The 288358-nt window shown below is 45.6% G+C and overlaps 2 protein-coding genes and 1 non-coding gene across 12 annotated transcripts in view; 2 read left to right on the forward strand and 1 right to left on the reverse strand.

The window, feature by feature from the left end:
• Positions 1 to 940: 940 nt before the first annotated feature.
• Positions 941 to 152691, reverse strand: XRCC2 (X-ray repair cross complementing 2). 3 transcript variants are annotated; one of them, XR_007150434.1, is made up of 5 exons: positions 152551 to 152578; positions 138763 to 138844; positions 58756 to 58944; positions 3208 to 3259; positions 941 to 1084 (listed from the first exon to the last, which is right to left on the reverse strand). XR_007150434.1 is itself a non-coding variant. In XM_047850566.1 (4 exons), exons 1-4 carry the CDS (start codon positions 152587 to 152589, stop codon positions 127923 to 127925), a joined length of 924 nt encoding a protein of 307 aa, XP_047706522.1. In that variant the 5' UTR covers positions 152590 to 152691; the 3' UTR covers positions 127678 to 127922. The 3 variants fall into 3 exon arrangements, 2 of the variants coding, with proteins under 2 accessions (XP_047706522.1, XP_047706523.1); XM_047850566.1 differs by lacking the exons at positions 941 to 1084; positions 3208 to 3259; positions 58756 to 58944 and adding exons at positions 127678 to 128632; positions 140558 to 140650 and having other exon boundaries at positions 152551 to 152691; XM_047850567.1 differs by lacking the exons at positions 941 to 1084; positions 3208 to 3259; positions 58756 to 58944 and adding an exon at positions 127678 to 128632 and having other exon boundaries at positions 152551 to 152691.
• Positions 152692 to 196948: 44257 nt separating this feature from the next.
• Positions 196949 to 288358, forward strand: part of ACTR3B (actin related protein 3B) — a 100354-nt gene continuing 8944 nt past the window's right edge. For 3 of the 8 annotated variants that reach the window (XR_007149036.1, XM_047844625.1, XM_047844613.1), the window contains exons 1-9: positions 207704 to 207843; positions 227407 to 227462; positions 242145 to 242269; positions 243144 to 243254; positions 254359 to 254454; positions 256460 to 256567; positions 259242 to 259385; positions 262319 to 262492; positions 264074 to 264166. Coding sequence is in view for 7 of the 8 variants with exons in the window: in XM_047844625.1 (XP_047700581.1) it covers positions 207800 to 207843; positions 227407 to 227462; positions 242145 to 242269; positions 243144 to 243254; positions 254359 to 254454; positions 256460 to 256567; positions 259242 to 259385; positions 262319 to 262492; positions 264074 to 264166 (951 nt within the window). In the remaining variant the exon portion in view is untranslated. Of the gene's footprint in view, positions 197220 to 206533; positions 206672 to 207703; positions 207844 to 209311; positions 209369 to 227406; positions 227463 to 229680; positions 230034 to 242144; positions 242270 to 243143; positions 243255 to 254358; positions 254455 to 256459; positions 256568 to 259241; positions 259386 to 262318; positions 262493 to 264073; positions 264167 to 288358 lie in introns of those variants that run through there. The other 5 variants (XM_047844620.1, XM_047844617.1, XM_047844633.1 and 2 more) reach the window with 5 other exon arrangements.
• On the forward strand, positions 246515 to 246617 carry LOC125161356 (U6 spliceosomal RNA). Its single transcript, XR_007150571.1, has one exon. It is a non-coding gene; the product is annotated as a U6 spliceosomal RNA (small nuclear RNA).

Here is a 288358-nt window from a genome sequence, read left to right on the forward strand (position 1 = left end):
CGCTGATGCCACATCTGTGATACCTGCTTTGAGCAGAGAAGTATGGCACATCCCGTTTTCCCCTCCTAGGGACTTGGAGCATATCGGTCCCCCATGTGCGTTGCGGAAGGAGAAGTATATAGTCCAGAGCATCTAAGAAGGTGTATTAGTTTCCTAGGGCTGCCACAACAAAGTACCACAAACGGAGTGGCTTAAACAACAAAAAAATGTATTTTCTCAAAACTCTAGTGGCTGGAAGTCTGAGATCAAGGTGTGTACAGGGTTGGCTTTTTCTGGAACCTCTCTCCTTGGCTTGTGATGGCTGCCTTTTTGTCGTGTCCTCACATGGTCTCCCTTCTGTGTCTCTGTGTCCTAATCTTTTCTTATAAGGATACCACTCATATTGGATCTGGATCCACCCTACCGACTTCGTTTTAACTTAATTACTTCTTTAAAGACCCTATATCCAAATCGAGTCACATGCTGAGGCTCTGAAGGTTAGGACTTCAAGAGGAATTTGGGGGATGTAGCCCGTAACAGAAGGTGAGGAGCTGATCGGAGAAGGTGGTTCTTTGAGTGTGACACGTGGGTGATTGTTCTTGAATCAGAAGGATGGACATTGAGTTGCTGGGGTACTCATGAGACATGTGGTGTGTCTGGACAGGCAGACAGCTTTCAAGAGGAAGAGGCAACGGCTTGGGGACAGTAGAAGTAGTAAAAGTGTAGTTAGCTACGTTTTCAGAAACTTTTGGCCAGTTGGCTCTCCTTAAATTTTGTAACGAATGAAGAAAACCATCTTAAGGTCTATTTCTAGACAGGACTTTCCAGCAGTGTCATGAAAATTTACCTAAAAGGTTATTGGAAGGAAAGGAGGTTAAGAGAATAGCAGACCTGTTGAATATCCTCCATGAGCTTTTTGATACTCTCTTTTATTTAAGATATATGAATGATATCATGCCTGCTTGAGGGGATCTATTGGAAAGTAAATTTATATTGCCGGCCAACAATTTCATGCGAAGAACCAATGTCCCTCTGCCCGATGGTAACGAAACAGTGTGCACGCTCGAACATTTCTTGCATTGTCCATATGGGAAGATGAAGTAGCCTTGGGAAGGCGAAAGAAAAAATGAGGACAAGTAGAGCAACAGCAAACAACGACGACAAAACAAATCCCAACCTGCCTTGCCTTTTTCTGCAGTAAGAGAATTCTGAGTTTGAGCCGGAGAACTCGATTTCATTTCGTGGCAGCCTCCGGTCCCTTTTGGAAAAGGTGAGGGTACATATGATGAATAAATAATATCATCATATTTCGCCTCCGTAGAAAAAACCTGCATGTGCAAGCAACAATCTCTTCCTCGTCTCGATATTAAATTGCTTAGCTGGACTAAAGCAAACCTTTAAAAATAAATTAAAAAAAACTGCTTGGCATCTATACTGGTGAGTATAAACACAAAGGAAATCAATCAGCATGCAAAAATGACATTGAGTCAACTTTGACTTTCTTTCCCGCTGGACTTCTTTTTACTTAGGCTTCGTGGGGATTGTATTTTGGGGAAGCCCTGAGACACAGAAAGCTTAAGGGATGCCATGGACCGAATTAGGTACCCCCCCCCCATCCCCACCGCCAGCCACCCACCCCGCCACCAAACTCATAGGTTGAAGCCGTGACCTCCCATGAGACTGTATCTGGAGCTGGGGCTTTTGGGACAAAACTAAAGTTGAATGAGGTCACAGGGTGGAGCCCTGGTCCGATGGAATTATGTCCTTTATAAGAGACCGCAGAGAGTCTGCTCTCCCCCTGCCATGTGAGGGAGGACCCAGCAAGAAGCCAGAAAGCAAGCCGTCACCTGTAACCTAATCAGTTGGCACGTGGGATGGACTCCCCAGACTCCGCAGCTGTGAGAGAATAAAGGCCTGGCGTTGAACTCCCAGTATATCGTATGGCAGCCCAGGCCGACTGGTTCCAGTGACCTGTCTAAACACCGGTCTCCTTTTCATCCTCGGGGGACTTCACCTTAATTGCTTCTCATTACCTTTTTTCCTGAAGAAATGATGCCCAGTTCTCCCAGGCTATAGTAAGCTGCCCCTCTCTGTCAGAGCACTTTTTGACGGACTGATCGATCGATCGATTGATTGATTGATTTAAGAGAGGGACAGAAGGAGAGAGAGGGTGTGTGTGCAAGTGGAGGAGAGGAGAGAGGGAGAGAGAGAATCCTAAGCAGGCTCCATACTCAGCACGGATACCGATGTGGAATTCGATCCCACGACCTTGGGATCATGACCTGAGCCGAAATGGAGCATCAGAAGCTCAACCGACTGAGTCACCAGATCCCCACGGCAAAGCAGAAGCTTGGCACACTGTGGGCAGGACAGGTAAATGCCCATTGATGAGCAAAGGGGCCTGAGGACAGTTTTGCTTTTCTGGTCACAATGAAGGGCATTATTAAGCAAGGACAGTAGCAAGTATGTATAATGTAAGTTAGGCAATTACCCTATTCATTCAGGAAGCCCAGGCTATCTCAGCATGATTTGGTTCAAATTCGAAATTTGAATTGGTTCCCTCATTAAAAACAGGCCCAGGGCCGCCTGGGTGGCTCAGTCAGTTAAGCATCTGACTGAGGCTCAGATGGTGATCTCATGGTTCATGGGTTCAAGCTCCACATCGGGCTCCCTGCTGTCAGCGCAGAGCCTGCTTCAGATCCTCTGTCTTCCTCTCTCTCTGCCCCTCCCCCTCTCATGCTCTCTCTCTCTCTCTCTCTCTCTCTCAAAAATAAATAAACATTAAAAAGATATTTTAAAAACCAGGCTCAGACTGGATAGAAAAGAGATTCTGCTCGAAGTCTGCTCACAGGTTCCACTTGTTAGTAGATGATGGTGGTTAACAAGCAAGGTGGATGACAATTTCATCGTGAAAAGGGTTCGGAGCTTGGATCTAGCAAGTTTGTTCTCCAATTTGGATCTCGCTATACCTAGATGTGCCATTGGCTAATCACTTACCACTTTCTTTTTTTCTTTTTTTAACGTTTATTTCTTTTTGAGAGACAGAGAAAGAGAACAAGCTGGGGAGGGACACAGAGAGAGGGAGACACAGAATCTGAAGAGCTCCAGGCTCTTAGCTGTCAGCACAGAGCCTGACGCGGGGCTTGAGCCCACAAACCGTGCGATCATGACCTGAGCTGAAGTCAGTTGCTTAACCGACTGAGCCACCCAGGCACCCCAATCACTTACCACTTTCCACAGGGCCTGCCCTACATTCTTCTCTCAGGTGGGGTCGGGGATGCTGAAACAAGATAATAGAGTTTTCAAAAATCTTGTAACAATTTAAGAAAAAAAAGCTTTAAAGAGGTATAGTCGATGTACAAAATTTTGTATGTATTTAATGTATATCATTTGAGTTCGGACACATGCATGCACCTGTGAAACCATCACCACGATCAAGGTAGCCATCAGCTCCAGAAGCTTCCTTGTGCCTCTGAGTGTGTGTGTGTGTTAAAAACATTTAACATGAGGGACACCTGGGTGGCTCAGTTGGTTAAGCGTCTGACTTTGGCTCAGGTCATGATCTCATGGCTTGTGAGTTCAAGCCCCGCATTAAGTTCTCTACTGTCAGCGCAAAGCCCACTTGGGACTCTCTCTCTCTTTCTCTCTCTCTCTCCCCACCCCTCCCCTGCCCCCCCCCCCAAATAAATAAATGGTAAAAAAAAACAACCAACCAACCATAAAAACAATTAACATGACGGGTGCCTGGCTGGCTCAGTCAGAAGAGCATGAAACTCTTGATTGTGGGGTCATGAGTTTAAGCCCCACGTTGGGTGTAGATTACTTAAATAAGTAAAACTTAAAAAAAAAATTAACATGATCTCTACCCTTTTAACAATTTTTTTTTTAATTGAAGTATAGTTGACATACATCTCATAACAAATTTAATCCAGATGGATTAAAAATCTATGTCAATACGGGCCACCGCTGAAACCTTGACTTTGTGACCTGGGTCCCAGAGAAAGGGCACAAACGTCCCTTTGGATGACAGAAATGGATGCCATCCTGTCATCCTTCGTGGTGCTTTTCGTGGCTGCACCCAGGTCAGCCTTTGGCAAAACTGAACGGTCTCTTTTCATCCATGGTCGGCTTCACTCACAATCATTACGTAGGCAGAGGTGGCTCTTAGTACCTCAATGTGCCAAAAGGTGCTTCCTCACCCCCTTGGAGGGCGAAGAGCCTCCTTGTAGACCTCCTTGTCCTCTAGCCAAAGACGGCACCATCCCTTCAGAACCTGCTGCCTTCAGAAACGCCTGCACCAGAAAATTAATAAAGGTGTTTGCCCATGAAGAAATCACTTTGGAAAAGTAACGACAGCATGAGTTGGAGGCCAAGTGTGGCCACATCCTGCAGCATAGTGACGGGAAAGAGCAGAAAAGAGCAAAGGGAGGAGGCTAGCTCAACTAGGGGCTAGTGAACCGACTGCATAGCCAACAGACAACTTATGGGCCAGGGTCTTCTCAAATAGAAGTAAGTTCTTTTTTATTCTGAAGTGTGTTTATTTATTTTGCGGGGTGCCTGGGTTAAGCGTCTGACGTCAGCTCCAGTCATGATCTCACAGTTTTTGAGTTCAAGCCCCACATCCAGGCTCTGCACTTTAAGTGCAGAACTCAGTGCAGAGCCTGCTTTGGGTCCTCTGTCTCCCTCTCTCTCTGCCCCTCCTCTGCTCACGCTCTCTCTCACTCTCAAAAAAAAAAAAAAAAAAAAAAAGTTAATTTATTTCTTTTCAGAGGAGGATAGGGGCAGAGAAAGAAGAAGAGAGAATCCCAAGCAGGCTCTGAGCTGTCAGCACAGAGCCCAACACAGGTCTCAAACTCATGAACCATGAGATCATGGCTTGACCCGAAATCAAGAGTCAGATGCTTAACCAACTAAGCCACTCAGGTGCTCCCCAAACAGAAGTAAATTCTGATCTGCAGGATCAAACCTACCAACCTGTTGGATTTCTTTTTTACTATTTTTCTGAGAGGTTAATTAATTACAGCTCTCCTAGCCTTTCCTGGTCAATGTACCTGGCAATCCCCAGGGTCAATTCTGCACCTACAGCAAAGAGTGTTTTCCTGAGGGATGGGGTAATGTTTTGGTAAAGCCAACCCAGGATAGGGGCCAAAGAGGCCCAACTAGGGAATTTAATTATATAAAAGCATAACTCACCACTCCCCATTCTCTATTTTTCCTAACATGCATATGCAAATTCTCAGAATGAGAGAGAATTAAGGAAGGACGAAGGATTGAGGGAGGAAGGACTTTCGAGTATTAAACAATAAATGGCCTACTTTCTTGAGTCCCTACTTGTGGATCCTGTGCAGGTTCTAGCATTGGCCCATCTTTGTCTGTGTTCCCTAATAATTTTGTAAATTACGTACTGTTTGCCAAATACCCAACCTACTTTCAAACACTATTCAGAGCAGCCATTTTCTTTCTTTCTCTCTCTCTCTTTTTTTTTAATGTTTATTTATTTTTGAAAGGGAGAGACAGTGTGAGCAGGGGAGGGGAACAGAGAGAGAAAGAAACAGAATCGGAAGCAGGCTCCAGGCTCCGAGCTGTGCGCACAGAGCCCAATGTGGGGCTCGAACTCACGAACCACGAGATCATGATCTGAGCTGAAGTCGGACGCTTAACCGACTGAGCCACCCAGGTGCCCCAGAGAGCAGCCGTTTTCAATTGTCAGCTCTACCTCGTGAATTCTTCAATCTACATTTCTTTGTTTAAAACCTTTTTTATGTTTGTTTATTTTTGAGAGACAGAGCACACAAGTGGGGGACAGGCAGAGAGAGGGAGACAGAGGATCCGAAGCGGGCTTTGCCCTGACAGCAGCGAGTCCAAAGTGGGGCTCGAATTTGCAAACCACGCGATCATGACCTGAGCCAATCATGACCTGAACCGATGTCGGACGTTCAGCCGACTAAGCCATGCCGGCGCCCCTACATTTCTAATTTTAACCTTCTCAACAACTCTTAGTCTGCATCTCCAGTATTCACTGGGCACACCCACCTGGAGGTTCCACCAAGTCCTTGGACCTGTTGGGCCCAGAAGGACTTTCTGTTTCCTTGCAAACCATCTTCTCCCGTGTTCCCTATTTCCGTTCACGCCTGGACCTCGGACGCTCTGGTCACCTACGCTCTCGGTAGGTGGGTCTCAACTCAGCCACACGCTGGAAGGGCCTGGGGGGAAATCTTACCAAAAAATCCATGGGCCTCACCTCAGATCAATTATATTGGAATCTGTAGGGGTGAGATCCAGCCTTCAGCATTTTTTAAAAGCTCCTTAGGTGGTTCAGATGTGCAGCCAACGTTGAGAACTACTCATCTGGGCCTTGAGCGTCTCTGACTCTGGAGGTCACGAGTGCAGTCTGCGACTTACCCCTACAGTCTCTCAGGGATCTCTCTCCCCCTTTCTGGTCCTGGTCTCCTCCCTTCAGCTTAAGCGTCACGAAAGCACCTCTTGACCTCTTGTTCTCTCCCCTTCTACTCATGCCAGACAAATTCTCCCTGATATATGGTTCTGATCATATTAAACCTCATTTCAAAGCCCTCCAGCTGGCATGGGCCTCAGTCATGGTCACGCAGACCTCTGCCAGGCTTATGCTCACCACTCCCTGTAAGGAACTCTTTCTGACAGTCAAAGCAAACTGCTTGCCCTTCTCTGTCTCTGACCCCAAGTTTCCTGCCTCTGTGCCTTTGCTCATGCAGTTCCTGCTCCCTGGAACACCCTTCCCTCCATTCTGCACTTGTCTCCATCCTTGGCATTCGTCAAGAGCCTTCCCTGATCTTTCCAGCCAGGAACAATTTCTTTCTTCTCTCAATTGTCTTTGAACTTCTATGTCCCTAATGAATTATTATTCTGCTTTTACTTTAATAGTCAAAACTAATTACTTGCTTTCCTAGGACAGTGGTTCTCAAAATTGAATATGCATGGGGATCACCTGGGGAACTTGCTTAAAATGCATATTCCTGGGGGCGCCTGGGTGGCTCCGTGGGTTAAGCGTCGGACTTCGGCTCAGGTCATGATCTCCCCATTCGTGGGTTCAAGCCCCACACTGGGCTCTGTGCTGATGGCTCAGGGCCTGGAGCCTGCTTCCAATTCTGTGTCTCCCTCTCTCTCTCTGCCCCTCCCCTGCTCATGCTCTGTCTCTGTCTATCTCAAGAATAAATAAACAATAACATTTTTTAAATGCATATTCCTAGGCTAATTTCTAGAGATCCTCAAAATTTGAGAACTAATGCTCTAGCAGAAACACACCAACCAGCAAGTGGTCTCCAAATGGTGTTCCTACGACCATACTCTGAGGAAAACTGGGACAAGAGGGTCTTTCTGATTTCAGGTCACTTGGATCCCTGACTACAATGACTCATTGGAATTTTGTAATATACATCCAAGTTATTTACTTTTGAGAGAGAGCGAGTGTGTGAAATGGGGAGGGGCAGAGAGAGAGGGAGACACAGAATCCGAAGCAGGCTCCGGGCTCCGAGCCGTCGGCACAGAGCCCGACGCGGGGCTCGAACTCACGGACCGCGAGATCGTGACCTGAGCCAAAGTCGGATGCTCAAGTGACTGAGCCACTCGGGCGCCCTGAAGCCGACTGTTTTTAAATTCGCTGAGTTTCAACTAATTTGTAGATCAATTTGGTCAGGTATTTTACCCTTGCTGAGGTAGTTTCCTCATCTGCTCAAAAATGTTGCCCTATTTGATCTTTAAGATCCTGTTTAGTTCTATAATTGTAATAGTTTTGTGATTCAGTTCATAGACTTTAACAATACATGTTTAAACGGTGAATCACAGTTTTTATGTGTCTGAATATGCCTTACCTACCAATTTATAGATTGAAAAATATATATATACATTTATTCATAGTTTTAATACTCAGATAATCAGTTTCTCTCTCCATGAAAGACCAGCAACTGTATTTTAAATTATAAATTTAGCTCTCTATTGTGTTTTATTATGTAAGATATTTAAGTTATACTTGCATGCTGTGCTGGGACAGTTCTTTTACGTTAATGCAGAATTTTCCGAGTAGATCTGTTTCACCCCCCACCGCGGCCCATCTTCCTTAGCATGTGCCCTGCTCCAGCCCAGCGGTTCTCAGTGTGTGGTCGGTCAGGGGAGCCCGGGGATCCTGGGGACCCTTTCAGAGGGTCTGTGAGATCCTCCCTTTTCCAACTATGGATATGCGTGAGGCCAGACTGTCTTGGTATAATTCAACCCAAAACATCGTGCCGCAGAGTAGATTGAATGCAGATATGAGAATCCAGCTGTCTCCCATTAAACCATATAGCAAAGAGATTTGCAAAACAGACCACTCTTCTCAATGTTTTTGTCTTGGAAACTCTAATTATTTTTCATAGAGATGTGTTATTTAAAGTCACATTCGACAGGTTTATTATTGTCCTTTTAAAATGAATTAATAGGGGCGCCTGGGTGGCTCAGTTGGTTGAGCGTCCGACTTTAGCTTGGGTTATGATCTTGCGGTCTGTGAGTTCGAGCCCCATGTCGGGCTCCGTGCTGACCGCTCGGAGCCCGGAGCCTGCTTCGGATTCTGTGTCTCCCTCTCTCTCTGACTCTCCCCTGTTCATGCTGTGTCTCTCTCTGTCTCAAAAATAAATAAACGTTAAAAATAAAATAAAATAAAATGAATTAATAAAAACAAACATCAGAAAATTGTCACCACTTTAACTTTTAATACGGTAAATATTGATAAATATAACCTACCTCTTCGGATCTCCTCAGGGGCTCTGAGTAACTTTCAGGAGTGTAAGTGTCCCGAGAGCAAAACACTTGAAAACGTTGCCAAGAACTTTTGGCTCCGGAAGAAACATACACCGCATTGAAATTCTTTTTATACAGAATGGAAAGAAATCAAAATTGCAAAATCAAGAGTTTTCCTCGGGCCCCGACCTTCATCCTGCTGTGGTTAGAACATGGCTGGTCTAGGCCAGTGGTTCGCCTGGAGCCCAAGTCAGAATCACCTGGAGGGCTCGTTCTGGGAGGGGTCTCCCACTCAGAAGATATGGGTGAGTCTGAGCCCACGGGCTCCCAGGGGGGTGCTGACACCACAGGTTCGGAGCCCATCCTGTGGGCACCACTGATCCAGGCTACTGCTCCCAGGATTCTTCTCCAAACTATTTTGCCAGCTCTATGAAGGAAACCAATTTTTGTCCGGAACACCAGTCAGAAACACACATTTAATGGACGTTTTAGTCGGAGTCTAAATCAGTCATAGACCCACGGCAGTGGGGGTTATAAATGGAATGGTAAGCGAAGGGGGTAGTTCTGTCCATTCAGATGGATCGGAGCTGTCTGGGCAAGCAGTCGGGCGTCCGCGCGTGCAGTCAAGTCTCACTCACGTCCAGCAAGAATGTTCTGCTGGGAGATTCGGGTTTCTGTAACATTCTTTTCACTTCAGTTGTAAAATACCACCAATTAGTTACTGAACACAAAAACCTACTGTACTGTGTTAAATAGTGCCCCCCACCCCCGCATTCATGTCCTTCCCAGAACCTCGGGATGTGACCATCCTTGCAAACAGGGTCATTGCGTATGGGACCGATCCAATTCAGATGAGGTCATGATGGAATAGGGCGGGGCCTTAACCCAATATGACTGACTCCCTTTTAAAAAGAGGAGAGACCCAGAGACAGACACATACAAAGAGAATGTCCCGTGAAGACAGTGGCAGGGGAGAAGACGGCCATGTGATGACAGAACACGGATGGGAGAGAGGTAGCTGCAACTGCCAGAAGCTGGGAGAGCCGCATGGAACAGACTCGGCCCCTGACAAGGAACCAACCCTGCTGATTCCTCGCCTGTGTGCGTCTGGCTTCCTGGCCTCTGAGAAAATAAATTCCTGCTGTTTTAAGTCACCTGGTTTGTGGTCATTTGTTAGGGCAGGCTTGGGAAACACATACATGGAGAAGACAATTAAAGAAGATTCTGGGGACGCCTGCATGGCTCAGTCAGTTAAGCATCCGACTTCGGCTCAGGTCATGATCTCGAGATCCATGAGTTCGAGCCCCGCGTCAGGCTCTGTGCTGACAGCTCGGAGCCTGGAGCCCACTTCAGAGTCTGTGTCTCCCTCTCTCTCTGCCCCTCCCCTGCTCGTGCTCTGTCTCTCTTCGTCTCTCAAAAAATAAATATTAAAACAAAATTAGAGAAGACTCTGGAAGGTACAGTAGACACTTGTGCACCAGTCCTGACCTACTGCTTCCCGTTCTGGGTCTCGTTTCTGCAGCCCGGTCTGTGGGGCCTCTGATCACTTCAGACCCTCACCAGCTACCTCCCAGCTTCTGCCCTGGGGGCTCCTTGTCCATGCCGCCCAGTAGCCCTGCTCGCCACCAAATGCACGCACAGCCCCGAGGGTGGGACGGTTAATGTCTCTTGGGACAAACCTTTGAATAATGAAATACTGGACTCACTGAATAAATCCTTCCCTCTTTCTGCCATGGAAAGATTTTCCTGAAATGCAGATTACAAAGCTTTTAAGAAAACGTTCTGTCAGGTTGAACAATCCATCCCTCTTCACGGTCAGTGTGCTAACACACGTTGACGTTGGCCCCCCTCCTTCCCTGCCCCCTTCCTCTGCTCCTCACCTCGCTTTCTTTACTAAAGCATGAGCATGTAAACCTCCGCTTCAGACTCTACTTTCTGGGGAACCCAGGGGAAAACAGACCTTAAACAGCCCTGTTGACATTTCAATAACATAATAATCAGAAATAGTAACACAGTAAAGTAGTAACACAAACATGGTAAGAAAATTTACAATCTTCAGAAATGTTAAAAAAAAAGAAAAAGGTAGCCCCAGTTTGCTTATACTTTCTGAAAGGATTTATATGGATATATATTTTTAGTTTTTGCCAAGTATTCCAAGGAATGCTACGCCATATTTAATTTAACAAGTCCCCTGACTGATGGACATTTGGGCTGCTTTCCATATTTTGCCATTACGAACAATACTGTGGTGCCCACCCTTGTAAACGTTCCTTGGTGTACTTTTTGCAACTGTATAACATCGTCATCGCTTCTCGGCCTTTTGGCCAAGAGCAAGTGCAAGTGTATAACATCGTAAACACATAGGAGTAGAATTTCTGGGCCAAGTCCAACCAGAAGCCAGAGGGCCCGTGAGCCTGTTGCTCTAGTCCAGACAAGTCAGCCTCCTGGGGTCCTGAGCGGTAGACGGGGATGGAACGTGGACCTGGAAAGGCAAATAGGAAGCACTAGGATTACGGGAAACATGTTTGGCTGCAAGGAACAGACAACTGGGCCAATGTGTCTTCAACAGAGAGAGGTCTATTCTTCCCAGGCAATGAAGGATTCTGGAGGTGAGCTGTCCAGGCCTGGAGCGCGTTGTCCAGAACATCACCAAACACGAACTGCTTCCGTTTCCTCTCCGCCGTCTTCGGCACTGGGCTTTTGTCTTCAGGACTGTAACTGGGCCGCTGGACTTCGAGGCAGGGTACCCATGTGTCAAGGCAGAGAAAGGGTGAAGGGTAACAACGAGGGGGGCGAAGGCTACAGGCGCGGGCAAGCATCACTCTCTTCTCAATTCAGATAGATGTTTCTCGAGCCCATCTTGGTGCAACACAGCCCAGGAATGTCCCTCTCACCCTCTCACCCGGTGGAAAGGTCAACCACCCTCCACCCTTTCCGGTACAGATGCCTCATTGAAAAGTGGGAATCGCATTCTGTACTATTTTACTGATTTTCTGAAAAAATCAACTCGATTCTGTAGACATAGGGTTCCGAAGCTCAGAATCTTCGTGGAAAGGAGCGGGTAGCAGGCTAGGGGCCTTAGCTAATGGAGGGGTTGCTTCATTTCAAGGATGACGGGCAGGGACACTGATGTCTCCCTGGAGATGCTGGCCTCTGGCGCTCTGGTCATTGGCTCTCGCACGTAAACCACACCACAATCTGCACTGCAATGTTCTCTGAACAAATGCTATCACATTCGCTGGGGGGCTCTGTGGCAGACTCATCCAAGGTCAGAGCCATGGCTCTGTGGCAGCATAGAATCCAATTGTCTTTTCGCTCTTCCCCAGGGGTTCTGACGTGGTTGTAATCCAGATCAGCATGGGAAGTCACGACGGGAGCAAAGGTCTGGTGTCTTTCGCGAACAGGCTCATTGGAGAACGTGGGGAAGTGCCTGAGCCGAGGTCAACTGAATTCCCTTCTAAATAGCTTTCCCAGAAACTTTTCCTTACTGTCCAAGGGTAGAACATTCCCATAATGATGAGGCCAACCTAGCTCTAGGTTGATCCTAAAGACCTGAGCCTTGCTGCTTCCCCTCCTGCACTGGAGAGGAAGGCAGTGGGACAGGGCTTATGAATGACACCATTGAACCAACAGCAGTGTCTGCTACGATTAAAAAAACAGAGCAAATAGAGGTGATTCCCTATAGAATAAATACTAACAGCATCTTCTTTTTTTATTAAAATTTTTGTTAATGTTTATTTATTTTTGAAATAGAGAGAAACAGTGTGAGCAGGGGAGGGGCAGAGAGAGGGGGAGACAAAGAATCTGAAGTGGGCTCCAGGCTCCGAGCCGTCAGCCCAGAGCCCAATGCGGGGCTCGAACCCATGAAATGCGAGATCATGACCTGAGCCGAAGTCGGACGCTTAACGGACTGAGCCACCCAGGCACCCCACTTACGGCATTATCTCAATGATTCCTTCTAGAATAAAAACCCAAATAACCTTAAGGATATATTGTTACATATGAATTTCAATGATATTTTAAAAACTGTTATGCAAAAGAGATCGTGCTAAACATACTGTTTTGTATTTTGTGATATTCACTCAATAACGTATCTTTAAGAATGTCCAAACTGGCATAGACAGACCCACCCTACAGTACAGAGGAACCACACAGAAGTTATCGAACCGGGTTCACACGGACAGATACTTGCTAGTGTCCAGGGTTTCACTGTTCCGGGGGACGCCCTGGTGGAACTCTGATAATTGCCACACAACGGGTCTTCAGTGCCGCCAACTGTGTGTGGGAGTGCCTGTCTCACCACACTGTCACCAGTTAGATATTGTCAAGGGCTCACATTTCAGCCAAGCTACTGAGTGTAAATACGTGACTTATCAGTACCTGTTCAATACTGGTTGAAGCTAAGCATTCTCTAATTACTGCACTTTAAGCACCCGCGTCCATTTATATTTGAACGACTACAAGGACACCTGGGAGGCTCAGGCAGGTAAGCGTCCGACTTCAGTTTGGGTCATGATCTCACAATCTGTGGGTTCAAGCCCCGCGTCGGGCTCTGTGCTGACAGCTCGGAGCCTGGAGCCTGCTTCGGATTCTGCCTCTCTCTCTCTCTCTCTCTCTGCCCCTCCCCCGGCTCACACTGTCTCTCTCAAAATAAAATAAAGACAAAAAAAAGTTTTTTTTTTAATATTTGAACGACTAGAACATGTCTATTTCCATCTCAAACTTCTTCTGAGCTCCCAAATAGTGGACTATTTATTTGATGGGCAAACGTCAACTATACACAATAACTCAAAAGGGCTTCAACAGTAATGGGGTTTAGAATTTCAAAACAGGAAACTGCAAGCTGCCATGGCCGCAGAGTGGTCCATGCAGTGACTCAACAGCGTCACCAAGAACCTGGATGCTGTCCTCATTCTTCAGCGTCTTCTTGCCTGGCTCTCCCCACCCCCGGCCCCCAACCAGTTGCCACATCCTGACACCTTCCTCTGGAGGAAGAGAAAGGACCACTGTTTCTCAGAGTCGTTTTTAAAAGATGAGAAATTTTCTCCAGATATACCTTCAGGAGACTGACCTCTCACAGGACTGAGGCATGTGACTTTTCTTAATCCCACCACAGGGAATAGGAATGTAATTGTCGTGGTTTGCTGAGGCTAATTAGGACTTAACTTTTAGGAGGTGAATGGCACCAGAGTTTAGTGAGGCACAGGCCCGCAAAGAGAGAAGGGACACCTGAACCCAGTGAAGTTATGTTAACAAACGAGAAGGGCTGCTGGGCAGGAGACACGTAGGTAGGGTCTCCTGCCATCCCATGTCCATCCAACCCAATGACCAATGTTTTAGGGAATTTTTATGTCTCCTGAAATGTGTACTTCTTTCCATTTCCACAACTGCCTGTTCTGATTATCTTTTGAAGTATAACAAGCCACCTCGAAACTTGGTAGCTTAAAATGGTTATTTACTATTCTTATTGGTTCAGTTGTGTCCCCCTCAAATTCATAGGTCCAAGTCTTAACCCACCAGTACCTGAGAATGTGACCTTACCTGGAAATAAGGTATTTTTTTTAACGTTTATTTATTTTTGAGAGAGAGAGAGAGAGCGCGCGCGTGCGCAAGTGGGGGAGGGGCAGAGAGAGGGGGAGACACAGAATTCGAAGCAGACTCCAGGCTCTGAGCTGTCAGCACAGAGCCCGATGTGGGACTCGGACCCACAAACTGCGAGCTGAAGCTGCAAACTGAGCTGAAGTTGGGATGCTCAACCGACTGAGCCACCCAGGCGCCCCAGAAATAAGGTCTTAATAGATGGAAGTGAGTCCAGCTGAGGTCACTGGGAGTAAGCCTTAATCCAATAATGACTGGTGTCCTATTAAAAAGGGGAAGTGTGGACACAGAAGCATGCATAAAAGGAGGAGGATATGAAGAATGGAGAAGATGGCTGTCTACCAGCCAGGGAGAAAAGCCTGGAACTGCCTTTCTTCAGGGCCCTCAGAAGGAGTCAATGCTGCCGCCATCTTGGTTTTGACTTCTAGTCCCCAGAACTGTAAGAAAATTAATTCCTGTTGTGTAAGCCTCCCAGTCTGTGGTAGTTCGCGATGGCAGCCCTTGGAAACGAAGAAAGTTAGTACCTCTCATGGCCCATGGGGGGACTGAACTCAGCAGGGCAGCTCTTGCTTGGTATTGCCTTTACTGCTCACACAGTTGTAGGCAGCAGCTTGGGCTACAGTTATCTGATGTCTTGGCTGGGTTGGTCTAGGATGGCACACTCCCATGGCTGTGGGCGGGGAGCTGTTGGTTCGAGTCCCCACACCTGCCTCTTCATGGGACTTGGGCCTCTCACCGTGTGGCAAGTGACTTCTGAGAATGAGTATTCCAAAAGGCAGAGAGTGGAAGGTGTAAGACCAGTTAAAATTGCTGCCCATAACCGACACAACGTCCCTTTTGCCCTATTGTACTAGTCCAGGCAACCTGCCTGCCCACCTAGGTTCAAGGGGCTGGACTGCTGCCCACCTAGGTTCAAGGGGCTGGATAAATGAAGACAAGTGAACAGGGCAGAAGGACATACAGATGCTATACTTATCACGGTGAGCATTACATAACGTATAGGACTGTTCATTCCCTACGTCGTATACCCGAAAGTAATATAATCTTGTTTATCAATCGTACTTCAATTAAAAAATAAAACCAGAACATACAAGATGAGAGATACTATTGGAGCTCATCTTGGGAAAATATGGTCTGTACCCTCAAGTCCGAGCTTCCATCTCCCTTTCTGTGACTGCCGTGAGGCTGTTCCATTTATTCTTCCAGTCTCTTCTCGGCACTGCAGTCAGAATGATCTCTTCTAAATGCAAATGCGCCCATCTCCCCTCTACTTTTAAACAGTTCAATGGCTCCCCATTGTGTTTGGGATAAAAATAAAATTTTTAGCATAGACTGGGATCCTAATGGGAAAAACACAGTGCACTCAGAATGAGCGATTATGGGGCAAGTTTAAGGCTTGTTTAAGGCAAGTTTGAGGCTATTTGGAAAGGTATCAGCAGGATTTAGGAACATTACCCTTCAATTGCACATCTTCATATTCAAGCATGCTCTCTTTGGAGTCTCACAACCACTCAGTGATCTGGTCAGGAATTTTCACTCCAATTTTACCGAGGCTCGGAGAGGTTCCTGTCTGACTTGTCTAAGATCATCTGGTTAGTAAACAAGTAAGTCAGGACTGAAAACGAATCTGGCGGCTCCCCCACCACAACTTGGAAATCTTTCAAACATGCTCCTGTATTTTTGGCTTCCCTTCCAAGTATTTTTCTGTCCTCTTTTTAACAAGACATGAAGGGGACTGGGTAATGGAGACTAGTGGCAAAATAGAGCATGCTTTCTACACCCTCTGCCTCGTCCCCTGCTTACAGCTACTCTCATATCGTCATTAATTAGAGGTTACAGGAGCAAAGGCCCTTGGGCTGTCATTTGCCACCGCTGCTATTGTTTCACATTTATCTGAGTGTTTGCAATGGGTTTGATACGACTCAGAACACTGGCTGACAAATCTTGGCTTCTATCTCCCTGCAGTGTTTACCGCAGCATGCGGAGACCCAAAGTGTCGGCCAATCCGACAATTATTTCTCGTTGGCTTGTCTTCTTTGTCATTACACAAGAATCTGGGTCTGTCTAAAGTTTGGGGGCATCATGATACTTTAAATACAATCACGAACTCCTACAGGAGGACTTTGAGTACTGTTATATTTCCCCCAAGTTTACTCCCGTGCTCAGTTCCTCCCTGCTTCCCATCTGTGCCCAGGAAAGCCATCACTTCTCATACCAACGCAAGATACCGCTCTATTCTCTCACATGAAAATTACTTTCTTTCAGGTATCCCTGGGGCTGAATAAGATAATTAAGATTTTTTGCAGGAGGAGGAAATCTCAAACTCCTATTTTCCTCTGGGCTACCGCTATCACATAGAAATAAGAATTCAACAGGACAATACCTTAACATTTTTTTTTTAAGGGATTACTATGTGGAGTTTTCCTTACCTTTTTTCAAATATACGCTCTTTGCTATAATATATGTTTGGTTTTTAGAAACTTGATGGGGAGTATTGTCAAAGTGGGTGAGTAAAAATGGTTTTCCCAAGCTCCAGATCTCAAACCAGCCCTCTGTAGCAGAAATGGGGAAGAAAGAGGAGTTGGAGACTCTCCATTTTTACTTTCCACCTTGAAAACTGCCTTCATTTTTTGCACAATAGGCATGTCGTGTTTTTGTAATTAAAACTTTTTAATTACATTGTAATTAAAAAAGAAAAGAAAATTCTCCCTATTGTTCGGTATCTGGAAAAAATAATCTTAACTTCGAAGCATTAGCTATTATACGATTGTTGTTATGGTAGAGACATTTTTGAAATAAAAACTACTGCCAGCTGATGTTTTACAACCAAGAATCAGACCTTAAAGCAGGTGCAGACATTAAATGAAATCTTTATTGGAGTAGGTCAACACTCAGTAGATTCTATAGCTATGAGTTGTAAGACAGTATGGTTTTTTGATGCTTATTTATTTTTGAGAGAGGGAGAGACAGAGACAGAGTGCAAGCAGGGAAGGGGCAGAGAGAGAGGGAGACACAGAATCTGAAGTCGGCTCCAGGCTCTGAGCTGTCAGCACAGAGCCCAACGCGGGGCTCGAACTTCATGGACTGCGAGATCATGACCTGAGCCAAGGTTGGATGCTTAACCTTGTTGGATGCACCCAGGTGCCCCTATAAGACAGCATTGTAAAATATTAACTATAATCTCCTCCACAGTTTATTGTACTCCTTGTACTTTCCCACTTAGGGGAGTATCTATTAATAAATGTACAGTAGTTTAAAGGAGAAAAACCTCAGGATTATCTCAAAAACTTCAGAAAAAATATGTGAAAAAATTAAACACCCATTTGCGATGAAAAAATATATATATTAGAAAATTAGGAGTAGAAAGACATTTCCTTGACCTGGTACCAGAAATCTATAGCAGATACCATAGGTGCTAGAGAAGTTTTAGATAAAATCCTTTAAGAAAGGGAACCAGCCTTTAACAAGGGCCCAAGCTGTCCAGCAACACCAACACTGGGCACAGTGCTGGAGGCCGAGCTAGATAGAAGGGACATCAAAATAGGACGAGGAGTATCAAAACTGCTATAATCATATCTATTAAAAAGCCCACAAGGGGCGCCCGGGGGGCTCAGTTGGTTATGCATCTGACTCTTGATTTTGGCTCATGATCCCACATGATCCCTGTGCTGGTGTGTGGATCCTGCTTGGGATTCTCTCCCTCTCTCTCTCTCTCCCTCTCTCTCTAAGCCCCTCCCCCTCCCCCAAATAAATAAATACCAAATTTTAAAAAAAGTCAACAAAATCAGCAAGGTGGCTGGAACTAATGAGAGATTCAGCAATGATGCCAGGTTCGAGATGGACTTGTGAAAATTATTAGTGTTTTCATTAATCCAGGTGCAACCAGGAGACAGAAACCACATAGTCATAAGCAGAAAACATTTAACATACAGGATTACTAAATTATCATAGGAGAGTAAACTGGGAAGACAGAAAGACACCTCTAAAGGGTAGCCTAAGGGACCACCTTGGAAGCTGGCTTCACACCTTGTTGAAGAGGTATGGTTGTAGCCCACTGAATGGTGGAGAATTCCTGGGTGCCCGGGCCAGAGCTGGTCACCGTCTCCCGGCGAGCAGAAGAAACCCTGGGGGGGCACAGGTGAGCCACTGCTGGTGGGTGGGTACACAGGTGGGCATGGAGGGAGTAGGCGTGCCTGGCGAACTAGGGTGCTGCTGATAGCATGGTGGCTGTTGTGCCTGGCCTCATGTCAGGAGGGCCCCGGGGGATAATGTCTAGGATGCGGGCCAGCAGAGGCTGGTGGGCAGACGTCCGGAAGGGCAGACAATGTGTGGGGATGTGTGGACAATGATGTGTAGACAACCTGCCCTGAGCACTGTTGGAACCGGGAGCTGGAGAATTCAGAAGTCTCCCTAGACCGAGAAGATAAAGCTAGAAGTCCAGAGAAGCCAAGACAGAGCGTCAACAGAGTGCCGGAGAGGAGATACTGCACAGAACAAGAGGTCCGGGGATCTTCAGAGAGTCCCCTCGGCCGACCAGTCACGTGGGAGAGACACCTGCCTCTGGGCAGGGGGAGAACCACCTGAAAGGGGCAGGCAGAAGGATCCGCACTCACTCGGGGCTGGGAAGAGCTGTTATTCCCTCAGCCAGTGAGAAAAACATCATAATACGAGGGGCACGAGATAGAGAACCCAGGGATTGCCTCAGTGAAGGAGAAATCAGGCCAAGGCTAAAGGCTGCTCTGGTCTTATTTGATAAAGCTTCAGAAGGATCAAACTGTTCCCAAGTAACCTATCTGTGTTCCAGAACAAAGCTCAAGAATATTTAAAAAACTTTTTTTTTTTTTACAGTTTATTTATTTATTTTGAGGAGGAGAGGGGCAGGGAGAGAGAATCCCAAGAATATTTATTTTTTCTTTTTTTATTAAAAAAAATTTTTTTTATGTTTATTCATTTCTGAAAGACAGCGAGAGAAGGAGCATAAGCAGGGGTGGGGTGGAGAGAGAGGGGGACACAGAATCTGAACCAGGCTCCAGGCTCTGAGCTGTCAGCACAGAGCCCAACACGGGGCTCAACTTCACAAACCGTGAGATCATGACCTGAGCCAAAGTTGGACACTCAACCGACTGATCCACCCAGGCGCCCCCCAAGAATAGTTTTAAAAATATAAAAATCTCCAGCACCAAGAAGGTAAAATCCACAATATTTAGCATGTAATAAAGAAATACAAGGCAGGGCACCTGGGTGGCTCAGTCGGTTGAGCATGCGACTTCGGCTCAGGTCATGATCTCACGTTTCGAGAGTTTGAGTCCCACATCGGGCTCTCTGCTGTCAGGACAGAGCCCACTTGAGATCCTCTGTCCCCCCCCCCCCCTCTCTGCCCCTCCCCTGCTTTCTCTCTCTCTCTCAAAAATAAATAAACATTAAAAAGGAAAAAAAAAGAATTACGAAGCATGCATAGAACAGGACAAAATGGCTGACAGGGTAATTTTACCAATAATGATGACACAGATGTGGTAGACAAGCACATTCATATAGTTACTGTAACAGTATTCTCCATGCTTAAGGACGTTGAGAAAAACAAAAGCATATTAGGCAGAGGGGCACCTGGCTGTTTCAGTCGGTTAAGCGTCTGACTCTTGATTTTGCCTCAGGTCCTGATCCCAAGGTCATGAAATGGAGCCCTCCACTGGGCTCTGTGTTGACTGTGGAGCTTGCTTGGGATTTTCTCTCTCTCCCTCTGCCCCTCCCCTGCTTGCACTCTCTCTTTCTGTCCCTCTAAAATTAAAAAACAAAACAAAACAATATTAGGGAGAGACATGAAAGGAATAAGAAAGGCCTGTGTTGAACGTAGAGTGAAGAAAAGTGCAATGTTTGAGAAGAAACACACACTGGGATGAGATAGATAAACTAGATGCAGCAGAAGAAAAGATAAGTGAACTTGAAGACATAGCAATAGAAACAATCCAAAATGAAGCACAAGGTGGTGGGGGGTGGGGGGGGGAGCCTTAAAAAAAGGGATAAAACATTAGTAAGTGGGACAAATTCAAGTGGCCCTAATATGCAGGGGAGAGAGGAGGGGACAAAAGTATTTGAAGAAATAATGGCTGAATTTTTCTGACTTCGATGAAAACTGTAAACCCACAGACCCACAAAGCTCAATGAAGTCCATGCAAAAGAAACAAAAAAGCCTAGACTAATGCACATTATAATGAAAATACATAAAACCAGTGTTACAAAATCTCGGACGCAGTGAAAGAATGATATTGTTTGTCCAAAGGAACAAAAATGACAGCTGACTTCCTGTCAAACTGTTGTTATATGGGACTATGAGTTGTGAGCACTTTTTTTTTAAAGCTAAATATTCTATTTCTCAGAGCAGAAAGCATCCTAATGGTGGAATAGTATTTTGTATACCTCTGGCATATAATCTGATAAGTTATGCTGAGTACCTATTTTATTTATTTTCTTTATTTGCCCCTATTGCACAGGAGGAAAGGAATGATATGTTTTCTGTCAATCATTTAGGAGAAATTCTTGCTTATGGAAATAATAAATGGGGCAGTGGTCCTTCCAAGGGCAACAGAAATATATATAGTGGTGATAATCATCAGTGCTTCATGACTGCCTTTGCACTGGAGCCAGTGTTTTACAGATATAATCGACATGGGTTCTCTCCCAATATCTGTGCCTCTTTTCTAGCAACAGAACCCCTGATTTTTTGCGAGACACACGGCTGTGAAGCCATCATGCTCCGCTCCCTCTTGGCTAGTGTGCGATACTTCTGGAAACTGGCCTTTTTGCTCCTTTCTTCTAGCCAACGCGCAGATGAGAAAGCAGCGGCAGAAGCAGGTGGCTTGGACCTTTGAGGCCAACTTGGTAATGCTCAAGAGAGAGCCTGCTCGAAGGAGTCAGTGTCCCAGACACCATGGAGCACCGCACCTGCCTTGAGCCACTTACCTGCGGCTTCACCTGAACTTGCGTCCGTTCAAGCCACAGTTTGGGGCACTGGTTCACTTGCAGCTGAACCTAATCTCTCCTACCCCAAGCACGTGTCATTCTCTCTACTTTCTCGAGACGGCAAGCAAGTCCCTAACATGTGGCAAAGCTTGGACTTGAACCAGGTCTGCCTTTTTCTAAAACCCTTGTTCTTTTCAGTAAATTACTCTTCTTACCATTAGTGTTTAGAAAAATGGCAGGTATACTATTAAAGGACTTGCGGAGGTTACTAAATCAAAATATCCATAGCCACTAAGAGCTTTAACTAAAGCTCTCCGATAAATAAATATTTAAGAACATCTGACGACTTAGGGCTTTTAAAGGGAATATTTCCACTGGAATAGTGACATAAACAGAATTTTTTAAAAGCCAGAAAACCTAGAAGCAAGCACTCCAAATATTTTAATTTCTGGAGTGTTTTTGTCCTTTGCCGCCTCCTACTTTACCTGACTCTCCCCCTACCCCCCCCCCCCACAGTTTAGTGACAAGAATTGGGGGAAAATGTCTCTCAAAATAAATAAAATAAAAGCTTTAATTTAAAAGAAAGAAAGAAAGAAAGAAAGAAAGAAAGAAAGAAAGTGAAACCTTTACCATTGTTTCTCAACCCACAGGATTATGCTGAACCCCACCTGAAGTTTCTTCTCTACCGTTTGGAGGGGGTCTGGCCGTGCCACCCGGAATATGCCCCTTTGGCATACTGTTTTGCCCTGAAGCCTTTAAGAGCTGGGAGATGCACGAAGGGCCCCTGACTCCTCCTTTTTACCCAAGAACAGGTCGTGAGATTTCCCTCCAGGAAGGGCCCTCCCTGCTCCAGAAAGGGGACAGTCTTATCGCCAGAGACTGGAGGGAACCTGCATAGACCATCCTAAAATAACCCTCGTGCTCCCTCAGGTTCCCCTGGATTTCCCAGTCCCTGTCCCACAATTCACTGCCCCTAATCGGAGCCTGTCTTGTCGCATCCCCACGAAATATCATTCTTTGTGTAAGAAGGGAGGGGAGTTTTGAGGTTCCTGGCCCCTTCAGGCCTTAACCCTCCTTCCGCAGTCCCCTGTGTGCACGCAGACCTTAAATAAATGTGTGCGCTTTTCTCGTTAGTCTGTTTTATGTCAGCTTAATTCTCAGGCCGGCCACAGATCCTTCCTCCCCTCCATTTTAATAACAGTAGGTATTAGTGGGACATTTGTTTTACCCAGGTAGAAATTGTATTATTTTAAAGCGCTGTGTCGTGTATAATCGTAAGAATGAAATACGAGGACGTCCCCTGGGATGTTTATCTTCTGCTGTCCGGGGCTCAGACCTGCTCTGAGCTACAAGAAAGGGGGCTATGCAGCCCCACTGAGGGTCCGGTCCAATATCCTGCCTTTTGGGACAGACTTTGTAAAGTTTACAGATTTCCTTGCTATTGTACATGTGAAGAGAGTATCTTAGCAGGAGGCATTTCACCCTTTGTCTCCCACAAACGCACACAGCGCTCTCCTGGGTTTGTGCCTTTGGTTATTCATTCCGTTTGTAATTGCTTTCTTCCCCACCAATTATCTGTCTCAGTGTTCTCCTCCGGGAAGCCTTCCAGATTACTCTAGTTAAAACCTGTAGCTTTCAAAGAGGGAACAGCAGTAGCAGCACCCGCCCCCGGGACTGGGAACACGTCAGGCGCGCCCCCCCCCCCCCCCCCCAAGCTGCCGGTGGGCCCAGCAATTGGCCTTTGGGGCTCCGCGAGCTGCGGCTGCACACCCGAGTCTGCTAGGGTGCGCTCCAGGGCCAGGGTGAGGTCTCCTGCTTCTGGGCTCTCGCCCTGTCCCCCCTCCCCCGGGTAGTGGGGGTGCGGCCCCCTCCAGACGCAGGTAGCCGGCTCCCCCGCCCCCTTACGTACTGAGTCAAGACTTAGGGCCTCACTGCTTGCCAGAAAGTGGTCGTTGAAAGGCTCAGACTGGACGATGCCTGTCATCTCCACGACTGAATTGGTCTTCGGTCACCGTGAGCGCCCCTATTAAGCCGGAGGGAGCCTTATAAGGCCCGGGAGCACCCGAAATAGAGAAGGCCTTTCACCTTCATATGCCAAGCTGTGAAAAGGCCTGCCAGACGCGCGACGCCACGTGGCCCACATGCGTTAGACAATAATGACAAGAGCTCACTTTTCTCGCGCTCCGATTACGAGCCGGCTCCCGTTCTCCGCAGGTCTGGTGACGAAACTTGCAGGGCCCAATGCAAATGGGCATATGGGGCCCCTGATGAAAAAGCAGGGAAAGGGGACTGAAATATTAAGTATTTTCCTTTCTTCTGTGGCCTATCTCTGGGCTCATCCTGGTGCTTTTATTTTCTATTTCATGCCACTCTCCCCGGGGCACAGGGACACTCGCGGGGGGCGTGCAGACCCTGCCAGGTGCCGCCAGTCAGGGGTCGGGGTGCACACCCCCCCCCCCCCCAAGCTGCTGACTTCCCGGCACTCCCACACTCCAAACAGAGGCTCCGCGGCGGCGGGGGGCGGGGAAGCCCACCACCCAACCCGCGGCAGACCTGTGGCCCCAGGGCCCCAGGGCATTTCTCTCTCTGCACCCGCACGCGCTGGGGGCCCGGAAGGGGTGGGCCCTGCCAGCCCAGGGGGACACACGCTGCCCCGCCCCCATCGATCGGAAACGCCGCGGCGCACCCGGGGACCCAGACCCTCCGGCGCCCACCCCCAGCCCCCCTGGGAGCCGAGCGCGGCCGCGGGCGCCGGGTGGGGGCGGGGCGGGGGCTGGGGACCCTGCGGCCTGGAACCCGCTCCCGCTCCCGGGAGGCAGGGGGCGGACCCCTCCGGAGCGCAGCCTCCGAGCCTGGAGCGGGCAACGAGGTCCCTTGGGAATTCATTTCCAAAAGCAGAAATTCAAAAGGCAAAATTAAGGATTGCTAGGCAGTGACCCCAGAGCATTCACTCCCAAGCGGGGACCCTTGCGGACGCCGGGCCCAGTCACTGTCCTCGCTGCCTTGCCCCTGCAGCCAGCCTTCTGTAGGATTGACTGCTGCAATCCTCACCACGACAGGTCTGTGAGACGAGGTATTCCTGTTGTCTCCTGTTACAGATGGGGAAGTTGAGGCACAGAGGGAGGAGGCAGCCCGCCTGAGATTGCTCGGCGGCCAGCCGCGGGAGGAGGCGGAGTGGGGCCCTGGCCCAGGCAGTCTGGCCCGCAGCCTGCGGTCACACACAGCGGTGTGTGCACAGCAGATGTAAAATCAGAAGCTGTAGCCAAACGCTGATGGCTCTCGGAGCCCCGCAGGCCTAGAGCCCTGTCCTCACTGCTGTTGCTCTGGTTTTCCTCGCCCCCCCTAAAACTTTTCATCTTCTCCCAAAGCAGAAGTGGGAACATGCTACAAGGTAAGGTCTCCTTTTAGGACACTGAGTGCCAGGGGCAGGCCTGTGGAGGTGGGCCGGTCAGGCCCAGCCGTCCCCCAGGATGCTTGGGGAAGCCCACCGGCTTCCTTCTGTGGGTGTCATGGTCGGGTGGGGGTTGAGGGATGGGCGAGTAGGGGACGAAGACCCTGCTCATCTGTGTTACCAGAGGAATTGGTAAGCAAGTGGCAATGTCTGCCAGGGCTCCTGGGAATCTTCTAGAACTTTGCAGTTCTTTTCAGTGCCCACCTTCCTAGGTTGCTTCTAGTTTATTTTACTGAGAGTGGGTAGGATCTCTGAAAACATAGTCTCAAAAGAATTACAGACTGTCCCCATCCGTGCGGTGGTTATCACTGGGCAGCGAGGAGAAAGTTGCCTCGGCAGTGTAGACATGACCAGTAAGTGCTTAGAAAGTTGCCTCGGCAGTGTAGACATGACCAGTGCTGTGCTGCACATTGTTAGCCAACAGCTCTCTGGAATGTATTTTGAAAAGGTCCACGGGGTACCTGGGTGGCTCAGTCGGTTAAGCACCCGACTTTGGCTCAGCTCACGATCTCCCGGTTCGTGGGTTCGAACCCCGCGTTGGGCTCTGTGCTGACAGCTCGGAGCCTGGAGCTGCTTGGGATTCTGTGTCTCCCTCTCTCTGACCCTCCCCTGTTCATGCTCTGTCTCTCCCTGTCTCAAAAATAAATAAAACATTAAGAAAAGGTCCTAATGGTACCCTTTGTCCATTGCTTGGCATAAACACTACATTCATACCGATTTCAGGCTACCAGTGTGATAGCCAACTGCTTGCAAAATACCTGGAATTTTAACAGCCTGCTCTCGCAGCCTTGTAAGAGCCGGCTGGTAAGGTCCAGCTCCAGCATGCTCGTGGACATAGCCTTCCTTTCAGGTGCCCTGACGTCTGTGTGAGTGTCCGAATTGTCATGACGACCAGGGGGCGAGGAACAGGAGCTACAGTGAAGCAGCATCTACCCTGCAATCGAACGCGTGAAGATTCCAACATAGGATATTTTGCTGCAGGCCCCCAGCCGAGACCCAGGCTTTAGACAAGAAAGACGTGAGAAGCGTCCAGCCCCAGTCGTGCTAGACGACTTTGGCTTGGAGGTGGCTGAGGTCTGCCTCCCTGAGGGCCACGGTCTGGTCAGGAAGGAAGGACTCTGAGAACAAGACGTAGTAGTGACCGGATGCCTGCGTGGCGGTCTGAGAGGTTCTGAGAATTTCCAGAGCTTGGGCAGCTCGCAGGGGGCCTCTGAGCACATGCAGAGCAAGTAACTGTGGGAAGGACGGCAAAAAGAATCAAGTGACTAAACTGATGTTTTTAATGTTTATTTATCTACTTTGAGAAAGAGAGTGTAAGCAGGGGAGGGGCAGAGAGAGGGAGAGAGAGAGAGAGAGAGAGAGAGAGAGAGAGAGAGAGAATCCCAAGCAGGCTTCAGGCTGTCGGCGCAGAGCCCGAGGTGGGGCTTGATCCCATGACCATGGGATCATGACCTGAGCTGAAATCAAGAGTCCGGTGCTTGGGGCGCCTGGGTGGCGCAGTCGGTTAAGCGTCCGACTTCAGCCAGGTCACGATCTCGCGGTCCGTGAGTTCGAGCCCCGCGTCAGGCTCTGGGCTGATGGCTCGGAGCCTGGAGCCTGTTTCCAATTCTGTGTCTCCCTCTCTCTCTGCCCCTCCCCCGTTCATGCTCTGTCTCTCTCTGTCCCAAAAATAAATAAACGTTAAAAAAAAAAAAAATTAAAAAAAAAAAGAGTCCGGTGCTTAACCGACTGAGCCACCCAGGCGCCCCAAAATGATTTAATTTTGTAAAATAAAGTATAATAACGAAAGAACACATTTGTCCCTCCTTTGTGTTAAAATCCCGTCCAAATGCTGAACTGGATTTCTTGAACCTTCCTCCCACCATCCACCCACCTCAGCATCATCACCACTGTCCTCATCTTGTCTCTACTGTGTTCATCCTCAGAGGACAGAGCTTGGTGAAACAGACTTGGCCCTACTCACTCTTGGAAGGAGTTCCCGTTAGACAACATCTCTACCAAATATCTCTTCCTAGAGACGCATTTCATCGGCGTGTCCCTCTCTGCGGAATTCTCTCATATAGTAGACTCCATTCCTTCTTCTGAACTAGCTAGTGTGGGGGACGGGGCAAAGTTCTTGTGAAACTTCTAATGGCAAGGAGCGTATTGACATTAGAAAGGGCAGAAAAGTATGAAAAAAATATATAAAATGTGCATAAATAAAAGCTTCATTAAGTAACATGCACTGATTTTAAACGTGCACAACATTCTTGTTACTACTTAAAAATAGAATGATGAAGGATGATTTGGTGGGAGTAATTGTTTAGTGAAAAAAATCAATTTAACATCACTTTGCTTTCAATTTCTGCTGCCAAGAAAACTCATGCTGTATCTTCTAATTCAAACATAAGTGTCTCCAGAAACCTTTGGATCCCGTATTACAAAGCCCCATCTGTTTCACCCTTTCCAAATTAGCATTTTAGCTTAATTCACTGATGAATTTTCTGACATTCGCTTGATTCCCTCCCCCCCCCTCCCCCCCCCGCCTTGTTATCTAAAGTTACAACTGGCATCTTTTAGATTTGGATTCCACTTAGAAAATAATTTTTAGCTTTTTAAAATCCTTTTTAGGAATAAGCAGGGTATAAATAAATAAAATTTAAAACACGATGCAAATATGTAAGTACAAGGATGTTTACTGTTGCATCGTTTGCACAAGCAACAATTGGAAAGAAATGTCTGTGAATCGAAGGGTGGTTAAAGCAATTGCTAAAAAAGCAATTGTTCAATCTGTTGAGAGGAACGTTCTGATATGGAAGGCTGGATACAGTAGACAAAGTAGAATAAAGCAAACTGAAAACTCAGTATAGGGGTCCCTGGTTGGCCCAGTCGGTTGGACATTTGACTTTTGATCTCAGCTCAGGTCCTGATCTCAGGGTTTGTGGGTTCGAGCCCCACATCGGGCTCCGCGTTGATGGCGTGAAGCCTGCTTGGAGTTCTGTCTCTCCTCTCTGCTGCTCACCCGCCTGTCCCCTCTCTCTCTCTCTCCAAATAAATAAATAAACTTAAAAAAATTAAGAGAAAAAAAAATCAGTATACAGTCTTATGTATAGAAAAAAAGGAAAGTGGGCCAGAAAGCAGACTGAAAGTCCTTCCAAGGACAGAAGGCGATTAGCTCTGGGGTGGAGACGGGGAAAATGGAATAGGTGTTTGGGTCTTCTGCACTAGGGATGTGTGGATTCGTACCATCTTGTAATTAAAAAATCCAAACCAAAGCAAAAACTCTTGAATTGTCCAGCATATATAATAAAATAGCAAATGACATATAAGGGTCATCAGATACGTTGAAGAGTTCCTTCCTACTTCTATTTTGAATGATTTCATACCTATACTCAAGGCAAAATAAAAAGGAAAGAAATTGAAAACGCACACGAGAGGAAATGATCGGAGCCAAAGAAAACAACCAGGGTACAACTGTCTAGGAAGGTATAAAGAGATTACAGTTTTAGGTAGAATACGGGACAAACATATTTGTGTATGTAGAAGTGTGTTTTGGTTTGGGGGAGCACATTTTTCTCTTCTCTCTCTCTTTTTTTTTTTTTTTGAAGTTTATTTACTTATTTTAAGGCGTGGGGAGGGACAGAGAGAGAGAGAGAGAGAGAGAGGAACAGACAGAATCCCAAGCATTGCCGGTGCGGAGCCCAACGTGGGGCTTGAACTCACGAACGGAACTGCGAGATCGTGACCTGAGCCGAAATCGAGAGTCAGAATTTTAACGGACTGAGCCACCAGGTGCCCCGGGGAGGTCATTTTTCCCGTAATAATAACAATGATACTAGTAATAAGTTGCCGTTACTGTATGGCAGGCAACATCTTAAGTAATCTTACTTTCATTAACTCATGTAATCGCAACAACCCAGTTAGGAAGAGTCTACAGTTGCTCCCTTTTACAGATGAGAAATGGAAGCAGAGAGAGGTTAAGGCCGAGGTCATGTAGCTTGAAAGGGATGCAGCTGGGATTCACACCCACGCGGTATGAATCCAGAGTCCATACACCTAACCACTCCCCTGAAGTTGTCCGGCCAAAAAGGTACATGCCGTCCGCTAGGCACGCACGTCTATGTGATGGAGAGTGAGCGTTGCCCCAGAGGAGCCGGTCCAACAGCATCAGCCTTCCTCTGAGCTCCCCACACACGCCCAGACTGCTCTTGGCAGGTTCTCCCCATACATGCAGCCAACTGTTTCTTTGGATGCTTATTTTCTGGTATTTTTGTGTAACTGCACTTAGTTGAGGGGGCTAGTTTGCCTTGGGAAGCAATTATAGAAGGACAGGGCACCAGAGAAGTTGGGGTTACTCTGAGTTGGGGTGGTTGTTGGGGGCAGGGAATAGAAAATAGGCCAGAGCAAAGAGGGTGCTGAGAGAGGTGGAGGGAAATTAAATGGGAAAGCTATGATTTGTTCATGAATCAGCAGCCAGGACAGGAGTGTTCCTCGGACTTCCTCCCACCTGCCTTGTTGACCTAGCTATAGGTGAAGGACTTTGTGGATAATTTTTTGTAGCTAAAATTTTTTTTAATGTTATTTATTTTTGAGAGAGACTGAGAGAGAGAGCGAGCGAGCCAGTGGTGGAAGGACAGAGAGAGAGGGAGACACAGAATCCGAAGCAGGCTCCAGGCTCCGAGCTGTCAGCACAGAGCCCGATCAGGGGCTTGAACTCACAAACCTCGAGATCATGACCTGAGCCGAAGTTGGACGCTTAGCCAACTGAGTCACCCGGGCGCCCCATTTTTTTTGTAGTTGAAAAGGAAGTAGGGGGCACCTGGGTGGCTCAGTCGGTTAAGCGTCTGACTTCGGCTCAGGTCATGATCTCGCGGTTCGTGAGTTCGAGCCCCGCGTGGGGCTCGGTGCCGACAGCTCGGAGCCTGGAGCCTGCTTCGGATTCTGTGTCTCCCTCTCTCTATCTGACCCTCCTCTGCTCTCTCTCCCTTTCTCTCAAGTATAAATAAACATTAAAAATAATAATAAAAATAAATTTAAAAAAGGAAGTAGAAGTCAGAACCCAAACTTGAGGAATTTACAAACTATGCTAACGTGAGAAGGACATCCACAGATGAACACAGAGGACAGAAGTAACTACTGAGCTGGGATTTGGGCTTTGGATCCCATGCTGGTTCCAGCTGAGGTATGTGATCACAGATAGATGACGTCACATCTGAGAACCTCTGTCTTCCCAGCTTAATCTGGGGGGCTCCCCCTTGTCACTGGGTTGTAGTGAGGATCAAAGGACGTCATGGACACCAGAGTTGGTCGACCTAGTGAGCTCGCTTCCTACCCGAAGGAGGTAGGTACAGAAAAGAGATTCTTTCCCTGCCCCTGCCTGTGGCTGTCAGACCCGTATCATCTCTGAAGACTGGCCCAGCCGCCTCGGGCTCCCTCTCTCCCTTATCTTTCACAGACTCGTCCCCCTAAGTCTCCAGACTTCAAATTCCATCAGGAAGCCTGGGGCTGGCACGGGGGCCGGAGAAGTCGCAACCTAATGGGAAACAGGCCTTGAGAAGAGGTTGAGGTGGACTGAAGAGGCAGGGCCCCTGTAGTTAAGGGCTGGCCTGTGGGGAAGGGTCACCACAATATGGCGTACGGCCTGTATCCGCGAGAGACCAAGTTCCCACGCGTGACAGAAGTGGTGCTTCCGCTCGGGGACAGAAGGTGCGGGTAGGGAAAAAGAAAGCTGGGGGATGCATATCACCCGGGATATGCTGCCCTCAGAGGGACCTCAGGATCTGCCTCGCCCTCGAGACCGGCCAAGGGTGTAGGTCCTTTGGATGTACCCCTCCCCGCCTCTGTTGTTTACATCTGCAAGCCGCACTCTCGCCTCAGAAATTTCCAGTCTTCTTTCAAGAGGAGTTTATTCTCTCAGTCTGCCGCCCCACCCAGATTCCCCCTCCTGGGCCAGTGCACCTGCCCCAGCTGCTGTGACAAAGGTGATTGCCAGGAGCTCATAACTGTCCCTCCCTCTGTGGAATTGTCCCAGCTGAGGGGAGCCAGCTGGCTGGAGTGTTTGCTGTCACGCACCCCCGATCCAAGGGAACCCCCGGCTAGGGACTACTGGCTGGTGCGGGGGTATAGAGAGCTGGTCCTTTGCCTCAAGACTGGGCTTCCAGAAAGCTCACCCCTGCCCAGGCCATTCTCTTTCCCGGCCCTCCTTACAGGCCCTCCGTGCCTCACGGAAGCCCCATCTCAGCCTACGGAGGAGACTCCAAGGACGGGATTCTGGGGTTGGGTCACCCACCCAGCCATGAGGACCCGACCTAAAACTGTGGGAATATCCCAAAGTGTGACCGCGGACCGCCGCTTCACAAGCGGAATACTTGTTTGAGGTGCATATCCCTGAGCCCAGCCCTGGTTCCACCGAACCAGGGTCGGCTGGTGGGCCATGAGAACTTGCATCTTCTTTCTTTCTTTTTTTAAGTTTATTTATTTATTTTGAGAGAGAGAGGTGTGAGCATGGAGATGCAGAGAGAAGACAGGGAGAGAGAATCCCAAGCAGGCTCTGGGCTCAAACCCACGAACTGAGAGATGGAGAGTCAGCTGCTTAACTGACTGAGCCACCCAGGCGCCCCGAAAATTTGCATTTTCAACAGCCTTCCAACTGTGCTCGGGAACACCCCCGGGGGGGGGGGGGGGGGCAGCACTGCACCTACAGCCCCTCCCCCCTCCTAGCGTTTTTCTCGTAGAGCCGCCCTCTCCCTCCTGTGAACGTGGCCCTGGGTCCTCCCCCTGCTGCCACTGGCCTAGTGCTCACAGCCAGCTGGGGAAGCCCTCAATCCTTCTCCTTCACCTCCCAAAGGGTACGGCTACCTGCACTGTGAACTTGACGCTTTGGTATGTTATTTTTCTCTACGTTGTTAGGAGCGTGTTTCTTTCCCACAACATTTGCCCTGATCTGTATGTACTGTAATCTGCTTGAGGACCTCGAATGTGGCTTCAACTTCTTTGTAGCCCCTGCCCTCCCAGCATTATGCCAGCATTTACTAGCGTTTCATTCATTCAATCAACACTTATTGAATATTATGTGCCAGGCACAGTATCAGACTCTGGCGATCCAAAGATCAATAAATTGTTCCTTGGTGGGCCACATAATCCAGCTGATTAAATCCTTTCAAGAGTGAATTTATTGTGAAGGTATCTCCAAAGACAGCAAAAGGCTTTCATTCATTTATTCACTCAATATGTATGTATTAAGCACTGATTATGTGCCTGGCACATAGGTACCAGGAATATGATGGTGAGCAAAACAGACATAGGATCCTTCCTCCGGAAGCTTATGGTTTAGTGGACGAGGCATACTGAATACTTGATTACACAAATCTATAATTACAAAATATGGCAAGTGCTCTTACGGAAAAGGGCAGGGTGTTAAAGCACCTGGATTTACCAAAGGTTAGGTAAAGATTTAATTAGGCAACTTGGGGAGAAGGGAGGAGGAAACTTAACAAGGTGCAGGGGACAGCATGTGCAAAGCCCCGGTGGTGAGAGGGGCTTATTGATTTAAAACAATTTTAAAAACATTTATTTATTTTTGACAGAGAGAGAAAGAGAGACAGAGTGTGAGCAGGGGAGGAGCAGAGAGAGAGAGAGACCCAGAATCCGAAGCAGGCTCCAGGTTCCGAGCTGTCAGCACAGAGCCCGATGCGGGGCTCAAACCCACAAACCACGAGATCATGACCTGAGCCGAAGCTGGACTGAGCCACCCAGGCGCCCCTATTCATTGATTTTAGACGTAAAATAATAAACCCATTATGCAGCGAGATAATGTTTAAGAAAAATGACTGTTTTCCTGAACAACAAAATCTAGTGAGACAAGGGGGATTTCTTCACATTTTTCCAGATTTTTTAAACGTGTGGCTTATTGTACTGGGACTCTCGTGTCTGCTTCTGCGTGTAATCTGTGGAAGTGTCTCGTGCCACGTAGCCCTGGGAAGGCTTTTCTGTACACGTGGGGGCTGGAGGGAGTGAAAAGGGCAAACAGTGTCTTAGCATGAAGAGTTTAGGGCAGTGGATGCCTCGAGAGGAATCAGGACCCCCCCCCACTCCCCCCCCCCCCCAGCTTCCTGCAAGGGACCCGGGCAGCCCGTGAGAGTGGCTTATGAAGGAGGCAATACTGACCGGCCTTGGTCATATTACTGTTATTACTGCTAATAGCAACTGCGTGCTTATGCTATGCCGGGCAGGTTTTAATCTTCTTAAAAATATTTTGTAATATTTCATTTATTTTTGAGAGCAAGAGAGACAGGGCACGAGCAGGGGAGGGGCAGAGAGAGACAGGGAGACACAGAATTGGAAGCAGGCTCCAGGCTCTAAGCGGTCAGCACAGAGCCCGACGCGGGGCTCGAACCCATGAACTGCGAGATCTGAGCTGAATTCAGACGCTTAACCAACTGAGCCACCCAGGTGTCCCCCCCCATCCCCCAATTTTTTTTTAATTTTTAAATGTCTATTTATTTTTGAAAGAGAAAGAGAGAGAGAGAGAGTGGTTTTAATCTTCTTAACTCTCTGTAGAAGGAACCCTCTTACATGTACGAAACGCTGACGACGTGGGGGTGTTAACCAACACAAATTCTGCATGTGTGTACCTCCTTCACCATGAAATTGGACATTTTGATTTTTGAGAAAGTGACCAAAACGGCTGAGGACGGATTTCCAGTTTGGGAGGTGATGAGGCAAAGTCCGGCACTGAACCACGGGCCTCGTACAGGCAGGCACCCTCTGTCACCTTCCACAACTCAATTACTTTGGGAATCTGACTTTGATTTAAATGTATTTTTGAGCCATTTCATTTTTAAGAGCCCATTTGGGGATCTTAAAAAATTAATGAAATCTTTTGTCTTTGAGGCTTAATTCCTCCACTTCTGGCATATTATCTATGGCTGTGAGAAAAAACTGCCAATCACTTGGGTAATTTGCACCTAAAATAAAGGTGCAGGAAAGTTGAAATTAGAAGCAGCTAGAATAGCAGTTCCTTGGGTTTTTTCCTGTTGAGGTTTTGGACCAAAATTCACAGAACCTTCCTGCGTTTTCCCAGCTTCCTTTTTCAGGTGCTGGGCTCAGTGGTTGCTCATGTTCACCACGGAGCATTCAAGTGTATTTCTACCTCCTTCCCTGTCTGTGCCTCCCTGCTCTGCCTGTGCTTCGTTCTCCTCATGACATGGACCCCACTTCGCATCTCCCTGCCGCACACCCACCCTGATCCTTACCCAGGGGGGCAATCTTGTTTCTAGCAGACGTCCCCTGCGCTAGTGCTCCCCCGGACCTGATGGAGCACAGACCCTGTGTCAGGTGCGGTAGAGGGCACTTTACATGTATGACCTCAGCTCGTGCTCACAAAAGCCCCATGAGGTCGGGAGTTACCCATTCTGGGGTGGGAAAACGACTTCGAGGGCGCTAAGTAACTTGTCAGCCCGGAGAGCCTCGGCCGGCACGACTCCCGGAGCCCAGGTCTGTCAGATTCGAAAGCTGTGTTCTCCACCACTGAGTTCTTTCACCTCGGAGCCTTTTAAAATGCTGTGTCCTCTGCCTGTTTGCTTAAGCTTCAGTTCAAGTGTGTTCTCCAAGGAAAGGTCCCTGGACCCAGCCCCAGGTGCCCCCCTCTGCTTGAGCCGCCTCTGCTCACCCCACACACTGCACTCGATCTGTGTTTTCTCCCCAGTAGACGGTGGGTGCCCTCGGTGTAAAGATACCTCTTCACCTCTGAGTCTCCAACATCTAGGCTAGTCCTTGGCTAACAATGGGTGTTTCCTATTAATGACTGATACAATCTTCCCCCCTCCCCCCCCCCCCCCCCGAAATTAATTAACAAATAAATGAAGTCCATTTGTAAGCTTGTTGTTGGGAGTCTGGACTAAAAATAGTGATTATGTGTTGCTGAAAAAGTGCACGTTCAAGGTACAGGGGTTGACTGTTGTGTCTTCCACAGTTTTAATACATTGTTTCTTCAGGAAAATATAGTCCGAATTTAGGAAATGGTCTTAGACCATCACTGACCGTTTGTGGACTGTCCTTGAAGCTACTTTTTTTTTTTTAAGTTTATTTATTTTTGACAGAGAGAGAGGCAGAGAATGAGCAGGGGAGAGGCAGAGAGAGATGGAGACACAGACTCGGAGTTGTCAGCACAGAGCCTGACGCGGGGCTCGAACTCGCAAACTGCGAGATCATGACCTGAGCTGAAGTCAGATGCTCAACCAACTGAGCCACCCAGGCGCCCTGAAGCTGACTACTTTTTACTGTCTGTTTAGAATTTGCTTCAAGGATAACTGGCTGTCTACCTGTATATTTTTCTCCCTTCCTTCCTTCCTTCCTTCCTTCCTTCCTTCCCCCCTTCCTCCCTTCCTCCCTCCCTTTCTTCATCCTGTGCTCCTTGTTAAGGGCTTACTACTTGCCGGCCACTATTCCAGGCACCAGGGCCACAGGTAGACAACAGTGTCCCTGAAATCAGAGGTCCAGTGTAATGGAGAGCAGTAGTTACAGCTGCGTGGTAAGGGGAGTATGACAAGGTATTGAAGCTCGGAGGGGAGGACACTGAATTCTGCTCAGACTGGGCAGGAGAAGCTTCCAAGGGGTACCTGTGCTGAGTCTTGCTAAAGGTCCCGGTTTCTCAGCTGCCTGTTGCTTCAACTTAATATGGATGTTTAAGGATATTTATGGGTATTAGATAGTTTATAGTAACAGGTGTCTCTAGAGGGGCCTAGGGTTGCATATTAGGAAAAATGGCCACCCAGGTAGAGACTATTGCCTGGACAGTATTGATAAATTGTCCGGTTGGCCCTAAATGGTAGGCACACGCCTGTTTACAGCATCTTAAGAGAAAGATAAAATCCATTTGGGTGGCTGTGTTGTGAACATCTCATTGCCTTGACAGTGCAGGATCGGGACGGTGCTGGCTTCTGCTTGGCCTCACAGCTAAACGCATTCAAAAAGTAAGTGAGGGAGTCAATCAACACACAAATAAATGCTTCTGGTGATCAGTGTAGGTCCCTCAGCTCAGCTAGGACAAAGCAGTTTAAAAAAGGGCTAAACGGGGTGCCTGGGTGGTGCAGTCAGTTAAGCATCCGACTTCAGCCAGGTCACGATCTCGCGGTCCGGGAGTTCGAGCCCCGCGTCGGGCTCTGGGCTTATGGCTCAGAGCCTGGAGCCTGTTTCTGATTCTGTGTCTCCCTCTCTCTCTGCCCCTCCCCCGTTCATGCTCTGTCTCTCTCTCTGTCCCCAAAAATAAATAAACGTTGAAAAAAAAAAGGGCTAAAAGAATCCATGCTGATTTTGATAAACCTTGGCTCCTACTCCAAAACCTAATTAAAAGGAGGTTTTCGCTGGGTTCCAGAACTCGGCCCCTGGAGGACAGACATGAACACTCGTTCCTGGTGTGGCCTGACACATGGGAAGTGTTCAGCAAGGCGGTTACAGGACGGCTTTGGTCCCTAACACCTGTGGTCACAGAGTTATACACATAGTTGGAGGGATTTCATCTGGGGACTTATTTACTGCAGGGAAGGACCCTGACACACCTGTTGAGTCTAGAAATGTATTTGATTGTCTGCCGGGCCCTGAGTGACCATGGGAGCGTAGGGATGTCTTGCGTGTGTTGGCTGAAGGTCTGTAATTGCTGTGACGGATGACATGTCTGGCACCAAGGCCAGAACAGCCCACCCTTGGCTCATCTTCTGAGGGGGGGGGGGCCAAGCAGGAGGGTAGAAAAAGCCTAAGACACAGACTCCGGAAATCTGGGTTCGTGTCTTTTCTGGCCATAGTTATCTATTGCTGCAAAACAAATTATACCAAAACTTAGTAGCTTAAAACTACGGACAAAGACTCTCCTTGACCACACTCGAGTCAGGCTCCTCGAGCCCTCTTCTCAATGAGGCCTCAATCTTGGCCCATGAGAACTGCAAAATCTTGGCACCAACGATTTTATCCACCCCCCCCCCACGCTTCCGGAAACAAGCCAGTGGTTGTTCAAGTCTCTCAGTGTGAGGGGTGGATAGACCTATTTCTGTCCCTGGCATGACCCAGCCCCCTCTGAGTTCCTGCCTCGGGGAGCTCAAGCTGCCCAAAGAATTTTGTTTCAGATTCACCCTGACCCAACACCTGCCTTGGGTCCCAACCTGCTCTGTGTGATTTCCCACTTCTCTGACTCTTCAGGGCCTCAGTGGTTCCTCCTTCTTTCCCTCTGTCTTCCCTTGGGACACCCGGTCTCTCTGCACAGAATGGAGCTGAGTTCCAGTTAGGCTCTCTCGTCTCCCTCCCCGACTGCAATAGTCTGAATAAAATCCGTCTTGCCACCTTTAGCAAATGTCTGGCTCTGTTTCCCTTTGACGTTGCAATGAACGCTAACTCACGCAGTTTCAGCAGCAAGAGTTCAGGAGAGCCTCAGCTAGGTAGTTCTGGCTCACTGCTTCTCCAGATGCAGACTGGGGGGTGGGGGGGCAGCACTCATCCAAAGGCTGGACTGGGGCTGCAGGGCCTTTCAAGGGGGCTCCCCCGCATGGCTGACAGGCAGGTGCTGGCTGCAGGCCGGAGCCCTCAGCCTTCACCACGTGGACCTCGCCACAGGGCTGCTCGGGCGTCCTTGTGACGTGATGGCAAGGGGGGAGCTGCACTGTCTTTTATGATCCACCTTGGAAGCTATACACAACCACCTCTGCAGCATTTCACAGGGGGGCCCTATTCACTGCAGATACTGGGAGATGGGAGTCACTGGGGGCCCCCTTGGAGGCCGGCTGCCTGCCTCGACTCGGCTAGCAGTCTTCGTCAGGACCTTGGGCAGGTCACCAGAGTTCTCTGGGCTGGAAACAGTGAGAGGAGGGCTAGGCTTAATCTCTGAGGCCCCTCCTGGCCCTGACTTTGTCTTCTGTTAAATGAAAGAGTCAGTCAGCGAATGAAAGAGTTAATGTGCTTACAAAAGCATTTCTCACAGAGAGTAGCTCGTTTGCCAGGGTCTGGCCCAATTCCTAGAATTGGGTAGCTTGTTTTGTGGGGGAGGGAGAGGGGGTCGCAGCAGCTGTCCGGGTTTCCCATCGTCCCCCCTCTCACTTCCGAGGTCAGGGAGGTGGGAGGGGGCGTGAACAGGTGGCTCCTGACTCGGCTGGCTTGGATCGGTCCTGACACAAAGACACTAAGGATTTGGAAATGAACTTGTAAGTGGGGGAGCTGGCAGGCTGCCCTTGGAAGGACCTGGTCCTCCTTTTAGGAGTTTTGCACCTGATTAATGATTCTGCTCAAGACAGATTAAGCTGCTGGAACCCTTCTCCATTTAGCAATGCCAGCTCTTTCCTCCTCTTAACACTCTTTTTTGGCTCATCTCGTCTCCCCCACCCCCGACTTGTTCTTGGGGCAAACCGCCGGTCCGGGATGAACTGGGTTTTCTCCCGGAAGGGAGGAGAGGCTGAGCGGCAGCCCCACGGAGGCTCCCTGAGGTAAGACACGAGGAGCCCTCTGTTATAAGCCAGAGGGGCTCAGGTTCAAAGCCTGGCCGGACCCTTGACTCTAAGATTCTCTTGACTTCCTCAGTGAATGTCACTCTCAAGTGCTGTCACTTTCAGAGGACAGTTCCTGGCTGTATTACGCCTTCCCCAGAAATGAGCAGGAGGAAGACAGGGGCAGGCACCCAAACCAGGAAGTTGAAAGAAGTGACTGTTATTTAAGAGGTAAATAAATCCCTACATCCGACATCCCTCCCCGTCCTGTCCTCTCCCCGCCCCCCCCACCTCCCCGCTCCCTGCCTGGTCTCACACAAAGGAACGTGAAGCGTCAGCATCATGGCCCCGTGATGGACATGACGAGAGCCCACTTTTAGCGCTGGCCGACCAGTCACCTGGCAAATGGCTCTTCCTGCAGACAGCTGTCAAGACGACAGGCCCTGGGTGACTGTGGGCGGTGAGGGAGCCATAGACAGACGAGGGGAGGTGTCTCCAGCCCTGCCCACCCCCCCGCTCTTTTTCAGGGACTTTCTCTGCCCTCCTCCAGGCCGCTCTTTATTCAGCAGGAACCCAAGGATCCCCCTCCGGAGAAAGTGGATTGTCGTGGGCTCGGCGTGCCAAGTTCGCTGCGGCCAAGGAACCCTGCACAAAGCTCCTTTATGCCTCGCTGTGTGCTCTCCTTCCTGGCCCGCCTGCCCCGCGCACGGTTTTCCTCAGCCTTTCTTCACCATTTCTTTTCCAGTTGACTTAGTTATCACAGTACATGGATGGCCGGGCCTGGCACCAGAGGCTGCGTGCGAGTGGGGCTCCCAGGCCCTAACGTGATTTCCCCGGGGGAGGAGGGGGGGGGGGTGGTCGGGCCCTTGCCCACCAACAGGGCCGTGGACCCACCCACCGTCCTGGGCCTGCCTCCCGGTCACGGCTTCCCCGTCGCGGTCGGGGTCCCTGCCAGCCAGTGATGTCTTCAGGGCATCACTGAAGAGCACGGAGTATGGAGTGGGGGGTGAGGGAGGCCCTCGGTGCTCGGCTCCAGACGAGGTGTGAAGTTGACTGACGCGCTTAAAAAAGGAAACCGCCCCAATTAAAGGCGAAGGATGGGCGTTGAGGGGTTCAGGGACTCGGGGCGCTTTGTCTGTGGACAAAATCTGGGTGCAGCTGGCCGTGCCTCTGCTGCCCTCGCCCTGAAGTCAGGCCAGCAGGGTGGGGGGGGGGGGGGGGGCGTTCCTGCTCGCAGATGTGACCTCCTCCTCCGGTCACAGTTTCAAGGGGTGACGAGGGCTTCTGAGACGCACACAACGCGGCACTAAGGCTCCATCCGCTTTGCATTAAAACACCTTTTTCTAAATTAAACTCTTCTAATTTGTAATCAGGTAACGGGAGGTTCGCTTTTGAGGTCACGCGTTTCGCGGGGGGCGGGGGGGGGGGAAGACGAAAGTTCACACGCAGCGCGAAGCGCAGCCCGAGTCCCCGGCCACCTGGGCGTCCCCCCGCGTTTACACCAACCTCAGACAAGTGAACACTCGCCGGGTGCATCGCGTGGGGACCGGGGGTAGATGACCTACTCGCACTGCCGCTGGCGAGACGCAAAAGGGGTGGGGAGGAAGCGGGGCCGGCCCTTCGGGGGTGACTCCATCCGCGAACCCGTCCGGAGCGGTGGACGTGACTGCGCGTGACTGTAGGGCGACTCTGGTCTGGGTGAGGACGCAGCCGCGGCTGCTGTAGGCAGGGGCGAGCGAGGCACAACACGCCTTGCACGTTGAAACCCTCAAATACACCCCTACCAGTCGTGGAACGGATGCCGCTCCCCGTTTCCCCAGCCCCGCCCCCAGATCTGTCTCCTCCGGCCCCCCTCTACTCCGGCACCTCCTGGGGCTTCTCAGAATCCAGCCGGTAAAGGGTTAAGTCCGGCCGAGCCGGAGGCCAGGACCCCGTTTCAGCGGTACAGCGAGTCTCCCTTGTCAAGCATTTCGAGCATCACCCCCGGCTACACGGATGACTGTAATATGTGTTGGCAGCGTTATCTGGAAGGAGCTTTGCTGTGGCAATGCTTGAAGGTCTGATTCACTGCATCTGAGAGTGAGTTCTGGTACATGGGGGGGCCCATGGCATTAAACCCGTTCCTAGACACCGAAATTTGATTTATTAACATTGGCAACAGTCACAGGCCATCTTGCCAACAAACTTTCTGAAATTGAAATCACATGAAACTTTCCTAGTTCCTGCGAGTGCCACATACGCCCTTTCCTTTCTAAAGCAGCAAATTCACTTAAAAATAATTAAGAAAAGATTGATGGGATTTTGGAATTGTAATGAAAAATATGATCTCATTAGTAAGTCATGAGTCAGGGCCAGGCACTCTGTCAGATGCATGCATTTCTGCATAATTAGAAGAAGCTGATACAAGGAGAGCTAATAGTGGCAGGAATTAAAAAATTAAAATGGTTTCCCGTTATACTTTTTGGCTGTGCTGAGACTCTTCCCCTTGCAAAAATTCAGAAAGAGATCCCTTTCAAAATGAACCCTATCGAATGGAACAGTTGGTGGAAAAGAAGACGGCAGTAAAAGAATTAAAAACACCAACTCAAAGGCTTTCTCCCCCACCGAATCTGCTACAAGTGTCATTTAGGTTATGGTCCAACATCAGAAATGCTCTCAGCCACTTATCTTCAAGAGGATAAATACGCCCCTGAGGTGCGTGTGTTTTGAAAAGAGCCACTAGATTAATAATATAAACTCCACATAATCTCCGGCTCGAACCGTACAGCACACGAAGCGATCCTCCTCCAGAAGAGACGGATAAGCTCTGGAAAGGCCACAAAGAGCCTGGAGGGAGACAAGAATGACAACGCAGCCTCACTTCTGCCACCTCCAGCTGGCGGACCCTGGACCCACTCAGTCGAAACCTTGATTTACTCGTTTATAAACTGGGGACAGGAAGACCGGCCTGTCCGTTTGACTGTGAGAGCCAAATGGCATAACACTCACAAAGCAGTCACTCATTCAAAATTATCGATCTCCCCCATTTTCCTTCGCAACCTTTCTTAGTTGACATTCGGAAGTTAACAGTTCCCCTTTCCTAATCTTGTTGCACACCACTTACACACAGAGCGGAATGGGTTGGACGCAGCGGACGTTCAAGAACCCCGGAAGCTGCCAGAGGAGAATGACTGTGCGAGCGTGTACAAGGCACCGGTGCTCTGCTGGTATACCCTACTATGCCCGTTGTTAAAATACTGAAACCCTTCTGCCCTGAGCCCCCCACACTCCCATGGCTGGGCTCCCCCTCTGCCTCCCCCAGTCCAGCAACAACGGGTTGATGCCCATCATGGCAGGGACATAGAGGCCCCCCACTCTATCTATGGCCAGAGCTTTGTTGCGATTGGATGGGGCCTATGATGTGGTGGTGGTTGCATATTTTCAATATCACCCCTGGGTGTGTGAGGGATAAGGGTGAATGGAGTGACCCTGACAAGAAGAACGGGATTTTGGCCAGCAAATCGGAGACAGGCCATGCCAGGGAGGGGGAACAGCATGCATGGAACTAGGGAAAAAACAAAATAAGACACTGACTTGAAAACCAGGGGGGTGGGAATTGGCAAGCTGGTAGGAGGCAAAGATAAAAACGTTATCAGGATATTGTACAAGGTCTTGACCTTTAAGTGAGGAGATTTAACTTTATTGAGTTGTGAGGCACTGAAGACTTTTGAGCAGGAAAGTGATGGAATATTACCTTTGAAGAAGTATATATAAAATCACTAGAAGGCAGGAAAAAAACCACTTTGAAGACTCTGTAGCCAGGAAAGAGGCATGGGAGCCCGAATCAGGATGTGCTTAATGGAAATTAAAGAAAAAAAATGCACGTAAGAGGTAAATAGACACTCGAGAACCTATCAACCAACTAAACATACAGGTCCTCAAAAGCTCCTCAGAGAGACAAGATCTGACCCGGTGTCACTCTTCCAGACACGATTTCAGAAGTGTTTGAACCTTTTAGGAAGATAATTGCACAGTGCTTCACATCCTTGACATCCTTACCTCCCAGAATGGATGCCTCCACCCAACTGTATTCTCATTCTCCCACCGCTGAGGGCCTACCCGTCCTCCACGTTTGCAGTGTGACCCTACTCCCTTTCCATATTGGGTCTTAGCGAACACTCACTGACCGTCTCCTGTGCCCCAGACAGTGGGGGGCGGCCTCTGTATACGTTATCTGGTGCAAAGCCTTTTACCTCCACATTCAGTGAAAGACTTCCTCTAGAGCTGTGGTAGGTGGACGCGGTCTGCTAATGCAAACCCCACGTAACAAGGACTTGAGACCAGTGTTCTCTTTTTTTTTTTTTTTTTTTTTTTAAAATTTTTTTTTTTCAACATTTATTTATTTTTGGGACAGAGAGAGACAGAGCATGAACGGGGGAGGGGCAGAGAGAGAGGGAGACACAGAATCGGAAGCAGGCTCCAGGCTCTGAGCCATCAGCCCAGAGCCCGACGCGGGGCTTGAACTCACGGACCGCGAGATCGTGACCTGGCTGAAGTCGGACGCTTAACCGACTGCGCCACCCAGGCGCCCCAAGAGACCAGTGTTCTCTTGATTCTTGGTTAACCAACAGCTTTTCCAACTCGTTACGCCTCTACCCTAGTATAAACCTCTCGGGCTTATCTGCAGATTTGCTGTTTGAATAGTATTATTTTTTTACCCCTCCTCCTCTATGGCATCTACTCAAAACCCTGGCCATGCTGCCATGGTCACTGAAGGCTAAGGCACAGGTTTGATCTCCCATCCCAACGCCCTGAGTGACAGAAATGCCCGTTTGGACAGTGCACGTTAAACTAGCCCAGGATTCCTTCACTCCCACACTCCCACAGTCTCCTTTCTCTTTCAGCCACCTGTTCCATCGGTGTGCCCAAACCTCGCCATCTCTGGAACTACAGACCCTTGTCAGAAATATCACTCTCAAACTCTAACTTCTTGTCTTTCCAGTTTCCTTACATCACCATCCACCTCCAGTATAATGTTAAATACAAACAGCGATTAGGCGCATCTTTCTTCATTTTGAATTTCAAAGCGAAATCACTCAACATTTTTCTGTTAAGTATATTTGCATAGCTGAATTTTACCAAACATTAAAAAAAAATTTTTTTAATGTTTTTTATTTTTGAGAGAGAGAGCATGGGCACAAGCAAGTGGGGGAGGGGCAGAGGGAGACAAAGAATCTGAAGCAGGTTCCAGGCTCTGAGCTGTCCAGGCTCACAGAGCCCCACCCGGGGCTCAAACTCAGGAATGGCAAGATCATGATCTGAGCTGAAGTCGGATGCTCAACCAACTGAGCCACGCAGGGGCCTCTTTTATCAACCATTAAAAAAAATTTTTTTTTTCTAACGTTTATTTATTTTTGAGACAGAGAGAGACAGAGCATGATCGGGGGAGGGTCAGAGAGAAAGGCAGACACAGAATCCGAAACAGGCTCCAGGCTCTGAGCTGTCAGCACAGAGCCCGAAGCGGGGATCGAACTCACAGACTGTGAGATCATGACCTGAGCTGAAGTCGGATACTCAACCGACTGAGCCACCCAGGCGCCCCATATCAAACATTTTAATGCATCTATTAAAATGATTTTTCTCCTGGGACGCCTGGGTGACTCAGTTGGTTAGGTGTCTGACTCTTGATTTGGGCTCAGGTTACGATCTCATGGTTCATGGGATCAAGCCCCGTGTCGGGCTCTGTGCTTACAGAGGAGACCCCGCTTGGGATTCTCTCTCTCCCTCTCTTTCTTCCCCTTTCCCCTCCATGCTCTCTCTCTCAAAATAAGGTAATGAATTAAAATGATTTTCCGGGGCGCCTGGGTGGCGCAGTCGGTTAAGCGTCCGACTTCAGCCAGGTCACGATCTCGCGGTCCGTGAGTTCGAGCCCCGCGTCAGGCTCTGGGCTGATGGCTCGGAGCCTGGAGCCTGTTTCCGATTCTGTGTCTCCCTCTCTCTCTGCCCCTCCCCCGTTCATGCTCTGTCTCTCTCTGTCCCAAAAATAAAAAATAAAATAAAATAAAATAAAATGATTTTTCTCCTTTATTTTGCTAGTGTGCTAAATTACATTACATTTTAGTGAACCAATTTTACATTCATGTTATATACTCAAATTGGTCATGATGCCTTAGATTTTTATACATTTTCAGAATCAGTTTGGAAATATTTGACATTTTTGTATTTATATTTATAAATGATATTGGCCTGAAATTTTTTATTTTTTTTCATGTAATATCCTTGACAGGTTTTGATACAAAGTTATGATATCCCTGTATAATGAATTGAGGGAAGTCCTTTTTTCATATATCTGGGAAACTTTGTGTGAGGTTGGTTTTATTTCTTTCTTACACATTGATAGAATGCACAGGAAAAGCCATCTGGGCTTGGCATTTTCTTTGGGTAGCAGGGAAGTTTAAAATTACAGGTTCAGCTTATTTTATAGTTATAGGACTATCCAGGCTTTCTATATCTTTTTGTGTCAGTTTTTTCATCAAAAATTTTCGAATTTTTGTATAAAGTTATTTATAGTGTACTCTTATTATTTTTGGATGTCTGCAAGATCTATAGTGATATCTCTTTCTTCACTTCAAATTTACTTTGTGGTTCCTTCTCTTTTCTCCTTGAGCAGTCTCATCAGAGATTTATTTATTTATTTATTTATTTTATTTTTAAAAATTTTAATGTTTATTTTGAGAGAGAGAGAGAGAGAGAGCATGAGTAGGGGAGGGGTGGAGAGAGGGAGACACAGAATCAGAATCAGGCTCCAGGCTGTCAATACACAGCCCGACCTGGGGCTCAAACTCACAAGCTGTGAGATTGTGACCTGAGCTGAAGTCAGAAGCTTAACTGGCTGAGCCACCCAGGCGCCCCGAGATTTATCTATTTAACAAACCTCTTAGAAGAACCAATTTTTGGCTTTGCTGATTTTTCCATTTTATGTTTGTTTACTATGCTATTAATGTACATTCTTATCTCTTTTATTTTCTTCCTTCTACTTTTAATTTGGTGTTTTCTGCTATTCCAGTTCTAACTTTTGAGATAGATGGTTAACTCATTAATTTTCAGTCTCCTCTGTGTTGTTGTTATTTTAGGATTCCTATATCTAAGTAATCTCTGCACCCAACGAAGGGCTCAAACTCACATTCCCAAGATCAAGAGTTGTGTGCTTTACTGACTGAGCCAGCCAGGTGCCCCTCAGCCTTCTTTGTTAAAACAGCATTTAAGGCTACAGATTTTCCCCCAAATAATGCTTTAGCTGCATCTCACTAGGTTTGTACAAAATATTTTTATTATCATTCAATTTGAAATATTTTATAATTTCTACTTTTTTCTTTTTGCTAATCCATGAGTTATTTTCTATTTGTTAATCCATGAGAGAGAGAGGGAAAGAGAGAATCCCAAGCAGGCTCCATGCTGTCAGCGCAGAGCCCGATGTGGGGCTCAAACTCACAAACTGTGAGATCATGACCTGAGCCGAAATCAAGAGTCTGATGCTTAACCGACTGAGCCACCCAGGTGCCCCTAACCCATGAGTTATTTAGAATTATGTTTCTTACTTTCCACCAATATAGAGATTTTAAACTTCTGTTAATGATTTCTAACATAATTACATTTTGGCCAGGGAAAGCATTGTTTATTTCAATCATCAGAAAGTTGTTAGGACCTCCTTCATGACATAGGATGTGATTAACTGTATGTAAATGTCTCCTATGCACTTGAAAAAAGTATGTATGCTGCAACTTTGGGGTGGACTGTTCTATTTATATACCCTAGGTCAGTTTCTTAATCTTGCTATTCAAATTACAGACATTCTTGCTGATTTTTTTTTTATTCTAATAATTACTGAAGAGGGATATGTTAGAATGTCCTAGGATAATTCTGTCGCATTATTTACTTAATTATAGGACATGGGTCTATTTTATTAGTTTCATGTTTAGGATTCTTAGAATGTGTGCCTCTCACCTTTGAAATTTGCAGATATCTGGAACATAAGGACACTCTTCCAAACCTCTGTCCATCTTCTCTAACTGCTCCCACCAGGCTTTTTGTCTGATCAACTGCTATTCATCCTTTAGAACTCAGTTTAACCTGCCTCATTCTCCAGGTTTGGGTTAGGTGATCCTCCTCTGCGTTACTAGAGTGTTGTGTGTGATCTTGAATCAAAACACTTAACATATTGCATTATAACTTCCTAATTTTTTAGTCTGAATCCTCCAGTGTTAAAGAGAATCCTCCAATCATCCAAGTCCTGTGATGACAGGAAAAATATAGATCTCAAAGGGCACCTGCATAGCTCAGTTGGCTAAGCGCTCAACTTTGGCGCAGGTCATGATCTCATGGCTTGTGAGTTTGAGCCCTGCGTCGGGCTCTGTGCTGACAGCTCAGAGCCTGGAGCCTGCCTTGGATTCTGTATTTCCCTCTCTCTCTGCACCACCCACACTTGCACTCTGTCTCTCTCTGTCTCTCAAAAATGAATGAATGTTAAAAAAAAATTAAAAAAACACAACAAAGAAATATAGGTCTCCTTCTCTTTAAATAAATAAATAAATAAATAAAAAATAAAATCTATGTATGTATGTATGTATGTATGTGCCTGCCAGGCATATCTAGGTCTCTTTTGTCATTGGATTAATTATGCCTTGTATATAGAAGAGGCTCAGTAAATATTTATAGTATGAATAAATAAATTAATGCTCCTAAGCTTAGGTGTTCAAACTTTTTTCTTTTAAGTTTTATTTATTTAAGTAATCTCTATACCTCACGTGGGGCTCAAACTCACGACTCTAAGGTCAAGAGTCACACGCTCCTCCAACTGAGCCAGCAGGCACCCCTCAATTTCAACTTTAAAAAAAAAATTTTTTTTTAAACATTTATTTTTGAGACAGAGAGAGACAGAGAATGAACAGGGGAGGGGCAGAGAGAGAGGGAGACACAGAATCCGAAACAGGCTCCAGGCTCTGAGCAGTCAGCACAGAGCCCGACGTGGGGCTCGAACTCATGGGCCGTGAGATCATGACCTGAGCCGAAGTCGGATGCTTAACCGACCAAGCCACCCAGGTGCCCCTCAACTTTTATCTCTATAGCTTCTAACCCATTTCTGGCTCTCGACTCTGTTTTCAGCTGGCATTCCTCTGGGCCTGTTGTTTTCCAACAGGCTGTTCAGCCTCTAGGTTCTTTTTGCTGTAGGGCTGCTCATTCCAAGTGATCTCACCAGATGTCTCACCCTTGATCTATGGAATGTTGAAGGTCTGCCCCAATTTTGCAGTCCACATACTTTCTACACCTAGATGCCATTGTGTTACTGCCTTTAATCATAGTCCTGAGGCTGGCTGAGACTTTAGATTGACCCTGACATGGCAGGAAGACTATAAGAATCATCTAGGTGGGCCTGCAATGTCCTTCGGAATCAAAATTTCTGTGGAGTTATTGTTTCTCCTTTGTTCCCACTTTAGCCTGCTTTGTTGATGGCTGACAATGCCTGTTTTCTTGTTTATCGGTTTTTCTCATACATGGCAATTCATCCTTCTGTATCTGCTACAATGTTCCTATGACTTCATGGATTTTGAGCCATCACCCAGTCAACCATAACTTCGGTCCTGGCTCTCTTTTGGCCACAGCCTCCAGGGTGCTACCTGGGTTTGACTCGCTCCCATAATCTCCTTCCTAGAGGTGCACCTCGCCTTCCTACTGCTCACCTTGGTCCCTTGCCAAGTCTGTGATCCAGAGAAGCACTTGATGACTGAAGACCCCAACAAATCCATTCACCAACACCACTCACAACTTGTCAAAAGCCAAGGTGATAAGGAGCACCTGGCTGGCTCAGTCAGAAGAACTTATAACTTTTTTTTTTAAGTTTATTTATTTTGAAGGAGAGAGAGAGAGACAGAGACAGAGACAGAGAGACAGAGAGAGAACGAACTATCAGGGGAAGGGCAGAAAGAGGGAGAGAGAATCCCAAACAGGTTCTGCACTGTCAGCACAGAGCCCCAACGTATGGCTTGAACCCATGAACTGTGAGATCATGACCCAAGCCAAAATCAAGAGTTGGATTCTCGACCGACTGAGCCACCCAGGTGTCCCAGAACATGTGACTCTTAATCTTGGGGTTGTGGGTTTGAGCCCTACATTGGGTATACAGATTACTTAAAAAAATAAATAAACTTAAAAAAAAGTCAACGTAATAAGTTCACGTACTGAAAAGTTAGTTACGAGTAATCTGTGTAAAGTCCTAGAAATCAAGTAGCAATTTACCATTCCAGATTTTGGTTTTTTCTTTTCTTTTTTTCCCTCCTGGTTTTTCTCTTAGAATTAAAAAAAAAATTTTTTTTTAGTGTTTATTTATTTTGGGGACAGAGAGAGACAGAGCGTGAGCGGGTGAGGGGCAGAGAGAGGGGGACACAGAATCTGAGGCAGGCTCCAGGCTCCAAGCTGTCAGCACAGAGGCCGACACGGGGTGCGAACTCACCAGCGGTGAGATCCTGACCTGAGCTGAAGTCAGACGCTTAACCGACTGGGCTCCCCAGGTGCCCCCTTCTCTTAGAATTTATATTAAACTTCTCTAATCCATAAATTTTGGGTTTACCTTACCTCTATAGTCACAGATATAGTCAGTAATAACAGAAGCATAAAAAGCTTGACAAAGCATTCATGACAAGATAGTACAACTTTCTCATTTTATAGATGAAGAAACTGAGACTTAGAGAGGTCAAATAAGATTTGCCTGGGGCCGTTTACTTCTTTTCTTGTAGAAGAATGGGTTTATGGGCAACATTACAATACAAAATGCTAGGTTGTTTTTGAGTATAAGTACCTATTATATAAATGTTACCAGTGCTAGTGAAGGAAACAATCAACAAAACTGAAAGGTACCCTGTTGAACAGGATAAGATATTTGCAAATGATGAAGGGTCGGTATCTAAAACATATAAAGAACTTATACAACTCAACACCCAAAAAACCCCAAATAATCCAATTACAACATGAGAGGAAGAAATGAACAGACATTTCTCCAAAGAAGACATCCAGATGGCTGGCAGACACATAAAAAGATGCTCAACATCACTCATCATCAGGAAAACGCAAATAAAAACTGCAACGAGATATCACCTCGCACCTGTCAGAATGGCTAAAATAAAAAGAACATAAGAAACAACGAGCATTGGCGAGGATGTAGAGACCATGGAACCCTCTTGCACTGTTGGTGGGAATGCAAACTGGTGCAGCCACGGTGGAAAACAGTACGGAGGTTCATCAAAAAAATTAAAAACAGAACTACCTTATGACCCAGCAATTGCACTACTGGGTATATACCCAAAGAATACAAGAACACTGGTGTGCCGGGGGTGGCTCAGTCTGGTAAGCGTCTGACTTCGGCTCGGGTCATGATCTCACATTTCGTGGGTTCGAGCCCCGTGTTGGGCTCTGTGCTGACAGCTCGGAGCCTGGAGCCTGCCTCAGATTCTGTGTCTTCCTCTCTCTCTGCCCCTTCTGTGTTTGCACTGTCTCTCTCACTCTCTCTCTCTCAAAAATGAACATTAAAAAAAAAAAGGAATACAAGAACACTAATTCAAAGGTATACATGTATCTCAACGTTTACTGCAGCATTATTTACAATAGCCAAGATACGGAAGCAGCCCAAGTGTCTTTCAATTGCTGCATGAATACAGAATATCTACATAATGGAATACTACTCAGCCATAAAAAAGAATGGAATCTTGCCATTTGCAACGACACGGATGGATCTAGAGAGTATAATGCTAAGTGAAATAAGTCAGTCAGAGAAAGACAAACACCATATGAGTTCACTCATATGTGGAATTTAAGTAACAAAACAAACAAGCAAAAGGAAAAAAAGAGAGAGCGAGACAAATCAAGAAAGAGACTCTTAACTACAGAGAACAAACTGATGGTTACCAGAGGGAGGTGGATGGGGGGATGGGTTAAATAGGTGGCGGGGATTAAGGAGTGCACTTGTGATGAGCACAGGGTGATATATGGAAGTGTTGAGTTACTATATTGCACCCATGTGAAACTAACGTAACACTGCATTTTAACTAACTGGAATTAAAATAGGAACTTAAAACAAAAACAAAATAAATGTTACTGGGTGCTGCCTGGTGAAGCAGGACTTGCGAACTACTTAGACTAGTAAACAAAGTTGTTTTCGTTGTTGCTGTTTGTTGTCATTTTGTTTTGTTTACTTATTTAACTGTTACTTTTATTTGTCCCAACTACTGCTGGGCTGGATTCAGACTGCATCGTATGCTCACTTGTGGATGATAATGGTTTCCATTTGTAAGGATCTTCCGTAGAGGCGCTACTCTGAGCACTTTATATCTCATAAAATACCCCACGAAGTAGACCCTTTATCGTTCCTGTTTTGCAGATGAAGAAGCCGAGGCATGATGACACATAGTAATTTGTCTAAGGTCACACCGCGACTTAGTGTCACAGCTGAGCAAGCCGGTGCCAGGGCATGGGTCTTCAGCATGGCTACCCAGCCTATTCTGAGGGCCCTTCTTCCCTCTCTTCCAATAATGACTCTCCTCTGTCTTCACTGGGACCAGCTTCTGATTCACCTAGATGCTCCCAGGAGTCATCTGTCTCCGCCAAGCGCTCAGGAAAAGACGGGACCTCTCCTCTTCCCTTTCGCTACACTTCTTTGCTCCTGTCCCCCTTACAGTGCGCACGCACCCTGTCACATTGCGGTGACTTGTTCGTGGATCGGTCTCATCCTTGGTGTGACCCTGTGAGGGCACAGTCACGGCTTGTTCGTTTGGTGTTCCCGGAAAGCAGCACAGTGCCTGGTATGCAGTCGACATAGTAAATGTGCTCTAGTCCCATTTAATCAATAGTAATTGAAGGAATCTGAAAGATAAGCAGTCTCTACAGGCATAAACTCGGTGCCATAGATCTATTGATTTTTGACGTTAATAACGGGTAATGGATTGTCTTCACTGACCCTTGATGGGCTCGAACGATTAGAAAATAGTCATATATCGAGGTAGCCCGAGCAGACCCTCAGCAAAACTGGAGGGTTGGTGACGTCTGTCTTTCGTTCTTGAAATGTGTCTTGAGAACTTGCTACCCCTGCTCTCTGCGGCCCTCTCGCTAATCCTGGCACCCCGCACACCCTTTTACAGTTGAGTCTCACATTTTGACCAAGATCAAAAGATCTTGGTTCTCTGCTTGTCCCCGAGGTTGGCAAACATGAAAATGGGTGGAGTTGGGAGTTTTGAACGCTGTTTCTCTTTCTCCATTTGGCAAAATAAGGTGACAGAAAGAGACAATGATTCATATTACAGTCACTACTACTTACAGAGCCAGGCACACGTTAATCATTTTACACGCATTTCTGTATTTGTAGGTCTTCACAATATTCATTTGAGATAGATACTGTCTCATTCCCGTTTCTTACAAGCTAGGAAATACAGGCTCACATCATGTGTTTAGAGCTCTGCATCTAACAAATGGCAAAGCTGGAATACCAACTCTTTAAAAAAAATGTTTTAACATTTTATTTATTTTCGAGAGACAGAGTGCGAGTGGGGGAGGGGCAGAGAGAGAGGGAGACCCGGAATCCAAAGCAGCTCCAGGCCCCGAGCTGTCGGCACAGAGCCCGACATGGGGTTCGAACCCACGGACATGAAACTGTGACCTGAGCTGAAGTTGGATGCTTAACCAACTGGGCCACCTGGCCGCCCCCAACCCTTAACTGTCTAGCTCAAACCTTGTTCTGTTAATCGCTATTCTAAACGTTCACGCACCATGATATTTTGTGAACTGGAAGGTGTGGCCAACACTTTCATCCAAATTATTAAAATCCTATTGTACAATTTAGTAACTGAGGGAAATAGTGAGGAAATATTTTTGGACATAACGGCCAATTTGTTGCTCCTAAAATTACATCACCTGGTCTCTTATTTATTTGGATTTGGCAAGTGTGAAGGTAAGAAAACTGGGACGGACAGGTTAGAGAGAGTCCCTTAGGCCTTCTGTAGACCAGCTCAATACTCCACTGGCCAAACCAATTATCCAGCTTCAGATTTCACCAGGAAAAGGCCAGAAGTTTGTCAAGAATCATTCATCTTTCTGGTAGCAAAACAAACCTCCCACCATTCCCTGAAGAATAAGTACATTTCAGAAGGGAATAGATGTGAGTTCTTCTGAGCTTTCAAAGGATTTTTTTTTTTTTTAATATTTTTTTTTTCAACGTTTATTTATTTTTGGGACAGAGAGAGACAGAGCATGAACAGGGGAGGGGCAGAGAGAGAGAGAGGGAGACACAGAATCGGAAACAGGCTCCAGGCTCTGAGCCATCAGCCCAGAGCCTGACGCGGGGCTCGAACCCACGGACCGTGAGATCGTGACCTGGCTGAAGTCGGACGCTGAACCAACTGCGCCACCCAGGCGCCCCTCAAAGGATTTAAAGGGGAGTTAAAAAAAAAAAAAAAAACTTCTATAAAATGTAAGAAACATTGAAGGGAAAAACTCCCCGGATAATCTGATGATTAGAGTGATTGTACCAAAGTTAAACATCTCTCAGATATTTGAACATTTCTGTTCTTGGAGTTAACAGTATTAAAAAAATTTTTTTTAATGTTTATTTATTTTGGAGAGAGAGAGAAAGAAAGAGAAAGACAGAGCATGAGGGGGAGGGGCAGAGAGAGAGAGAGGGAGCCACAGAATCCGAAGCGGGCTCCAGGCTCTGAGCCATCAGCAGAGAGCCTGATGAGGGTCCTGAACTCACACTCCACAAGATCATGACCTGGCCGGAAGTCAGACGCTTAACTGACTGAACCACCCAGGTGCCCCTTGGAGCTAATAATAGTAAACGTATTTGTAATAGAATTGTTGGTGTTTTTGCGGTAAGTTAACAATGGTGCCTGCATGTGGTATTTGCTTAATTGAAGAAGTTGGCTAACTATAAGGAGGATAGTATCAGCATATAGTCTAAAACAACCCAAGCCGGTTGGATTACTGGTGCAGCATTAGGTATGATTTTCAAAAGAGTAATCATAATGCACATTTATGACTATTTCAGTGTGTGATCTCGGACAAACCACTGAATTCTCTATTGGCCTCAGCTCCTTCAACTATAGATTAAGGGCTGGACGAGATGACTTCTAAGAATTCCTCAGAAGAACTCCTTTCTTAGGTGGGAGAGTCTCACACTAATGGTGATATTTATTTGTTAATTTATTCATCCTCGGAGCATTAGTTACTTATTAATTCCCTCCAGCATTTATTAAGCGTGCCTACTAGGCACCGGGCACTCTGCTCCATGCTAGGAATAGATAAAAGGATGAAAAGACACAATCTCGTCCCTCAAGGAGTTGACGCTCATGGAACCGAGGCCGCCTCAAAGCAGGGTTGGCTACGGGTACACGTAGTAAGGGTCACCTATCCAAAAATATATCTCCTCAATTCTAAATTAGTATTTCTGTACTACATATCCTTTGGTTTAAAGCAGCATCTCTCAGTGTGTTATTCTTTGGAAAATTCTGTTATTCATTTGACAGATGTTTACTGAGTGTCTACTCTGTACCTGGCTAAGTGCTGCCTTCACAAAAGGTTTCCCCATCGAGTAAGTTTGGGAAATACTGGATTAAACGAAGCTGAGGCTCCTTCACGTGTAAAACTTCTTGCCATGGGGAACTTATTTTGGGGGAAGAGCTCACAGGACCCGTGTTGTGCATTTCACACTTTGATAAAGCACTGAAGGTCCCTCTGTGTCCCCAACAATGGTGTAAGCATTGGGGGGGGGGGTGCTCGCAAAATGGAAGGCTATCCATGCATATATCATTCAACACTTTAACTAGAATCAGAATGTGATAGCTCTATCAAAATATTCTTCCCAGAAACTCGATTTAAGGTAATCTCTTTCTTGAGATGGCATTCCTTTCAGGATACAACCAGAATCTTAGATGAACCAAAGTTTGAAGGTCTTGGGAAAATGCAGCTGGAGCTCACCCTAAATAGCTGTGTCACCTGATTTATTAGAAATCAGGCTGTTATTTCTGTGGGTGATGTCTCTGTTCTCAGCCTGCTGGAAGAGAATGGGCCAAAATATACTAATTGGATGAAATGGAAATTACAGGAATTTGGAGATGGAGCGGATGAAAACACAACCAGCACTAATCAAAGGCTAATTATTCTCAACTGGCAAGATGGCCGCCTGGGGGTGTGAGTGACACAGGCCAGCAGAGGAGGAGCCCAGGCCCGGCCTGGATGCCACTGGCTGAGGGTGAAGTTTTCCAAGAGATTCTTGTCCTTGACTGTTTCTGGTTAGTCAAGAAACATTTCTGGGTTTGTATCCTCTTGTTTACGGAGGAAGGGCCGCCCTGGGGGGCTGGGGGCTCTGGGCTGTAGTGCTGATTGTGGTTAAGAGGATGACAATTTACATTTGTACAGTGCTCCCTGAGGACCCTGAGCTCTGGGAGGAGTGTTGTTTGCTTTGTCCCTTCCTAACTACATTTTATTGTTAGATGATCAGATTAAAATAAAGGAAAAAGAAACTTACAGAAGGGACTTGACAATATGAATGTGAAGCGGAGGAGGGGCTGCCTGGCCAGGACCTCGTGGTGGCTGTGTGTGGGAAGGTCATGAGAACCAACAATTTTCCACCATTGCCTCCCCCATGGGCTCCTTTCCAATTCTGCATCCAGCCGCCTCACCATCTGCCTCACTGTGGCTTCCAATCGACTCACCCCATTTCTTAAGCAGTTGGGATAAAAGGTCTTCCCAGGACTTGATTTTAAGGCAATCCATTCCTTGAGTTGGTGTCCATTCTTAGGGATTTTATTTTTTTACTTTATTTTTAAAGATATATTTATTTTGTTTTAAAGTAATCTCTACACCCAACGTGGAGCTCGAACTCACAACGCTGAGATCAAGCAAGAGTCAATGGGGCGCCTGGGTGGCTCAGTCGGTTAAGCGTCCGACTTTGGGCTCAGGTCATGATCTCACAGTTCGTGAGTTTGAGCCCCGCATCGGGCTCTGTGCTGACAGCTCGGAGCCTGGAGCCTGCTTCGGATTCTGTGTCTCCCTCTCTCTCTCTGCCCCTCCCCTGCTTGCTCCCTGTCTCTCTCTCAATAAACAAACAAACAAACAATTAAAAAAAAAAAAAGAGTTGCACACTCCACCAACTGAGCCAGCCAAGCGCCCCCATTTTTCGGGGTTACAGATAATTGAAGAAATAGCAAGCTACAGTTATCATGGTGTAGACCCTGAAAGTCAGGGTGGGTTACAGTAGAACATGACCCCACCTGGAACTCACAATTGTGAGGTTTTAGGAGTGACTCCACATTTACTCTCAGGTTATCCTAATTCCACATACGTTTAGAACACTATCTAGGGTCTGGGATTTATATCAACACCTACATGGAATGTGACATGTGACCTACACGGAATGGAACTACTCCATTGAATCTTTCCGAACATTCCTGCAAATAAATTACTTGGCTTGTTATTTCTGGGCATTTTTTTTTTTTTCAGGCAGATACTGAAATCACCGAGTTTCAACAGTGATAGGAAAGGAGCTCTTTGGGATAATGGGGAAAACTTTGACTTAGGGAGACCAGACTTGGATCAATGTGGCCAGGTACAAAGGGGTAAAGGAAAATCAGTGCTCCCCACTTCTCTTGGACACCCCCACTCCCTGGGAAGTTGGTGGGGAGTCTGGCAGTCTGGTGGAAAGGGGAGACCAGAGAGGGCTAATACAGCTTCTGATCAGGCATTTAAGAGCCAGGAGTATTGGTGCACAGATTGAATTGTGGGGGAAATAAGTCTTAAATTAGGAGAAGACCTCTCGTTCATCTAATCCAGGCTTTTGCCTCTGCTCCGTGTTCAATCTGTGCTTGAATTCATCTATTCAGGTGGATCACTGCCTCCCAGGCAGCCCACGTTGGTGGTTAAAAAGTTCCTTCTTAGATTAAGCCTAAACTTACATCCTGGTAACTTTTACCCTTTGGAATGGTAAAAGCAACTACAGTTGACCATGAACAACATGATTTTGAACTGCATGGGTCCACTTACATGCAGATTTTTTTCCTTATAAATACTATAAAATCCAGCACTATAACTGTACTTTCTCTTCCTCATGATTTTCTTACAAACATTTCTTCCTCTAGCTTACTTTCTAGTAAGAAGACAGTATATAATACAAATAACATATAAAATATTTATGCATTATGTTATCAGTAAGGCTTTTGGTCAACAGTAGGCTATTAGTAGTTGCATTCTGGTGGCCTCAAAAGCTCCACATGGATTTTCAACTGTGCGGGGTCGGGGGGTGGACCCAAACCCCCGCGTTCAGAGTCAACTTCCTTTTTCCTTCTGCACCATTGTTGAAGATAGATACCAGTCCCTGTAAGCGTTCTCTGCTCTGATGAAGGAACGTCATAGGAAACGAGTAAGTGCTGTACTGAGTCTGCTTAGGGTCAGGAGCATCGCTCCCACCCCCCAGCTAGGAAAAAAATTCCAGATGTAAATCTTGAATTCTCCTGCCCAAATCCTTTAGGAGACACAAATATTAAACTAACAGTGATAACATTTGAAAAAAAAAAAAGGTGTCATTTTAAAGACCTTCTTCCCTATTCCTGTCAAACCTCTCAAAAAAAGACTTTATTATGAAAAATTCTAAAAAAATGAAGGAAAAATATTTGCAAAGTATATCGTAAAGGTGTAGTATTGTTTTTTAATTTTTATTTTAAGTAGTCCCCATGCCCGATGTGGGGCTTGAACTCATGATCCTGAGATCGAGAGCCACGTGCCCTACTGATTGAGCCAGCCAGGCACTGCAAAGGTATATTCTTTTTTATTTTTATTTTTAAAGTGTATTTATTTATTATGAGAGAGAAATAGAGAGAAGAGAGAGCGGGGGAGGGGCAGAGAGACGGGGAGAGAGAATGTCCCAAGCAGGCTCTGCAACGTCAGCCAGGAGCCCGATGCGGGGCTCAATGCGGAGCTTGAACTCACAAACCGCAAGATCGTGAGGTGAGCCAAAATCAAGAGTCTGACGCTTCACCCACTGAGCCGCCCGGGGGCCCCTCCTATATTACTCTTCTACATCTGTTTATTTCATGGGCAAACGAGAGCTAACAGAAGTGCTTATCATGAGCTGGGGGGATTTGTATTAAACTCACTGAATTCTTGCAGTGCCTCTCTAAGCTCCATGCTATCCCGTTTTGCGGACACAGAAACTGAGGTGCAGTTTCCTCGTTCGAGATCGGACAGCTGCTGAGTGAGACACAAGTGGAGCCCAGGCGGTCCCTGACCGCTCCGTGGTGCCGCCTCTTGTGAGCAGTGATGTCGCAAAAGAAGAGAAACAGACAGAAACCAGCAGCGAGGGGAATGCAGAGCGAGGCACTGAGCTGCTATGTCTCCAGAACCTTCAAACTAAAACAGCTGGTGTTTGCGAAGTCGCAGAGAAATAACGCGTGTTTGTGCTGCTGGTGTTTGGCAGCCTTTCTGAAGAGAAAGGGGAGTGTCAGGCACCCCCCAGTGTGCATGTCTTTTGATTCAAAAGGGCTGTTTGTAAGAAATTATCCTGAAGAAATAAATAGGAATGTATACAAAGAGGGGCTCCTGGGTGGCTCAGTTGGTCATGCGGCCAACTCTTGGTGCCGGCTCAGGGAATGCGTGTTACGGTTCCATAGGTTTGAGCCCCACGTGGGGTTCTGTGTGGAGCCTGCTTAGGGCTCTTTCTGCCCCTCCTGCACTTTCTCTCTCTCTCTCTGTCTCTCAAAATAATAAATAAACTTAAAAAAAAAAGAACGTATACAAAGGTCTACTGACAAAGATATTCCAAGTGGTTATGGTGGAGTCACTGTGACGTAGAAAAGTTAGAAAAAAATACTAATTTTCAATGGAGATGGATTAAATGGGGCAGGACACCAAGCAACCAATAGAAAAATGTGCAGAAGGATTTTTAATACGTGGCAATCTATAGATAATGCGAGTGAGAAAAAAAACAAAACAACCCTAGGTTTCAATATGAGAATAAACCACTATTTTCTTCTTTTCACCTTTACAAATGTTTATAGACGCGTTGAGAAGTGAGAGTAAAAATACCCCCCATGTTGTAAATAACGATTATCTCGTAAGTAATGGCAATTCTCATTCTCTTCGTGGTGTCTATTGTATTTACACTTCTTTCTAAGTTGAACACATAAAAGTCTAATCATAGAATGAAGTAATAGGCAAATAAAAGCTATTTTTAATTAAAAACGGGAAGGCAGGAGTAAGCAGAAAATTCCAACATGAAGAACCCACTGGGACTGCCCCATCCCCTGTGATTCCTTGTTGTCAGTGTCCACAGGGGTCTCTGGAAAATGAGGGTTACGGTTTCGTCTCACCATTAAAACAAAAATCCCATCAGAACACAGTAATTTCCTTGTAAAGGAGAGAGGTGCTGGTGAGGGAATCACAAGTAGAATCAGTTTTTCATTTTCCTTAAATGTGTCCTTGAGGGTTTCATACCTGAGTATGAAATCCCTCGAGGGTGTGTCTAGTTTCTGTCTCGGCCAACATTTCTAAAGGGGTTGAGACACCTACCTGGAAGTTAACGTCCCTGTTGCCCCTCGGACAGCCCCCTTCAACGGCACTGAGGGTCTCCAGGCAAAGTCCACCTTGTAATGCGACGTGAGTTCCTTTATCCGATGTCCTCTATCCAATGTCCTTTATCCGATGTCCTTTGTGTGGAGGTCCACACAAAGGCTGGGCTCCTCTCTGGCGCTCCACACCCTGGAGTGGAAGAAATGGTAAGTCAGAACTCTCCTCCTTGCCTAGGCATCCTCCTCTTTCCTCCCTGGGGCATTAACATTTGAGAGAGAGAGAAAGAGAGAGAGAGAGAGAGAGAGAGAGAGAGAGAGAGAGAGAGAGAAGGAGGGTGTTTTAAACCCAAATGTGGTAATTGAATGGCATTCTTCAAATGGACCTGATCTTTTTACAAGTCTCAGGACTATCTCAAGTCACAATACTATCTGAATAGCCTAGAGGAGGAGAGTCCAGTCCACAGGGTATACAGTCTTCTTGGCAGATGATGTGAATGGTTCTCTTGTCTGGAGTCGCATGAGCAGAAAGGGACTTGGGCTTTGGGTTTCCCCATGCCTCCCCCAACCATCTGGTGCGGTCTCGCCTCCCTTGCTTATTCCCCCGTTTCCACCGTGGGTATCATCATCCGCACAGCCCCACAGACTAAAAACCTGGCCTCGCTCCTCAACGACGCCAGCCTCCACCCCAGCGACCGAGCCTGCCGATTCTACTTCCAGCGTCCTGGGACACCTCACCTCTGACATTGCCCTGGCTCATGCCTGCTTTCTGTGTCTTATCCACCCACAAAATACACATTTAAAGGCCAACTTAGAAAACAAAGAAACTGCTTCTAGTTCATCTTTGGTACGAGAGGGGGTCTGTCCTTGGAGTAGCGTGCGGGCAGAAGAGACTTCCTCTGATCACAAAGTAGCAGGGAGGGAGGGCAGTCTTGCAAGCAGATGGGTAACTGGGGATCAAGTAATCACTGGCGGACGGCAGTAAGAGATAAAGCAAAGCGTGGCCGCATCATTCAAAACGGACCAAACCGACGTGCTGTGTAACCCACAGGTATTTGTCTCACTGTGGCAGGGCACAGAGACAGAGACAGACACCGGGGGACCACCTGGAAAGGGTGGCTGGGGGAGGCCTTCACGAAGAGATGACATTTAAGCCAAGACCCAGAGTGTGAGGAGGGTCCCTGGTGTGAAGAGCTGGGTTGGCCAGGGTGGGAGTGGAGGCAGGGAAGTGTTCATGTAGAGGAAGTGGTATATTTGAAGGAAAAGAGTCAGCCTTTTGGGGGGAATGAAACAAGAACGGTAAGCGGCGGTCAGATGGTACGAGGCTTGAGAAAACTAGAGGAGCTTGGACTTTGCTTGGAAGGTCGTGGAACACAGTGAATACACGGGGAGGAATAAAACGGACATCGCTCCTTATTCCCACTGAGCTTACATTCTAGGATCCTCCAAGAATCTTCCAAGTTATAAAGGATCAAACGTGGAGCTTTGAGGCTGAGCTCCTGCAGGAATATGGGTATGTTCTTGGGAGTGTGAAAAAGCTCCATGAGAATTTTATAATTTTTCATTTTTGTTTGGAAAAACAATACATTTTCTTTTTCCTCCTTCCTTCTTTCCATCTTTCCTTCCTTCCTTCCTTCCTTCCTTCCTTCCTTTCTTCCTTCCTTCCTTCCTTGCTTGCTTCCTTCTTTCCTTCTCTTCTCTCTTCTCTTCTCTTCTCTTCTCTTCTCTTCTCTTCTCTTCTCTCTTCTCTTCTCTTCTCTTTTCTTTCAGCATGGAGCCTGATGTGGGGCTCAAACTCAGGAACTGTGAGATCATCACCCGAGCCAAAATCAAGAGTCAGCTGCTTATCTGACTGAACCACCCAGGTGCTCCGCCTCTGACATTTTCTAAGTCATCAGATGATCACTTTAAAACTGAGTGTCGTTACACAACATTCGGGCATACGTGTCATGCTATCAAATATCTTCTAGTTGCCCTTCTCCCTCCCTAGCACCCAGCGTCTGCTCCTTGCCCTGGAGACCTTGACCTGCATGGACTGTATCAAGAGGCTCCCTTGTCTCTTGGCTGTCTGGTCTGGTTCGGCCAATGGGGAGCCCTGGCAGAAGAGGAAGAGGACGGGGGCCGGGTTACCTCTCTCCCCTCAAGCTTGTCCCTGGCCATCTGTGCCCGGAGACCAAAGGCCACATCTCCTCTCAAGGCGACTTCTCTACTTGACTCCCTCCTTCTGTCCTGGTCACTGTCCCCGTCCCTGGATTGAAATCCCTGCCCCCGCTTCTCTTGACCCCAGCAGCTCCTCCGTCACTCTACCCACCACCCCCCAGGTCCCCAGGCGCCCTGCCCACACCTTTAAATAGCCTCCTTGTGATAAATCCTCCTCAGATTACCCAGGTTGAGTGTGCGCTCTACCTCCTACGGAGGTCCTGACTATCAAGGCACAGAGGGGACTTGGACGTTTCCAGGCTAATTCAAAGAGAGAGGTGTACTGAACCTAGGCATGACTCATTCACAGTATGTGAAGGCTAACGTCAAGGGACCCTGTGCCTCGCCCTGTTCAAATAAAGACACTGAGCAGCTGGACCAGAGCAGCAGTGGGAGAACGACTCACAGCAGCGGCCAGGACGTGCCAGGCAGCGGCGATCTGTACCGTATTCTCGTGTGAAGAGTGGTTTTGTTTCAGCAAAACAACATCAGCTATGACACTCAATTAAAGCTGTTCGTCTGACTTACATGCTTTGTGATTGTGAATTATTCGTGATGTTCGTGTAGCATGAGATTTACGATCGTCAGAGTTTGTGTTCGTGTTTGGCATTTTTAAGTAATGCTATGATGAAATGATGCGCTTACATTGGTGATCTGTGAGACTCGCAAAAGGCCAGTCTGGGCCTCCATTTCATCCACCGCAGAAATGCATCTGGGGTACAAGCAGCTCAATCTCCATTTGCCAAAAGGGTCTGACATCAAAGCGAAATTAAAAATCGTTCATCGCTCCTCCCAGTTTTGCACTCTACGCGGACACTTGTGAAAAGCCCAAGCCCTTTTCTGTGTAAGCTTTTCATCCCCTCGCTCCGTCCGTGCTCCCCTTCAGGGCTCAGCACAAACACACTCCGCCATGAAGTCCGTCCCGGTGTCCCTTCCTGACCAAAGGTGGACTCTCCCTTTGAACCTCCCAAGCGCGTCACATCCTGCTGTGTGTTCTCGTGGGCGTACGTCTCTCTTCCTCCTGTTAGCTTTTGCTTTTTTTTTTTTTTTAATGTTTATTTATTTTTGAGACAGACACAGAGCATGAACAGGGGAGGGGCAGAGAAAGAGGGAGACACAGAATCGGAAACAGGCTCCAGGCTCCGAGCTGTCAGCACAGAGCCCGACGCGGGGCTCGAACCCACGGACCGTGAGATCATGACCTGAGCCGAAGTCGGACGCTCAACCGACCAAGCCACCCAGGCACCCCTAGCTTTTGCTTTTTGAAAGCAGGATCTGTATTCCATTCTTTTGTATTCTCCTTAGCCTTTCCCAAGGTGTCTTAACGTGTTATAGATGTTTAATAAATATCTAGTGAATGAATCCATGAAAGATACGAGAGTGTATGAATTCTACGCATGTTGTATGATACGTGCATACATACACAGTAACACTGGAAAATAGAAAAGTTCTGTTTAATTGTGTAACACACACTTGCCTGGTGTTCTGAGTACTTGTTCCCTCTGCATCCGGGGCACAGTCCGGGCAGCCCTCCAGCAGCTCCATCAAACACTGTCTCTTAATCTGCAACCTTAAGCTTCTCCTGTGCCAAGGCTTCTGGCTTGAGATACCCTCCATTTGTATAACCCAGCATCCCCTGGGCCCTTGCCCCTTCTAGCACTTCTTCTCCTAATGGGTTCTGGCATAATCAGCCTCTCTTTACTGAGTGTCAGTCGTCAGAGTGGCTCTGTCCTCGTGATCTTGGGGGAAGAGGGATGCAAAGAGTTCAAGCGCAGCCTGTGCCCTTCAGGACTTTGGATGATCGAGGGGAAAATGAAGTGTATCCATGCTAAGTCAAAGTGAAAACACAAGTAAGCTCACCGGCGCCTAGAATGCCTGAGAAAACATTTAAAAAGTGTGCCCACATACGACCACGTGACCAGAGTTTGCAGCCTTGCATTGCAGACTTGAAATCTGCTAATTAGCTTCACTGTGGTGACAGTTTCACAAGGTGCACATGAAATTGTCATGTTGTGCATCTTAAATCTATACAATTTTTTGTTGTCAATTATACACCAGTAAAGCGGGGGACGTGTACCCATAAGCGTAACTGGATATTCTATCAAGAAAACCGTGTAAAACTCAAAACTTCAAGGCAATACATAGGGAACCATGGATTACTCATTTAACAAAAGATTTTTTTTTTAACCCAGCTTCCTGAGTATATTGGAATTGTCACAGATTTTTTTTTTTTTAAAGCTGGAGGGACCCTGAAGGTTATCTATTTTCACACTTGCATTTTGCAAATGAAGAAATTAGGAACCATCTGTTTTTTGTTTTTTGTTTTTTTTTTTTTTCACTCTTATTCCAGGACCCCTGAGCCCTGTGAAAGAAAAATCACACAGCAGGGTGGGTGGATGTCATTGCCAAGTGGAGGGCCCGACTTCAGTTCCTTAGCACTACTGGATGGTTTAGCAACCTTTTAATTTTCCTTTACTCACTGCCTACCTCGTTGCCCTTCAAATGCTACCCAAATCCTTCTCGTGTTTCTTTCCTTTTCCACCCCTTTCCGACTCACTCAAAACAGATGATCTTGTCTTCATTCAACAAATATTTAGGAAGCACCTACTATGTCCCAGATTCAGTTCCAGATGCTGTGGTTACAGTAGTGCATTAGGCTAAGGTTTCTGATCTTAATGAAGCTTCTATTCTTGTTGGATGCTCTTGCCAGACAACAAACAGGCAAACAGACACACATTGAAAAAACTGACAGTGAAAAGTAATCAAGGAGAGTGATGGGCGGCCATTTTACATCGGGTGGTCTTAGAAGGCCTCTGGGAGAAGGTAACGTTTAATCTCAGCTCTGAATGCACAAAAGGTCCACTTCTTCACAGTTCAAGGGGAGGGCGTTCTAGGCGGAGGGGTGAGGGGAAAGTAGCAAGAATTAGGTCTGGAAAAGTAGGCAGGGGCTAGGTCATGTTGTTTTGTAACCCACGGTATGAAGTCTAGATTTTATTCCAAGTGGGACTGGGAGAAGCCCCTAGAATTTTTTTACAGATAGATTTTATTTACCTATTTATATTTTAAAATTTATTTTGAGAGAGAGAGAGAGAAGCAAAGAGAGAGAACCCCAAGCAGGCTCTGTGCAGTCAGTACAGAGCCCATGTGGGGCTCAAACCCACAAACTGTGACATCATGACTTGAGCCGAAATCAAGAGTTGGACCCTCAACCGACTGAGCCACTCAGGCGCCCTTGATTCATACTTCAAAAGGTAAGGTACTGCCATGTAGCCAGTGGGTTGCAGAAAGGACAGAGAGAAAGCACAGAGGAGTTAGGATGCTGCTGTAATAGTCTCGGCAAGAGATGGGGGCTTGGCCCAGGGACATATCAGAAGAGATGGAGAAGAGATCCATTAGGAATACATCCTCAAGTTGCACTGATAGGATATGTGGATGGACTGAATGTGGGAAAGACAGGAAGTGAGGGGTCATGGACAACTAGGGGAAGACCGGTTGTGAGGGAACGGGAAATCGGGAATTCTGCCTTGGCTGTACTATGCTTGAACTATTCACTAGACATCCAGCAGCTAGATGTGTGAGTCTGGAGTAAGGGGGACAGTCAGGGCTCGAGCTGGATCTGACGGTCATGCACATCTGGGCTGCTTTAGCGCCGTGGCAATCCCACAGGAAGTGATCGCAGGGCAGAGGGAAACAGCCGAGGGGGAGTCGACCTTGGCTGGGTGCAGGGGTGGCTCATTCAGCAGGAGGAAAGAACCAGCTTTGGAAGAGCTGGGCGTTTTGAAGGAGCAGGGAGAAGTGGTTGGGAGAGATGGTGGGAAGCATGGAGGTCCGGCCTCTCCTCACAGAGGAGCCCGAGAGAGTGGGGTGTTGCTGCTCGGCGGTCCTCCCACCATCGACTCATGCGTATTAATTCTCCCGACTTCATCTCGGATGAAGAGCTGTCCCTTTCTCTTCCCAAAGCAAATTCCTAGACCTTCACTCACAGCTGCATCTCCACAACCTCCCGGGTGCCCTGCTCCATTATTCCTCATATCTCTTAGATCTTCAGCCCACCTTCCCAGAAGCCTAGAAACATGCTCTAGCCCCTCCCCGCCTCCCCCCCCCCCCAGAGCCCCGTCTTCTCCCTCTGGCCTTCTAGCTCCATCTCTCTTTTTTCTTCATATCCAGAAGCTGGGAAGAGGATCTTCCCTTTGTTTTCTCTGGTTTCACCTTCCATTGCCTACTTAACTCACTGAAAGTCGGTTTTACTCCCCAAAATGCACTATGACTGCTTGTTAAGGGTGCCGATGGCTTGTAGCTGCCCAACGCGATACCTGTTTTCAGTCCTTATCAGGCACGTTCTATCTGCATCGCTGATTTGTTGGTCACTCCCTCCTGAACCCCCTCCTTCCTTGAATTCTTCAGCGTCACATTCTGGTCTTTGAGCCAAGCCTTTCTGCCTTCTTCCTTGAATCCCCAACCGAGCGGTGGTGTGTGACCCGAGTTTGTCTCCTGTGTCCTCCTGTCACTACACATTCTCCCTGGTTGACTGACTCCATATTGAGGATTTCGATTATTATCTGTGTACCAGTGGTTCCTAAATTCCCCTCTGCCTCAGGCCCTTCTTCCCAACTGCCAGTTAGACCTTCACAGATGGGCGTCCCGTAGGCACCTCAAACTCAACCTTGGTAAGTCGCAAACAGAGCTCAGCTCTCAACGTTGTTTTTCCTTCTGTTTTTTCTCAGAGAATGGCATCACCATTTGTCTTTCTGGCTGAGTCTGAAACCTGACATTTGTCATACGATCCCCCTCCCCACTGCCTTCCCAACCAGGCTCCCAGTTCGGTTATTTGTACAGTTTTTGGTCTGTTCAGTTTTGGGCTGTCTCTCCAGCCCCACAGGCACAGCCTTCATTCAGGCCACTGTCATTTTTTTACTTAGGCCACTGCCACAACTTCCCACTTTAGGACTCGGTGACTATCTCAAGTCCATCACCAATACCTAGCAGCTGGACACTTTTCTACAAACACATAGCTGATGACTCCCTCCTCAGCTTGAAATCCTATGATGAAAAGACCCCCCAAACCTTTGATGGACTTTGTTTCAAAAAGGTGGGGTGCACTCACACTGAAATCTCCCCTTCTTGCTTCAATACATAGAAATGATGGAAAAGATACAGATCATCAAGTATGTACACGTCAGTCTTGAAGAGAAGGGAGTATTGTGTGTCAGAAAATGATGATGACCGCTGTGAAACCGAAGTGCCCACTGGCACAGGTGGGGGGGGGTGCTGCAGCCCGGAGGAACCCCTCCCATCACCAAACCCCTGAAAAACACCAACACTATGAAAGAGAAACAAGAAATAGAAGACAGCGAGCTCTGGGAAACAGAGTTAGCACGGTAAAAAGAGGACTTTAGAACAAGCACATTTAATATTGTCAGTATCTGAAAGGGTGGGATCACATCCAATAAACAAAACCAGTAAGTTATTTTAAAAACTGTTATTAAAGGGGAGCCTGGGTGGCTTGGTCGGTTGAGCGTCCAACTTAGGCTCAGGTCATGATCTCATGGTTCGTGAGTTCGAGCCCCGCGTCGGGCTCCCTGCTGTCAGTGCAGAGCCCGCTTCAGATCCTCTGTCCCCCTCTCTCTGCCCCTCCCCTGCTTGCTCTCTCTCTCTGTCTCAAAAATAAACATTAAGAAAAATTTAAAAATCTGTTATTGAAAAGAGAACCAATTTTTAAAAATCTCTGAAGTAAAAAAATGCAAGTTTCATATGAAAAAGTCAGTAGTCAGGCTAAATATAAGACTGTGCAGGGCTGAAGAGGGAATTCAGGTCCTAGAAGATTTTACTGAAGCATCCTCTCACACGGCAGCCTAAGAGAAGAGCATAAGGGGACTCCATTACATGGAAGTTAAGAGTCACAGAGGAAGGATACAGAAGTTCTACCGTTCCCTTGACAGGATTTCCAGGAAGGAATGGAGAGGGGGAGATTACAGACATAAGACCAAAGAACGTCCCACCATAGGAATGTCCTACCAAAGAATGTCCACAGAATGTCCTACCGAAGCTTCCGGTCAGTCTCGAGAAGAATAAAACCAAACAAAAAACTCTAGACATGTCGTAGTTCAGATTAAAGAGAAACTCTGAAAGCCACCAAAGAAAAACAGACAGATCACCTACAAAGGAACGGGAATTGGGCTGATGGCTATCAGCCATCCTGGCCTGTGAGGAGATAATGCGATGACATCACCAAGGTGATGAAGAAATCCTCTCTGATCTCAGAAATTTATTTTCGCTCCCAGTTGATGTTAAGAGTAACATAGACATTTTGGGACTTGCCCAGCTACAACAGTTTATGACCCTACAAACTGTCCGAAAGAATGAAGGAAGGCCATCCAGGAAGAGGAGATATGGATCCTGAGATAGGTCGGGGGCTGCAGGAAGCCAGTGTGTGCAAAGAAATCGGCGAAAGGGATTTTGTGTAATGAACATCGCCCCTGAATTGTGCTGAGGTTTTAGAAACAGAATCTAACAAGAAGGAAAGGGGCTTAGCGAGGGAGGGTAGCCCACTCGGTGTCCAAGTTTCTAACCACTTCTCTGCAGACTCTGTTCCCCAGTGTCCCGCACGGGCCGGACACAAAAATGCTGAATGACTGCTTTGCCGCAGGAATGGGAGAAGGGATCGATGAACGGTTCCGTCCAGAATATCTGCATTTTCACAGAGCGAGACGTAGCGCCTCCCCGAGTCCGCTGAGGCCACCCCAGCCATGAGTCGGGGTCTGGGCAGCCAGGGAGGGGTTGCTGCCTGACTGTTCTAGAGACAAGCTTGGATTGTGCTCCTTCCAAGGGCTTCTGGGAAAAACGCCTCTGCTGGCAGCTCTGCCCTTAGGACTGAGGCCAAGAACCTCTGAACAAATACTGTGCTGCTTTGCAAGCCTAGGAGAGTTGGGCAGGCTTCCTGTCTGCAGGGCGCCCGCCGGGAGGCTCCTTCCCCCTGATGCGGGATCCAGATCCCATCCAGATCCCATCCAGAGCAGACCAGGCCTCTGTGCGGCCCTCACTTCCAGCCTCATGCAAAGAAAATGTAAGAAACGGGAAGTCTCCTGCAGGACCTCCTCACCTCCCGTGGTTCTGACACTCCGAGCCTGAGGCCTCGTAAAGAAATAATTACCTGGGACGTGGAAAGTCTGTCCCGAAACACCATCTATTTCAGGTGACCAGAAGCTTTTTGAGGCAAAAGGCACAACATGAGCAGTGGCTCACAGTCCTCGCTCTCGGGGTGCGGTAAGGCGGGGGCTCTTTCCTGGAAAGAGACCGTCGTGATCGCTCAGAAGAGCGGAGAGAAGTCCTGAATATCTCCACCGACTTCTGAGACAGCTGCTGAGTTTCCCGGAGAGTTCCAATCCAAGGCAAGACAGATAAAAGCCGTGACCGGCTGGGTCGCTGGCAGTGTGGACGGGCCCCCGGCATCTTCCAGACAAAGACTCTGTTTTTAATCCAGTTATTGAGACCGTTGCAGCTCCATCTTGAAGGTCTTTCCGATTCTAAAATGGTGTGGTTTGCCGTGTTTCGGCTGCAGTCTCTCCCTGGTTTCCCACCGCCGCTCCTGTTCGTTCACTCACTTTTAAGTACACGAGTGATACCAGAACGTCCCTTCTTGTAAGAATTCTGCACGCTCCACGGCTACTTTCCGAGTAGCTTGGACACGCGGTACAAAAAGGCCGTGGAGTGCTCCTGAAGAAAACCGTGGGATTATTCCGCACCTCGGCCACATTCTCGGTTAGTACCAGCCACTCCGCTCTTGTCCCTGCTGAGGACCTTCTTCCCGAAAGCCTCTTGTGCTGCCTCTTCCCTGCAGGTGCCCAGGCGGCGTCTATGGAGACAACAGAGGGAGCCACACCGCGTGGTCTCCCCTCATCTCTGGCCCCACGAGTTGTCCACATTTTCGTTCCCTATTCTGGGCTCAGAAGAAGCGGCTTAACTCCTCCTCCTCACTCTAGGACCCTTCCTGCCTTGGAGCTGTGACATGTCCCCATCCCCTGCAGGTGTCACCAACCCCCTCCTCTGCAGGTGCCACCCTCCTCCCCCTGCAGGAGCCACCCCTCTCTCTTCTGTAGGTACCACCCTTCACTCCCTGCTTCCTTCACCTCATCTTAGGAACCTGCCCCAGTTTCTCCCAAATCCAGTCACCAACAACCACTTCCGGGGGCTGTGCCCTTCCGAGCGAGCGCTCTTTCCTTCTCTCTGCACCAGCCCTCCTGAAAGCGGATCCGTCTCTCTCACCTCTCACTGGGGCTTGGTTGCATTTCTGAGGCCTTGCTTGCTATTGATCTGCAGCAACCGCCGAACAACTAGACCTGTGGGGCTCACTTCCGCTTCCGGTCTCGCCTCACTTCAGCCTTGACCGGTGAATCGCGACCCTGCATGCATCTGGAGGCCCTGGAGCCCCTCGGGCTGTTGCCGCACAGCAGATCCTTCCCCTCCCTGGTGCGTCAGGGTGCGTCTGGCCCTGGTCCCTTGGTCCTCATTCCCCGGGGTCTCTGCAAGCCAGGGCTGCCCCACGGCTGAGAGTTCAAAGCTGCCCACCTCCGTCTCAGATCTCCCTCCCTGGCGCCCACTGTCCACCCGCTCACCCTTTCCGTAAACATCGGCTGCCCGGTAGACCTCCTGACCTAGAACAGCCGGACATACCCCAACGTGGTCGCAAGCCCAATTAATCGTCTTTCTTTCAAAACTGGGCCTCCTCAGCTGGGTCTGGAAAGCCGTGCTGGCCTCTTGTGAGCCCTGGTCTCACTGCTGGTCCTGACCCATCTCTTGCCCCCTTTCCCACGGTTACCATTCTATTTCCTACCTGGATCACCGGGGCAGCTGCCTCATTGACCTCATTGTCCACAATTGTTAATTCCCCCAGTTCATCTTCCATCAGAGTATATATTACCACCAGAGTAATATTTTAACAGTAAAATGCCACCCCATTTCGCTTTTAAAATCCTTCCATGTCTGCACACTGATAGAGAAATTTCTAGATTTCTTTTTTATTTTTTTAAAAATCTCTATTTATTGTTGAGAGAGAGACAGAGTATGAGCAGGGGAGGAGCCGAGAGAGAGGGAGACACAGAATCTGAAGCAGGCTCCAGGCTCTGAGCCATCAGCACAGAGCCTGACGCAGGGCTCGAACCCATGATCCGTGAGATCATGACCTGAGCTGAAGTCGGATGCTCAACCGACTGAGCCACCCAGGTGCCCCAAGAAATTCCTAAATTTCTTAGCTGGAATATTAGATCCTTCACACGGCCCCTCTTTACTCTTTTAAGCTCGTCCCCCAACATTGTCCTCCAGCCTGCAACTGCCACCAACTGCGAATTCTTTGAAAATTGCCATGCTTCTTCTCTAGACTGGTCCCCTAATTTTCCAGGTCCAGTGTAGACTGAAAATGCAGAGCCTCTTGCTAAAACATCATTAAGGAGGTCAAGGCAGTGACAGCCAACCTTTAAACCGAGCGCAAGACCCTTCTGAGCACGGCACTCTGGGAGACGGCACAGGCCGTGTGTCCGCGAAGGCACGTGGCTTCTGCCCCGTGTTTGCATTTCTTGGTAAACGGCTTGCTCGGTCTGAAATGCTCTTCCTGGCAAACTTCTGGTTTTGCTACAGACAAGTGTAGGTGGTTCTTAACAATTGAGATGGTCAGTAATCCTTTTGAAACTATACTGAACACCGTGGACCCTCATCCTTCCAAACCTACATCTATCTGCGTACAACATGGAGTTTGGGATACAATTTTAGACGCTTCACACGCTCTCCGAGGCCTCTAACCTGAACTCCACAGAAGCCCATGCACTTGAGATTAAAAATCTTATTTGGCTCAGTTGGTTGAACGTCCGACTCTTGATCTCAGCTCAGGTCATGATCTCAAGGGTCATGGGTTTGAGCCCCGCATCAGGCTCCACGCTGCAGCACTGAGACTGCTTGGGATTCTCTCTCTCCTTCTTCCTCTGCCCCTCTCCTGCTTGCATGCTCTCTCTCTCTCAAAATAAATAACCAAACTTAAAAAAAAAAAAACCAACAAAAAACAAAACCTTATTTGAGAGTCAGTTCAAAGGTCACCTTCTCTACTAAGACTCTCTGGCCCCTGCAGGCACTCCTTCCCTATAAGGCCTCCTCCATTCCCTCTATCATAATAATCACTGTGAGTCACAAATTTATACCTGTAATTTCTTGAAAGCCCACCGTATTCGAGACACATTTCAGAAGTCATTGTGACTTGGGGCACCTGGGTGGCTCAGTCGGTTAAGCGTCCGACTTCAGCTCAGGTCATGATCTCGCGGTTGGTGAGTTCGAGCCCCGCGTGGGGCTCTGTGCTGGCAGCTCGGAGCCTGGAGCCTGCTTCGGATTCTGTGTCTCCCTCTCTCTCTGTCCCAACCCTGCTTGTGCTCTCTCTGTGTCTCAAAAATAAATAAAACGTTGGGAAAAAAAAAAAAAAACAACAACTCACTGTGAGTTGGACAGTTAGGTATTTCAGTACCACTTTCACAGATGAGGAACCTGGAAGTTCAAAGAACTTCACTACTGAGCTTCAACAAAGAGGGGGAGGGGAGGAAATGGCTTCCGGTCTGTATCCCGAGACTGGTCCTGGAGCCTCTCCTGTCACTGACCCTTCCCCTTTACAGGCTGGCCTAGGACGGAGCACAGATGGTGACCTGTGCTCCCGCAGTGTCTGAGCCTCGCCCCCAGCAGGCCTCGCTGTGTAAATGGTGGCCGAGAGAACACCTGGCCCCATCCTGCGGCTTCTGTTTGCAGGTACATCCCCCGGACGCCTAGCACCCACCAACGATAACCTGGGAGAGCCGGCACATTACTCCACAAAAAGGCCACATCCCCGTCTCCGAATGGACATGGGACACCCCCCCCCCCCGAATATCTGTGAAACCTACAATTTTATCCTTCTGCCCCAGGCGAAAACCAGGAGTCCCTGAGTTTTCTAGCCAGCGCGGCTGGCACGGCTTCTCCTAGGGGGCGGGGGGGGGGGCCGGGGCCTAACCCCTGGTTTGGGACCCTGCGCTTCAGTAGGGGCTGCTCGGCCTCTGTCTCCATGTCTTCCAGGACACCCTTGCAGAGTCAGGAGGACCGAGCCATTGGCAGTAGAAGGTTCCATGCTTAACCCGAGGAAGCCATGTTAGCAGTAACCAGGGCTGGACAGGCACAACCTGTGCGAGCTTCTCTCTGACTGCGAGCTGATGGGAAAAAGTAGATTGGAGGCGGGTGCATTTGAGGGGCATTTTTACTATTGTTACCAATATTAAGAGATCATGCTAAGGTCTCATCTAATGTCACAAACGACACGGTAACAGTAACAGTAACGAAAAGCTCGGTTTATCGGAGGATGTGTGACAGTTCAGGGACCGCACCCCAGGCCCTCAGCGTGCTTACTGCCGTTCTCGCGGTGCGCCCCGGAGAGATTTGGGGTTTTCTCTGTGTTTATGAACGAGGAAGCCAAAGCACTAGGCTAAGTAATCTACTCAAGGTCACGTGATATTAGCAAAGGGAACAGCCTGGATTTGAACGAGGCTTTATTTGGTTTCCAAACCTGTCCTCCTCCTCACTCCAAGCTGTGGTCTGCTCAATCACCCTCGCTCACGTGTGGCCTCTGGATCACACCTCCTGCTTCGGACGTTGCCTCTTCTCCCACTTAACCCATTCGACAGCCTGAGGAAGGTGACATCTTCCTGGGATACCGCTTCACCCCGTTCCCTGCCTACTCAAAACACTCCTGGTTGCCTGTAGGAGAGGGATAATGTTCAAACTCCCTCTGACACTTGAGATTTCCTGTCAGTTATGTCCTCATTTCTACCCAGAACATCCCTTCTTCTGATCCTACCACCTGCAGACGAGGAACAGTACACTATGGAACAATAGGGAGAGGGGGCTGTAAACTTTGCAGGGACCTGCATAAAACCTGTGACCATTTTCTACCTTCATTAATAAGAAACGCTAAAGGAAGCATTTTGTTTCTAGGGAGCATTTGTAAAAAAAGAGAACATCATGACAAAGGAGACAAAAATATACAATGAGGGAAACGACAGTTTCTTCAGCGAATGGTACTGGGAAAACTAGACCCCTACATGCAAAAGAATTAAATCGGACCACTTTCTTACACCACATACAAAAGTCAACTCAAAATGGATTACAGACCTAACTGTGAGACCTGAAAGCATAAAACTCCTCCAAGAAAACACGGGCAGTAATCTCTTTGAGATCAGCCTTGGCCACATTCTTCTGGATATGTCTCCTAAGGCAAGGAAAACAAAAGCAAAAACAAACTATTGGGACTACACCAACATAAAAAACTTCTGCACAGCGAAGGAAACCATCAACAAAATGAAAAGACAACGTACTGAATGGGGGAAGATATCTGCAAATGATATATCTGATAAGTTTTTTTAATGTTTATTTATTTTTGAGAGGGAGAGACAGAGTGTGAGCAGGCGAAGGGCAGAGAGAGAGGGAGACACAGAATCCGAAGCAGGCTCCAGGCTCCGAGCTGTCAGCACAGAGCCCGATGTGGAGCTCAATCCCATGAACCGTGAGATCATAACCTGAGCCGAAGTCGGACGCTTAACCAGCTGAGCCACCCAGGCGCCCCTGGTAAATTTTAACATCCAAAATATATAAAGAACTTTCACAACCCAACACCAAAAAACCCACAAATAATCCAATTAAAAAGTGGTCAGAGAATAGACATTGTTCCAAAGACATCCAGATGGCCAAGAGACACATGAAAAGATGCTCAACATCACTCGTCATCAGGGAAATGCAAATCAAAATCACAATGAGGTATCACCTTACACCTGTCAGAACGGCTAACATAAAAAAACGCAAGAAACAAGTGTTGGTGAGGGTGTGGAAAGGGAACCCTTGTGCACTGTTGGTGGAAATGTAAATTGGAGAAGCCACCGTAGAAAACAGTGTATTTACCCAAAGGAAACGAAAATACTAATTCAAAAAGATGCATGTTTATTGCAGCATTATTTACAATAGCCAAGATATGGAAGCAGCCTAAGTGTCCATCGATAGATGAATGGATGAAGAAGTACAATGAAATATCACTGAGCCATACAAAAGAATGAGATCTTGTATTTGCAACAACACGAATGGTCCTAGAGGGTGTTATGCTGAGTGAAATAAGTCAGACAGAGAAAGACAAATACCATGGGATTTCACGTATGCGTGGAATCTAAAAAAAAGCAGATGAACGAACAAACAGAAGCAAAACTAGACCCATAAGCACAGAGAACAAACTGGTGGCTGCCAGAGGGGAGGGGTGTGGAAGGGTGGGCCAAACGGGTGATGGGGAATGGGAAGCACAGGCTTCCAGTCTGGGAGTGGATGAGTCATGGGGATGTAGGGTACAGCACAGGGAGTATGTCAGTGGTACTGTAGTAGTGACGTGTGGTGACAGATGGGAGCTACATGTGTGGAGAGCATGGCATGAGACTTTGTCCGGTCACTATGTTGCACACCTAAAACTAATGTAACATTGTGTTCAGTACCCCAACTATACTTCAATAAAAAAATATAAAATAAGGGCGCCTGGGTGGCTTAGTAGGTTGAGCGTCTGACTTCGGCTCAGGTCACGATCTCACAGTTCATGAGTTCGAGCCCTGCATCAGGCTGGCTGCTGTCAGCGCAGAACCTGTTTTGGATCCCCCGCTCATGCTCTCTATCTCAAAAGAAACAAAACAAAACAAAACAAAATAAAATAAATTATAAAAGGAGAACTAAAAAAAAGAGAGACAGAGGGACAGACAGAATATCAGTGACATTTTCCCCAACACCAATTACCAACAGAGGCTAATGTACAATTAAATTCTCCTTCCCATCTGTTGCTTGCTGAAAACTCTAGTGTCTCTGTCCAAGGAAATTTTATTGAAGGGCTTATAAAAAAAAAAAACAAAAAAAAACCAAGTTTCCCTCCCAGACATGTATGCTGAAATCTTTCCTGTTGGATTCTCCATCCAAAGGTTTAGTGCTGCTTTGAAGTCACGCTTATCAGGACAGCCTCGCCGTGCTATTTGCCTTAAGTTTCCTTCCTGCTGAACGAATGTACAAGGAGGGAAGTTTGCATTTGCTGTGTTATGGCTCCACCAGTTTTCTCCGGCAGGAAATGCTCTTCCCAATAATCTATTGATTGGCTGGTGCTTACAAAGTGTCGTTTTTCCGAAGCTACAGAAAAATTATGCTGAGAATAAATGCCAGGGCATATCTTAGGGGGTGGGGGTGGGAGTGGGGGTGAGAGTGTTAGTTTTTGCACTAAAAAAAATTTTTTTTAATGATTATTTAGTTTTGAGAGACAGAGAGAGAGACACACACATACGGAGCATGAGCGGGGGAGGGGCAGAGAGAGAGGGAGACACAATCCCAAGCAGGCTCCAGGCTCTGAGCTGTCAGCACAGAGCCCGACACGGGGCTAGAACCCATGAACCGTGAGATCATGACCTGAGCCCAAGTTGGACGCTTAACTGACTCAGCCACCCAGATGCCCCTAGTTTTTGCATTTTAAAATTTTGCCTTAGAGTGACGTGAACATAATGGTTCCCCTGATGGGATGCACCCGTATATACCTGCCTGGTGTCCTGGCTGTGACAGGCCAACGCTCACAACGAAAGCAGCCTGCTAGGTCCCTGCTGTGGCGGGGCATCCCTGCTTCGAGGGAAGAGGCCAATCTGAGGTTTCTCCTCACTCCGAGGTTCTGTGACGCTGGCCCTTGCCGGCCACTGTGGGCAAAAAGGACCTGGCCAGGCCACTCCCTTAGTCTCTTAGGCCTCAGTTTCCTCGCCCGGAAGCTAAGGGTCAGGCCCCAGTTATGCCAGGCTTTCCTAGATCTCAAAGCACACGGCCATGGAAAAACACTGAGATGCCGACACCAGCCACCTCTGGATGTGCAGAGGTCTCCTCTGTCCCTCAGGCATTCCTGCTTCAGGAGTCTTCCAGATTGGCCCTCACTTGCGCAGTGGAAAACAGCCGCGGGGCGTCCTGTTCCGCCAGGAATGACCTGGAACACTGGGGTATTCTACCCAGGGACAGCTGTGCTCAGAGTCCCTCAATCTTGGCTTTGTCCCCTCTCTGCAAACGTGCAGTGGGGTGGGTTTTGCCGGATTCACAGAATACAGTGCGCACAGGTTCTCCCTCATTGTTTCTGTTACCCAGAGCGGCTCTCACTATTCAGAAAGCTTGTCTCCCGGCCCATCAAAAGTCTGTGCAATGCTGAACTGGGGTCTAGGCTTCCGTCCCTTGCTAACTAGCTTTGGGACCTGGGGCTAGCCCACCTCTGGGTCTCATTTCCCCCTCTGTGGAAAAAAAAAAAAAAATCAAGAAAACAGAGGGTGACACTATCAGAGGATCTAAAATTCAGCGGTTACACGATTAACCTGAGGCCAAACAAAACCAGTCTAAGATACCTCCTCACGGCCCTGACCCAAGGACCGTCCTTCAGACCCGGAGGCCCACCTCTGCCCTGGAGGGTTCAAACCCAGGCTCACTGGCTCTGGGGGCTTGACGGCTGAGCAGAGGCTGCCCCAAGCAAGTCTATCTTGTTCCAGACAATAGAGAGAGTAAATCCCTGCCCGCAGGCCCAGGGCAAGCCCCCTTCTGCAACCACAGAGAACCCCATAAATGTTTAATTCCTCACAATCACCTGACACAGCCCCCCCCCCCCCATCTCCCTGCACAACTGCACTCTGGCAGGAACGGGGGTAAAACCACTTACTTTCAGCTGCAATTTACTCAGCAGAGTGATTAATCAATTAATTATTCCATCCACCAAGCTATTCAAAAGCAGTTCAGACTGTTTACCACGTACCTCCTCGACCGGAGGGGAGGCAGGAGGCCTACCACGAGGGGGGGCCCCCGATACATCTGCAAGTGGCCTGGTGCCCCCCTTGGCACGGAGTCGTCTGGGGGGTCCTGCCTCTCTTGCCCCCAAACACCCCGAAGCTAAACGGTCCTTGAGTCTCCGTCCCCGCTCCTCGACCAAGGACCGATGGGTCCCTCTGCCCATCATCAGGCCACCTCATTTCCTTCCGCCATCGACCAGGCGGCGGCCGGTTCATTTTTCTCGCCACGACACAGAGTGTCATTTTAATTAAAAAAAATTTTTTTAATGTTTATTTTTGAGAGAGACAGAGAGAGCACGAGTGGGGGAGGGGCAGAGAGAGAGAGAGAGGGAGACATAGAGTCTGATGCATCAGAGCCTGACACGGGGCTCGAACCCATGAGCTGTGAGATCGTGACCTGAGCCCAAGTGGGACACTTAACCTACTGAGCCACCCAGGCGCCCCCCGAGGGCCACTTTAAAGTGAAAATCTGTGTAAAGCCCTTCCTTGCTTAGTTCTCCAGGTTCCACCCCCCCCCCCCCCCCCCCCCTAGGAAAAAGCTTCTTCACAAGCACAGAAGGCCCCCACGAGCAGATCTTCCCTTCTGGAGTAAGACCCCTGCTAGCCGTTCTCTGGAACCGAAAGGCTGTTTCAGCTCTCGACCCCAGCTGCCCCTTTTCAACACAGACTGAACCAACCACCGCCCCCCAACAACAAGGCCTTCCCTGTCTGGGTTGCCTGGGCCTTCAGAAAGCTTGTCTGACCCCCCTGCCTCTTTACTCAGCCATGGTTTCGCAAGTCTGTGCTGACTCCTGTCTTCTCCAATCACTGAAAGCCCAGGGAGTGGTCCTTATCTGTAGGCCTGGTGCCTGGTTCCCGGTGTAGGGTCTGAAAGCAAGCCCTCCAGGCGTGTTGGCTAATACATTTGGGACTCGTGGATCACACCTCGGTGGTTATGTTGGCTTTCAGTTTGGAGAAGAGAGGGCAAAGTCTACACTTCTGTATCCAGGAGGTAAGCAGAGAGCAGATTTTAGAGCAGCGAGCAGCTCAAAAAGCTGAACCAGCCCAGCACGGATGGGCTTTGCATCTCACTGGGCTTTACTGTGTCAGGGTCTGAACATTTCCGTTTGCCTTTTTAAGCGCCTGCAACTTTCTCTCTCTCAAAAAGAAAAAAAAAAAAGGAATATTATTGTATGTCCAGGCCAGGCTTTTCTCTGAGATCAGAGTTGTAAAACCGATCCTAATCCTTCTTGTGTTTCTTGTTCTCCACGTAGAGGCCGAGCTGGAGACTCGCTTTCCGTTGATGACCACTCCACGGGGTGTTACTAGTAAAGAAAAGAATGCATTTGGAGCATTTAGCAAGCAGTGAGCGCTGAGTCAATGTGACCTTTTTGTTACTGTCCTTGTTCATCCACTGTGCTAGCAATTTTGTTGCGACTCTTCTCCAGGACAGTGCGGCCCTGAACCTGGGGATTTGCAGTTGCCCTGAACTTGGGGATTTGCAGTTTTATAGGAAGGGACCCTGGTCATCACTGGGATATGAAGCCTGCCGGCCATGAGAGCCAGCTTGCCTGATCCCCAAAGTTCTCCATTTCTGGCGGGATCCCTGTCCCAATGGCTTCATGATGTGTCTGTACGTGCTGGGAAGCAGCTGCATGAACTCAGACTTGCTTGCGGCTAATAAGAGGAAAGCATTTTTTTGACACTCGAATCCCCACTCTTTCTGGTGATGCCAGTTTTCAGTCTTTAAGTAACAACACTTTCTCTCTTCATTTTTACTGCATTTGGACGTTGACCTTTATCCTTGCAGATTTCTTTAAAATCTCAACTTAGACACTTGGATCTGTGTTTTCCGTGTTCTGTTCATGAATGTTACAGACAAATGGAAGTGTGATTAGGCTGGTCTTTGCCTAACTTACCAAATCCTGCATGGATGGGAGAGGGAGGAAACATAACTTCGGGGACAGATTGTGTGGTTATCCCATCATTTCCCATCTTTTCTTTTTATTTTTTCTTTTTATTTATTTTTTAAATGTTTATTTATTTTTGAGACAGAGAGAGACAGAGCATGAACAGGGGAGGAGCAGAGAGAGAGGGAGACACAGAATCTGAAACAGGCTCCAGGCTCTCAGCAGTCAGCACAGAGCCCGACGCGGGGCTCGAACTCACGGACCGCGAGATCGTGACCTGAGCCGAAGTCGGACGCTTAACCGACTGAGCCACCCAGGCGCCCTCCCATCTTTTCTTTTTAAAAAAATTGTTTTAATGTTTACTTATTTTTGAGAGAGAGAGAGAGAGCACAAGCAGGGGAGGGGCAGAGAAAGAGAGGGAGACACAGAATCCGAAGCAGGCTCCAGCCTCCGAGCCATCAGCACAGAGCCCGATGCGGGGCTGGAACTCACAGACCTCGAGATCGTGACCTGAGCCACAGTCGGACGCTCAACTGACTGAGCCACCCAGGCACCCTCCCATCTTTTCGTTAGAGGGAAACATGGTTAAAATGTACAAGAAAGGGGACATAATTTAAACGTGGAAAGGAAGTAGGGCTAGTGTTACCGTTTTATCTTGGTGACAGTGCAAATATAGGCTGATTTTGTATCAAAGAGGCTCAAGTTTAAGAAACAAAAATCCAGCTGAGCTCACTCTTCTGCTTTGCCAACTGGTAGCGTTAGCCACTGCCTACCTTCCAAAAGCATGGGAAGGAAATGAGGAAAGTTTCGCAAGCTTGGGACCTGGGCCTCACCCCGATTCCCCACCCAAGCCCCTCTCTTCAACAATCTCCATTTGGACAACGGCGGTGGCTGCCTTGGGGAACTCTCTGGAATTAAATGATCTCCTTGGCTAGAAAACTGTTCTCCTCTATCAGGGAAGATTGTTTTCTTCGGATGAATACTTATGAGAGTTACTGCCTGAGCAGCTAAATATACCTGGGGGAACAGGGTGGGAGCGGAGTTTGCACTGAGACCATTCCTACATAGGAGCCAAAGAACTCGAGTTGTTCTGGATGATGACTCCGAGAATATTTCATGCTTTGGGGTGGGTAGGGAGGGGGGGAGCGCGACAGCACGAACCCAGTCTCAAAGGTAAGGAAATGGACATGGTGTTGGGATTTGGGGAATTTAATTCAGGTGAGAATTCCAAACTGCCATGGGTTGCAATGGTAACCTAAATGGCATGAAAAAGCAACAAAGCATTTCAAGGGTAGGTTTTATTTTAAAATAGCTTTATTAAAGTATCATCGACATACAAGAAACTATGCACAAAAGGGTACAATTTGATGTTTTGATATATACATACACTCGTGAAACTGCCAACACAGTGAAGATAATGATCATATCCATCGCCCCGAAAGTGTTTTCACGTTCTTCCGTAACCATCCCTCTTGCCTCTCCACACCCCTCACCCCATAACACATTCCCAGTCATGTCCCAAGGTAACAACTGCTCCATTCCTATAGATGTGTATTTTCTAGAAATTTCTATAAATGTGATCATAACACTATGGATTCTCTTACATCTGGCTCTTTCACTTAAAATATTCTGAGATTCATCCACGATATTGCCTGGATTTCCTTGTACAAATGTACTAGTTTGTATCCATCCCTGTCGAAGGACATTTAGGTTATTTCTAAGTTTTTGCCATTTTGAAGAGAGTGGCTATGACTACTGGCGTACAACTCTTCGTATGGGTAAATGCTTTCATTTCTCTTGAGTCAACGGGTAAGAGTGGAGTGGGCGGCACGGAGTCAGCATGTGTTTAACTGTTTAAAGAGCCACCACACGAATTTCCGATGCGGTTGGAATTCCAGTGCCATTCCAATGGAAATTCCAATGGAATTTCCAATGCCATTTTACCTCCTGCACAGTGTAGGAGACCTCCAGCTCTTCCATATCCTCACCGGTACCTGGTATAGTCAGTCTGAAAATTTAAGCCGTTCTAATCAGTGTGCAGTCTATCTCATTGTGCTTTTACATGGCACGCCCCTAATGGCCAATGATTTGTCTTTTCACGCACTTATCTGTCATCCATATACTGGTGCAGTATCTGTTCACACTTTTGCTTTTTTTTTTTTAAGTTTATTTATTTCTTGAGAGAGAGAGACAGAGACAGAGAGAGAGGGAAAGAGAGAGAAGGCTCCAAGCAGGCTCTGTACTGTCAGTGTAGAGCCCGATGCATGGTTCAAGATCATGACCTGAGCAGAAATCAAGAGTCAGATGCTCAACTGACTGAACCACCCAGGTGCCCCTCTTTTTTTCTTTTTAATTGGGTACTTTACTTTCTTATTATTGAATTTTGAGAGTTAAAATATATGTGTGTGTGTGTGTATATGTGTGTGTACATATATATACACACACACATATACGTATACACACACACATATTTTCTAGATATAAGTCCTTTTTGAGATATATGCCTTACAAATATTTTCTCCCAGTCTGTGATTTGTCTTTTCATTCTCTTAATATGTCTTTTGAAGGGAAGAAATTCATCATTTTGATGAAGTCCAACTTATTTATTTTTCTTCATTTACGGATTGTGTCTTGTTTTTCCATCAAAGAAATCTTTAAGTCAAAATTAATAGATTTTCTCCTATGTTTTCTTTTAGAAGCTTTATAGTTCCAGTATTACTTTTAGAGTTAATTTTTGTATGGTGTGAGATAAGGTTCTAAATCGCGGTTTTTCCATGTGGATATCCGAATGTTCTAGCACCTGTTTGTTGAAGAGACTCTCCTTTCTTTAAATTGTCTTTGCATATTTGTTGAAAATCAATGGATGTCATTAATGTCTCTCTCCATATGTATGGGTCTATTTCCAGACTTTCATTCTGTTCTATTGATCTGTTTATCTCTTTTTTTTTATTAAAAAAATTTTTTTAATGTTTATTTATTTTTGACAGAGAGAGACAGAGCATGAGGGGGGGAGGGGCAGAGAGAGAGGGAGACACAGAATCCGAAGCAGGCTCCAGGCTCTGAGCCATCAGCACAGAGCCTGATGCGGGGCTGGAACTCACAAACTGCAAGATCATGACTCGATCCCAAGTTGGACGCTTAACCGACTGAGCCACCCAAGCGCCCGTTTATCTCTTTTTATACCAACGTAACACTACCTTGATTTTTGTAGCTTCATAGTAAGTGTTGAAGTCAAGTAAGGCCATTCCTCAAACTTCTTCTTTAAAGTTGTCTCATGGGGCGCCTGGGTGGCACAGTCGGTTAAGCGTCCGACTTCAGCCAGGTCACCATCTCGCGGTCCGTGAGTTCAAGCCCCGCATCAGGCTCTGGGCTGATGGCTCAGAGCCTGGAGCCTGTTTCCGATGCTGTGTCTCCCTCTCTCTCTGCCCCTCCCCCGTTCATGCTCTGTCTCTCTCTGTCCCAAAAATAATAAAAAACGTTGAAAAAAAAATTAAAAAAAAAATAAAGTTGTCTCAGCTATTCTGGGTCGTTTGCATTTACGTACGGATTTTAAAATGAGCTTGTCAATCTCCACGAAAAAGCCTGCAGTGATTCTGATTGGGATTGTGTTGACTTTAACAATATGAAGTCTCCAACTGACAAATACATTTCCTCATTTTTTAGTTTCTTTTTTTAAGGTTTTATTATTTTTTTAATATCTATATCCAACGTGGACCTCAAACTCAGGACCCCACGATCAAGAGCCCTCATTTTTTTTACATCTTCTTTGATTTCTCTCAGCAGTGTGTTCTTATTTTAAACTGTGGAGTCTCTACATAACTTTCAGATATATCCCCAAGTGTTCCATCTGTTTTGATGCTTTGGTAAACATTTTTCACATTTCAAATCCCAATTGTTTATTGGTTGAACATAGAAATATGATTGATTTTCACATACTGATATTATCTCCTACAATCTTGCTAAATTCTTAGTTCTATTAGCATTTTTGTAGATTCCATCAAATTTTCTACATAGACGATCATGTCATCTATAAATACAGTCTTATTTTTACTTTCCTTTACCACTTCCTTTCTTTTATTTATTTATTTTTTAGGCCTTGGCTGGAACATCTAGTACACTGCTGGATGGAAGTGACAAGAGTAGGGGCGCCTGGGTGGCTCAGTCAGTTGAGTGTCCAACCCTTGATTTTGGCTCAGGTCATGATCCCAGGGACATGGGATCACACACACCCTGCATGTGTTGGGCACCATGCTGAATGTGGAGCATGCTTAAGATTCTCTCTCTCTTCCTATGCCCCTCTTCCCCACTCACATTATTTCTCTCAAAAAAAAAGAAGAAGAAGAAGAAGAAGAAGAAGAAGAAGAAGAAGAAGTGACAAGAGTAGACATCCTTGCCTTCTTCCTGATTTAGAGGGAAAGTGTTCCATCTTTCACCACAATATTAATAGTATGTTTTCATAGAAGTCTTCTTTCAGGTTAGAGAAGTATCCTTCTAATAGGTTGCTGAGAGTTTTTATTAAGAATGGGTGATGCATTTTGTCAACTGCTTTTTCTGCATCTATTGAGGAGATATTTTTTTCTTGAGTCTGCTAATATGGTAAATTACATTGATCGATTCTTGAATGTTAAGCCAGGCTTGTATTCATGGGATAAACCCCACTTGGTCATGATACATTATCTTTTTTTTTATATATTGGTACATTCGATTAGTTAATATTTTTGCAATAATGTTCATGAGGAATACTGGTCAAGAGTTTTTCTTCTGTAATGTATTTGATTTTAGTTAAGAGTAATGCTGGCCTCATGGATTGAATTGGGAAGTATTCCTTTTTGATTCTCTAGAAGAGTTTGTGTAGAATTACTATTGCTTATTCCTCAATATTTGGCAGTATTCAAGTGTGAATTCTTGCAAGTGTAGAGGAAAAGTTATGAAAGACTGAAATGGACCCAAAAGATTACTAGGTATATCCTGTGTCCGTCATGCTTCTAGGTTATCTCCGCCTTTCTTTGTCTTTGAGCTGTCTACAACTCTGTAAACTGTAGGACACTGAAAATAATGCATAAGATCCTTGTCCATAAAAACTCAAGTTACTTGCACCTGGTGGAATACAATTTATTATTGCGCTGAAAACAGACCTATTTTGCGTGTACTGTAAAATCATTTCACATCATTGCCTATTCTTTGAATGGTCTTTTGAACCAGCTGTAACATCTAATGGTTCCCTCATTAGTTAATGAATTAAATAAAACCTTTGACATGTGTTCATCTTATACTTGCACAAGAAGAGCATTTTACCTTTAACATTATCTTTTATGCCAGGAACGATGAGAATTCATGGTATAGACATTGTTCAATCCAAGTATTACCAGGTTGGTTACTTGCTAGGATGATGATATCCAGAGAAGAGCTGTTTTAAGATGAAAGAGAGGATTGGCATTTGTTTCCTCATCTGTAAAAAAGAGGCTCTGGGATGGACCATTTCTCAAGTCCTTTCTCATTCCAACTGTCCAACTCGGACTTGGCGATTTCATGATAAACCTGCTTCGATTTGCAGAGTTCAGTTTCATCAACTGTTCAAATGGAAGAGTGACACTTTCTGTACCCATCTTGGATCATCACACGAGAGAATAGATGAGAAATGTTGAAAGTGCAGTATAAATCTAGGGGGCTATTATCTGTGCCTCGGGAAAAGCAAAGATAAATGATCCCAAGTCTCATTCTCTCATTTTGGCTAATTCTTTAAAATTTGAAATCTTTGTAATCTTCTAGGAAACCTGAATGAGTTGAAATGAGTTTATCTGAACTTAACCTTTTTTTTCCCCTCACTGAAGAAGAGTCATCATCTTAAATTAATTTCATCATGGGCTTTAAATAATCTAGAATGATTAAATTCTAAAACTAGACATTCTGAAATAGATCAAATGCCTCTAGGTTTGGTCTCAAATACTGGGGCAGTTGCCCAGACAGTGTTGAGAAGGGGTCAATTCTCATTTCTATGCTGTAATTAAAACGCTCCTAGAATTATTTTCAAAAAAGCTGTGAATCTCATTTCCTCGTGGCCAGTGCTGCCCATGAGCCAGGGTGCTCCTCGTGAATGGTCTTCCCACACCCCAAAGCCCCGAAGCCCCTTCCGTTTCTAGTCATCTTCTAGTTGCCTCCTGTAGAGATCTTGGTGTTTCCAGTTTGGGAAGGCACAGGATCCATGCAGAATTGTGTAGGGGCCCAGGTAGGTAGGCCCTGCACTTTTCTCCAGTGTAAAAACGCTGAATTGATGATGGTCTAGTTTATGTTCTGAGGTCGTGTACATATTCTCTTCACTTGTTTTCTTATCCTTAAAGTGAAATTAACTTGGGTGATGCTAAGTTTCCTTCCAATCTAAGCTTAAAAGAAAAAAACCAAAAAGCTTTCTAGGCTCAGTGGGTTGAGCATCCGACTCTTGATTTTGGTTCAGGTCATGATCTCACAGTTTGTGGGTTTGAGCCCTGCATGGAGCTCTGTGCTGAGAGTGTACAGCCTGCTTGAGATTCTCTCTCTCTCTTCCCTTCCCTCTCTTGTGCTCTCTCTCTCAAAAACAAACATTAAAAAAAAAAAAAAGCTTTTATGATGAGAGAAAAACAAGAAAAATAGCCTATATTTTTATGTGTCTCTCTATCCACTCATCCATGCATCTGTCCATTTATTTGACAAGTAGCATGTGTGTACAAAGCACTATACCAAAAGAAATGTCTAGTATGTAACCCTGCTTTGAAGGAGGTTGTGAAAAATCCTCCTCCCCCCTGGGGAGTGTGAGCGGAAAAGGGGAGAGCACCCTGAGGAGGTCTTTACTAGCCAGTGCTAGAGGAACTGCTAATTAATTAATTAATTAATTAACAATCAGCAAACAGTGGGGAAGTGTGGGTCAGCTTCCAAATGCTAATTGTTGGTCCCTTTATGGTGCTGGGACGGGCGAGGGCATCCTCACAGGATCCCAGATGAGCTCGCATACAGGCATTGCAAAGAGGCTACGATTCTGTTTCGTAGCAGCACGCGTGCCAGTTTTTACCCGGTGAGATTAATTACAACTTTTACAAGTGTAACTTAGAGCCATAAAATATTAACACCCATGTCACTGGTAATCTGCAAGTGTGCTGAAATAGCCCGGGGCCATTTTAGGGCATGTTGCTCCCACTGGTATTTGGAGGTGGACTTCTCCACCGCCTTCCGGTAAAGGGTCCTCAGTGTTGTGCTCAGTGACTCTGGACAGTCACCAACCTGACCTTTGCCCTTTAACTGGCCTTGCCTCTGCTTGCTCTTGCATTCATCTCCCCAACCCCCTTCGCGCTTCTCAGAAAACGTAATGTTACCTCGACTTGTTTGTCACACGCCTACAGCTCGAATTCTAGCTGTGACATCTCCAGGAAAACTTCTGGCTCAGTGTTCTAGGTTGTACCTCCACCATTAACGGGACCTAGGATGGCTACTCCACTAACTGGAAAAAAACGAGGATTTATTTCCCCTCAGCACGCAACCCCCAATCGCTACACGCTCCCTCAAGGTTATGGTGATGACGAACCGGTCGGTATCCTTGCGTCTCTACACGATGCATTCCCGACTGTTCCTGTCTAGTAATTACTGTCGATTCTTTCACACAAATTTCCAGAGAGAAAGGCCCATGTCTGCATTGAACAAACTGTGCGGTTTGGGGGACCGTGACAAGTGCCGATAAAGGCTTGATTTCCACCCCGGACACAATCACTGTATCACAGGTTTACATTAAGAGAAGTGTACGTTGTTAGAACTTGGGCTCTGTGGAGATGCTCTCATCCAGACTTACGTACCAACAGGCAGGTAATTACCTGCCTTAGAGTCCACTGTCTGTGAGAAGCAGGCCCCCAAGGCACCTGTCACCAGCACGCTGTCTTCTAAAGGACAACATGCCCCGGGCATAACGAGAGTCCAACAGTGCTGATCTGGCCTATCCTGGCTCTGTCCTGACACTGGACATTTGCCATATCTGGGGCTTCCTATCATTCTTTGTCTTTCTACAGTTGGATAAATTCCTACACTGTGAAATCTACCTCTCCCGCCCCAGCTAGAACTCGGAATCCCTAACCTCCAGGAGGGAAATACGGACCGACTTCCTAGGCTGCACCCACCAGATGCCCCTGCACTGGCCTTCGGCTGGACAGTGACCGTTTGACGGACGGGGCTCTGTGGGCCTTCCACTTTGCCGATGCAGGTGGCAGCCGTGGTTGGTGACAGTGAGTCCCGGACACCCAAGTCACCCCGTGCCAGCAGCAGTTATCCTGGGGAGGTCGAGTTTCCACCATTTGGTTCTCAGTGGAGGCTGTGGCTCTGGGCTAGCTTCAAGAGCTGCTTCTGGAAGCCCAGCGTCAAATCGGTTCCTGCGGCCCTCACGGGAGTCTGCTACCTGACGTCTGCAGTAAACCCTTCTCTGCTTCAATTAGCCGTGGTGGATTCTGTTTTATTTTTGATTTTGGTCATTAAAACCCTGACCCTTACAATATTGGTAGCAGGAGAGGTGCCAGGCCTTTAAGAAAATGGGGATCTTAGATTTGAGAGCATGGCTACTGTCACAGGGTGGTCACAGGGTCCCTGGCCCAGGGCCCGCCTCCGTAGTCTCCTTTGCCTGTCCTGTCTCCTCTGCACCTGCAGCTACACATGGGCATTCCTTGCTTCCTCGGCAGAAACTGGGTGTTTTCTAGGCTCCTGACATAGGGCTGCCTGCAAACACCTGGGAGGGGTTTACTTCTCTTCCCCTGAACATGCGAGTGTGTCCCTGCACTGTTTCCAGACCAGTCTGTGGAGACATCAGGGAAGGCAGACGAGAACCTCTCAACACAGACATGAAGTCCGGGGGACCGTGACCGTGATGGGGATGGGGACTCTCCCAGGCCCAGGCTCAGAGGCCCGCAGGTCTGCAGGATGCCCCCAGATCAGGGGGCTTTCAAAGCCGGCTTTCAAGATGTTTCTTGGTCTTTAATGTACATCTGAACGTTCACATAAATTCTTGCTTATTGTTTAAAATGGGAAAAATACTTGAAACCTAAATGTCGCCAACAGGAGACAGGCTGAATTTATTATGGTACATTCAGAGGAGGGGGTCCAGCTGTTAGGCAGATGGCAGAAACTCGGGGAACCGTCAAAACCAAACAGCTAAAAGACATCATTTTAAATGGTGCATAATGCTTGGTTGTAGCGATGTATTGTAACTTATTCATCCGATTTCTTATTCTTAAATTATAAAGTTGTTTTCAATTATATCTGCTATTACAAATAATAACCCATTGATCATTTTTTTAAGTTTTTACTTATTTATTTATTTAGAGAAAGAGAGAGAGAGAGAGAGAGAGTGAGGAAGGGACAGAGAGAGAGGGAGAGAGCGACAATCCCAAGCAGGCTCCACACAGAGCCACACAAACTGTGAGATCATGACCTGAGCTGAAATCAAAAGGTGGATGCTTAACCCAGTGAGCCACCAGAACACCTCCATGGATCGTTTTTATATACGATTTTCTATAATTTAAAATACTTTCCTCAAAATAGACTCCTCAGAGAGGAATTTGCACATCAAAGGACACGGATGTTAAAAATCTTGACATGGATTTCCAGAGTGCTTTCCACACTGTTTGCACTGACTTCTCCTGGTCTATAGTATGTGCAAATTTAATTCCAGTCTTCCCAACATTGATTATTATCTCTCATTGGCCAAAAATGTTTCATGCTGTTTAAAAAAATTTTTTTTAATGTTTTTATTTTATTATTTTTGAGACAGAGACAGAGCATGAGCAAGGGAGGGGCAGAGAGAGAGGGAGACACAGAATCCGAAGCAGGCTCCGGGCTCCGAGCTGTCCGCACAGAGCCCGACGTGGGGCTTGAACCCACGGACCGTGAGATAGTGACCTGAGCCGAAGTCGAACGCTTAACTGGCTGAGCCACCCAGGCGCCCCTACACTGTTTTAATTTGCATATCCAGATTACAGGTTAGGCTAACAATTTGTAATGATTTTCTAGGTTATTTATGTACTTTCTGAGAATTACCTATTTATATATCGGGCCCATTTTCCTACTGAGTTGTAGTGTTTTTCCTATTAAATTATATGAAGTTTTAACTAGGGCAATTTGTGCTATTGCACACTGCCCAGCTTGCCCATTTGGAAACCATTTCGTCCAATCCTAGCAAGTGATCTGCCTTATCCCAAAGAACTCTACTGCTAACCCCAAACTAAAGACCTCACACCTTGTACACACACAAAGAACTCATGCAGACTGTGTGTAATGAGAATGTATTTTTCAAACGGTGTGAATAATCCAAATTATGACTCATGTAAAGTATGTCCCACTCGCATGGCTTGGTGTGTTGAGCCTAGAGGAATCAATAAAATAAATGCATTTTCTATGCACTGGTGTCACAAATCTGTTTTATTGACACAATGGAATTTTAAGTGATTTCTTGCTCTTGAAAAAGGAGAGTCCCAAAGCTACGGTACCTATAATTTTGTGAGATGTGACAAAACCAACAGGGCATTTTGGGGCTGTTTGTTTGTGATAAACCATCGAAAAGCAGGGCAAGAGCCGGGACTGAATATCATGGGTGATCACTGAATGGGGATGATGGCACTTCGACATAAATGGTAGGAAAGCTCCTTGACTATCTTAGCAGCTACTCCAAGGCCCTGGGATAGCACACGTTAATTATAAATGAAGGTGCTGACCTTCATGAAAAATCTTCATTACTAAGAGATGACTTTCAGAACGGAAAAAATAATGTGGCATTGTTGACGTAAGGATTCGAAGATCTGTAGAAGGACCCATTTAAACAGGAGCTGGGGGAGGGGGATGGGCAAAATAAGTGAAGGGGATTAAGAGGTATAAACATCCAGTTATAAAATAAATAAGTCACATAGATGGAAAGCACGGCACAGGGAATCTAGTCAATAATATTGTAATTATGGGCAACGGAAACAAAAGCAAAAATGAACTACTGGGACCTCATCAAGATTAAAAGCTTCTGCACAGTGAAGGAAACAATCAACAAAACTAAGAGGCAACCCATGGAATGGGAGAAGATATTTGCAAATGACATTGCAGATAAAGTGTTAGTATCCAAAATCTATAAAGAACTTAGCAAACTCAGCACCCAGAAAACAAATAACCCAGTGAAGAAATGGGCAGGAGACATAAACAGACACTTTTCCAAAGAAGACATCCAGATGGCCAACAGACACATGAAAAGATGCTCAACATCACTCATCATCAGGAAACACAAATCAAAACCACAATAAGACACCACCTCACACCAGTCACAATGGCTAAAATGAACAACCCAGGCAACAACAGATGTTGGTGAGGATGCGGAGAAAGAGGAACCCTTTTGCGCTGCTAGTGGGAATGCAAACTGGTGCAGCCGCTGTGGAAAACAGTATGGAGCTTCCTCAAAAACGTAAAAATAGAACTGCCCTATGACTCATTAATTGCACTACTCGGTATTTATCCAAAGGATACAGGTGTGCTGTTTCGAAGGGGCACATGCACCCTAATGTTTATAGCAGCGTTATCGACAATTGCCAAAGTATGGAAAGAGGCCAAATGTCCTTTGACTGACAAATGGATAAAGAAAATGTGATATATAGATACAGATATAGGTATAGGTATAGATATAGATATAGATATAGATATAAATATGTAGATAGTGGAATATTACTCAGTGATCAAAAAGAATGAAATCTTGCCGTGTGCAACAACATGGATAGAACTAGAGTATTATGCTAAGTGTAATAAGTCAGGGAAAGATAAGTATCATACGATTTTACTCATATGTGGAATTTCAGAAACAACAGATGAACATAGGGGAAGGGAAGGAAAAATAAGATTGAGAGTGAGGCAAACCAGAGAGACTCTTAAGTACAGAGAAGAAACTGAGGGTTGTTGAAGGGGAGGGAGGTGAGGGGATGAGCTAAATGGGTGATGGGCTTGTGTTGGGATGAGCACTGGGGGTTATATGTAAGTGATGAATCACTAAATTCTATTCCTGAATTCATTATTACACTATATGTTAACTAACTTGGATTTAAATAAAATTTTAAACACGAAAAAAATAATACTGAAAAAAATAATATTGTGAGGCACCTGTGTGGCTCAGTCTGGTTCTTGAGTTCAAACTCCACATTGGGCTCCCTGCTGTCAGCACAAAGCATGCTTTGGATCCTCTGTCCCCTTCTCTCTTTGCCCTTCCCCCTCTCAAAAATAAACATTAAAAAAACTTTGAAGAATTTTTTATATGTTTATTTTTTTTTTTAATTTTTTTTTTCAACGTTTATTTATTTTTGGGACAGAGAGAGACAGAGCATGAACGGGGGAGGGGCAGAGAGAGAGGGAGACACAGAATCGGAAACAGGCTACAGGCTCTGAGCCATCAGCCCAGAGCCTGACGCGGGGCTCGAACTCACGGACCGTGAGATCGTGACCTGGCTGAAGTCGGACGCTTAACCAACTGCACCACCCAGGCACCCCCCAGATATGTTTTTGTTTTTTTTTTTTTTTAATTTTTTTTTTCAACATTTATTTATTTTTGGGACAGAGAGAGACAGAGCATGAACAGGGGAGGGGCAGAGAGAGAGGGAGACACACAATCAGAAACAGGCTCCAGACTTCGAGCCATCAGCCCAGAGCCTGACGCGGGGCTCGAACTCACGGACCGCGAGATCGTGACCTGGCTGAAGTCGGACACTTAACCGACTGCGCCACCCAGGCGCCCCTGTTTATTTATTTTTGAGAGAGAGGAATAGAGAGACAGATCATGAGTGGGGGAGGGACAGAGAGAGGGAGACAGAATCTGAAGCAGACTTCAGGCTCTGAGTTGTCAGCACAGAGCTTGGCATGGGGCTCGAACTCACACACCATGAGATCATGACCTGAGCTGAAGTCAGTCACTTAACCAACTGAGCCACCCAGGTGTCCCAACATTAAATTTTTTTTTTTCAATCTTGTACTTATGTCGTTAATGTAATTATGTCCATGGCAACTACACTCATTGTGGTGAGCACTGAGTAATGCCTAGAATTGTCCAATCACTAGGCTGTGCACCTAAAACTAATATAACATTGTATGTCAACTATCCTTCAATAAAAACTTTTAGAACTAATAATTAAAAGTAAAAAGTAAAATGGAGGCAGGAGGCCAGAGGGGGAGCTGTCACGTGATACCACTGGGTGCAGCCCTTTGCAGACCCAGGAGGAGGAGGTGGACTTTGCACTCTCCAACAGGAAGAAGCTCCCTTCACTACCCTGGCAGGAGGAAGATTTTCTCCTGGCCCAGCAACAGCCCCAGCCAATGAGGAGCCGTCACTACTCAGCCAATGAGAGGCCACCACTGTGGTCTCCGCCTACAGACTCTGGTCCAAAGCAGCCCTCCCAACTTCCCCTTTCCTCTGTATGAGCAAGCTCCTCTCCTTTGTTCTTCACACTTGCCTGTGGTTCACCATAGCTTGTTTGCCCCACATTGCAGTTCCTCTGCTATTCCTGAATAAACCCATTTTGCTGGTAAAATAACCAGACGTGTTATTTCCAAGGTCTACAGAACTAAAACTGATCTTTAAGAGTCTAGGGGATAAACCACAAAGTTAGACTTGAGTAATGGCACCTCCTTTTACTGGTCAGCTCTCAGGAAGTACGTGTTGCCTGGGGTAGGTTCTCCAGTGTTCTCCACGTTTACCTGAGTGAGCTTGCTTTTGCTGGTTGTGCACCTAACAGAAACGCAGAATACTTCTTGCTTCCTTTTCTGGATACTCTTTTCATCATCCTGTTTGGGCAGTGCATGCCATAATCATAAAAAGTTGGTTTTCATGCAGCCGACTTTTTCTTACCACTTCTTTTCCTAAGTAAACACCACCATCATTTTACTCAGGCCAAAAAGTTTGGAGTCATTTATGACTGATGTCTTCATTTTCTCCCACATTCTATATCCGGATGCTGTGCTGATGGGAACAACAGTGCAACTACCTGTTGGATCATATCACCTGTCATTTTCTGCCCTGCTGTCACCTGGCTAAGCCACCACCACTACTTATCTTGTCTGTTGAATGTGCTTCCTAACTGCTCCTGTGTCCACGCATACCTCTGGCAATCGATTATATGCAGGGAAGCTGGACTTGACCTTCTCAAATGTGAGTCACATAATGTCATTGCCCAGGACAAAACTCTCCAGTGACTTCTGATCAGAGCTAATATAAAACCCAACATCTATACCATGGCCTGCAAGACCTTCCATGCCCTAGCCCTGACTCCTCCCTGAATCTGCCTTTGACCGCCTTCCCTTCCGTTCACACAGTTCCTGCTGTAATTCTTTTTTTTTTTTTTAATTATTTTTAATGTTTATTTATTTTTGAGAGAGAGCAAGAGACAGAGTGCGAGTGGGGGAGGGGCAGAGAGGGAAGGAGACACAGAATCTGAAGCAGGCTCCAGGCTCCGGGCTGTCAGCACAGAGCCTGACGCGGGGCTCAAACCCATGAACCGCAAGATCGTGACCTGAGCCAAAGTTGGACGCTCAGCTGACTGAGCCACCCAGGTGCCTCCCTGCTGTAATTCTTCACATGCCAGTTCACCTCCCACCGGAGGGCCTCTGCATTTGCTACTTCCTCTCCTTAGAATGTTCTTTCCTCAGATATTTGCAAGACTCGCCTCCACTGCATTTAGAACTCTGCCAAGACATCACCTCCTCAGAGATGCCTTCCCTCAGCACCTCTGCTAAAACAGCAACTTCTTCATTACCAGCTCCTCTCCTTTACTTTTCCTCTTAGCACTTGTCACCGTCTGACATCCTATTATGTAATTATTTGTTTATGTATTTGCTATATCTGTGTACCAATCCCCCTCCCCATCTTGTTCACTGTTGTACCTACACTCCTACAACAGCATCTGGCCATATCATATGCTCAATAAGTTCAGTATTAGTTGAATGAATGCATCTTTTAAAAGTTTATTTATTTTGAGAAGGAGAGAGAGCGTGCGCGCAAGAGTGTGCATGAGTGGGGAAGGGCAGAGAGAGAAGGAGACAGAGAATCTCAAGCAGGCTCCATGCTGTCAGCGTAGAGCCCGGCTAGGGGTGGGGGAAGCGTGTGACGCTCGATCCCACAAACTGCAAGATCATGACCTGAGCCGAAATCAAGAGTTGGACGCTCAACCGACTGAGCCACCCAGGTGCCCCAGACGAATGCATCTTTGAAATTACTTGTGCTTATCACTTTTAAGTCTGTGTGAATTGAGACTGTGTAAGCAGTGGAGTGACCTAGGTGATAAGGTAGAAGACAGAGTTTCATTTCAAAGAGCAGCCTCCAAATGTGAAGCACCATGGGAAGTGTGTGGAAAGAGGCCTCAAGCGAGACACCAGAGTTCACGTGAGTGGGCAGACAGAGAACCAGAAGGGGAAGGTCCATTTGAAGAACTTTAAAGTTATGAGCTTACTTTTTAATTCTACTTAGAAGATGCCAGAGAAGTGAAGCAGATTTAGAAGATTTGCATCATTTTGTTATTGTCATTGTCGCTATCATTTCGCTCAAGAGAGTTTGCCAAGCACTTATTGGTATACGATGTTTTCCGTTTCATGACAAAACACAAGCCAAAGCAGTGTTAAGTCGGTAGGACAGAAAAATGAAATGGAATTACTGAATCGGGGGGCAAGGGAATAAAGAAAATTAGATCAATGCAGCAACACGCAGGAGGGGGAAAAGCAAAACTATAAAAGGCAAGATAAATGGAAAACATGAAGATATTAAAAATTAGACCAGCCATATCAAGGATCATTAAAAATTTTAATAGATGAAATTCTATTAAAATACAGAGAATCTCAGATTGCACTTAAAAAGTTGTAAGTTTTTATAAGACGCACATCTAAATAGAAAACATGAAGATATTAAAAATCAGACCAGCCATATCAAGGATCATTAAAAATTTAAATAGACTAGGGAAAAAAATTAAATGGACTAAATCCTATTAAGATACAAAGAATCTTGCATTGCCTTTTAAAACGTTATACGCTTTATACAAGAAGTATATCCAAAACAAAATTCCACACGAGGGCTGAGAACACAGGGATGGATACAGACAAGGAAAAATAAAAAGCAAGACTTGGCAATAGTCAAGGAAAAAAGCATTACTGGGACTAAAATAGGTGTTTATATTAGTAAAAAAGACATGTGAAGAAGATACAATAATAATGATTCTTTGTGAATTGGGCAACATAGATTTAAAATTGTAAGGCAAAAATTGTTGGAAGTACTAAGATGTGAGGGGTGCCTGGCTGACTCAGTTGGTGGAATGTGTGACTCCTGGTCCAGGGTCATGAGTTCAAGCCCCACGTTGGGTGTAGAGATTACTTAAAAATAAAATCTTAAAAAAAAAAAAAAAAAAAAAGAAGAAGAAATACTAAAATTTGACAAGGCAATGATAAATAAATACTTTAAATATTTTTAAAAATTAAAAGATCAAGTAAATAAGGAAAGGAAATTTATTGCAACTTCGTCTCAATAAATTTGAAAACATAGACATGATTGGAAATGTCTTTTTAGAAAAACCTAAAACAGATTTTAGGAAAATCTGTTGCAGATAATAGGAAAAAAAAAAAAGAAAGAAAGAAAAAGGAAGAATTTCAATTCATTCTAGAAGGCTAGCATAACCTTGATCACAAGATTGGGCAGAACCAGAGAGGAAAACTATAAACATAGATGCAAAAATGCCAAATAAAACATGAGCAAATTGAATCCAGCAATCAATTAAAAGCTTAGTATACAAGGAGACATAAAATGGTGAAATCTATCACCAATGAAGTTCACAACACTAAGAGATGAACAGAAACACAGAAGTATTTCAACAGCAGCACCAGCGGGTCCTGAAACACAGCTGGTAACCTGAGAGCAAAGGTCCCCACACTGGGGGTCATGCTAAAACACTCATTCTTTTGAACTCAGGAACCAGACCAGAGCGAGGGCCTCATGACTGCTGGTCACTGTCCTGGGGGCCGTAGCCAGTGCAATGAACACAGGACAACAAATGACATCTATAAAAGGAAGTGGTAACTCACCATCATTTACAGATGGCATGACGGCTACTGACAAAATCTACAAGAAGGAACTGAAAAACTAAGACTTTTCGATAAAAAGAGCAGACTAGGATAACCAGTTATAAGTAAAACACAAACATTAATAACACTAACAATAATGATACTAAATTAGAAAATTCAGGGGCGCCTGGGTAGTTCAGTCAGTTAAGCGTCTGACGTTGGCTTAGGTCATGACCACATGGGCAGTTTGTTCGAGCCCCACGTCAGGCTCTGTGCTGACAGCTCGGAGCCTGGAGCCTGCTTCAGATTCTGTGTCTTCCTCTCTCTCTGTCCCTCTCCGGCTCATTTTGTCTCTCTCAAAAAATAAACATAAAAAAAAAAGAAGAAAATTTAATGGAAAAGAAGAATTCTGATTCAATAGCAAAAAAAAACTCCAAAAACACAAAAACTCAAAACACAAAGTATTTAGGAATAAACACAACAATAGATGTTATTTGTTATCTGTAAAGGAACTTTCCAAAACTTATTCAAGAACATGATGGATACTGAATAAATGGATATTGATGTTGGTTCCTGACAGAAGGACTCATTATTAAAATTCCAAATTGATCCAGAAATTCAATGCAATTTTAAATAAAATCCTAAAGGGTCTTTAATTGTATATAGTATAAGCTGATTCTAAAGTTTATTTGGAACAGTGGAGTGTGGGAGAACAGCCAAATATATTTTAAAGAAGAAAAGTGATGACAGGGGAAACCTGCCCTCTGAAATATCAACATTTACTAGAATAAAAGTACAGTAATTAAACTGGCATACGAAGAAATAGAGTCAAACAGAAAAAATCAGAAACAAGTCAGCTCATAGTGCACTTGATAAGGATTAAGTTTCAAGTTAGTGGGGAAAAGAAGGCAAAACATAGATTTTCTCCCACCTCTTTGTTTTGTTTTGTTTTGTTTTGTTTTGTTTTGTTTTGTTTTTGTCAAGGTATAATTGACATATAATATTAGTTTCATGAGGTAAAGATTTAAATATGAAAAATAAAACTGTGGCCGCAGCAACTTCTTATTCAACACGTCTCTGGAGGCAAGGGAAACAAAAGCAAAAATGAACTACTGGGACCTCATCAAAATAAAAAGCTTCTGCACAGCAAAGGAAACCATCAGCAAAACTAAAAGGCAACTGATGGAATGAGAGAAGATACTTGCAAATGACATTGCAGATAAAGTGTTAGTATCCAAAATCTGTAAAGAACTTATCAAACTCAACACCCAAAAAACAAATAATCCAGTGAAGAAATGGGCAAAAGACATGAATAGACACTTCTCCAAAGAAGACATCCAGATGGCCAACCGACACATGAAAAAATGCTCAATATCACTCATCATCAGGGAAACACAAATCAAAACCACAATAAGACACCACCTCACACCTGTCAGAATGGATAACATTAACAACTCAGGCAACAACAGATGTTGACAAGGATGCAGAAAGGGGGAACACTTTTGCACTGCTAGTGGGAATGCAAACCGGTGCAGCCATTCTGGAAAACAATATGGAGGTTCCTCAAAAAACTAAAAATAGAACTACCCTATGACCCAGCAATTGCACTATTAGATATTTATCCAAGGGATACAGGTGTGCTGTTTCAAAGGGGCACATGCACCCCCATGTTTATAGCAGCACTATCAACAAGAGTCAAAGTATGGAAAGAGCCCAAATGTCCATCGACAGATGAATGGGTAAAGAAGATGTGGTATATAGATACAATGGAGTATTACTCGGCAATCAAAAAGAATGAAATCTTGCCATTTGCAATGACAAATGGATGGAACTGGAGGGTATCATGCTAAGCGAAATTAGTCAGAGAAAGACAAATATCATATGACTTCACTCATATGAGGACTTTAGATCAAAACAGATGAACATAAGGAAAAGGAAGCAAAAATAATATAAAAACAAGGAGGGAGACAAAACATAACAGACTCTTAAATATGGAGGACAGAGGGTTACTAGACGGGTTGTGGGAGGCAGGACGGGCTAAATGGATAAAGGGCATTAAGGAATCTTCTCCTGAAATCACTGTTGCACTATATGCTAACTAAGATATAAATTAAACAATAAATAAACTTAAAAAAAGGAAGAAAACTGAAAAACACCATAAGGAAATGTAAGAGGACATTTTTGTAATTTAGGTCTATGGAGAAGGCTCCTCTCAACACCATCCAGAAGCCATAAAAAGTTTCAGATTTGCCTACAGAAAAAAATTTACATTTCTGTTCAATAGGAGAGATCATAAATAAAGTTTAAAAGTGACCATCTAGAAAAAGCATAGAATGATAAAAATAACAGCCAACATAATATAGGTGTTATTATTTGCCAGGAATTATGCTAAGCATTTTACACAAATTATCTAATTACAAGTGATAGGTATTATTATTACTAATATTATGCCATTTTAGAGAAGGGAAAACTGAGACTAAGCAAGGTCACATAAATACTAACTAGGTTAATATCCGTAATTGGCATTTGTTGCTTTGTGTTGTTCAAGTCTTCCCATTCTCTGGTCTCATTACTCCTTGGACATGTGAACAAAGCCAGCTAGAATCTTTTTGGCTTTGGTTTTAGAGGAGAATGGACCTTACCTTTGGGTTTAGAAAGCTTGAAGGATGTGAATTTGAAGTTTTCAGTGGCCATCGATGTTTCTAGCTACATAAAGAACATCTAACTCCAGAAGGATTGGATCACAAAAGAGATGAGCAGAGGTGAAAAGTGAATGGAAGAAAGTTTTGACCTAATTATTTGGGTCTCTCAATCCACCTGTGCCTGAATTATGGGAATCAGTAAACTCCCTCTGGAGCTAATTTGGATGGGTTATCTGACCCTTAGAGTGCAATATCCACAGTATATAAAGACTCCATCTACTACTTAAGGAGAAAAAGGACAAACAAGTTAATGGTACAATGTACAAAGGATATGATTAGAAACTCGATGAAGCAATAGCAGCAGGGGTTAATTCTGGAACTCTTATCTGGGGAATCCAAGCCTCTCTGCGGTGGAGGACCGCACACAATTTTTATCTGCGCCTCCCAGGGTCTCCCCGGTGCTAAAAATCCACATAGTGAATGTCCAGTTGGATGTGCAGACAGTTTATCTTAGGATCACTTCTGCCTTATTATATGGACCTCTGGTTTGGCTCTACGATGATAAGAAATACTATGCCTTGGATATGTAGTTAGAAAAGATGAGAAATCATTAATGGTTTATTGTTTCTGCAATATTTAAGAACTGAGAAAAGACTTCCCCCATCCTGGCTTCTGTGAGCATCATGGAGGTGTGGGGCCTTAAGTGTGCTACAGAAGGGGTGTTGGTAATTAACTGGCTCTTTCTTGCAAGGTCTTTGCCCTCCCCGGTGGCTTGCTACGGAGCCTATAATGAAGCTGATAGCGACTGGAGGCACGATGTTTCCCCCTTAATGCATGGCTTCTTTGGAATCGAATCAATTACAGAGTTTTATTTTATTGCATCTCTCCAAATTGGCTGTGGGATGATGCTTCTTTGGTGTTGGGGGAAAAAAAAAAAAAAAGTCCCTGGATACGAGATTGATGTAGAGCAGAGAAAGGAATGTCACCAGCTGAGTATTGTGACACAAATTGGGCACTGTGACAACTGAATGCAAAAGTTTATTGAAAACCTACTCTGTGCACAGTGCGGAGGGCTCCAAATGAGTAGAGAACAATCTTGCTCTCAAAAAGCTTTCAGTCTAGTCTGGGAGAGAAGAAAGGGGACGGGGAAGAAACGGCAGTTGCTTCTGATTCATCAACAGAGAGGGTGAGGACAAAGACAGAAGAGTGTGTGTGAGCAGGGAACCGAGAGAGCTCGTTCTAGAAGGGGAGATATCGAAAGCCTTTTTTTTTTTAATTAATTAATTTATTTTGAGAGAGACAGAGTACAAGCAGGGGAGGGGCAGAGAGAGGGAGAGGGAATCCGTAGCAGGCTCAGCCCTGTCAGCACAGAGCCCGACTAGGGGCTTGATCCCATGAACTGTGAGATCTGGACCTGAGCCAAAGGCAAGACTTGGACGCTTAAGTGCCTGAGCCACCCAGGCGCTCCTAGGGTGACTTTTGTTTTTATCTTGATCTCATTTATATTGTAGGCTTTTTCTCAAATAGCTGCCGATTCCTGGTATCACTGCGATTTAAGAGTTAGTGCAAGAGCTTGCTATGAGACCTTGTCGTCGTTAATTAATGACAGGCTTTACTTCAGGGTGAAGCTGGTAATTCTGCTTCTGTGTTCTGACATTTAGGAGTCCACTGTTTTACCCCCAAGTGCCAACCCCCATACTAGATCACTAGTCACTTCTCCCCAGCCCATGATTTCTTTTCTTTAGAAAAGATGTCTCCTTTTTTAAGCAATAATATTTCTTTTGCTCCAAGTGTTTTCAACTGCTATTTATTTATTTATTTATTTATTTTCAACGTTTATTTATTTTTGGGACAGAGAGAGACAGAGCATGAACGGGGGAGGGGCAGAGAGAGAGGGAGACACAGAATCGGAAACAGGCTCCAGGCTCCGAGCCATCAGCCCAGAGCCCGACGCGGGGCTTGAACTCACGGACAGTGAGATCGTGACCTGGCTGAAGTCGGACGCTTAACCGACTGCGCCACCCAGGCGCCCCTCAACTGCTATTTAAATAATCTTGTATGAAAGGGAGATGAGTGTGTATAGTTGATCTGCTATTTGAACCAGAGATTTTTTCTTTAGCTCTTAAACTGGACTAGACCAAAAACGAACAGGTATTCAGATACTTACTTATACAGTGTTTCAGAATGTGCTAGGTTGTAGAAGTATTATTCTAGGAGCTTGAAGTTGCATGCAAGGCTCTTTAGGAAAGAGAGTACCCACTGTGTGTGGGCTTTTTACAACATTTGGAGGATTAGGAAAGGTGTCACAAAAAACTCACGCATGTGATACACGCTGGTAAAAATACTCAGCTGGGGAGAGCATGACTTAAGTGAAAGGCCCCCTTCCCCTCTTCTTCAGCTCCATATTTCAGAGATAATTACTGGCAAGTCTCTTTTGTGTCCTCCTTGACTTCTGTGCAAATATGTTTCTCTTTGTCCATAATGTGCTCATGTTCAGTTTTACACAGTTGGATCATTCAGCGTGTATTGCTTTGTGATTTGCTTTGGTCACCGGACAGTGTAGTTTTGGACATTTTTCTGTTTTAGCATGTACACATCTCTCTCTCTTTCTCTCGCTCTCTCTCTTCAAAGGCTGCATAATATTCATCAGCCATTATGAATCAAGTGCTTGCTTTATTGCAAGGCATATTCTAGATTCTGGGGCTTCAGTAGTAAACAAGAGAGACCAAGCCCTGGCCTTCATGGACCAAAATTCAATGGTGAGAGATACAAAATAAATGCATTCCTTGTCATTCACTTCAGACAGTGGAAAATGCTATAAAGAGAATACATTATAGTAATGGTATTGACAGTATCTGCTGATGTTGCTGGGAGAACATGAGGTGTGTTGCCGGGGGTAGTCAGAAAGGTCTTCCTGCAGTAAGGACACTGAAATAGACCCAAATGATACGGAGGCAGTTGGGAGAAAATTTAGGAAGAATAGGGTTCATTGTGAAGGCTCTTAGACGAGGAGAGTGCGTCATACTCAAGGGACCCTCCTGCCTCCTGAAGTAAAAGGCTGATGTTATGGGACAATGAGAAGTGAACTTAGAGGAGATCACGTCTGATAGGTAAGCAGGGGTCTGGTCGTACAGTGCCCTGCATGCCGTGGTGAGGAGCCGGGTTTTGTTCTCAGTGCAGTGGAAGCCAGTGGGGGACTCTGAACGGGGGGACCAATAAGGCTAGAGCCCTACATCTGTGCTGACAGGGCAGAGCCTGCTTGGGGTTCTGTCTCCCTCCCTCTCTGCCCTTCCCCTGCCTGTGTTCTCTCTCTCTCTCAGAATAAATAAACTTAAAAAAAAGAGAGGCTTTGATATCTCCCCTTCTAGAATGAGCTCTCCCAGTTCCTGCTCACACACACTCTTTTTTTTTTTAATGTTTATTTATTTATTTTTTTTAATTTTTTTTTTCAAAGTTTATTTATTTTTGGGACAGAGAGAGACAGAGCATGAGCGGGGGAGGGGCAGAGAGAGAGGGAGACACAGAATCGGAAACAGGATCCAGGCTCCGAGCCATCAGCCCAGAGCCCGACGCGGGGCTTGAACTCACAGACGGTGAGATCGTGACCTGGCTGAAGTCGGACGCTTAACCGACTGCGCCATCCAGGCGCCCCTAATGTTTATTTATTTTTGAGACAGAGAGAGACAAAGCATGAGCAGGGAAGGGGCAGAGAGAGAGGGAGACAGAGAATGTGAAGCAGGCTCCAGGCTCTGAGCTGTCAGCACAGAGTCCGACATGGGGCTCAAACTCACGAGCTGTGAGATCATGACCTGAGCCCAAGTTGGACGCCCAACCGACTGAGCCACCCAGGCACCTCTCACACACACTCTTTCATCTTTGTCCTCACCCTCTGTGTTGATGAATCAGAAGCGACCACCATACAGTTTTCCATCGAACCCACAAACTGCGAGATCATGACCTGAGCTGAAGTCAGGAGTCAGCCGCTTAACTGACTGAGCCACCCAGATGCCCCCAAAGCCTATTTTGGACATGTGTTTCTTTGGGACAGGAAGGAAGAAGTTTAAGATAAGTACAGATGTATATACACCTATGTGATACTAACCCCAAGCTGAATTTAATTCAGGTCCATTTTGTCTCTTTAAACATGATGCAATGGCCTGAAAGCAATGATGATCTATTAGCTTGGAACCCTATGATTCCTGGTTCTACTAAAAGGAACCTGAGCTCCTTGGAAAACCATTATTCCAGGCACAGGGCAGAAAAATTTCAAAGACTAATAAAGACAAGTCAAAATAGTATAGGACAAATCTGCAAAGGCATCACTGATTAAATCTGGGATAATTTTAGCATCAAAAAAACTAGGAATGCAATGAATTAAAACACACCAAACATACAACAATCTACAAGTTCACACTCAGGACATTTTTTTTCATAGTTATAGTATGAGGTGGCTTAGGGAAGTCATTCATTAACCTGGTAGCAGGAAGGAATCAAGTATTTACCCTGCCTTTCCAAGCATGAGGGGAAATTCTTCTCTATGTAAGAATCGTGGCCTGGGTGGCTCAGTTGGTTGAGTGTCTGTCTGACTCTTGGGTTCGTCTCAGGTCACGGTCTCAGGATCGTGAGATTGAATCCCTATTGGCCCTCACTGGGTGGGGAGACTGCTTGGGATTCTCTCTCTCTCTCTCTCTCTCTCTCTCTCTCTCTCTCTTTCTCTGTCCCTCCCCAGCTTGCACGCTCTCTATCTCTTTCTCTCTCTCTCTCAAATAAGTAAACATTAAAAAAAAAAAAGGAGAAATCATGTCACAGTGATGAAAACATTAAAATACCACCATTAGGAACCCCTAATGAAATAATCATTCTAAGCCATGATCATTCGTGTCTGCTGAAACCATAAGGTGAAATGATGTCTGAGAGTTGGCCCAGTAAAATGTAGAGAACGCATCATGGATGTGTGGGGCCTCCTATACTCTTCTGCTTTTGTGAATTGTTGAGAATTTCCGTAATAGAATTAAAAAAAAAAATCCTGCTTCTGATTTCTCCTCTATGAAATATTTCCTGCCTACAGGGCAGGGTTATGCAGCTCACTCTTTATCTCCGAGGATCTTTGGAAATAAAGAGACCCACGCCTCTCGGCAGAGTTTTCCAAAATAGAGACGAGCCACCTATTTTCGTGGAGCCCAGGACACTGTGGGTTAACGGCTGGTCCCTGGCGGCTGAGTGGGGGCCCCACAGCTGCCAGCAATTAGGCTAGCTGGCAGTCCCCTTGGGAAACTCCTGCTGCCTGATTAGGACTAATTGCTAACCAGCATCTAAGTCCCCGATCCATAGAAAAGGAAATGCATTAGGGGGAGGCTGGGCAGGGAGGGCCTGCCCTCTGGTCAGTCTGCCTGTGCGCGGATATACAGTCGTGTTCTCGAGCCTTGCCCGCGTGCTCCAAATGCACCCCACCCTACCAGTGTCACTGGAAATATTACACTGTGAAACCCTCTCGTGGTGTCCTTTGGACCCTGATTTTGGTCTGCAGCCGGAAGATGCCTGTTTCTGCGGAGAACGGCATTTGACCATTGTTTCTTGGAGATATGAACGCGTCACGGGAGTGTGGCCGAGGGCACGTCCGCCTGGGGAGCCCAGGAGAGGAAGGCTTCGTGCAGGTGTGGGCTGTTAGCCGAGTATCTGAGTTGGGGCGGTTTTTCTTTATTAAGTAGGCTCAGTTTAGACACTCCCCAGCAGCCACAGAAAAAACTTCAGATCCGTGATGGTCAGAAATTTGTGATTGGACACCAGACAGGAGGGCAGTGTTCATGGGAACCATTTCAACCAACCGTGCCGGGTCCTGAGAGCACAAAGATGGAGAAGACCCGGTCCTTACCCTCAAGGAGCCTACGCCCTATTCCAAGTTCAAAACCAGAAGGCCCACCGAAAGTGCTAATACAGCAGAACGAGGAGCACGTCTACTCCACCACCACCAAATTAAATGTTCTCATTTTGATGAATTTCTCATTACAATGAAACACACACACACTTTTCAGTTTTAACCTATTTTGAAATTCAAGGTGTTTTTTTTTTCTTTTTTTTTTTTTTTTTTTTTTTTTTTTGAGAGAGCGAGTACAAGCACACCTGTGAGCAGGAAGGGGCGAGAGCTAGAGAATCCCAAGCAGGCCCCGCACTAAGGGCAGAGCCTGATGTAGGGCTCGATCTCACGACCCTGAGATCATGACCCGAGCTGAAATCAAGGGTTGGACTCCACTGACTGAACCACCTAGATGCCCCAAATTCAAGGGTCTTACAATCAAGTATGGATTGTACTAGTTGAGAGAATACATCGTGAGCTAACTTTATTTTTTTTAAGATTTGATTTTTAAGGGGTGTCTGGCTGCCTCACTCAGAAGAGTCCACAGCTCTTAATCTCAGGATTGTGAGTTCGAGCCCCACGTTACGTGTAGAGATTACTCAAATAAATAAATTAAAAAAAAAAAAAAGATTTTATTTTTAACTACACCCAATCTACACCCAACGTGGGGCAGCTGGGACTCACAATCCCGAGATCAAGAGTCACATGCTCTACTGAGCCAGCCAGGTGCTCCCATGAGTTTCCTTTAGGTAAGTTTCACAGATAAATCAGGAGTCCCATAAAGTAAAAGTACCTCCGTAGATTATACAAAGACTAAATTCAAGCTATGAACTTGTTCCTCCAGAAATAACATGCCTTGGAAGACAAGACAAGGGAAGAACCATACCATTATTTGCAACTTTTTGCAGAGGCAAATTCTTGGACCCTCTTGCACTAGAAGCATAAGAAGTCTGAAAGGTATTAAAGTAAAATTATTGTAAAGAAAAAAAAACAACATGACGATATGTTCCTAACTTGTTATTTACCTCAAATGTAAGAGTTTTAAAATCAAGTTCATTACAAACAATTCATTTAATTAAAGAAAGCCAGCCATCAGCAACTTATTAAAGCCCCAGGGGACATAGGAAATAATTAAACTGCATTTCTGTCAAAATAGTCTAAAGATTCAGATTTTCCCAAAGTTCTAGCGTATTGCTGTTCAGTTTAGACTTAAGACGATTGTGGATCGCGATCACGTTGCAGAGCGATCCTTAAACGCCCAAGAGGCTTTCTTTTCAGGCAAGTGCTGCCAAAGGGAAAGAAGAAAACTCAGTGGGGATGATCTGGGTTGTGTCACACAGTTTTGTCTGTGAGGTTATTGGTTATCAAATATTCAAAAGACTGTTGGGCAGAAGTAAATTCTTACTACTATTTTGTGTTGCTGAATTGGGACGAGGTCACGCAGGCACCCGAAAGTGGCAGATGAATTTCAGTGACTTGCCTCAGGAAACCAGCAAGAGAAGAGAACTTGTCGGTGAATAGCAAACTCACTTTAAATAAAAAAGTATTTATTTTGCGAGAGTGCATGCATGTGTGTGCACATGTGCAGGGGAGGGGCAGAGAGAGAGGGAGAGACAGAATCCCAAGCAGGCTCCCTGCTGTCAGCCCAGAGCCCAGTGTGCAGCTCAATGTCACGAGTCGTGAGATGACGGCCTGAGCTGAGATCAAGAGTCCCGACACTTAACCGACGGAGCCAGGTGCCCCAAACTTACTTTTTTAAAGTTTTTTTTTTTTTCAGAGTGTTTTTTAAAAATTCCAATTATAGAGTAAGGACACTGGTTTTATAAACTACAAAGGAAAACAAACCTCGTTTTATGCTCACAACTCACTCTCTGTTATTTGATACCCACCCCCTGACAAAACAAAAACAAAACCAAAACCAAAACCAAAACCAAAACCAAAAACAAACAAAACCAAAAACAAGTGTCTCTTGTTACATTGGCCAGTTCAGCAGGAGGCAGGGAAAGAACATGATTTGCCCAGGATCATATGACTTATTGGAGCAAAGCTGGGCCTGGAATCTGATTCTCTCGTTTCTAATCCAATGCTTGCCCCTTACTCTTCTTCTGACCTTGCTATTTCCACCCCCCTCCCCCAATGTGGTCTTTTTATTCTTTACTTCTTTTTCTTTTATTTCCTACTTAATTCCGTTTCTCAGTTAGAGGCTTTTGATTTCTTCCCTCTACTGAGTTCTTCCCTTTCCAATTACATGAATTTCCTGTACTCTAGGAGTGGTTGAGCAGCCCAGAAATCTGGGTGTGAGAGGGCCCGGACAGAGCCTTCAACAAAGGTGTCAGGTATTAGAGATGGGCTATGTCACATCAGAAGGACAAACGTACTGTTTGGTAACTAGAATACCAAACTTTGTACGTGTGATCAGACACTTCCGTTGAGTGCAGTTATTAAGAACTCTAAAGTAAAAATCCACATCCTCCAAGGTCTTGATTTTTCACATTCTGTTTTTACAAACTTTTAATTTTTTTAATGTTTATTTATTTTTGAGAGACAGCGAGCGAGCATGAGTGGGGGAGGGGAAGAGAGACAGGGAGACACAGAATCTGAAGCAGGCTCCAGGCTCCAAGCTGTCATCAGGCTCCCACCTGATGTGGGGCTTGAATCCATGAACGGTGAGATCATGACCTGAGCCAAAGTCAGATGCTCAACCAAGTGAGCTCCCCAGGCACCCGTTTTTACAAACTTTTAAAGGAAGCACTGACGATCTCAGTTTAAAGTGGAGAATCTGGAGTACAGGTGATGTTTAAACTGCTCTCCCTCGGGGCGCCTGGGGAGCTCAGTCGGTTAAGCACATCCGACTTCAGCTCAGGTTATGATCTCACAGGTGGAGAGTTCGAGCCCCACGTCAGGCTCTGTGCTGACAGCTCAGAGCCCGGAGCTGCTTCGGATTCCGTGTCTCCCTCTCTCTCTGCCCCTCCCCTGCTCATGCTCTGTTTCTGTCTCAAAAATAAATAAAAACATTAAAAAAAAATAAACTGCTCTCCCTCTCCGTTCACCTTCCTCAGTGGAGCAGGGCTTGCTGGCCACGTACTACTCTGCTTTGATTCCACTGTCCTTGTTCGAACTCCTGTCATTCTAAGAATCCCCAAATCTTCCTTCTGAAAGTGGTGGTTTAGCTTCACGGCGCACAGAACGCTTACACGTAGAAACATTCAACACACTGGATGAGGTTAAGTGACGGCAGTAGATTCAAGAGTTAACGGAAAACAAGGGATTCAAGAAGGGGACTGAAGCAGCCAAGCAGAGACCTTGAGGAAGCCCCGAGGACTGGACTCTGGCCCAGGAAAGGAAGCTTCAAGATTCAAAGTCTGAAATCTTGGCAAAACACTCATATTCCACAGTTGGGTGAAGCAGAATACTGTCAAAAATTAGGTAACTACCTTCCCAATCTTCTAAAACATTCTCACTGGATATATGTATTTTATTTTAATTTTATTTCTTCCGTAACAGCTTGATCGAGTGGCCTTATTCCTGATCTCAGAGGAAGAGCTTTCTTTCAGCCTTTCACCACTGGGGATGCTGGTCGCTGTGGGCTTGTCATGTGGCCTTGATTATGTTGAAGTATGTCCTCTCTATAGCCATTTGTTAAGAGTTTGTTAGAAATGGACGTTGAATTTGGTCAAATGCTTTTTAGGCATCTATTGAGATAACTGCATGACTTTATCCTCCATTCTGTAAATGTGGTTGTCACAGTGACTGATGTGCACACAGCCACCCCTGCACCCCTGGGATAAAACCCACTGGATCGCGGTGTGTGATCTTTTTAGTGCACGGTACCTTCACTTAGCTCATACTTCGTTGAGGGTTCTTGCACCCATTTTTGTCAGGAATACTGACCTATAGTTTTCTTTTCTTGTCGTGTCTCTTCTGGTTTTGATATCAGTTTTTGATATTTGCTGGCCTTGTAAAGTGAGTTTAGAAGGGTTCCCTCTTCTGGTTTTGTTTTTTTTATTTTGAAAGGATTGGTACTGGTTCTTCTTTAATTCCCCTTTAAAACTATTTGATTATTGTCTTAATTTGGTTATTATTATTATTTTTTTTTTTATGATTTCTACTTCCTTGGGGTGCCTGGGTGGCTCAGTTGATTAGGTGTCTGACTTCAGCTCAGGTCATGATCTCACTGCTCATGAGTTCGAGCCCCATGTCGGGCTCTGTGCTGACAGCTCAGAGCCTGGAGCCTGCTTCGGATTCTGTGTCTGCGTCTCTCTCTCCGCCCCTAACCCACTCACGATCTGTCTCTTTCTCTCAAAAACAAACAAACAAAAAAAGATTTCTACTTCCTTATCGATATTCTCCATTTGATTAGACAGTGTCATTATGACTTCCTTAATTCTTTAAGCATTTTTTTCAGTTCTTTGAATACATTTGTAGCTGACTTTTGCCTACTCGTGCAGCATCCGGCTCCTGTCATAGACAGTTTGCTACCTGCCCTTTCTCATGTGTATGGGCCACACTGTCCTGTTTCTTTGCAAAATTGGTCAATTTTCTTGCCATAAGTGATACTTCAGATAACATAGTAGCTCCAGTGCTGATCTCCCCTCCCCCACCCCTCAAGGCCTGTTATTTCTGCTTATTTTCTTAGTGGTTTGGCTGGACTGTCTTCCTAAAATCTATTATTCCCCTCTGCAGTGCGTGACCTCTGAAGGCGCCCATCAGAAGGCACAGCCCCAGGCGTGTGGTCACCTCTCCTGATGTCTCAGTTAAGCCTGCCTGTCACTTCTGGTATCACACCCAGCTGTTAGTTTTCACTAATTGCTGGCAAATCCTGGGTTGTTTTCAGTGAGATCCTGGGGCATACATTTCCCCACAATGGGATCCAATTAAATTCAGGCCCCTTTGCAGGAAGTAGAGTTTGAGGCCAGACTCGGAGTTTTGTTCTCATGCCAGTAGGGGCTCTTCGCAGCTGCCTCATTCCCTGGTTCCCTCTGGTAAACTTCTAGCTGATTCAGAATTTAGCTTTTCCCTCTGCCGAATATACCAGTCTCCTCTTTTTTTTTTTTTTTGTTTTTAAAGTTCATTTATGGGGCGCCTGGGTGGCGCAGTCGGTTAAGCGTCCGACTTCAGCCAGGTCACGGTCTCGCGGTCCGTGAGTTCGAGCCCCGCGTCGGGCTCTGGGCTGATGGCTCAGAGCCTGGAGCCTGTTTCCGATTCTGTGTCTCCCTCTCTCTCTGCCCCTCCCCCCTTCATGCTCTGTCTCTCTCTGTCTCAAAAATGAATAAACATAAAAAAAAAAAAATTTAGGGGCGCCTGGGTGGCACAGTCGGTTAAGCGTCCGACTTCAGCCAGGTCACGATCTCGCGGTCCGTGAGTTCGAGCCCCGCGTCGGGCTCTGGGCTGATGGCTCAGAGCCTGGAGCCAGTTTCCGATTCTGTGTCTCCCTCTCTCTCTGCCCCTCCCCCGTTCATGTTCTGTCTCTCTCTGTCCCAAAAATAAATAAACGTTGAAAAAAAAAAAAATTAAAAAAAAAAAAAAAAAATTAAAAAAAAAAAAAAAAAAAAATTTAAAGTTCATTTATTTTGACAGACAGAGAGAGTGAACAGAAAGGGGCAGAGAGAGAGGGAGACAGAATCCCAAGCAGGCTCCACACTGCCAGCGCAGAGCCTAATGCAGGGCTCAAACTCACGGACTATGAGATCATGACCTGAGCCAAAGTCAGATGCTCAACCAACCGAGCCACGCGGGTGCCTCCTGGACAGCTGCTCTCTTCAAAGCAATGTTTACCAGTTACAGAGAGTTCACTCAGGAGGTCTGCACAGAGCCGTAAAACCACTATTCCAGAAGTCATCTCAATGGATTAGATTTTTTTTTTTTTTTAAGCCTCATATTCTATTTAAGACAAATTGTATCCTAAGGCTTGGAAGGGACCTCTAGTATCAGTAAGATCAATCCGTCAATTAATGAAGACATTAACATTCTCGATATTCGTAGTCCCTTAATCTCTGCCTGGTGACAAGTTATTCATGACTTCCTACACAGGCAACTGGTTTGCTGCTGGACAGCTTAAATAAATAAGTTCACTGTGACCTGAAATATGCCTGTAATTGATAATATTTGGAAAGCATATACATTGTCTAATCCTTGTATTACACAATCCTTCATATATTTGAGGCCAAGCATCAAATTTTCCTTTACTCTTTTTTTTTTAAGTTTATTTTATTTATTTTTGAGAGAGACAGGGAGAGAACATGGGGGGTGGTGCGGAGAAGAGGGAGAGAGAGAGAATCCCAAGCAGGCCCAGTGCTGTCAGCATGAAGCCTGATGCGGGGCTTGAACCCACGAACCATGAGATCACGACCTGACCCGAAATTAAGAGTCCGATGCTTAACCAACTGAGCCACCCAGGCACCCTACTCTTTTCTTAATTAAATACAAAAACCTAAACGAGATCAGAGTAATTCAGTGCATGAGACTATTATTTTCGATACAGACAGGTAGGAAGTAGATAGATACATGCATAGGTTAATATAGACAGATGATTAGAAGAAGGCCTTCCAAAAGACTTGCAGAATTGAAAGATTCCATTTAACCAGCTAACATTTGGGCACTTTGTTCCATAGTGCACTCCTACGCCTGGTGGTTCCCCAGTACCAGTGGAAACCAAAGGGGGGGTCAGGTGAGGGGTTTCCTAGGGGAGATTCCCAATCCTCATTCAGATGCATCACCCTTCCAGTCAGTGTAGGTGCCCTCACAGCCTTTTCTTTTCTCCCTCAATAAAGACAAAAAGAAAGACTGTGGTGCAAACTACTCACAACACTTTCTAGGTCTTAGGTGACCAGAGCTGCTCAAAAGCGGACATTAAATTAAGCCTGCATCTAAGCTAGACAGTATTTAGCTGAAGACTTTTTGTTTTTCTTCACTATGTCATGTTAAAACATATTTGAAATTTACATTTGGAGCCAGAATTTTAAAGGGCATCAGGAGGTTTTCCATTGGTACTGTGCCGTAGTAAGTTGGTATCCTCCTCCAAGTTCCATTTTTCCAAAGAATAAAACCTTATAACGGGATAGAATTTCAGCCTGGAGTTTCATCTCTATAAGTACTATTGAGTTCCACTATGGGTTACAGGCAAATCCTTGCTTCTAATGTAAAAGAGCCAACATTTTTTGGTTTGAATACTCTCAAATGCAGTGGATTCACATGTGATATTTGACTTCCTAGTCTTGCCCCATTTTCCCATCACAAATAGCTTCTTATTGGGAAAAAAGGAGGCTGAGTCTTATTTTGTGTTGAAATAACAGGGATACCTGGTAGAGAGAAGGCACAATGGCTCTATGGGCTAGAAAATGGAGATAAAGAAAAAAAGTTTCAGGAATAGCGTAGATTTTAGGGTAGCACAGAGAAGTCTGAAAATCCCAAATTCTCCAAGGCAATGATTATCAAAGTGCAATCCCAGACCAACATCAAAAGGACTACCTGGGGGCTTGTTAGAAATACAGAATCTCAGACCCTACCCCAGACTCATAGAATTAAAACATATATTTTTTTAAAAAGTTGGTAATTTGTATGCACATAAAAGCTTGAGAAACACTGGTAAAAACATCAAGAGTTTTATTTTTCTATGCCACATGGTCTTGCTTTATGTAGGACTCTTAAAAATATCTCTTATTTAATTTTTTTTAACGTTTATTATCAAGAGACAGAGCATGAGCGGGGGAGGGGCACAGAGTGGGGAGACACAGAATCAGAAGCAGGCTCCAGGCTCTGAGCTGTCAGCACAGAGCCGGACGTGGGGCTCGAACTCACAAACCGTGAGAGATCATGACCTGAGCCAAAGTTGGCTACTTAACTGACTGAGCCATCCACACACCCCTATCTAGGACTGTCTCTCTTTTTAAAAAAATGTTTTATTTATTTTTGAGAGAGAGAGAGAGAACCATTAGGGGAGGGTCAGAAAGAGAGGGAGACACAGAATCTGAAGCAGGCTCCAGGCTCTGAGCTGTCAGCACAGAGCCTGAAGCAGGGCTCAGACTCACAAATCAGGAGATCATGACCTCAGCCAAAGTCAACGCTTAACCAACTGATTCACCCAGGTGCCCCTAGGGCTCTCTTAATAGACACCCTAAAGTGTAGTTGGACGTAGGAAGTATTTGGAAGAGGACTTATGATCACATAGGATAAGGTGGTGATATATGCTGTTCCTTTCTTAGTTTACAGCTTATCCTAATGACTCAGTCAAGGAATGTTTAATAAACTCCTATGAGCAAGATACCAAGACATGTGTTCGGTAAGATAGGTGTATATTTTTACAAAACCTTAATTTTGCGATTGGGAGATAGGGTATTCTCAACATAGGAGGCAATCCCAACAGCATCCTGCTAGACTCTAATATTCTAAACATTTTTAGACTCCAACTAGCTGTCATGAAAAAGGGACATGTTGCTTTAATAAATGTTTCATTCAACCAAATGTAAAACACACGTTATTATATGGAATTAGATTTGTTCTTTCCCTGTGCACATCTTGCTCTTCATTAGATGAAGCAAATTTAAATGCCACATTGAAAATTCAAGAGTAATTTCAGAAGCTTTCTGTTACACAAATACTTTAAGTTTTAATCATCGTGTTGTATAAGGAAAACAATACTGGGTGTAGATAGCTGAAAACAGGCTGTACAGAAGCTGCAGTCACTACTTAGACGTCAATTCCATTATGTGCCAATGAAGCTGATTATCTTTTTTAAAAAGTCAGGCTATCCTACCTTTTTTTTTTTTAATGTTTATTTATTTTTGAAAGAGAGAGAGAGACAGAGGTCGAGAGGGGAAGGGCCAGAGAGAGAGGGAGACACAGAATGTGAAACAGGCTCCAGGCTCCGAGCTGTCAGCACAGAGCCCGATGTGGGGCTTGAACTCACGAACTGCGAGATCATGCCCTGAGCCGAAGTCAGACACTTAGCCGACTGAGCCACCCAGGCGCCCCTATGTTAACTTTTCTACCGATACTGGCCAAGAGTAATCTGCTCCCCTATGAACCAACCGACAGTTACTGATTACTGAATAGCTACTATATAATAAACACTGAGATATAACAGTATAGGACACAAAACTTGTTCTCCAGGAATTAGAGTCCAGACCCAAAGAAAAAGAGACGCACGTAAAACTAATGGCCAAGATGGTAGAGAAGTCTCAACCGAGGGACACAGACATGTGTGCAGAAGTTGACTTCGGCCTTAAAGGATCGGGGGAGCTTCACAGCGGGTAAGATTTGAGCTGGATGTTGAAGCTCAAAATAAGCTGAACAAAATGATAGAATGAATTACCATCCTGAGTGAAAGACTCTCCCTCATCCAATGCTCTCGTGGTGCTTTTCCCAAAAGAAACATTTGCGTGGGACTCTCGTATCAGAGATCCGATTCCAAGGTCCAGCTCCGTCAATCTCACTAGACTAGCCTTACTAACCATCCAGTCAAGCAAACATTCATTTGTGGATGATTACTTAGCTAAGCTGCAATGGAGTCTGTTCATCTGGCAAAATGCTAATGTATTAGCTTCATTTCATTATCCTTGTGAATTTCTTCCACCCTTCTGGGGCCAAGCAGAGTTCCAGTTGAAAACAGTAACATGAAACCAGGCATCAACATCCCCCTTCTACTGTCTGCTCGCAGTGTCCCCCCAGGGCCATGTTCTTCACAAACAGGGCTGTAAAAATGTACTTGGCAGATGGATTAACGAAATGAACAATTCTCTCTAGCTCATCTTCTCTAGGTTACAAGCAGAGAAAAGTATCCAACAGTGCAAGAAAGAAGGGAGGCTGGGATTTGAGTCCCAGTTGCATTATTTTTATTACTAGCAATATAGTTTTTTGTTTGCCAATCAACCTAATTTGCTTGGAGGCCAAAAGAGGAGGGGCCTCTAACACTATGCCAAACACTAACTTTCAAAATATTAAAAACATGACCTCATACAAATATAAAATGAACATTCGGGTGCCTGGGTGGCTCAGGTTGGTTAAGCATCCAACTTTGGCTCAGGTCATGATCTCTAGTTTGTGGGTTTGAGCCCCATGTCGGGCTCACATGTAAGTATGTAAACGAACATGTGCCCAAAGATTTTATTCAGCTCATTAGTTAATGAGGGAAATGGCAAGAGTGGGTCCAAGTGAGAATGTGAGGAGTTAGGTACTTATAACAATTTAACAGAGGAGTGTTAGGATAAGAGTATTAGGTTATATTTAAAACTAGTTAATGTCCCACGGGGCCATAAGCCACAATCTCTGGAGTTATCTTTCCCACTAGACAGAAATTATTTGCAAAATTTCAGACAAGAATCTACAAGCTGACCTCTGGTCCTACACAGCTGTCAAACGACCCGGTCAATAGACAGTCAAAGGTGCAAGCTCCGTGGCACACCTGAAGAGCACCCAGTAACCTCTTGGGTCTGTTCCAAATTGAGTAATTCTGATACTCAGAAGAGGCTCTCCAAAGGTAACGGCAGAGGCCCAACATCAGAAGACAGTAGTATGCAGATCTTTTTAATGTAGATGACATTGGACCAATTATAAAAGAACATGGAGGTGGGTGGCCCCTGGGTGGCTCAGTCGGTTGAGCCTCTGTCTCGGTTTCAGCTCAGGTCATGATCTCATGGTCCGTGAGTTCGAGCCCCGCGTCGGGCTCTGTGCCGACAGCTCAGAGCCCGGAGCCTGCTTCGGATTCTGTGTCTCCCTCTCTCTCTGCCCCTCCCCGGCTTGTGCTCTCTCAACGATAAATAAATATTTAAAAACATTTTTTTAAATGGGTACTATCAAATTGCTATGATATGCTTATTTCATTGCATTTATTTCATAAATTTTTATTTTAAAATATTAATGTCAAAAATCAAACCTTTGGCCAATATTTTAAACTTATGAATTAAAGTTCTGAATGTCAATTCAAAAATCTCCAAATTTCGTGCAGGGAGCACATGAGCGAGTTACAAAGAAGCCCAGTGATCCTAATTTGGTCGTTCTGTTTCATACATAAGCGATTAAATGATTTGCATACAGCCACAGACCCACTTGACTATAGGGCATCAGAAAGATTCTAAGACTCCTGATACCTAAGGGCTCCTTCCAATCACAGATTCCATTGTCTATAACTTTTATACATTTACTTCCATTTTAAATGCACTATTTGCATAATCCTTTGTATGAATATTCTTTTCTTTTTAAGTAGGCTTCATGCCCAGCATGGAGCCCAAGGTGGAGTTCGAACTCACAACCCTGAGACCAAGACCTGAGCTGAGAGCAAGAGTCAGATGCTTAACCAACTGAGCTACCTAGTTATGTGGCTTTTTAAAAAATGAATATTTATTTAAATGAATATTTAATTTAATTCAAATGAATATTCTTGTATAGTCAAGAATCCTCTGTAATAAAAAAAATACCTGGCTCTCTGGCATCAGTTAGATTTTTCTACAATGAACTTGAATAGACAAACCTCTATTTGATAATGCAGTTAGAATTTTAAGTGAGACGAAGCATATCACCCTATAAGTAATTCGTACACTAACATAGACTTATAGAGGTAGGAGAGACCTCAGAGGTCATCTGGTCAGAAAAAACACAAAAGAATAAACTAAGACACGGTGGGGAAGACTTCAGGAAATTCTGGGCCATACTTGAAATGTAAAGATATGAATTATGTGACCATCCATAAGTATTTCTTAATCTTTTAAAAGAGATCCTTTTTTTTTTAAATTTTTTTTTCAACGTTTATTTATTTTTGGGACAGAGAGAGACAGAGCATGAACGGGCGAGGGGCAGAGAGAGAGGGAGACACAGAATTGGAAACAGGCTCCAGGCTCCGAGCCATCAGCCCAGAGCCCGACGCGGGGCTCGAACTCACGGACCGCGAGATCGTGACCTGGGTGAAGTCGGACGCTTAACCGACTGCGCCACCCAGGCGCCCCTAAAAGAGATCCTTTAAGAAACTTTAAAATAAATGAATGGAATCTAATAATTTAAAGCTCAAGTGCTGTTATTTCTACAAGATCTTGGATTATATGTTCATTTGTTCACTGGAAGAAAAATCACATTTTCATTTCTTATATTTTATTTATATTAGAGAGAGCACTTCAATATTAATTCAAATATCTATCCATTAAATGCAAAAATATTAATGCAATATTAAAAATGAAATTTAAATGGAAGCAAGGGACTATCACATTAACGTTCCCATGGCAACTCTCACTACACTTTTCAGCTTCTGAATTGTAATATGGTCATTTATTATAGGCTCATATAAAATATAATTTTGCAAATACTTAAAGATGTATAGGTTAATTCATGTCAATTCAAGACTTTAGATACAATGGAATACAATACATCAGGCGAAGGACACTATAAATATTAACCCATATTCTTAATTTAGACGTACCTACATCAAACAGATGCAAACTTCCTAATGTTTAATGATTTGTTACACTCACACAGAGGGCAGAGCATTTTGCTGTCCCCATCACAGTTGAAATTTTATCTCTATGTTACTTAACTACTCATATACGTGTGGTCAGTGCCTTCCTCTTTAGCTTAGCAAGAATTTGAAATTACAGATTACAAATTTTGCCATACTAAGGCAAAATGTTAATTCATCGGTGCACACACATTAGAAGTCCGGGAACTGAATTACGCGGGAGAGCAAGATACTGCCAAAGCCTCACCTTTGTCATCGGCTCTGCTGCTTTCCCCAGCCTTCGGCATACATGTTAACATATTGAGAACTCAAAAAAGTAAATATCCTTTAACCGAGCAATATCTCTTTATTCATCTAAAGGAAAGAATTGGACTACTACAAGGCTGTATGTATAAGGATTTAGAAAAATATATAAACAATAAAAATGTCCCTCGATAGGAGTGGGTTCAGCAAACTATGATGCACAGGGCTTTGAAGGTGATTAGATCAATATACTGATGTGGAAAGGTGTCCACAGCACATCGTGAGCAAGTATAAAACACTATGTACAGTGAGAAAACAAAACAAAAGCCAAAACACTATCTCAAAAACAATGTGGATACATGTATAGAGAATGGTCCAGAATGATATGCTCCCAGATTCTAGATGGTGGGATTATGACCGATTTATTTCTTGTTCAAATGAATATAATTAGAAAATAAAGTATAAGATGTAAATAAGTTAAGTATCCTGTTGTTATGGAGGTGGAGATGCTAAGACCCTCTTCCACTGAAGGGATTAAATTAGTATAAACCTTCTTGAGAAATCTGATACCCTGAAAAAGTGGCAGCAAATGTATTTCTATGTTCTATTTTTGAAAAGTAATTGGGAAACTGGAAACCACTGAAACATGCAGGAATGATTAATAAATATCTATAAAAGGGAAGGCTGTATAGCCATTAAATCTCATACTGTAGACTATTTCTATGGGAAAATATTTTTTTTAATTATTTGAGATTTATTCATTTTTGAGAGAGAGAGAGAGAGAGAGGGGGGGGGGGGGAGAAGGAGAGAGAGAGAGAGAGAGAGACAGAGAGAGAGAGAGACAGAGAGAGAGACTCCAAGCCGGGGAGGGGCAGAGAGTGAGGGACACAGAATCTGAAGCAGGCTCCAGGCTCCAAGCTGTCAGCACAGAGCCCAGTGCAGGGCTGGAACCCACGAACCATGAGATCATGATCTGAGCCAAAGTCAGAAGCTTAACTGACTGAGCACCCCCATGCACCCCTCTATGGGAAAGTATTATTGATAGCACGTCAGATCAGGATGGTCCTGGCTACAAGGAATAGGAAACCTCGACTTTTATACTTTAAACTAAGTATAAAATTTCTGGATAACCCCAGCAGCTGAACATACCCATTTACCTCTTAATTCTCCTGAAATCTGACTCCACTGTCAGGAAAGGGGGCTGGGTTGATAAAAACCCATACAAAGGAAGGAGGAGAGAAGACAATAGCAACACAATTTTTGAGGCTAGAAAGCTGGTGGGAGGGGGTAGGTCTGTGCACCTAGTAAACAGGTGACGTGGAAGCCGAAGCAGGCAGCCCACAAACATGCCGATTTACCCACCGGAACCCAAAACACGCTCAAGAGCTGAACACATCTGAAAGTGTGAGCACAGTGGGAAGGGTTCACGTGAAAAACAAGAACCCAGGGCTCCCTAAGAAATCAAAACCTACTTGCAGATTTCAGAGGCCAGCGGCCCTCCCACATTCCATCATCCAACTTTTACAAAATGTGGAGGCCAAAGCACCTGTGTCTGTGTGTCTGTGTTACGATTACCGTCACGTACGTTAGGATTACCATAACACACAATAATGAGTTGAGCTATATTAGAAATGAACCTTCATGAATGGATTAGAACATCCCCAAATCTCATTCGGCCGTCTCCTGCCTTTCTTTCTTTCTATTTGTGGATTGACTGATTGATTTCATCCAAGTTAGTTAGCATGTAGTGCAATGATGATTTCAGTAGATTCCAGGGATTCATCCCCTATGTATAACATCCCGTACTCATCCCAAGTGTCTTTCTTAATGCCCCTTACCCATTTAGCCCATCCCTCCAGGAACCCACAACCCCTCCAGGAACGCTGTTTGTTCTCTATGTTTAAGAGACTCCTATGTTTTGTCCCCCTCCTTGTTTTTATATTATTTTTGCTTCCCTTTCCTGCCTTTTCTAATTTTAGCACACAGTTTATGCTTATCTTTGAACCTTATTGTATTAAAAATTTTTTTTCCAATGTTTATTTTTTTCTGAAAGAAAGAGACAGAGTGAGAGAGGGAAGGGGAAGAAAGTGGGGGGGACACAGAATCCGAAGCAGGCTCCAGGCTCCGAGCTGTCCAGACAGAGCCCAACGCGAGGCCCGAACCCACGAACCGTGAGACCGTGACCTGAGCCAGAGTCGGACGCTTAACTGACTGAGCAGCTGCCCAGGCACCCTTGAACCTCATTCTAGAAAGGAAGTCCACGTTAAAACTTATGAGTGTCCACAGCAGCATCATTCATAATAGCCCCAAACTGGGAACAATCCAAATGTCCATAAATGATAAAGACTTTTTAAGTAGTATATTCTCACAATGGAATATTATACAGTAATACAAAGAGACTAAGTACTGACATGTTGCAACATGCATGAGTCTTGAAAACATGATGCTAAGTGAAAGAAGTCTCACGAAAGGCCACATATTGTGATTCCACTTATGTGAGACACCCAGAACAGGGAAATGTGTGGAGACACAAAGTAGATTGGTGGTCATTAGGGGCTGAGGAGAGAGGGGTATGGGGTTTTTTGGGGGGTGATGAAAATTTTCTAAAATTAAATAGCTGCACAACTCTGAACATACTAAAACCACAAAAATGTATACCTTAAATGGGTGAATTTTACGGTATGTGAATTATATTTCAAGCTATCAAAGAACAGGTATTATACTGAATGTATTCGCTGGCAATATTTTAAGAAAGTTCAACATTATGTTTAAAGATTTATCTCGTTTGTGCACTCCACAGTAGTGCGTTCAATTTGAACTATGCTGAGTGTTTTGTTTTTTTTTTAATTTTTAATGTTTATTTGCTTCGAGAGAGACAGAGTATGAGCAGGGGAGGGGCAGAGAGACAGAGGGAGACACAAACTCCAAAGCAGGCTCCAGGCTCTGAGCTGTCAGCACAGAGCCCAACACGGGGCTCAAACTCACGAACTGGGAGATCATGACCTGAGCTGAAGTCGGATGCTTAACCGACTAAGCCACCGAGGCGCCCCACTGAGTGCTTCTTAGTAGGAGTATCGTCTCTTTTATCCATGCTTTGGTGAGTGGATGTTTTAGGGGGTTCTGGCTTCTGCTGTTATGCACAATGCTAAGATATTTAGACATCTCTCCCGATGCACAGAAACCACTTCTCCAGGACATATACCAGAGCAATGGGGTGTGTGTGCTTAACTTGGTAAAAATAATGGTAAGTTGGTTCCCAAGGGCTGTACCACCAGGATTTCACATCTCCACCAGCACTGAACTGCACCACGCCATCATTGCGTGGGACTGTCGGCCTTTAAGTTTCTGCCCTCCAACTATGTACGAAATGACATCTCACTGAGTTCTTAATTTGTGTTTCAAATTACCAAGGAGATTGAACCTCATTTTATGTTTTTTGGTCACTCCTGTTTCTTCTATGAAATGCCTCCAAAGTTCTGCCCATTTTCCTATTCGTTAATTTTTCCTCATTGCTTTGTGTATATATCATATGTTCACACAGTGGTATGTACATAAAATGAATGAGAAAAGTTAATGTATTGGGGCACCTGGGTGGCTCAGTCAGTTAAGTGTCTCACTCTTGATTTCAGCTCAAGTCATGGTTTCACAGTTCACGAGACCGGGCCCCACATCCAGCTCTGCTCTGAAAGCACAGAGCCTGCTTGGGATTCTCTCTCAAAAACAAAAACAAAAACTTTAATAACGTTTATTTTTGAGACAGAGAGAGACAGAGCATGAACGGGGTAGGGTCAGAGAGAGAGGGAGACATAGAATCTGAAACAGGCTCCAGGCTCTGAGCAGTCAGCACAGAGCCCGAAGCGGGGCTTGAACTCACGGACCGTGAGATTGTGACCTGAGCCGAAGTCGGATGCTTAACCGACTGACCCACCCAAGCGCCCCAAAAACAAAAACTTTAAAAAAAAGCTAATAGAAAAAATATATACATGTATATATGTATATTCATATGTGTGTGCGTGTGTATATAATTTTAGATATTGAGTGTGCTCACATGAACTGAAAATATACTGTTTGTAGCTTTTTGCTTTATCTTTTGTCAGAGAAAAATTGAAAGTCAATGTCAATTTATCTCCTTTACAATTAGTTTTTATGTGTGAAGTACTTCTGTACAATATCACAAATATATTCCCATATATAGTCTCCTCTGGCTTTTAATTTTTTGCCTTTACATTTACATCTTTAATCATTGGAATGCTTTTTTTTCAAATATTATGTAAGGATCCAGCTTTTTTCCCCATGTGTATCATCTATTCTTGCTACAACTTGACCAGTCTATTTTTTCCACAATAGTTTGCTACTTTTGACATTTATCAAACTCCATAAAGGGGTGGGTTTGCTCCTGAGTTCCTTCTGGTTTACTTGTTTATCCTCGTACACAACTTTAATTACTTTAGCTACAGGAGCGCCTGAGTGGCTCAGTCGGTTGAGTGTCCGATTGTTGACTTCAGCTCAGGTCATGATCTCACAGTTTGGGAGTTCAAGCCCTACATCGGGCTCTGTGCTGACCGTGTGGAGCCTGCTTCAGACTCCCTCTCTCTCTCTCTTCTGTCTCTCTCTCAAAATAAATAAACTTTAAAGTATGATTACTTTAGCTATTTAACATCTTTCCGTACAATAGGGTAAATCTTGCTACCACTGTCTTCTTTGAGAACACAGTCTCAGAAGTGACCCCTCAGACCTCCCTTGGAGAGGGGACATGCCAGAGTGAGCTGACAGCCTCAGCTAAGGCACCTTCTGGGTCTGCAGCAGCATTTGAGCTGAGATCATGCTCTTCCAAGGCAAGTAGCCACGGCGGGGCCATTTCTGCCTGACGTGGGACTCTGCACCGGAGCTCCGCGTCGGTCGGGCCAAGACGTTCTCGGAGCTGTGCTGCTGGTCTGAGGTTCATTCTGCCCATCCTCTTCCTCTGCTCACCTGTGTCAGACCTGCATCTCCGCCTGGAGGCCTCTCCTCTTCCACATTTTATACTTCCAACCACATCTCGGCCTCTTGTCTCCCGGAAGACCTGATCTGAGGGTCTTGGCTATTTTTGATGCCTTGCTGTGTTAAATTTAAGAATCAGATTGCCAAATTCCAAAATGAAAACAAAACCAAATACTTTGTTGGGGATTTTGACAGAAATAACGCTGGATGGATTTATCCATCGCAGAACTGACATCTGTAAATTACTCAGTCTCTCAATCTATGAACACACACTCCCCATTTATTTAGGTTTTCTTTAAAGGTTCTTCTGGGGCACCTGGGTGGCTCAGTCAGTTGAGATTCCAACTCTTGGTTTCAGCTCCAGTCATGACCCCAGGGTTGTAGGATGGAGCCCCGTGTCAGGCAAGGAGTCTACTTAAGATCCTCTGTGCCCCCCCGCACCCCTCCCCATAATGAGCACATGTGTGCACTCTCGTAAATAAAAAATAAATAAATAAATAATGTTGTTCAGTAGCAAAGAAAGAACCAATTTAAAAACAAAAAACACTTTTTTAAAAATTTATTTTTATTTTTTACTTTAGAGAGAGACAGAGAGAGTGTGTGAGCGGAAGAGAGGGGCAGAGAGACGGGAAGAGAACCTTAATCAGGCTCCATGGTCAGCAAGGAGCCTGATGTGAGACTCGATCCCACAACCCAGGGATCATGACCTAAGCTAAAATCAAGAGTTGGATGCTCGACGCAGCCACCCAGGCACCCACCAAAAATCTTTCAATACAGCATTATAATTTTACCCAGTGTCATGCAGATTTTTGTGAGATTTCTAGGAATCTCATATTTCTAGTTATGGTTGAAATTGTTTATTTTTTAAACTCTATTTTTCTAATCTGCTGGTATTTAGAAAAATTTAAATGTTGATCCTTTAGCAAATTTGCTAATAGGTTTACAGACGATTTTAAGTTTCCATGTTGTACAATTGTACCATCTTGTGAGTTTTGTTTCTTATGTCTTTTATTCATTTTCCTTGCCTTACTGTGCTGACACTTTCAGTGCCATGTTGAATACATGTGACAGATTTTAAACATTTTTTAATGTTTATTTTTGACGGAGAGACAGCATGCAAGTGTGAGCGGGGGGGGGGGGGGGGGGGGGGATGCCGAGAGACGATAGAGAGAAAATCCCAAGCAGGCTCTATGCTGTCAGCACAGAGCCTGACTTGGGGCTCGAACTCAGGAACCCCGTGAGACCGTGACCTGAGCCGTAATCAAGCTGACTGAGCCCCTTGTTTTGTTGATTTTAAAGGGAATGCTTTTATTTCACTATTAGTAATGTTTACTATGGGATTTTTTGTAGACACCTTTATCAGCTCAAGGAAAATTATCTTCTATGGTATCAATATGATGAAAAGATACGTTAAAAGTTTCTGTGTCTACTGATATACTATCTTTTATATCTGTGTGAAATTGACATTTATTATCATGAAGATACTGAATCCTATCAAATACTTCTTCTACATTGTTTGATATGATCTTATTTTTTCCCTTTAATCCAGTTTGTATGGTGAATTATATTGATTTTCAAATGCTAAACCCATCTTGTGTTCTTGGGATAAATCCAACTTGGTCATGTAGTATCCTATTTATATCTCATTGGATTGTTGATTGTGTTCAGTATTTTTGCACATATGTCCATCAGTAAGAAGGGCTTGTAATTTCCCTCTCATACGTCTCTGTCCAGTTTTGCATCAAAGTGTTGGTAGCCTGATTAAATGAACTGGAATCTGACCCTCTTTTTTCTATTATTCTCTGTAAGAGTTCAAATAAAATTGACACCATTCTTCCTTCAAATGCTTGATAAAACTCATTGGAGAAACTATCAAAGCCTGGAGTTTCCTTACATCTTAAATTTCTGATCCAATTGTTTAATAGTGATAGACTCTTGAGGCTTTTAAAATGTCTCCTTATGCAGACTTTAATAAGCTGTATTTTTCTACTAATTTGCCCATTTTACCACTTTTCAAAAAGCTTGAGCATGAAATAATTCCTAATAACTTATCTTTTGAAGGTCAGTAGAATCTGCAGGAGTGTCCCGTTTTCATAAAAGGTAATTAGTTGAGGGACACAATGTGAATTTAACTTAAGTTGAAAAAAAAATCCCTTAGGGGCTCCTGGGTGGCTCAGTCCGTTGAGTGTGAAACTCTTAGTTTCAGCTCAGGTCATGATCTCACGGTGCAAATGAACCTTGCATGGAGCTCCACACTGGGCCTGGAGACTGCTTGGGATTCTCTCCCTGTGCCCCTCCCCTGCTCAAGCTCTCACCCTTGAAAAAAAAGAAAAAGAAAAAGAAAAAAAAATCCTCAAGACATAAAATAATACCAGGTATTTAGACTGATACAATTTCAATTACCTACTTTACACGCATTACACTAAACAGGATACCCAGACATTTGACTTTACATAGTTCCCTTCCCCCCACAAATGACATTGTTTACACTATCAGTATTTATTTAGATTTGCTCAAGTGCTTGCTATTTTCTCTGCTGTTACTCTTTACATCTCAGACCTGTGATAATATTTCCCTTTCTTAAAGTTTATCTTTTAGAAATTCCTTTAGGGGGCAGGTGGGTGACTAAGTCAGTAAAGCACCCGACTTTGGTTCAAGTCATGATCTCGTGGTTCGTGAATTCAAGCCCCAAGTCAGGCTCCGTGCTGACAGCTCAGAGCCTGGAGCCTGCTTCAGATTCTGTGTCTCCCTCTCTCTCTGTCCCTCCCCTGCTCACATTCTGTCTCTCTCAGTCTCTCAAAAATAAATAAATGTTAAAAAAAAATTTTTTTTTTAATTCCTTTAGTGAATTCCTTTAGTGTAGTGGTAAATTCTCAGTTTTTGTTCATCTGAAAGTGTCTATTTCACTTCATTCTTGGATAATCCATACAGCAGAGTAGTCTGCTTAAAATGTTTTGGAATGGTATTAATAGTACAACATTTAATACCTGAACGTTGAAAACCTTACACAAGGGAAGCGTGAAGGTAAACACTACCTTAATTTTGTGTAGCATTTATCAGATGAAAGTCTGCAATACCTTTCATATGCAGTTTTCTTTTACTGGAGTCTCACAAAGATCCTGAGAAGTTCACCCTTGTTTTTACCGGCAAATGGAATAAATACTCTAGGATTTGTTATCCTTCACTCCCATTATTCTTCTGGTTCTGACCAGCACCCCAGTATCTGCTATCTGTGTAACTTCTTCCCCTGTCAGCCTCATTCTTTTTATAAGTATTAAATTTTCTGTACTGTTCAAGAAATCCCATTGGTATAACTTTTAGTTTAAAAGAATTTTTTATTAACCAGGGTTCTTAATTCCTTCCAACATGTCAGATAACAAATCTTTTTAAGATAACCAAGTCTTTGGTCTGACACATTAATATATAATTGATAATTTAAGTTAATATAAAAGTTCATTATTTTTTAATCATGTTCCCGAAGAATAAGTTATAAATCTGTGAATAACAGTCCATTAAGTTAATACTTCATTTATATAGAGGAGAAATGGAAACTATCATATTCTAAGGATAGAATTCTGCTAAGAATTGCTAAGTTTTTTTGTATACGCATGTAACGCATACACCCAGAGCTTGACAGGGAAGGTAACAGAATTTTCCTATCTTTTCCTAACAGCTAAAAAGAGAAGTACTGTAGAGCAAGTGATCTTCAATCCTACTGATCACACACTTATCTGAGGGAAAAGTAAGCATATTCCTCCAACATACAAATATTTATAAATTACTTACGTGTAACATGTATTGCATGTAATAAAAAACACAAAAATATGAAGTGAAAAAGGATGAAACTAGGGATCAAATATGTCATATTTTAAAACGTTTGGAAGTTCATTAGTAGTCAAATAAAATTTATTGCAGGCGTATGGGTGTGGGGGTGTGAATGGCAGGAATGGGGACCAGTGTAATTAACCAGATTACCAATTAGACTGCCATCGTTTTAAATTTCACCGTGTGGCTGAAGAGCAAATACTGGGCCTAGACGTGCTGTTGGTCTGACAACTTTTTATTGTCTGCTGACGGCTTGGTTTTCCCTCGACCCACAATAGAAGTAGCTCCCAGACCAGGATTTGTCGTTGATTAGGGAGACCATCCCAGGAGGCCCCATGAGAGTGCAGTGCCAGGGAAGCACGCACGGAGGGCTGCTGTAGGCAACTGGGAACCAATCCTGCTGGGGCCACTCTCAGAAAGCCTTCGTGTGCTCTCAGCTGAAGGCCAAGGAAGTTGGGCGTTCACTGGTTCAGGACTGCCCGGCCCAGCCCGCATGCAGCCCAGCAGGCTCTGGTAGCCAGGAGACACCTCCAGAGTCCCTTGGGTTCCGGAAAGTGCAGGGACACCAGCGGAAGCCCGGGCACATGGGCAGGGCTCAGGCAGCGTATGCTAATGTCTGCCACCTCTGTGTTAGGAAGAATGTGCGCTCTAATCTGCTTCTTTGCAAGGTTCTTTTTAAACCCTTAAAAAGAATCTTTGTTAGGTAAGTTAATTCACACTTAGTTTCTAACTAAGGAGGTAAAACCTAAATGAATACACACACAAAAACACCACGTCAATTCTTTCCACTCTTCCCACAGGATACCTCAGAAACGTATACGAGAGACAACCTGACATACAGACCGATGAGTCTGAGTATCAACTATTGATATAATTTAATCTTTTCTTAGCTTAAACTGCAGAAGTAGAGGTTCTAAGATTTTCTTCCTCTCCACAATACACTGTGTACCCCTGAGACGCAGGCCCCCCATTCTGGCCCCATTCTGGCCATTCCTTGATCAAAGTATAGACAGCCCTGTCCAGCTCTCCGCTGGAAATAGCTAGACTATCCTAAATGGGTAAGAACATACTAGTAACACACAGCTCTAAAATCGTCTTAGCATTTGTCAACCTCTTAACAAGGAGGAGATGAAAATTTCAAAACCACCTTTACACAGAATTCCTTGAATGGGTAGATTATTTCCCTGTAGTTAAAAAACTAGACAGGGGCGCCTACGTGGCTCAGTCAGTCATCTGCACATCCGACTCTTGACTTAGGCTCAGGTCATGGTCTCACCGTTCCTGGGGTGGAGCCCCGAGTCAGACTCTGCGCTGACAGGGTGGAGCCTGCTTGGGACACACTCTCGCTCTCTCTCAAAATAAATAAATAAAACTTAGGGAAAAAAATTTTTAAAAATCATATAAAAACCCAAGCAGAATGCCACTCCATCTTGGACTCAGTCTAAGTCAGATGAAAACGCTCTGACTTTCCAGTTGTTGGTGTGACGGGCAGGTGTGCAGGCTCCTGTGGCTCCCTGCCCCCATCCCCTTTGCAGAAATAGCAGCTCTACAGAAACATTTTCCAAAGTCACAGCTTCCTAAAGGAGTTACATAGGAGAAATCAGAAATGCAGTTAAACCTTCCTAAACAAATTAAGTACTTAACTAAGTTCCAGAAAGTGTGACACAAACGTATGGAAGTTCATTTTATTTAGGCTGCAATGTGTAGACTACTTATTTAGTTTTAAAACAAGTTTAATATACACTTTAATTATTACCAGCACTTGATTTTTCTTCAACAACCTAAGAACGGATTAGTGTAAGGTTTTACTGTACTAGTTTAAGAAATCCATTCTGGGGGCAACTGGGTGGCTCAGTCGGTTGAGCATCTGACTTTTGGTTTTGTCTCAGGTCATGATCTCACGGTCGTGGGACCGAGCCCTGCGTAGGGTTCCATGCTGATGGTGCAGAGCCTGCTTGGGATTCTCCCTCTCCTCTCTCTCTCTCTCTCAAAATAAGTAAATAAAGCATTAAAAAAAGAAAAGAAAGAAATCTATTCTGGAACAAAAAAATCCATTCTGTATAGAAACATTTATATTCTCCCAGAGTTTTATACCTTATAATCAAATCATTTTAGCCCATTAAGACTTTTTCAATTTTGTATAATATCCCAGAAAACACCATTTTGTGATACGTTATCAACAAAACTCAATGCCACTTTCTCCAATAATAAAAACATGCTTTTTATAACTGTTACTTTTTAAATTATGTGAAACTAAAGAAAACCGGTTGCTGGTTTTCAAATCCTCTGGTCTGGAGAAAAACAGTCTGTGCTTTACCACCCGCTGCCACGCCTTACAGAGATAGGGCCTGTAGTCCGCTCCGGCCGAGGAAGGCCCTTCGGTCCAGGCGGAGGCTTTCTGCATTAGGCTTTGTGTGGTTGCAAAAACAACTAAGCGATACTCGTGTGCAAGTTTCTCTAAGAACTGAGAACACTTCTTCAGAGCGGACTCCTGGGAGTTAACGCTCTCCCCTCCGTTGGCGCGGTCTATCCAGTAAAAGGCGGACAGGCTATCCAAGATCAGAAGGCAGAGGGAAGGGTGGCCACAGACGGTGCTTTCTAGGGAGTGCAGGGTGAGGAGCAGGTGCGTGCTGCTGCCACAGCTGACCACAAAGAGCCTTCCGAGGCACCGCTTCACCTCGTCTTCAGACCCGCTGGACCCGCCGGACAGTCTGCGCTCCAGAATCGTAACGAGCCGGAGCATGTCAAAGCGATAATCTGTATCAATAAACAAGACTTCTACTTCCAGCCCGCCTTCCGATTTTGGAAGCACACACCGCGCTGTCAAGTGATAAAGCATTTCTGTTTTTCCGGTTCCCTCTGGACCATGAAACTCAAGAATGTCACCTGTGTAAAATTTAAAAAACGCCAGTCAAAAAAAAGGCAGCAGCACAAAAGGCTACAAGATGAAAATCTGCACCAATGTTTAAAAAGACGTTTGCCGGAATGTGAAAGAAAATCTAAATCCACGTGCCCAAATGGATCCATATGAGCAAACACACATCAGTAAGGAAATTAATCATTACATTTCGCCTCTGAGAAAGCAGCTGGCTATTAATTAGCATCAAGGAAACGTGAAAACCAGAAAGACAAGGCTGACAGGCGCCGAAGGAGACCTCCTGGGCATGGGTCCCCATTCACGCGCCCTGGAATTGGTGACACCACGGAGTGAAGGATAAAGTGCCACAGACCGAGGGTCTTTCAAAAATCTATTGATCACTACAGCACACGCCATTTCCGGTAGCTGATTACCGTATATCTGTGGGCTCCTCTCCCGTAAGCATAAAACCTCGGTTTACGGGGCGGAGAAAGGCAGCATGCCCAATTTAGAAACGACTTTTCTCAGCATCGCTGGCAAAGGGGTCAGCAGGTATCGCGGTTGTGGCCACTGAGACACGAGTAGATTTCTGTTGGGTTCCTAAGCTCCGCTTGGCTCGTGCAGGTGCCTGCCACCTCTGCCCTGCTGCTCCCTCTGCTGGAGGCGAGGCAGTGAGGGTGAAGGGGGTACCCCGAGCTCGGCAGGCAGGAGGACAGGAGGTGCCCAAGGCCCTGAGGACAATACGGAGCCCACACCGGCTACGCGGGGCCTGCCTCCATACCACTTGTGATGTGAGGACAGAGTCTCCATCAGGTCACGTGCAGCTGGAACAGTCCCGGAGTCACGGGAGAACAGTTCCCGCATGCGGTTCTGTGCATGTGGAGCTAGAAGGGTCCACGGCCCTCAGGCCTAAATAGCCTCCCTCAACTGAAAACGCCCCTCCACATTCCCAAATGCCATCAGTTATTCTTTGCTACGTGAATTTCTTGAAACGGTATCGGCTGGCATGACATCTGCACTGTAAATTATTTTCCTAGCATTCTGAATTAAGTAAACCACTCTGGACTTTAAAGATTCCAAATCTTTTTCTACATAGGTTCCAATAACTCTCTTTCAGTGAGGAAATTAAACACTCAGGGAAACGGTCCTACCCTCCAGAGCTTTTCGAAATCCACTCTGAACAATGGCCTTCCAATTCTGGCTAGTTTGTTTCCGTGTAATTTATGGTTGAACCACATAATTGGAAACACTGTGTTAAAAATGTAGATTCCTGGGGCATCTGGGTGGCTCAGTCGGTTAAGCCTCCAACTTAGGCTTCGGTCATGATCTCGCGGTTTGTGAGTTCCAGCCCCGCATCGGGCTCTGTGCTGATGGCTCAGAGCCTGGAGCCTGCTTTGGATTCTGTGTCTCTCTCTCTGCCCTTCCCCTGCTCATGCTCTGTCTCCTTCTGTCAAAAATAAATAAACATTAAAAAAAAAAAAAAAAAAAAAGCTTAAAGTGTAGTCAGAGGTGCCTGGGTGGCTCAATCTTTAAGCAGAACCTGGAGCCTGCTTTGGATTCTGGTCTCCCTCGCTCTCTGCCCCTCACCCGCTCATGCTCTATCTCTGTCTCTCACAGATGAATAAACATTAAAAAAAAAAAAAAAAAAGTAGATTCTTAAGCCCCAAGCAAACTACACAGTCTGAGAATCTGGTTACTTTATTTCCTATTATTACTACCAACTATTGTAAATTGGAACATTCACAAAAAGTGTGTAAAAAAATCTAGCATGTTACCAGTATACCATATTTAAGGTAGCATAAAACTTCAGCCAGTTTGTACTATAAACTTACATGCAACTTGCAATTCAAAATTTAAATTAAAAAGATTCCCCCTCACCCATCCACCCTGCCAAGATTCCAGACTCAAGGAACACAACTATTTTCACAATAACAATCGTTCACCAATGCTCTTGCTGAATGTTAACACAGTGACTAAAATCCTATTCAATACTCTCTCCTACTATATGACTTAGGAGCTAAGCTGAAATCCTGCCCTTACTCCCAAATAAAGCTTTTTACTGCCCTACATCACAGACAGAGAACAGACTACAGCCACTAGACGAAACATTAACACGGAATAGATCTCAACGGTAGTGAAGGAACGTCGAGAACACAGTTAAGCAAGATTCACCCAAACGGCTTGTAGGATACAACGAACCACAGAGAAACACGGTGGGGAAACCAAGCACCAGACTGCGCTGAACCTTCCCTTGTCCTTTCCCCAGAAGAGAAGGCGGAAGAGGCCGCCCGACGGCCACCAACCTTTCTGCCGCACTTCACAGATAAAAAGGGACAATTCGTGATATTTCGTTTGATCCTAACAGCAATTCTGTGAGGTAAGAAAGCGAACTTTATAACCCTCCATCACCACGGTTATCACGCTATCTAAGTTTTGACTATTTACGTCCCGTATTTCCTGTACGCTACTTTAAGGTTGGGACTTGTCTATTCTATCTCCGGCACAAAACACAGTACCTTTTGAATGCATTTCATCAGATTACTTTCTTTTGGAGAACTTCTTGAGAGACACCTAAAAAATGAAAATGGAAGTCCCGATCTGGTGAGGGTTAAAGGCCCAAATGTCAACCTTGGAAGATGGCATTGGGAAAGGAAGCAAGTCTGGTAGGGAGACACTGGTCACCAGAACCCGGCAGGTGTAAAGGCCCAGGCCCAAGGCTCGACACAAGAGACGAACACAGGAGACAAGAACAGGAACAGAGCGTCCAGTGCTAGTCCAGCCTCCTGCCGACTGTCCCTGGCCCAGGCACGGCTGCCACTCAGCCTCCTTCACTTATTCAGAAGGCAAGAGCAAGGCTAAGGTAGCGATTTACAGGTTCTTCTCAGAGACAGGCCTGGAAGCACCCACACAAGCAAAGCAGGGGGTTTTTTTTTGTTTTTTAAAAAAAATTTTTTTTTCAACGTTTATTTATTTTTGGGACAGAGAGAGACAGAGCATGAACGGGGGAGGGGCAGAGAGAGAGAGAGAGACACAGAATTGGAAACAGGCTCCAGGCTCCGAGCCATTAGCCCAGAGCCCGACGCGGGGCTCGAACTCACGGACCGCGAGATCGTGACCTGGCTGAAGTCGGACGCTTAACCGACTGCGCCACCCAGGCGCCCCAAAGCAGGGTTTTTAATTCACGCAATCACATAAATATCCTAACAGAATTCAGCTTTCAAAATGCTACGTTCACTAGGTGTCACAAAATAAAAAGGTCTTACAACCACTAGGATTTAAGATTTAAGACAGTAATAAGAGGCTGACATACCAATCTGACTAAGCCACAGAGACACAGAGAACAAAAAGCTCTCTCTCCTTGTAGATGAGAGTGAACCAAAAGAAAAGAGGCCAAAAATCCAATTACTGGGATACATCCACGGTTAGAGGAGTTGGCATGAAGACATATAAAACAGAAAATTAATAGAAAAATTAGGAGGAGAATGACACAGAGCACAAAAGGTTTCAAGAAAACGAAACAGTACTAAATCCTAGTAAATGCAGCACAAAAGTTCTAAAAGTAAAAAAGTAGCAGAGGGGAGTTCAGGAACAGGTCGCTGAACTGGTCCTGGACAATTACCTGACAGCAGTAAAGGTGTAGTTTGCAAAAGCACGTTTAATATAAACATTACATTATGAACCAAACTTCAAAACCAGACAGTTGCAAGACAGATAGCAGGGTGCTCCAGGAGTGCAGCAAGGACAAGGAATCAGGCTGCAGGAAGGCAGGGACATGCGAGGAATTAGGGGAAAAATACGACAGTTTACATTCATTTAAAAAGTAAAAATATTTGGGGCACCTGGGTGGCTCAGTCGGTGAAGTGTCCGACTTCAGCACAGGTCGTGATCTCACAATCTGTGGGTTCGAGCCCCAGGTCAGGCTCTGTGCTGACAGCTCAGAGCCTGGAGCCCGCTTTGGATTCTGTGTCTCCCTCTCTCTCTCTGCCCCTCCCCTGCTCACGCTGTGTCTCTCAAAAATGAATAAACATTAAAAAACAAATTTTTTTTTCTTTAAAAAGTAAAAATATTCAGTAGCAGTTTCATGAGACCGGAGAGTCAAATGAAAACAACGGAAGTTAAGAGAGAAAGGCAACATATTCCGAAGCAAAAGGAAAGAGACCCCGGGGCGCTCAGTCAGTTAAGCATCCCCGACTTTGGCTCAGGTCTGATCTCACTGTTCGTGAGCTCGAGCCCTGCGTCGGGCTCAGAGCCTGGAGTCTGCTTCAGATTCTGTGTCTCCCTCTCTCTACCCCTCCCCTACTCACACTGTGTGTGTGTGTGTCTCTCTCTCAAAAATAAATAAACATTTTAAAAAAAAAAAAATTTTAAAAGGTGGGGGAAAGAGACCCCACAGGGGATAGGAATACCGGACACTGGCAGAGGGTAACTGTGAACTGTCTCTGCATAGTTCTGGAATTCTCAGAATAGAAAACCTTGCCAAATATTTTCTTGGACAGCAGCTGGTGCTCAGAAACCTCTTTCAGCATAACTCAAAGGAGTAAGTCTTTGAGGACACTTACTTACACGGTTTAACAAGGTTTGCTAAATGCACACATTACTAGGAAATACAAGACGTGGAATACGGACTCCTTAGATCCTTGGTTCGGCACGACTGAAATGAGACAAAGCTCAAGGCGAAATCCTTGCTTAGGAGATTATTAACAGGCATATAAAAACACCCTCCTTTTACAGATTAATAGCAAAGCAAATAAAAAGGTCATTGATAACAACTAAGGAAATAAAACTTGCACACTTGCAAATTGCACATAAATATGATCATTAAGGCTGTAGATTCCCTACAAATGTATTTAATGATCAACTGATGTCAATTTCCCTGGTTTTATAAACATTTACTGTCTAATCACATCAAAAATAATATTCAAGCATTATCTTTTTTTTTTTTAACAATGCCAAACTTTTTTTTAATATTCATTTTTATTTTTGAGAGGGAAAGACGGAGAGATGGAGAGGGAGGGAGGGAGAGAGAGCACACAAGTGGCGGAGAGGCAAAGAGAGAGGAGGACAGAGGATCCAAAGTGGGCTCTGTACTGACAGCAGAGAGCCCGAGGTGGGGTTTGAACTCATAAACCATGAGATCGTGACCTGAGCCGAAGTAAGATTCTTAACCAACTGCGCCACGCAGGCACCCCTCATCATCCCCAGGTGCTCCCCAAAATTATGTTCTACACAGGGGACATAGTCCTTTTAGCTATATTTGAAGTCACTATCTCAAATATTCCTGAGAGCTGTTACAAAAGAAGTCATAACCTTGTCCACTCCAAGTATTGGAAATGACAACTTGCAGTAAAACACCAAAAAACCAAAACCCCCCAAAACACATACACACACCAAAAAACATCTCTACCATTTGGCACTTGACAAATTAAACGAAATCAGAAAATCTGGATGGTTTGGCCTTGATAGTTGCTCTCACAAATAGAACGCTGTAAAGGATCTCGGTAACAGATTGTCGGAGTGAGTTTATGAATCTAAAGATCCTTCAAAATAAGGATAAAAAAGAAAAGCCAAAAAAATACATCGTCTTGGTACCAATCTACTAATTGTATAACAAATATGTTGAATTTGCAGATTACAATCATTACAGTACTGAAGAGGTAATGAGTTGGTATATAGCACTAAGTTACTACAAAAAAACATTTAAAAATGTTTCCAACAGCATTGGAGATTTCTATAATCCCTAAATCTCTTACTGCTTCGACTTGAGCTTCCCTGTACAGTTTCTGATAAACTACTGTTATTGATAAATGACCCTTATGATACCAGGCCTGAGTGTGCCAATGCTCCAGGGAGTGTTCATCTAACTAGTTTACAGCTATCACATCCATGGTGGTTTTAAGTAAGCTCTTCTGTCAGTGACTGAACATGACAGTGTTTCTAAAGTTTCTACAAACCTAGGGGCGCCTGTGTGGCTCAACTGGTTGAGCATCTGACTCTTAGTTGCAGCTCAGGTCATGATTCCAGGGTCATGGGATCGAGCCCCACATCGGGCTCTGCACCGGGTGTGGAGCCTGCTTAAGATTCTACCTTCTCTCCCTCTGCCCTTCTCCCCTGCTCATGCTCTCTAAAATAAAACAAAAATTTTTTTAATTTAAAAATTGAAAAACAAAAAAAAGTTTCTACAAATGTAATATTCAAATGCCTAAGTGGTGCTGAGAACCCATGTTTTAATGTCAATTTCGTGAGGTCCAACTTAATAACATCTTTCCTGATAGACGAGAAAGTCCCATTTTCTAACATGTTTGATCAAAATTTGTCTTTTATTATTGATAGTTTAGAAAATTGTTTGCTAACAGATCTGTTCTACAAGGAACAGTAAAGGGAGCCTTCTAGTCTGAATGAAAGGACAGTAGACAACTTGAATCCAAATGGATTAATTCAAAACAGGTCAATGCACCTACATAGGTAAATATGAAAGACTGTATAAATATGTTTTAGAATTGTAACTTATTTTCTCTTATCTAAGAAACAATTACATTAAGTAATAAATTTACTTATTTATTTGTTACAATGCATTTTAATTTCTTTGCTGTAATGGTTTTTTAATTTATTGCAATAAGTAATAATTTTATTTTACTTAAATAAGTTTAGATGTGTTTATGGACATACAATGTATAAATATGTAATCTGTAACAGCACAAAGGAAGGGGAGGAAATGGAGCTATACATCAAAGTATTTATAAAATACTGAAATTAAGGTGGTATTAATTTAAATTATTTTAAATTAAGATATTAAGGATTAATGGTAATCCTCAGAGCAGCCATTAGGAAAATAACTCAAAAAAATAAAAGTAATGACTGGGAATAACAATGGTATGCTAGAAAATATTTTTTTTTATTTTTAATTTTTTTAATGTTTATTTATTTTTGAGAGAGAGAGAGAGAGAAAGACAGAGGGCGAGCAGGGGAGGGGCAGAAAAAGAAGGAGACACAGAATCCGAAGCAGGGTCCAGGCTCTGAGCTGTCAGCACAGAACGGGACGCGGGGCTTGAACTCACAAACCGTGAGAGCATGACCTGAGCTGAAGTTGGACGCTTAACTGACTGAGCCACCCAGGTGCCCCTAGAAAATATTTAACACAAAAGAAGACAGGAAAGGTGGAAGAGAAGCAAAAAAGACACACTTTACCAAGTCACAAATAGACAATTAAAGGATAGAAAAAGATATACCATATAAAGTTAACTAGTAGCTAATGTGGCTACACTATTATCAGACAAAACACACTTTAATAATTGTTATTAGAGACCAGCAGCATTTTTGTTTTCCATTGTGTTAAAAGCATAAAATTTACTCTCTTAACCATTTTTTTAACGTTTATTTTTTACAGAGAGAGAGAGAGAGAGAGAGAGAGAGATCGAGTGGGGTAAGGACAGAGAGAGAGGGAGGAAGACACAGAATCCGAAGTAGGTTCCAGGCTCTGATCTGTCCGCACAGAGCCTGATGCTGGGCTGGAACCCACAAACCATGAGATCATGACCTGAACCAAAGTCAGATGCTTAACCGACTGAGTCACCCAGGCGACCGGAGCATCTCAACAGTTTTTAAGTGTTTCACATTGTTGTGAAACATCTCCAGAACTTTTCCATGGTGCAAAACTGAAACTATGTACCCATTAAACAACTCCATATTTCCTCCTTTCTCCCCAGCCCCCCCCCCCCCCCCCCCCGCCTAACTACCATTCTACTTTTTGTTTCTATGGATTTGCCTGCTTTAGATACCTCATATACGTGAAGTCACGCAGCGTTTTTCTTTTTGTGATTGGTTTATTTGACTTAGCACGTCCTCCTGGTTTCCCCATGCAGTAGCATGTGACAGGATGTCCCTCCTTTTTCAGGCTGAATAATATTCTATGAGTTGCACAGACTACATTGTGCTTATCCGTTCACTGTCGGTGAGCACCTGGGTCTCTTCTACCTCTTAGCCACTGGGAATGGTATTGTCGGAATATCTTCGACACTCGGCTTTCAATTCTCTTGGAGATATACCCACAAGTGGAATTGGTGGATCGTATGTCAGTCCTATTTTTGATCTTTTGAGCAAACTCCATACTGTTTTCCACAGTGGTTGCACCATTTTACAATTTCATCAATGGTGCACAAGGGTTCTAATTTCTCCACATCCTCATCAACACTTATTTATTTATTTATTTATTTATTTATTTATTTGCGTACTTACTTATTTACTTATTTATTTTTTACAGTAGCCACCCTAACGGGGGTGAGGTGACAAAGAACATTTTATAATGATAAATAAATCAATCCATCAATAGAGTATAATAACAAACATACAAGTGCCCAAGAGTACATGAAGCCCCCAAATATATGAAGCAACACTGAGAAATAAAGGCAGAAATAAACAGGTCAACAGTAATACTTCGAAACGTCAATATACACGTTCAATAATGGATAGAAAATTAGGCAGAAGATCAGCAAGGAAACAGAAGACTTAAACAGCACTAAAAACCAACCAGCACTCCAAAACATCATGAAAACAATCCAACTACAGCAGAATATACGCAAGTGCACATCTAACATTCTTCAAGATAAACCAAATTTCTTCTGCAATAAAACAAATCTCAAATCAATTAAAAAACTGAATCACAGAAGCGTGTTCTCCGATCAGAAAAGAATGAAAACAGAAATAAGTAACAAAAAAGCTGTAAATCTTCTTGACCTTGGATTAGCCAATGACCTCCTAGCTACGGTACCAAAAGCATGAGCAAGAAAAGATAAAATAAATAAACTGGACTTCACCAAAATTAATAACTTTGTGCTTCAATGGACACCATCAAGATCAACTTTTTATATAAGTCAATAATAAAAACACAACCCATTGTTTTAATGGGCAAAAGATATGACATTTCTCCAAATTACACATACAAATTGCCAATTAGCACATGCAAAGAGGCTTAATGTCACTAGCTGTCAGGAATGTAAATCAAAATCACAACGAGATATCATTTCATACTCACTAGGAAGGTTATAACTAAAAACACAGAGAATAATAACCTTTGTTTGCAGGATGTGGGAAAACTGGAACTATTCTAAACTTCACCACTGGTGGCAGCTGCTTTGGGAGACAGCCTGGCAGTTCCACAAAAAGTTGCCACATGAACCTAACAATCCTTCCGGTAGGTATTATCCATGAGAACTGAAAACATATATCCACAGAAAAACCTGTACACAAATAATCACAGCAGCATTATGCATAAGAGCAAAAAGCAGAAACGACCCAAATGTCCATCAGCTGACGAACGGATACACAAAACGTGGCATACCCCACACAACAGGATATTACTCAACAGTAAACAGAACTACTGACACATGCCACACTATGACACAACCTGGAAAGATGATGCCAAGTGACAAAGCCATTCACAAAAGGACACATACTGTATAATTCCATTATATGAAATATACAGAAAGGGCTAACCTAGAGTCCAAAAGGAGTCCAAAAATGTTGCCTAGGGCTGAGGGACATGGGAGGAGGTGGGCAGTGACTGCTCAATAGGCATGGGTTTCTTTCTGGGGTGATGAAAATAATCTAAAATCAAGTGTGGTCACAGGTACATAATTGAATACTAGAATACAACAAATCATTAAGTTCTACACTTAAATGGGTGAATTATAGCTCTACAAAGCTCGTACATTAAAAGAGAAAAACGACCCAAGCACAGAACCTTTTTTCTAAGTGTCCCTAGTGTAGACGTGCTGTGGGAAGAGTGGGTACGTCTTTTCCCTTCTGTAGAAATATCACCAGACATTGGGGTACCGAAGGACTTTCCTGTGATTCTCAAAGTTCTAAAGAATTAAAAAATACAATAATAACAAAACTCCCACAAATAATGTGTGTCGGGATAAGAGAGCTCAATACTGATTCTCAAGATTTACCAAAGATGAGTCAAGATGTGTCTGTTATCTCTGACACAGATAACAAAGACTTGAAAGTGTTCTGTCGTGATCTAATTCTCACTTTTTAATTTTACGGTTTAATCCATATATCCACTTGCTAGGGGTATGTATGCAAAAATGAACATATGTGGGGAAAATACACGTTTTAGAAGACAATTTATGCCACTATTTTGGTTTGAGATTGTTTTTACCATGGACAGATGAATCTTCATCAGCAAATAGATACGGTTCTATTTCTTTCAAGGCACTTCTACCTTCAAGTCGGGCAAGGAGCTTGCAAAAGAAAAAAAAGAGAAAGAAAACTCATTATCTAAAAATATAAAATCCTAGAAATCTACATTATATAATTTCCCAAAAGTCTATAAAAAACTCACTTAATTTTGAGGATTTAAAGGAAATTATGAAATAGCAAATACAGGGGCGCCTGGGTGGCTCAGTCAGTTAAGCGGCCGACTTCAGCTCAGGTCATGATCTCGCGGTCCGTGAGTTCGAGCCCCGCATCGGGCTCTGTGCTGACAGCTCAGAGCCTGGAGCCTGTTTCGGATTCTGTGTCTCCCTCTCTCTGACCCTCCCCCCGTTCGTGTTCTCTCTCTCTCTGTCTCAAAAATAAACGTTAAAAAAAAAAAAAATTAAAAAAAAAAAAAATAGCAAATACAATTTAGGAGAAAAATTGTGTCATTTACTCAGAAAATAATTCATTTTTTAACTTTATTTATTTATTTTGGGAAAGAGAGAGAGAGCAAGCGTGCGTGCACAAGTAAGGGAGAGACGGGGGAGACAGAAAATCCCAAGGAGGCTCAGGGCTCCATCCCAGGAACCGTGAGATCATGACCTGGGCCGAAATCAAGAGCTGGACATTTAACCGACTGGGCCACCCAGGTGCTCCGAAAACACTTCATTTTTTATGTACCAAATATCGGATGGTATAAAACGAGGCCCTGTCTTCAAAGGAGCCGCCAGTATAATTTGGGATATAGGACCAACTGCTAACTGCCAAGTATTTACCTTTCTTACGTGTCATAATTTCCTTTCTCAGTAAACTTACCACACGCGTTAGACAGATACCAGCTTTTAATGTGTCTGCCCAAGATACTGCCAATTCCTCGTCTAGTGGAGGAGGGGACAAAGGCGAAAGTGAGAAAAAACGCACTTGAGGAGCTCCCGCCTGAATTCATTAGGTGAAGAGAGCTCAGGCAGGTACCGAGCGCAAGTGCATCAGCCAGGGTGCAGAGGCACAGAGGCGATAAGGAACACTCTGCTGATAGGTGAACTGTACACAGATGTGGGACCGCTACAGCTTGTAGCTGGTAACATGAAACAGACAGGAGATTAACAAAGTCCTAAAGGAGCAAAAGTCAGATCACAGAAGGCCGCAGATGCCATGTTTAGGAGCCCGTTCTCTGGTTTTGAGACAAGAGCAAGGGATTTTAAGCTGCGCAGTGAGAAGCATTCTAGAACAGTTGGGACTTCAGAACCAGACCTGTTGGCCCCTTTCTCTGGGCCTGGGCCTTCTCATCAGGAAAGTGGTAACAGCTACCTCCCAGCCAAGGTTGTTGAGGAGTCAGGGTGTTACCAAAAAAAAAAAAAAAAAAGTGCTTGGCATAGAGGAAGCACCGTGTGGGTCCCAGCTATCATCATCTGCACTTCAAACAGATTATCCTGGTGGCTACAAGGGATGGATTTGAGAGTAAAAGCAGCTCTGGAGAAGGCTGGAGTCTGTCACACTCATCTGGAGGAGGTGTGCCCACACCAAGTAGTTAGGAAGACGGCAAGCAGAACTGTGACTGGGTTAAATGCCAAAGAGGGAAATGTAATCAAAGTGGATTCTCGAGTTTCTAAGGAATCAGCACAGATTTGACGAATCTTCCATACAACAAAAGACAAAAAAGAGCAGATCACAAATGGCAACAAAAGCATTCACTCTTCACCAAGCAAAGCGTTCTCTATGTTAATTCGGCAGCCACTTCCTGAGTTTCTCTTACATACCGTGCACCATAGCAGGTAAGATGCAGACGGCAGGGATGGAGAAGACAGCCTGGCCGCTGAGACTCTGCTGTCCAACCACTCACAGGAAAAACCCTCAAAACAAGCAACACTAGTTTTACATGAGAATGCCTTTGATGAGGCGGCAAAAAGTGTTAGTTCCATTAAATCATGACCCCTGGGTACTTTAAAAATTATTGTGATGACAGGGGCGGCACACTAGCAGTAAAGAACTTAACCTTGACCAAAGAGAGGTCTGGACTTTGCCCTTGGCTCCTGGGAGGTCATCCCTAAGCCTCTAGGAATATCCTTCCAGATAGAAGCATCTTTACCTCGGGCCTTATGCCCCATCAGATAGTCTCAAAGTGTGACTTAGGGTGGGGCTTTGGGTCAACTTGACTCTGGTATCAGAGGGGCTGGAGAGTGAGGTCAGCTGCTCGCCTGCATCTAGGGAGAGAGCCCCAGACGGTCACACATGTTGCTGGGAGGACTAGGCACTGGCCGCAAGCGCACGAGGAGAGGACAACCGGGAGGGTGTGCATCAGGAATTCCCCTAGACTTTGATCCGTGACATCTCCCTGGGTTGCTTTCAAATCTGCATCCTTTCCCTGCAGTAATCCATAACCATGAATGTAACAGCTCTCAGTGAGTTCTGAGTCCTTCCAGCGAGCTGCTACACCTAAAGGTGGTCTTGGGGAACCCCAAACCTGCAAGTCATGTCAGGGCGGGCGCAGTCTCAGGGGCCCGAGACTTTGCGGTTTGTGTCTGCAGCAAAGGCCCGGCTTCACACACAGATAAAGGACTTCTGCTCCAAACTGAAATACAATCGTTTTTTTCTCTAGAAAAATCACTTACTTGTGTGAATTATTTGAGTTGGATGCTTTTTTCATAGACTACCCTTGTATTTGAAAGGAAGAAAAGACAAACTATGATTATACAGACTTCGGTACTTGGCAGACATTAGAAAGGAAGCCAGTCGCCTTAAGAAAGCTGACAGTATTTGTTGCCAATGATAAAATTTAAATTTTGGAAAACTTATCCACCACCATGACCGTGACAGCTGGCTTCCCAACACTTACGGTCCTTTTTGAAGTCACCAGTGTTTCAATGTGGTTTTTAAAACAATCATTCAACACATCAGTCCTTGAAAGGTCCGTGTAATCCACTGAAGCGGTTATTTCCAAATGACCAGGGCATGATGTCAAATCATTTCTGGGTAAAAGATTCACTCCGAGTATAAGGCCAATCAATGGTTTTAATGTATGAAGAATTCCCTAATACACATTTTATATTCTATGTTGCAGTGAACTTTTAAGAAACTACTACTGGTCAAGTTTTGGTACTTTGGCATCAAAGAAGAAAATCCATAATTATCTGGAAAGACCTTCAAATACTCCTCCTTTTTCCAACTATGAACCTGTGAGAGCCCAGTCATCATGTACTTTAACCGAACACACAGTAACAGACTGGATGCAGAAGAGATGAAAATCCGTTTAACTTTCATTAAGCCAGACATTAAAGAGATTTACAGACACATAAAATACCATCACTCCTCACCACATTTCAGGCTCCTTGCTGACAGCAGAGACAGACTCAGGACTTGAACTCATGAACCGTGAGATCATGACCTGGGTGGAAGTCAGACATGTTAACTGAGCAACCCAGGGACCCCAATCCTTGGTGATTTTTAAATGTGCAATGCACTCCTAAAACCAAAAAGTATGAGAACCACTGAGTTAGAAAACTGAGAGCCCTGCCTGAAGAGTAAGACAGAAATGGGGCAACTGGGTGGCTCAGTGGGTTAAGCATCCGACTTCGGCTCAGATCATGATCTCGCAGTTCTTGAGTTGGAGCCCTGCATAAGGCTCTGTGCTCACAGCTCAGAGCCTGGAACCTGCTTGGGTTTCTGTGTCTCCCTCTGTCTCTCTGTCCCTGCCCTGCTCACACTTTCTCTCAAGAATAAACATTAAAAAAAAAAAAAATAGAATAAGAGAAACTTTCATGGACAATATGGAACACATAAAACAACTGTATGTATACAAATGACTAACATGCTCATCAGAAGGATTAACTTAGGAAGTTATGCAGAGAATATTTACTTATTATCATTGCTTAAAATATTTCAGAGTTCTCCCCTCTGAGAATTCCTTGTACGAAAGTATTCAAGAAAGCTTTATATTGGCATGACTCATGGGCAAAGATGGTATTACCCCTCTTACCAAATTGGCTACATTAGCCAGTTTGCATCTGATTTCCACTGTTATTAAAAAATAAAATTCATTTTTTCGGGGCGCCTGGGTGGCTCAGTCGGTTAAGTGGCTGACTCCAGCTCAGGTCATGATCTCACCGGTTTGTGAGTTCAAGCCCCGCCTCGGGCTCTTTGCTGCTCAATCGGGAGCCCGGAGCCTGCTTCTGATTCTGTGTCTCCCTTTCTCTCTGCCCCTCCCCCGCTCACACACACACACACACACACACACACACACACACACTCTCTCTCTCTCTCTCTCTCTCTCTCTCTCTCTCTCAAAAATAGACATTACAAATTTTTTAAAAATCAAATTCATGTTCAAAGATGAAAACTTTCCACTATCAAAAATATTCAAAATAATGTTTTACAATGCCAAAGCAGAGTATAGGGAAATTACCGCTCAGAACTTGGAAATAGATTTACCCTTATAAATAAATGCAATACAAATACAAATAATATTAACAATTTATAGAAACCATTTTATGGGACGAGACATCATCCAAACCTAGGCAGAAAACACCCTACAAACTGATATAAATCCATTATAAAATCAAAATTAACGATGTCCAGAGTTAAGGAGTTAGAAAGAAGCAAGGTATTCAGAAGGGCAAAAAAGAGTGTAAGTGTCCAGGGTAAAGGGAACGCAAGTAAGTCCTGCTAGAAATGACACTTCAATCCTTTCAGGGAAGATTAACACACTGGGCGATCAGAGCGTGGTGATGGGAGCCATGAAGATAATTCAACTATTTCTCTTGATTCCCTCAGCAATCTTACCGAGGCCTAATTTCCTATTTGGGAAAGAATGCACGGTGGACACAACAATTTGAATCTATCTGGCAGTTTGACTAATATTGTTAATTGACAGATTTGACATTTGGTTTGTAAATCAATATACGCCAGGTTTTATTATCGTAACAATAGTTAACCAATAATGGCTACTATCTGTGCTTACTGTGGTATCAGTAGTACATAATTTATATACATTATCTCTTTTGTTACATTACCTCTGTTTGTTATCATTCTATTTTTCAGATGAGAAAACCAGTATTTGCCAGAGCCAAGATTTAAGAGACTTTTTGGCTCCCAAAGCCTGGAATTGTGTGCTACAGCGCCTCAGAGTCAGTATCGCGGAGTCTAATAAAATCTGAGTACAGAGATGAAATACTTTTTGGACCTACTAGGCAGATCAAACCAGTCGGAGACCCCGTCTAGGCAATCACCTGGCCTCTGTAAGCCATCTCCGTCCGTACTCCCTCCCTCCGACGCTAACAAGGAGCCCTAAATGCTTTCAACAGCAGCATTATTACCATAAGAAGTACCGAGCCTGCAAGGGGCACAGTACTCAATTGTACCCATTGGTAAACATCTCAGCCAAGTCAAGTGTGTCCCAGGAACTGAGTAAGGTGTTGGGGACACAAAGCCGTAGCAGACACAGTTCCTGTCTTCAAAGAACTTAATAGGAGAAAGTCAAAAGGTTACAAAAGTGCCATAAAGGGGCGCCTGGGTGGCGCAGTTGGTTAAGCGTCCGACTTCAGCCAGGTCACGATCTCGCGGTCCGGGAGTTCGAGCCCCGCGTCAGGCTCTGGGCTGATGGCTCAGAGCCTGGAGCCTGTTTCCGATTCTGTGTCTCCCTCTCTCTCTGCCCCTCACCTGTTCATGCTCTGTCTCTGTCCCAAAAATAAATAAACGTTGAAAAGTGCCATAAAGTACTGTAGGTGCTACAAGAGAAATGCAGGGCGCCTCAAAGGTGTTTGAACCAGACTAACCAGCCATCTTGGAGAAATCACCCTGAGGACCAGTCAGCGACCTGGAACCTCCCGGAGCACAGCACCCTCCCAACATTCTTTCCTTTTGTTTAACCACACCCTTCAGTACACCCTTGGGGCATAACTTCCTCCATTTGCCCTGGAGATCTATAACACATACATTAAACATTCTCCTCTTGGGTGGTCCCTCAGCAGGACTCCCAACCTCTAGGGCTAGAAAAGCAAGTCTTAAGGGAGGTGACTTTGCCGGAGAGTCACTCCTCTTGTGCCCGAGAAGGGCGGCGTCAGTAAGTCCCCTAAACAAGCCATTTCACAACAAGCTGGACTTGTCAGCCTTTTTCTTCAGTCTTCTGGCCGGTTTTCTTGTGTGGGAGGCAACTTTAATGTTGAATGAGAGATTTATTTATAGTTCTCTTAAATGCAAAATGTACATTGATACAGAAATGTTTTTGTTTGTTTTTTTTTTGTCTTTCTGAATGGAATGTCCTTGCCCTATTCTCCCAATTAAATTTCTAAAGCCTAGACTACTGAACAGGCGAAAATAATACACATTCTTCAAGGCCGCTTCCTTCTATGAAACATTACCAGCCTGCCTCCCTCATCTGGATATAAAAGCTCAAGAGGAAAAGAATCTATTTCGGCTCACCACGTAGTCCAAATGCTTTATGTTCAGCAGAAACTCAGTAGTTGCCTATTAAATTAAAGGTGAAAAAGGTATAGGTAGGCAGGCTTGGGAAGGACGGAGTGTAAATAACCTCAAACTATTTTTTTTTAATTGTTTAATGTTTATTTTTAAAGACACAGAGAGAACACGAGAGCACATGCTGGAAGGCCGAAGAGAGAGAGGGAGAGAATCCTAAGCCCGGTGAAGCCCTACGTGGGGCTTTTGAGATCATGACCTGAGCCAAAGAAATCCAGAGTCAGATGCTTAACTGACCGAGACACCCAAGGCGCCCGTAAGCCTCATAAACTATTTCCATTTTTGTATTAGGACTGTCTATAAACTTCTACCAAAGTCCATGAGTATTCTATGCCTATCATCAAAGCTCTTCATACTAACCAAAGTCCATTTCAGACACACTCATCGGAACCTAGAATCTTCAATACCTGATAAGCAGAATACCTACCATATAGATGTTTTTATTTTATTTCTTTAAAGTTTTTATTTATTTTAGACAGAGAGAGAGAGAGTGCGAGAGAGCGAGCAGGGAGGGGCAGAGAGGGAGGGACAGTGAGAGAATCCCAAGCAGGCTCTGCACTGTCAGGGCAGGGCCCAATGCAGGGCTCAAACTCACGAGCCTCAAGATCATGATCTGAGCTGAAACTAAGAGCTGGATGCTTAACCAACTGAGTCACCCAGGTGCCCCCCATACAGATGTGTTTAAAGAGCAGAAAGAATTGGGGTGCCTGGGTGCCTCAGTTGGCTGAGTGGGTTTGGCTCCTTCAGGTCATGACCTCACAGTTCCCGACTTTGAGCCCAGCATCAGGCTCTGTGCTAACAGCTCAGAGCCTGGAACCTGCTTCGAATTGTCTCCCTCTCTGACTGTTCCTTGCTTGCATTCTTATCTCTCTCTTTAAAATAAACAAACATTAAAAAAATAATAAAAGAGCTGAAAGAACAACTTAAGATCAAAGTAACCAGAAATGAATGACGTGAAGGTAAATCCATACATGTAAGAAGCATTTAGATAAAGGCTCATTTCCCCTGACCTTTTCTAATTAAATGTCTGCAGTAGGGTTTCAAACCAGTTAAGTATAAAAGGCTACCTAAAGGGCGCCTGGGTGGCTCAGTCAGTTAAGCGTCCTTGGCAGGTCATGATCTCACAGTTCCTGGACGGCTCGGAGCCTGGAGCCTGCTTCAGATTCTGTCTCCCTCTCTCTGCCCCTCCCCCACTCATGTTCCGTGTCTCTCTCTCTCTCTCTCTCTCTCTCTCTCTAAAAATGAATAAACATCAGAAAATTTTTAAAAAAAGGCTACCTAAAGAAGTAATCATTCTAAACCAAATATTCCAAATATTTGGTTCCAAATATTCCCACCCCTGCTCCATAACAGGCCTAGACTTCTACCTAAAAACTGAATACAATCCTTAGTTTTACTACTTACACGTAGAGGAAATTCAGGCAAAAATGTTTATAACATAGCGAAAGTAAGAGAGGAGTTGGAATAAGGAAGCAACGGAAAGCAGCAACGTGAACATGCATGTGATGGATGCAAAACTGGGCCATTACGCCATCCCACAAATTAGAGGACCAATTTCTTTTCCCAGGTGAAACGAGACTCTGTCGCCACTTTGAAAATTCAACGGTCCTTCAGGGCAGAGTACGAGGCCTGGCTCTTTAATCCAGCTTTTGTCTAAATTATACGGCAAAGACAACTGCTGAATAATTTACTATATTGTTAAGTCCCATCATTTCTAAGTATATTCCATGAAGAGCTGGTGCTGTTCTAATTGATATTTTTTAAAAGCAATTATCCTATAAGAAAAGGAAAAATAAAGTCAAGCAAAATTTTCTATATATACGCCTGAGAATTTAAGCTTTTTTTTTTCTTTTTAAATATATATTTTTTTAATGTTTCTTTTGGGGCGGAGCAGAGAGTGCAGGGACAGAGGATCCGAAAGGGGCTCTATGCTGACAGCTCAAACTCATGAACCACAAGATCATGACCTGAGCCAGAGTCAAAAGCTTAACCGACTGAGCCACCCAAGCGCCCTCTTTTTTCTTCCTGAGTTTTTAATTCCAGTTAGTTAACACACAGCATCATACTAGTTTCAGGTGTACAATATAGTAATTCAACACTTCTATACATCACCCTGTGCTCACCAGGACAAGTGCACTCCCTGATCCCCCCATCACCTGTGTCACCCCCCCACCTCCTCTCTGGTAACCGGAAATTTGTTGTCTGCAGTTAAGAGTCTGTTTCTTGGTTTGTCTCTAGTTTTCCTTTGCTCATTTGTTTTGCTTCTTAAATTGCACATGTGAGTGAAATCACACAGTATTTCTTTCTCTTATTTAGCTTAGCGTTATACTCTCAAGCTCCATCCATGTTGTTGCAAATGGCAAGATTCCATTCTTTATGGCTGAATAACATGCCATTGTGTGCACACACATTCTTTATCCACTCCTCAGTCAGCACACACCTGGGCCGCTTCGGTCTTGGGTATCGTAAACAATGCTGCTGTAAACATAGGGGTGCATGTATCTCTTTGAATTAGCGTTCTTGTATTCTTTGGGAAAATACCCAGTAGTGCTACTGCTAGATCATAAGGCAGTTATATTTTTAAGTTTTTGAGGAACCTCCATACTGTTTCCCACAGTTCGCATTCCCCATCCACAGTGCGTAAGGGTCCCCCTTTCTCCACACCCTCCCCAGCCCCCTTTATTTCCTGTGTTGTTGACTTTAGCCATTCTGACAGTTGTGTAAGCAGCATTAACCTCTAGCTGATTTGTAAGAACTAAATTTTAAATTTATGACATTCCACAAATTAGTAATTCCATTAAGTGCATTCTTCAGACCTCATCAGGAAGTTATGCCAAACTGCTTCAAATTGTCATTTAGATAAAAAAATCAAATATATGAAGGTCCCAGAAAGAAAACAGAATCAAAATTATGGGAGCTTAATGTTGGCAGAATACTATCCTCACCTTGCATGTGAGGAACTCTGCTGGAGAAACGCTTCTGGCATATTCTCCCACCTCCTCGTTCTCTTCCCCAAGGAAGGAGAGATTTCCTAATGGGTTAAGAGCAGGTACTAGAAAGGCATGGATCATCTCCTTCATCCCTCCCGACAGCTTGTCGATTGGTAGCAGCCATTCTGCTGTGTTCCTATACTTCAGTTTAAAAGGAGAGAGCACTCAGAAATGAGCATTTGCCAAAACAGTTGGCCTGATAACCTTCAGTGGTACACTGGGAGACAGAAGCCTGATCGGTGGGCTAAAGAGTGAATGGGAGATAAGGAAGTACAGACACAGAGCACAAACTCTTTGCCGTGCTGAGGGGGCTGGGGTGGGATGGGGCTGGCTGGGGCTGGCTGGGGCATGAACATCTAGGGAGGTTTTCTGCTTTGTTGTTAATGTTTTATGTTAGGATGCTGATGGAAATGATTGGTGGAGAAGAAGATTAAAAATCCAGAAGACAGAAAAACCACCACAAGAGTGGGAACCTCTGCAGCAGTGAGGTCCCTGAGGAGGAATGGGATGGAAGGAATCTGTAACCTAAGTGCAGAAGTTGCACTTTCTTAGAAGCAGAAATATTTTTTATTTTAAGGAGGGAATTCAGAGAAATAGTACATAGATGATCAAGACAGACTTCATGAATAAGCAGGGATTGCTACATTAATAACTGATAAATAGACTTCAGAATGAAGAAAATTATTAGAGATAGAGGTAAATTGCAGGATGAATAGAAGGCTTGATCGCCCAGGAAGACATTATGATCCTAAATGTGTACATGTCTACCAGAATCTCAAAATACACGAAACAAAACTAATGTAGATGAAAAGAGAAACTGACAAACCCACAATTACAGTTGGGGCTTCAACAGTCCCCTCTCAGCAACTGATAAACTTAGAAAATCAGCACGGATAGAAGATCTGAACAATACAAGATCTACCTCATATAAATAGAACGTTCCACCCAACAATAGCAGAACATACATTTTTTTTTCAAGGGCCCATGGAACATTCACCAAGACAGATCACAGCCTGGACCATAAAACAAACCTCAACCAATTTAAAAGAACTGAAATCGTACAGAGTATGTTCGCTGACAATGATGGAAGGAAACTAGAAATCAGTAATGAAAAGACAACAGGAAAGAATAAGGGAGCTCCTGTGAAATTTTTTTTCTCAATGACACATGAAGAAGCAAGGCAGAAAGAGGGGAGAGGGAAGAGGAGAAAGATAGGAAATTTATCCACCGAAGCAACAATTGCTGAGTGCCTACTCTGGGCTAAATATGGTTTCAAACACTGGGACTAAAGGAGTAAACTCAACAGACAACAAAGTCTGTTCTCATGACCCTTAAATCAATATAAAATGTCAGGTGTGTAAGTGTTAAGAAGAATAAACAGGGTAGGGGGAGCCTGGGTGGCTCAGTCGGTTGACCCTTGATTGAGTCGGTTGAGACTCTTGATTCTGGCTCAGGTCATGACCTCAAGGTTGGTCGCTCACATATGCGCACTCTTTCCCTCCAAAAAAAAAAAAAAACCAACCATTAAAAAAAAAAAAGAATAAACAGGGTAAAAGAATAAAGACTAACAGTAGGCAAGGTAAAAAATGAATTATTTTCTTTTACATTGTAGTCAAATGCTTTGTCCTTAAATCAAGGGTTCAGTGGGGCGCCTGGTTGGCTCATTCAGAAGAGCATGCAACTGTTGAACTCAGGTGCTTGAATACGAGCCCCACGTTAGGTGCAGAGATTACTTAAATAAATAAAACCGAACAAAAAATAAATCAAGGGTTCATTATAAGTTTTCCATTCACACCATCTGGCCCACTATTAATTCCATCTCTAGAATCTGTTAAAATATTTTTTGCAACTTTATTTTCTTGGAAGACCCTGTATGAAACGTCTTTTCCCTACTACTCACAAAATGTGGGAATGGTTGGCTATTTTTTAAAGTTGTAATTGTAGTGAATTAAAATTTTAAAGTATGGGACGCCCGGTGGCTCAGTCAGTCAGTCGCTGGCTCAGTCCGACTCTTGATTTTGGCTCAGGTCATGATTTCACAGTTTGAGATCGAGCCCCACGTTGGGTTCCGTGCTGACAACGTGGAGCCTGCTTGGGATTCTCCCTCTCCCTCTCTCTCTCTCTCTCTGTCCTTCCCCCACTTGTGTGCGCGCTCTCTCAAAGTAAATCAATAAACATCTTAAGCAAAAAAATAAATGAATAAATAAATAAATAAAATTTTAAAGTAGTGCTTCAGTTTCTTGGGATGGCTTGTGACTTCAGAGATCTTCCTCAACGCAACGCCTGTGAGTGGAATCCATAAAGTACCGCAGACTAAAGTGCAAAGGGAGAAAACAGTGCTCAAATAAATTAAGCACTGGCCACAGAGTGCCCAAAAACGCTTAAAGGAAAAGAGACTCACTTAGCTGGTGTTGTGAACAAAAAGGAAAAAGAATCAAGTAGCACCTGCTGCCTAGCTCCCCACTCTCCCCTCTACCCCTTCCTACTCCACAAAGTAACAGGTGCCAGGCAACCTGGCTCACGACCTCCATACAGACATGGCAGGCCTCCCATTTTTTGGATACTAGGCTTGTTCTCATGGCAAAAGTCATCTGAGTTCAACCCTGGTTTCAAATGATCATTTAAAATAAGTAAGGTTTGGGGGCACCTGGGTGGCTCAGTCAGTTAAGCGTCTGACTCTTGATTTCGGGTCAGGTCATGATCTCAGTTCCTGAGATGGAACCCCATTTCGGGCTCTGTGCTGGCAGCACAGAGTCTGCTTGGGAGTCTCTCTCTTCCTGCCCCTCCTCTGCTCAGGCTTGCTGTCTCTCTCTCTCTCTCTCTCTCTCTCTCTCTCTCTCTCTCAAATAGATAACATTTTTTTTTAATTTCTTTTTTTTAACGTTTATTTATTTTTGAGACAGGGAGAGACAGCATGAACGGGGGAGGGTCAGAGAGAGAGGGAGACACAGAATCCGAAACAGGCTCCGGGCTCTGAGCTGTCAGCACGGAGCCCGACGCGGGGCTCGAACTCACGGACCGCGAGATCATGACCTGAGCCGAAGTCGGCTGCCCAACCGACTGAGCCACCCAGGCGCCCCAACATTTTTAAAAAATAGGCTCTAACGGTAGTGGTTCTTATACAAGCAGCGGCTCCACTCTTGCGCAGCGGGGATCAGCAAAGTAGGGCCCAGCAGGCCGATCCGAAAGTTGACAGGTAAGTTTTATTGGAACACAGCCAAGCAAATGTGTGTACGTCTCCATGGAAACCTTCACATTAGAACTGCAGGGCGGAGTAGTTGCGACTGCGAGCCCCCACTGGCCTGAAAAGCCTACACACTACGGGGCCCTTCACCTGAGGGTACTGCTTCTCTCCCTAACCTGTGATCCACCTGTCTCCGTCTCAGGGCTTACTTTCCAACCCTGTTCTCCCGCAGCAGCGATACAACCACACGCCACTACCCGCAGTCCCCGCAAGTGAGCCGTGCGCTTGCTTAACTTAACGCACAACCCACGTCACAGCTAGTCTCTGCTCCGAATGCCACCCCCTCTTGCCAAACCAACTTCACATGGTTCCTAAAAGCCCAGTCATCTCCTCCTCCTGGACTGGTCTTCCGCGATGCCTGCCCTTCTATTAGCACGCTTTACCGCACGTACTGCAATTGTTTCTTTTTAAGTCGGCCTCTCTCGCTAGTTCAACGGCAGAAGTGGTTTCTTTTGTTTCTTACTCGGAGGCCCTGACCAGCGGTTGACACACAGTAAGCCCCTGATACTTCTCGGTGCAATTCCTGAGGCCATTCTTGCAGGGCATCAAATGGCTGGCGCGGGTGCGGAGGTACTCAGGCTGGAACTGCAAAATGGGGCAGCGAGGGATGGAAGCCAGAGGCAGAGACGCAGAGACTAGGGAGCGAGGTGAAGCAACCTCCAGAAAAAGCCGCCTGTCCTAGAGAAACGTCCATAACTGCTCCAAGGCGGCAAGCCCTCCTAGCCTCCCCCTCCCGGCTCGCCACCTCCCAGCGCAGCGAACGTGCGACAGGTGCGGACCGGCAAGCTGCCGGGCGGAGACCAAGCATTCACACCTATCCGTGCACGCGGGGCGGGGGTGTCCTCCTCCGGGTCCGCTCGCGGGACTCCCAGGCCCTGGGGCCCGGCTCCAAGGGCAAGGGTGGGCGGGGGCGGCCCCAGGGCCGGAGTCTAGCGCGGCTCTCCCTCCCCGCCACCCCCACCCCGGGCCAGGACGCCCGCGCCGCCTCCCTCGCCCGCCCGCGGCCCTGGTTCACGGCTCTCTCGTTTCCCATCCCGGTGCCTCTCACCTGCGTCCCAGACTCAGCCCTGTGGAAGTCGCTACACATCGCCCCGAAAGCTCCGCGCACCCGACACTCAACTTTCGCGCCACCAGCGCCATTTACCGCGAGTCCCTGCGGCCCCGCAGCCAGTCAGACGCGCTGACCCGCTGACCCGGACGCGGGCATGCGCACTGCACCCGCCCTCCGCCGGGAAGGCGGTGGGCATGCGCAGTAAGGCTTACGGGCGTCCCCCGCTCAGGTGGTTTCAGACCGCGTCTCCAAGGAGACCGGGAGGCGGCTGGCGGTTTTTTCTTCTCATCAACTTCAGTTCCTCTTTAGTGGGTGAAACTGGCAGCATGTTCTTTCTTTCTCTTTCTTTCTTTCTTTCTTTCTTTCTTTCTTTCTTTCTTTCTTTCTTTCTTTCTCTCTTTCTTTTTCTTTCTCCTTTCTTTCTTTCCTTTTTTCTTTCTCTTTACTTCTTCCTTCTCTCTCTCTCTCTCTCTCTCTCTTTCCCATAAACAAAGCAGTAACTGAGCAGGCAGGGCTTTGTGTCCATTTGTGGGTTAAAAGACTCTGGCTGGCTGTACATGTGATTCATGGTTAATTCTGAAAAAAAAGTACACTAACTTTGAGAGAATCTTTGTAATTAAATAATTATAATAATAGTCATTACAGTTAACAGTTAACAATGCTTAGTATGTGTCCTAAGTGCTTTATATTTAATAATTAGTTAAATCCACACAGTCCAATGAGGTAGTTACTATTATCCCCGTGTATTACAGATGAGGAAACTGAGGCACAATTTTGGCCCACATTACTATGGTGAACAGATTGTACTGAGTCAACAAATTAATGAGAGCTAGGAAAGGAAGAGCATGAATGCAAACTGTTCTTCAAAGAAACTTGGTTGCGGGGCACCTGGGTGGCTCAGTGAGTAATCGTCTGACTTCAGCTCAGGTCATGATCTCGCGGTTTGTGAGTTCAAGCCTCGGGCTCTGTGCTGACAGCTCAGAGCCTGGAGCCCGCTTCGGATTCTGTGTCTCCCTCTCTCTCCGCCCCTCCCCTGCTTGCACTCTGTCTCTCAAAAATAAAATAAAAACATTAAAAATTTTTGTTTAAATAAATAAGACTGGGGCACCTGGGTGGCTCAGTCGACTGGGCGTCCGACTTCGGCTCAGTCCATGATCTCACGGTCTGTGAGTTCGACCCTGCATCAGGCTCTGTGCTGACAACTTGGAGCCTGGAGCCTGCTTCGGATTCTCTCTCTCTCTCTCTCTCTCTCTCTCTCTCTCTCTCTCCGCCCCTCCCCTGCTTATGCTCTGTTTCTGACTTTCTCTATCTCAAAAATAAATAAAAATTTTAAAAAGTAATAAATAAAAAACTTGGTTGTGAAGGAAGGAGATACATAGTAACAAGAAGAAATCGAGGAAGAGTCGTTAAGAAGGCAAAGCCTGGGGCACATTTAAATGCTGACAGGAAATGGGGTGTCTGCGTGGCTCAGTTGGTTAAGTGCCGGACTCTAGACTCCAGCTCAGGTCATTATCCCAGGGTGGTGGGATTGACCCCCACATCAGGCTCTGTGCTAAGCAAGGAGCCTGCTTGGGATTCTCTCCTTCTCTCTCTCTCTCTCTCTGCCCCTCTTCCACTCTCTCTCTAAAATAAAAATTTTAAAAAAAAATGTATGTGATAGGAAAGAGCTGTAGAAACATACTGGTTAAAGACGCCATCGGAGAAAGAATGCTCTTTCACTGTGAGCAGAGACTAGGCTCAAAAATGGGTGCAGATGCAGCTATATTCTGGGGTAGGAAGCTCAAAGAGGTTGAGGAAGGTCAAGGCTCAGGGGTTTTGTTTTTCTCTGAAGTAGAAAGCAAGGTAGTACGAATCCAGCCTCCAGTTGAATTCCTCTCGTGAAAAGCAAAGTGTGCACCTAAGTTGACTGCCTGAATTAATGTTACCATCTACAGGCTCTCCCAAAAGCCTTCCTCCAAAACCCGTTCTCAGTTCATGCCGAACACGGAGCACTGGTGATTGACCAAAGTACTATACCACCGTGGACTATGGTGGTAATTACCTTAAGCGGGAGAATTTTCCAGTGACACTTACTGTCTATAGTCACAGTTAATGCACGACCTATATTAGTATGATTCTTTTGTTGCACAGAGCTTTTCTCCCTGAGTTACAATTGTCTTGAATTCCAAGATAAATTTTCTAAAATCATCATGGATTTTGATATCAGATACACCTAGAGTTTTAAATCTGGTTTTGTCACTCATTACCATGATACACACTACTTATCAGTCTGGACCGTAGTTATCGCTGTGTTGTGATGATGAAAAACTGTACTGAAAACGGCTAGTACAGCATCTAACACAAAATAGCGATTCCCTTCCTACCTCCCTATCTTTCTTAGATCATCACTTAACACAGTGCCAAAGATACGATACTCAATATACATCCCTTGTTTACCATGATGGTGGTGATTAGGGCCAGATTAAGAGATGAGCCTGTCCGGCAGACGTCCAGAGTGGCACATCGTGAAGGCTGCTGAAACTTCTCTATGTACTAAAATATCACAAGAATACGAGATGGAAGAAAACCCATTTTTAACTGCAATCTTTTCAACTGGGATCCTGTATGTGGTTGGGAAGAAAAAACACTTGGAAAGACAGTGAAACAGGCTCCATAAAAGACACGCTTGGGTAACAGAAGAGTTACCATGTGTAGGTTTAGTTAATGTGATAACTGCCTTCTCCCCACCCACTCCCACACAAAGAAACAAGATAGTGAATTTCTAAAAATATGTAGACATATATTGAAAATGCATCCTTTTAGAAGATGTGCCGACTTATTTGCTCCCCAGGGAAAGTCCGCAAATCTTAATACAATTCCGATCATATTGATGATAGTGATGCCTTAAGCTATAATCCCTTTTGAATTGGGGTCCTGGATTTCCTGTTTTAGAAATGCAAAGTCTAGGGGCGCCTGGGTGGTGCAGTCGGTTAAGCGTCCGACTTCAGCCAGGTCACGATCTCGCGGTCCGGGAGTTCGAGCCCCGCGTCGGGCTCAGAGCCTGGAGCCTGTTTCCGATTCTGTGTCTCCCTCTCTCTCTGCCCCTCCCCCGTTCATGCTCTGTCTCTCTCTGTCCCAAAAATAAATAAACGTTGAAAAAAAAATAAAAAAAAAAAAAAAGAAATGCAAAGTCTAATTTTTCTAAGTCTGCAAGATATCCAAGGCACCCGTGTAATGAACAGCTACAGAAGATAGATACAATGTCTCCCTCAAGAGCAAAGTGCTGCTTCCTGCCCATTATAAAATATTTGGGTTCCCTGAGCTGAAATTTCCTCTCCTATAATGCAACCTACTCCATGTGTACATGTTACCCTACCCTCTTCACAATTCCTGTGCTTTACTGGGGCTTCTGTAACCAGTGTAAGGAGATGCTGGTATTCTGGCTGCTGGCTTGGACTCTTTCGTCTTTTATCAGCATCCACGAAATTGTGGTAAGCTAACTCATGAGCTTGCTGGAAGAGTAAAATCCCAGGCTCTTTGCAGTTCTCGGGACCCACACTAAACAATCTGTAACAGGATATATGAAAGGTTTTGAGCGATAAAGCAAAAGCTCAGAAAAGCGGGAATATAATTGTAATCGAGAAAGGCAGGAAGACGGTAATTCAAAATAGAGGCATGATTCAGCCAAAATAGATGAACATGGCTTTCATTCTGACCTACAATGTTTTATGCCTTGTTAAACTTTCTTGATAAAGTTTTGGACCTAACCTCTAGGACGTGAGGAACTAGAAATTTAGTCCTGATGATAGTAATGCCCACTTTTGCATTCTAAGAGGCAAGAATCTAGACCTAGTAACATTGGGCATTAACATCAAGATGAAAAACTGTTTCCTGGAATGAAAAAGTGTCAGGCAAAGATATTTTTTCACCCATCTATTCTTTGAAAAGCCTAGGGAATACATTCTTATGAGATATTTCTTGGGATAATAATAATAAAGTTGCTCGTGGTATAAATTAGAATGTTTTTGGTTGCAAGTCACAGAACACCCAACTCTTAATTGATTTAAATAATGAATGAGATTTCTTGGGTCACACCATGAAATTTCCTCAGTTTTTGTTTTTGTTTTTATTTTGGAGATCGAGCACATGCACACACACCAGCTGGGGAGGGGCAGAGGGACAGAAGGAGAGAATCCCAAGCAGGCTCCACACTCCACACTCCTGATGCAGGGCTCAATCCCACGACCGTGACATCCTGACGTGAGCCAAAAGCAGGAGTCAGACGCCCAACCAACTAAGCCACCCAGGTGCCCAAAATTACCTCAGTTCTAATGTTCTAGAGATATCACTTCTCTTTTAAAAGAATGTTCAAGATGCTCTCATAACTGTTAGAAATGCAAATACGTACAGCCTTTTTGGAAGGGAATTTTCCAGTATGTAACAAAATTTTTATTAACTTTTTGACACAGCAATCCTTCTTCTAGGAATTTTTCCTAAAGTCATAACTCCAGTTCCACTCCTAGGTATATACCCCTTATATCCATTTGCATAGATTTTAAATATGGAGATTCAAGATCCATAATCAACTCTGCCTTATGTCTGTGATTCTGGGGTATGCCTCTAACTTCGATGAGATGGTACCCTCCACTTCTTTCCCTGGAAGGTGAGGGATTTGGATCAGATGATAGCTCCCACTTATCAAAAGTCAACTCTGTTGCAGACACTATGTTTATTATTCCATTGTATGATTCCCAATCCTTTCTTGCAAGGTATGTATGTATGTATGTATGTGTTTAATTTTTGAGGTAGGGTTCACACCCATCACGGAGCCCAAGGCAGAGCTTGAACTCATGACCCTGAGATCAAGACCTGAGCTGAGATCAAGAGTTGGATGCTTAACTGAGCCACCCCGGCACCCCGCAAGGTATTTATTATACCCCCATTTCCTAGGCAAGGACGTTGAGGCTCAGAGAAGTTTAACCATCATACAGTCCTCCGGTCAGTAAACCCAGGTTTACCTGACTATAAAGCCTACAGTCTTCCTAACGCATTAAGTTGCTTCAGAAGATGCAAAGGATTTAAGGCCTTTCACAACTCCATGTTCTGTGATTCTCTACAATTAAGGGAATCAACATGTCCACCAAAGTGCTAATAGTCCATAACCTAAGCATTCATTCCTTTCTCCATGGGAATTAACCAGCAGTCAACCGAGTATCATGTTCACTTACCCTAAAGTCATCATCACCTCAACCTCTTCTTGCCTTGTGTACCTCAAGGTAGTTCATTGTCCTTGCTTCTTCCTCTTTATCTCACCCCTGCCTAGGCAGTTACTCCGTGCTCTATCTGTGTACTTGAGTTTGTAGGCTCCTTACCAGATAAGTGGTTTTGTTGGAGCGTGGATGTACTTGTAATTCACATAGATAACTGTGCTCATTCCTTGTCCTGGCTGGGATCTGAGATTCTCAAATCCATCTCTGTTCTTTCCCCGCTCTGTTTTGCAAAGTAAAAGCACCGGGGGGAGATAGGAGGATGGAAGAGGGGAGAAGGGAGAAGCTGGTGGTGCGCCTTCTCTGTCTTTTTTAGGATCTCCTACAGCAAGTGTGTCTTCTCCAGAGCTCCAGTCTCCACTGAACAACCCTGCCGTAGTTCCAGCTTCTGCAGAGTGACCTCAGCCCCTGGACTTAGGTCACATCACTTTCTCCCCTTGTCCCTCTCACCTCCCTGGGTGGAGAAGACTTCCTGTCATTAAAAAGCCTGAGCCTCACCTATCCCGTTTGTTTTCTTAACTGTTTCATCACCTGTGTAACGAATTCCTCATATTAAATTCTCTCGGGGCGCCTGGGTGGCCCAGCTGGTAAAGCATCCAACTCTTGGCTTTGGCTCAGGTCATGATCCCAGGGTCATGGGATTGAGTCCGGAGCTGGGCTGTGCTCTAACAGCGTGGAGCCTGCTTAAGACTCTCTCTCCCTCTGCCTCTCTCCCCCGTTCGTGCTCTTTCTCTCTAAAATAAATTTTTAAAAAATCTCCCTGTTTTAAACTACTTAACGTGTTATCTCTTTTCCTAGTTAATTCTCAGCGGATACACTCAGTTTTTCCCTTTTTTAAAGGTCTGTCTCTATTCCTATTTGTTTGTGATACTGTCTAACTGCTGCAAGGTGGTCTACACTGTGTACCCAACACCTTGTGCTTGTCCGTGTCCTCCATAAGTGTCTCCAATTCTTGCCCCCACACACAGCACTTTGATGAATATTCTCTGTGTATGTCCCCTCATAGATCTTTTATGAGAGTTTTTCTGCAATATATCCTCGGAATGGGGTGACTGGGTCACGAACACATTAACTCGCCTAAATTCTGTTAGGTTGGTGGACAAAATTTCTTTCTCCATTTCCTCCACTCCTGACATCATTCAACTTTCCAAGTTTTGCCTTACCTTATTAAATTTCACAATAGTATAATTCAACAGAAGGATTGACTAACAATTGTTGAATGTTATACTATATGCCAGCCACTTTACATAGTTTCTCCTTTAGTCCTTACTCCAGTTCTATGGGTAAGTGCCAGGTGAAGGAACAAAGGATCAGAGAGGTTAAGCAACTTGCCCAAGGCCACGTAGCTAAGAAATTGCAGGACTGGATCACAATCCAGGCGGATCTGCTCTAAAGCTTGTGTCTCTGACCCTTATGGCACATTGCTTTTACATCAATGGGGACGTCCCTGCTTTATACTTGACTGGGGAGATGACATCAATTACATAATAGTGTTTGCATAGCTGGGAAGAATTGGGGATCATCTTGACCTTGGGTCTCACCTAAAGCCGGTGCTCTTGACTTTGCACAGCACCACCCACCAGACACCACGTCTGGGACAACAGAGAGCCCAGGGCGGTGACCTTGTGACTGCCAGTGACGTCTGTGAATTCTCTAAGCCACGCCGACAGATAATCGGGTTCACCAGAAGACCTACGGAGATAAAATTGCCCTAAATTTAATTTAATTGCTTTAGGAGGTGAAAAGATTGAGGTCGGCATCCACGTTAGAATAAGCACTTTGAGGAGTCTGGCCATCTAAAGCCCAAGGTACTAGAACTCACCAGTTGACAACATTCATTTCCCAATTAAAAGACTTCCCGCAAATCAAACCATAATGAGATGCCACTTCACACCCACCAGGATGGCTAGAAAAATATAAACAAATAAATAAATAACAAGCGTTGGTAAAGACATAGAGAAATTGGATTATTCGTGTATAGCTGAGGGAATGTAAAATGTCTCAGCCCCCGTGGAAAACATTCTGGCCATCCTCAAAATCTTAAATGGAGAGTTACCCTATGACCCAGCACACCCACTCCTGGGTCTATACCCCCGAGAAGTAAAAACCATCGTACACACAAGCGCTTGTACATACATGTTCATAGCAACATTTTTCATGACAGCCATGAAAGAGAAACCACCCAGATACCCATCGACTGATGGATGAATAACTAAAATGTGGTATACCCACATAACGAAACGTTACTTGGCAAGAAAAAGAAATGAAGTGCTGACTTGTGTTATGACCTGTACGAACCTCAAAAACATTATGTTAAGCGGAAGGAGCCAGTCACGAAGGACACATGCTGTATGATTCCACGTGCATGAAACGTCCAGAATAGGAGAACGTAGAGACAGAAAGCAGATTCGTGGTCGCCTAGGGCTGGAGGGTGTTGGCTGGGGAGGGCTGATGGGTACAGGGTTTCTTTTAGGAACAATGAAAATGCTCTAAAACCGATGGTGTGATGGACGCACAACTCGTGAATAAGCTAAAAGCTGTTTAACGGCCCACTTTAATAGGTGACCTGGATGCATGTTGAGTTTTTCAGGAAAGCTGTAGAAAAAGGCTATGAGGTTAAGACTTTTGGAGAAATGGATGCTGGGAATGGACAAGGATGACATTATCTTCTTTATTTTATTATTTTTACACACAGTTATAATTGTGTGATTATACACAATTACACTCAGCTTGTGCCAAAAGAAATTTTTACTTCTCAGAGCCTGCTTTTTTTTTTAGCCATCTGTATGTTTCTTTTGGGTCTTATGAGATAGGGTTTCCAATTCCTTTTTTCTTTTTCCTTTTTATTTATATTTATAGACATATATGAGGAGAGTTGTTAGAATAAAAACCTGCTATATAGTTGAGGATGGAAATAGTAGATAGAATTCTCCCACCGTTTCAGGTAAAAAAAAAAAAAAATTCAAAGGAAGTCCCAAGAAAACTATGCAGACTGAATTTAAATAATCATTTTTGAGCAGCAACTCTCAGAATTTTGGGACTCAGGAGCACTTTCCACTCTTAAAAATTACTAAGGACCCCAAAGAACTTTTGTTTATGTAGGTTATATCGAATATTATTTACTATGTTACAAATTAAATTGAGGAATTAAAAACATATATCTTTATTCAATCTATTACATGTCAACATATTTTAAAAAGGATTTTCTAAAATAAAAAATTGGTGGGGTGCCTGGGTGGTGCAGTCAGTGAAGTGTCTGACTCTTGATCTCAGCTCAGGTCATAATCTCACATTATGTTTGAGCCCTACATCAGGCTCTATGCTGATGGTGTGAACCTACTTGGGATTCTGTCTCTTCTTCTCTCTGCCTCTTCCCTGCTTGTGCTCTCTCTCAAAATAAATGAATAAACTTAAAATATAAAAGAGATGGAACTGGAGGGTATTATGCTAAGTGAAATTAGTCAGTCAGAGAAAGACAATTATCATATGACTTCACTCATATGAGGACATTAAGAGACAAAACAGATGAACATAAGGGAAGGGAAACAAAAATAATATAAAAACAGGGAGGGGGACAAAGCATAAGAGACTCATAAATATGGAGAACAAACAGAGGGTTTCTGGAGGGGTTGTGGGGGGGATGGGCTAAAGGGGTAAGGGGCATTAGGAATCCACATCGTTGCACTATTTGCTAACTAATTTGGATGTAAATTAAAAATAAAATTTAAGGAAACTAAAATAAATAAAGAAAAAAGGAATAAAAGAAATAAAAGAAATAAAAAATTGGTGAGGGGCTCCTGGCTGGCTCAGTTGGTAGAGCATGAGACTCTTAGCCTCAGAGTTCTGAGTTCGAACCCCAAGTTGGGTGTGGAGATTACTGAAAAAAAATAAAATCTTTAATTAAATTAAAACTTGGTGAAAGGAATAGCATTGTTTTCCTTTTTTTTCACAAATTTCTTTAATGGTTGCCTTAATCAAATGACTGATAGGATCTCCTATCCACTTCTGAATTTAATCTGCTGTAATGTGAGCACGGTGCGAATACCAACATAAAGAGAAAGGAAAATAACATCTTAGTATTTTTTACGAACATAGTTTTGATTTCATGAACCCCCTGAAAGGTCTTGGCAATCCCCAGGAGTCTTAGATCGCGGTGTGCCAACCACTGGTTTAGTGTTTGCTAAAATTCCTGATAAGAGTTCCGTTGACTACATTTCACATTTCATTTTAATTCAATCATTATTTAATAATTACATTTCAAAATATGTGCACGTGGGGCCCCTGGGTGGCTCAGTCGGTTAAGCGTCCGACTCTTAGTTGTGGCTTGGGTCATGAGCTCACGCTTCCGGAGTTGAGCCCCCCTGTCAGAGGCGCCTGCTTCGGATTCTCTCTCTCTCTGAAAATAAATAAATAAAGACTTTAAACAACAACAACAACACAATACGTGCACAAATGTCTAGGTATATGTACAAAAATTACATAATAAAGAGTGTGCCTCAACAACTAAACATTTACTTTTGCTCCATGAAAACATGGAAACCATCTTAATACCGGAAGAGGAATGGCGAGCAGTAAAAGGAAATCCCTCACAGTGAAGTAACGGGGCCACGGTTGATGATGTCAAACGCAGAGTGTGTTGCTCTTCTCCTCAACTTTAGGTGCACTTTTTGGTAATCACAATTACTGGAAAGCCCGGGGCGCTGGTTGGCGCAGTCGGTTAAGCGTCCGACTTCAGCCAGGTCACGATCTCGCGGTCCGTGAGTTCGAGCCCCGCGTCAGGCTCTGGGCTGATGGCTCGGAGCCTGGAGCCTGTTTCCGATTCTGTGTCTCCCTCTCTCTCTGCCCCTCCCCCGTTCATGCTCTGTCTCTCTCTGTCCCAAAAATAAATAAACGTTGGAAAAAAAAAAAGAAAGTGTGCCATGTGCTTTCTCCAATGGGAAAGAAAGAAGTTGTTGACAAAAAGCACTTAGTCTGGGGGCGCCTGGGTGGCGCAGTCGGTTGAGCGTCCGACTTCAGCCAGGTCACGATCTCGCGGTCCGGGAGTTCGAGCCCCGAGTCGGGCTCTGGGCTGATGGCTCGGAGCCTGGAGCCTGTTTCTGATTCTGTGTCTCCCTCTCTCTCTGCCCCTCCCCCATTCATGCTCTGTCTCTCTCTGCCCAAAAATAAATAAACGTTGAAAAAAAAAATTAAAAAAAAAACAATTACTGGAAAGCCCAAAAGGAAGCTAAGGAGGTGTCACCAGTGGTTTTGAAGCCTTGTGTGAGGAACTGACAGGACAGCAGAAAAGAAGCAAGTTTCAGGCCCGCCCAGCTCAGATGTCGATAATACAGGAGCAACAACAGCGGTAACAGGGGTCCCAGTAATCGTGGGGATGATACAACAGGGTTTAAACAAATCCGTTTTGCTACAATAGTTCCCATGACCCCGAACAGAGCCTGGACACTAAACAAAGTGAACTCTGAAATGGGGGACATGGAGGTTGACCTTATTATAAAAGCCACTGAGAATCAGGGAAATAAAACTTGGGGTACGAATAAGGAAATACAGGCATACGCTCTGCTTCAAGGACCCACATACAGTAAAACCTTGGTTTGTAAGCATAAATCATCCCCAAAACATGTTTGTAATCCAAAGCACTTGTATATCAAAGCTCGAATTTCCCCATAAGAAATAATGGAAATTCAGACGATTTGTTCCACAACCCCAAACATTCATATAAGAATGATCACAATCCTGTAATATAATATAAAATAAAAAGCAGATACAAAATATAAAGAACAATAAACCTATTAACCTGCACTTACTTTGAAAGCCTTCATGGCTGGTGTGAGAGAGATGAGAGAGAGGAGGGTTATTGTGTAGGACGACTTTCAGCATCACTAAAAGATGTTGACTACCGTGCAGTGTTAAACTCTTGTCAGAGATTGTATTTAATGTAACTGGCAATAAGGCAGCAGAGGAATGGGTCTATATCTGCAGGCGGCCTGACCTAGAATGAAGCAAAGGACCGTCCATAGGTGCTTGGAAGTGACAAAAAAATACTTTAGTGCCAGCTGTGGGCACCTTCCAACATTCTGAAAAATCACTGATTTCTGCCAAACACCACGGCCTGAGACTGAGCATCCAAGCATGGGAGACGATCACCCACAATCCTGCAGGGAGCGAGAATGAGAGCGAGACAAGAGAGCAAGAGAGAGAGAGGGAGGAAGGGAGGGAGAGAAGAACCATTGGTGCAGTTGTGACCACGTGGCTTTTGGAATCACGTACTACTCCTATTGCAAGACATCGCTTGTTTTATCAAGCTAAAATTTATTAGCAATGCTTGCTCGTCTTGCGGAACACTCGCAGAACAAGTCACTTGCAATCCAAGGTTGTACTGCCTAAAAACAGAGACGTGAACTGGAACTCTCTCCAAAACGTGCACACCTACTGTGGAAATACCCACAGCAGCGGGGGAAGACGGCGGGAAGCATTCGGCAAAGCAGAAACGGGGGAAGGGCGATGGAGGTTTGTTGGAGGGACGGCAGACCACAGACCGCCAGGCCACACTGAGAAAATGAGTCATGTTTTCCCAAAACGAGATGCAAACCCGCACAGGAAACGTAGAGAGGTTTGGACTGTCTGTTCGCTGATGGAAGCCTCATTCTGTTGAAAGCAGAGCTTCAGATATGTCCTTTACCTCCTTTGGTGGAGATTAAAGTGCTCAAATTTAGATATTTAATGAGAGGAACTGCTGCATAAAATTTAACTCTGACCATGTGAAAAGGCAGTAGCAGAAAATGACTGCGTTATCTTAGAGGAAACATGGGTGCAGTCAGATATGTCTTAGACCTAAGAATAGTAGAATTTCAGAGCAGGAAAAAAAAAAAAAAGATATAACCCTGTGGGTAGACAATTTAAAAGTGAATAGGGCTGAAGGAGGGTGTCTATAAAAATGAGTAAGTCTCTTAAAGCATGGACTTATCATAAATATGATACATATTTTTAAAACTTTGTTTAATGTTTATTTATTTTTGAGAGAGAGAGAGAGAGAAAGCGGGGGAGGGCCAGAAAGAGAGGGAAACAGACGATCTGCACAGAGCCCAACATGGGGCTCGAGCTCACAAACCGCGAGATCGTGACCTGAGCTGAAGGTGGATGCTTAACCGGCTGAGCCACCCGGGCGCCCCATAAATATGACATCTTTTGATTAAGCCAAGCGTTTAATAGTTTGTGAATAAGATGGGAAAACGAGTGGACCGATAAAACACTCACTACTGTGAAATCCTGATTTCTAAAAGGTTTAAAAGGGCACAGCCCATACCCTTGGACCCACCGATTCCCCTCTGAGGATCCATCCCTCGGAAATACCAGCCCAGGTACAGAAAGAAATACGTGGCAAGATTAAGTACTGCAGCTTTGTTTGGAGAATAATACAAATGACTGGGATTGGCTTAATAATTACGGTACTCCACGTCATGGGATATCTCACAGCACTCCTGGCAGGAGGGAGCTGCCTACAGGGTTATGGAGGAGACGGGAGCCCGCGTTGTTGGGGTGAAAAGCAAGAGGTGTGGTCAGAGGCTCCGGCAAGCACAGAGTGCCACGGGGAGGGCCACGGGTGTGGAGCCCGAGGCAGAACCCGGCACCACTGAAGGCAGAGAGAGGAGGGTAAGAAAGCAAATGACAAATCGAAAACAAACAAGAGGCGAGTGATAATATTGGCTAGTTAAGTGTAACAAATACACCATAGCAATGGAAGATGCTAATCGTTGCTAAACCCAGGGCCAGGTACCTTTAGGTTGTCAATTTTCCTGTAAATGTGACAGCATTTCCAAAAAAATAAAGCCTATTTAAAACTCTACGCGCACAAGGATGAGACGTTTCCGGACAAAAAGATGGCAATTTAGTGTGTGTGTGTGTTTTTTTTTTAAATCACCTTTTGTAGTAAAACCAAAATGAAGGGTAAAGGGTGACAAATATCACAATATGTTTACTAGTTACATCAGAAAAATCCCAGTAACTCGAAGACTGCAACATTTCATGTAAATTACAAGTTCCTCAGAATTTACGAATTAATTTTTAACTACTGGCAACAAAGGAATATTCTTTGCCTTGTTGTAGACAGAGTATAACTGAATCGGGAAACTCATTTTTACCCACTGTGGACTCAAAAGTGTTTTGTCCCTGCCGGCCTCCCAAAACCTCCTGTCAAGCTTGGGTACATAACTTTTCTTCGTATTTGATCTTAGCATTTGTAAGGGATAAATAATTGATCAGCACAGGAATTCTGGGAATATATTCAGCTTACGCTCAGCACTAAACTCTTTCTAAATGTCCTTAGGCGGCAACCCAAAATGTGCATCACCGAGATGTCAGTCGGAACGGGAAGCGCAGTGACACCATGGATTAGAGTCAAGAAATGTGAAATGCAAACAGGGGACTAGGAGACGTCAGTTTCACTGCTGGTTAAGTAGTCGGTGTACCTGGCTACTTAAAAAAAAAAAAAAAGCCCTTTAATGTCTCTCGAGTAAGACTATAACCTCTTTGAGGTTAGAATCTCCGCCCTTCTAATTTTAATAAAATATGGTTGCAAGTGGAAACTTCAAAATGCGCTGAAGAAAAAGTATAATTTAAACGTTTTTTATTGTATTACGATAACACAACATGAGGTCTACTCTCTGAAATGGCTAAGTGTACAATGTTGTACAGCCTAGCTCTAGAATTTACCCATCTTGCATAACTGACCCCTGATGCCATTAACAACTCACCTTTTCCCCCTCCCTCTAGCCTCTGGCAACCCCCGTTCTCTCTGTTTTTATGAGTTTGGCTATTTTAGGTACCTCCTATAAATGGAATCATGCAGTATTTGCTTTTCTGTGACTGGCTTTTTTCACTCAGCATAATATGTCCTCAAGTTTCACCCATGTCGTCACGTAGGCAGAATTTCCTTCTTTTTTAAAGCGGAATAATAAAAATCCCGTTGTGTGGCGGCGCCTGGCTGGCTCAGTCAGTAGAGCATGCGACTCTTTTATTTTTTTTAAGTTTATTTTTTTAGTAATCTCTATACCCAACATGGGGCTCGAACTCACAACCTCAAGACCAAGAGTCACATGCATGTAGCTCTTGATCTCACAGTTGTGAATTTGAGCCCCACTTGGGTGTAGAAATTACTTAAAAATAAAGTCCTAAAAAAAATATTCCACCGTGTGTACGTACCACATTTCTTTATCCATTCACCCATCTCTGGGCATTTAGGTTGTTTCCACATCTTGACTATTGTGAATAATGCTTCAGTGAACATTGGAGGCCTAATACCTGTTTGAATTCCTGATTTCATTTCTTTCATATAAATACCCAGAAGTGGGGGCACCTGGTGGCTCAGTCGGTTCAGCATCTGACTTGGGCTCAGGTCAGGATCTTGCAGTTCGTGAGTTCGAGCCCCGGATTGGGCTCTGTTGACAGGTCAAAGCCTGGAGCCTGCTTTGGATTCTGTGTCTCCTTCTCTCTCTGCCCCTCCTCTGCTCATGCTCTGTCTCTCTCTTTCAAAAATAAATAAACATTAAAAACCATTAGATACCCAGAAGTGGGATTGCCGGATCAGATGGTGGTTCCATTTCTAATTTTTTTGAGGAATCTCCACGCTGTTTTCCATAGTGGCTGCACTGTTTTGCATTCCCACCACCAGTGTATAAGAGTTCCCTTTCCCCACATCCCTGCCAACATTTATTATCTTTTGGGTTTGGTTGTTGCTGTGCTTTTTTTTTTTTTAAGTTTATTTATTTATTTTGAGAGAGAGCTTGAGCATGGGGGTGGGAAGGAGCAGAGAGAGCAGAGAGAGAGAATCCTAAGCTGACTCTGTGCTGTGAGTGCAGAGCCTGATGCCGGGGCTCAATCTCATGAACCGTGAGATCATGACCTGAGTGGAAATCAAGAGTGGGACACTTAACCAACTGAGCCACCAAGGCACCCCTATTTTTTTTTTTTTTTGATAATAGATGCTCTGACAGGTGTGAGGTAATGTCTCATTGTGATTTTGATTTGCATTTCCCTGATGATTAGTGATGCTGATCTTTTTGTGAACCTATTGGCCTTTTGTGTGTCTTTGAAGAAATGTCTATTCAAGTCTTTAGCCCATTGTTTTATTTTTTTTTTTCAATATATGGAATTTATTGTCAAATTGGTTTCCATACAACACCCAGTGCTCATCCCAAAAGGTGCCCTCCTCAATACCCATCACCCACCCTCCCCTCCCTCCCACCCCCCAACAACCCTCAGTTTGTTCTCAGTTTAGCCCATTGTTTTAAAAGCTTCATGACATTGGTCTTGGCAGTGATTTCTTGGATATGACACCAAAAACATAGGAAACAAAACCAAAAATAGACAAGTGGGATTACCTCAAACTAAAAATTTTCTGCACAACAAAGAAAGCAATGAAATGAAAAGTCAACCTAAAGAATGGAAGAAAATACTTGCAAACCATCAAGCAACTGGTAAATTTCCCAAATATATTTCAAAAACTCATAAAATCAAGAGCAAAAAAGTTAATAACCCAATTTAAAAGGGGTACTTTTTTTACACTTGATGTTGTATATGTGTGTAAAAGAGTAACCTTTGTCTGAAACATTTTCATTCCAAAAAATTATTATTTTTAATGTCGTGCCAAAGTTCCCAGGCTCCACTCAGGGTGTAACTGAGGAACACTATGAATGCCATAATAGGATGAGCTTCCATTTTCACATGCTCATAAAATCCCTGCCCCCCCTTTTCCCCTCCTCCCCACCGTTTTTCCCCAAGGCATTTCTGGGATCCACTAGTGTGTGTCATATCGTCAGAAATGGGTCCAGTTAGGCTCTTCCTGCCCAGATTTCTTGTGGAGGATCTTGCCCTGGCCTGCTACTTGTGCCCACATTGCATGACAACGTGACTGGATCCACCTGTCCTCTGCAGGGGGCCACACTGAACCCTCGCAGGGCAAAAGTGCAGACTGGTGGATGGACCTCTCACCAGTATTGTGTTGTAGTCTCTCACCTGGCCCTCAGAGCCCCATAGCTGTCAGCCAGACTTCCACCAGCCAGAGCCTTTGGGGAGTACATCTCTGCCACATTAAGACCTTACCCCTCAGTCAACAGCAGCTGGGAAAGTATGCCTGGCCATCCTTCTTCTTTATTTCATTTCACCCATTCTCTCCAGGTATCTGTGCACGCTGCACCGTATCCCCCTACCAGCCCCAAGACCTCTCTTCATACCAATTCATGCCTATAGGGCATCTGGAGGAATTCTCCAGACGACCAGCCCCCATACTTTAAATTCTAGTTTGAGCTTATCGGAGGTCTGTTATGTACTCCTAAAGCGAAGTCTTACTTTCCAGATGTGCTGGGGAAAGGGAAGCTTGACTAGCTCATATCATTGACCTGCATTCATCCGTTACTAAGAATATGCTAAGCCTACCATAGGCAGGATTTAATTGAAGGCATAGGAAAGAACATGAAAAAGACTATATTATTATTTTTATCCAATCATGTTTCTATTACCTGGCTTCATCTCTTGCCCCAAATGAATCATGTCATACATGAGTGTCTGTCTCAATCAGGACTTTTAGAAGTGGCATCTGTAAGACTGTCACTTAGTCCCTGTGTATGGCTGGACCACAAACCATACATTCAGGAACTAAGGGGCAGCCACAGTTGGCCTTGTTATTGGAAAAAAGAAATCCAGGTTTTAGAAGGATAGCTGAAAGAATGAGGAATGTAGAGAGAAAAGAGGAGAGATAGTGAGTATTTTGTGAGTTTCTAATAATTTTCTTCATTCCGTTTGGGTCCTTTACTGTGGTCTTATTGTCCTTAAGTTCCTTGATACATGCCTGTGTCTTTATAAAAATCCCGACTTTTTTTTTGCTTAATTGACATAAATTTGGGTTCTGGCCCTTTTAATCAAATAGCCAACATTTATTAGACAGTTACTCAATATGCCAACCACTGTATGGTACTAAATGTTTTCCATATATTCCCTTTATCTTTACAGCAAGATTGTGAGACAGAGAGGGGTTATACAGTCTGATTTCAGAGATCACACTCCCTCTATTCTGCCTCCCAAAGAATATTAAACAATAAACACTGTATTGTAATTACTGATTTCTCTTGGCTGTCTCTCCCATTGACTACAAGCATCTTGAGGTCAAGAAATAGGGGACTTACTTATCTTTGTACTCATAGCACGACGTTAAACGAATGGGTAAGTTGATTGATTATGGCTTTACTATATTACAGTGCAGATGTTTGCACCTTGTCTCCAATGCATCAGTAATTCTCGAGCCCTTCAGGGGATTAGGGGAGGGAGTATATCATTTGGGAGCTTCTTTTAAAATGACACAACCTTCAAGTTCTGATGTGTACCCTTGAATCCCACCTTCTTCAGGTTACTCCATAAGGAAACCACTCTTACTGATGGGAGTATGTCACACAGCTTGAGTCAGGTAGGCCTTTGAGTAAAGGGTTGAGTACCATTATTGATTTTCTTGAGGCAACCACTGTACCTTTACATTGCTGTACGCCCACAGTCTAACAGTGCCTGGCACACAATCCATGCATAATACGTACCTGCTGAGTGAATTAATAAATGTTGATTTTTATCAGGTGGTTTCTAATTCTTTTTTTTTTTTTTTTTTACCACTTCAAAGGTCTTTCATGTCTTCTGGATTCCATTGTTTCTGTTGAGAATTCTGCTGCCAGTCTTAGTGCTGTCCTTTTGAAAGTTTTTTTCCCCTGACTGTGCTTAATATTTTTCCCTTTGGTTTTGGTTTCCAGATGTTCTACTGTGATGGACCTAAGCGGGAAGGTTTCTTTGTATTCATCTTGCTTGGGGCTCACGAGGATGGTTCTATCTGTAGCTTGATATCTTTCATCAGTTTTGGGAAATTCTCTACCATTATCTCTTCAAACATTGCTTCATCTTCATTCCCATTCTCTATTTTCTCTCCCTCATCCTCCAATTAACATATATTCTAGTCCTTCTGCCTCTACCTCTTACTTTCTCTTCTATGGTTTCTATCCTTTTGTCCTTCAGTGCTTCACGCTAGACATTTTTTCCTGACCTAACTTCTGATTTATTAATTCTCTCATTAGCTGTGTCTAATATGAGGTTACACCTATATATTGAGGTATTAACTTTGGTCACTGATTTTTAAATGTTTATTTATTTATTTTTTTAATTTTTTAATTTTTATTTTTTTTAATCTTTTTTTTCAACGTTTATTTATTTTTGGGACAGAGAGAGACAGAGCATGAATGGGGGAGGGGCAGAGAGAGAGGGAGACACAGAATCGGAAACAGGCTCCAGGCTCCGAGCCATCAGCCCAGAGCCCGACGTGGGGCTCGAACTCACCGACCGTGAGATCGTGACCTGGCTGAAGTCGGACGCTTAACCGACTGCGCCACCCAGGCGCCCCTATTTATTTATTTTGAGAGAGAGAGAGAGAGAGAGAGAGGAGAGTGAGAGAAAGCAGGGGGAGGGCAGAGAGAGAGAGAGAATCCCAAGCAGACTCCGTGTTCTCTATGAAGAACCCGATGCAGGACTTGATCTCACAAACCGTGAGATTATGACCTGATCCGAAACCAAGAGTCAGATGCTCAACCAACTGAACCACCCAGGTGCCCCGGTTACTATTTTTTTAATCCTATAATTTTCATTTGGTTCTGACTTACAGTTTCCAATTATCTTCTGAGCTGTCTTTTAATCAGAACGTATTCAGCATAGTTATGTTAACACCTTAGAGTAAGAAGAACTCCATTGTTTTGATCCCTTATGGGTATCTTTCTATTGCCTTTTGTTTCTTTAGGTTTCAACTGACCTCACTCCTCCTAAACCTATTTACTTTTTATTGTGTGCAAGACACTGTATATTAATTATCACAGAAATAATTTGAATCTAATCTAACATTATCTTTTGATAGAGAAGACTTGTATTTGCTTTTGGCAGGTGGGTAGGGACACTAGCAATTCCAGATCAGACGAATCCAATAAAGGCCTTAGATAATTGGAGCTGAGCTTCAGTTCATCCTTATTCCTAGGGTCTAACCCTTGCATTTCCCAACGCAGAGTGTGTGTGTGTGTGTGTGTGTGTGTGTGTGTGTGTGGTGTTTTCTCTACAGGTCTCCCTCACAGTCTCAAAAAATATATGCTCAGCTTTTCAATCTTTCGGTTACTTCTCAAGGAATTGACAGATGCCCTGGGAGAATAGTAGACCTAATGCTGGATGTCACTCCTTGCATTTAATTCTTCTCTAGATCCCAACCCTGTAATTTTTTACTGTGCTGTTAGTTCCTCTAGTGACTTCAAACAATTTTTTTCTCCATTTGAGCAGCTTTTGTAATAGCTTTCAGTAAAAGAGTTGTTCCCCATTATCCAGTCTGCCATTTTTAGAAGACACCTAATTCGATCTTTACTCAGATTTTATCCTTACCAGATAAGCTAATAGTAAAAACAAAACAAAAGCTTTTATTTTTTAAAATGTCATTTACTGCTTCTTTACTCATTGCTATTAAAGCACTTTCTAAATAACTGGGAAACAAGGGAGGTGCGAAACAGGATAAAGGAAAAGATCTGGTTGATTCCCAAACTGCATAGTTAGTCTAAACAATGCAGATAAAAGAAACATTCCCCAAATTAGGTTGAGCAGACATTCGCCTTTGTAAAAGGCAATCTCATTCTCAGCATTTACGTGTTATGCGTTACCTGAAGCACACTTCTCTTTACGCAAAGCCTAAAGTGATCAGGTATTGCGTCAAGTAAGACCAAGCTTGTTTTTTCTTCCCCGATGACCTGGGGTTGTACACAACCATATGTCCCACCAGCGGTACAGGGAGCACTGGTTTAAAGGTGCAGGCAAGGTGGTGACCTCTCAAGTCAGGGATCAATACTAACTATGTCAGTGGAAGCCTGGGCCAGCATGAACGCCAGCAGAGGAGGCAAAATGGCGGTGGCCATCAGTAGGCCACAGTGCCCCAGGGAGGTCAGCAGAACTGGATAAGCAGTAGCAGCTGGAAAGATCTGGGGAGACATCATAGCTGGGGCAATCTGCTTTCCTTTCCTTGTTGTTGAGAGCCAGACTCATTCTCAACGGGACTAGCCCAGAGGAATGCTGGGGAAGAGAATTTCACTCCGGTTTCTGCGGCAGAGGGAAGTGGAATGCTATACCTCTCCCGACAGAGGTAATTACGGCCTCTAGGAGCAAAGCCCAGGTGGTATTTCCCCAGAGTTGATTCTATTTCTCTCCTGGGTTGACAACTACCTCAGGACAGGGATAATGGTTGTTGATGCTATCTGCCACTGTGGTGATTTCAAACTAAAAGAGAGATTAAATATGCAAGCAGAAAAGCATGAGGAAAAGAAAAATCAAGACTGGGTTGCAAGCTTCCCTCTGCTTCTGATAACCACTGCTGGTTCTGCATTGTTGGGCACCTGAGAGGCCAGCACCCCTTCTATCCTGGAACCTGGAAGGAAATACAGTGGATGAGGACCACCCGCCACCCCCCCCCCCCCGCCCCACTTTCCCTGGCTCTCCTGCCTCATCTGCCTCTACCATAGGAACCTGTTCCTACATCTCTAAGTCAGAAGGGAACTTGGGATTCTGTCGTGAACTGGTCTTCACCCAAAGCAGGAAATCTTCTTTTTTTTTTTTTAATTTTTTTTTTTAACGTTTATTTATTTTTGAGACAGAGAGAGACAGAGCATGAATGGGGGAGGGACAGAGAGAGAGGGAGACACAGAATCGGAAGCAGGGTCCAGGCTCCGAGCCATCAGCCCAGAGCCTGACGCGGGGCTCGAACTCACGGACCGCGAGATGGTGACCTGAGCTGAAGTCGGATGCTCAACCGACTGAGCCACCTAGGCGCCCCAGGAATTCTTTTTTAAAGCATTCTTGTCAACTGGTTGACAAGATTCTGCTCAGGCTCTATCGAGATCAGAAAAATGACTAAGGCGTTTCCCTTATTTTCATTGTGGTGTATATGAAAACACAGGCAGAATAAAAAAAGTATGCTGAGTGGGTTAATTCTCCATCCATTCAGTTCCCCTCCCTGTAACGACGGTTACGAAGTTTCTAGGTATTGTACCTGGAGGGTTTTGTGTACATGCATATTTTTTAAGTTCATGTATTTATTTTGAGAGAAAGGGAGAGAGAGAGTGGGGGGGGGGGGGGGCAGAGAGAGAGAGAGAGAGGCAGGGAGAGGATCCCAAGCAGGCTCAGCACTGTCAGCACAGAGCCCAACACGGTGCTCGAACCCACAAACTGTGAGACAGTGATGAAACCAAGAGTCAGACGCTTCACCGCCGGAGCCATCCAAGGCGCCCCACGTACACATATTCATACGATTGTAGTACCCTTCCTTCAACCAGGACCACACAGATGCTTTTTATTGAATACAAATGACAACATAATTTCGTATCAAATCCATTTTGAGCACTCTAATTGACAGAAAGTTGTACCTAAAATTGAACTGGAATTTCTGTCATTTCAGAAGTGGTTAAGTCTTGGTTTTGGCTTCTAGAACTTCACAGAATGCACGAAACTCTTCCCTGCAGGGACGGTTCTGTGAAGGTTTAAAACAGCGGTCTTTCTACTTATTTTCTTCCACCCTCTCTGTCCCCCACCACCCGCCCCTCTGCCCAAGGTGCATTCCCAGACAAAATGTTTTGAGTTTCTTTATTCCTCCTGTGGTGTTGTAGAACCAAAAGAATTATACGTATTTCTTGCCAGAGAAAAATATTCAGAGTCGTAAGCTTGCTTTGAGTTAAATAAAACAAGTTCATCACTGCTGGTGGAAGGTTGGTTGGTTTGCTCTTGCCCTCCTAGCATTATTATGCCATTCTATAGCATGTATTATTGCCATTATAGCATTGGCTTATACATGGTTAGCTCCTGAAGACTTTACGTATCTCGATTATCTGAATTTCACTTGCGTAAATAAGATCTTCGTGTGATTTTTTTTTGTAGCTGTCAAAGTAAACTTTAAAAATCAAGATACCTTTAAATATATATATATACATATATATATATATATATACATATATATATAGAGAGAGAGACTGTGTCTCCCAAAGTGGAAAAAAATTTAAATACATTTTATTGTGTTGCATGTGTACAGATACTATCAAATTTATTTATTGAAATGAAAATAATGGGTTCAACTGGAAGGCAGTTGGAATCCCAGCTAAATAAAATCTTTTAAAAAAATTGTATTATAATTGTTTTAATGTTTATTCATTTTGAGAGAGAGAGAGAGAGAGAGGCAGGGGCAGAGGGAGAGAAGGAGAGAGAGAATCCCAAGCAGGCAGCATTCTGTCAGCGGGGAGCCTGACGCAGGGCTCCGTCCCAGGAACCATGAGATCACGGCCTGAGCCGCAACCAAGAGTCAGTCACTTAACCGCCTGAGCCACTCAGGTGCCCCTAAAATCTTTATTAATTGGAAATTGGTTAACTATTTTCGTGACTCTGAAAACGGAGTTACTGTATTTACGAACGAACTCGTGCTTTAACATAAAGTTCAAAATACAAAGATTGCAGGAAATATTTTAGGACTTAAAATGTTTACAGGGTATGTGCAAGAGGGAAGAACCCCAGGTCGGAGCCAGGAGACCACGCGGCTCATTCAGATTGGCCCCTGGTTAGTTTTTGATCTGCGTGGGCTACCATTTCTTCACAACGCCCTCGCCTTCACCAGTGACTGATAAGTAGTTCGGCCCCCGTACAAGTGCCTTCTAGAGATCATCTGTGTAATCTGTATATTAACCCTGCGTTACAGATGAACAACAGGCTCCCCAGGGTTAACTGGCTGGTCCAAGGTCACACAGCCCAGAGCGAGGGAGGGGGAATTCACAGGCAAACCGCGCTTCGTCTTCTGTATTTCTGGGCTACTTTCTCACAAAGTGCTTCCTTGCTTCTGTTTTGTTCATTCTCTTCTACAGACCTTCCCACAAGACACTTCTCAGTTCTTTTAGAAACATCGTGACTGGCTTGCCACCTGGCACGTTAACCTCCACATCTCGTAACCCACTCATCTTTCTAGACGCATCTTCTAGACACGTACCCACTGCTCTTGAGCCCGAACTGCACTTTTCTCTCCCTGTTCTGAGAAAGGCCTCTCCCAAGTGCCACCCTTTTGTGAAGCCAGATTGTCCCTGTCTGAAGGCATCTCTCCCTGCCCCAGCTGGAAAGCCTTTGTCATGGACTGTCCTGTGCATATCATTTCCTCGAATACAGCATCACACGTAGTTATTTCTGCATAGGAGTTATCTTCTTCAAGAGCCTATAAGAAGAGAGAAACTAACATCGAGCTCTAAGCCCATCCTGGGGACTCAATGAGCATTTCTAGAAGATTTGGACTGTGGGCTTCTTCTGGAAGTAGGATTGGAGGGATCTGTAGCCTTGGAGAGAGAGGGTGGAATCGTCCAAGGCCTGTGTCAAGTGTCTGTGAACCGCTGGGCCATTGCTCGCTTCTGTGGTATCGCTTGGACTTTGTTTTGCCAACCAAGGAAAGCTGGTGAGCCTCAGGCTGTAGGAATCAAATGGAAAATTCCCTCTGGTCAAAGCCAGTGCCTGGGGCTTTACTGCATAGCAAGCTTACCTGGAGAAAAACATCCGAGCTCCTCTCTAGTTCCAGGACGGTTAGTCACGGTCATCCCTTTCAGATTCTCTCTCTTTCAGATTCTCGAAACCAGAATTTGACCCGGTGGGTTGACATTGAACGGTTTCTGTAATCCAGGTAAAAACAGCACCCTGCTGTGAAAACAACCTTTCCTTTTTTCTTTTGCGGTCCCCCTCCCCCCCCAAAACTAATACATTTCAATTGCTGTGAAGTAGACAATTAAGGGCGTCCCTTCACTTCTGGAAGATAAAAGTTCAAAGTCCTCCGGCAAGTGAACTGAGATAGGGGAAAAAAAAAAAATAAAGTCCTCGTATTGTGGCCTCACGAGCAGCCAACTAGACAACGCCGCCTCCTAGTGGCGAGTATAGACACTGCCCAGCGTGTGGACACGGGGTCGGTCATGGTCAGTTTGGAGAGGGGGCTTTCCGAGTAGGAGTGTGTGTTTACTGTTCAGCATAAACACTGTGGATGTAAAAGCTTAGTCACAAAACGGATCCCGAGCAGGGGACTTTTGGCTTTTCACGATCAGGATTCAAACCAAGTCCACAAACTCACGCGCCGTCCTGAGCCCGGCAGGTAAGACTCGTGATCACAGCAGCCGTGGCCAAGGCACGTCCCTTATAAAGGAATTCTCTGTCCTCGGTTTTTAACACGTCGTGGGAGCCCCCGGACACTCCTGAGGACCCCTTCAGGCTCCAAGTCACCAGTTTGCATTTACAGGATTCTAACCGGGGCGTCCCTGGGACGTTGCCAGAGCTGTGAACTGAGCTGCAAAGTCTGCAAATACAGGCCGCTTGTTTTCCCAGGGTGAGGGTACCAGGGTGCGACGGTGCTAACCCGGCTGGCTCCACGGGTGGGTGACCTGGGCAAACAGGGCCCCGTGACGACGGTGGGCCCACTCTCGGAGCATCACTGCTGACACCCGCTTGACGTTCTTCATACATTTCCATTCTGCACGGGGACCTGCAAATTCTGTTAGCTGGTCCTGCCTCTGATAGAACTGACTGCCTTTGCCTCTTTTTCTCTTCCCCCCATTTCCTGCCCATGCTGTGCTCCTGGGGCCAGGCGGTGCCCCACAGCTTGCCGGAAAAACGGGGAAGGGTCTCTGGACCCATCTTTCATCTCCCAGCCCCAGCCTCTGAGGCCAGGAGCCTGCGTCTTCTGAGGAGGGTCTGTAGTGGTCACGACGGTCCAGGACCCGGATGGCAAGGCTCACGCATCACCGGGGTTCGTTTGATCACCACGCGCTGGATCCCGTCCAGCCACTATGTTTATTCTGGCTCCTCGGCTGTCTCTTGAGACAGTTACCCTGCTGGCAAAGCGAGGCACCAGGTACAAAAGCACCTGTTTGCTGGTCACTCTTCGGACTGGGGAACTACTCTGCCCCATCTTCTTTGGATCCCAACTTTCCTCGTGCTCCCTGTCATTTCTTCTCTCCCTGCCCACGCCTGGCAGGTTTCTGCTCGCCCACGTGACCGCCTATCCGCCTGCCTGTCATCCTACTGACCCACCGTCCAGTCTTCTTCCCACCGACCCGACTGCGGGATCCTACACCGAACACCAGCTACGTGCCAGACGCTCTTAGGAGACTCTTTACACACACGCCCTTTACTCTCCCAGAGAAGCAGTTTTTTCCTTCATTTTCCACTCGAGAAAACTGAAGCTTTCAGAGATGCTAGGGGATGTGACTGAGCTGGAAACTGGTCTCATGTCTTTTTTTTTTTTTTTTAATTTTTTTTTTTTAACGTTTATTTATTTTTGAGACAGAGAGACAGAGCATGAACAGGGGAGGGGCAGAGAGAGAGGGAGACACAGAATCGGAAACAGGCTCCAGGCTCTGAGCCATCAGCCCAGAGCCTGACGCGGGGCTCGAACTCACGGACCGCCAGATCGTGACCTGGCTGAAGTTGGACGCTTAACCGACTGCGCCACCCAGGCGCCCCCTTTTTTTTTTTTAATGTTTATTCATTTTTGAGAGAGAGAGTGTGTGTGTGCGTGTGTGAGTGGTAGAGGGGCAGAGAGAGAGAGAGGGACAGAGGATCCGAAGTCGGCTCTGTGCTGACAGCAGTGAGCCCGATGTGGGGTTGGAACCCATGAGCTGTGAGATCACGACCTGAGCCGAAACTGGACTCTCAACCAACTGAGCCACCCAGGCAACCCCGGTCTCGTGTCTTTCTGGATCCAAAACCTACGCTGCCTTCTATACACCAGTGGTTTTCAAAGTGTGGGCCCCAGGCCGGCACCTTAGAACCGATTAGAAGTGCAACTTTTAGGCCCGGGTCCAGACCCACGGAATCAGAGATTCTGAGGCGGAGCCCAGTCCTCTCTGCGGATCAGCCCTTCCTGGGACATGCTCCTGCTTGGGTGAGACCTGCTGTTCCATGCCGCCGTCACCCCATCCGGGGTCGCCTTCCCCGCTCTCTACGTCCTGAAATTGGCAACCCAGACTTGGGACCCTCCCACGGTCCCTTGTTGAATCATGGGCTCTTTACTCCTCCCCCGTCGGGATGTGCCCAGTGGTCCAGGTCAAGGTCCCTGCCTTTTCGTCTTCTCTCTACCTGGGAACTGTGCCACTTCAGGGGGGCACATCCCAAACCCCAGTCATCTTTTCCCACCTCAGACATGCCCTTCTCCTCACTCCTTCATTTGGGCAAATTACTTCCCTTCTCTCCTGCACACTCAAACTGGGAGCCAAAGTTTTAAGTCCCCTTGCTGTTTAGAAGCTCTCTTTCATCCATCCTGCTCTCCCGGCTCCAACACCAGCCTTCTCAGATTCTCACCACTTCCCGCCCTCACCCCCCTTCCCTTCTCGTCTCCTTCGAGCTGCCCTACAAGTGGCTGGAAGAGTCATCTTTCCAAAGAGCGGTTCCTTGAGCCCACCAATCCGGTATACAAAATGTCCTTTCGTCTTCCCCTCCCCCACAGCCCTTTATGCTCCTTTTATGGTCCCTTCTTTGAATTGTAATAATTCGTGTGCTTGTCTGACGTGATGGCCCAGTTAAGAGAAGGAGACTGGTTTCCAGAAGCCGTTCAATATAATCAGCTTTAGTTTAGTTTTTTTTTTTCTTTTTTTTTTTTTATAGTCACATCAACCGGCCGAGCAGACACCTGCCATTGGAAGAGAATTTGATGGGCATTACCATCATGTTTGCCGACCAATAATGAACATTCCCAATGACCCAGAACACACTCTCGGTAACCCAGAAACCACTTTTCAGTGACTGCAATAAGAAGAGCTCTACGAGCTGAAAGCAGAAAGCCTTTTAATGACCATAGGATCACCTTTGGAAAAGTTGCCTTCGGGCCAACATAAGAAGTAGACAGATTCTCAGTATTAAGGCCTTAATGACACAATTACCACCGCCCTCCTTGTTTAGTCTGATTCATTAAGCCTTTGGTTTCCATTAACTAAATCCAGTCCTTTTGTTTCTGGTTGAGGTCATAAATAGTGAATGGCACCTTTCTCCAGCCACCCATTTGATTACTTACAATGACCTCATACTGGTTTTACATACTAGCATGACTCAGACTGATGTCATATAATCCCGCTAAATGACTGTTGATTCCCCACGGCAATCAGCACCTTCCCAAAAGCTTCCATGGAGAGGGTTCTTAAAAGCCTGCTGTTCCAAATTTCTTTTTTTTTTTTTTGGATGTTGTACAATAGGCTTTAGCCTTGAGTTAATTGTCTCTGTTGACATATTAAGTCTGCAACTTATAGTGTCTTACGTGCAAACAACTTGTTGAGAATGAGCCACCCCTCCACTTCCATTTTTAGTAAAAAGTATGGCCTCATACGAATAAATGGAATAAAAACAAATTCCAAGAACCAGTTTGCTCTCTGGTTGGGGAGTCTATAAGTCAGCGTTCCAGTTCGTGAATTATTAATAATAACACCTGTTGTTTCTATCGCTGTGCTCAACTCACCAGAGCACTTTCACGTCCATTATCTCACCTGCCCTTCCAATAATCCTTTTAGGTGGAGAAGAGAGCCACTGCTAGCTAGCTACTCCTGTTGACAGCAAGGATGTGTGAGCTGATCAGGGTCCATCAGCTAAGGAGTGGCAGAAAAATTCCAGTCTTCGGGTCTGCTTAACAAAGAAGTGGACGCTAAGAAGTCTTGCTGATTATCAGTATGTTTTAACACGTTGAAACCTTTTGTAAGTGGACTGGTGACTGCAGGAAACAGAAGAAGTAAGAGGATGGTGGGTGAAGGAAGGAGAGAAAGGAAAGGGAGAGAACAATTTCTATTAACGGGCATCAAATATCAGCTGTGCAAACCTGTGCAAAGCGAAATATATTCGTTTTACAAAAGCAATGGGCATCCGTGTTTCAAATTTATACCCTCCTCTTATGATAGCCAGCTTCTAGGTTTTTTTGAATTTTATTAAAAATTTTTTTTCAGATATATTTATTTTGAGAGTGAGAGTGTGTGAGTGGGAGAGAGGGGCAGAGAGAGAGACAGAAAATCTTTTTTTTTTTTTGAGAGAGAGAGAGAGAGGGCACAAGTGAGCAATGGGTGGAGAGAGAGGGAGAGAGGGACAATCCCTTGAGAGGTAGAGAGGGAGAGAGAAGAGAAGCGGGGCTCACCCAAAGCAAGTTCACCCCTTTGGGGCTCAAATTCATGAACCTTGAGATCATGACCTGAGCTGAAGTCCAGTGTTTAACCAGCTGAGCCACCCAGGTGCCCGAGAGAGAGAGAGAGAGAGAGAGAGAGAGAGAGAATCTTAAGCAGACTCCATGCTCAGTGGAGGTCAGCGTGGATTCTGATGCAGGGCTAGATCCCGTGATCCTGGGATCATGTCCTCAGTTGAAATCGAGAGTCGGAAGCTTAACTGACTGAGCCACCCAGGTGCCCCTAAGATTTTTTAATTTTTAAGTAATCTCTGCACCCAACATGGGGCTTGAACTCACAACCCTGAAATCAAGAGTTGCATGCTCTTTCTTCACAGAGCTAGAACAAACAATCCTAAAATGTGTATGGAACCAGAAAAGACCTGGTTTTTTCCTGAAAAAGAAAACCAAAGCTGGAGGCATCACAATTCCAGATTTCAAGCTGTATTACAAAGCTGTCATCATCAACAATATGGTATGGCACAAAAACAGACAGATAGATCAATGGAACAGAATAGAGAATCCAGAAGTGGACACACAAATGTATGGCCAACGAATCTTTGACAAAGCAGAAAAGAATATCCAATGGAATAAAGACAGTCTCTTCAGCAAATGGTGTTGGGAAAACTGGACAGCAAACATGCAGAAGAATGAACCTGGACCACTTTCTTACACCATACACAAAAATAAACTCAAATGGATGAAAGACCTAAACATAAGACAGGAAGCCATCAAAATCCTAGAGGAGAAAGCAGGCAAAAACCTCTTTGACCTCTGCCGCAGCAACTTCTTACTCAACACGTCTCCGGAGGCCATGGACACAAAAGCAAAAATGAACTACTGGGGCCTCATTAAGATAAAAATCTTCTGGGGCGCCTGGGTGGCGCAGTCGGTTGAGCGCCGACTTCAGCCAGGTCACGATCTCACGGTCCGGGAGTTCGAGCCCCGCGTCGGGCTCTGGGCTGATGGCTCAGAGCCTGGAGCCTGTTTCCAATTCTGTGTCTCCCTCTCTCTCTGCCCCTCCCCTGTTCATGCTCTGTCTCTCTCTGTCCCAAAAATAAATAAAAGTTGGAAAAAAAAAGTAGAAAAAAAAAAAGATAAAAATCTTCTGCACGGCGAAGGAAACATCAGCAAAACTAAAAGGCAACAGACAGAATGGGAGAAGATATTTGCAACTGACATATCAGATAAAGGGTTAGGATCCAAAATCTATAGAGAACTTATCAGACTCAACACCCCCCCCAAAAAAAACCCCAAATAATCTAGTGAAGAAATGGGCAAAAGACACTTTTCCAAAGAAGACTCCCAGATGGTGAACAGACACATGAGAAAATGCTCAACATCACTCATCATCAGGGAAATACAAATTAAAACCACAATGAGATACCACCTCACATCCTTCAGAATGGCTAACATTAACAACTCAGGCAACAGATGTTGGCGAGGATGCAGAAAGGGGAACCCTCTTGCACTGCTGGTGGGAATGCAAACAGGAGCAACCGCTCTGGAAAACAGTGTGGAGGTTCCTCAAAAAACTAAAAATAGAACTACCCTATGACCCAGCAACTGCACTACTAGGTATTTATCCAAGGGATAAAGGTGTGCTGTTTCAAAGGGGCACCCGCATCCCAATGTTAATAGCAGTGCTATCGACAATAGCCAAAGTATGGAAAGAGCCCAAATGTCCATTGACTGATGAATGGATAAAGAAGATGCGGTATTACATAGATAGATGTGTTACACACACACACACACACACACACACAATGGAATATTACTTGGCAATCAAAAAGAATGAAATCTTGACATTTGCAACAACATGGGTGGAACTAGAGGGTATTATGCTAAGAGAAATTAGTCAGAGAGAGACAAATATCATATGACTTCACTCATATGTGGGATTTAAGATACAAAACAAATGAACATAGGGAAGGGGAGCAAAAATAATATAAAAACAAGGAGGGAGACAAACCATAAGAGACTCTTAAATACAGAGAATGACTTGAGGGTTACCAGAGGGGTTTGGCATGGGGAGATTGGCTAATTGGGCAAGGGGCATTAAGGAGGACCCTTGTTGGGATGAGCACTGGGTGTTACACGTAGGGGATGAATCACTGGAGTCTACTCCTGAGATCATTACTGCACTATATGCTAAATTTTAAAAAAAATTAATGAAAGAGTTGCATGCTCTTCCAACTGAGCCAGCTAGGTGCCCCTCAACCTCTAGATTTTTTAATATTACCATAGAGAACAACTAGAATTTCAATGGCGGGGGTATTTTTGACATTAAGAACTGTGACCTCAAAGAGACAAAAACATGCACGTGGGGAAAGAGTATCTCTGTGCAGCAGCCAAAGTTGAGCCAACTTTAAGGGAGAGGACCCATCTACTCTATGAGGTTCATCAGAGCCCTCTGCGGTACCCCCGGGGGCCTCCATTTTCTCCTCCAGGCTATCAACCTGCTGTGAGGCGGTGAGAATTGCCTTCCACCCACACCCACATAACTGCTCAGTTATTTCTCTGACTTCACCCTGCCCACCCCGGCCCATCACCCACTTGAATAGATCAGTCGTGTGTTCGACTCTCATGTGAAAACTCTTTCTAAGGTTGATTTGGAAACATAGCAAGATGGACAATATGGTACTGGTGTTGACAGTGAAATGTTTTAAAATAATTTGCGGTCGCTATGTGTCTTTATGGGGATTTCTGAAGCTTCCTGGCTGGCTGGTGAATTCAACTATGTAGTGAGTTTTATTTTGTGCCCTAGACTCTGATAGACTCTAATAGACTTACATGAGGCAAGTGCATCACTGGTTTCTAAAGCAGGTTCTTAATCATTTCTTACTTCATTGCATGACCCCTGAGATGGGCCGACGTCACGGTTATTATATTCTCTCCTTTTGGCACATGAGGATGAAGGGACTTGGCTAAAGCCTCCATTTGTTAGTTAATGACCAAGATGTGCCAAGACTTGACCATTTCTACTGACTTCCACTGTCTGGGTCCTTCATCTAGAAAGGTCGTTTTGGTTTTGGTTTTAATTTGTTCCTCATGGACCCTCTACCCAAGCAGGGTAGGGAGGAGACTGCAGACTTGTTTAGAGTAAAAGATAAGGCAAAATGCAACCAAACTTTAACCCAAGTTGCAGACAAATCTGTAGGGTAAATATGATATGCTAATAAAGAAATGAGTAAGAATACCTTAGTGTGGTAAGAATTGGAAATGTGTTTATCATTAAAAAATTTTTTTTTAATGTTTATTTTTGAGACAGAGAGAGAGAGAGAGAGAGCACAAGAGGGGGAGGGGCAGAGAGAGAGGGAGACACAGAATCCGAAGCGGGCTCCAGGCTCTGTGCTGACAGCTCGGAGCCCGACACGAGGCTTGAACTCACGAACCACGAGATCATGACCTGAGCCGAAGTCGGACGCTTCACCGACGGAAACCTAGCAACCTAAGCAACCTAGCAACCTAGACTGAAACCCAGGTGCCCCTAAATCATTTTTTTATTTATAACTTTCTTATTGGGGCATAACATACTTTCAGTATATGCGTTTCAATGAATTTGTGCGTACGTACAGCGACATAATCGCCACTCAGAACAAGATCTCAACTATTTCCAGCACTTGAGAATGTTCTCCTGTGTTCCTCCCCTGTCCATACCCACCCTCCCCCAGCCAGAGCTAGGAGCTATTCTGAATTCTATAACCGTTGGTTCTGCCTACGGAAGCCCACAGTTTGTACTTCTGTGTTTGGCTTCTTTTGCTCAGCAAGTCTGTGAGATTCATCTACGTTCTTGTGCGGTAATTAGTGAGTTGAATAAAATATTTGACAGGCGTTCGTGTTACAGTTACACACCAGTCGCGATTTCATCTTTTGGAAAATCGCACTTTAGTCGACTTACACGCGTGACTGGGTAAGTGGCTCCGGTGACGAGGTAGAGAGTGATACTTTCCCACAGAGAAAAGACTACGTTTGTTGGTGAAGACAGTGATTCATCTCTTTGTATGTGCTGGAACTGGAGGTGCCCCTGGGACATCCCGACAGGAGAGGAGGGAACTTAGGGAGTGAGGCTGCGACAGTTTTGGAAACTTGGGGGCTCTAAACAAGCCACTGAGCAAGGTTGGCTATACATCGAGGCAGGACAAAACTACGCCAATTGCTAATTGAAAATTTTTCCCCACCCTGGAGTGGATTGCCCCTCAGGCTTCACACACCTGAGATGGAGAGTCTTCCAGGTAATTTTAAAATCAAATTACACAGCAGAATAATTGCTTTCCACCTACAGATATTTGGGGGGTTGCACTTAACCAAACGAATACAACTTCTCTGCTGCAACCGTGTAATCATCAGACTAAAGGGGCTTTGCTTCTTATCCAAAAATAACCTGCAGGGGTTGTCTTCACAAGGGCAGGGAGACTATCTAAAAAATTATTCCAAACTTGGAAATAGCGTCAAAAAGTGAGTGGTATGGCCTTGCAAAGGTGCAGAGGGGTGAGAGTTCACCCAGGGTCTATCGGGGGAAATGCAGTCGGGCTCAGGCTTCTCTACTGGTACGCTCAAGGGTAAGGCACTAGAATCATGCTGGCACTTTTCAGGAATAGGCACTGTAAATTTTTCTTTAAGTATACGGGTTTTTTTTTTTTTCTCATTCATTCAATTTCCTAAACACTACTTAAGGCAGTTTCCAGCTCCCCCCCCCCATAAAAAGCTGTTGTCAATTGAGGGTGCACCTTCTGATTAAGGAAATATTGTACTATTTCAGTGGAATTTTGCTTATATCCTTGTAAGGAATCATATTAACTAATTCCATGTTGTAATTTTCCATTTATCCATCTAAGACATTGACCGACAGTAGAGTGATATCAATGGCTGACAGCAATCAATCAATCAATTATAAAGCACAATTATGAGAACAAGACTTGTCAGTGGATTTTAATTTTCTTCTTCAATGGAGTGACTGTTTTGATTGCTAGACATCACGAAACAACAGATACGTAATAATCGATTTTGATGGAGTGTTTAAATTTCATGTATTTTTAAGTTTATTTATTTTGAGAGAGAGCAAGAGAGAGAGAGAGCACACACACGAGTGGGGGAGGAGCAGAGAGAGAGAGAGAGAGAGAGAATCCTAAGCAGGCTCTGCACTGTCAGCTCGGAGCCTCACGCAGGGCTTGAACTCACAAACCGCGAGATGGAACCAGAAACTACGGGAAGGCTTCCTTCATCAGAAGAGGATAGGACACTTCTTGAATATCTTTGTCCACATTTTCTCCCGACTGATTTCATTCTATTGGGGTGAGGTGCCCATATCTCCTGTTGACATGTTGAATGTCTGGTGGCAGCTCTGGATTAACTCCCTGCCAGGAACCTGAGGGATATAAGATCACGAAGGGCATCAGTTGTTGGGAATCCAAAGGGGGCAGAGCTGGTGCCCGTAGACGAATGCAGCGCCTGAATTTAGAAAAGGAGGAGAGAGGGGAGCCTGGGGGGCTCAGCTGGTTCAACTCAGTTGACCTGGTCCGACTTCGGCTCAGGTCACGGATCTCACAGTTCACGAGTTCAAGCCCCGAATCAGGCTCTCTGCTGTCAGTGCCGAGCCCATTTCGGAGCCCCTGTCCCCCTCTCTCTCCGCCCCTCCCCCTGCTCTCTCAAAAATAAATAAAATAAACATTAAAAAGAGAAAAAAAGGAGGAGAGTACAACCACAGATTACAGTCCAGTCCATTTAATTTCAGTTCTGAAAATGTTCCTAAAGCCACTTGCAAAAATCTCAAATGTTGCGGAACGACAAATGTGGGCGAGGGTGTGGAGGAGAAGGAACCCTTGTGCACTGTTGGTGGGAATAAAATTTGGTGCAGCCACCGTGGAGGACAGTATGGAGGTTCCTTCAAAAATCACCAGTAATTCCTGGACTGGGCATTTACCCAAACAATATGAAAACACGAATTCAAAAAGATACACGCATCTTTTTATGTTTATCACAGCGTTATTTACAATAGCCAAATTATGGAAGCAGCCCAAGTGTGCATCGGTAGATGAATGGATAAAGGACATGCGGTATATGTGTGTACAATGGAATGTTATTCAGCCATAAAAAAAAGAATGAAATCTTGCCATTTGCAACAACATGGATGGAGCTAGAGAGTATTATGCTGAGTGAAATAAGTCAGTCAGAGAAAAGAAAATACCATCTGATTTCACTCATAGGTGGAATTTAAGAAGCACAACAAATGAACAAAGGAAAAAAAGACAAACCAAAAAAAAGGACTCTTTTTGAAACTCATCTCTACTCCCAATGTGGGGCTTGAGCTTATGACTCTGAGGTCAGGAGTCATCTGCTCTGAAGACTGAGCCAGCCAGGTGTCCCAACAGAGTCTTTAAAAAAAATTTTTTTTTAATGTTTATTTATTTTTGAGACAGAGAAAGAGAGACAGAGTGTGAGCAGGGGAGGGGCAGAGAGGGAGGGAGACACAGAATCTGAAGCAGGCCCCAGGCTCTGAGCCGTCAGCACAGAGCCTGGCATGGGGCTCGAACTCACAAACCATGAGATCATGACCTGAGCCGAACTTGGACGCTCAGCCAACTGAGCCACCCAGGCACCCCCTCAACAGACTCTTAACTATGGAGAACAAATCGAAGGTAACCAGAGGGGAGGGGGGTAGGGCAAAGGGTGAAATAGATAATGGGAATTAAGACTACGTATATCATGATGAGCACTGAGTAATGCAGAGAATTGTTGAATCGCTCTGTCATACACCTGAAACTAATAAAACACTGTGTACTAACTGTATGGGGATTAGACAACATTTTCAAATGTTGGTTTTGTAAAGGACCTAGTTCCTCATACCAGTCGTAATTTTCTACTATGATGGTGATTGCTAGAAGGACTTGGAACAGGTAGGAGACATTTCATTACGGTGAAGTTTTGCCTTTAAAGTCTGAATAATACAAGTATGGCAGGTTGTGAAGTATTTGGAAGTTATTAGCTATTAGGCTGATTTACACCACGGAAAGGGTTTACCTAGGAGTTAGCATGAGTCGGGACATGCCTTGGGTCTGCAATCCACTGCAGCAAATCTGAAGGCCACGGTGGGTCTGAAAACAGGTGTTTTTTTGTTAAATATGTGGGAAAGTTTTTGGCTGTAAAATTTGACCAGAACTGATGTGAGACTACTTTTAGTCTGTATCCTAGTTAGTGTGGAAACTCCTCTATTTCACCGCAGAAACGTTAGTGTAGGGGCGCCTGGGTGGCTCAGTCGGTTGAGCGTCCGACTTCGGCTCAGGTCATGATCTCGCGGTCCGTGAGTTCGAGCCCCGCGTTGGGCTCTGTGCTGACAGCTCAGAGCCTGGAGCCTGTTTTGGATTCTGTGTCTCCCTCTCTCTCTGCCCCTCCCCCGTTCATGCTCTGTCTCTCTCTGTCTCAAAAGTAAATAAACGTTAAAAAAAAATTAAAAAAAAAAAAGAAACGTTAGTGTGATTGATGACAGGGTCCTGCTTCAGGCCCGAGTGCTCTTACATCATGGTCTATCTGTACATCATTTCCTTTCTAAAGTGCAAACAGTTCTGAATTCTGAACGCACCTAGAACTACAGGGTGTGGACAAAGGATTGTAGAAAAGAATTAGATTTTCCTCTTTGCTTTGTTTTGAACAAAGGGTTACAAATGTACAGATAACATTTATGGGTGGAACTAAATTTCCAGAGGTACTTAGCATGGGCTATCTTTTTATTTTGTAGAATTAAAGGGATTTGAGAAGGATCACATCTTCCAACCCCATATATATATTTAACATTCATTTATTTTTGAGAGACAGAGAGACAGAGCATGAGCAGGGGAGGGGCAGACAGAGAAGGAGACAGAATCCAAAGCAGGCTCCAGGCTCTGAGCTGTTAGCACAGAGCCCGACGGGGTGGGGCTCGAATCCACAGACTGGGAGATCATGACCTGAGCTGAGGTCAGATAAGTAACCAACTGAGCCACCCAGGCGCCCCCTCTGACCCTTTTACTTTACAAACAAGGAAGCTAAGACCAGGGAAGTCTACGTGCTTTGCTTAAGGTCCCATATTTTGAATCTGATAAAGGACGTTCAAAATGATTTTCTCAGTGACTGAGTATTATAAGTCCCTGCTTATAAACAGCTCTGTCCAACTGCAGAATTGAACATCTGTAGGCATTAAGTTTGGTCCCACCTAATCCCAGAGTTAATGAGAAAAAAAAACCCTAAAAAATGATTAGGGTTCCATTCCTCTCTGGTGGTTGAGGGAAGCATTTCTTCAGTTGCCCTCACTCCCGGGACCTGGCGTGCTGCCTTTCCTGCTCTAGGTTTGTCAGCCTGCCAGGCAACTTCTCGGAGTGACCCTTACGGCTACCATATTGGGTGACAGGCCTGAGGCTTGGTGCACGAAGCCTTTGCAACCTGTTGAGCTCTTGAGCCCTTCCTTTGCCTGGAGCGCTGGTGTCCAACTGGGGTATATGTAAGTCAATCATGAGGTTGCAGGGAACCTAGTTGTACCTAGTTTACATAAGCAGACACAAAACACAGTTTTGCTAGTTTCTAATAGCTTGGGGGACACAGGTCCGAGTCTTAGCTGGTCGAGGGTCCCAGAGGGAAGTGAAGAAACCCCTCCCAGGGGCTGACGGGGGCTCCATCTTGCTTCCTGGTTTTTAGCACGTCGTGGTGAAGTCCGCTGTTTACGTGCACGGGGTTTATGGATTGTACTCTTTTATTTTTTTATTAAAAAAATTTTTTTAATGTTTATTTTTGAGAGAGACAGAGACAGAGTGTGAACAGGGGAGGGGCAGAGAGAGGGAGACACAGAATCCGACAGGCTCCAGGTTCTGAGCTGTCAGCCCAGAGCCCGACACGGGGCTCGAGCTCACAAGCTGTGAGATCATGACCTGAGCCGAAGTCAGACGCTCAACCGACTGAGCCACCCAGGCAGCCCGATGGATTGTGCTATCTTAAATTGTGTGATCCTCACAAAAGTTTTGAAATGCCATGGGGAAAGATCCTGAAAGTATTTTGTACCGCACCTAGGTCCCGTGGTTATTTCATTGCAGAGTACTTCAAAGAATCTTAGAGGTTAAAGGCAAGCCATTCACTTCTCCGTTTTTGTGAAATATCTTTTTCAGCAACGCAGGCAAGTTTCAGTAATGAAAACAAGCACAGAAGGAAACCGAATTTGACACCAGACTTCGAATAATTGTCGTGGTGTTAAATAAAGATCTTGTGAAGTGAAATCACACAGTGAAGCATAATCGATGACAAAGTAAAATGCTTTTTGTTCCATTAATACATGAAATTAAATGAGAATTATTTAAAAATATTATTTCATTCTTTTACATTAAAATTTGTTTTAATGTTTATTTTTGAGAGAGAGCGAGAGAGAGTGGGGGAGGGGCAGAGAGAGAGAGGGAGACAGAATCTGAAGCAGGCTCCGGGCTCCGAGCCATCAGCACAGAGCCTGACGTGGGGCTCAATCCTATGACCCTGGGATCATGACCTGAGCCACAATCAAGAGTCAGGCGCTCAATCGACTGAGCCACCCAGACACCTATACATTTTTGTTTTTTGTATATGTTTTACAATAATAGTAACACAGTAACCTATGTAGGTGTACATGTAGGGCATAAACACACACAAAATATATAGTGTAAGTTCAAAAATTATTTTTGTTAAATTTTTTTTTTTGTTTATTTATTTTTGAGACAGAGAGAGACAGAACATAAACAGGGGAGGGTCAGAGAAAGAGGGAGACACAGAATCCAAAACAGGCTCCAGGCTCTGAGCCGTCAGCACAGAGCCCGACGCGGGGCTCGAACTCATGGACCGCGAGATCATGACCTGAGCCGAAGTCGGCCGCTTAACCGACTGAGCCACCCAGGCGCCCCTCAAAAATTTTTGATAGCAGTATGCAGTCAAACCTTTGGAGACTGTGCCCCAGCTCTGTCCCTTCGCTGGTGTCCCTGGTTCTTACTCATCTTGCCTTGCAATGATGATATCTGACCCCGAGTCCCTACAGGTGGATTCAACATTTGGTTACTGATGCCAAAATACCAGGCTGGGAGGCAGAAAAAAAAAAAGGAGCAAAGATATTCCTCGAGGTATTCCTTCCTGACAGTTTAAACAACTTACATTTGCCCCATGCGTTAGTGTTCGGAAGCGTGGAATAGGAGGGACCTTGTCAAATTCCTGTTCTGTTGCTTAGCGAGCCTCGTGCTCTGGGGCGATATCGTAACCTCTCTGGCACTTGGGTCCATCGTGTATAAAATGATGACAATGCCACCCTCAGAGGGTTCTAGAGTCAAACAAGACAGACTTCATGAAGTGGAAACATGAGTGTCACCGGCACCCTTGGTACCCTCACACCCTCCATGGATCCCACTTCCAGGAAAGGTCCTTCCCAACCTTTCATGCATGCGTGCAACCCTCCCAGGCACACCCAGAGAGGCAAAACAGAGCTTGCGGGGGTAGAGCCCGATCTGGAAACCCAGCTTCGGGGGCGCCTGGGTGGCTCAGTCGGTTGAGCGTCCGACTTCGGCTCAGGTCATGATCTCACAGTTTGTGAGTTTGAGCCCCGCGTCGGGCTCTGGGCTGACAGCTCAAAGCCTTGAGCCTGTTTCAGATTCTGTGTCTCCCTCTCTCTCTGATCCTCCCCCCTCATGCTCTGTCTCTGTCTCAAAAATAAATAAATGTTAGGGGCGCCTGGGTGGCGCAGTCGGTTAAGCGTCCGACTTCAGCCAGGTCACGATCTCGCGGTCCGGGAGTTCGAGCCCCGCGTCAGGCTCTGGGCTGATGGCTCAGAGCCTGGAGCCTGTTTCTCATTCTGTGTCTCCCTCTCTCTCTGCCCCTCCCCCGTTCATGCTCTGTCTCTCTCTGTCCCAAAAATAAATAAACGTTGAAAAAAAAATAAAAAATAAATAAATGTTAAAAAAAACCAAAAAGAAACCCAGCTTCATATCACTAGTGTGGGTGACCGCAAAACCTGTATTCTTCTGAAGACGTAACACCAGTTTTCCGGAATAGTTTTTAGGCTTGTGTATTTTTGCCTCTGTAGCCCAGTACCTTCCATTCCTTGGACAAAATAGCAAAACCAAATAAAAGGAGAGGCTGTTGTTGTGGTTTTTTTTTTGTTTGTTTGTTTTTACCTAGCCATTGATCCCGGCGACCCACCAGTTGAGCTGGAGCACTGGGGCTGTGTTTGCCCTTGGTCAGCTGTGGGTAATCCCAGCGAAGGCTGTAAATGCAACTGCATTACCATGACCTTGGCTGTTGCTGTCGGCTGGGTGAATTGTGTCAGCCTGCGCCCTGCTGGTGGGGAAATCCTACGTAACATCTCACGACAAGGTTCCCGAGAATCGCGGGAAGAACAAGAAGGCATTTTCCGACTGGGGTTTTGGTGGAATCTTTGGTCCTCAACTCAGAGCTCACACTCTGCGGAGTCAGATGCTCTAATGTCCTCCTTACCTTCCGATCTTGTTTATACGGTTGGCATCGTCCCCCTGCTTTACAGGCGAGTGTATTCAATTTCAGAGACCACGAGAAACTTGTCCAGGGTAACTTGGCCGATCAGTGACAGAGTCAGAACTTGAACCCGCGTCCATCTGGTTCAAGGCCCCTATCCTATTCACTTCTCACACCACCTCCTGTGAAGACAGCGTCCAGAGTTGCCTTGCGGGTTGACAATCTTTTCCCCTTCTCGGAATGAAAACACGTGACTGTAACTGAACACAAGGGGCGCATGCGAGGAACGTGCTGTTTGGAGTCTGACCACTGCATTTGAGCCCGGGATCCCCCACTTGCTTTCTAACCCCGTCTCCATGTCTATAAAATGCGCCAATCTCCCAGAGCTGTGGTGGCGATGAAATGGAACTACCCATGTAGGGCCTTTAGCACAGTGATTAGTAAGTGTTTAAAAACTTAGCCGTTTTTATTGCTAGACATCTCCCGACTTACACATGGATGGCGTTCCAAAGATTCACTTTACATTCAGGGGCGGCTCAGTCAGTTCAGCCTCCAACTCTTGGTTTCTGTTCGGGTCATGATCTCACAGTTTGTGAGTTCAAGCCCCATGTCAGGCTCTGAGCTGACACCCTGGAGCCTGCTTGGGATTCTCTCTCTCCTCTCTCTCCGCCCCTCCCCTGCTTGTACTCTCTCTCTCTCACTCAAAAACAAACAAACAAGCAACAAAAAAAACCAAAAAACCAGGGGCACCTGGGTGGCTCGGTCTGTTGAGCATCCAACTTTGGCTCTGGTCACGATCTCGAGGTTTGTGAGTTCAAGCCCCATGTCGGGCTCTGTACTGACAGCTCGGAGCCCGGAGCCTGCTTCGGATTCTGTGTCTCCCTCTCTCTCTGCCTCTCCCCCACTCTGCTCTGTCTCTCTCTTTCAAAACTAAACACTAAACAAATTTTTTTTTTAATTTAAAAAGTATTAAAGTTCATTTTACATTCTGTCGTTTGAACTAAGAACATATTTGCCCATGTAAATAATATTAGACATTCGGAGCGCTTGGGTGGCCCAGTCGGTTAAGCATCCGATCCTTGATTGCCTCTCAGGTCATGGTCTTGAGGTTCGGTTTGTGAGATGGAACCCCACACTGGGCTCCGTGGTGACTCTCCTCTCTCTGTCCCTCCCCCACTCGTCCTCCCCCCCCAAAATAAATAAAATAAACGTTAAAAACAAAGACTACTCGACATTCTCACTGATTACCCATAAATACCACCTGGTGTCACTGACGGCGGGTGGGCCTGGATTTGCATCCCAGAAGGGGGGGAAGGGGGGAGAGGGGGGCTCTGAAGCGTAGCGGGGGGCAGGGCCCCCTCTATGGCACCTCAGGGATGTTCTCCTTAGGGTGCTGAGCCCAAGAGCCCGCAAACTGCCTTCAGCCCCTGTTGTACGGCCGGCCTCTTGCTTTAGTTATTCTCTTCCTGCAGCACTAATTAAATATTCAGTGCCTCTGGCAGTTGTCCAAACCTTAAAAAAATAAACAGCCCTCTTCTCCCGGCCACCTTTGCCCTCTGCGCCCTGCATCAAATATCCCATTTCCTCGGTAGCTGGCTCGGGAAAGCGACCACTAATTTATGATGATATGTGAATGCCCCAGTCCCTTAACCTTCCCGAAGTTGTTTACGTTTTTAAAGAAATGGAATCTAGAATTTCGGGCGGTGACATAGAGAGCGAGCCCAGTATCTGCAGCCCCGGGATATTGATGGTGCCCTTTCTACGACACGGTTTTGAGAGCCTGGCGCTCCTCAGACGGGGTTAGCTGTCCACGCCTCTGTTTTCTGACACAACCCCTTTGCTGGAGGTATTTGGAAGCAGACCAGCTGTGCCCAGAAGTTTCACTGGGGGTTCTCTCCGGGGGGGCCGGCCTCGCCCTCTCCATCACCTCCTCCCTTCTCCGAATCCCTAAAGCAGTTCTTGGAGAGCCCTGGGAGGTTTCCAGATGGCTGCAAGGTGGAGGGACCCGGGAAAAATCGGGCCCTTTTGAGGGGGAGTGTGTGTTTGTTCAGTGGCTACGCCAGGGATCGCCCATGACATGTGGTCCCCGCGGAATGTATTCCAGCCAGTGACAGGACGTGCGGGTTAGGATAACTGATGACTAGGGTTCTCGTACTGTTCAGGCCAAAAATCGGGACACCTAATCTGACAAGTACAGATAAATTTACGGGGAAAGTGGGACCGAATAACTGGAACTGGGATCCATGCCAGAGATCTGGCGGCTAAAAAGCCGGGCAGGTGCCTGGCGGGGGGAGACGGGCAGGGCTGAGATCATGACCTGAGCCAAAATCAAGAGTCTGATGCTCGATTGTTTGAGCCACCCAGGCGCCCCGCATCTTTTTTTTTTTTAATGTTTATTTATTTTGAGAGAGTGAGAGAGAGCACGGGGGAGGGACAGAGAGAGAGAGGGAGAGAGAGACTCTCAAGCAGGCTCCATGCTGTCAGCACAGAGCCCAACGTGGGGCTTGATCCCACAACCACGAGATCACGACCCGAGCCGAAATCAAGAGTCGGTCGCTTAACCGACTGAACCGCCCGGGCACCCCTCATTATTTTATTTTTGAATGTTCCTCCCTCGGTGGAACTCGTCCAAGCTCTCCTACTCGGAATTAATTGTTCTCTCCCTGGCGCTCCCCAAAATGCCCCCACTCTGTCCAGCCTGTTCACGCACTGATGTGGGCACACCTCCTTCTCCCCACACACTTGCCGGTGTTCATTCTTGAACCCCCACCCCTCAGCTGGCTGCCAGCGTCTCAAAGGGACTTGACAAAAGTTTATAAAATGTGTTGAAAATCTTTTATTTTGGCGGAGGGCGGCTGTGTGTTGGGGGAATCTTCGTTCATATCTCTGACGTTGGACCGGAATCCACCACCCCAGGAGACGCCCCTCTGACATGGGATTATTTTGAGCCGAAGCCAATGGCGACACGGCAGATGCGGGAGGAACTCTCTGCCCCCTCTCTTTCTGCTTCAAAGCAGGGCATAACTTCCCTTTCGAGCAGGTGCATCCCCTCCCTTGCCCCGCGCCCTCTCCTGAGCCTGGAGGAAGGGAAAAACTATCCTGAGAGACAGAAAGTTAGCGCCGAAGGTGCCGGTGGCTCAGTCGGTTCAGCATGTGACTTCGGCTCAGGTCATGATCTCTCGGTTCGTGAGTTCGAGCCCCTCGTCAGGCTCTGTGCTGAGAGCTCAGAGCCCGGAGCTTGCTTCGGACGAATTCTGTGTCTCCCTCTCTCTCTGCCCTCCCCCCCCCCCCCATTTGCACTCTGTCTCTGTCTCTCTCTCAAAAAATAAACAAACATTAAAAAACAAAAGTCAGCGCCGAGATGAGTCTGCATAAACAAACCTTACCAAATAAGCCTGCTTTTCCATTAATTTCCCCCATTTATTTACCTTCCCATCAGTTACTGCCCACAGAAGCGCAAACCTCTTTTCGTTGTCTTGTCACGTTTCTACCGTCTCTTGCCCTCTGTTGAAATGATATACAAACTCCCGGGCTTAACTGCTTTTTAGGGCTTCTTCCTTCTTTTCCGTGAGGCCCCCTGTGTGAATATGAGGCTCTCTCCTGTCGACCTGTCTTTTGCCGGTTTAATGTGCCTGTGCCGCTGCTAACCTAAGAGGACTGAGGAACGTTTTCATCCTCTCCTCCGCCTCCAACCGGGCAAAGGTTGATGTTCACCGCTCTCATGTCCCTCAGTGTCAATCCTCCCTTCTAGACACATGGCCCTTTGTGCTGCCTCGTGGGCAACTCCTCGCCTGCCCCAAGCTCCTAGCGTGGGACCCAGCCTTGTCCCCCCACCGCTGTGCTGCCTCCACTTGCTCTCCAAAGGGAGTCTGGGGCGCCTGGGTGGCTCTTGGTGACTCTTGGTTTCAGCCCAAGTCATGATCTCACGGCTTGTGAATCTGAGCCCTGAGTCGGGCTCTGTGCTGATGGCGTGGAGCCTGCTTGGGATTTTGTCTCTCCTTCTCTCTGCCCCTCCCCTGCTTGTTCTCTCTCTCTCTCTCTCTCTCAAAATAAATCAATACAAAAATGAGGAGAAAGTGATGCACCTCATTCTAATTCCTACTCAATAGTCAGGGTGGATAACAGGTTAATGTGACAGCCGTCTCAAGATAACCGACAGCAGTTGGGGGCTCCGGGCTACACCTGAAGGGAACGGTGACAAGTTACCCCCGGGGCCAGGCCACGTCAGCACTCTGGCTGCGGCAGAGGAGACAGAAGGGTCAGCACAGGGGCCGGAGAGCTGAGGGGCGGAATGCCGGTCCTCCCGGAGGCCGCCGCGGGCCGGGAAAGCAGCCACCGCTCGACCAACGGCAGAGGGAGCCCCGGTGGCCTGGAGAGGCCAGTGACGTCAGGGCAGGGCCGGAGGAGGGGCAGGGAGAGGTCGGGAAGCTTCCGCAAGTGAGTCTGGAAGGCGGGAGCTGGGGAGGGACATTCGGAGCCGAAGCTCAGGGGGCTCTGTGTGGCCGGAGAGGGCACTTTCCATCGAGCAGGTGCGTGTGGCCTGTGCGGACCACGGCGGGCCTGCAGGGGGCCCGTCCCCGACGTGTGCCGCGGCCTTCATACCAGTTGCTACAAAAATCCACTCAGTGGCCAAATACCCGCCACTTACATGGACTTGTTAAGGGAGGATTCACCTCGCACGGCTGAGGGGGTGACTGGAAGCTGAGTGTGCGCTCTCAGGGGTAGGTAGCTCTCCCTCAACAGAGGGGCTCGGGAAGCGGGAAGCGTAAGTAATTCTTTTCATTTAGGGAGGGTTCAGTGGAAATGGTGCTTGAGTGAATCCTATAGCCCTTTTCTTCTCTCCCCTCCCCTCCCCTCTGCTGTCCCTCTCTTCCCCTCTCTCTGTCCCCCCTCCCCTCCCCCTCCCCCCCCTTTCCCCCTCCTCCCCTCCCCTCTCCCTTTCCTCCCCCCACTCCCTTCCCCTCTCCCTGTCCTCCCCTTCTCTCTCCCTCCCCTCCCCTCCCCTTCCCTCCACAGTGTGCCAGGCCCCTGCTGGGTGCTGGGGATTGATTTGGGGATGGGCAGGGTAGGATCCCTGCGTCCAGGAGCCTGATCTCCTACTTCTCCCATGCCGACTAGGGGTGTAAATCAGGATGACCATCCTGGAAGGTCACCTCCCTAGACCAGGTGTTAGGACCAGCTATGTAACTGGCAGCACCCGGTGCAGCATGGAAATGCCAGGCCCCTTGTTAAAAAGATGATGAAGAATTTCAGGATGGGGGCGCCTGGGTGGCTCAGTCAGTTAAGCGTCCGATTTGGGCTCAGGTCATGATCTCAGGTCCGTGGGTTCAAGCCCCGCGTCGGGCTCTGTGCTGACAGCTCGGAGCCTGGAGCCTGCTTCAGATTCTGTGTCTCCCTCTCTCTCTCTGCCCCTCCCCTGCCCACTCTCTGTCTTTCTCTCTCAAAAATAAATAAACACTAAAAAAAAAAAAAAAAAAAGAATTGCAGGGTGGCTGCAGCAGTGGGGCATTAAACCAGGCACGGGGACGTCTTGGGCAGCCAGCAAAGCCAGCCCTGCCATGCACTAGGTTCCTGCCCAGTGACCCAGGGGCAGAACAAGTGGGGAAGGCAGAGGGAGGCTGTAACAAAAGGAGGGGGAGAAGACGAGAGAGAAACTGAGGCTTAGAGAGAAACTGAGGCTTACGTTCACACTAGTCACCCACAAAAGGCCCATTGTCTGTTTTCCTATAGGATGTCTCCTGATCCCTTGATTTGAGCTGCAGATTCACATCTCAAAGGGACTTCTGTCATCCTTGCAGGGTTTTATCATTCTCTACAGGGGAGAACACGATCTTCTGATTTCTGCGCACCAAAGCTGGGTCAGGAGAGGGGTTGGGAGGAAGAAGCCTGTTGGGGGGGGGGGGTGGTGTGGAGAAAGGAGAGAAAGTTCTGATGCTTGAATGAAGACGCCGTTTTCCAGAACCGGCCAGCAAGAATCCCATTGGCCACGATTCTGTGAGCCAGCCGAGTTCCGAATGCAGCTGTACATGCGAGTGTGAGACGTCCGGGCGTCGGCAACGGGGTCACGGTTACTAAATCACAGGTGACCGGCTCCAGGCAGGTTTGTGGGCACCAGGACCTCTTGTGAAATTAAATATCCTGCCATTTCTAAAGTGTGAAAGTTCACTTATGCTAACTGCTGAGTGCTAGAGAAACCTGTATCGTGGTGGCATAAATATTCGTGTTTGCAAATGAACTGTGGGGTGGAGGAAACATTGGCAACCTCCTCTTTGCCCCACAAGGGGAGCGTTGGGAACACAATACTGCTGTCACCAACCATTTCCTTCTAGGCATGACGGGAACAGAAAAGACAAAGCTCTTGTTGCAGTCTCTGTCTTCAAGTCTCTTTCGTCTGGGGTGCCTGGCTGGCTCAGTCAGAAGTGCATGGGACTCTACTCTAGATCATGGGGGTCTTGAGTTCAAGCCCCACGTTGGGTGCAGAGCCTACTAATAAAGTAGTCCATTTTGTCCAATTAAGTATTGCTGCCCTGACTTTCTTGTGACACCCACGTTCATGAGAAGCGTTTTTCCATCTCCTCACTTCCAATCTGCAGGTGTCTTTAGGTCTAAAATGAGTCTCTTGTATGCAGTATATAGATGGGTCTTATTATTATTATTCTTTAATCTCTTCTAGTCACCCTATGTCTTTGTATTGGAATGTTCGGTCTGTGCACATTCAAAGTCATTATTGATGGGTATGTACTTGTTGCCATTTCATTATTTGTTATGTGGAGAAAAGGCAAAACTCAAGAGCTAGATGGGTATTTTTTGCAAGGGTTTTGAAAGACATGGGTAATGGTAGGAGGAATGGGTCTGTGTGGGCTGAATTGGAGTTTTGGGCCGTCAGACTGAGAAAGTGAGCCAGTAGAAGGGGTTTTGGGTCAGTCTGCAGGGTGGGGTCATGCAAGGCACTTCCCCGCCCCCCCCCCCCAGTCCCCTCTTCCATGTGTGCTTGGAAGACTGCTGAATGATTTAGTGTTTACATGATTTTAAAGTTTATTTATTTATTTTTGAGAGAGAGGGAGATAGACAGACACGCAGACCACAAGCCAGGGAGGAACAGAGAGAGGAGACACAGAATCCAAAGCAGGCTCCAGGCTCTAGGCTCTGAGCTGTCAGTGCAGAGCCCGATGTGGGGCTAGACACGGGGCTCGAACCCACGAACGTGAGATCATGAGCTGAACTGAAGTTGGACGCTGAACCGACCGAGCCACCCAGACACCGAAGTACTAAGTACTTTTAGATAGAGCTTACTTTGTTCTTTAAGGCAGAGATGAGGTATTCAGCTTAGAACGACTGGAAAATTTCCCAGTGGTAGTTTTCCTCTAGCTGGATGGGTTAAAAACTAAGTCCTACTGAGGCCCACCTGGAATATCTTGATTCCCATACAGCAATAATAATTAAAAAATTATAATGATAGTAACTATCATTTACTTAATACTTCCTAGGTGTCAGGCACCATTGGAAGGGTTTCTACGTAAGTCATCTCTTCATTCTTCGCACCAGCCCTCGTGAAGCAGGTCATATTATTTCCTTAATTTTACTGAGATGGAGATTGAGGAATAGGGAGGTTCAATAAGTCGCCTAAGGTCACAAACTCGTAAAGTCAGCGCCGAAATGCATACTCAGGCCATTTGGCTTTAAAGCCTTAAACACCTTTTACCAGTCTAGACTATGTAGCGCTGAATTAGAAAAGCTTTATCATCATGAGAATTAAGTGTCCCTGGGGCCACAGCTGGTGAGAGAGCAGGGATGATTCCACACAGGTCACCTCCACGGATGGAAAAATGTCTCAAATCTTAAGTAATAGTGAGGATCAGTCTATTTCAACCCTTTTTTTCCCCTTAGTTATCATCCAAATAGCCAGATTAGAGCTGCGTGATTGTGGCCACACAGATCTGAGTATATGAGAATTACCAACCAGAAGGAGAAGCAGGTGCCGGGAACCAGGGCAGCGAGGACATTGAACGCTTTCCATGTTACAGTGCCTGGCATTTTTATAAACTGACTGTACAGCTCAGAAAAACCCTTCCTCACGGATAAGGAAACTAAAGCTCATAAATATGTAGAAACATATTTAAGTTTCTGAAATGGCATTTGAACACATTCGGAAAGACTTCAAAATTTGGGCTCCTTCCATACTCTAATAAAGTCAAATTAATTTTATACATTTTTTTTATTGGTATAAACTGATACAACTGAAAATGTCTGCATTAAGAGCACAGCGTGATTTTCACCTTGGCTGATAAGCTATTTGTTATCAGCTATATTTATCAGGAACCCGGTGACTCTGGGTTTTTTTTTTTTTTTTTTTTGCAAACCGCTCTTGCTTAGAATTCATCTTGCACCTTCGTAAGTAAGGTAAGCACAAGAAAAAGTGACGACATGGTTCAGATACACATGGTTGTAACCAGAGTTCCGGCTGGATGAAAAGTCTCAAACTCTGGGGCACATGGGTGGCTCAGTCAGTCGAGCGTCTGACTCTTGCTTTCCGCTCAGGTCATGATCCCAGGCTCGTGGGATGGATCCCCAGGTCGGGCTCCGTGCTCAGCGAGGAGCCTGCTTAAGATTCTTTCTCTCTCTTGGGGCGCCTGGGTGGCGCAGTCGGTTAAGCGTCCGACTTCAGCCAGGTCACGATCTCGCCGTCCGTGAGTTCGAGCCCCGCGTCAGGCTCTGGGCTGATGGCTCGGAGCCTGGAGCCTGTTTCCGATTCTGTGTCTCCCTCTCTCTCTGCCCCTCCCCCCTTCATGCTCTGTCTCTCTCTGTCCCAAAAATAAAACAAAAACAAAAAAACGTTGAAAAAAAAAAAGATTCTTTCTCTCTCTCTCTCTCTCTCTCTCTCTCTCCTCTGTCCCTCCCCTGCCCTCTCTGTGTCTCTCTCAGCCTCTCTCTCTAAAATAAAAGAAAAAACTCAAACTCAGCTGGCCTGGCTTCTCACTCCGTGCCTTTCCACCCACCACCGTTCGGTTTCTCCACATCATTTGCTATGAACTCTCATTTTGCCCGCACCCCTTCTCGGGCCCCGAGGGACCGGGTCAACACCCGGGGAGGATGTTTTGAAGTAGCATAGTCTTGCTTCGCTCATTCTAGTTCCATAAGAGTTCCTGTCGTGTTGCTTCTAAAAAACGTTCTAGAGCGAGCATCAGTAAGGAGAGGGGAGGCCCCTGGGAAGCCAACTCCTCCGAAACCTGTTGCTTGTGAGATTGCACAATGGCAAGAGACGTTTGCACCTCGCTGCTGGCAGTACACTCTGTCCAGAGTGCTTGGCATCCAAGTCTGCCACTCAGCAGTTTCCTTCCTTTCGGTAAAAGAATTAGAGTTTTATTGGATGCTACTCAGTCCCTAGGACATATAGTGATTGCCTAATGGAAGTTCGTGGGCATTTGTTGCTGGAAATAGAAAACATTCCGGGTGAAGAGCTCACCATTTTCAAAGTGTGGGACCGGGTCGGTCTGAAGGGCAGGCTGTCGGGATCCCTCCTGGCTCCGACTGGGACACACATGATCTCCGTGCTTCCCACATACTGGTGTTGTGACACGTTAGCATTTCCCTGTTTTCTTAAGAGGGCCTAAAGAAGGTACCCAAACAGAGCTGAATTTTTAATATATCCTAATTTGAAAAGTATGAGCCCCAGTTTTCTTATTTGATTAAAGGAGGTATTTATAATATCTGCCTTGTGGGATGTTATGGAGAGTAAATGTGATGATGTACTGAATATGCTTTATAAACTAAGATATTCTTGTAGTTCAGTTCTCTGTAAGAGTTGGCTAGGACAGCGGTACGAATAAAGTTATAGTGCTTTTCGGTAGAACGGGGAACCTAATTAGTATGCACACCTGTAGATTTAACTCTAGATTCTGACTGGTAGACCCAGAACTAGTGATTGATCTCAGGGGCGCCCGGGCGGCTCAGTCGGTTAAGCGTCAGACTCTTGATTTCTGCTCAGGTCAGGATCTCACGGTGTGTGAAATCCAGCCCTGCATCAGGCTCTGAGCTGACAGCATGGAGCCTGCTTGGGATTCTCTCTCTCTGTCTCACTCTGCCCCTCACCCTCCTCTCTCTCAAAAATAAATAAATAGGGGCACTTGGGTGGCTCAGTCGGTTGAGTCTCCGACTTTGGCTCAGGTCATGATCTCACGGTTTGTGGGTTTGAGACCCGCATCAGGCTCTGTGCTGATGGCTCAGAGTCTGGAGCCTGTTTCCAATTCTGTGTCTCCCTCTCTCTGCCCCTCCCCCACTCATGCTCTGTCTGTCTCTCTCTCTCTCTCTCAAAAATAAATAAACATTTAAAAAAATAAATAAACATTAAAAAAAACAACTAGTGATTGATCTGATTAGAGACATAAAGGAGCATTCACCCTATTTTGTCCAACAAATAGAGGAAGTGCTTTTGAATTGAACTCGAAGGATGAGTGGAATGGAATCTTAAAGGAGGAAGAGGATGGGGGTAGGTGAAGAAGAATGTTCTAGGCTGACCTGACAATGCAGAGCGTCTGGCATGTGGTCGGCGTGCCCTGATGTGTGAAGGGCGTAATGTGAGATGAGATTAGAAAGGTAATTCAGGAGTAGCTTGTGGAGGACCCTGAATGCCACAGTCAGGGTTTGGATCAAATTCCATCGTCATTCCTAGGGATTTGTTGAAGGCTGTGGGGAAGGAAGCTGGCGTGACGTACAAACCCTCTGTGTTTTGCCACGACGCCTCTCACAGCGGTGCCGCTTGGCCCAAAGAGGTCTTGGACAGGCAAAGCATGGAGACAGGCTGGCTAGTGTGAAGGCACCGGGTAGTTCAGCAAGAGGGACAGTGGGATCAAAAGCCGGGCTACAGACGCAGGCTGAGTGAGCGGACTGAACGAGCAGGCCCTGGAAAAGGAGCAGCACGGGAGAGCAGCTGAGGACGGTTTCCGGGCTGAGCGGGTGCCTGGGCAGACGCAGAAGCACAGCAGAGTTGATCTGAACATGTTTACGTTCTCGGCGATTTCCTTACCGGGCCTGTGGTTTGGGGTCTGTTACCGACTCTCTGACATGCTCAACACGCTCTGGCCGATCAGCTCTGGTTTGGACCATTTTCTCCAGCTGTTGCCAAGACCTCGGGGAAGTCCATTGAGTGTGGTGACAGGCCCTTCCTTTTGAGGGAGAATGCCAGCTAATTTCAAAGGAATGGGCACTAATTTTTTGGTACTCTTCTCTATTTGCGATCTCATGGCAACGGAGAACACACAGATCGCTCCTGCCTACAGCTCTACATTTAAGATTCACAGCGCGGCTGGATGGGCATTTTTGAAGACAGCCCTTTTTTTGTGTTCTTTTTCCTTCTTGGCCCAGCATAACTAGTTAAACACAGGAAATTAAGATCCCATTGTCTGGGTGCTCACTGACTAAATTGCATTAGATCGACACCCTCTAAGCCCTGATTATTTTGTTTTAAAGTTGTCTCCATATGCATAAATATGCATCATTCCCAGCCTCAAAAGATGTTTGTTGAAAGTTCTTTTGAAGGTGCTCTTGAGTTATTCAGGACTCAGGATAGCAGCCGTGAACAGTCACATCGTGGGCCATGGAAAAAATGCTGAACTCTATACAGGAAGTGTTCTGCCTTCCCCATTTCTGGGGAGAAGCGCAAAAAAGAGATATCTCTTCCTGCTTAGGAAAGCCAACTACAAATAGAAGCATATCGGAGGAAACAAGCCTCTTTGGCAGTATGATCAATAGAGATTGTACTTGAAGAGTTTCTCACAGAACATGAAATTTATTTCTCCGTGGGCGTTTTGTCCTAACACCGTCAAAAGCGATGCCGTCAGTCTCTGATGTATGGTTTACGGTCTGAGAAGAATAACACGGGACATGTTGTGATATATGGAAAAAATGGAGACCGCGCGGACACAGAAACTATGCCTCATTGTTGGCTTTCATTTGCTTCTGACGACAACAAAAAAGTAAACACAAACCAATGTTATGTGCACTTGAGAGCTTTAAGCATTTTCCGATGACTTCTATCTACTCAACGCTCATTCGTTGAAAGTGGCTACAAGATGCTAGGTAGGGTCCGATGAGCTGGACATGGAAATATAAAGAAGACATAATTCTACTGTCAGGGAACTCCTGGTGTACGAGCCTGAGGGAGGCATCACCATTACCGTGCCATCAAATAAGTGCAAAGGTGGGAGGGAGCATGGAGGAGAGAATGATGGAGCGGAAGGAGGGCTTCACAGAGGGGGTGTCGCTCCAGCCGGGTCGACAAAAATAACTTGCTTCAGCGCCAGTTCCAAGCAGAGGCCGAGGAGTGGAAAGGCATAGAATGAGGGAGCAAATCTGGTTTAATTAGAAAAATTATGAGCAGGACAGCAACTATTGGTTGCCTTTCCCCTTCTTGTTGCTCAAACCCAACTTCAGCCAGAAATTGGCAGTCACATGCTTCAGGGGACACAGGGTCCCTTTCCAGCCCAAGGGGTTCATCTTTAACCGTGGAAGCCAATCAGAGTGCATCAGTTCCCCTTGCCAATGACTGCTTTCAGTGCGGGCTGGTGTCATGAGTTGAATTGTGTTTCCTAAAAGGACATGTTGAAGTCCTAACCCCTGGGACCTGTGAATATGATCTTATTTGGAAAGAGGGCCTTGGCAGCTGTCATCAAGTTAAGATGAGATCATTAGAGTGGACCTTAATCCAATATGACTGGTGTCCTTATAGGAAGAGGGGAATGCTGTGTGGTGATGTAGATGTGCATGGGGAGAACACCGTGTGACAGTAGACAGAGGCAGAGATTGGAGTGATGCATCTATAAGCTGAGGAATGCCAAGAATTTCTGGCAACACCAGAAGCTGAGAGAGACGCATGGAACAGATTGTCCTCTGGAGTCTTCAGAGAGGACACAGTGTTGCCAACACCTGATTTTGGCCCTCTTTTCTCCAGAACTGTGAGATAATAAACGTTCGTTGCTTTGAGCACCCCAGTTTGCGGGCTTTGTTACGGTAGCCCTAGGAAACAAATTGAGTCGGGTTAATGAAACATGAGGGGAAGCTGCTAGGGACTTCTGGGAAAGTGCTTCCTTCCTCTCGCTCTTAGAAAGGAATGAAGATGGGGACATTTCCCCCTGTCCCTGTCCATTACCGTTATGTGGAGTGGCTGTAGCCATCTTGTTTTTTTTTTTTTAATTTTTTTTAACGTTTATTCATTTTAGAGACAGAGAGGGACAGAGCATGAATGGGGGAAGGTCAGAGAGAGAGGGAGGCACGGAATCCGAAGCAGGCTCCAGGCTCTGAGCTGTCAGCACAGAGCCTGACGTGGGGCTCGAACTCACGGAGTGTGAGATCATGACCTGAGCCGAAGTCAGAGGTTTAACCGACTGAGCCACCCAGGCGCCCCTGGGGTTTCTGGATTTCTTATCATAAGAAATAAAATTTGCTCATTCTTTGTGCCACCTTAAGTTTTCTGTTATCTGCATATGAAAACATCTTAGCTGATACACCAAGGGGTATCAAGAGGGAATATCGAGGTCAGGAAATCTTTTATTTCCTACCAGCTGCTGATCATGGCCACCATTCCCAACTAGTCTTATGCAGAGGGGACACCCCCACAAAGGCACATGCTTTATCATTAGCTAGTCCCAATTCCATTAAGGCGTCTTCTCTGGTGAGGCAAACTGGGCCATATGTGACATAAAACCTCACAGTAGGCACTTGGTAAATATATACTAAGTGAATGAAAATAAGAGACATGGCAGTGACAAATTGCAATCTGTGGTTTACCTACAACATTCTGACGAGGGCCTTGAAAAAGTGGGAGCTGGGCCGGCCCTCGGCAAAACGCAAAGTGGGCAAGTCAGTCTTTGTCCCTGGCTTTGGGGTCCTATACTGGGCTTCTTCCATTCTCCTGACCTTTCATTTCCCTCTCATCTTCTATTTCTCTCTCTAGCTCCCTTGGTGGGGGTGAGGGTAGGGTGGGGGTAGGGGATGATCATGGGTTGCCTAGAATGACCAACTAACCTATTACTTCTTCTAGGGAGAAAAGCACATTGCTTTAAAACTAAACTGTATGGAACTATGTCTCCAGAAAGCTCCTAAAAATTAATGTCACAAATTTATGATAGGGCAGGAGCCGGAAGCAAATGGGACTTTCAGCACCTTCATAACACAGTAGGTAGGTGCTTGCCTGCTTTGGTCCCCCCCACTTTTTAAAAAATGTTTTATTTATGTATGTATGTATTTATTTTAGTAATCTCTACATGCTCTACCCGCTGAGCCAGCCAGGCACCCCCCCCCCCCCCGCCCCTAGTTTCAGTAAGGACTTTGGGGGTCATCTCATGTTTGATGCTTAAAAATATTTACCCATGAGGATCTTGCTGTAGCGTTAACTCCATCTAAGGTCATTGATTGTTTTCTTTTTTTTTCAACATTTATTTATTTTTGGGACAGAGAGAGACAGAGCATGAACGGGGGAGGGGCAGAGAGAGAGGGAGACACAGAATCGGAAACAGGCTCCAGGCTCCGAGCCATCAGCCCAGAGCCTGACGCGGGGCTCGAACTCACGGACCGCGAGATCGTGACCTGGCTGAAGTCGGACGCCTAACCGACTGCGCCACCCAGGCGCCCCGATTGCTTTGTCTTTATGGTGAAGGTTATACACTCATTCAACAAAGAGTTGGGTGCTTCCCGTGTACGCACAAATACCGTGCTAAGCACCAGGTCATCAATGGTAAGACAGACACGAGCCCTATCCTGGTGGACCCTACAGTCCAATGGGGTGGGGCTGGGGGGGAAACTACAAATAAATTAACGTTAAAAATTTGCTCCAAGCTTTGTCAATGAGAGCAGTAGGCTGTTGAGATAGAGTAAGGCGCAGGGAGGAGACCAAGTTAGGATGATTAGGGACAACTTCCTGAGAAGGTGACATTCCAGCCGAGATTTACGGGATGAGAAGGAGACAGGCCCCGGCAACGAGGTCATGCTCACCGTAAGTCAGATAAAAATAACTCCCAATCTCTCTCCAGCAGCGGCACCTGACGTCCGCGCGAGCAGGCCTCGCCGCCAGCACTAAAGATGGCGGGCGGGCGGCGGGGCGGGGCGGGGCGTGCCCGCGGCCTGATTGGCCGGCCGGGCAGCGTCACGTGGGCGGCCGCCGAGCATCCGGGCCCCCCGGAGGCGGCGGCGGCGGCGGCGGCGGCGGCGGCGGCGCTGCGGAGGCTCCCGGGAGCGGGCGGCGCGGCGAGCGGACGGCGGCGGCGCCTCCCGGGCCGCCCGCGTGGGCCGAGCGGCACGCGTGCCGAGCATGGCGGGCTCCCTGCCTCCCTGCGTGGTGGACTGCGGCACCGGGTAAGAGCCGCCGGCGCCCGCCCCGCTCCCGCGCGGCCCGCCCCCGCCCCGGCGCCGAGCACCTGCTCCGCGGCCCGCCCTGTCTCACCTGGCGGCCGCACAGCGCCCCGCCGCGGGGCCCGGGCCCGGCTCCCGGCCGCCCACCTGTGCGCCCCGCCCCCTCCTCCCGGCCCGCGGAGGCCGCGCGCCGGTCACCTGCTCACCTTGCGGGGCGCCGCCCGCCTCGCCTCCCACTCCTCCCGGGCGCCGGGCCGCTGCAGCCCCTCCTGACGTTACCTGCCCCCTCCAGCCGCCGGCCCGTGCCCCTGCCCGAGACCGGCCCTGGTCCTGTGCCCCCCAAGTGCATGTCCCTTCTTGTTAATAATCCTTTAGCACTTACTTGCGGAGGTTTTTACGTCGCTCTACCAACTTGACACCTTTTGTGCAGCCCGCTCTGCTCCCTCCTGGTGTCGAACGGTTCACTCAGCCTCAGCTCTTGCTTCGCTTGGCCGGTTCACCTGCCTTTTCGCTTAAAAAAAAAAAAAAAAAAAAAAAAAAAAAGAATGATGTTAAAAAGCCTCCATTTTGGAAAACAATGTCTAAATTGGGGAAAGCCTTTTTTTTTTGTGGTCTAGTTTTTTTTCTTTCTTTCTTTCTTTTTTCCTTCTTTACTTTTCGGTTGAGATAGTTTCTTCTGATGTTGTTAGCGACGTGCGAGAGAGACCTTAGGAAATTTCCCGTACTTTCAGTGTCCCAAGCTTCGCTGAGTTTAGTTAGGAAGGTGAATCCATCCGGCTGGTGCTTTGGAAATTCAAGCATGCCTGCTTGCGTTACAGAGGATGTACTTGGTAAAATAGCCTGGAACTAAAATTGAGTCTCGTAAAGATTTTTCGACACGGGATTTTAAGGGTTTTTGCCATAAAATCTTCTGGTGGCACGTTCACCTTAACCTTGATTCTTTTCTGTAGGAAACTGCACTTGGTTTGGTTTCCTTGACAACCTTGTGGGGGTGTCTTTAATTTGTTACAGTCCATCTCCTACTGATCGTGCTTTCCTTTTCCTGCTGAAGCCACTAGCATTGGTTACAGGCTGGGAAAAAGTGCCTCTTGGCTTGTGCTAATTCCTTTTGAAATAAGCATTTGTATCCGAAGTCATGTGGCCTTTTATTTTAGAAGTTGTTTTGCTACCCCAAACAGAAGCCAAAATCAAAATTGGTGTGAACACCTGCCCCTTAATTGTTGGCGTCTGACGCATTCGTTCCCCCTGCAACATCTGCATGCATCCCATGCCCAGCCGAGCTGTGGTCGTGTCAAAGAGTGAAGGCCACAGGGAGATGTATTTTTCATTCCCACACGTGCTTGTGAAACCCTTGCTTTTGTATCTTTGGTCTTGTAAACCTAGTGAAATCTAAAGCAGTTCTTGGTAGCTGGCGCTAAGATAATGCCCACGGAGTTCGTCATACCTTTTATGTTAGTGAGACGGGAACCTTACTCATCGTTCTTGCTATAAATGCCTACAACATGGTGCTCAGTTTTGACCTTTGGAGGTAAGTGATAAATGTAACTTGGCTTGCTTGGAGATAAAACTTCAGTTATGTCACTGTTTTGTGACCCCACTTCCTTGCAGTTTTTTTTTTTTTTTTTTTTTTTTTTTTTGTCTGTCGTAGGCTTTGGCAGTCTGTTGTAGACAGTGGCAGGGAATCTTCCCAGTGGGTTCCGCGCGGACATATTCTGTTATGGAAGTGACTGATTTATGAATTCCCAGGGCCCAGTATGTGGTCAGAAGGAGCAGCCTGGGAAGGCTTAAGTTCACTTTAGTGTATCAGTAGTTCTTGTATTTCCCAGAGAGTGAAAACTATTTTTGGATTGACTTTAGCCTCAAAATGGGATTAAATAAAAATGCACCTAAAATGAACCAGGACCAACGGGAGTCCTCCTACGCTGTAGACAAGCGGCTGTTGTAGTTGGGCCTCGCATTTGGCCTTAGTCTCCCTGCCTGACAGTTACGAGAGAGTCATTGCCAATTATGTAATTGTTGTCATTAGGAAGGCAGAGGCATACCTGCTCCTCAGGTGAAAAAGCCTTTTTTTCTTTAAAAAAATGTTTTTTTTTTTTTAATGTTTATACTTAGAGCGTGAGAGAGTGCGCACCAGTGGGGGAGGGGCAGAGGGAGAAAGAAACATGGAATCCGAAGCAGGCTCCAGTCTCCGAGCTATAAGCACAGAGACAGACATGGGGCTCGAACTCCCAAACCGCGAGATCATAACCAGAGCCGAAGTCCAACACTCAACCTACTGAGTCACCCAGGTGCCCCTGAAAAAGCTTTTTATCTAGTATTAAATTCTAAAAGAAAAATTCACGTTGAACTGTACATAGTGAACAGTAGTGATTTAGCAGTGTACCGAATAGTGTATATGTACATATTTTTTTCTTTTCATAGCAAATAAATTTCATCTCTGTAACTGCACATCCTCCTCTAATAGTCCCTGAGATCACCTTAGTGAGCACAAGTGTGCTGGGGCCCAGGAGAATATGGACCAAGGTACCCGTTTGATCTGAAGATAAAGCTTTGTTTATTTAAAGGGACTAGTGGGTTACAGAGTTTTAAGAGAATATTCCACAAATTCCAGTCTTGCTTCTCTTAACTTTTTTTGCATTAAAAAAAAAAAACAAACCAACCTTAAGTAATGTCTACACCCAGCATGGGGCGCTTGAAACCACAACCCTGAGATCAAGAGTTGCACACTCCACTGACTGAGCCAGCCAGGTGTCCCTTTCTTGCATTTCTAAACTTATTTTGGAAAAAAAAATCAGAAATATTGGAAAGCTACAAGAGTACCAAACTACTATGTATCCTTCACCTAGCTTCACCAGCTGTTAACATCACTTCCATCATTCTGGGTATTAACTGTACATAGTATTTTTCTGAACCATTTGAGAGTAAGTTGCAGATCTTGTGCCGTTTTATACCAAAATACTTCAATGCATACAGGGACTGTCTCTTCTGTAATCACAGACCAATGACTAATGTGAAAGAGTCTAAGATGCATGCAGTGGTGTTGTCCACACAGCCTGGATCCCCAGGGCCTGTCCCATGATGACTTGTGGCCTCTTCCGTCCCTTGTCCAGCTCCACACCTGGTGTTTTGTCGCCAGCCTGCCTTTCAGATCTCGTTCAACCGGATGAGTCCCGGAGCTGTTTTCTGTTTTTCAGGACATTGACATTTTTGGGAGCCAGTTGCTGTGTATATGGTCCCTCGGTGTAGGCTTGTCTGGTGTTTCCGCAGGATAGATTCAGGACACGCATGCATTTTGGTCAGGAATACCACACGAGTCGCCATTCTATCCAAGTGCATCCTACCAGAATCTCCCCACCCCTAGCGTGATTGAGATACAGAGACCCTTGTAGAAGTTCAAGTTGTGCAACATTTTGATTCATTTTATCTGTTGCAAAATGATTACCACCTTAGCTTCAGCCAACACCTCCCTCACATCACATAGTTGCCATTTCTTCTTTGTGGTGAGAACATTTAAGGTCTCTTCTCTTAGCAACTTGCAAGTACATGATACAGTATTATCGACTGTAATCACCACGCTGTACGTTAGATCCTCAGAACCTCTGCCTCTAGTCAGAAGGCTTAAAATAGTGAGTGATCTGTCTCCTCTTGGATGAAGCTCGCTTGGGTTATTTGGATAGAGTGATGTCTGCTAGATTTCTCCACTGCAGTTTTCCCCTTTGTAATTAATATCATTTATAGAGAGAGATTTGAGATTATGCAAATAAATACCTGTTCTTTCCTTAAACTTTCACCCATTAGTTTTAATCTCCACTGGTGATTTTTGCCTTAATTGATGATTGCAGTGGGGTTGCCAAATTGTGATTTAAGTTTAAACTCTAGCATCATTTCTACTTTTATTAATGTTTTCGTCTAAGAGCACACTTTTCCATCATTGTCATCTATTTATCAGATTCAGTATGTAGGGGCTGTTGTTTTATTCAAAAGGTAGTAATCTGTTATAATCAAAAGGTTTTTATCTGTTATTGCCATTATTTGTTTTGATGCTTAAATTGTTCCAGATTTGGCCAATGAAGGCCCATGCAAACTGTTTCTGGTGTTCTTTAGACCTGTCCCCGTCTTTTTTTGAGCATGTTGCTGTTATCTGAAGACTTCAGCAATAGCCTTGTGCATGCATACATCTTTTTGTGTGTTTTCCTGGGTTTCCCTGGGATAGATTTCTAGAAGTGGGATTTCTGGGTCAGAGGGTAACTGCATATGCAGGTTTGCCCATCAGTGCGAAATCCCGCTCAGCAGTATGTATCCTTACCAGCAATGTGTGAAAGGGCTTGTGTCTTCTTATAGACTCACCAACAGAGTGCATTGTCAAAGATTTTGATTTTTATCAGTCTAGAAGATAAGAAGTGATAGTACAGGTTTTTTTAAGCTTATTTATTTATTTTGAGAGAGAGAGAGTGAGCGAGGGGAGGGGCAGAGAGAGGGAGAGAGAGAATCCCAAGCAGGCTCCATGCTGTCAGTGCAGAGCCCGATGCGGGGCTCGAGCTCACAAACCGTGAGATCATGAACTGAGCCGAGATCAAGTGTCAGAATCCTAACTGGCTGAGTCACCTAGGCACCCCAGTGACATTAGAGTTTTGAGTTTCTTCTCATGTGGGAAGATGAGTATCTCTTCATGTGGTTAAGAGGCGTTACATTTCTGTGTCATCATTTCTCTAGCCCATTTTTCTGTGTGTTTTTGGTTTCGTGCTTCTTTGATTTGGGAAGCTCTTCGTGTGTTAGGATGTGTTGGACGTCACACAGACTGCTCCTGGCTTCAGTGATTTTCTAGGAGCAATTACAGGACTGTAGTGAAAAAGTACAAAGCAAAAACAGCCAAGGGAAGAGGCGGGAGGAAACCAGGAGCAAGTTTCCAGAGTCGTCAATGGAGTGACACGGATGTGCTTAGTCAGCACCCAGTCTGACAGCACACCAAGGAAGCTCATTAAAGACGGTGCCCGGTGTTACTGGGCCTGGTCATTTCACCCCTGCCTAGCACATGCCGAAGTTCCAGAACCCCCTAAGGGAAGCAGATGTTCAGCATCAACTACTGTTTGCACGACTTAGGCACAGTGAATACCGTTTAGGGAATGGGGGGAACCCTCCTGAAACCCGAGTTCCCAGATGCCAGTCAGAGGCCCGGCTGGCAAGCAGGACTTGTCTCAAGAGAGCCATCTTGAGCCTGTTGACTCTTTTCTGCACGTGAGGGTGTTAGCTCTTCATGGTGTCAGTTGCAAAGGCATTTTCTTCCCTATGTATCATTTGTCTTTTGCTCTGCAAAGATTTTTTTTTAAGCAATCACATTTATCTTTTCCTTATTGTTTATAGAGTTTGAGTCAAAGTTTTTTTCCCCCTGTTCCCAGGTTATTTGGTGTTTTGTTTTCTAATGGTTTCATTCCTCTCTTCTCCCCCCAGCCCCCATTTAAATCCTTAATCTATTTGGAATGTATCCTGGGATATGTAGTATGAGGAAAGGACCCAGTTGGAACGATTCCTGTCTTTTTTTCCTTTTGGCTGTGTCATTTATCTCAACATCATTTATGAAAAAACCCCTGTGCTTAGAGATGCTGTCTTTATCATGTACTAAATTTGTGCAGTTGTTTTTAGTTCTAGATTTTGTTTTGAGTTGCATTAATTGGTCTATTCATACACCACCGCCACAGGGTTTTAATTACTGAGGCTTTAGGATGATTTAATACCTGGGGAGGCCGGCCTCTCCTACACATCCCATTCTTTTTTTAGGGCTTTCTGATAGATTTTTGCTTGTTGTTCCTCCAAATGAGCTTATAATCAGCTTCTCTAGTTGAGCGGGGGGTGGGGGGAAGAATGCCTCCTGGCATTTTTATTTGGAGTCTATTAAATTTATAACTTAATTTAATGAGTTATTTAAAAAAATTTTAATTTTTTTTAATTTAGTTTTTTATTTTTAAAAATTTACATCCAAATTACTTAGCACATAGTGCAACAATGATTTTAGGAGTAGATTCCTTAGTGCCCCTCACCCGTTTAGCCCATCCCCCCTCCAACAACCCCTCTACTAACCCTGTTTGTTCCCCGTATTTAAAAGTCTCTTGTTTTGTCCCCCTCCCTGTTTTTTTTTGTTTTTTTTTTTTTTAATTTTTTTTTTCCAACGTTTATTTATTTTTGGGACAGAGAGAGACAGAGCATGAACGGGGGAGGGGCAGAGAGAGAGGGAGACACAGAATCGGAAACAGGCTCCAGGCTCTGAGCCATCAGCCCAGAGCCCGACGCGGGGCTCGAACTCACGGACCGCGAGATCGTGACCTGGCTGAAGTCGGACGCTTAACCGACTGCGCCACCCAGGCGCCCCCCTCCTCCCTGTTTTTTATATTATTTTTGTTTCCCTTCCCTTATGTTCATCTGTTTTGTCTCTTAAAGTTCTCATATGAGTGAAGTCATATGATATTTGTCTTTCACTGACTAATTTCACTTAGCATAAGACCCTCCAGTTCCATCCACATAATTGCAAATGGCAAGATTTCATTCTTTCTGATTGGCGAGTGATACTCCATTGTATATGTATGTACACCACATCTTCTTTATCCATTCATCCATCGATGGACATTTGGCTTCTTTCCATACTTTGGCTATTGTGGATAGTGCTGCTAGAAACATGGGTGTGCATGTGTCCCTTCGAAACAGCACACCTGTATCCTGTGGATAAATGCCTAGTAGTGCAGTTGCTGGGTCCTAGGATAGTTCTATTTTCAGTTTTTTGAGGAACCGCCATACCGTTTTCCGGAGTGGCTACACCAGCTTGCATTCCCAATGAGGGCCAACATCTTTATGATGGTGACTCCTCCTATGGAAGAACATGGCGTAGCTTTCCATTAGTTCAAGTCTGTTTGTGTCTTTTAGGAATAGTGTTTCCCTTAGGTAGATTTCTTGTTAAGTTTACACATAGGTATGGAATTTCTGTTTTGCTGTCATAAATGGTGGCCTGCCTTCCTTCCTTCCTTCCTTCCTTCCTTCCTTCCTTCCTTTCGCAGGACTTGAACTCACAACCTTGAGATCAAGATCTGAGCTGACTTCAAAAGTCTGACACTTAACCAACTGAGCCACCCAGGCACCCCAATGTGTTTTGTTTTTCATTATGTTTTCTGTTTTTCTTGAACACATTAAGGGTATTAGTTTTCTGTGTGTGTTAATTTTATAACTTGTTACTTTAAAAGATACTGTTGTGTTTGTATGAGTTTTTTCCTTGATCTTGAGGGTTTTCCAGATACAAAATCTTTGGCAAATAGAGTGTTTTTCCCTTTTCTTTCTATTGGTAAGGACTCTGTTTTTTTTGACACTTCAATGACCATTGCCTCTAAAATGTTAAATAGGAATGGAGTTAGTGGGCATTATTCTTTTGTTCTTTACTTTAGTGGGGGCAGCTTCTGGTGTTTCTAAAATAATATGCTGGCTTTTGGGCTACTTTGTGTGTGTGTGTGTGTATGTGCCTACATACACACATGCATATGCAAGTATACAAATATATGTATGTACGCACACGCACGCACAAGCATACAAATACATGCGTGTACATGCACGCACATATACGAACACAGGCATGCATGCGCATGCACACACAAGCACACAAACACGCATGTATGCGCATGATACAGATACACGCGTGTGCACGCACACATAAGCATACAGAGACACACGTGTACGCATATCCATGCACATGCATACGGAGACACACGTGTATGTGCATGCACACACAAGCACGCAGAGACCCGCGTGTACGCGCATGCATGCAAAGCACGTAGAGACCCGCGTGTACGCGCATGCACGCAAAGCACGCAGAGACCCGTGTGTACGCGCATGCACGCAAAGCACGCAGAGACACGCGTGTATGCGCATGCACGCACAAGTATACAGATATACGCATGTACGCACATGCACGCACATGTATACAAATACACGTACGTACACATACGCATACATATATCATGTTATTAATCAGTTTCTGTGTTTTGGAATGTTTACAACAGGAGTGGGTGTTGGATGTTGTCAGGTATCTTTATCGTAAATGGAACAGGTAGTTTTCTTCCTTAGCCAGTTAGTATGATGGGTTATATTAACAGATTGCCTAATATTGAACCCCTTTTGCATTCTGGGATAACCCCCATTTGATCATGATGCATTATTTTTTGATGTGTAGGTAGATTGTTAACATTTTATTTAGATTTTTGCTTCAATGTAAGTGTGACTGATTAATGGCTTAGTGTTTTTGGTGCAATCATTGTCAGATTTTGGAGTCAGCATTACGCTGTCTTCATAAAACAAATTAAGAGGTTTTCCTTCTCCTTCTATGCTCTGGGACGGTCTGGGATAGTATTGGGATTACCTGAGTTTTAAGGTTTTGGTAGAATTCCCCCGTGAAACTGTCTGAGCCTAGTGCTTTCTTGTGGGGAGAGTTTTGTTGCTCACCCTATTAGAAGCCTGTGGGACTTTCCATCTAGTGGAATCAGTTTTGCTGTGTTGTGTTTGTCTAAAAACAATTCTTTTCATCCAGATTTTTCAAATGTATGTATACAGTAGCCTCATGATTTAAAAAAGTGTCCTCTGCTTTTTTGGTTATTTTTCCTTTTGTCACTCAAATTTATGTGTTTTGTTTTCATCCTTTTTTTCTTGGCTGACCTAGTGACTTGTCTTGTGGATCTTTTTTCAAGCAATGAGCTTTGGGGTTTACTTCCTAGTTGTTAGTTTTGTGTATTTTGACTCATTTATTCTGCTTTTGTCTTTCTTTTTTTTTTTTTTTTTTTTTTTTTTTTTTTGCTTTCCTTTATTTTATCTTTTTATTTTTGCGCTGGTTGTTAAACTTATTTTTATTTTTTCCTTTACTTGAAAAGGCATTTATTACCACAAAATTTTGACTGATATATTTTAGGCTGTATGTATCCCTTAGACTTGGATTTATTTTTTGCATTATAATTTTCAAGAAATTTCTGTATTTTTGTTTTGAGTTTCCCCCATAACTCAATATTTCCCTACTAGCATGTTTTAAAATTTTCAGGTATAAAGGCCTGTTTGGTTTTTTATTTTGCTTTTAGTTTCTGGTGTTGTTGCAGTATGTCCACAGAGAGTGCTGTTTGCTTTATTTCTGTTCTTTGGACTTCATGGGGTCTAAGACCCGGTCAGTTTTGTGAATGTTCTGCACGGACGTGCAGATGTGTTTTCAGCTAGTGTGTCCAGAGTTTGAAGCGTACCTGCCTGTGTGAGCCGCTTACATGATGTTCCCCGGGCCTTCGGGTCTCCCCCGCTTACTCTGTGTTGGCCCGAGAATGGTGTGTTACGTCTTGCGCCCTTATTTCCCTGGCCTTCTGGAAGGGGGTGCTGCCCCATCGGGTACCTCTGTGCCAGCAGTTTGTGTCTCCCCGAGCTGTGACTGTAGTGCTGTGAGGGTGTCCTGTTTTTAGGGGGCTTTGCAGTCCCCTGGGAGTCCCAGTTCTACTTTGTCAGACAGTAAAAAGGATGTTCAAAAACATGCCAGACTAACAGCAGGAGTGTTATTTAAGCTTTAAAGGAAGCAAGCGGTTCATTTAATCATTTGTTTTGGGGCTTATGTAAAAATTTTCATTTTATCAGAGTAATGTGCATACTGATTAAAGGTCAGATAGAGCTCAGGGGCTTATGTGAAGACACATGGGTGCTGTCCTGCCTGCTTTTCTCTTTCTTCAGAAACAGCTGCTTTCAGCTCTTAATTCTGTATCTTTCAGCATTTATGGATTTCAGTGTTTCTAAATAATATGCACATCAGTCTGTCTTTTGATTATCAAATTTTCACATTATCTCTTTAATTCTCTCATCCTGGGGCACCTGGGGGGCTCAGTCGGTTAAAGGACAGACTCTTGATTTCGGCTCAGGTCACGATCTCATGGTTCGTGAGTTCGAGCCCTGTGTCGGGCTACATGCTGACAGTGCGGAGCCTGCTGGGGATTCTCTCTCTCTGTGTCTCTCTCTGTCTCTCTCAAAACAAATAAATAAACTGAAAACAAGAAAAGGGTTAAATTCTCTCATTTTGCCTTTGCCCTCTGTTTCTCCTTCCCTCTTCTCCCAAAAGGGGTTATTACATTTTCCAGCTAGTTTGTGACGCGTGTTTGTGTTACCATGCGTGTGCAGATGTACTTGCTCATGGAGTAAAAGTGTGCCATGATTATTTTTTCTCTTAAATTTGGTTTTTATGGAAGCTCACGATTGCCGCCTTTATTTGGGTTTCTTTGTATCCACTGCTAATGACTTTCCATATTTTCGAGTAGCCAGCTTCTCACTCCAGTTTTCCACAAGGTTAATGACGTTATAGATCCCCCCAGTCAGTTTGTTTTTGGAGATGTTCCTTCTGCAGACTTTGGCCCTTCTCTCTGGGGTGGTTGCTTCCCAGGCCTGCCCGCCACACAGCCTAGGACTTTGCTTATAACCTTCTAGGCATTTCCTTTGCCTTTCTCCTGGATTGAGTCCGTTTCCTGAATCCTGCCTTCTGGCTGCTTGCTTTCCTCTCTGCTGGTGGCCGTCCAATAGCCAGCTTTGTGAGGCTGGGAGGCACCTGTGGGTGCAGGGATTCACAGTGAGTGCTTTTGACATGCCCGTGTCCCTCGTCCTGTCCCTCCTCTCCAGTGGGTGCACCTTTGTCATCCTGGCGTCTCCTGCCATCATTCTGGGGCACACGAACCTCTCTCCCGTGTGTTCTCTGTTCCATGTCGTCGTCTTTTTTGGTTTTCTCCTTTGTGTTGGCAAAGGACGTCCTCCAGTAGCTTTCTGAGAAAGGGTATGCGGGAGGGAGATGTTTACCTTTCCTGCTTGTCCAAAACGTGTTTGTTCTAACCCTTCACTTGGTTGATCATTGGGTGTAGTATTCAGTGTTGGGGAAGTAATTTTCCCTCAGTTTTTCAGACACTGATTCTTTGTGTTCTTCTGCTTTGCTGCTAAGAAGTCTGAAGGCTTCGTAAATGACTTTGATTCCCCTACTCTGCTTCCTGGAAGCTTTTAGGGTTTCCTTTTTGTCTCTGGTTTCTGAAGTTTCACAACAACGTGCCTTGAAGTGAGTGTGTTTTCCTCTGTTGTGCTGGGCTTTGTGTGAGCTCCTGCAGTCTGAAGACTGGCATCTTTGAATTCTGGGTAAAACTTTAAAAATGTTTCTTCCTTTGCTGTGTGTGTGTGTGTGTGTGTGTGTGTGAGTGCACGTGCTCATGTGCATGCTCTTTCTGGAACACCTGTTCACGTGTTGAATACTTAGGCTGTTTCTCTGATTTTCTTACTCTTTCTCTCTTGTTCTCCATCATTCTGTCTCTTTTCCTTCTAGGATATGCCTTGCCTTATTTTCTAGTCCTTCTCTTCAGTTTTTTCCATTTTTGCTCTTATTTAAATTTCCAAGAATTCTTTTTGTTCTCTAAATGTTCTTTTACTAATAGTATCTCGTTTTATTTTTTGAATATAGTATCTTCTTGTAGGGTATTGATGATGGTGTTTTTATGGTGGTGTTGGTGCTGTATCTCCCTATATAGGTTTTGTTTTTTCTCCTTTTTAAAACATTTTTTAATGTTTTATTTATTTTTTGAGAGAGAGCATAAGCAGGGGAGGGGCAGAGAGAGAGGGGGACAGAGGATCCAAAGTGGGATCTGCACTGACAGGCTGACAGCAGCAAGTCCGATGTGGGGCTCCAAGTCACGAACTGTGAGATCATTACCTGAGCTCAAGTCGGATGCTCAACCGACCGAGCCACCCAGGTGCGCCTGTCTTGTTTCTTCTGAGTTTTCATCTTTTTCTGCGGTAGAAAGGGTTTCCTCAGATGTTGGTAATTTCTGGCTGCCTGCTTACGATGAAAAGTCAGAAAATGGAAAAGCTCATTGGGCTTTCTGAATGTGTAGATTTGCGTATTGATTTTGAACGTCACCAGGAGTGATGCAGGCAGGTTGTTTGTTGGGGAATGTTCTGGCGTCTGCGTCTTCAGATTCTTCCTTTTGGACTGGTCAGTTTCCCCAGAGGCTACACTTCGGGTCCTCCGCGTGGAGGCCGGGCCTGGGTGCTGGGCTTCTGAGAGAGGAGCGGGGAGAAAGCAGTGGTGGGACAGGGTGTCTGAGCCCTCAGCTTTTGCCCTGTACACGGTGAGGCGACCCTTCGTTTTCTGATTGGTGCTGGTGTCCCCCATGCCGAGTGACTGCCGGTGGAGGCCCTTTGCCTTACAGTCTCCAGAGAGTCCACGTGCAGAGTGCGCTGGGGTCACGGGGGAGCCGTGGCCCAGCTGTGGACGGAGGGGAGTCTCGCTCGGACCCCCTGGTTTGGGCCCTCGGGTCTCAGTTCCCCAGAGCCCGTGCAGCTCCCAGGTCTGGAGCCTTTCAGGACGCGCGCGTGCGTGCCGGGCTGGTCCTCAGCTCTTGCCTCTGCTGGTTTTCTTCTCCCCAGGCCGGTCACCACTGGTCCTCAGCTCTCCGGAGCCAGACTCTCGCTGTTGTGTCCCTTCTTTTCTTCCCGTCATTGGGGATCGGTATACCTTTAAAAAGTCATTTTGCTTTGAGTTTTGTGGGGCTTTGGGACCAAGTGAAATAATGAAATCATACGTTTGGTCCACCATTTTAATCTGGAAGTTAAAGTTCCCTTTAGGGAGATCAAAATCCACAGAGAGACCGTAGCTCATGATGTTCTGTTTCCCCAAAGTAGGGCAAAAAATGCCGCCGATAGAAGGACAAATGGACAAGTGTATGTGGTCAAGTTCACAGGTCAACAGACAAAAGAAGGGTGTTGGATTTAGGTGAAATAATTAATACATTTGAACTTGTCTGTTGAACTCTTTGTCCTATAAACAGAGACTCCCCTTTTCTCTTCAGTAGCCCAAGGAGTGTTTGAAGACCTTAGACCTTGATCATGTGCCAATTTACAGTCTCGAGAGGGTGTGTATTACTTAGAAACTATAATTAAGACATGAGGATAATTTTAGTGTCCTGAGAACCATATTCTAAGGCAGTTGTGGTCCCCCCCCCCTTTTTTTTTAAACTGAAGACCTTACGAAGGAGGGGAGCTATTTTGGCGGAAGTTTGGGGTTTGAGACTGGACCTCATAAGGGGTCTTAATCAAAAGAACCTCCCTATAGGATACGGTTTGAAAAACACTGTTCTAGGATGTGACATTTCCACTTTTAAACATAGATTAATTGAGCTTAAATTGTCACCTTCTGCTCTAGACACATGGTTGTAGGAGGAATTTTAACTATATATAAATATGTTGAGTTGACAGATTAATTCTCTTGACTGCAGAATTGAAAAGTCTGTGTTACTGCCGTGGAAAAATAGTGGCGCTTAACGGAAGAGTGAAAGAGGCTCTGCCCAAGAGCTGTTTAAAATGTTTGGGGCAAATGAGGATATTTTGTATTGACAGAAAGAGACTGTGGAAGGATACGTAAGAATGGGAGGTGGTGAAAGGCAGGGGTGGGGTGGACGGTGTCGGCCTGGGAGTGAGATTTGGTGTTTGGAAGTTTGAGCTAAGAGAACATACTTGTTTAAAAGGCAGAGTGGTATTGGTATTGCTTCATGCAGCTTTTCATTCTGTTTCCATGTGAGAAAGGGTCTCTGGTCAGGGGATGCATGGATGTGGCATTGAGTTTGAGAATGTGGCACAGTTTATGTGTTTTTGGAAGCAATGCCTACCTCAACTATGCTGGCTGTCCTTTCGGAAGATCGTGTTCAAACAGAAAACCAAGGGCTTTTAATGTAAAAGTTGTTGGTCTTGATTCCTTATGTACACATATTTGGGACAAGTTGATTGACATAGCTCTCTCCATTTGGATGAAAAGACATACATAGCACTGGAAGAGGAGTAATATGAAATTTTAGTAAAGTGAGGGACTTTTCAAAGTAGAAACTACCCAGGAAGTTGTTCAGGAAGATAAATGGTAGATTTGATCATCTAAACTGTCAACGGTTATATTCCAGGAAATGTATAACTGGGAAAAATTGGTGACGTATATGAGCAAGCATTCATGTCCTCAATATGTAAGGGCTCGCACAAATTGATCAGGTAGTAAAGCTGTAGCAGAAAATTATTGAGGGGTCATATGTGGAAAAACATAGAGGGCTACTGTGCCTCAAATAACATTTAATAGTAACAAAGTTATCAAATAATGGGATCCTTTTACGTTTTGAATTAGGAAATATTTTCTGGAAATGGTAATATTTAACATTAGGGGGGGTTATTATCATTTGCCTCTTACAGATGAAGAAATTAAGGTACGGAGGGGTTAACTTACTTGCCTGAAGTAACATAGCGCTGTGTTTTGAGCCCAGCATTGTGAGTCCAATTAAACTCCCTTACATCACAAACATATACTGTTTTGCAGCTTCTTTCAAACTGCATTGCCTATCTGTGTATGGCAGTAACATAAATCTTCATTTTGGATGGCTGTGTAGCATTTTATGGAATTATTATAATTTACTTCCTACATCAAATTGATGGCATTTGAGTGTTTCCAGTGTTTTGTTGTTTTGCTATTATAATGCTGTAGTGAATATTTTTTTGTTCCTGTCTTTTTTTGCACACATCTAAAAGTGCTTCATTGGGGTAAATTCCCAGAAATGTGCCATTTGGACAGTAGGGTATATGCATTTAGAGTTCTGATAGATAATGTGAAACATGTGTGTATAATGACTCTTCAACCTTTTACTGTCACCCATGTATAAGTTACTACCACTGTCTTCAGTATTGGCCCAGATTTTGAATGGTCTTGTAATCAGTTTGTAGCTGGATTTAATATTTGATGTTTCTTTCTTTCTTTGTTTTTTTTTTTTTAATGTTTATTTATTTTTGAGAGAGAGAGAGAGACAGACAGACAGACAGACAGACAGACAGACAGAATCTGAAGCAGGCTCCAGGCTCTAGGCTCTGAGCTGTCAGCACAGAGCCTGACCCAGGGCTCGAACTCACGGACTGTGAGATCATGACCTGAGCTGAAGTCAGACGCTTAACCGACTGAGTCACCCAGGCTCCCCAATGATATTTGATGTTTCTTAAAAGAATATTACTCTTCCCATGTAAGAGTAAGACTTCTCTCAATTTATTTGCCTGCTTGTATATTGAGAGTTCTTCACACACATTTACCTATCTCTGTATCTCTATCCATTTATCTGTATAGTTTAGTCCTAAAGGTAATATTATTGCCTTTAGTAATAGTAAAGGTAAGTAGTAAAGGTAAATTGTTGCCATTGCAACTAGGATCTCTTCATACAGCATAGATTCTCACTTGTTCTTGTTAGGTAGGAAAGTTGTTGATTTTTGTCTGTTTATTTAATACCTGGCCATCCTACCGAATCTCCTATTTCCTTTAATTTTCTACTTAATTTCTTTAGATATTCCAGGTCTGCAATTACCGTTTACAAGTAAATTTTTGTCTTCTCCTTCCCAGCGTCATTCCTTTTCTTTAGTTCTTTGTGATTTGTATTATCTAGTGATTTCTAAGCATGTTGACCATCCGAACCATGGGGTTGGGACAAGGAATGTTCAAAATATAGGTGTCCAGGCTCCTTCTCTGCAGATTCCCATTAACGGTTCTGGGACAGGCACTGGGAATTTGTATTTTAGAAATTTCTCCGCGATCTGTTCAGCGGGTTTCTTACGTTTTTTCTGGAAGCCTACCCAGATGATGTTAAACTGGCCTGCCGGAGAAAGTAGGCCATGGTGCAACAAAAAACTCAATTTGAAATCCTGTTTCTAAAAGGTAAACATTTTGAGGAGGTCTTTGAGGGTGGGCTCATGCTTTCTGCCTCCCTCTTCATTATCCTTAGAGTATGGCTGCTACATGCATGGTTTCTGGCTAGTAAACTGATGGGAATAAAGTAATGCTGATTTGTTTTCATAAATGGTGTCTGGGACGTGGTCCGTATTTAAGAGTTGTGTTTTACTTGCTGATTTTTTTTTTTTTTTTTTTTTTGGTCCTGCTGTTTATATAGTTGAGTTGTTCTAACATCATCTCTAACGGGGCATACCAGTCCATCACTGGATTGTCCTAAGAGGGAGTTTTAGAATGAGCACTTGCTAGCTTACATGTACTGGGTTCTAGATAATAGGTTCTCACTGAAGTTTGGTATGAGCCTGGCTTGATGAAAATTTTATTAACATTTGAAATTTGAATGTTTCTTTAAAAAAATCTTGTTAGACATTGTTTACATTGTGGTTATTCAAAGAAACTAAACCTCAAGTGTGTTTGATGCTGTATAAGGGGTAGCACAGAAAAACTAAAGGCATTAAGTTACCATAAGTGATCTGAATGGTTTGTACTTTTGCCTTTGTTTTTAATGGTTTCGGTTTTGGTAGGAGGGTAAGGGAGGATCTCATAGTAATTTATTTATACATAAGAATGTTAATATGTCTTAAAAATTTTTTTTTGATGTTTATTTGAGAGAGAGAGAGACAGAGAGATGAGTGGGGAGGGGCAGAGAGAGAGGGAGACACAGAATCGAAAGCAGGCTCCAGGCTCTGAGCTGTCAGCACAGAGCTCGATGCAGGCCTCAAACCCACAAACCGTGAGATCATGATCTGAGCTGAAGTCAGACGCTCAACCAACTGAGCCACCCAGGTGCCCCTGAATATTAGTATATCTTAATGTTAGTTTGCCTCAGTCATGAAAATCGTCGTTTGCTTACTGTTACCGATGCTGCGTTACCTGCGTGACTCCATGACAGAGGCCTCCCTTGAGGGCCTTGCTGTCTGAGAGACCACGGTGGCCTCAGGGTCTCTGCATGCGCACAGCTGCTGTCGAGGGGCACGTGCTGGTGGCATCATCAGTATTCAGTTGAATTTTGGTCTAAACGTGCACCAGCCCATCTCTGCAGCCTGACCTTTTGCTTCTCGGGGCCATGGCTCACGATTTCAGGGTACAAGACACAATTGTGGAAGGATGTCTTCTATCTGCTGGGTTTACCATTTGTGCATTTTATTTCCACCGCAACGCAAAGTGGGGTGTCTGTGCTGTAGAGTCACGTACGGCAGAGGGACTGAACGAGGCCACAGAACATGCTGTGTGCGTTTTCTGAACCTTTCAAAACTTTTAAGTTAGGAAATATTTCAAACACACAGAAAAATAACAGTCAAAAAACTTACTATTATTTTTTAATGTTTACTTGTTTTTGAGAGAGAGCGAGAGAGAGAGAAGCTGAGTGAGCAGGGGAGGGGCAGAGAGAGAGGGAGACCCAGTCTGAAGCAGGCTCCAGGATCCAAGCTGTTCGTACCATGCAGGCACTCCCCCATCCCCCTCAAAAATATAACTTATATAGGTAGCACTGTTCTAGGGCTTTCTCTGCTTCCTTATTTATATATAAAACTCACTAAGCCTAGGAAACAGGTTGTATTATCATGCCCGTTTTACAGATGGAGAAACTGAGATACAGATAGGTAGAGCAACGTGCCGAAAGTCACACATTTGGCAAATAACAGAGCTGGGACTTGAATCCAAGCAGTCCGGTGCCAGAGTGCATGGTCTTGACCAATACAATGCACTCTGTTGACTTTCAGAAATACAAAATATAATGGAACAGATAGAAATGATACTTTCACCTCATTTTAATAAAGGTTAACATTTCACTGTGTTTGTTGTTTGTTTGTTTGTCTTAACTTCATCACACAAACAAGTGTTTTCTCACGTGTAGATGACAGATTGTGCTTAGACGATGGCCCTGGTCTTTATGTGGCCCATCACATTGTGTTTCTGACCTTCAGCACCCCCCTTTCTAACACTGCCCTTTCCCCCGCAGTTTGGCAGTAAATCCCTTTCCTTACAAGGGTAAGAACTCATTCAGCAGATATTTATGGGGTGCCTGCCACATGCCAGGCACTGTGCTGGGGGTGGAGGTACAGTCAAGAAAAAGAACTGCGTTCTGTCATCATACAAGCTATAATCTCACCACACGGGCAGGCAGATAATCTGAGTGCAAGCTGCATAATTTTGGGGGGATGGGTGAGTGATGTGGCCTTTAAAAAAAACCACAGTCTTAAATTTGAGGATTTTAGTGATTTCTGACCTGCTTGTTAGGTTTCTTTAGCCTTGGGTCAGCAATTCAGTTCATTTGTATTTATTGTCTGGAATATACTTCCAGAATGATGGTCGAATTGGGAATTTTTGAAGTTCAGTATATGTTGCTTTCCTTCTGGAAAGTCCCCAGGCAGGTCTGGGTCAGCTTTGAAACCTTGCTCTGGGTCTGGTGAGCCCTACAGTGGGGTCCACTTGGTTTGTGCATCTGGTAATTTGTGGAACCTGGAGGGCCCACAGATGGCTCCCAGAAACTTCTGGCATGGCCTGATGGTTTTCAGAGCCCAGCCTCACCCAAGTTCCTGTGGCACCAAGAACTTGGAGACTGAGCAGTAAGGCGTGATTTAAATGGAGCGAACTTGCCGTTTTGGGCTCCCCACGCCTTATTCATTCACTATGTGTTCAAAAATAGTGAAATTAGCATATGGTAAAAATACATTTACAAATCATAAAATTAATTTATTAGAATTTGGAATGTAGTACCACATCAAAAAATGTTAGTATCAAGCATCTTGAAATAATTTATAAAAATGGAATGAATTAACAAAGTGACTTTCAACACTGCTGGGAAGTGTTTTTCTTCGTTATGAGCGTTACTGCAGGATGATGGCTCAGTTGTCCAGACTTTACTGTTCATTACAGTCGGCTAATAAGGAAGGAAGGGCTCATGAGTCTTTTCGATTTTCAGTTTTTTATTTCCAGCAGATGGTTCTCCGTGGTGGTCCCCCCCCTGCCACTTTTAAAAAAAAAATTTTTTTTTTTATTTAAGGGATTAGCAAATGCTTTTGGAACAGATAGTAGTATTTTGGCATTTGTTTTAGTTAAGACTTTTGGAACCCATCACACAGAGTATCTTGACAGAAAATGGGCTCGTTCTGAAATGAGATGAAAAAGAGATGCTCCTGTCAGATATTCTCAGGAGGTGGCAGTGGCTGTTTCTAGACATATGCCATGACATTTTAAGAAAATTATATAATCATTTTTTAAGCGCCCCCCCCCCCCCCCTTTCAAAAGTTCATGAAGTTTGAGAAGTAAGTGTGCTTCTCTGAGAGCCAGCTCTGGAGTTTAGCCTGCTCATTCAGATTCGGGTTCTTTCTCTGTTCACCAGCTGCTTGGCTCGGGGCAGCTGAACGAACATCCCAATGCCTCAGTTTTCTCATCTGCAAAATAGGGACAAGGGCTACTCCCTTTGCAGGACTTTTGTGAAAAGGAAAAGAGTGTAAAAGCACGTTTAAAGCCGTGAGGGACACGCCAATGTAATTTATGTGTTAATGCATGTGTGCAAAATTTTTTGCCAGTAGAAAGAAGCTTCACATTTTATGTTTTAATAACAGCTCGCTTATCTGAAATTAGTGTTTGATTCTCAGTCATCATAAGCTTTTTTTTTTTTTTTCCAAGTGAATATTTTGAGGCTTGATGTTGTAGGACTTGGAGAGCTTATGATAAAAGACACTAATGGGATCCAGAGGACAGTATTATTATCTAAACCTGTGTTGATGACTTTGTGCTTTTAGGTATACCAAGCTTGGCTACGCAGGCAACACTGAGCCACAGTTCATTATTCCTTCATGTAAGTACAGCCCCACCCTCAACGTGTGTGAAGGACCGGGGTTCTCGGCATTGTGATTCTGTTTTCCAAAGCATATTCATTGACTTGCCATCTGCTTTTAGAAGATTGTCCTGGTTACTGGGGAGGGTTATTGATTTTGACACCTAGTCCTGAATATTGCTATAGACCGTAGCTGTGGCCTAAAATCCCCCAACTTTCTGGCCCTTTGGTCCTCTTCTGAGAAAGCCCCTTGTCACCATCGTTGGAGTTTCAGCCTGGGTGGTTGGCTGGGGCTTTTCCTTCAGTCATAAATGTCTGAGCTGCCTTGAAGAAATCTGGTCCTTTAAGGTTCATTTGTAATTTTAAGTAGGTACAGTTTTATTAACTTAGCGACTCTGTGGACTGAGCATCCATTGTGCTGCACTGTTCACTCTATTGAATGCCCTTTTAAAAAAACCCCAAAACACGAGAGGCCTGATGACTGTTTTATTGTGTTCAGAGTGTCTGCTTTTGTTTAAATTTTGGTCAGTAGAGAGTGATGGACGTAAAAGAAGAAATGTTCTCACATCTTGGCAAGAGTACGTCCTACCCACTCTTTGTTTCCCACAGGAGCCTCCAAGGTCAGGTCAGTTGTTTTTAGGGTAGAATTTTTCTCTGAAATTGTTTAAATTCCGGGTTATTATTTGGAGACCGTTTACCAGACTAACTTGTATCAGTCCAGGGGGAAGGGAAACACTGCCTCCTAAGTGTAGATCTTGTGCGATGAATTGTGATCTTAGAAGTTGTAAGGTGGTGCGGGGCCAGGGACCCAGTGAGTGTAGGCCCTTGTCAGCAGTATGGAACATTATGGAACATGGACAGCTTACGAGAGCTGGGGAGAGGAGGCTTAGCGTTTATTCCAGGGAAGGCGCAGGCCTTTTTGGTGTATATGGGTACTCACCTCACTAGGAAGTGTACCCCAGAGTCCTCGAGCACATGTTATTTATCTCATTCTCCTTCCTTCCTTGCTTGCTGTATAATTGATCATGAATCTGATTTCTAGGTCTGAACACCCTGGTACCATGGAGGGTGTCCTTAATAACAGGCACAATTTGTCTGCTGTGTTCTTTATTTAGGATTCATAATTTGGTGTATTAGTTTGCTGGGGGCTGCCGTTATAAAATACCACAGAGTGATGTCTTAAATAATAGAAATGTATTTGATCCCAGAATGGAGGCTCGAAGTCCCAGATCAAGGGGCCATCAGGACTGGTTCACAGTGAGGCCTCCTTCCCTGGTTCTCAGATAGCACCTCCTCACTGTGTCCCCACATGGCCTTTTCTCTGCATACAACCGAAAGAGAGATCTCTGTGGTCTCTTCCTCTTCTTATGAGGACAACGGTTCTCTTCGATTAAGTCCCACCTTACGACCTCATTTAACTTTTATTACCTCCTTACGGTCCCCACGTCCGAACGCAGTCACACAGGGGGCAAGGGCTTCAACATATGAATTTTTAGGAGACGTAATCAGGTCCATCACGTCTGGCGCTTTGTAGGCTAGGTCAGTCCTTTGAGAATTTTATTATTGCGAATGCCCCGGAACTTGATCGTTCCATGTTGGATTGATAAATCGGACGTTCTGACTTTTCAAAGCAGATTGGATTTTAACCTTGCTAAGTGCCACGGCTCTGAAAGGCTGACCTTGCACCTCCTGCTTTAATGCGTTGCCGTTTCAAACTGCCAGCAGCGTTCAGCCGGCTGGCCCGTTCAACCCGTCATCATCAACAGGGAGGAGAACTGAGGTCAGTTATTAGCGGGATTTCATTCGCCGCCAGACAGCAAGGCGGCTCTCAGATTGGTGCTTTCAGAACCTTCACAGTAGCAGAAGCTAGAAAGAGCATAGAAAGTCGGAGAAGCGGGAGGAAAGCCACAGCTATATCGTCGGCTGAGTCCGTTGCAAGGGATGGAGAAGCCCCGGGAGGCGGGGTGACAAGATTTGGGGGCCCGGTGAGGATGCTGGGTTGGGTGCAGGGCCTCGGTCGCCCGGGGCTGTCGGCTTTCCTGCTCGTCTTCGTTCCGGGAGCTGAATCATTTTTCCGGCTCTAGAGGCTCCGTCCACAAGGTGAAGTTCGAGACGCACGCGCCGAAGTGGCACCCGCAGAGAAGAGGTGGGGCTCGTGCGGATGTGCGTCAGCTCGTCGACGACGCTGGCGGACATGGGCGGGGCCCTCTGGGTGGGCGAGGCGCGTGCGGGCCCTCGTCGTGCCGGAGGCCACGGCCCTCGGCAGCCAGTGGCCCAGTGGCCGGGAACGTGGCCGGGAACGTGGGGGAGGGCCAGATGGCGACAGACTCTGTTCTCTCGAGGGATTTTACCTTTATCTCGCACCCGGGAATTTCCACGTTGTTCCCCGAAGGGCTCCCTCGGGCCTGAGCCAGCGGACGGGCGAAGTGCCGTGCGCCCTGTCCGGCTCTTCCCGGGCGGCTCTGCCCGTGTCCGGCGTGCGCTTCTGGGCGGCGTGTTCAGGATTGTTCGAGTGGAGGGTTTCCCGGCCTTTTTTTGGTCTTTAAGTTGTCGGAGTATATTGAGAGTCATTGAAAAGTTTCCGGCAGAGGAGTGAGGACGTGTCTGGTGATGGTGTCCGTGGAAGGCGCACGAGGGAGGTGCGGGGAGGGGTCGGGAGAAAGTTAGGACGTGTCAGACCTTCGGCGTCGGAGGAGTTCGGTGTGAAGGTCCCGTTGGCATCAGGTGAAAGGCTTCATGCTCGGAGGAGCGTCTCCACGGGAGGTGGGGACTGAGCCCAGGGATGTTTTTGGGTTTTCTTTTAATGGAATAGTTACAAAACGTTTTTGGAGGTTTATTTATTTTTGAGAGAGAGGGAGACAGAGAGAGTGAGCTGGGGAGGGGCAGAGAGAGAGAGGGGAAGAGAGAGAGAGAGAGAGAGAGAGAGAGAGAGAGAGAGAGAGAACGAGAGAACCCCCAGCAGGCTCCTCACTGTCAGCACTGAGCCTGATGCAGGGCTCCATCTTGCAAACTGTGAGATCATGACCTGAGCCGAAATCAGGAGTCGGATGGACGCGTAACTGACTGAGCCACCCAGGCGCCCCTATTGCATAGAGTTTTAAAAAAATGTTTATTTCAGCTAAAAACGGTTGCAGAAGATAATGTGGCACAGACCTGTGTACACACCCACCACTCAGAATGAACAAACGCTGACATGATGTCATCCTGTAAATCTGTAAACCCATGCATCAGAGTGGGCAAGGTCCTCCCTTTTCCTCCAGCCCATTCCCCTCTCTTGCTCTCCCTCCTCTGCCGGGAACTTCCTGTGGCCAGTGTGTTCTCTCCTGACCTTATGGGAACAGGGTTCCTTAACTGTATGTGGCCTTGTTCTGCCGGTTTAGACCTTTCTAAATGATACCATACTGTAAATCACTTTCAGCATTGTCCTTTTATAAAGAACCCCCCCCCCCCCCCCCCGGAAATAGGTTTTTAAGATTTAGCAATGTTGATACATACAGTTCTTGATCAGAGTTCTAGCATTTGAATCTCAATTTTTTTTTCATTTGGGCATTTTCCAGTTTTCTCTGTTATACAAAATGGTGCAGTAAACCTCTCCTTACGCACACGCGCTAGTTTCCCAAGAGAAGATGAGGAGAAATGGGGTTGTTTCATCGTGCAGGTGTGCACCTCTTCAGCTTCTCAGCTGTTGTCAGGCTGCTCTTCTGAGTGCTTGTGCTGAGTTAAGCTCCCGTAGGTGCTGGTAAAGGGTTTTTGTTTCCACACAGCCTTGACAAAAGTTGGTGTTGGTAGACTTAAATTTTTGCCAGTCTGACGAATGTGAAACGATGCATCATTTTATAAATTTGCATTTCTCTGATGACTAGTAAGGTTGGGCACCTTTCATTGCCTGTTCGTATCTTTGCCCATTTTTTCTATTGCATATTTTTTTAAATCTTTTTTACGGAGTTTTATGGAGTTGTCTTTGTATACTCTGAATATTAATATGTTGCAAATATTGTCTTCTATTTTATGGCATCTTTTTAAATGATTTTTTAAACTAGACACGTAAAATTTTGATATAGTTAAAATATTCAGTATGCATTTTCCATTTATAATTTGTTTCTATCTTGAAAAATGCATTTCTACTCCAAAGTCATAAGGACTTTCTGCATTTTCTTCTGCGACAATTTTGAGTTTACTTTTTGAATATGGTGTGAGATAGTTATTTTACTTATTTTCTGAATGGAAGGACACTTGTCCCAGCACCATTTATTGAAGAGTATATTCCAATTTGTTATGCCTTTTAAATCATATTGAGGTACCATATATGCTTGGGAATATTTCTGGTGTTTTTATTTGGTTTCATTTATGCATTTGTTTATCTTCACTCCAAATTCATGCTGTCTTAAGTGTTATTACTTCAGCCAGTGTCTTGATATCTGGTAGGTGTGGTTCCTCTTCCCTTTTTTCTCAGAATAACCTCAGCTATTCTTAGGCCTTACTTTTTATTACAGATTTTATTTTATTTTATTAAAAAAATTTTTATTTATTTATTTTGAGAGAGAGAGAGAGAGAGAGATCGTGACCTGAGCTGAAATCAAGAGTAGGACGCTTAACTGACGGAGCCACCCAGGCGCCCCTTTACTACAGATTTTAAAATTAGTTAAGGTCTATGAAAAATTGTAGTGGGGTTTTGATTAGAGACACATTCAGTTTATAGATTAATTGGGGAAGAATTTGACATCTTTATGAATTGAGTTTTTCTATCCATGAATATGGTATATATGATCTTTATTAATGGCTTTTGTGTTTTTCAGTAATGTTTTTGTAATAGACTTCATAAAGCTCATACACCTTTTACTAGATTTAACTGTAGGTACCCTTTGTGTTTGTTGCTGTTGTGAATTTTCTGAAATTACATTTTCTAACTAGTAATTGCTAGCATGTAGAAATGCTATTGAGTTTTTTGTTTTTTAATCCAGCAACCTTACTTGCTTCTCTTGTTTGTTCTATTAGCTTGCAAATTCTTGTAAGTTTTCTATTCAGAGTATTAACTGCAAGTAATGGTTGTCCCTTTCAATCTCAATATTTTATATATATATTTTTTGGTCTTTTGTACCGGCTAGAACTTCTCCTGCCGGAGTGACTAGAGCTGGAGGTAGTGGGTGCTTTTGTTAGTCTGATTTTAAAGACAGTGATTTTAGTGTGCCACTAGTCATTGCTCTTGGTTTTTGTGGAAATGCTTTTTTCAGGTTAATACAGTGCCCTTTCTATTTCTAGTTTACTGAGAGCTGATCATATGGTTTTGGATAGTTAAGGTCCTATAATACGATGAATTACATTAATATATTTTCAAGTATTAAACAGTCATTTATTTCATTCTTGAGATAAACCCTACTTGGTTATGAAATATCAACTACATGTTGAATTGTATTTGCAAATATTTATTTGGGTTTTTGCATCAGTGTTTAAAAGTGCGATTACTCTATAATTTATCTTTCTTGTACATTTTCGTCTGGTTTGAATATCAAAATTAGACTGGCTTTTGGAGATGAGTTTTTCAGCTTTCTTTTCTGTTCTTTAGAACAGTAAGTAAGATAGGAATTATTATTTCTTGAAGGTTTCATCAAATATATGACATTCTTTTGGGAAATATACTGGATGTATTAATTAAGAAATTACTGTTGTCTGGTAATTACTGTAGTAAATGTTCCTAAGATCTAGAATTTATATGTAAGTTTTGAGCACCTTTCTGATAATCTTCCCTAGATTACCCTCAGATGACCTTTTAACATTTGGAAAATAATCTCTTTCTTCTGGTTACCCCCATTCTATACTCCTACAGTTTTTTTAATCTGCAGAACTTTTACATTTTTCTTTACTAAGTTTAATCTTATGAGTTTTGGTTCGTCATTAAGCTAACTGAGGGGGTTTATTTTTTAATTTGTTTAAATAATTTACAAACTATATTTTATTTGTCTTCAAATATGTTATTTTGAGATAATTGTAGATTCATAGGCAGTGTAAGAGAGAGCTTGGAGAGACCTGTGTACCCTTCTCCCTGTTTCATCCAGGGCTACATCTTACATGGTTATACTATAGCATTAAAGCCAGGAAATGGAAATTGGTGCAGTGTGTGTGTGTGTGTGTGTGTGTGTGTGTCTGTTCTGTGTCTGTGTGTGTGTGTAGTTCTGTGTCCTTTTCTTCCATGTGTAGATTCCTGTGATTACCACTACAGTCAAGATGTGGAACCATCATATCACCACAACAGTCTCTCCTGAGCTGTTTCTTTATAACTACACTTGACTCTCCTCCCCACCATTCCTAACCTTTGGCAACTACTAATCTGTTTCTATCTCCATAATTTTGTGGGGTTTTTTTGGAGAATGTTTTATAACTGGAACCATCCAGGCTATGTCCTTTGTGAGTGGCTTTTTCACTTGGCATAATGCCCTTCAGATCCATCTGAGTTGTTGTATGTAGTATTGACAGATAGTTTCTTTTTTTTTTTTTTAACATTTATTTATTTTTGAGACAGAGAGAGACAGAGCATGAGCAGGGGAGGAGCAGAGAGAGAGGGAGACACAGAATTGGAAGCAGGCTCCAGGCTCTGGGCCATCAGCCCAGAGCCCGACGTGGGGCTCGAACTCACGGACCGTGAGATCGTGACCTGAGCTGAAGTCGGACGCTTAACTGACCGAGCCACCCAAGCACCCTGATAGTTTCTTTTTTTATTTGAGTCGTATTTCAATGTATGCATGTACCAGTTTGTTTAAACATTCATGTACTGAAGGACTTCTTGATTATTTCCGCTTTGTAGCTATTATAAATAGAGTTGCTATGAAAATTGTGTACAGGTTTTTGTGCGGACATAATTTTTCCTTTCTCTAGATAAATACTGTGTAGTGCAATTGCTGCATTGTATGGCAAGTTTATGTTTAGTATTATTAAGAAATTGCCAAAGTATTTCCCATAGTGGCTGTACCATTTTACATTTCTACCAGCTGTGTATGAGAGAGCTGGTGTCACTGCATCCTTGCCAGCATTTGGTGTTGTCACAGTTTTTTAATTTTAGCTCTTCTCATAAGTGTGTAGTTGTATCTCATCATGGTCTGAATCTTCATTTCTGTAATGGCCAGTGGTGTTGAACATCTTTTCATGTGCTTATTTTCCATCTGAGAATCCTCTTCTATTAAATGTCTCTTTATGTATTTTGCTCATTTTCTAATTGTTACATTTTTACTGTGAGGTTTTGAGAGTTCTTTATATATACTAAATAACGAGTCCTTTGTCAAATATATGGTTTGCAAACAATTTCTCCCGTTGTGAGCTTCTCTTTCCATCTTCTTCATAGGGTCTTCTGCAGAGCAAAAGGTTTAACTTTTGTTACACCAGCTTTTAGATTCATTGGTTTTCTCTGTTTTTCATTGATTTCAATTTCATTGATTTCTGCTCTCATCCTTCTTTCTTGCTTTGGGTTTTGTTTTGCTCTTCTTTTTCTAGGTTCTTAAGGTGGGAACATAGATTATTGATTTGAGACTCTCTCTCTCTCTTTTTTTTAATTAAAAAATTTTTTCTAATGTTTATTTTTGGGAGAGAGAGACAGACAGACAGACAGACATGGAGTGTGAATGGGGGAGGGGCAGAGAGAGAGGGAGGCTGAACCAACTGAGCCACCCAAGGCATCCCAGAGAGTTTTTCTGTTTTCTAATGTAAACTTTTAGTGTTAAAATTTTCCCAGTTATCACTGCTTTTGCAGTGTCCAACACATTTTGATATTTTGTATTTTTGTTTCCATTCCATTCATGTATTTTAAAAACTTCCCTGAGATTTCCTCTTTGACACATTTAGAACTGCATTGTTCAACTTCCAGATGTTTGTGGGATTTTCCTGGTAACCTTTCTGTCATTGATTTTTGGGTTTATTCTTTTGTAGTCAAAAAGCATACTCTGTATGAGTTTAACTATTATAAAATTATTTATTCTTTACAGTTTATTTTGAGAGAGTGAGAGGGTGCGTGTGTACAAGTGGGTGAGCGGCAGAGAGAGAGAGAGAGAGAGAGAGAGAGAGAGAGAATCCCAAGCAGGCTCCTTGCTCAGTGTGGACCCCGATGTGGGGCTCGATCTCAATGACTGTGTGATCATGACCTGAGCAGAAATGAAGAGTCGGACACTTAACCGACTGAGCCACTGACTGAGCCAACCCGTACAACCAACCGACTGTATGGTTTTACAGTGATTATAAAATTATTAAGGTTTCTTTTATGGCCCCGTATAAGGTTTATTTTGGTTCCACGGGCACTTGTAAACAGTATATACTCTGTTCTCTTTGGGTAGAGTATTCTGTATATGTTGGTTGGCTCCCGTAGGTTGATGGTATTGTTGAGCTCTTTTGTCCTTCTATCAGTTGTTGAGAGAGGCATTGAGGTCTGCAGCTCTAATTGTGGGTTCGTCTGTTTTTCTCATCAGTTTTTGTCTCCAGACTTTGCACTTCCATTCTTTGTTACGTGCACGTTTAGGATTGCGGTGTCTTCTTGGTGGACTGACCCTTTATCTTTTTTAATGTTCTTTTCAATTTTTTCTTTCTTTGTTATAAAATTTACTTTTTCTGATGGCAATATAGCCAATCATGCTTTCTTTGATTAACATTTGTGTGGATATCTTTTTCCATCTTTTTACTTTCAACCTACATATATCCTTATATTTGAAGAATCAGGTTCTTTCTCTTTTTCTTTTTTTTTTTTAACGTTTTTATTCACTTTTGAGAGAGGGAGAGAGACAGTGCAAGCAGGGGAAGGGCAGAGAGAGAGGGAGACACAGAATCTGAAGCAGACTGTAAGCTCTGATCTGTCAGCACAGAGCCCGATGTGGGGCTCAAACTCACAAGCTCTGAGATCATGACCTGAGCCGAAGTCAGACGCTTGATGGACGGAGCCACCCAGGTGCCCTGTGAAGAGTCAGGTTCTTTTAATCCACTCTGCCAATCTCTGTCTTTTCTTTTTTTTTTTTTTTTTTAATTTTTTTTTTTCAACGTTTATTTATTTTTGGGACAGAGAGAGACAGAGCATGAACGGGGGAGGGGCAGAGAGAGAGGGAGACACAGAATCGGAAACAGGCTCCAGGCTCCGAGCCATCAGCCCAGAGCCTGACGCGGGGCTCAAACTCACGGACCGCGAGATCGTGACCTGGTTGAAGTCGGACACTTAACCGACTGCGCCACCCAGGCGCCCCCAATCTCTGTCTTTTCATTAATGTATTTAGATCACATAATTTATTGTAATTATTGATTAGTGCTTTTTCTGCTTGTTCTTTTTTTTATTCCTTTGTTTTGTTTTACCTGAGTTCCTGGGGATTATTTGAGCATTTTTTTAGGATTTTATTTTGATTTATGTATTGTGTTTTTGAGTGCATCTCTTTTTATTTTTTATTTTTTAAAATTTATTCATTTTTGTGAGTGAGAGAGACAGAGCACAAGCAGGGGAGGGGCAGAGAGAGGGACACACAGTATCCGAAGCAGGCCCCCGGCTCCAAGCTGTCAGCACAGGACCTGACGCGGGGCTTGAACTCACGGACTGTGAGATCATGACCTGAGCCGAAGTCAGACACTCAACCGACTGAGCCATCCAGGTGCCCCAAGTGCATCTCTTTATGTAGCATCTCAGTGGTTGGTCTATTACATTTCCTGTACATAACTTTTCTTAGTCTCCTGTGTTAACACCTTACCAGTCTGAGTGAAAGGCTCCACATTTCTGATATAATTGTCTTGAATATTTCTTCTACGTACATTGAAAAGGACATCAGTGTTACAATTTTTGCTATAACTGCCAAACATAATTTAGAAAACTCAAGAGGAGAAGGAAAGTAATTATGCTTATTTTTGCGCTTGCTGTGTTTCTTCCCTCCTGATGTTCCAAGATTCCTTCTTCTTTTTTGTCTTTAGTTTTTTTTAATGTTTATTTATTTTTGAGAGAGGGAGAGACAGAGCACAGGTGGGGGAGAGGCAGAGAGAGAGAGAGGGAGACAGAATCTGAAACAGGCTCCAGGCTCTGAGCTGTCAGCACAGAGCCCGACACGGGACTCGAACTTGGGAACGGCAAGATCGTGACCTGAGCCGAAGTCAGAGGCTTAACTGGCTGAGCCACCCAGGCGCCTCCCAAGATTCCTACTTTTATAATTTCCTCTCCATTTAGAAAACTTTCCGAGACATTTTTTAAGAGTTGGTATGCTGATGACAAATTCTGTTAGCTTTTGTTTACGAATGTCTTGATTTGCTCTGCATTTTTGGGGATATTTGGGCTGAATTTAGAATTCCGAGTGGACAGTTCTCAACACTTGAAAAATGTACCATTTCTTTCTGGGTGCCCTGATTTCTGATGAGAAATTTGTTGGAGGCTTTTAGAATTTTTTCTCTGGTCTTCAGTTTTTAGAAGTTTGGCTGTAATGTATCTTGGCATGGATTTCTTTGGGTTTATCCTGTTTGGGGTTTGTTCAGTGTTGAATCTGTAGGCTTATTTCTTTTTTAGTCAAATTTGGCAGATTTTTAGCCATTATTTCTTTGAATACTTTTTCCTTTTTCCTCTCCTTCTGGGACTTGGAATGCATGAATGTTAGCGCTTTTATTATATATCCTACATGTCCCTGAGGCCCAGTTCATTTGCTTTTCAATCTGTTTTCTTTGTTGTTCAGGCTGGGTAACTTCTATTGTTATATCTTCAAGATCAGTGATTCTTTTCTCTGTCCTTTCCTGCTGTTGAACTAATCCACCGAGATTTTTATTTCAGGTATTGTATATTTTTAGTTCCAAAATTTCCATGCAGTTTTGTCTCTGTCTTCTATCCTTGCTTTCACTTTGTGCTTCTTTGCTGAGACTTTCTTGTATTTTCCATTGTTTCAAGTGTGTTTGTAGATTGACGCATCATATGATTGCTCCTAAAATCTTGCTTAATAATTCCGTTATCTGTGTCGTCTTGGGGTGGGCATCTGTTGATTGTCTTTTCTCATTTCGGTTGAGATATTTCTGGTTCTTGCTGTGGTGAGGGATTGTTTTTATTGAAACCTGGACATTTAAAAAATTTTTTAAAAAATGTTTATTTTTTTGGTGGGGGGAGGGGCAGAGAGATTAGAAGGAGACACAGAATCCGAAGCAGTCTCCATGCTTTGAGCTGTCAGCACAGAGCCCGACGTGGGGCTCGAACTCATGAACCATATGAACCGTGAGATCATGACCTGAGCTGAAGTCGGAAGCTTAACCAACTGAGTCACCCAGGCGCCCCTAAACCTGGACATTTTAGATAGTCTGAGATTCTGGATCTTGTTTAAATCTGATGTTTCAGCAGGTTATTTCTGATACAGCTCCAGTAAGGAAAGGGGGATGCCCCTTGTTAATGCCAGTTTGGGGTTGAAGTTCAAGGTCTCCTCTTGGCCTTTGTTGACACTGGGTGGGGGAAGGCTCCATGTTACTGCTCATTGTGGGTGGGAGTTCAGCCTCCGCATTAGGCCTAAGCAAGTAGCCTTCTGGCCGGGAGGGACAGGGGTGCCTTGTTACTGCTGGTGGTGGTGGCAGTCCTGACTTGCCACTCGGCCTCCTGTGACGAAAGCCCAGTGTGAGAGCAGAGGGGACAGATTGATCCCGCTGGGTGGGGTGGACGTTCAGCTTTCACACTGAGGAGGAGGGGTGGTTTTCCTGAGGTGTTTGACTGGAGTTAAGCAGGTATTGTTTAGACTGCCCCTTTTATCTTCTTTGGTTGCAGGTAGCAGACTTTTGGGGGTATACCCTTTTTGTTTTGAGCTCATCGGTGTTTCTAGGGTAGCCAGTATGGGCCACAGGAGACAAAAAGAAGACCCAGGAGACTCACGGCTGTGTTGTTCCCAGAGTCCTGTGGTCCCCAGCCAGTCTGTCCGCTCTTTACCTTCTGGCCTCTGTGTTTCTTTCTTCTAGAAAGTCCCCGGGTTCTGGCTGTACTTAGAGCAGCAGGAAAACTAGGTTAACTCTGTCCTTGCAGAAGCGGAAGCCCAAATTTAATTAACTCTGAGTAGAAAATATATTCGTCTGCCATAGAAGTTAAATGGTATAATAGGACGCAGTGAAAATTAACTCTTTCCCACCCACTTCCCCTCTCCCTGGTTCCTTGTGTTTCCTTCCTGAGATGCTCTGTAAATCCCAGCAGATACACACAGGCATCTGTTTTCACACAGTGGTGGCATCTCACGTACACTGCTCCGCACCTTGTGTTTTTGTCAAGGCGCTACACCTTAGTCATCCTTCTAGATTGGTATATGAACACCTGCTGGCTTCTTTTTCGTGGCCTCCTGATATTCCATCGTGTGGAGATGCCACCTGTGTGGAACCAGTTGGAATGTTTCGCCGCTGACTCCATTATCTGTTCTATGCATTGTCCTTCCCATCTCAGTGTCACCTGTGTTGACACCTGTTACTGTATGTGGCGGTGGGTTGGAGATCGCTGCTTAAGGTGGCACGGACCCTTTCTCTGTGAGGAGTCCTGTAGTCTGTGAAAGCTCATAGATGGTCTTTGATAGCTGCTCTCTTAGGCGCATTTCTCCATCATCTTCATAAGGACCGTGTGGACCACATCTTGCTTTTCGTAGGCTTACGCAAAAGAGTTTGAAGATAAGCTCTATGTGCCTTTACTCTGTTTTGTGGATTCAGTTGCTTCATGTATAATAGGTAGTAATAGTTAAAAGAAGTATACTTTGTTTTTGTTTTGTTTTTTGTTTTGTGTTTTTCTTATTTCTCATGGCCACTAAAACATACATCTACCATGATTTGGGGCCAGAGTACTTTGATTACCTTTTTGGGAGGGATAGGATTAACTTGGTTTTCATTTGTATTTCTGAGTGTGGTAGTGTCACCTCACTAAGTTTAGTATTTTTTCTTCAAGGTGGCGATTTTTCTTTTCTTTCTTTCTTTTTTTTTTTTGAATTAAGTTTATTTGTTTTGAGAGAGTGCATGCATGCAAGTGAGTGGGGGGGAGCAGAGAGACAGAGACAGAGATTCCACCCAAGCTCTGTACTAACAGTGCAGAGCCTGATGCAGGGACTCGAGCACACAAACCATGAAATCATGACCTGAGCCAAAGTTGGATGCTTAACTGACCAAGCCACCCAGGCACCCCAGGGTGATGATTTTTCTTCTGGTTAATATGTTGCCCCCAAATTCTTGGCAAAGTTGAATGATGGAATGAATTGCAGAATTTTTTTGCCCTGTGTCTTCACAATCTTTTATTTTGACTTGGCAGTTTAATTATAAATTCATGCATAATTAAGTTTGATCTTGCCCAGAGGATAGAATCTGTCACTCACACTGGCACCCTGTGCGAGGACCTTGCGGTCTGCTGCGAGCCGTGCTGCCAGGGGCCCTCTGCGTGCATGACGTGTGCGTCAGATGATCCTGTGTGATGCTTGTCAGTGTGCCATTGAGTGGCCTGCTCAGTTTTCAGAGGTGGTTTTATTTGTTTCTGTAGATTGCTTCAGTTGTTTAGGGCCCAGCAGACTTTTCTGCCGTGACCAGCTTCAGGGCTCTGGACATGCTCACCACCTCTGACTGCTTGCTGGGCTTTGTCTCCAGCATTTCCACACCATACCTGCTACTTGAGTCCTACAGAAATCCCATCCCCTAGATTTGTGCCACCTTTTGTAACTGGAAGGCTTTGAGTCTAAGTGTGGCAGTGAGCTGGATGGAGTGAGAAGAGGTGGACAGAGTGACTTCTACTCCGGGCTCCTTTTTACCTCTTGCCCCTGTCGCTGCAAGACACCTTTCTCACAAACAGGGTTCACATTCACTCGTGTGACTGTTGCGACCCTTCATTCGTAATGATTTGGGGGTTTCAGATGATGTGCTCTAAAAAATACGTTCATGTGTCTGCTGATTTGTTTTGGGATAAATTTGATGAAGGTGAGTTTATGGGAGCTCAGAGTATGACCAAGGGTTAGGAGTGTAAATGGAAAATTTTATCTTTGTGAAGCTTCCACATTTCATTAAATATTAAATTCTGTAGTGAAGTTTGTGATTCTTCACTAAATTCTGTAGTGAAGATGTGATTTTTACTAAGTATATTCTCAAACGTCACGGTTGACCCCTTATTAAAATGATGTATCAGAAAGCCATTGGCATTTTTACATAATACAGTTGTTTGATTATTGTACTTTTCTTTTTTGTGATGGATATTAGCCATCAGCCTCCTAGTTGTTTCTTTGAGTGAAGTCAGTTTTTTTTCCTATAACAAGATTAAAAGAATATATTTTAAATCTATTTGATGCAGAGTTTTATTTAAAAAAGGACTGGAGAGTGTATAGGTGTTATTTTTCAGTTTACTCTTCTTTTTTGTATTATATTTTTAATTTGTCTCCTATATTGTATTTTAAAATTTGGAACCTATTGATACACACCCCAAGGGCGTTTCATTTATTGTCTCGTGGGATTTTTCCAGATGAAATTGAGAAATACAGTGATATAGCTTCTGTCAGCATTAAAAGCAGATCAGCTAAGTTCCTTTGTACTATTCTGAAAATAATACTGCAACATAAAAGGTGTTTCTGTATTTTACGTACTCGTTGATAGTGTCTTTTCTATGAACACCCCACCCCATATAAAACCCTAACATTGAAATGTACATACATGGGGATCATATGATCCTTTCTTGATCATTCAAATAAATATGAATAGTGATGGAAATCTTTGTGCTTTTTTTTTTTTTTTTTTTTTAAGGTATTGCCATCAGGGAGTCGGCAAAGGTAGTTGACCAAGCCCAGAGGAGGGTGTTGAGAGGAGTCGATGACCTGGACTTTTTCATAGGGGACGAGGCCATAGATAAGCCCACATATGCCACAAAGGTGAGCTCCCCTTAGGGATTTGCTGCTTTAGTGTGGAGCCAAGAACAGAACAGTAGAAGGGATAGTGCAGAATGGCAGATGGTCTAGAAACTGTACTTAGGAGTTAAGGGATGCATTTTTTTTTATGTTTAAAAAGTTTCTTTCTTAACTTTATTTAAAAAAATTTGTTTTAAAGTTTATTTTTGAGAGAGTACTCATGTGTGTGCACACGCATGCGCGCAAGTGTGGGGGAGGGACAGAGAGTGAGGGAGAGAGAGAATTCCAAGCAGGCTGTGTGCTGACGGAGCCTGGTGTGGGGCTTGAACTCACAAAATGTGAGATCGTGACCTGATCAGAAACCAAGAGTCAGACACTTAACTGACTGAGACACCCAGGTGCCCCAGTTTTGTTGTTTTTGAAGGGGGTATTTAAAATTTTTGTTTACATTTTATTTATTTTTGAGAGAGAGAGAGAGAGAGAGAGAGAGAGAGCACAAGTGGGGGAGGGGCAGAGAGCAAGGGAGACACAGAATCTGAAGCAGGCTCCAGGCTCTGAGCTGTCAGCACAGAGCCCAATGTGGGGCTTGAACCCACGAACCGTGAGATCATGACCTGAGCCGAAGTCGGGCTCTCAACCGACTGAGCCCCCTCAGGTGCTCCATCTGTTACGCATTGTTAACGCACTTTCTTGTACCTGGGAGTAAGGGCTGCAGAGTGGAAACAGGAGCAAGGCTTAATCTTTCTGCCCATGTGCCTGTTTCCTTTGGTGAGTGAGGTCCGTCCCTGTGCTGGCAGCCCTCCCCTCTAACCCAGTCCGTCCTGGGCTGGCGTTGTTGGACTCTTACTCTTACTGTTGTGACCTGAAGTCTGACGTATTTTGGTTTCTCTTGCTGTAGTGGCCAATAAGACATGGAATAATTGAAGACTGGGATCTAATGGAAAGGTTCATGGAACAAGTGATTTTTAAATACCTTCGAGCTGAACCTGAGGATCATTACTTTTTAATGGTGAGTAACTAGACCTGAGAGGAATATATCCTCAAAATCCCGAATTACTTAGATTTTTCTTTTTCCAGATTACTTAGATTAAAAAAATTTTTTTTCTAAATGTTTGTTTATTTTTGAGAGAAAGAGAGACAGAGTGTGAGTGGGAGAGGGGCAGAGAGAGAGGGAGACACAGAATCCGAAGCAGGCTCCGGGCTCCGAGCTGTCAGCACAGAGCCCGACGCGGGTCTTGAACCCACGAACCGTGAGATCATGACCTGAGCCGAAGTCGGACGCTCGACCGACTGAGCCACCCAGGCGCCCCCAGATTACTTAGATTGTAAACTCAAGATATTCTTCCCTGGAGAGTTTTAAATTCCTGCTAAAGCCATTTGTATGAATCTGGTGCTTTTTTGGCACATAACAGAAGGCTCATCAAAAATGTCTGAAGTCAACAGGGGATCATCAGCCGTCAGAACAGCAAGGCCAGAGCTGGGCGGTTGCAGGGCTCACCACTCGAGGGCACTAGAGCGGCCTTGGTTCCCCATAGGCCCCAGGATGGCACCACCTCATGCTTTAGATGCTCTTAGAGGTAGAAACGCTTTGTAAGAATGGAGAGTCCCTTTCCCGGGAATGTTCCCAGCCTGTGTGTCCCATCTGTCTCTGCCTGGCCTGGTCACTAGCAGGGGGAATGAAATTACATTGATGGGTTTAGACTAATCCGATTTCTTCCTGGGGGCTGGGGAGGGGACGGTGTCTGATGGCCTGGCCCCAGGAGGGTGAGTACCTATACAGACTCCGTCAGCGAGGAAGATTGGGGCGGGGGGACCGTGTGTGGGTAGCGATGCCCTCCTGATGGAGCTGGAGGGCTAGGATTTTTGCTTTGTAGCAGAGGAAACCAGTGAAGCTACTATTTTGCCCGGCTTTAAGTCTTATTATAAAATAAGACTGAGCTTAGTTATGGGTCCTGATTATGGTACTTAATTGATCTTGTTCAAATAGAATAAAACATTACAGAGAAATGAGGAGAAATGTCTCTTGGTTATGGAATCTTTTCTAGTTGTTCTACTCAACATTATGTATTTCCTTCCATGAAATGTTCTTTTTAAGTTAAAATTAATTACATGTTCAAAACGCTTGCTTTATAGAGAGCAATTGCATGTAACATAAGCTGCATATTAAAACGTACATAATTTAGCTTTGGATTTTCTCCATGCAAGGATATTGTCAAATGGTCCCAGATCCAATTATATAATTCTTTCTAATGTTAAATATGGAGTGTGCTTTAGAATTATCTGACTTAAAATATGTTAACTGCAAGGCTATTGTGGTAGTTTGTGGAATCTATATATTTGATATCTATTAAGGCAAGTCCTTGAAAGTGCTCTGATCGTTTTTCTGGCTGTATCTTTGCAACTGGGAATTGCCAAGTATGGGTAATGTGTTTTACAGGCCACTGTGTATTTTCTATCCTGTGTACCTACAGTGGTTTATGTAAAATAAATGAAGCCAGGAAACTGACAGTGTGTCTGAGTGGCTTTGTCTTTATAGCCAAAACAAATCACAGGCTCCCACCTGTCACATTTGGCGTGTTTCCTTCTCTAGCACATCACATAACTACCTGTTGGATGGGGTTGTAGGACCAGGCACCGTGCCCAGCTGCTTCCTTCTGTCTGCCTCAGCTCTCTGCGCCAGGATTCCTCCCTTTCACTCCACACAGAGCAGGCCTGTGGCGCAAACGCTACCACCAGGACGCAGCCTGCAGGAAGTTTTCCCTAAAATCATTTTTTTTTGGCATGTTTAGAGGCTAGTGAGGTAAAGGCACTTGCCAGGAAGGAATCGGAGGTGTTTGCTTTGACCATGGAAAAGCTGAAGTCCATTTGCCAAAAACGAGTATCTATAATGGATGTTAAAGAAAATCAAGTTTATTAAAGATAGGAAAATATTATATTATGTACATTGTGCTTTGAATTCTGTAAGTCACTTCATTGCAGGCGGTGACTGAGAAAGTGATGAGAATGGTAAGTTTCCTTCAGGTTTATACCCTTAATCATCAGTTAATGGAATAGTTAAAGCGGAGGAAAGCAAGTGTAGAGATTTACGGCCAAGTGATAGAAGTTAATTGAAGACATTTGCTCAACTGCTACATCACATGCGAGCTTCTTGGTGTTAGTCTCAGAGGTCTAAATTATAGGTCCCTTGGTAGCTCACAGAATTGTTCTTTCTTTCTGCTGCGAGCAGACATCTGAACATACAGAGTGAGGATGAGCTCGTGACGTCTCCTGTTTTTCAAGAAGTTTCAGAGACTCAAGTCGTATTGGTCATGTGGACCGAGGAGACAGTAAATGAGAATTGTCCTCTGTTCAGTACCGAGTTGCCCGGGGTTCAAAATAGAGTCATGTGTTTTAGAGGGTTGCAGTGCCCTTGAGTGGAAGTGGAGTTATAACTTCGGGAGAGATGTGCACACATTTTGAACACGAATCAAGCCAGAACAAGCAAGCAGCACGTGCTGCTCACAAAGGCCTGAGAGCGGAGAGCTGCGGTGTCCAGGAGCAGGGATGACGGACACCCCGGCTCGAGTGGGGCGGGGCAGGGAAGAGAGGAGGATATGCCGCCCGTCCTCCGCCTTTCCCACGCATGTGCACGTTGGTGAGGGCAGATCTCTTTACTCAGTCTACCGGATGCTAATCTCCTGCAGGAACAGCCTCGCGACACGCCCAGAAATAATGCTCAGCCAGCTCTCTGGGCATCCCTGAGAATTAGTCGTCACGCGCAGTATGTCCTGTCTCGCTACCGTAGTTTCCTTCCTGTTCTTGAGAATGACTCGGACCCGCTCTGCCCAGTACGGTGGCTGGCGGCCAGTGCACAGGTTGGCTTCCTTGGGTTCGCCGAGCTATAGTTACCACTGGCCGTGCGCTTTCCAGCTTCCGGTATCTTGTCATCTGCTGTCCCGCTCTCCCTGCCTTGAGGATTTGTGTTTTTGAGGTTTCTCTACTGCAGGTACAGAGGCATGTGGGAGTGCAGCGATGTAGGTACGTGTGTTCATTTTGCTGTCTTTTTCCAGAAATAGGGATTGATTTTTGTGGTACTGATTAATTATTCATCTCTGAATCCATAGCAGATGATATTTTACCATTGTTATGAATAAGCATGTTTACGTTCCTTGCATTTATGTGCTGTTTCAGTCATATGCTTCAGTATTTAAAAAAAGTAAGAAAAACTCAATACTGCCATTTTAGATATTGTCATACGTACTGGTTCGGGAAGGTTTTATTTCAGTTGATCTGTGTTCGTCGCGCACACACTAACATCGGAGCGATACGGAGAAGATCAGCACGGCCCCTGCGTGAGGGTGACACGCAGACTCGTGAAGTGTTCCTTGTTGGAAAAAAAGATAAATTGCTCTCCCAAAGGAATAACTATGGCTAGGAAGCACAGAAGAAATGAAAGACGGAGGAGGACGGATTTATGTTACCTTTCTCCGAATCCTTGAGGATATTGCCCTTAATGCTGAACCAGATTCAAGAGCCAGGAGAGCCTAATTATACCATAAACGTTCCCTTAAATGGAAATACATAGATTTTGGTGTAAATTCTTCACAGATGGTGAATTGTTTGGCAGTGAATAATAAAAGTGTAAAAAACAGTCATTTAAACAAATTAGGGGTTTTATCTTTCTTTAATAGAAGTAGCCGGGGGGGGGGGGGGGCAATGCTGGTGTGGTGGTTCTCTAGTGTCATTAGGGACCTCTGGGCTCCACTATGTTTAGCATATGACTTCCATTCTAAGGATACCTCAGGATCACAAGTTGGCTACTGCCGCTCCAGTCATCATGTCTGTGTTCCAGGAGAGGAGGGGATAAGGGCAAGAGGGAGACTACTCCTTAAGTCCTAACCTTGTACAGAGCTTTTCCAGAAGCCATGCTCACCAGCTTTTGTTTCTGATTGGCCGGAATGTACCCACTTGGTGAGCCCTGTCCACAAGGTGAAGTCTGGGAAATGCTTTTCCTCTGGCCTGTTGCCACCTCCGGTGACTGATCAGTGCTCTGTCAGCGTGGCAGAAGGCAGAATGGATGCTGGGTATGACGTGACCGCAGGCATGAGGACAGTGGCAGAACAAGAACTGAGCCGATTTCAGAACTGTGGCCGGGTTCTGCCTGTGCGGAGCGTGTCAGCCCCCGGGGAGCCAGCAGGCAGGGCAGAGCCCTGTCACGGTGTGCTGTTCCCCCTCCTGTGCTGTGTGTCTGCGGATGCGTCAAGTCAGGAGGCTGTGATAGCAGTTCCTGTGGCGCTTCCCCTACAGGCCGTGAGCCCGGGCTTCAGGCCTCTGGTGGCGATGTTTTTCCATTCCAGAACTGCAAGTATGGCAGAACATTGGGAGGACATCTCTGGGACTCTCCACAGTCCGGTCGTAGCAACTTAATTATTCACATTGGGCATAGTGTCATCTGCCCTTTCCATTCCTGTTTCTAGATGGTTTGCACTCACTGTTGCGTGCCCCGCCCCACCTCATTTTCTCGCACAGCTGCCATCACTTGTTTCAGTGGCCGTGTGGTCCTCTATCCAGTGGGTACTTCCTGTCTGCTTAGCAGTTCGGCTCTTTTTAGACGTTGACTGTGTTTCCAGTTTCTTGATTTTATAAGAAACAATACAGTCTTTGCTCATACGGTTTCGCCCTCTATTTAGAGCATTTTTTTCTATAAAAAGAACTACCAGGGGCACCTGGGTGGCTCAGTTGGTTGAGTGTCCCACTCTTGACTTTGGCTCAGGTCGTGATCTCACAGTTCATGAGTTCAAGCCCTGCATCCGACTGCGCTGGCAGCGTGGACCCTGCTTTGGATTCTCTCTCCCTCTCTCTGCGTCTCCCCCCTCAAAATAAGTAAACCCTATAAAAAGAACTAGCAGCGTTTGATTTTGGGGTGCAGAAGTATGACTCGCCTTCTGAGCCTTTAGCCCCTTGTTCGTGCTCTGTCCGTAGTTGTACAGACACCACCATGTGGACTCCCGTCAGCATTCGTTGAGGCCTTTTTTGATTGGTTGATGGAATAAAAAAAATCACCTTGTTTTATTTGCGTTTCTTGACAACTTTGACCTTAAACATTTTTTTCACGCGTGTCTTAGTTTTCTTTCCTGTTGTGAATTTCCTGTTCATGTCCCATGCTTTTGTGGATATCAGTGTTTTATTGCTTGTATTTTTGCTGGGATTTCTTTCTTCCTTCCTTCCTTCCTTCCTTCCTTCCTTCCTTCTTTTTCTTTTTTGTCCAAAGAGACTCCTTTATTGAACTTATCAGGTGGTCTTGAGAAGCCACTGAAGAATCTTGTGGTTTTTTTATTTTTAATTTTTTAAATTTCACATCCAAATTAGTTAGCATGTAGTGCAACAATGATTTCAGGAGTAGATTCCTTAATGCCCCTCCCCCATTTAGCCCATCTCCCCTCCCACACCCCCTCCAGTAACCCTCTGTTTGTTCTCCATATTTATGAGTCTCCTCTGTTTTGTCCCCCTATTGCTGGGATTTCTATGAACTTTTTTCTGAATTAGAATTTTTTTCTGATAGAATTTATCATTGTAACCATTTTTGAATGTATAGTTTGGTGGCATTAAGTACATTCACCTTGTTGTGCAGCCGTGAACCCCATCGTCTCCAGAACTGAAGCTCTGTCCCTGTTAAACACTTAACCCCCAGCCCCTCCCCTGGCACCCCCCTCTGCCACTTTCTGTGTGTGTGAATCTGACCCTTCCCGGGACCTCGTACACGTGGAATCACCCAGTATTTGTCCTTTTGTGACCGGCTTCCTTCACTCAGCATGGTGTGGCAGCTGCCAGAGTGTCCTTCCTTCTTGGGGCTGAGGAGACCGTGTTTTATACACATACTGCATTCTGTCTATATAGTGATCTCTTTCACGTAATTGGGAGGAGACTTTTGTCGGCAGCACATGTTTTTTTTTCTGTTGGTTTTTTTTTTTTTTTGCCTATGTTTTTTGAACATCTATAGCTCGAAATTTTTATGTAGTGACTCTCTTTCCATTTGATGTTTATACTTAATCTTCATCCATTTGGGGTTTATTTGGAACATATTTGACACTGAACTTAAACTCCAGAAAAGTCCAGGGAGCCAGGGTTACTGTAATTTTTTTTTCTGTAAGATTTATTTATTTTTGAGAGAGAGAGAGAGCACAAGCTGGGAAGGGGCAGATGACAGAGGGGGACAGAAGATCTGAAGTGGGCTCTGTGCCGACAGCAGTGAGCCCGACGGAGGGCTTGAACTCAAGAGAACCATGAGATCGTGACCTGAGCCGAAGTTGGACACTTCACCGACTGAGCCACCCAGGCGCCCCAGGGTTATCGTAATTCCTGTTGGTGATGTCTTCCTATAGGCTTGGTGTTTGCTCTGGACCAAACACTGCCCGACTATGCTCGTACTTTCCAGACCCTCTACACCTTTCTCTCTTGATGCTGACCCACTTCTATGCAGCGTAAATACTTTATTATTATTTATTTTTATAAATTTAAGTTATTATTCAAGTATGTGGGTTCCCATTCAAGGTGAGAGAGAACTATAGCTCCCTTTAGTTAACGTATGTGATTTCTGCTGCTTTGCAGTGCATGTATTGATAATAACTTGCTCTGTGCCCAGGCTCCCCCCACCCTCCCCGAGTGTTTACCTATATTTCTTTAATTCCTCCAACAACCTTGAGGTGGGTGGTTATTAGGCCCATTTTTCAGGTTGATCGGATTGATAGGTTCTCTGAGAGAGAGAGATTGTGGCCAATCCTGTTGGAATCTGCAGGCCTTGTTTGTGTGCTTTAACCAAAAGAAGTCTTTAACGGTAATCAGCCACATTTATAGCATTAACTACAGGCTGGGTGCTTTGCAGGTATTACCAAATTTAACCTCAACCCTTTGAGGTAGGGACTTTAAAATATGTAATATGTTGTTGAGTAACTTTTAGATCCCTTATTTATGATCTGCTTTTGTGTATGACTTCATTATTTTTCTCCTGTGTTTTAAGATTGCTCTCTGTCTCTCCCATCCAGGGAATATATTGATTCTGATTGCGGTGATTAAAACTTTCTCGTGGCCCTGTGTTTGAGCTTTGCATCAGTTGCTGCACAAGAGTTTAAACCAAAGCTTGCAGCTGGTTGATAGCTAGATTGTTTGTGTGTTTGACGAGGTAATATACGCAGACAGCCCAGGATTCAGAAGGTGCCGGAAGGGCTTCCAGGGCTAAGTGTGTTTCCTTCTCACCTCTGTTCCAGTTCCCAGACCTTCTAAGGGGGAGGGAGAGGAAACCACCTTTATCAGTTCTTAACCAGTTAATGGTGTATCTTTCCAGAGGTAATTGTGTGCAGACATGTGGATTATACATAAACTTTTGTGTAAGTGGCATCAAAATACCCACCTTGTTTTCTTTTTATTAAAGAAAATAAAAATGTTGTGATCAAAATGTAATATGAAATTTACCCTCCTAATTGTTATTTTAAACACATAGTTCAGCAGGGTTAACTGTGTTCACATTGTTGTCAGAGCTCTGGTCATTGCCCCTGGAACAATTCTTTGTTTGCTACAAAGTTTTCGTTAGAAGTTACTGACACAGGGGCGCCTGGGTGGCGCAGTCGGTTAAGCGTCCGACTTCAGCCAGGTCACGATCTCACGGTCTGTGAGTTCGAGCCCCGCGTCAGGCTCTGGGCTGATGGCTCAGAGCCTGGAGCCTGCTTCCGATTCTGTGTCTCCCTCTCTCTCTGCCCCTCCCCCGTTCATGCTCTGTCTCTCTCTGTCCCAAAAATAAATTAAAAATGTTGAAAAAAAAATTTAAAAAAAAAAAAAAAAAAAGAAGTTACTGACACAGAGGAATATTTAAGAACGTAGATGGTGGGGGCATCTGGGTGGCTCATTCGGTTAAGCATCTGACTTCAGCTCAGGTCATGATTTCACGGTTCGTGAGTTTGAGCGCAGCATCGGGCTCTGTGCTGATGGCTCGGAGCTTGGAGCCTGCTTTGGATTCTGTGTCTACTTTTCTCTCTGCCCCTCCCCTGCTTGCACTCTGTCTTTCTCTGTCTCTCAAAAATAAATATTGAAACAAAAAACAGAACGTAGAGGTTCTGGAGACCCCTTTCCCTTTTCATGTAACAGTTTGTCGTGATGGTTTCATGGCAGCACATGTGGATGTCATTCTTTGTCATTGGGGCAGATGCTCTCCTTTATGGATATGGCGTCGTTCACTTAATCGTGTCCTTCACGATGGCGTTTAGGTGGTTTCTCCTCTTCTGATACAGACAGTGCTGACATTTGACCTGTCTGGAGCATCTTGCTCTAGATGGGTCTCTTGTCTCTCCACAATGTAATTTTATTTTGTTTCATGGTTTTCGCTGAGAGACATTTTTTTTTTTTTTTTTTTTTTTTTTTTAGTAAGTGAGTTTCTCACTTGTGTTTGCTGAAGATTTTAGCCGTAATAATTCACTCTCATCAAGCACATTCCGCGTGCCAGGTGCTGCTACTGTAAGCACTTCCACTCCATCCATCTTTCCACCTCTGTGAGGTTAGTGCTCATTTCCCAGAGAGAGAAAATCACTTTCCATCCACAGTAGAGTCAACGGCTGGGATTTAACCCAACCACTGGGACTTGAGAACTCTCCTTTGGACTATGCTGGTCTAGTATGTTGCTACAGGACAGGCACGTTTGCTCTTCGGTGAGCTATTTTGCACTATGTTATGCTTTCTGGTTTTAATGTGTTTTATTTATGTGTTAATTTTTTAAACCTCAGGCTTAGTTTTCTCTTTGCTTTGTAGTGAGTGTGTATTCTTTCTAATTTGGTATTTCTTAAAACGTAATTTAATACAACTAATTGCATATATTTACTCTGTGTTTGTTTGGAGGTGATTGACTATTTCCTACTGTGATTAGTGAGCAAGTTGGTACATTTCCACATTTTCTTACTTCCTTTTCCTTTCTTCTGCCTTCTGCTTTTGATTGATTGTTACTGAACTTGTTCTGATGTCAGCATTCATAACGTTGTATGTACTAATGCCTCTAATGCCTGATCAGTTTAAAGCAATGTATTTGAGTCCATGGTAAGAGGATATCATTGTCTTTGTATTCTCTCCTTTTCCTTTTTACCTTTCAGCTTGATGTTATTTCTGCTGTTTTAATTTATGACATTTACATTCTGTTCTGTAAATCCCAGAAAAGAGCAATCTTCGGTGCTGCCTCGTGAAAGGATTAAGTGCTCACTGTAAGGCTTTGGCTGAACGTTATCTTCTAATAGAGTTCATCCACAAAGGGCTTCTCTGCGTTCTTGTATGTTAAAGAAATTTTGTTTTCGCAACATGCTCGATTGGCAGTGTGACCAGATGTAGAATTCTTGGGCCACACCTTCCTGCCTGGAAGACTGTAAGGCCCAGGTGTCCCCGCGTGTCCCAGTGTTAAATGATAGCTGGGGCTGGCTGAACTTTTCCCGCTGGAAAGGTAGCGAGGTCTGCACCAAGTGCTGTAACGAAAGACCACAGGCTGGGCGTCTTCAACCACGGGCCTCTGTGTTCTCACAGTTCTGGAGGCTTGAGGTCCAAGATCCCGGTGGGGTAAGGCTTGTTTCTGGTGAGGGCCCTCTTCCTGGCTTGTAGGTGGCCCCTTCTCACCGTGTCCTCGCATGGCCTTTCCTCTATGGTCACATGTGGAGAGACAGGGAGAGCTCTCAGGTGCCTGTTCCTTTTCTTGCAGAGACATTAGTGCTGTTGAATTAGGGCCCAGTCCTATGCTACTGCACCTGAATTACCTCCCGGAGGCCCCATCTCCAAAGGCGGTGACTTTGGGGGTTGGGCTTCAACATACGAATTTTGGGGACACAGTTCAGTCTATAACAAAGGGTATTGTGGGCTCTTTTTTTGCCGAAAGGCCCAGAGAATTTTTATTTATTCTTTTTTTTTTCTTTTTGCAGCTTTAAATATGTGATGTATGACCATATTTATTGGCATGGAAAAATGTTCACAACATATTGCTGAATGACCAAGAGCAGGTTTATTTATTCTTTTTATCTTTCTCTAATTTTCCAATTTGATAATGGTGATGATTTTAAAATAGACATTTGAGTTTTTTGAGATGATTTTGGTCTTGATTTGTATCTGCGTTTATTTTTCTATTTTTCTGGGCATGTGTTTTCCTGTTCTCTCTCCCCTCTCCTCTTGTTCTTCTCTTACTATTTTTATATGGTCTCTGGCTGGTTTCTGTGCACTTTTCCCTCATCTTTTGAAGGGAGGGTGTTCTTCCTGGACCTGTGTGAGCGTGGGCTGGGGGTGGGGGTGGGGGCAGGGCAGTGTCTGGGGGAAGCCGCTTCTTCTCTCCTGGATTTTTTTCCCTCGCGGCCGACGGCAGAGATGCTGCTTCTGACCTTGTGTCCTGTGCTCTGGCGGCAGGTGGGGCTTGGGCGGCTCCTCGGCTCATCTGCTTAGACCGATACTCTTGTTCCAAACAAGGGCTCCCTGCTTCTGTTCTCCTGGGGAGAGCTCTGTACTTCGCCTGGGGTCCAAAGTCGCTGCTGTCCTCTTTCAGAGTCTTCGCTTGAGTTTTTACTGCCCTTGGCAACTAACTTGCGGCAGACCCGTTCAGTTTCAGGTGTTACGTTATTGAAGAAAGAATCTTATTTGCTGTAACTTGTTCCTGTTTTGGGGGTGGTGGTAATAAGAACAGAAATGTTTTGAGAAGTCTTTGCCATCTTTTTTTAAAAAATTTTTTTAAATGTTTTTATTTATTTCTGAGACAGAGACAGAGCATGAGTGGGGGAGGGGCAGAGAGAGGGGGAGACACAGAATCCCAAGCAGGCTCTAGGCTCCGAGCTGTGAGCACAGAGCCCGACGTGGGGCTCGAACTCACAGACTGTGAGATCGTGACCTGAGCCGAAGTCGGATGTTCAACCAACTGAGCCACCTAGGCTCCCCAAGTCTTTGCCATCTTAAAGCTTTTACAACTCACAGCCAGATTTCTTTAATTAATCGCTGTAAATGTACTCTATCTGTAAAATTAGGGAGTTATACAGCATCCTAATTAACATGCTTTTAGGTTAATTTTTTTATGGTTCTGATGTAATTACAGGAAATTTGGGTGATCACTAAATATAGCAAATGTTTTCCTACAGACAGAGCCTCCACTGAATACACCAGAAAATAGAGAATATCTTGCAGAAATTATGTTTGAATCATTTAACGTGCCAGGACTCTACATTGCAGTTCAGGTAAGGGCAAAGTTATTTTTACAATTCCCAACAGACCTTAGCTGCGTAACCGTGGAGGAAATGGTGAATCCAAAGGCTCTCTGCTGTAGGAGTGTGCTGTGTGTTCTCATTTTCCCACTCCCTGAACACAACTCCCCCACCCCATTCAGACACTGTAAAGAACGTGTTCCATGATTTATGTTTTTATATGTACACTGTTGATCTAGAACGTATCTGGCTCTTTTTACATGCCTTACAATCTAACGTGTTTTCTTTGGGTGACAAGATTGAGATATAGATATGGTTCTCTTTTTGGCCTTTCTCCCTTTTGATCATAGTAGAGGAAAGATACTATGGAGTCTGTTAAAAAAGAAAACAAACACCTTTAAAGGGTCGCCCCTATGGATCTGGGTTCCTGTGTTTCCACAAACTTCCAGAACTTCTCTTGAAACTTCTTGTTCACGGTGTGGGGAGTTTTGTTGGTTTTGGTAGTTGTTTGTCTGTGATCCTGTATAAAGAACTTGGCTGAAATTTGGGGGAATATTGAGATAGGTGTTTCCCAAAATGTTTTCTGCATGATACCTGGTCCCTTATTTTTAAGGAAAAGGAAGAGGAGTTGCATAGGAGAATAATTTGGGAGATCCTATGTGCTGTAGCCTGCATGTGGTGACTTATAGTGGGTAGCAGAGTAAAGGCCCTGAGAATGCCTGCGTTGAAGAGGTCTGTTCATCCCAACACTTCCACATCTATTCAACCAGAAATCTGCTCTTCTCATAGGTTATTTACGCTGCATGGATTAGGGAGACTTTTTAGAAAACCCTGAACCACAGCCAAGTGCATCAAGGCTGCCTGGAGGGCATTTTATATAAGATTCTCAGGCTTCATCTCAGACCAAGGTTTTCAGCCCCGGAGCTTTGGAATGGGCCGTTCTCTGTGGTGGGGGCCGCCCTGTGTGTTGCAGGATGTTTGTCAGCCTTTGTGGCCTCTACCCACTAGAAGCAGCACCACCACCTGTCTCTCCTTCCCTGAGTGACAATCCCAAGTGGTTCTCAACGTTGCCAGAGATTCTCTGGGGGCGACATTGCCCCTGGTTGAGAGCCACTGCCCTGGTCCTGCCAGATGAGAGTTCCCAGGTGTGAGGCTTGGTAACCGGTGTTTTCTTCTTTTATAAACTCCACAAGTGGGGCGCCTGGGTGGCTCAGTCGGTTGAGCGTCCGACTTCGGCTCAGGTCATGATCTCACAGTTCATGAGTTCGAGCCCTGCGTCGGGCTCTGTGCTGACGGCTCGGAGCCTGGAGCCTGCTTCGGATTCTGTGTCTCCCTCTCTGCCCCTCCCCTGCTCATGCGCGCGCTGTCTCTCTCTCTCTCTCTCTCTCTCTCTCTCTCTGTCAAAAATAAATAAACGTTAAAAAAATTTTTATAAACTCCACAAGTGATCCCTTACTGCAGCCCATTGGGCACTAGTGGCTTAGAGATTAAAATCTTCTTACTCCTTTATAAAATTTTGTTTTTCAATGTTTTTTATTTATTTTTGGGACAGAGAGAGACAGAGCATGAACGGGGGAGGGGCAGAGAGAGAGGGAGACACAGAATCGGAAACAGGCTCCAGGCTCCGAGCCAACAGCCCAGAGCCCGACGCGGGGCTCGAACTCACGCGAGATCACTCGAGATCTCGCGAGATCGTGAACTCCCGGACCGCGAGATCGTGACCTGGCTGAAGTCGGACGCTTAACCGACTGCGCCACCCAGGCGCCCCTTCTTACTCCTTTATAAAGTTCCTTTCTCATGGGCTTTCCTTTGTACAGATTTGATTTATTTTATTGGAAACTTGGCTCATTCAGTTTAAGTGTGTTCAATACCTCATACTCAATCCTTAAGTTCAATTTGGAATTTGGATTTTTGGGGAGAGTGGCGGACAGGGGAGGTGGAGAGTTACGTGGACTAAGAAAGAGCGTATTGATAGGCCTGATGTCAAGCGACTTGAGAAACATTTCTGTGTGCTGACGATTCTGCGTCTCTTATCCAGGCGGTGCTGGCCTTGGCTGCATCTTGGACGTCTCGGCAAGTTGGCGAACGCACGCTAACAGGGATCGTCATCGACAGCGGGGACGGGGTCACTCACGCCATCCCAGTGGTAAGCAGGATGTTCAGTGCTTCACTCTCTGTAGGCCTCACCTGATTTCGAGGTAAGGGAAGAAATGAAAGAAGACACGCTTTCTGTAATTAAAACACCACTTTAAAAGTCACGGCTGTGCTTAGGAAAGGTAGCAAGAGCTTTTACACCCGGTAGATGAGAAAGGACAGCGCCCCTGGGCCGTGGCGTCAGCACTTGTGAGCTGGTCCTTGTGAGCACTTGTGAGTGGCAAGGTCCTGCAGTGGGGACGACAGCCATGGTCTGGTCCCGTGGCCTCCGCTTGCTCCTCTAGGCGTTTGCATCACCAGGGAGGTTTTCCTGGCCCACGTGTGGGGCTGCTGGGACAGACGTCATCTTGGATTCCAGACTGTAGGCGTGGTGCCTGGCCACCGGAGGGGTTATCGCCGTTCCGTGACAGGGTTGTATTCCTCTGAGCGGCTCATGCTTTAGAGGAATGACTTCCTGTCTTCAAATGTATTCAGGAGTGAGCAGCAGAGAAGGCACATTCTGACTTGCAGAATGCTCTGTGATGTCACTTGTTGGTTTTAATTTTCAAAACGTTAGAGAAGTGATTCCTAGTTCAGGCTTCAGGAGACACCTGCAGTCAGGAAGAAGCAAAGCCAGATCTGCCCCGTGCTGTCTCCTCGGGCCCCTGCTGGGTCGGGGTAGGGGGGCTGGGGCCGGGGCAGCTGGTCCCTGCAGGTCCGGTGCGGGTTGCACCCTTGGGCCGGTCTCCGCACACTCACTCCTCTTGTGGGTCCCCGAGGAGGCCTGGTGTGTGACGCTGACTGGCAGGTTCCGGCACCGGCTTCTCCCTGAGGTTATGCCCTTGACCTTGAGTACAGACTGAGCCCCGGGGAGAGACGGCAGAGGACCTTGTGGCCTGGCCTGGCGCGTGTCTCAGGTGAGGAGAAGAGGAGGAAACATTTCATGCCGAGTGCAGGCCCACAGAGAAAGTGGTCGTAGAAGTTTTTATCTCTGTCTTTTTATCCTTTTTTTTCTGATTATAAAAATTCCATTTGTTGTACGAGTTGTACTAAACTAACAGAAATGTGGAGAAGAAAATAACATGACCCAGAAACATGCCCAGAGAACTGCATTATGCTTTTTGTCTGGAGAGATTTCCACGTTCTTTTGCTTAGGTGCACACATATGTATGTTTTAAGCAAAACTGGAATATTCTATGTCTGGTTCTGTATTCTAACTGTATCATAGGATTCTAAACTTATGTTTTACATGTTGATCTCTGCCTAGTATTTTTTCTTGTGTTTAAATATTCTGTGAAGAAATATTTAATAATTGCCTAGTAGCCCATCACGTGGGTTTGGGATAATTCATTCATTGACTTTCCTGTTGTTGGACATTAGGGTTTTTTTTATTTTTTTATTTTTTATTTTTTAAAGTCTTTAATGCTACGATGGAGCTGATACTTATTTAACACTGGTTGACTTTCTGGTAGAAAATGTTACGAGTGAGGCATGCAATATGATAATTATGAGTGGTTTGTGTCAGCTAGTATTCTTATGAGTTTAGACTGATCTTTAATTTATACATGAGTTTTATTTCCATACTAAGATATTTTATAAATAGCTTCGACTCTGCGGAGGGGCCAAATCTTTTCTTTCTTCTAGAGTTCAGGTACACGAGAAAAACCACGCGAGGAACTCAGTCACGTGCCCTTACAGCTTAGTGCTGACTGTGCAGTGCTGGTAACCATTAGCCCCGATCAACTGTAGACGAGGTGGACTGTCCCCTCCGCCCCATCTCACATGGGCACGTGGCGCAGACGCTCCTCTTTTCCTGCAGGGACCATGGCGGGAAGCCATCCCCTCTGGCCACCAGCCCCCAGAGAGTGAGCGGGGCGCGTGTGTCCCTGGAAGGCTGGCGAGGGACCTGGGCCACGCTGCATGCTGTGGGCGTGTGAGCTCTGGGCACGGCCACAGTTGCTCTCTGGGCACGGGTGGGCAGGCTTCACCTGCTGGGAAAGCAGCTGAGTGAGAGGGGTCCCTGTCCTGACCAGCACTGGCCTCCAAATGCACAGGCTGGGGGGTAACTCGCCAGAATTACTCCCAGCGAGTATAGCTCTTCGTGCAATAAATGGGGTTATTTACTGAGTCCTGAGTACATGCCAGAAACAGTGCTGTGTGCTTGCCTTCCTCAAGTCTCTATTGTAAACCCCCGTGGGGTCTTGTTCACCCCATACTGTGGGGCTGAAACGTGGTGACAGACTGGTCCGTGGTCACCCAGCTGACAAATGTGGAACCAGGATTTGAATGCAGGTTGTCTGAGTCCCCTGTATTTAACCAAATTGTTGACTCTTAAATATAAGTAGGTTTATAGTTGGTTTAATAGTTTGTAGGTAAAACTTTTTCCTTTTTGTTAGACGAACACAAAACAGTTCCCTCTTCTGACAGCATGACTTATTGGAAATGAACCGGCTTTTCCTTTCACATTCCTGACACAGTCATCATTTTGCTTGCTTACACAGAGTCTCAGGTTATATTCATGGAACTGTGCATGCAGTCACTGTAAAAGACCTCCAGTCTTAGGCTTTGTGCACAGTGGGGACTCAGTAAACGCTTGGTGTGCCGCGAGGGGGTGGGACACGGGGTCCGGGGAGCTCTGCCCTACTGGAGTTACTCATTCTGGTCCTTCTGCCTCTTTTCTTCCTTAGGCAGAAGGTTATGTAATTGGAAGCTGCATCAAACACATCCCGATTGCAGGTAGAGATATTACCTATTTCATTCAGCAGCTGCTAAGGGAGAGGGAGGTGGGAATCCCTCCCGAGCAGTCATTGGAGACCGCAAAAGCCATCAAGGTAAAAACAGATGGGAAATGGGCTGGTTTGGGCGGAGGGGGGTGGGGGGGAATGGGAGGGGGAGAAATGGTGTTTCGACCCTTCCCCTTGCTACCATCCCCCTGCTCCCGCTTTCCTTCCTCTCCCCGAGGACGTGGGTCTCTCGTTCTGTTTACCACTTGAGTTGCGGGGCAGAAAGCCTCAAAGCTTAGCTTTTTCCTCTGAGCATAAATGCTGTGGAACTCCAGCTGTAAATGAGAACAGCTTGATAACGGGTATTGAGCACAGGCGCACGTAGTACAGCATCATTTAATTGGAGCCTAATTAGATGGAACCCTCAATTAACTGCATGTGCTTCACGTCTGGAATGAGCAGCAAACAGCAGCCACAGCGGTGTTAGGAAGTCTGCGAAGCCAGCCAGGGCTCGGACTCCTGCCGGGTACTGCCGTGCGAGGTTCCTTGCCCTGAGAATAACCGTGGAGACTGAGGCCTTTCTAGGGTCCAGAATCGTTAAAACCCATCTGTAATTCCTGGCCTCTAGTTACCACGCTGGAGAAGTTACGGGGGGTTTTAAAGATTGGAAGAAACATGGCTCATCGGTCCTCACTTAAGGTGTCCGCTGGGCCCAACCCTTCGGTTCGTCTGTGTTCCTTCTAAATGAAGATCCTTTTAGAAGGAACTTCCCCCTTATTACATTTCAGAATCAGGACAAATTATTGTTTGAGTCAAATGCAAGAGATTTCAGTGATGCAAGGATAGTTATCACATGGATTAAGAGGGAAGGGTTTGTTTTTGGAGAGGAGCGAGGTTGTGAGGTGGGATGTGTGACCTTGAGCATCTCCTTCCTCACGGGACACACACTTTCTGAGCCACAGAGGCGTTTGAGGGGAACGAGCCTAAACCCCACCCTCCCATCTAATAGCAGGTAACAGGCTGGTGGAGGAAACGTCAGACATGACTGCAGATTGGCACGTCTCTCCGGGCGGGACCAGGGGTATTTCTGGGACAGGGTGTGCTTGTAGAGGTCGGGCTCCTGCCGGTGGGATGGCCAGCTGCCCGGTGCCCCTGGGCCTGGAGCGTCCGGGATTCGGTGCTCTTGGTGCCAGAACAGGACAGCTCTGGGCAGACCTGGGGGCAGAATTGACAGAAGTCTCACAAGACTGTTTTTTAGGCTAAAGTATTTTCCAAGGCTTTCCCTCTTTCCCTGCCTGTCTTCAATGAAGGAAATTTGGATATTTGATTCATGCTTCCTCGCCATCCCAAGTCTGTTGCTAATGTGAATCAGAATCGAACTTCTTGTCCCTGACACTTAGGGGTCCCTCTGGGGAGTGTGAGTGTTCCATTTCTCGTAAAGATTATTGAGTGTGGTGACTGGTGCCTTCCCGGTCCTTGTGGTGGTGTTTGCTTTACTCACAGGCTATGCGGGGTCCAGACCCTGAGACTGGAGCGGGCCATTCAGGTTATGATGATGTCCTGCTCAGCTGTGAGGGCCGGAGTAGGAGACTCCTCCCTGACCCTCCAGATGAGCCGTGCTGGCCCTGCGTGTGGGTTACCTGCTGCCTGTTGCCTCCTCTCTGCTTCTGTAGAGGAAGAGATCCTGGAAAGATCCTGGTTGAGAGGTGCCCCAGTGTCGTGGTGCTACTGTGGCCATCTCCCGTGGCCATGAGCAGGCCTGAGGCTGCATAGATCGTGGCACACATCGTCCTTGCAGCCTGGGTCCAGAATTTAAGGCGAAGACTGCTGCACTCCGCCCAGCTTTATGAGGCATTTCACGCCACCGCTTAAGCCAGGGCAGATGCCGCGAGAAACGGACCAGGCTCTGAGGACAGTTCGGTGTCTCTGTCCGCAGCCCGGTGGATTTAAAGTCGTGTTGCCTGACGCCCCCTCCCTCTGTCATCAGGGAACAGGGATGTGTCGCAGATCTTGCCGTCCGTCTTAAAATTCTGCTAGGGTATATCAAGGATGGCATTAGAATACGTTTCAGGGATTCTGAGAAACTTTGATCTTAATGTCATGGAAACACCTGCACAGGTCCTTCCGGAATCTGTGGTGAGCGCCAGCTGCGTGCCTGACGCAGCGCCCACTTGGCTCTTGCCCACAGAAAGCTTCCTTTCGGCAGCTGGTACCCAAGTGCCACCTGCTGGTGTGCTGAGGTTAGCTCTGAGGACCGATGGTCGACCCGGCGGTTCCCCGTCAGGCCTTATCAGATGCTGAGGGGACGACTGCTGTGCGCATCTCCGGTTGGCTGCCGATGCCGGGTGAAGGCCGCTCGCGGTTCTCTCTTGCGGCGGCGCATAGGACCCCCGTCCCCCTATCCGCGTCTGCCTTTTTTTCGGCGGCACCTGCCACCACACAACATACTGTGTCATTGACCTCTTTGTTGTGGTCGTGGCGAACTGTGCGGCGCTCAGCCAGTGCGTGTGCTCTGGCGGCCAGGGATCCCTTGCACGTCCTGTATGCCTCGGCACTCGGGAAATACTCATCCCGGGGCCCGTGACTGGGCCATGTCTGACTGCACAGCAGGTCAATGACCAACGGATCGATCGTGGCAGGTGTCAGGATCAGTCTCCTGCACTCGGCGCGGGCCTGCTGGTCCAGAGGCCGACGGCAGGAGCGCCTGGGCCAGAGCCATGTGGGGGCCTCAGAGGCGTAAGGGAGGAGGAGACGGGAGACAGGACGCCTAGTAGACACGTGTAGACATGGTTCCAGACAGAACGGCAACAAAATCTGTTGGAGTGAGACTGGTTCATAGCTGAGTTGCAAAGAGAGCGGATTTACACGTCCGACATAAGAGCGTAGTCGTGTCTGCGGTGAAAGGTGACCGAGTGTGAGGCCCCATGGCACGTCCACACTGGCGTCCTGCTGTGTTCAGTGCTTGGGCTCACTGGGCGTTTGCTGGAGGGACGAGACTGCGCGGTTAATGCCTCGTGACGTCTTTGTGCTCGTGTCTCCAGGAGAAATACTGTTACATTTGCCCGGACATAGTCAAGGAATTTGCCAAGTATGACGTGGATCCCCGGAAGTGGATCAAGCAGTACACGGGCATTAATGCGATCAACCAGAAGAAGTTCGTTATAGACGTTGGCTACGAAAGATTCCTGGGGCCTGAAATTTTCTTTCACCCAGAGGTAAGAGGTTTGCTCCCAGAGAGTGCACAAGTGAGGTGTGCATGGCAGGACTGACACGTCGTGTGCGTGGAGGCCGCCCCGTCTGCGTGGCTGCTGCCCTCTGCCTCCACACAGACCTCGTGGTCGAAAAGCCGGTGACCGATTGGCCTGCAGGCGGTTGGGGAGAGCAGAGAAGGTGATGGAATTCAAAGCGAGCTCACGCTGCTGCAGAAACTAGTTTCTCTCAGGGACCAAGTGAAAGTTGCCTCTTTTTAAAAGTGGGGTGACACGTGGCCTTTCCCTCTTTCGTGACCATCCTTCCTAATCCCAGGTTTTAGCCCAGGACAGTCCATCCTGCAGGGCGGGTTAAGCTTCTGCCCGAGGGCTGGCCTTGTCCGCTGTTACGTAGTGCTTGAGAATTACACGCGTCATCAGTTTAACTGTTAGTCACAAAGAATTATTAGTTTTGCGGGAGCAGTGATTATGAAGCAGCATTTTAAGGTTTAAATGAAAGGCATTTTACTCGTATTTTGGTCTGTTTTCCTGCCTAATTCAGCTTATGTTCCCTAGGTTACAAACTGCTGCCTGTTTTTAGTTGTGTATATGACTGTTGTGTAGGGGGATGTCACACACATACGAGTTCCTACAATCTAGTCACATCGTGCTCATTCCCTCCTGCCTTTGACGACACTAACTTACAACAGCCATAAAGGTGACAGTGTCGGGTGAGCCTCTGAGCACCTGGGTCCCTGAGACTGTTGTACATTCGGGCTTTCCTTGATCCTAAAACATGCTTAAAATGCAATGTAACCGAGTTATTTATACTTCACCTTATGTAAGTTGTAGAATTAAATCTAAGGCTGTTCACTCAGCTTGCTTGTTACCGTGTTGATTGTGTCATTTTAAAGCCACCGTCATCACAGATGTACCCCTCCCCCCATCTTCTAGCCCGCTGCAGTGATCTTTCATTGACTGTGCTCTTTGTTTTTTTTTTTTTTTGTTATATCTTGGCTGATTTTTTCATACTATGAATATTCGTAAGTGTTACTATGTACTCACCGTGTCCCTTGTTCCATATCCCACACAATCACGCATGTGCTCCTAATGCAAAGCTGGTCTCTTTGTCAGCCTGATCACTTTCCCTCACTAAACCCACGTGTCTCATCTCTCTCTTTTTTTTTTTTCTTAACGTTTATTTATTTTTGAGACAGAGAGAGACAGACCATGTACGGGGGAGGGTCAGAGAGAGAGGGAGACATGGAGAATCCGAAACAGGCTCCAGGCTCTGAGCTGTCGGCACAGACCCCGACGTGGGTCTTGAACTCACAGACCGTGAGCTCATGACCCGAGCTGAAGTCGGACGCTCAACCGACTGAGCCACCCAGGCGCCCCATCACACGTCTCATCTCTTAAGGGGACATATGTCATCATCACTACACACAGTCACATGGGATTCATTTGACACATTTGAACATTCCAAAGTGAAGTTTTTAAAGGAATGGTGAATTCTGTATTTGTTAAAGTTACTTTTTGAGAAGAGTTTTTCTTTTGTCCTGTTGACAGAAATGTATAATGTTTCTTTTACATTTGTATGAAATTTAGTTTGCCAACCCAGACTTTATGGAGTCCATCTCGGATGTCGTTGATGAAGTAATACAGAACTGCCCCATCGACGTGCGCCGCCCGCTGTATAAGGTATAAGCCGCTCGGGTAAGGTGCTTTGACCTCGTTTCAGCACACGTCCCCATTTCACTCTTGTTCGATAGGCTTTGTTCAAGGCCACTGTGGCAGTAAACTATTTTTCTTAGAGGAGTGGGGATGACCTAAATGTCTGGAAATAGTCTCATTAACCAGAAATATTTAATGTGAATATTCTAGTATCTTCTTATCTGGCAAGCTGTGTTAAGTTGGGCAGTCTTAACCACAGGTACTGATGGGAAGATAAAAGCGATATTTCTCCTCATGCTTTTTGTGAATTCCACTCGTCTTGTTTCATGCATATTTAGTTCGGTGTCAAATGAGGTGTTGTCGGGAGAAGGTAGAGCCTGAGACGAAGCAAAGAGAAAATGCTCATGTAATATTTTCTCCAAAGTTCTGTTTTATAAGGAGTTTTGAAACTTGAAATGACAAAAAGCTAGCCCGTGTGATTACAGGATAAAGAAATATGGCTGACAGCCACGTGCTGGGAGCAGAAGGTGGTGGTCGGGTGGCCTTCAGTGTCAGTTAGCGTCTGCCTGAGTGTGTCACCCCATCGGCTGTCTGCCTCACACTTTATCCCGCCTTCCTCAGACTCCAGTACTTCACGCGAGAGAGGAGGGAATCAGGCTCAGCACTGCACGTGAGAGAGGAGGGAATCAGGCTCAGTTGAGGGGGCTCATTGCTAAATTTTGTTTCATCTGCAGTCTTTGAAGAGAGTGAGGTAAATCAATGTCAGTTCAAATGAAAAGATGTCAACAGTGTGTATTGTTTAGTGAGAAAGCAAGTTATAAAATTTACATATAGTATTACGTCATTTTATGTAAAAATGGAGTTCTTAGTTGCATATGAGAAAAGGATTTGAATGATTACACAATATTGGGGGTGAGGAATGGATTTTACTTTCTGCTTTTTGTGTTTAAAATTATTAGAAATTTTATGGTTAACAAATTTTTTTTAAGTTTATTTATTTTGAGAGAGCACACAGTGGAGGAGGGGCAGAGAGAGAGAATCCCAAGCAGGCTCTGTGCTATCAGCACGGAGCCTGACGTGGGGCTCAAACTCATGAACCGTGAGATCAGGACCTGAGCCAAAGTCGGATGCATAATCGACTGAGCCACCAAGGTGGCCCAACAGATGTTATCTTTATTATTTGGAAAAATTCACTATATAGACAACTTTTATGGGTAAAAACAAGTTATAATTCTATTTTTATTTGTTGCATTTTCTTTACATCTCTCTCCTCCAGTAAAGTGTGCAAGAAAAGGGAAACAAGACGGATGGCAGTATTGAGGCTTCATCTTTTTATTGTTGACGTAGCACGCGGCGTTCTTCCCACTTGTTACTCTCCCCCCACACTAGCTGTGTCTTCTCATCCGTGAAAGTGAGGAGCAGGTGTCCACTGTTTAGTCTTCATTGCACCGTAACGGGAATGCAACTCGTGCGGCAGTTACGGATCGCTCGAGATACGGGGCGAGATTTTTCTCTGCACAGTTTAGTTCACATTCGGTGGATTGAGAGGATTCTCGAAGAAGAAATGGCCTTTGGAGAGTGTGTGGACTGAGCCCCAGACATGGGAGAAGGAGGTACCCGGGCGAACTGGAGCAAATCGGTCTCAGGCTTTCTTTGGTCCTGCTTTGTGTGTCTTGTCCCAGGACAGGTTCCTTAACCTCTGTGACTTGAACTGGCAAGGTTGGGCAGGGGTGACAGAAAAGATGAGACGGTCTTTCCTTTTACCACGCTAACCTGCCCGGGGTCACCTGAAGGGGTTGGCCTCTTGTCTCTTCCCTTGTAGGGTGCCTGGTCCTTCTCTTCTGACCAGTAATTGCACTGGGATGCCACTTTCAGGCATGGAAGTTTTAAGTGGCTAATAACAGAGTCATCGGAGCGAAGGAGGATTAGAAGTGGGAGAGGATATGATTTTCCAAAGTGGAGGAGGGAAAACAGGTTTTGGGGGCTGGGAACGAGAGAGTCTGCAGAGGTGGCTCAGCTCCCGGCACTTTGCCTCCTCACCACTAGGGGGATCTAGCCTCCACTTCCGATGCTTTCTGGACGCTTCCAGGTGACTTTTCCTGTAGCCATCACAGTAGCTACACATGCAAGTCCCTGCTTACGTTTTGTCTCCTAAATTGAGTGTCCTTCTGCTGTCACCAGTAGCTGTGGGCCGGTCGGGCCTGGGAACACAGAGTGAGAGGAGATATTGGATAGTTCCATCGCCTCAGGGTCATCCTGGTGGGTGAGGTCCGTGGGGAGAACTTCCCTTGGTGCTGGTGGCCGTGCACACCCACTCACTGGGCCACAGGCTGGAGGAGGTGAGCACAGAGCCTGGTGTCGAGGGGCGGGCCGGTGATGGGATGTGGAGGGTGCAGTGCAGCCCGGGGAGGGTCAGGACCGGCAGCGGGACAAAAGCAGGGCGTTAGCCCAGTTACTTGCGTTTTCCAACATTTGTTTTTTTTTTTTTTAAATGTTTTTTTTTCCAACGTTTATTTATTTTGGGGACAGAGAGAGACAGAGCATGAACGGGGGAAGGGCAGAGAGAGAGGGAGACACAGAATCGGAAACAGGCTCCAGGCTCTGAGCCATCAGCCCAGAGCCCGACGCGGGGCTAGAACTCACGGACCGCAAGATCATGACCTGGCTGAAGTCGGACGCTTAACCGACTGCGCCACCCAGGCGCCCCCCAACATTTGTTTTAAAATAAATTTTTTTATTAATGTTTATTTATTTTTGAGAGAGACAGAGACAGAATGAGAGTGGGTTAGGGGCAGAGAGAGAGGGAGACACAGAATCCGAAACAGGCTCCAGGCTCTGAGCTGTCAGTACAGAGCCCAACACGGGGCTCAAACCCACAAACCGTGAGGTCAGGACCTGAGCTGAAGTCGGACGCTTAACGGACCGAGCCACCCCGGGCGCCCCTCCCAACATAGTTTTAAAATCTCAGATTTCTGTCAGCACTGTACTCGGGAAGTTGGAGAAAGTGATTGAGCTTCTCAATGTAATTTTTTAAATGATAGGAAATCTCAGATTTCCTTTTTTTGGTTAATTTGTTCTCCAGGTGCCCCTTACCTTGTTCAGAAACAGCCTGGGCGTCTCCGTCTCCGAACAGGTTTCTCTTGAAGAAATCGTGTTATTTGTAGACTTTAAATGATCATTTCATAAGTAGCCACGGCTCCTTTGTTGAGTGCTGATACGCGTTGAGAACTGGGTTAAGCATGTTCCTCACAGCCGTGGCCTGGGGCGGCTGCGGTTTCTCTCCCCATTCCGCAGACGGACCCGAGGAGGCTGCTGGCTCCAGGCAGCCCTGCTGTGTCCGGTGCGGCCCGTCACGCGCAGGCTGTTGGTCTTTCCCTCCTCACACACATTCCTGGAGGACGATGATATCCGCCTTTACAGATCAGAAGACTGAGCTCTGAGAGCAGTTGGGGGCACGTGAGGTCACCGAGCTGCTGAGTGGCGCGGTCGGGTTTGGAGTGCAGGCCGTGTCCCACATCTTGGAAAACTCACGAGTGTTTCATCACGTGACGCAGGATGATCCTCCAAAGAGAAATTGCCTCCCTGACCACGTCACCTTTGGGCTTGTCGTTTCTCCCCTGTGGTCTTGGGAAGGGTTTAGTTGGCCGTGGTTGTCGCATTTGTGCCGAGTGCGTCTCACGTTTTATCAGCCACACAAGTTTCTCCGTGGCCTCTGCAGTGTCATCGCGGCCTCGCAGTTGGCTTAGGATTCGGGTAGGGTTGAGAGGGGGAGGCTCCATGCCCTGTGGGGAAAAGAGGGACACAGATGGGACCGCACCCCCTTGTCCCTTTGTAAGATATCAGGGTGGACTAGAATATGTTACCGGAAAACTTAACCCTGATACCTATGTCTGCTCAGGGGACACGTCCGGTGGAGGGTGGCAGGCCACGGGCAGCACTGTGACGCGGCCAGCTCTACCACCAGGCACTGGGGGTGGGCGGGGCGATGGAGGGTCTGTGGGCACCAATGCCTCTGCCACGGCCACCGTGAAAGGAACTTGTTTCTAGAACACGGGGCTCGATGGGCATTGAAGCTCCGTGTAGAGGCCTGGGGGTACCTGCCAGGCACTGGCTGTCGTAGCGCTTCTCCCTCATGGGGACTTTTCTGCAAAGGGCCAGACGGTGAACGCTTGTGGCTTTTCAGGCCATTCGGTCTGTGTTGCGTTTCTTCGGTCCTGCCCCAGCAGCCGTAGGCGACGTGAGCGACTGGAGGTGCTGTGTCCTGGGAGCTGGGTCCGTTGCAGGCACGAGAGAGCCAGGAGCCCGGCCCCGACAGCGTCCCGATGGGCCCTCCGGCCTGCGTGTTTGCTTACTGGCGGCCGCTGCTGCCCTCGGGAAGCTGACTGTCAGGCCCTTTTCACTTTCGGGCTGCTCGGCCGGTGCTTGCTGAGCTTTCCCTGCTGTCACCCCTTGTGGGGCCGTGAAGGGCTCTCCTGGGGCTTTGTGGTTCAGATTCACCCTGTTCTTTTGGTCCCCCTCCACTGCCCCTCCTCCTCGTCAGGGTGGCCGTGGCCTTGTCACGGAGAGAGCCGCCAGCCGGCGTCTGTGTTGGGGAAGTGCGCACACGTGTGGGCTTGTAGGTTTACGAAAGTTGCCTGAAGTCTCTCAGTTGGAAGATACGCTGCGAAAACTTGAGGGGAGCACGCGGTGGCCCCGCTCCAGGGAGCTGCCGGGTCAGTGTCTGGGGCCGCGTGCGCTTCCCTCCTCTCTTGCTCCTCTGCCTCCCCGCCCGGCCGGCTCGGCGGCCCCTGCACCTGCCCCGGCTCCAGCAGGACGGAGAGACCCGGACCCAAGTAGGAGACACGGTCCGGACCGCGGAACTCAGGACTGGGAAGGAGGTGGTGCGTGTGCCGAGCCCTGGAGGATTAGCCGCGTGGGTGCGCTGCCCCTCCGGGGTGTGGGCGCTGGGCTCCTGAGCCGTGGCCGCCGTGCGCCGTCCCTGCAGACCCCACAGCCTCACACGGGCGGCTGTGGGACCCTAGACACCCAGCAGGACTCTAGGTGCCCTGAGGGTCTGCCCTCGGCTTCAGGGGAGGCCGTCTTCCCCTCACCCAGCTCGCTCCTCGCGGGGCCGTCTAGACCGGCCAGGCCAGGACTGCTGTTTACCAGGCCCAGCCTCAGTCACCGCGGGTGGTTTCTGGGGAGGAGGAGAGCAGGAAGAGGCTTACTTTGGGCTCTGTTGGAAGCGCCTGAGACCGTGCTGGCCATTGAGCTAGCACCTTGCTCGGGCTAGTAGGCAAGAAAGCAGAGATGGTGGGAGAATGAGAATGATAGGTGGCTTTGACAATTTAGAATCTTTAAAAAGGCAAAACAATTTTTTAGACAAAAGTAGTCATAATCTAAGTTTTTATTTCATTCTGGCCTGTAGAGTAGAAGGGTAGGTATTTACGTGCCTCCCTTTCTAGTTCAGCTGCTACGTTATGGAGGCGGGAGGCTGGAGGGGTGCTCGTGTGAGGGTCCAGTCTTGGTAGTCCCGTGGTTTCCCCCAAAGACCAAGTTATGACAAGGAGCAGGTGCTTCTGGAAACAAGTTTTCATCCCTGGCCACCACGCCAACACCTCCAGAGCGTTACAGCATACACATGCCTGGGTCTCTGTCCAGGGATTCTGATATAATTGGCCTGGGCATCTGGATTGTAAAAGCTTCCCAGATGATTCTAAGGCTCAGCGAAATGAGAATCACTGTTAGCAACTAGTTCTCTTCTGGATTAGTCAGTGTTTTGTGACTTTTATGCTTTACTTGAGGGCAAAGCCACTTTGAGTTGCTTTGTAGTGCAATTAAATGTCTTCTATGTCTGAATTCTGTGTATCTGGTATCTGGGTACCTGCTAACTTCAGGACTCCATTGTCGTTCAGTTAGAGGATGTGGGTGTGTATGAGAGGTGGTTCTTGTCTTCCAAGACAAGAGCTTCAAGAGCTTCCAAAAGCCACAAATAATACCGAGACAATTTGAATGGAACCCCTGCAAGCTAAATGTCATTCAAGTGAGTCATGAAAATTCTGGTAATTGAGGGAAGGGGCAGATTGCATTTAATGAGAGGGGATCATGAAAGCCTTCAGAGGTGGCGGTTGAGCAGAGTCTGAGGTTCGGCCTGTGGAGATGAGCGGGGAGGCCGGCGGGGGAGGGCACTTCACAGGTAGTGGTGGGAGAGCAGGGCACGTATTTCGGAAATCCGTTTTGCGGGGCACCTGGGTGGCTCAGTCGGTTAAGCGTCTGACTTCGGCTCAGGTCATAATCTCACGGGGTTTGAGTTCGAGCCCTGTATTGGGCTTTGTGCTGATAGCGTGGAGTTGGCCTGGGATTCTCTCTCTCTCTCCCTCTCTCTGTCCCTCCCTCACTCATGGGTGCATACGCTCACGCACTCTCCCCCCCCCCCCCCCCAAATAAATAAATAAACTTAAAAAAAGAAATCTGTTTTGGGTGGATTCTCAGGTGGTATTGAAGGCAGTCAGAAACAAATCTAGGAGGGAGGGCAGGCAGGGCTAGTGACAAGATCTTGTTAAACGTGCCTTAGCGGTGGGTTGGGAGCTGTTAAGAAGTCTTATTACGTTTGTCAGGCAGGTGCGAATACGTCTTGAAACGGTTCAAGGAATGATTTTTCTGTAACAAACTGTTTGAATTGGGTATACGTATTTTAATTATGGTACGGCCTTTTAAATCAGGAGGCACGTTGCAGAGTAAATGAATTATATTTATTATATTTGTTCTTAATGTTGAATCAGTTCAAATATCTTTAGTATTTGAGAGAGAGAAAAATACATATTTTAGGATACTGTTTTTTTTCCCAGCCCTTTTCAAAATAGGCCTCTTATTCAGATGAAGTCCTGATTCAAGTCTGACACATGAATAGAGAAAAGGCAGCTGCTGTGTTTGGGGCAGGGCGGTGGGCAGAGAAGTTTCCAGAGCTCTGCTGGTTCAGCCCTGACTCTGTGCCTGTATCCCCCATAACCCTCAGCGGTGTCTCCTGCGGACGTCTCCGGAAGTGCACGGTTGTAGTGTCACCTGGGAGAGACAGCGACGCCCACCCCTGGACTTTGAGTAGCTCACTGCGACCGGAGTGGGGGAGAAATGGGTGACGGTGTCCCCCAGACAGCGCTGAGTGCGTGTTCACCCAGCACCCGCACAAGGCCAGGCCACTGGCGACACAGATGGGCAGACCGCCATCGCGGGGTGCGGTGGGCTGTGAGGGCACAAGGGGCGCTCCCTCCGACGGGGTGCGAGGGAGGCTCCTGGTGGGCAGCGTCTGAGCCCATGTTCTCGGCACACTTTTCTGCCATGGTGGACACGTTCTGTATCTGTGCCCTTTAGCGCAGCTGCCACTGGCTGTAGTGGCTGCTAAGCCCTTGGAACGTGACTGGTGCGACCGAGGAACAGCATCTAGAGTTTGTTCACTTAAAATTTAAGCACAAACGGCCACGCGTGGCTGCTGGCTGCTGGGACTCCCTCTGTGTCCCGAAGGCTGGTATGGCGTCCTGGTCAGCAGGCGGGAAGGGTGTTCGGCTGGTGGACGTAGTCTGTTTGCGGGGCCAGGGGAGAAGGACAGCAGGGCATTTGTGTGTCCGGAGGGCCTCCCGCATCTCGACCTGACACTGAAGGGTGGGGGCTGCGCGCGCGGGGCCCACAGGAGGGGGCGCTGCGGGCGGCTAGTACTGAGTGGGTTTGGAGGGTGGTGTGGTGGGTCTGGAGGGAGGGGCCTCGTGTGGAGTCAGCTTACCCTAAGGGCATTGACGGTTTTACGAGGGGGGGAGACACAATCCAGTTCAGGTTTTAGAAGTGCTGAAGAAGTGATGGGGCCAGAAAGGCCGCGGGCCGGGTGGGACGGCACCCAGGCTGGGGAAGCAAGCGGTGGCAGACAGGGCAGAGGGCGGGCGGGCGGGCGGGTGGAGAGAGAGGAGACAGGCTCCACGGTGTCTGATGATGTTCCGATGAGGCCGGTTTCTTGCACATCTGGGACGACGGGGATGTCATTACCAGGGTAGCAAATGCAGGAGAAGGGGAGCCCACTGAAGGGTCACAAGACGAGTTCCAGCTTCCAGTGACGTGGACTTGGATCATGGGCTGTGGAGGATCAAGAAGACCGGAGGATCATCGGTGTCACCAAGGGAGAGAGTGCCGGTGATGAGACAGGAAGGTCAGATTGTAAGGGGCGGGCAGAGGAGGGGGGGGCCAATGAGGCCATCAGTCAGGGTCTCCTGAGGGACAGTCAATAGGATATCCCCCCTCTGTCTCTATCTGTATGTCTGTGTGTGTATATATCTCTATATCTGTGTCTTTACCTGTCTGTGTATCTAGACGTGTTTATATCTATCTGTGTTTATATCTATGTATCTATTTTTGTATATCTATATATATCTGTGTATCTATAGCTATATATGTATGCTTATATATCTATAACTATACATCTATATCTCTATATATTTCTATATCTGTAATCTATATATCTCAATATCTCTACCTCTAGATTTCTAATCATCTATATATGTATATGTATTTATGTATCTCTATATATCTATATTTCCGTATGTCTATATCTCTGTGTCTATGTATCTATATCTCTATCCCTGTATGTCTATATCTACCTAATCATCTATCTAATCTTGCTTTAGTTCTCTATAAGATTTATTGTGAAGAACCGTCCTGCTTTCAGACCGGCAGGTCCAGAATCCACAGGGCAGGCCAGCAGGCTGGAAACCCAGGCAAGAGTTGGCGCCGTAGCCTTAGTGACAGGCTTCCGTCCACTCCAGCAACCTCAGTGTTTGCTCTTAAGGCGGGTCTTCATCCGTGCGAGTGAGGCCCATGCACGTCACCGAGGGTGCTCGCTACGTTAACCGCATCGACGAAATACCTTCACAGCGGCACTTGGGCTAGTGCTGATGAAGTCGCCAGTGCTGTAGCCAGGCCGGGCCGACTCATAAAATTAACCATCACAGAAGCGTAGAGGGAGTAGCTGAAGAAAGAAGAACGAAAACTCTGGGGGTGCCTGAGCGGCTCAGGTCATGATCTCACGGTTGGTGGGATCCAGCCCCGTGTCGGGCTGTCGGCTGCCAGTGTGGAGCCTGCTGGGGATTCCCTCTCTCTTTCTCTGTCTCTCTGTCTCTCTCTCTCTCTGTGCGTGCACATGTGCGTTTTCTCTCTCTCTCTCTCTCAAAAAAGAAAACTGTGGAAGGCAAGGGAAGACAGCTGTTATCAGCCTGGTCAGGTGATGCTGATGAAGGTGGAGAGGTGGCCGTTGGGCTCTCAGAGAAGAGGCCAGATGACAGCACCTGCAGGGAATAGAGGGCTCACAAGGGGGAGAGAGGATGTGCACTCTTGTGAGACATTTGTCATCAGTTGTTTCGTCCCCCAGATCAGGCAGCTGTCTAGAGCCAACCCCGGAGAGGCACTTGGATTTTCTCAGGGACACTGGGGGGCATCCTGCAGCCCTTATTTCCATATTTCACAAACAGGCTTGTTCAGACTTTGCTGGGATTGCAGTCTCTGGGTTCCATCTGAGTCCAGAAGCTCTCGTCCCTAAAGAGGGCCAGCCTTTCAAGAGTACAGTGTATGGGTCGTTCCCAGGAGCTTCTGACGGAGTTTTCTCACCTGCAGTGAGTGGCCGGGCGGAGACTCCCCTGGGAGCATTTTACTTTGTGCTGCAGCAAACCCAATGAACCAGGAACGTGGGTTAAAGTTACACAGGATGGTGGGTAGGTGGCAGTGTATGTCTGTCAAACTGAGTTAAGATGAGATTAGAGTCTCTAGCACGGAATCTGCTAGCATGACAGAAATGGGAGTTTTTGTCATGCTTTATTTTTTATTTTATTTTATTTTATTTTATTTTATTTTATTTTATTTTATCTTATTTTATTTTTTTATTTTTTATTTTTTAATTTAAAAAAAATTTTTTTTTAATGTTTATTTATTTTTGAGACAGAGAGAGACAGAGCATGAACAGGGGAGGGGCAGAGAGAGAGGGAGACACAAAATCGGAAGCAGGCTCCAGGCTCTGAGCCATCAGCCCAGAGCCCGACGCGGGGCTCGAACTCACGGACTGCGAGATCATGACCTGAGCCAAAGTCGGACGTTCAACTGACTGACCCACCCAGGCGCCCCAATTTTATTATTTTTTTAAACATTCATTTTTGACAGACACAGAGTGTGAGAGGGGAGGGGCAGAGGGAGAGAGGGAGACAGAGACTGTGAAGCAGGCTCCAGGCTCTGAGCTGTCAGCACAAAGCCCAACGTGGGGCTCAAACCCTGAACCACGAGATCATGACCTGAGCCAGAGTCGGATGCTCAACCGACTGAGCCTCCCAGGAGCCCCATAACTTTGTCATTGTTAATGCCATATTAGGTATTAATTAATGGAACTTACTGGTAATACATACCGTATTTCCATTTTTCTGAGTGAGGCTTCAGGTGGCTAACCGGTTATGTGCAGTGTTACAATGGCACGTGCTGCAGTGGCCTTTCCTAGCATAAAGACAGGGCCTTTCTGTTTTTAGAGGTATTGTGTAATCGAGACTTCTATTTGACATCATGAAACAAACATTTGTGCGGCCAGGTAAGGCATTATTATGATTGCTGAGGGCTCCTGAAAAACCCAGGCAACACAGTGAGCTGAATAAATGGATCGTGCGGTCACCTTGAGTGAGAGGCGTGCTGTGCAGCTAGGATTCGTGGCCATTTAGCAAGTCGAGCCTGCGTCGTGCATACAAATTCAGTCTAGAAAATTTACACTCTGTAGATGAGCAGAGATTATGATTTCCAACTTAACATGCATTTAGAAAGTTTGAAAAATACCAAAATCTTCAATAAGGAAAACAAGTCAACACAATAGGGATGCCCACTGTCACCACTGTTGTTTACCATAGTTTTGGAAATCCTAGCATCAGCAATCACACGATAAAATGAAAGAAAAGGCATCAAAATTGGCAAAGAAGTCAAACTTCCACTTTTCACAGATGACATTATACTCTGCATGGAAAACCCAACAGACTCCACCAAAAGTCTTCTAGAACTGACACGTGAATTCAGCAAAGTTGCAGGGTACAAAATCAATGTACAGAAATCGGTCGCATTTTTATATACCAATAATGAAGCATCAGAAAGAGAAATAAAGAAACTGATCTCATTTACAGTAGTACCAAGAACCGTAAAATACCTAGGAGTAAACCTAACCAAAGGTGTAAAAGATCTGTGTGCTGAAAACTATAGAAACCTTATGAAGGAAATTGAAGAAGATACAAAGAAATGGAAAAACCGTCCGTGCTCATGGATTGGAAGAAAAAATATTGTTAAAATGTCAATACTACCCAAACCTATCTACACATTCAATGCAATCCCAATCAAAATTGTACCAGCATTCTTCTCGAAACTAGAACAAGCAATCCTAAAATTTGTATGGAACCACAAAAGGCCCCGAATAGCCAAAGTAATTTTGAAGAAGAAAACCAAAACAGGAGGCATCACAATCCCAGACTTCAGCCTCTACTACGAAGCTGTAATCATCAAGACAGTATGGTATTGGCACGAAAACAGACACATAGACCAATGGAACAGAGACTCCAGAATTGGACCCACAAATGTACAGCCATCTAATCTTTGACAAAGCAGGAAAGAGGATCCAATGGAAAAAAGACAGCCTCTTTAACACATGGTGCTGGGAGAACTGGACAGCAACCTGCAGAAGAATGAAACTAGACCACTTTCTTACATTATACACAAAAATAAACTCAAAATGGATAAAGGACCTGAATGTGAGACAGGAAACCATTAAAACCCTAGAGGAGAAAGCAGGAAAAAACCTCTCTGACCTCAGCTGCAGCAATTTCTTACTCCACACATCTCGAAAGGCAAGGGAATTAAAAGCAAAAATGAACTATTGGGACCTCATGAAGATAAAAAGCTTCTGCACCACAAAGGAAACAATTAGCAAAACTAAAAGGCATCTGACAGAATGGGAAACGATATTTGCAAATGACATAACGGATAAAGGACTAGTATCCAAAATCTATAAAGAACTCACCAAACTCCACAACCGAAAAACAAATAATCCAGAAAGAATTGGGCAGAAGACATGATTAGACACTCTTCCAGAGAAGACATCTAGATGACCAACAGGTACATGAAAAGATGCTCAACGTCACTCCTCATCAGGGAAATGCAAATCAAAACCACACTGAGATACCACCTCACGCCGGTCAGAGTGGCTAAAATGAACACATTGGGAGACTAGAGATGCTGATGAGGATGTGGAGGAACGGGAACCCTCTTGCACTGTTGGTGGGAATGCAAACCAGTGCAGCTGCCGTGGAAAACAGTGTGGAGGTTCCTCAAAAAATTAAAAATAGATCTACCCTATGACCCAGCAATAGCACTGCTAGGAATTTACCCAAGGGATACAGGAGTGCTGATGCATAGGGGCACTTGTACCCTAATGTTTATAGCAGCACTTTCAACAATAGCCCAATTATGGAAAGAGCGTAAATGTCCATCAACTGAGGAATGGATAAAGAACGTGTGGTTTATATATATATAATGGAATACTACTTGGCAAGGAGAAAGAATGAAATCTGGCCATTTGTAGCAACGTGGATGGAACTGGAGGGTATTAATGCTAAGTGAAATAAGTCAGAGAAAGACAGATGTCATATGTTTTCACTCACACGTGGATCTTGAGAAACTTAACCGAAGACCATGGGAGAGGGAAAGGGAAAAAAAGTTACAAACAGAGAGGGAGGGAGGCAAACCATAAGAGGCTCTTAAATACAGAGAACAAACTGAGGGTTGATGGGGGGTGAGGGAGAGGGGAAAATGGGTGATGGGCATTGAGGAGGGCACCTGTTGGGATGAGCACTGGGTGTTGTATGGAAACCAATTTGACAATAAATTATATTAAAAAAATAAAACGAGTCAGTTCTCTGTAATTATTGCTTATTGCTTTGACTACCTTTCCTTTTTATGTCTTTGAAATGTGAATAGGTAGATATATCATGCTGCCTTTATATTTTGTATCCTGTGCATTATGTTGTGAACATTTTCTTAAGTTAACATTCTTTAAGAACATTATTATTATTATTATTTATTTTTTTTAGAGAGAGCACGCGTGAGTGAGGGAGGGGCAGAGAGAGAAGGAGAGAGAGAACCCCAAGCCCAGACACGGGGCTTGATCCCACAACCGTGAGATCATGACCTGAGCTGAAAGCAAGAGTCTGACACTCCATGACGGAGCCACCCCGGCGCTCCCCAAAACATTATTTTTAATGTGACCTAATGCTCCATCCTTTGTTTTTGTCAGTATCGGACTCATTTCTTGCATTAAGCTTTTGATACTTTTGTGGCTTAGGTCAAGATCTTTCTTCCCAGGACGTAGTCTGACATTCCGGGTGGTGGGTCGCTGGTGAACCTTTCTGAGCAGGCCGGTTCTGACGGGAGGGTTTGTGCTGCCTGGCGGCAGTGCCCATCTGGGTCACCGGGTCTGGGATCGCTCTGGATTTCCAGTTGAAATCCTGCGTGGGCCTGCAGGAGGCCCTGGTTGGGAAGGTGTCCCCAGAGCGGAGCTGACGGTGGGGGCTCCGACCCAGGACCCATTCGTTGAGCAGTACTTACCGGTAGCTGCTATGTGCCGGTCATTGTTCCGGGTGCTGTGGGGTCAGCTGTGACCGAAGCAGGAAGAAATTCCCTGCCATCATGCTGGTTACACTCTTGTGGGGCATTCGACAAAAATAAACAAACAGGTAAAATGCATACGTGCTAAGGAGGAAGGCCTGGCAATAGTTGGGGAATGAGGATTTAGTCTCCACTAGGGGGTGGGTGCCGTGGGGCCCTGACTTGCCATTTCCATGTGTTGTGAAGTATTGCTCTTTTGTTTTCTTCCCCCCAACCTTTTAGGGATGTGAAGGCGATTCTCCGCTCATAGGTTGTACCAGAAGAGTCGGTGGCCCAGTCTTGGCCCCCGGAAGGAGTTGCCAACCCCCAGTCTCAGTCAGTGGCCGCCCTGGAGTTATGCAGCGCACAACCTGCGTAGCAGCCTGGGTCTCGCGAAGTGTAGGGAGGGCTTTGTCTTAGGCCCTGAGAGAGCTGAGAAGCCATCGGAGGGGTTTGGGCATGGCGGTGACACGACAAGACATGTTGTAACTTGATGGTCATGACTGCCATGTTGGAAGCAGGGGACAGGGGTCAGGACTGAAGTCAGGAACCAGCTGGGAGGTTCCCTCGGCACCCAGCAGGACACAGTCATGGGGGTCGTGGGGAGCGGTCGGGTTTCGCCATACTTCGGGGGTGGAGCCATCGGGGTTTTGGGAAGTAGAAGTGCAGTGTGAGAGGAAGAGCAGTGAAGGCGTGACTCAGCAACCAGAAGGAGACGCTGTCATGAACTAGGCGGAGTGCCCGTGGCGTCATCGCCAGTCAGATCCAGGAGGGCTTCCTGCCACGTTCCAGTGGTGGTGGCCGGTTCCGTGACCTGCTGTTTTATGCGCACCTTCCAAAGACCTGCGGCTCTGGTTGCGCAGCGGGAGACAGGAGTTCCTGCCACATGTTGCAGAGTTCTCTTGATAGTTTTGAGTTTTGATAATTGTGTTTCAGCCCAATTGGTTTCCTTTGTAATCCTGCACATTTTATGCCTTTAAGAATATGATCATGGGGGCGCCTGGGTGGCTCAGTCGGTTGAGCCTACGACTCTGGTTTCGGCTCAGGTCATGATCCCAGGGTCGTGGGATCAAACCCTGGGTTGGACCCCGAGCTGAGCGTGGAACCTGCTGGGGATTCTCCCTTTGCCCCTCTCCCCTGCTCACGCTCTCTCTTACTCTCTCTCCCTCTAAAGAACAAACGACACAACAACATTATTGTGGGGAGGGGTGCGTGGCTCACCGAGGTCCAGACCTCCTGCCCTAGCAGCCCCTCCCACTCTTACCTGCAGCCGCCCTCCCTGGACACCTGAGGACGCCTCCGCCTGAACGTCACTCTTGCGGTCCCCCCTTGCTATGGCATCCAGTAACAGTCAGCCTAGAACAGGCCGTTACTTCTCAAAGCTGTCTTAAGAGGCCCTCTGCACCCTGCTTGTGTCCGCCCACCTTTCCTTTCTCCGCTCTCCTTGACAGAAGTCCTGTGCAGCTTTTCTGTGCACTTGTCCTCACCTTCTCACTTTGGTACCTCCAGACAGAACCTCACCCTCGTGGCTTTCCCCGTGCTGACCCTGTGCAGGGGGCAGGGGGCTGGGGTCCCGGACCCTCCCCTTCTGTGGCCCACCCCCTTCTGCCTCGCCACCCACTGCTTCCTGTGCGGGGTAGGTTGGGGGGGGGGTCCCGGACCCTCCCCTTCTGTGGCCCACCCCCTTCTGCCTCGCCACCCACTGCTTCCTGTGCGGGGTAGGATGGGGGGGGTGGTCCTGGACCCTCCCCTTCTGTGGCCCACCCCCTTCTGCCTCGCCACCCACTGCTTCCTCTGCAGGGTAGGTTGGGGGGGTGGTCCTGGACCCTCCCCTTCTGTGTCTGTCGGCTGCCTTCGTCACTGCTTATTCTCCGATGACTCCACGCTTGGTGCCTGCAGCCCAGACCAGGTCCTCTCCCATGTCCACGGGCGTCTGGCAGACCCTCGGACTCCGGGTGCCCTGAGCAGAGCGCCCCATCTGGCCCCGCAGACCTGTCACCATAGTTAGCGGCAGCTCCAGCCTTTCAGTTAGTTTTTAGGCCAGAAACTCTGGAAATCGGCTTCTTGGTTCCTTTTTTCTCTCAACTGCACATTCACCCCGTCATCAGGCTCTGCTGGTTTTGTTCTCAAAAGGTACGTGGAAGCGTCTCTCACTGCCACGTCCACTGCTGCCCCAGGTCAAGCCACTGTCGTTTCTCGCCAGTGCAACTAGAATAGTATCCTTAACTGGTGTCCCTTCTGACTTCAGTGTCAACGCAGTGGCCAGAGTGATACTGTTGACATCTCAGATCAGGCCCTGGGAGAAAAACCCTCCAGAGCCTTCCCAGCTCACTCGGGGTCCAAGCTGCTGGCCCTGGAAGGGCTGCACGGCTCCAGGTGACCTGGCGCGTTAATTTAGGAGCTCACATCACGCTCCTCCTGTCTGCCTTGCCTCACTCTGGACTCCTCCTTTCCTTCCTTGCTGTTTGACAAACACGCCAAGCACACTTCTACCACAGGGCCTTTTTACCTGCTGCCCCTTCCGCCTGGGAAATTCTTCCAGGTATCTACTTGACTCACTTCTTTGGTGCCTTCAAGTCCTCTCTTAAATGTTCTCTTCTAACGAGACTTCCTGACCAGCCTGCTAAAAATCACGTCTCCGCCCTGTCCCTTAAACGTCCTTGCCTTGTGTGTCCTGTGCACCACCTCCCTCTGCCGCGCCTGTTACTTTCCTCCGTGTGTATAGCCGGTCCGTTTTGACCTGTCAGGTTCAGCACTGACCACGGCGGGCTCTCAGTAAATGTTGCCGGGCGAACGCACAAGAGTACGTCGAGCTTGGGGAGCTCCGAGGCAGGGAAGGGGGTGCTGCCGGACCCGGAGGGAAGCGTGTTGGGGTTCTGGCACAGGTCCCACTGTGTGGAGGCAGGGAAGATCACAGAGCTGCGGAGGCCGTGTGGGCGTGACCATGAGGAGGCAGGGCAGACACTGGGGTGAGATCAGAGGGGTTTGGTGTGCACTCCTAAGGAGTTTAGCCTCAATTAAGACCAAATCTAGAGTCTTAGTGAAAAAAGTACTCAGAGAAGTAGGCTCAGTAAATATTTAACTGTTAAAGGAAACATTAAGTTCAAAATCGTATTTGTGGCTCAGTCAGTTGAGCGTCCGGCTTCGGCTCAGGTCATGATCTCACCGTTCATAGGTTCGAGCCCCGCGTCGGGCTCTGTGCTGACAGCTCGGAGCCTGGAGCCTGCTTGGGATTCTGTGTCTCCCTCTCGCTCTGCCCCTCCCCTGCTCGCACTCTGTCTCTGTCTCCCTCTCAAAAATAAACATTAAAAAACCGCTTATACAAATTCAAAATTGTATTTTAAGAGGTTCTGTTGACTGCTTTACAGTGAGAGTAGTGGTCTACACTGTTTCTTTTGTAACTTCGCATACGGTATTAGATAATTAGGGCACATTAAGATGCTTTCTCTGTGTTTGGTGCTCGGCTGTGAGCCTTCTGTCCTTGCTCGTGTGTTACGATAATTTGTTCCATGGGTCTGTTTCTTTTCTATAAGGGGTTTGACTTTAGAATATTAAAGTTTTATTATTTTTGGTGCCCTTAGAACAACGTTTACTCACTCTTCCAAGTGGGAATTGGTTTCTGATCCTTGAGGTAAATGTTGGTGTTTCTGAGGCACAGATTCATTGTAATGGGTGCTGTTGCTTCACTCTGAAATGAGATGGAGAGAATATATTTATCGGTCATTTCACCGATTTCTCTTTTTCTGTCTCTGTTTTTCTCTCGCTCTGAAAGCGAAAGAAGCACTAAACCAAACAGATGATGCCTGTGAGCGAGACATAAATGTCAGGATGGCTCTCTGGGCACTCACTTGGGTTGAAAATAGTAAGTCTGGGTAACACTGTACCTCTCTCGTAACGCCAGTTAGGAGACGGGTCCTGTTTGCACCCGGCTGGCCGGCGGCTCCCCGCCTCCCCCGGCCAGCATCTCGCGTCTGGCCTGTCGTCAGGAGTCCTGCCCGACATGTGTCGGGAGCCATTTCTCAGAGGAGAGTGGGTGATATGTCGGTAAGAAGGATGCGGTCCCGCAGAGGAATGGTGTGGCGGGGTGAGGGGGGGGGGGGGCCTGGCCGAGGGGCCGAGGGGCCGAGGACCAGCCTTGCGGTGGCACCTTGTGGCTCCTCATGTGGTTCATCTCTGGCATCTTCAGGGCGACACAGGCCCTGCCTGTGGACAGTGCGGACGGCCCAGGGGCTGCTGGTGCGGCGGGTGGGCCTTCTGGTCTCTTTATAAAAGAGCTTTTTCCATTCAAATTGTGCCTGGGGTGACGGGAAGGGTGTATTTTTGTAGTTGAATGTTGAGAAAGGTTTTCCTGGGTTAGTTAGGGAAATACTGAATTTTTGATTTCCTCTTTGTAACGTACAACCTGGTTGGTGATTGTAAGAATCTGCCAACTCCCGAGGGGCCGGGAAAGTGCCAGAGCTTTCCTCTAGTTCCTGCTGCTGTGGGTGTGGTGCTTTTCCTGCCACCGTTGTTCTCTGCTGTTAGGAGATGCTGTTGGTTGACCTTGGTTGCCCGCCCCTCCCGCCCCTCCCGCCACGCCCCGGGCAGGACTCCATTTCCCCTTCAGAGTTTCTTTACCCTGCGTCGATGGGGTGGTCCTCTGCTGTGTGTGGTGGGCACGTTGTTAGAGGCTTGATATCAAATCTTGTGGCCTCTCCGGAGCAGGGTCGCCGGGTCCTGGGGAGCCCCGTGTGCAGGAAGGCTGGGGCAGTGGCGCTGTGTGACCTGAGAAGGAAGACCCAGTAGGGAGCTCCGTTCGCGCTTTTGTGCAGATGGGTGCCAGGGCTGGAGCAGGCCCAGTGGGGGGCGTGGGGCACTGGGGACCGTCCCGCGGGGCCCGGGAGGGAGGGATGGCCCGTGCGCTCCCTGGGTCCGAGCCCTCCCCGCGGGGGCTACTCCACCTCTCTGGGCCTCAGGGTCCTCTCGGGCTGGGCCAGCGGGGCGGTAGCGTCCCCGAGTGACGCTGCTGCGGGCCAGGTGCGGGGCCTGCAACTCGGCGGACGCCCCTCCCGTGACTGCCGGCAGTGTTCCAGGTGCCATGCTGGCCCCATGGACAGCGCCTCGTGCCCCTGTGGGCTCCCACTGATGGCCTCTTCTCATCTTCAAGTTAAAGTTCCCAGGGGTCTTTCCCAGTTTTCTCTGCTTTCTTGTTGCAGCGGCTGCTGTTTTGGGGGTCGAGAGGGGCACACGTCTCTCTGGGTTTCTTAACACGGGAGCGGGGCTCTTAGTCTCGGTGCCAGGGATGCTGGGCCAGAGAATCCCGTCCTGCGGGGACCGTGGGAGTCTACTGCTGGGTGCCGGGGGCGTCCCACCCTCCCGTTCCTGACCCTGGCAGACGTCTCCGGACAGTCCCGGGTGCCCCCTGCGTGTGCATCGTCCCTGGTTGAGAACCTGTGCACTGGGGGGATGTGAGAGGACCGCCGTGCAGGAACTCCGTGGAAGTGGTCACTCCTGTTTGTGGCTCCTGAATTACTTGCTGGAGTCTTTTCCTCCCCTTTCCCCCTTTGTTCCAGAGCCGAGGAAAGCGACATCCTTCACTGTTGCCCCCACGGCCCCAGATGCTCGCCGGGGAGCCACCGCTGGCCGTGCGCTGTGCCAGTGACGCTACGCAGAGTGTGGGTGGGCCTGCCCTGCTCAGTCCCCAGTGTGTGTGTCGGGGGTACGGTCCCACCGGCGTCGTGAGGCCTCCGCGAGAGAGTGCCCGTGCCTGGGTCTGGCCCCAGGCCACGTGCTGCCCGTGTGTTACCTTCCTCGATTTCCGTACAGACCTCAGGAGAAGATGATTTGCCTGTTGGTCTCAAAACCAGCAGAGAAGAGTGTGAGCCCCACTGGGGCTGTTGCTCTGGCTCCAGTGGAGGGGGCACGGGCCAGCGCTCAGACCGGGAAGGGCCTGGACTGCCTGCTCCAGAAACAGGGTCGCTCACACGAGTGTGTGTTTACCTTTAGGATGCTGTTTTCGTGCTCTTGCCTCCTGTTCCTGTGGGGCGGGGGGGTCATGCAGAGCCCGGCTTTCTGCGTTGTGTAGTGTAAATGGCTGGTGTGTCTTCCTTTGAAAGCTGTGCCCTCCGTCCCACCCGGCAGCAGGCAGTGTGGCCGGGGAAGGCCATCACAGCAGGGTCGGCATGGGGGGGCTGTGGGTGGGTGTTAGGCTGCGGCCATCTAGGGGCAGCGGAGGCTGCATCAGTGGGACGCCCCTGCCAGGCAGCTCTGTTCTCAGCAGCCTTCCCATGTCTACATAGCAGCCTTCCCAGGTCCACACGGGGCCTTCGCATGTCTACACGGCAGCCTTCCCATGTCTACACAGCAGCCTTCCCATGTCCACACGGGGCCTTCCCATGTCTACATGGCAGCCTTCCCATGTCCACGTGGGGGCCTTCCCATGACCACTCGGCAGCCTTCCTATGTCCATTTGGGGCCTTCCCGTGTCCACTTGGGGCCTTCCTGTGTCCACGCAGCGCCTTCCCGTGTCCACGCGGTGCCTTCCCGTGTCCACGCGACGCCTCTCTAGCCTGGAGGTAGAGTTCACGTCCCAGGGAAACCCGTATCATAGGCAGAAGTGCAGCCTGCTAGAATGAGAGAGTCGAGAACAGCAGCCTAGAAGTGTCGCCAGGCAGAGTAAAGGCTCCAGTTTGGGCCTGCAGCTTCTGGTTAGGGGTGTGCAGTGTTACCGACCCCAAGTCGTTGCTGGGCTCCGGGACCCGCTGATCCCGTCACGCGTGTGTGGAGCATACGTGTGGACGTGCCCCCGGTAGCTCGGTGCTCAGAAGCCTAGGCAGGAGCCGAACACGAGAGAGAGACCAGTGCCCTGGCTGGGGCACTGCACACTTACCCCTGCGGCCCGGCGCCTCTGTCGTGGGTCTCCGTGAAGGAAGGTGCTTGCTAGTGGGGGGCATCCAAGTGGGGGTTGAGGACGACAGGTGTGTGTTCAGAGGCAGAAGGACAGGGTGGGCAGTTACGTGTAGGCGAGCGGGTTGAGATCCAGGGTTGGTCCTCTGTAAGTCTCTTGAGATTACTGGGTCACATTAGAATTTCTCGATTCCGAGCACAGCGTGGAACCGGGGTGAGGCCTGGAGCTTGCTCGGGGCCTGGGCCACAGAGCCCGTGTTTCTGCCGTCCACAGCAGCGCCTGGGAGTTACATGTTCAATAAACTTGGATTTGGCTCTACGCCTCCTTCCTCATGTGGGCGGAGTACATTAGGGCAGTGAGGGGTTAGAGACACCCGGCCTCCTGAGTGGGATCGCCCCCCTCTGGCTTCCTTGCTCCGTGCATCTAGGGGGCTGCCCGTTCAGCGGGTCCTCAGTTCACCGTAGCCCTTCCTCTATCACGTGCTGTTGCTTTTGTTTTAAAAAATTCAACTTGGAGATCTAATTTACTTACAGTAAAATAAACCCATTTTAAGTATGGTTTGAAGAGATTTGACAGGTTTACCTACCCGTATAATCAACACCACAGTTAAAATACAGAACATGACCGTCACCTGTACAAGGTCCCCTGTCCTCTCCCCGGCCGTCCCTGTCCCTCCCCAGCTGCTGGAGAGCACGGACCTCTCTGTCACTGCAGATCCGATCGGACTTCCCAGGGATGAGTGTGAGTGCAGTGCTACCAGCATGTCCTCTGTTTCTGGCTCCTTTTACTCGGTTTGTGCTTTTAAGTTGCAGGTTAATGTAGGTCATAACTTTTGTCCCAATTAGCACCTGCTGTAGGATACACTACAATGTGTCTCTCCCCCCCCCCCCCCCCGATATAATTTGGGTTGTTTCTAGTTTCTGGCTGCCACAAAACCTTCTGCACATTTGGGTACAAGTTTGTGTGGATATATGTTTTCTTTCCCTTGGGTAATTACCCAGGAGTGTGATTGCTTTATCATATGATAAATGTATGTTTAACTTTATTTATTTATTTATTGAGAGGGGGGCAAGTGAGCGAGGGGCAGAGAGAGAGAGAGAGAGAGAGAAGTGGGGCTCACCTGGGCTCGTGCTCACCCGCAGCCGGACTCGAGCCTACCTGCTGTGGGACTCGAACTCATGAACTGTGAGATCATGACCTGAGCCGCAGTCAGATGCTTAACAACTGAGCCACCCAGGCACTGTGTTTAACTTTATAAAGACTACCAGATGGTCCCCAAAGTGGTTGTGCCGTCGTTTATGCTTCCACTGACAATGTAGAAGTTTCATTCGTTCATATCTTAATCTGAACTTGGTGTGTAATGTATGATTTCGTATGATTCTAGTACAAGTGCTGTTGATTATCTTTTCATGGACTTATTGGTCGTTTGTAGATCTTTTGTGAAATGTGTGAATTTTTTGACTTTTTTTTTATTGGTTTATCTTATTGAGTTGTAAGAGTTCTTTTTATATGCTGGATACAAGTCCTTTGTCAGATATATGTATTGCAAATATTTTTTCCTACTCTGTGGCTTGTCTTTTTATTTTCTTAGTTGTATTTATTAACTTAATTTAATTTAATTTTTTTAAGTAATCTGTACCCCTGTGTGGGGCTCAAAGTCACGACCCCAAGATCAGGAGTTGCACGCTCCACCGACTGAGGCGGCCACGTGCCTCTCTTAGTGGTATCCCTGAAGAACAAAAGTTTTTCATTTTATGAAGTCCAGCCCATTTTTATCATGCTTTTTTTATGTGCTATGAAAGAAATTTTTGCCTACCTCAAAGCCATGAAGATTGAAAAAGCCAGAATTCTTCTGGAGGTTCTACATAGTTCTAGCTCTTACGTTTAAGTCTGATCCATTGTGAGTTCTGTGCACGTGAAGTTCGGTAATGAGCAAGTGCTCACGTCCTCCTATGGGCGTCAGTTTTTCTAACATCATTTCTTGCTTGAAAAAGACCATTCTCTCCCTATTAAAGTCCTTGGCAACTTGGTCTAAAGTCATTTGATCGCGTATATTTAGTGCCATTTTTATTATTGTGTGAATGAAAAATGGATCTTATGTATTATTTCTCTGAAGGCAACTCAAGACCTTGCAGTGCTTCTAAAGTCTCATAATGAACATTCATGTTCAGACTCTGGTGAATTATTTTTTAATTAAAAAATCCATTACAGAGATATGACAGATAATTGCAGTAACCCTAGACCAGGTCCGGGACTGGAGGGATAGAAATGCTATAAAGACTATTAATAGGTCAAGTGACAAAATTGGAATAGGAATAATAGATTAGATAGAAGTTTTGCATTCATGTAAGTTTATGAAGTTGACAGTAGTACTGTGGTAACGTAAGAGAATATTCCGGTTTTTAATAGACACATTCCTAAGTATTTAGGAGTAAAGGACCATGGTATACGTAATTTACTCTCAAATGATTAAAAAAGCGTGTGTGTGTGTGTGTGTAGAGAGAGAGTTTTTGAGTGCAAATGATAGAGCAGATGTGGTCAAGTGTTAGGTAACTCTGAATGAAGGTGTACCACTTTTGCTACCTTGAAATTACTTATTTTCAAATAAGTTTTTTCTTTTCAAATAAAAAATCCATTACGTCAACTTGTTGAATTAATATTTGCCTTTTCTAAAAAAGTAGGATTAAATGTATTAAAATAGTCATTAACTGATTTTTAAAAATTTTTTTTAAAAAAGCTAGGTTACTGTGCTTATCTTGGTTGAAATATAAATAGAAATGTATTTGAAAAATAAATGGTCATTCTAGATGTAATCTACCAAATTTTTTATGTATTTAAAAAAATTTTTTTAATATTTATTTATTTTTGAGAGACAGTGTGAGTGGGAAAGGGGCAGAGAGAGGGAGACACAGAGTCTGAAACAGGCTCCAGGCTCTGAGCTGTCAGCACAGAGCCTGACATGGGGCCCGAACTCACGGACCATGAGATCATGACCTGAGCCGAAGTCGGCCGCTTAACTGACTGAGCCACCCAGGCGCCCCATAAATTTTTTTAGGTATTTTATGATGATGGCTTGTGTTACAAATTCTGTTTCTGAAATCCAGCTTCGAGTTCTGTTGTGTAAACTGGCCTATTTGAAATTTTCTGATGATAGTTTTTATTTCCTTACAATACCTTTAAGTACCTAGTTTGATTGACATGTTTTAACATTATTACAGAGCCCTGTGCACCAGATCCCTTTGTATGTCTTAGTCAGGAAGACGGAATCACTGTTAAGTTCAGGCATCACTCCAGGGATTTAATGTCAATCCAACTTTGTTTTACCAAGTACTGTTTTGTATTTAATCTCTTTTCTGCCACAACAAAATCAACAGAAGAAGCCTTATAATCTGCAGGATAGAGATGATCTGTTCTAGGGAAGAAATGGGAAAGGATTCAGGGCGAAATCAGTATAGCCAGTACATTCTCACAAAGTGATGCTTAGTTCACCTTATCAATGAGAGCCATCCTGTCCATTGACTGTGGTCTTTGAGACCCATTTTGTCCACTTGCAATGGACAGTGAGAGCTATCTTGTCCACTCAGTGATGGTCAGTACGAACCATGTTGTCCACTTACCATCATCAATGAGAACCATCTTGTCCACTTGGCTTGGTCAATGTGAAC

This window comes from Prionailurus viverrinus, chromosome A2 (genome assembly GCF_022837055.1).
Source record: "Prionailurus viverrinus isolate Anna chromosome A2, UM_Priviv_1.0, whole genome shotgun sequence".
Classification (NCBI taxonomy): Eukaryota; Metazoa; Chordata; class Mammalia; order Carnivora; family Felidae; genus Prionailurus; species Prionailurus viverrinus.

Bases quoted from the DNA above. Each gene is read 5' to 3' on its own strand.
- XRCC2 (XM_047850566.1), bottom strand. From the start codon at position 152,589: ATGTGTAGCGACTTCCACAGGGCTGAGTCTGGGACGCAG. The intron at 138,845-140,557 runs GTATGTAAGAGA...TTCTTTTGCAAG, and splicing joins CTTACCTGCTATGGTGCACG to CTCCTTGCCCGACTTGAAGG. The intron at 128,633-138,762 runs GTAAAAACAATC...AATTTTACACAG, and splicing joins TGAAGATTCATCTGTCCATG to GTGACATTCTTGAGTTTCAT.